Source organism: Carcharhinus amblyrhynchos, chromosome 23, assembly GCF_965287045.1.
Source record: "Carcharhinus amblyrhynchos chromosome 23, sCarAmb.v2.hapA, whole genome shotgun sequence".
NCBI classification, from domain to species: Eukaryota; Metazoa; Chordata; class Chondrichthyes; order Carcharhiniformes; family Carcharhinidae; genus Carcharhinus; species Carcharhinus amblyrhynchos.
In genome coordinates this window covers 14,403,525-14,657,525 of record NC_137346.1, presented here as the reverse complement: position 1 = coordinate 14,657,525, position 254,001 = coordinate 14,403,525, and the positions used below count along the sequence as shown (strand labels likewise).

At 45.6% G+C, this 254,001-nt stretch overlaps 3 protein-coding genes across 8 annotated transcripts; all 3 read left to right on the top strand.

The window, feature by feature from the left end:
- Positions 1 to 30,599: 30,599 nt before the first annotated feature.
- srsf1b (serine and arginine rich splicing factor 1b) lies at positions 30,600 to 36,977 on the top strand. 2 transcript variants are annotated; one of them, XR_013889301.1, is made up of 5 exons: positions 30,600 to 31,211; positions 32,618 to 32,805; positions 33,488 to 33,660; positions 34,057 to 34,817; positions 35,673 to 36,977. XR_013889301.1 is itself a non-coding variant. In XM_080210908.1 (4 exons), the coding sequence occupies exons 1-4, from the start codon at positions 31,015 to 31,017 to the stop codon at positions 34,249 to 34,251; spliced, it is 753 nt and encodes a 250-aa protein (XP_080067034.1). In that variant the 5' UTR covers positions 30,600 to 31,014; the 3' UTR covers positions 34,252 to 36,977. The 2 variants fall into 2 exon arrangements, 1 of the variants encoding a protein (XP_080067034.1); XM_080210908.1 differs by having other exon boundaries at positions 34,057 to 36,977.
- Positions 36,978 to 51,235: 14,258 nt separating this feature from the next.
- On the top strand, positions 51,236 to 97,056 carry LOC145357366 (vascular endothelial zinc finger 1-like). 3 transcript variants are annotated; one of them, XM_080210669.1, is made up of 7 exons: positions 51,236 to 51,327; positions 66,771 to 67,432; positions 70,145 to 70,208; positions 77,853 to 78,024; positions 81,634 to 81,828; positions 90,750 to 90,986; positions 93,236 to 93,321. In XM_080210669.1, exons 1-6 carry the CDS (start codon positions 51,295 to 51,297, stop codon positions 90,965 to 90,967), a joined length of 1,344 nt encoding a protein of 447 aa, XP_080066795.1. In that variant the 5' UTR covers positions 51,236 to 51,294; the 3' UTR covers positions 90,968 to 90,986; positions 93,236 to 93,321. The 3 variants fall into 3 exon arrangements, with proteins under 3 accessions (XP_080066795.1, XP_080066793.1, XP_080066794.1); XM_080210667.1 differs by lacking the exon at positions 81,634 to 81,828; XM_080210668.1 differs by lacking the exons at positions 81,634 to 81,828; positions 90,750 to 90,986 and having other exon boundaries at positions 93,236 to 97,056.
- A 22,193-nt stretch (positions 97,057 to 119,249) lies between these two features.
- cuedc1b (CUE domain containing 1b) lies at positions 119,250 to 253,011 on the top strand. Of its 3 annotated transcripts, none has more exons than XM_080210494.1 (11): positions 119,250 to 119,502; positions 215,189 to 215,817; positions 232,973 to 233,100; positions 238,494 to 238,620; positions 243,319 to 243,490; positions 244,767 to 244,859; positions 247,344 to 247,433; positions 249,499 to 249,592; positions 250,929 to 250,987; positions 252,660 to 252,729; positions 252,867 to 253,011. In XM_080210494.1, coding segments are annotated over exons 2-11 (1,143 nt in total). In that variant the 5' UTR covers positions 119,250 to 119,502; positions 215,189 to 215,508; the 3' UTR covers positions 252,868 to 253,011. The 3 variants fall into 3 exon arrangements, with proteins under 3 accessions (XP_080066620.1, XP_080066622.1, XP_080066621.1); XM_080210496.1 differs by lacking the exon at positions 119,250 to 119,502 and adding an exon at positions 183,840 to 183,857; XM_080210495.1 differs by lacking the exon at positions 119,250 to 119,502 and adding an exon at positions 212,564 to 212,581.
- The last annotated feature ends 990 nt before the right edge of the window (positions 253,012 to 254,001 follow it).

Here is a 254,001-nt window from a genome sequence, read left to right as displayed (position 1 = left end):
CCAGCAACAACACACACCCAGAGAGAATGAAACTGACACCCCAGCAACAACACGCAATCCAGCGAGACAGAGCACATCCCAGCAACACACACACACCCACAGGGAGAGATACAGACATCCCAGCAACACACACATCCAGAGAGAGAGAAACTGACTTTCCAGAAACAACACACACACACACACAAACTAACATCCCAGCAACAACACACACCCAGAGAGAGAGAAACTGACACTTCAGCAATAACACCAGGAAGGTGCTTAGAGGGCATCGTGATTTTATTGTTTCTATTGCACAGCTGTGATCTTGATCTCTTCCTGGCTCCAGCTTCAATCATCGCGTCCGCCTGACATTCGATTAAATGAAAGACAGGGCATCTCGGCCCGGGGGTGGGGGGAAACCACCCTATAACTTGGTGATAAGCATGTGTCAGCTGATGGGGGCAGACGTGCGACAGCGTGGCTCTTGTAGTTTGGAGATCTCTGCAGAGAGGGACCGGTGTGATCGGTTTGTTAATGCCGGTGATGCGATGAGTATGTAAAACTTAGCGGCTGAAGCGCAGTCTCTCCTTGAAAGTGACGTAATGAAATTCATCTGGGCAGCATTGCAACTTTCATTATCCTTCCAAAAAGCAATTAATATCGAAGTGGAGGGGGGGAGGGTAGATTCATGATTCCACAACTGTCTCCCTCCCTCTCGCCCCCCCCCCCCCCCCGCCACACACACACACACACGTCCCTTTCACCAATTTTGCCTTAAATGCATTGGAGGACACATTGGACACTAAACATCATCTGTCGCCTCCCTCAAATGGCCCTTATTTATGTGAGAGAGTTATGTTTTAATTCAGTAAAAGCAAAATACTGCAGATACCAGAAATGGTGCCCTTTACTTCCAAGGAAAGGGAGTATAAAAATAAGGAAGTCTTGCTAAAACTATACCAAGCACTAGTTAGGCCACGCTTGCAATACTGTGAACAGTTTTGGTCCACTTATCAGAGGAAAGATATACTGGCACTGGAGGCAGCACAAAGAAGGTTCACTCTGGGTCTGGGGGTATTTTCTGTTGAGGAGGGGTTGAGTAGATTGGGACTGTACTCTTTGGAATTAGAAGAATAAGAGGTGACCTTATTGAGATGTGTGAGATTCTCAGGAGAGTTGATAGGGTAGACATTGAGAGATTGCTTCCCCTTGTGGCAGAATCTAGGACCAGAGGGCAGAATCTCAGCCCATTTAAGACAGAGATGAGGAGGAATTTCTTCTCTCTGAGGGTAGTGAATCTGTGGAATTCTTTACTGTAGAGGCTGGATTGTTAAAAATGTTCAAGGCAGAGATGGACAAATTTTTAAACAAGGAAGGGAATCAAGGATTTTGGGTATAAGGTGGAAAAATGGAATTGAGGATTCTCATATCAGATCAATTATGATCTCATTGAATGGCAGAGTAGGCTCGATGGGCAGAATGGCCTACTTCTGCTCCTACATCTTATGGTCTTATGGTTAAATCTAAAATAAAACAGCAAGTGCTGGAAAAACTCCACATCTGTGGAGGGAGAAACAGAGTTAACATTTTGAGTCCAATATGACTCTTCTTTGGAACTCAATACTTACATTTCAATAATGCCTTTTATAATTTCAGGAGTGTTAGAGCAGCTCACAGACAATGTGGTATTTTTGGAGCGTGCTTACTGCTATAATGATGGCTGAAGGGTGAATATTGATGAGGATTCTGAGGACACACTCTTCTGTGTAACATTTGGCTACTAATTCAAACTTTTTCAAGCATTCCAGTTTAATGTGACAAACATGGACAGGAGTCGACCCTTAATTCTCTTCACAATCTTCTTTCATTTAACACTTTATGTACCAACTCAAACTTAAAACAGTTGCAACACTCTTTTACTGAACTTTAAGTGTTTTACCGCACATTATTACCCACTTAGCTGAATATTAACTCTTTACCTGGACATTAGCTCTAATTCATTAACGGAAAACAAATGCTACCCGGTTAGAATGAAATGGCCAAGTCCATTTCCAATGTAGAATCAGTTCCTATAGTCTCTGAAGATGTTCTCATGGCACTTCTTCTTCTTTCAATAGTTGATCTCTCGAGATATCACTTCAGACAAAGACTGCACATGTGTCTTTTATCCTCAAAAATGTTTCAACTTATCAGAAAATTCCCTGGCACCCAGCCAATGGTGAAACTGAAAACCAATCACATTGCTGGAATAGTCAATGAAACTACTTGTAAACAATTCCATTACGCCAGGTTCAGAGAGCATGTAGCTCACATAAAACCCATAAAACTTGGTACCATTATGTTTAACACAAAATAAACAACTTCCCATATTTGGTCAACACAGGAAGCTTCTGATCCCAGATCCCAGACCAGGTCGTGGTTCACAGCAAGTTTACAACTTGCATTTGTTTTTCATTGTTGACTGAAAATCCCAGCATGCTTAATTCTCAGTTACATGATTGCTTTTTAAACCTAATGTTGCCATTATTGTAGTTAAGATCATTGTAGTTGTTCTTTCTCCATCTACATCTCAGTGAATCTCGGCAGGCTCTTTATATACATAGTTTTACTGGACAGAAACAAACTATTGGGTACAGTAGTTCCCAACAGGTCTTTATGCTTCACGTGCACCTCTACTAACCTATCCCCACCACATAGCACTGGCCCCTGGTTACTGAAATCCACGATGAGGGCACGGACACTTTCCATACCTTGGGAGCTGACTGTCAACAAGGACAGACATCAACGATGAGGTTCAACATCTCTTTCAGTGTGTCAACAAACCATTCGGTCACCTGAGGAAGACAATGTTTGAAGACCAGGACCTTTTGTATATACAATCTTGACATTTATTGCAAAAGGCCTGGATTTTAAAAGTAAATATTGCGTAAGTTAGTGAGACTACACCTGGAGTATTGTGTCCAATTTTGGTCTCCTTACTTGAAGAAGGATGTGATGGAACTGGAGGAAGTTCAAAAAAAGTTCACCAGATTGATTCCAAGGATGAAAGGGCACAAGGAACAGTTGAATAGCATGGGGCTTGTACTCACTGAGATTCAGAAAAATGAGGGGGGGTGGGGTGGAATCTGATCGAGGTATATAAAATGCTAAAGGGGATTGATAAGGTGGATGTTGAACAGATGTCCCCTCTTGTGGGGCTGTCTAGAACAAAAGAGACCATAGGTATAAAGTGAGATTCAAAACTTGAGATGAGGAGAAACTACTTCTCTCAGAGGGTTGCGAATCTGTGGAACTTATTGCTCCAGACTACAGTGGGAACAGAATCAATCAACAGATTCAAGAAAGAGATAGATGTGTTTCTGAGGAAAAGTGGGATTAAAGGGCAATGGGGAGCAGGCAGGAAAGTGGAGCTGAGACCAGGTTAAGATCAGCCAGGATTATGTTAAATGGCAGAGTGGGCTTGAAGGGCTGTATTGCCTACCCCCGCTCCTAATTCCTATGTTCCTACGTTCCTATCAGCCATCTCAGGTGGATGTAAATGATACTGTAGCACTGTTCATAGAAAAGCAGTGGAGTTCTCTCTGGTATCCTGGTAAATCTTTATGCATCAACCCATGTCACTAAGGTGGAAAATCTTGTCATTATGTTGCTGTGTGTGGGAGCTTGCTGTGTACAAATTGGCCACTGTGTTTCCTACAATACAACAGTTACAAACAATTACAAAACATCTCAATAGGCTGTAAAGCACATATGGATAACCCCAGGTTATGAAAACAATTATATAAATGCACATCTTTATTTTGTGTTATTTTCATGATAAGGACTTGAAAGGGATAGTACTGTAATTAATACCTCTGTAATCGCGTGACTGTAATGTGATAATATGACACACAAGAACACAAATACAAGAAATAGAAGTAGGATTAGATCACCAAGCCCTTCAAGCCTGCCCTGCCATTCAATATGATCACGGCTGATCTCTGCTGGCCTCCGCCCTTTTCTGTGCCATTTCCCCATAGCCCTCTCTCCCTCGATCTACCAAATATTTATCTACCTCCACTTAAAATATTTCTAATGATCCAGCCTCCAGCACCCTTTGAGGCAGAGAATTCCAGAGGTTCACCACCCTCTGCGAGAATAAATTTCTACATTTTAAATAACCGGCTCTTTATCTTATAGCTATGACCCTTGTTCCAGACCCTCCCACTCGTGAAAACGCCTCACCATCTACCCTATCAAACCTGCCTCAGGATCTTATAAGTTTCAATAAGTTTATCCCTCACTCTTCTAAACTCCAAGGAATACAGACCCAGGTTTTTTAGTCTCTCTTGATAAGACAATCCTTTCATCCCAGGACTTACTTGGTGAATCTTCTTTGGACTGCCTCCAATGTTATTATATCCTTTTTCAGGTAAGGGGACCAAAACTGTATGCAGTATTCCAAGTGAGGCCTTACCAACACCCTACGACAAAACCTCCCTATTTTTAACCCAAAGAGAAAATACATCTCCGCCCATTATGCTCACCTTTCCCCTGTCAGATTTCTGCAATTTGCACTTGTTTGGAATCGATGTTTTCAAATGCAATTGGATTTTCAAGAGAATTTAAATTCAATGAATTAAATAAACTTCTCATTAACAAAAAACTAGTTTCAGTAGTGGTGTGCGTGAAGTTAGAGGATTTTCACTTTAAAAACCTATCTGTTCACTTTTATCCTTTAGGGAAAGAAATCTGTCATCTCCATCCATTCTGGCTTGTGTTTGAGTCCGGACCCACAGTCATAGAGTGGGATTTTTGTCCGCGCTTGCCTTAAGATTGGAAAATCCCACCCAAGGTCAACAGACCTCTGCATGGTCTGTGTCCCACCTGCCTTGATTCCCATGGTGGGCGGGATGGGAAATCTCGCCAATAGAGTTTTACAACACAGAAAGAGGCTGTTCAGCCCATTGTGTGTGTGCTGGTCATCAAACACTAATCTATTCTAATCCTATTTTTTAGCATTTGGTCTGTAGTCACAGTAGCCGTGGTTGACCCTTAATTGCCCTCTGCAATGAGCGGGCAAGTTATTCAGTTGTATTCAAGAAGGGAGCTCCCCACTACCTTCTGAAGATTAATTAGAAATGGGCAATAAATAGTTTTAAAAGGATTGCAAAGCTTAATGATCCTTCCACTAAGTTTGGATGTCATTCATTGTACTAATTAAAATCTTATTTATTCCAATTTATTGAATGGCGGAATAAGACAAGCGTGTCTGTGAACACTGTTGTGTGATGATCAAGATTGGTTATCGTATAGCCCTAAAAAAAGGTAAAATTCAGCAGAAGCAATTTTTAAATATTAAATAAAACAACACCCTCTTTTAAAATTACGCAAATTTGATTTGTTTTAGGTTATTAAAATTATTTTACTTTTAGCTTTCCTCCCCTTAGCTTCTGATTGTGTTGAGTCCTGGTTTCATTGGAAGCCTCAATCAATACTTTGACAAAGTTGCTGCTTTCACTTATGAACTTTGACACTAAGTCTCAGCAGGCTGCTCAAGGATGGGGTCATTACGGCCAGGCTCCCATCTATTTTCGGTTTATGATCCGCACATACATACTTCCAACAGGAAGCAATCAGGAAATTAACTGCAATCAAGAGTCCTTTTGGCTGATTTACACCTCTCCCTAACCCAAGCAAGCTGAGGCCAAGTTGTCTCTCCTGGCACCCATGTTAAGATCAGCCGACATAGCTTTTCTTCATTCATTCAGAGGACATGGGCGTCGCTGGCTGAGCAGCTGTAATAAGTCCTCAGAGGCAGAAGTCCCTTCGCCAAAATCCCTTTATTTACAAGTCTGGCAACAGCATACAGAGTGCTTACAGTTGGCAGTCTACATTAGGAGTCCCAGAAGAACTGGCACACCTGGTTAAGTTTAAAGCAAGAGACTCCCTGATGACCCATCAATTTGGCCCCTAATCAAGGAGTTCATATGCTAACAGGCCAACCTCAATTACTTGATTAAAGCCGTTACACCAGCATTTATTGCCCATCCCTAGTTGCCCATACTGGCTGACTTGCTAGACCACTTCAGGGGATAGATGAGAATCAACCACATTGTTGGGGCTCTGGAATCACATATAGGCCAGACCGAGTAAGGATGGCAGAGTTCCTTCCCTAAAGAACATTACTGAACCAGATGGGTTTTCCCGACACCAACAATGGTTTCACGATTATCAATAGATTCTTAATTCCAGACATTTTTTACTGAATTCAGGTTTCACCACCTGCTATAGCAGGATTTGAACCTGGGTTCCCAGAATATTAGCTGAGTTTCTGGATTAATAATCTAGCACTAATACCATTAGGCCTTCGCCTCCCCTTTAACTGGAACCTTTCTAGTCTGTAAGGGTCTTGCCGGTCTATAAGGGGAATTTTTGACTTTACATTTTTAAAGAAGGCTTTGGGAAACTATCCTTCTGCAGACACACAATCTTAACTGGAAATACAAATGTAGCAAAAGGAGCCTGGGAAAGAAATGTTGTAAGAATGATAACTGGGAAGGCTTCTGTGAAACAGCACATACAATTGCCACTTGTAACACATTGGAAGAAGGACAGATTAAGAATATTTGTCACATGTGATGCCCTCCCGCCTATCAGTGAAAGTGCCTTGCTGAATCCCCGGGTGAATGATGGCAATCAAATCAGGCATAGACCGAAAGAGAAAAAAAAAAGCTGCATTTATCTCGCACTCTCCACGACCTCAGAATGAACCCCAAAATGCTTTACAGTCAACTCAGCACTTACGGCTTGGAGTCAAGTAGGAAACCCAGCAGCCATTTTGGAAGTTCATCTGGAAGTTCCCACTAACAACAACAAGAAATTAAGTAAGCCGATATTGGGGTGAATTTTACCGTCCTGCCTGCCACAGGAATCAGCGCAGGCGAGGGGTGGAGCGTGGAAAGGCCCATTGACCTTGGGTGGGGTTTTCCGGTTCCAGAGCAAGTGTGGATGGAAAATCCGGCCGAAGTTTTTTAGGAGTTTAGCTGGGGGATAAACCTTGGCAAGGAACTGGCAGAACTCCCCAAAAGGTGTTCTGGATCTCCCCCACTAACCATGTCCTACTTTCAATGATACGAGGATGCTGGCGTTGGACTGGGGTGGGCACAGTAAACTTCTTTTTTTATTTATTTTGGTGTAAATCAGTCAGGAGGACTCTTGATTGCAGTTAACCTATTGAGTGCTTCCTGTTAGAAGTATAAAAAAACCTGTTGGATGGTGTAGTGAGACTCTTTACACTGCTATCATTGTGTAGTAATTATCGTGCAGCTCTTAGTACAGACAATAAAAGATATTATGTTGCTTACGTCAGAAAGTACTTGAGGTTGTCACCATCTGAATTTCACCGAATTCTGCCCAGGATGACGGGAATGAATTTTCAGGAATGAATAATCTCAAAGCAGTGGGTGCACCAGTTGAGAAATTACTATACTAAATGGACATTGGGCTGGATTTGATGGTTTCCCCCCCCCCACCCACCGCTGTTCCGTGCCCGTTGGGCACCGCAGGGGCTGAGGTGCGTTATAGACCCCGACAATCACATTTTGATTTGACATGTCTTAAGTTTCCTTTGTACTTTTTGTTTCTGTTCGGGCCGTTCCCCCTCCTTTTGGGGAGCCGCCCCCTTTTTCTTTGTCCTAATGTAATTTGAGTTTGTTTACTTGGTTTGACCCGAAAGAACCCCCCCCCCCCCCACCCCGGCTGCCCCCACCCCCAGCCAGGCAGGGTTGGGCATTTACATGTGAGGGTTGGCAAGTGCACTATCTTCCTGCTCCCACTCACCTACAAGTGATTTATTATAACACGATGAGTGTGGGAAGGCACCAGAATTGTTAGCCAATCCACCAATTTTAAATAAATAATTATCCATCAGTTGAGCTTGTTAACTCAATCCAATCAACCAGAATAATCCACTGCCCTCACCATAAAATGGCTGGTGTGGACAGGTAGCTGGGAGTAGTTTGCCCATTTCTTTTGAAGGAATCTACTTAAAAGGCAGGAAGGAATGTGGGGGAGGGGTACATCTTTTGTGGGGTGCATGGGGGGCAACCCCCATGATTTTATTTTATGGGACATGGGTGTCACTGGCTGTGTCAGCATTTATTGCCCATCCCTAGTTGCCCTTGAACTGAGTGGCTTGCTAGGCCATTTCAGAGGGCAGCTGAGAGTCAACTACATTGCTGTGTGTCTGGAGTCATATGCAGGCCAGTCCAGGTCAGGATGGCAGATTTCCTTCCCTAAAGGACATTAATGAACCAGAAGGGTTATTGCGACAACCAACAATGGTTTCATGGTCATAGTAGATTCTTAATTCCAGATGACTCCCTTTGTTCCTCCCTGCCGGTTTCAAATCCTATCCCCTTTCCTGGATTTCCTGATCCTTCCCTGTCCAAGACCCCCCCACCTACCTCTCTCCAGGGTCCATGTTTTATCATTGGGCCTTCTTGCAGGCACAACAGTGCCCATTACTGAGTTGTGGCACTGCTGAGACCGCTGGAGCTATGTGCCAGTCTGAGTTCTCGAAGGCAGTCCTTCCTCCCACCGAGGGGTAGAAGTCTCATCTCCACTGGTTTAGCCCACCGGCAGCACGTTACATCAGTAGTGCAGCTTTCCTTCAGGTGCATCTTCTGCCAGCTGACCCTGCAAGGGATGGGTGGCAAGCAATGTGCCCACCCCCATCCCGCCACCGCCCCCATGGAACTAGCTCATTGTTCTTGTGCAAAGACTTTGGAGCAACCTGTCAAATAGTGTACATGTTGTCAAAGCATCATCACGTGCTCTGCCTGTTACTGACTGATTGATTAATTCATTATTGTCACATGTGTTTACATACAGTGAAAAGTGTTGTTTCTTGCGCGCTATACAGACAAAACATACTGTTCATAGATAAGTAAACGAGACAGTGCAGAATGTTGTGTAACAGTCATAGCTAGGGTAGAGAAAGATCAACTCAGAGCGAGGTAGGTCCATTCAAAAATCTGACAGCAGTAGGGAAGAAGCTGTTCTTGGGGCAGCTGGTACATGACCTGATTTTTGTATCTTTTTCCCAACGGAAGAAGGTGGAAGAGAGAATGTCCAGGGTGCATAGGGTCCTTAATTATGCTGGCTGCTTTGCTGAGGCAATGGGAAGTGTAGACAGAGTCAATGGATCGTTTGTGTGATGGATTGGGCCACATTCACGAATTTTTGTAGTTCCTTGCGGTCTTGGGCAGAGCAAGAGTCATACCAAACTGTGATACAACCAGAAAAAATGCTTGTTGTGGTGCATCTGTAAAAGTTGGTGAGATGCCAAATTTCCTTAGACTTTTGAGAAAGTAGAGGCATTGGTGGGCTTTCTTAACTATAGTGTCAGCATAGGGGGACCAGGATAGGTTGTTGGTGATCTGGACACCTAAAGACTCAAAGCTCTCGACCCTTTCTACTTTGTCCCCATTGATGTAGACAGGGGCATGTTCTACTTAATGCTTCCAGAAGTTCAATGATAATCTCCCTTGCTTTGTTGACATTGAGGGAGAAATTATTGTTGCCTCACCAGTTCACCAGATTCTCTACCTCATTCCTGTACTCTGTCTTGTCATTGTTTGAGATCCGACCCACTACAATGGTGTTGTCAGCAAACTTGAAAATCGAATTGGAGGCGAATTTGGCAGCACAGTTATAAGTGTATAAGGAGTATAGTAGAGGACTAAGAACACAGGCTTGAGGGACACCGGTGTTGAGGATGATCATGGAGGAGGTGTTATTGCCTAGCCTTATTGATTGTGGTTTGTGAGTTAGGAAGTTCAGGATCCAGTCGCAGAAGGAGGTGCCGAGGCCCAGGCCATGGAGTTTGGAGATGAGTTTTGTGGAAATAATAGTGTTGAAAGCTGAGCTGTAGTCAATAAATAGGAGTCTGTCATAGGTGTCCTTGTTATCTAGGTGTTCCAGGGTTGAGTGCAGGGCCAGGGAAATGCTGTGGACCTGTTGTGGCGATAGGCAAACTGGAGTGAATCCAGGCAGTTGGAGGCTGGAATTGATTCGTGCCATGACTAACCTTTCAAAGTACTTCATAATGATGGATGTCAGAGCAACTGGTCAATCGTTATTAAGGAACGCTGCTTGGTTTTTCTTAGGTACCAGGATGATGGTCATCTTCTCGAAGCTGATAGGGACCCCAGATTGTTGTAAAGGGAGTTGCAGATGTCTGTGAATATCACCCCCAGCTGATCCGTGCAGGATCTGAGTGCATGTCCGGGTACCCCATTCAGGCCAGTCACTTTCCATGGGTCAAACTTCAAGAAAGCTGCTCTGACATCTGCAACGGTGATCCCCAGGTACAGGTATCTCCAGGGCTTCCAGAGTGGAGGGCATCCTCTCACTGACCTCTTGCTCAAAATGGGCGTAGAATGCATGGAGCTCATCAGGGAGGGGTGCATTGGAGCCAGCAGCTTTACTTGCCTTTGTCTTGTAGCCTGTTATATCTTGCAAACTTTGCTATTGTTCGGCAGGAATCAGTGCAGCTAGTCTGGGACTCCAGCTTTCTCTGGCACTGTCTTTTGGCATATTGAATAGATCTCCTTAGATCGTTCCTGGCTTTCTTGTATAGGTCAGTGTCACCTGACTTGAACGCCTCAGACCTGGACTTCAGCAAGCAGTGGATATCCCTGTTCATCCATGATTTCCGGTTGGGGAATAGACGGATTTGTTTCTTTGGCACACAGTCTTCTACACGTTTACTAATGAAGTCAGTTACCGTAGTGACGTACTCGTTCAGGTTGTTTGCAGAGCTTTTAAATACTGGCTTTTATATATAATACATATTTTATATTTTATATATATATATATTCTATAGCCAGGATATTATAATACTGACATACTGGTCATACCTAGGGTGTAGAGAAAGATCAACTTAATATGAGTTAGGTCCATTCAAAAGTCTGATGGCAGCAGGGAAGAAGCTGTTCTTGAGTGAGTTGGTACGTGACCTCAGACTTTTGTATCTTTTTCCCGATAGAAGTTGGAAGAGAGTATGTCTGGGGTGTGTGGGGTACTTAATTATGTGGCAAGCTTTTCTAAGGCAGTGGGAAGTATAGATAGAGTACTGTGTACAGTTTTGGTCTCCTCATTTAAGATAAATCATGGAATCCCTACAATGCTGGAGGAGGCCATTCGGCCCACCAAGTCCACACTGACAATAATTTCACACAGGCCCTATCTCCGTAATACCCTGCTGGTGCCCCTGACACTAAATGACAGTTTAGCATGGCCAATCCACCTAACCTGCGCATCTTTGGACTGTGGGAGGAAACTGGAGCACCTGGAGGAAACCCACGCAGACACGGGGAGAATATGCAAACTCCACACAGACAGTCACCCAAGGCCGGGACTGAACCCAGCTCACTGGCACTGTGGAGTAGCAGTGCTAACCACTGTGCCACCCTACTAAATAATCAACACATACACTGTTATTCTGTAATCCACTTTGACAAAGTGTATACATTCTGACAGAATTCAGTAAAAACTAAATAAAGTTATTTCTGAAAAGAAAGGTTACAGTAGGATTTCAGCATGTAGTTACAGTACGTAAGTCTTTGATGTCACAGCTCATGGTGTCATCTAAAGATACTTTTTAATTCTGTAACAGTCGTTTTGCAATGTTACAATTCATAACACTCAGAAGCATTTACTTCCACTTTGGGTAAGTCCTGTCTAATGCAGGAGCCACATTACATGAGCAGCACGGTGGCACAGTGGTTAGCACTGCTGCCTTACAGTGCCAGGGACCTGGGTTCAGTTCCCCGCTTGGGTCACTATCTGTGCGGAGTCTGCACGTTCTCACTGTGTCTGCATGGGTTTCCTCCGGGTGCTCTGGTTTCCTCCCATAGTCCGAAAGATATGTTGGTTAGATGCACTGGCCGTGTTAAATTCTCCCTCAGTGTACCCAAATAGGTGCTGGAGTGTGGCAACTAGGGGATTTTTACAGTAACTTAATTGCCATGTTAATGTAAGCTTACATGTGACACTGATAAGTAAACTTAAAACTTTGAAAAACATGCAGGACTGGAAAAGGCCATGATGCTTTATCTAGTTGGTCCCAGTGGCACAGGTTGCCTGCGGATACATATATTAAGGGCCAATACAGTAAATAATTCTTTGTATCCATAAAAGGTTACTGGCTAGAAAGGTCAGGGATCTACCCTGTAAAGAGGTTCATCCTTAACACTCCTTGCTGTTTGTTACTTTATATAACACTGTAGTGCAGACAATTATTTGTAGCTCTGTGGTGTGTGACATTGCTGATGAGATACTGTTTGTCTTCTCTTTGAGATAGCATTGCTGTGATATCATGTGATAAGCAGATGCTTAGAGTATTTGCGCTGATTGCTACTGACAGAATGTTATTCTGACATTTGCTGTCTTGCATAGAGGTTTATATTAAAAAGCCAAAGGCAGTGGTGTAGTGGTAGTGTCACTGGAATAGTAATACGGAGACTCAGGGTAACGCTCTGGGGACCCAGGTTTGAATCCCACCATGGCAGAAGGTGAAATTTGAATTCAATAAAAATCTGAAATCAAAGGTCTAATGATTACCATGAAACCATTGTTGATTGTCATGAAAACCCATCTGGTTCACTAATGTCCTTTAGGGAAGGAAATCTGCTGTCCTTACCTGGTCTGGCCTACATGTGACTCCAGACCCCCGACAATGGGTGTGACTCTCAACTGCCTTCAGGGATGGGCAATAAATTCTGGCCCAGCCAGTGATGCCCACATCCCATAACTGAATAAAAAAACATATATTTGCCCCATTAAAAAGGCAAATATTAAAAAGATATGCATATGGTACCCAATAACTACCTGTACATAATGTAGCACTTTTAAATAGAAGTTGTTTTCTTAAATAGAATTTTTTAATAGTAATTTTCTGGAAAGTGCTGTAACTGGATAATTATCTGTACTTTCAAAATATTGGAGCACATGGTCTAAATTTTTAAGCATTTGCTGACCATTTAGATTGTAAATGATGCAACAATATCATTTAGATTCTGTAATGAATATTTAACATGATTCTGATAGGTTTACCATCAGTTTTTTTGAAAAAGTATTTTTATTCCTCCATACACACGGAATGCAGTGGCATAATTGTCAAAGAATGGTTGAATTCAGCTTTAAAAATGCCATTACAAAGCAGGCACATATAACCATTGAGGCATTGGGATTTTTCTCCAGCAAAGTGGGAGCAATCCTCTTGGTAGGAATAGGACCATACATGGATCAGTTTCACCATTCAACCAGACCATGGCTTAACCCAATTCCATGTCTTAGTCCAGTAAGTCATAACAAAAATCCCCTGACAAGAATTAATATTGTGATGCACATTATCTTAGTACATTTTTTAAGAGAGATTTAATTGAGTTTTTTTTCATTCATGGGACATGGGTGTCACTAGTTAGCCAGCATTTATTGCCTATCCCTAATTACTCTTGGGAAGGCAGTTGAGAGTCAACCCCATTGCTGTGCATCTGTAGGCCAGACCACATGAGAATGGCAGATTTCCTTTCCTAAAGGACATTAGTCAACCAGATGGGCTTTTTTCAACAATTGACAATGGTTTCATGGTCATCAGTGGATTCTTACTTAGTTGCAGATTTTTTATTGAATTCAAATTCCAACCGCTGATGTGGTGGGATTCGAGCCTGTGTCCCCAGAACATTTGCTGATTTTCTGAATTAATAGTCTAGTGATAATATCACTGGGCCATCGCCTCCCCCTAAATAGACCGAATAACATGTGGCAAAAATGGGCCTCTGCCACATCGGCATTTTATTTAGTGTGATTTCATCGGGTTGCATTCCCATCAACATCACTCCGGAACATGATAAGACACTAGACGGGTGGCCCTAGAAATTGGGAGCCTGCTCACTTTATTCAAGTTAATTGAATCACTCAAACCATCACTTAAACCAGTGTCCCATTCATTGACTCTGTCTGCACTTCTCGCTGCCTTAGAAAAGCAGCCAGCATAATCAAGGACCCCACGCACCCCGAACATTCTGTCTTCCATCTTCTTCCGTCATGAAAAAGATATAAAAGTCTGAGGTCATGTGCCAACAGACTCAAGAACATCTTCTTCCCTGCTGCCATCAGACTTTTGAATGGACCTACCTTGCATTAAATTGATCTTTCCCTACACCCTAGCTATGCCTGTAACACTACATTCTGCACTCTCTCCTTTCCTTCCCTATGAATGGTATGTTTTGTTTGTATAGTGCGCAAGAAACAATACTTTTCATTGTATGGTAATACATGTGACAATAATAAATCAAATCAAAAAATTGGACTGTTCAGCTTAATAAAGATGGAACTGACTGGAATAATACATGTTGGGAGCAGTGAAATGTTTTGAGAACTTGAAGTACGTCAAGGGGAGGGGTTCTCGTTTTTGCACTGAACAATTGTAAGGGTGGGGTTAAAAATAAGCACCTGGGTCCTTTGTTGGACCTCAGCAGTTCAGGCTGCTTTGAGCACTGTTATCATACACTATTGGAAGGTGTGGCTCAAACTTATAGCTTTGCTGTTTAAAGGCTTGAATGAGCCTAGAGAAAACTGTAGTTGGTGCCATATCTGCACCACAACTGTTTTGGTAGTGGGAACATGGGGATAGTGCTCATTATCAGAGACACATCTTCCAGTGAGGAGAAGAAGGAGATTGACAGGGAGAAGGAGAAGGCCTATAGTCAGGGGTAGGATGCACTGGTGGTGCACAAGGGTGGCAGACCTGCGCTGGAGCAAGTAGCTAAAGGTAGAATGCTGCGGGAACAGAGGTGCAGCACAAGGACTTATGCTGCCAATCTACGATATAAACAGAGAATGAGTTATCTTCAAGTGTCTGAGACACAGTGCCAGAGGATACTCAAGCTCTCCAGAGCTAAGTGGCCTCTCTCTGTTGACGGGGAGATAGATTCCAGCTACATGGGTCCAATGTCAGTGGCCATCAAGAACACTGTGGGGCTGAATTTCTTTGCAACTGGATCCTTTCAGGCCATCTCAAGAGATCTCAGTTGTATTCCACAGCTGTTGCTCACCACAGCATTATACATTATTAACGCAATGTTCCAAAGGACATTGCATTTTCCATAAACCACCACAGTCAAGAGCACAGTGGTTAGCACTACTGTCTCGCAGCCTCAGGGACCGGGGTTTGATTTGCGGCTTGGGTCATTTTCTGTGTGGAGTCTGCATGTTCTCCCAGTGTCTGGTGCTCTGGTTTCCTCCCACAGTCCGAAAAACATGCCGATTAGGTACATTGGCCATGCTAAACGCTCCCTCAGTGTGCCCAAACTGGTGCTGGAGTGTGGCGACTAGGGGATTTTCACAATAACTTCATTGCAGTGTTAATGTAAGCCTACTTGTGACATTAATAAATAAACATTAAACAAAGTCAGAGACTTTGCTGCAATCATAGGTTTCCCCAGGGTCGGGGGCAATAGACTGCACAATAAAGACCAATAAAGGTTCCAGCAATAGGAAGGGCTATCACTCTTTTAATGTCCAGTTATGTGATCATTATTAGAGAGTTCAGCATGCGTGCGCTGGGTGGCCATCATGGCTGGTACATTCTCTGGAACTCCCAGGTGCCAGGCTTGTTTAATGAACCTGATGCTCTGGATGGTTGGCTTCTGGAACACAAGGTGTGGTGATTGTCTCTTCAGAGGGTACTGGGGATACCCTTTGGAGAAATGAATCATGATTCCAATGAGGGCCTTTAGAACAAACGCAGAGAGAGGAGCTGTGACACAGTCATGGGGACAACACGAGCCATCAAGAAGTAGACAATTGGACTGCTTAAGGTGAGATTCCCATGCCTGGGTAGATCAGAAGAGACATTCCTTTACGTGCCATCCAGAGTTTCACATTGCGTGTTATGCGCTACACAAACTCGCAATTCAGAGAGGGGATGCCCCAGAGGAAGAGGGCACAAGATAATGAGCATTCCTCCAACGATAGGGTCGATGAGGTGAGGGAACAGTCTGACAGAGAAGTGCAGGGGTCTGGACAAGAGGGCACGATGTGGGTATGCCGGCGTTGGACTGGCGTAAACACAGTAAAAAGTCTGACAACACCAGGTTTTAGTCCAACCTATTTATTTGATAATATACTCACAAGCTTTCGGCACGGACAGCCTTGACACAAAGGATACCTCAGCAATGCAGAGGTTCTAATGGGTCAAGTATTCTTAGTCTCAAAGGTCATAGAATCCCTGCAATGTATGCCCTGCCTGTGTCTCAACATCATTCCATCTCCTTCTGTCGGGAAAACGACACCACCAACCGACTCGAGAACAGCTTCTTCCTTGCTGCCATCAAACTTTTGAATGGACTTACCTCGCGTTAAGTTGATCTTTCTCTACTTCCTAGCTATGACTGTAACACTATGTTCTGCACTCTCTCCTTTCCTTCTCTATGAATGGTATGCTTTGTGGCCAAATTGTCCACCTAAAATGGTGATTTGCAGGACATTCTGGGACAATTGGGCAAGAACTAAAACAGCAGCTGCAGCCTAAGAGAAAGAGATAAACAGGCTGCAGCTCGGACGACGGAATACACAGGATACGGACCTCCTCTGGGACAAAGGGGGCTTTCTGGTCAAACTGGGTTGTTTACTAGTCAAAGAGGCACCGTAACCCCTTATTCCCTACGTGCCCCCAGCCATTGGGGACACACCCAGAGATTGGTGTGGCAGCACCCAATTGGACTTTATCGATCAGGGTGATCAAGTCCTGATTGATTGATTGGCAATGGCCAAACGGGGGGGCAAAACCCAATGGGGTATAAAGGGTGCTGCACAACCAAGAATCTCTCTTTCTCTCTTTGACCCCAGGAACGATCTACAACAATGGTGACCATCACCAGCAATGACTAGCATGAGGAGAGCCACCACACGAGAGAAGGAAGGAAGACCAGAGCCAAAGTGTCAGACCAGACCAAAGGACCAAACTACGTAGATGACTACAGAGACCAGCACACAGATATCTGCCTGGGTACTTGCCAGTCATGCAAAAGTTAAGTCAAGTTCTGGTATTGGACTTGAACTTTGGCATTTCTGTAAGATAACGTATTGTTGGCTTAGTGGGTGATTACTGATTGTGTGTTTAAATAAATATTGTTGTACTAACAAGATGTCTAATCGCAATTCTTTGTTCACCATAAAAGGGTTAAAACAGACTGTGTGGCAGGCATAACAGCAGTTGGAGTAAACTCAAAATTAAAGGATACAAGATGGTTACCTGGCATAAAATGGACTCTGGGAAAAGACATTAAATGTGCTGACTTGGGCACAGACATTGCATGAGTTAAATTCTGTTGGTATCTAAATTACTGCAGGAAATAAATCAGACCTTGAGACACCTTATCTTGAGTAAAGCAAAACCAAAACAATGAGTTTTTGTAATGAGATTAGTCGTTGATGGAAGGCATAAATGTATCTACTCTATGTATAATGATGTGATAACTGCCAATGTCCATACTTGTCTACTTACGTATAATGACGTGCTAACAGCCAATGTCCGTACTTGTCTGCTCTACTTTTCCAAAGTGCTAATGGCTAATGTCCATACTTGTCCAGTATTTAAAAATGTATAAAAGATGCTCAACTGCTATTTCAAAATGGAGAAGGTGACTGCGTGCACTGCGGAGAGCCCAGCGCTTCTCCCAAAGCTTTGTCCGATAAACTACGTGTTGAATCATTAGATCTGACTCTGAGTGGTGATTTTCCCACAGCAACAAAAGCACGCAAGAAGCAATACTTTTCACTGTATCCCAATACGTGACAATAATAAATCAAATCAAATCTCTGCAATCAACATTTGTTTTATTCCTTTATTGACATGTATGTCTAAGCTTGCAATTTGTTCTGTTGTAAAACGATGCAGCATTGGATGATTATTAAGGTCTTAAACAATTAGAATGTATTAGTAAATCTCCTGCGACAGTGCTCACAACGCAGCAATCAGGTGAGAATTGGAGTTCTATGTGAAGTGTTAATGGAAAAGTTGACTTAAAGGTGTTACTCAAACATTGTGACAGTAGTAAGTGAACTTGGAGATGGATCTGGAGGAGGTGGTAATGTTCCCAGAATGTTATTGGTTTTGCATTTCTCAGTATTCGAGCTGTCAGGAGAGGGAAATGCTGTTGCTGTTGCCTCAGGGGTTGGCTACAGTGCACTCTGAGTCACACGTACTGCTGGTAGAGGAAGGAATAAACATTGACGCTAATGGCAGGGGCACCAGACAGCTGTACAAATCCAGAAGTGGCCAGGTAGTTTTAACCTCTATGACCCCCGATCACCTGGCAGGATTTTAAATCGTTGCAACACTCCATTCTGCAACAGAGATTTTCCTTTCTCCCTGTCAGAAGCCGCAGGTGAGAACATACCCCCTTTGAAGTCCTCTGACAGAGAGGAGATGTTGGCGGGGGGCGGTGATTGGCCATGGTAAATCAACCCTTACTGTCAGCAGAAAGATATAGGGTTACGGGGATAAGCCCTGGGTGGGATTGTTGTCAGTGCAGGCTTGGTGGGTTGAATGGCCTCTTTCTGCACTGTAGGGATTCTATGGGCGGGATTTTCTGGCTACGTTCGCCCCAAGAAGTTCCTGCCTGAGATCAATGGATGTTTGTATGGTCCATCAAATTTTCTGTCCCATCCGCTATGGTTTCTGTGGCGAATGGAACAGGAAAATTCCACCCTATGATTCTGTTACCAGTGAAGTAAACTGCACTGAGCCCAATGAAAAATAAAGAGATAGCAATTTGTACACTGTGGTCTGTTTACAGGAGAGAAACTGAATATAAATGTAGATTTAGGATGTGTGTGGACACAACAAAAAGTGGACATAGAATGTCTGGCAAAAACACACCAGTGGGAAGCCAAGTTCTGCAGACAGGAAGTGCAAGTGAATGTAACATTTTGTATTGAGATATATGAGTTGATTAATTAGATTCCAGAATGGGATGGGACTGAGTGACATGGTACAGGAACCTCCAGCTTCAATCCCCAGTTTGCACAGAGATTGTCACAGTGATGATGGTAGGGGTGCAACAATTGGCTTTGAGATTCAGGAGTAAAAAAAAAATTGGGGGAAAAAATGTCAAGCCATATTTCTGGTCCTGATTACGATCATCAACCCAGCTGGAAAGTGTGTTTATTTGACATTGGATAAAGGGAGAATTGGACTTGGCTGCAGTGTTCCCAATTATTGAATAGCCTGCCACTGCCTTTGGCACAGAACTGAAGAGTTTCCGCTCAGACAAGCACCGCTGCCCAGCAACCAATCAATGGGCTGCACCAAACAACAACCAGAGTGGCGTCTGTGGATCATTCATTCAAATTATCCGTACACTCTCCCTGTGTGTTGTTCACATGCACAGGGAGTATTCTCTCAGCTGGTTGGGCTAGGAGTTGGTGTGGAACTGCAGGAGCCGTTAAAGGGCTGCTGCGATTAAAGGGACTCTGCTTTTCTGTTTAAATCTGTGGTTAAGTGTACAGAGCTGCAGGAACTCTCAGAACGGTCCCACTCATTAAGCAGTGCTGGAGGTAATTGTTATGGTGGGATTGAATGGTTCTGATCCGGGGAGGGGGGGCGTCCACCAGCTGGAAAACCGATAATATTCCCACTGCAGCCATTTCCTGGAAGCCCATGGGGGTTTAATGCTAATCATTATTAATCGGATCACATGAGGGGAATTTTACTCCTAAAATCCTGCTCAATGGCGGGTTACATTGCAGCTATATAAGGTGCTGGTGAGGCCACACCTGGAGTATTGTGTACAGTTTTGGTTTCCTTACTTGAGAAAGGATATACTGGCACTGCAGGGGGTATAGAGGGGATTCACTAGGTTGATTCTGGAGAGGGTTGGCTTATGAGGAGAGACTGAGTACTCATTGTTATTCAAAAAATGAGGGGGGATCTTATAGAAACATATAAGATTATGAAGGGAATAGATAAAATAGAAGCAGGGAGGTTGATTCCATTGGCAGGTGAACCTAGAACTAGGGGGAATGGCCTCAAAATAAGGGGGGAACACACTTAGGACTGAGTTGAGGAGGAACTTCTTTGCTCAAAGGGTTGTGAATCTGTGGAATTCCCTGCCCAGTGAAGCAGTTGAGCCTATCTCATTGAATGTTTTTAAGGCAAGGATAGATACATTTTTGAACAGTAAAGGAATTAAGGATTATGGTGGCGGGCCGGTAAGTGGAGCTGAGTCCACAAAAAGATCAATCATGATCTTATGGAATGGCGGAGCAGGCTCAAGGGGCCAAATGACCTATTCCTGCTCCTAAGTCTCATGAATCCTGCCTCGCAGAGCTCCCAACACATTGACTGAACTTGGAACCCCAGGAGAAAGGTGACTGCAGTGTGTTCCCCAGTCCAGGCTGGGATGCCCCATTGAGGACAACGTGTGGAGGGAGGGGTGATTGTCGATTTAAAAGACAGAGGTTTCTTACTCTCGGTTTCTCCATTTCTAGCGACAGCGACTCCATCAGGCTCGACAAGGGTCATCCTGACTCGAAACGATGGCTCTATTTTCTCTCCACAGATGCTGTCAGGCCTGCTGAGATTTTGCAGCACTTTTTTGTTTCAGATTCCAGCATCCTCAGTATTTGGCTTTTATGATAAGGGAGGATTTAATTTATCAACCCCCATATAGGCCTCTCCACCAGAGTTTTTGCTGGCAGCAGAGCACCCCACCCTCTCACCTGATGTTGATCATACAGCGGTTGGATGAGGTCTTTAAGTTGACCTCAGTTGGATTCCAGGCAGGAAGGCTGTCCCCAAGCCTGCCTGCTCTGGACAAAAGCGGAGGGAAGTGGTGGAATTTTCACCTGGCAACACATTCCATCCTGATCAAACATGCTCATCCCACTTCCATTAAGTTCTGCCCTTTGTACATTACCATTGGAAGGCCGTGAGAAAATAAATCCTCTTGAACTGTCTAAAATAGGGAAGGCAAAAAGGTGAAAGTAAGGTGCACTATTTTCAGGCCACACAATCAACCCCCATCAGCATTATAGTTTGCAAAGCACTTTCTCCACATATCAGCTCTTAAACTCTCTAAATACTCTCTCTGGCACGGACATGCCAGTGTTGGACTGGGGTATGCACAGTAACAAGTCTCACAACACCAGGTTAAAGTCCAACAGGGTTTATTTGGTATCACGAGCTTCCGGAGTACATAAGAACATAAGAACATAAGAACTTAAGAAATAGGAGCAGGAGTAGGCCATCTAGCCCTTCGAGCCTGCCCCGCCATTCAATAAGATCATGGCTGATCTGTCGTGGCTCAGTTCCACTTTCCCGCCCTCTCCCCATAACCCTTAATCCCCTCTCTTATCAAGAACCCATCAACCCGCTTCTTAAAAATATTTAGCGAGGCAGCCTCCACCACTTCAACGGGCAGAGAATTCCAGAGATTCACCACCCTTTGAGTGAAGAAGTTCCTCCTCAACTCCGTTCTAAACCGCCTCCCCTTTATCTTGAGGCTGTGCCCCCTAGTCCTACTGTCTTTTTTGAGCGGGAAGAGTCTCTCCACCTTTATCCTATCCATCCCATTCATCATCTTATACGTCTCAATGAGATCTCCCCTCATTCTTCTAAACTCTAACGAGTACAAGCCTAGTTTATTCAGCCTCTCCTCATAGCTCAATCCCCTCAACTCCGGTATCAGCCTAGTAAACCTCCTCTGCACTCCCTCCAGGGCCAAAATATCCTTGCGCAGGTGCGGCGCCCAAAACTGCACACAGTACTCCAGCTGCGGCCTCACCAATGCCCTATACAGCTGCAGCAAGACCTCCCTACTTTTATATTCAATCCCCCTCGCTATGAAGGCTGCTCCTTCACCAGGTGAGTCACTCAGCTTGTGATACCAAAGCTCGTGATACCAAATAAACCTGTTGGATTTTAACCTGGAGTTGTGAGACTTCTTACTGGACTCTCTCTGGAGCTGCCCTGCTACCTCAGTGGCTACTAATGGGATAGCCTTCAATTTACTGGCACTTTAAAACCTGTAACGACTCGTGTGCTCTTCTGTGCATCGTCCACATGGGTCGAACATATAAGCAGATCATTCGATGATCATTAAAAGAATAAATGCAGACTAGCAGCAGTTCTGGACAAAACAGGCCAGTTGTAAAGATCTCCTACACCCACTCACTGCCTCTCATGCAGATTAAGCCTGCCTGGCTGTTGGCAGCGCACACTGAAGGGAGGAAGAAAACAAATGCACATTAACAGCAGAGTTATCATAGAATCAAAACAAATGTTACCAATTCCTAACTCTTAAACAAGTATCTTAAAAATTAATAATTATCAAGTAGGTCTGGCAATTTCTGTCAGGTTAAGTTTGTGGTTGTGTTTTAAGCAAGTGGAGTACTTGTGTATTTTTTGGATTATGTGAAACAAGGCGTGCAAGTTGCTGTTGAGGTTTCTTTCTCAGTTGGTGAGTGGATGTTGCTGTATTGAGCTATATACAAGCTGTAGGGCAGCACAGTGACACAGTAGGGTGGCATGGTTGCACAGTGGTTAGCTCTGCTGCCTCACAGCACCAGGGACCTGGGTTTGATCCCTGGCTTGGGTTACTGTCTGTGTGTAGTTTGCACATTCTCCCTGTGCCTGCGTGTGTTTCCTCCAGGTGCTCCAGTTTCCTCCCACAGTCCAAAGATGTGCCGGTTAGGTGAACTGGCCATGCTAAATTCTCCCTCAGTGTACCCAAACAGGCACTGGAGTGTAGCGACTAGGGGATTTTCACAGTAACTTCATTGCAGCATTAATGTAAGCCTACTTGTGACTCATAAATAAACTTTAACTTTATCCCAGTGAAGGTCAGTGTGGAACTTGTGAGATAGATTAAGAGAGTTACCAATGTGATAGCGAAAAGGGAAGGTGATGGCCAAGTGGTATTATCGCTAGACTGTTAATCCAGTAGCTCAGCTAATGTTCTGGGGACCTGGATTTGAATATCTGGAATTAATCTACTAAAGATGATGTAATTATTGCCGATTATTGGAAAACCCATCTGGTTCACCAGTGTCTTTTAGGGAAGGAAATCTGCCATCATCACCCGGTCTGGCTTACATGTAACTCCAGAGCCACAGCACAATGTGGTTGACTTTTAACTGCCCTCGGGCAACTAAGGATGGTCAATAAGTGCAGGCCAGCCAGTGGCACCCATGTCCCATGAATGAATAAATATTTTTAAAATTAATAAATAAATAAAAAGGCTAGGTAGGAAAGAGAAAATGACCATGCCGTGGTAATGTCAGTGGGCTAGTAAACACAGTAAAATGTCTCACAACACCAGGTTAAAGTCCAATAGTGGGCTAGTAATCCAGAGGTCTTGACAATGATCTGGGAACATGGGTTCAAATCCCATCATGGAACTGGTGAAACTTAAGCTCAATTCAACTAATCTGGAATTGAAAGCTTGTCTTGGTAATGGTGATCACAAAACTGTTGTTGATTGTTGTCAAAATCCGTCTGGTTCAATCCCAGAGGGTGGTGATGGTCTGGAATGCGCTGCCTGGGAGAGTGGTAGAGACAGGTTGCCTCACATCCTTTAAAAAGTACTTGATGAGCACTTGGCATGTCATGACATTCAAGGCTATGGGCCAAGTACTGGCAAATGGTATTAGGTGAGAGGTCAGATGTTTCTCATGTTTGGTGCAGACAAATGGGCCAAATGGCCTCTTCTGTACTGTATGATTCTATCTCCTTTAGAGAAGGAAATCTGCCCAAATGTGCCTCCTAACCGACAGCAATGTGATTGATTTTTAACCGCCCTCTGGCAAAAGCCACTCTGTTATAAGGGTAGTGAGGATTGAGCTGGCCTTGCCAATGTCGCCAACATCCCATGGAAGATTTTCTTTTGAACAAAAAAGAGCACCAGGAAAGCTAAAAATATTCACTTTTTAACTGCTAAGATTTTACTTCACGTAAAAGTTTTGTTCAGTGTGCAAGACCCCTTAAATGTAAAAAAAATCACACAAACCCCGTAACACCCCAAGAAAGTGAAAATACTATCGTTACTACAGTAAGGCCGGGGTTGTGTGTTTTGTTTCCCTACTTGTTCTGTTCACTCGTTATCATTCAACAAGAAATTAATGCAGACAGATGGTTCTGGGGACACATAGAGGTAGCAGCTCACAAGAAATATATGACAGCTGTGAACTGTCATTAAAATATTGGGACCATCCCAACATTTGTAGCGAATGGTAATTATAAATGATTTTCCTTTTCTGTAACTCGCTGCCACCGATTATCTGGTGTTATTTTACCAGCCATACACCACTGTTAACTTTCCAGTCGAACTTTATACTTATGCAATGTTACTGCTGATTTTTTTTTAAGGGCTATTTTGAAAAACGTCCAAACAAAGTACAGCGTAGGATGAAAAGGTATGGGCGGATATTCCAACCGTACTCGCTCCAAAACCAGAAAATCCCGCCTGAGATCAATCGACCTTTGCATGGTTCCCTCCCACTGCTACGGTTCCCATAGTGGGCACGATGGGAAAATTCCCCCCTATGTGTCTGCAGCTGTGATTTCCTTGATACAGCTCCTGGTTCTAATAATGTCATGGTTAGCAAAGGAGGCCAGGCATATAGAATAGAATCACAGAATCATTGAATCCCTACAGGGCAGAAGGAGGCCATTCAGCTCATCAAGCCTGCACAGATAACAATCCCACCTCGGCCCTATCCCTGTCACCCGACATATTTATCCTGCTAATCCCCCTTACGCGAAGGGGCAATTTATCATGGTTAATCCACCTAACCTGCACACCTTTGCACTGTGGGAGGAAACCAGAGCACCCAGAGGAAACCCATGGAGACATGGGGAGAATGTGCAAATTCCACACAGACAGTGACCCAAGCCTGGCGTTTTGAGACAGCAGTGAACATAAGAAATAGGAGCAGGAGTAGGCCATCTAGCCCTTCGAGCCTGCCCCGCCATTCAATAAGATCATGGCTGATCTGTTGTGGCTCAGTTCCACTTTCCCGCCCTCTCCCCATAACCCTTAATCCCCTTGCCTATCAAAAACCTATCAACCTGCGTCTTAAATATATTTAGTGAGGCAGCCTCCACCTCTTCAACGGGCAGAGAATTCCAGAGATTCACCACCCTTTGAGTGAAGAAGTTCCTCCTCAACTCCGTTCTAAACCGCCCCCCCTTTATCTTGAGGCTGTGCCCTCTAGTCCTACTGTCCTTTCTGAGCGGGAAGAGCCTCTCCACCTCTATCCTATCCATCCCATTCATCATCTTATATGTCTCAATGAGATCTCCCCTCATTCTTCTAAACTCTAACGAGTACAAGCCTAGTTTATTCAGCCTCTCCTCATAGTTCAACCCCCTCAACTCCGGTATCAGCCTAGTAAACCTCCTCTGCACTCCCTCCAAGGCCAAAATATCCTTGCGTAAGTGCAGCGACCAAAACTGCACACAGTACTCCAGCTGCGGCCTCACCAGTGCCCTGTACAGTTGCAGCAAGACCTCCCTACATCTATATTCAATCCCCCTCGCTATAAAGGCCAGTGCTAACCACTGTGCCACCCTGTCTCTGGAAGAGATGAATAAAACAATATGATCAATAGTTCTATGAAATCTTTCCATTTTAACAGAGATCTCTCATTTTATTGCAGTACAGGGAAGTATCTCAGTCAACATTTCACAGATGACCAGTCTGTGAATGGATGCCCTTTGTCATGCCAATGCTGAGGACCACCAGTAACTACTAATCCAAACAAATCCTCCTCGAGATACTGTGCCCTCAGAGAACATTGGCAACCATGAACTTCAAATTGATCATGTGTGGCAAAATACTACAGTGGTTTGCCATTGCCTTCTGCAGTATGGTTGACCAGAAAACACTCTCACTCTTACCATCAGCCATACTAGAAGGATTTCAAGGTTGATAATCAAACTGAGTGGCCACATTAAGAACATGAGAAATAGGAGCAGGAGTAGGCCATCTAGCCCTTCGAGCCTGCCCCGCCATTCAATAAGATCATGGTTGATCTGTCGTGGCTCAGTTCCACATTCCCGCCCTCTCACCATAACCCTTAATCCTCTCTCTTATCAAAAACCCATCAACCCACATCTTAAAAATATTTAGTGAGGTAGCCTCCACCACCTCAACGGGCAGAGAATTCCAGAGATTCACCACCCTTTGAGTGAAGAAGTTCTTCCTCAACTCCGTTCTAAACCGCCCCCCCCCTTTATCTTGAGGCTGTGCCCTCTAGTCCTACTGTCCTTTCTGAGCGGGAAGAGTCTCTCCACCTCTATCCTATCCATCCCATTCATCATCTTATATGTCTCAATGAGATCTCCCCTCATTCTTCTAAACTCTAATGGGTACAAGCCTAGTTTATTCAGCCTCTCCTCATAGCTCAACCCCCTCAACTCTGGCATCAGCCTAGTAAACCTCCTCTGCACTCCCTCCAAGGCCAAAATATTCTTGCATAAGTACGGCGCCCAAAACTGCACAACACACCTTCTTGGGCCATCAGTGGGACTTGAACCCAGAGCCTCTGGCCCAGAGATAGAGACACTACCACTGCACCACAGTCCATCCAGTCCACATGAGCACCATGTTCTATATCCCATCAGCCTGAAGCATTCCCACCTTTTAAGCTTCCAACAGTTAAAAACAGCATGACGCTCCTTGCCCTAAGAACAGGACATAGAATTTAGTGTAAACAACTCCAAGAGGCTTATCCTCTCATACTGAAAGGTATTGACTTATTACTAATGGAACTGTGGGACTTTGGTTGGGTTCATTCTTTGGATGTGACCCACTATTACTCATGGAGGACAGTTTACAGAAGTTCAATCCTGATGGCACTTTAAGACCAACTGGGTTCCTAACTTTCCCCCCTGTTCATCTGCTTGGTGTGCAGGAAAATCCCATGAGAGGGTTGGGTGGCCCCCGACCTCTCTTCTGCAGTCTTGTCCGTGCCCACTGGCATTGGAGGGAGCCTGAGGCCTTTCACAACAGTTGGGCACCGCAAGGAATAGTGTGCCTGACACAGATAAAAGCAATATGGTTCAGATAGCTTCCTTCTGATTGTATTCAAATTAAAAGTTTATGTTGGGTGGCATGGTGGCACAGTGGTTAGCACTGCTGCCTCGCAGTGCCAGGGGCCCGGGTTCAATCCTGGCCTTGCGTCACTGTCTGTGCGAAGTCTGCATGTTCTCCCTGTATGTCTACGTGGGTTTCCTCTGGGTGCTCTGGTTTTTTCCATAGTCCAAAGATGTGCAGGTTAGGTGGATTCGCCATGCTGAATTGCCCCTTACTGTCAAGGAACTAGCAGGATAAATATGTGGGGTTACAGGAATAGGATCTGGGTAGGATTGTTGTCGATGGGCCAAAATGCCTCCTTCTGCACTGTATGGCTTCTATAATTATTATATTCTTCTGAAGGGACTCTTGTGCATTTGTTTCTCTGTTGATGACACTGTGGGTAGTAAGTAGGAGTCTTATACCATTTAACTAAAAAGTCATGTTGGGGTATAGCTCATACGGGTGAGTACTACAGTCCTTCATTACCTTGCACAGATAAAAGATTTTTACGTGACTGCGACCACTGATTGTCTGCTAGTGAGCTTACTATAAAGACTTCACCCATAGGTCCAAAGTTGTCCTATGGTGATGGTGCCATCAGGAGTGGCACTGCTAGCTATGTTTTCCACTCTCTATAGGACACTGAGGCCAATCTATCATTGTCCACTCCTTCCTTGTCCTGCAAAGAACAGCTAAGTCAGAATGGGCTGAGGGTCAAGTAACCAGCTCCATACAACACTGGGTGGTACATTGGCCAGAAGCTTTCAGAAAGCTCTGTATTGGAATCTCTCAGTTTAAGACTTTTGACAACTGTTGGAGCAGGGCATTAAGAAACAGGCAGTTTTTAATTTGCTGGCTACTTGCAAGACTGCTGTAAAACCCCAAAAACATCCATTAACATTTGATTCTTTGTCATTTCCTTTATATAGTTAAAATGTTCTTCAAGTGCAAATACATTAGTAGCAGCAAGCCCTGCACCTCTCTCCCTGATGACCTGCAGAGTGGCAACAGACCCCATACCTTCCTCCACAATCACTTGCAAAGTGGCAATAGCACTGGCACCTCCCCCCCTCAATTGTGCTGCCGCTTCAGGCCCCACCCCATAAGCCCAGCCCCTTATAGGCCCCCCATAGGTCCCCACCCTCAGCACTGTCCAGTGGCATTGCCAATGTGCCAGGCTCACACTGCCCAAGGGGAGGGCAGGGCAGAGTGGGGGGGGGAGGGCAGGGCAGGGCAGAGCAGAGTGGGGGGGGAGGGCAGGGCAGGGCACAGTGGGGGGACAGGGCAGGGCAGAGTGGGGGGAGAGGGCAGGGCAGAGCAGAGTGGGGGGGGGAGGGCAGAGCAGAGTGGGGGGGGGAGGGCAGAGCAGAGTGGGGGGGCAGGGCAGAGTGGGGGGGCAGGGCAGAGCAGAGTGGGGGGGCAGGGCAGAGCAGAGTGGGGGGGCAGGGCAGAGCAGAGTGGGGGGGGGAGGGCAGAGCAGAGTGGGGGGGGAGGGCAGAGCAGAGTGGGGGGGGAGGGCAGAGCAGAGTGGGGGGGGGAGGGCAGAGCAGAGTGGGGGGGGGAGGGCAGAGCAGAGTGGGGGGGGGGAGGGCAGAGCAGAGTGGGGGGGGAGGGCAGAGCAGAGTGGGGGGGAGGGCAGAGCAGAGTGGCGGGGGGGAGGGCAGAGCAGAGTGGGGGGGGGAGGGCAGAGCAGAGTGGGGGGGGGAGGGCAGAGCAGAGTGGGGGGGGGAGGGCAGAGCAGAGTGGGGGGGGGAGGGCAGAGCAGAGTGGGGGGGGGAGGGCAGAGCAGAGTGGGGGGGGGAGGGCAGAGCAGAGTGGGGGGGGAGGGCAGAGCAGAGTGGGGGGGGGAGGGCAGAGCAGAGTGGGGGGGGGGGAGGGCAGAGCAGAGTGGGGGGGGAGGGCAGAGCAGAGTGGGGGGGAGGGCAGAGCAGAGTGGCGGGGGGGAGGGCAGAGCAGAGTGGGGGGGGGAGGGCAGAGCAGAGTGGGGGGGGAGGGCAGAGCAGAGTGGGGGGGGAGGGCAGAGCAGAGTGGGGGGGGAGGGCAGAGCAGAGTGGGGGGGGAGGGCAGAGCAGAGTGGGGGGGGAGGGCAGAGCAGAGTGGGGGGGGAGGGCAGAGCAGAGTGGGGGGGGAGGGCAGAGCAGAGTGGGGGGGAGGGCAGAGCAGAGCAGAGTGGGAGGGGAGGGCAGAGCAGAGTTGGGGGTGAGGGCAGAGCAGAGTGGGGGGGAGGGCAGGGCAGAGCAGAGTGGGGGGGGAGGGCAGGGCAGAGCAGAGTGGGGGGGAGGGCAGAGCAGAGTGGGGGGGGAGGGCAGAGCAGAGTGGGGGGGGAGGGCAGAGCAGAGTGGGGGGGGAGGGCAGAGCAGAGTGGGGGGGAGGGCAGAGCAGAGCAGAGTGGGAGGGGAGGGCAGAGCAGAGTTGGGGGTGAGGGCAGAGCAGAGTGGGGGGGAGGGCAGGGCAGAGCAGAGTGGGGGGGGAGGGCAGGGCAGAGCAGAGTGGGGGGGGAGGGCAGAGCAGAGTGGGGGGGGAGGGCAGGGCAGAGCAGAGTGGGGGGAAGGGCAGGGCAGAGCAGAGTGGGGGGAAGGGCAGGGCAGAGCAGAATGGGGGGGAGGGGAGGGCAGGGCAGAGCAGAATGGGGGGGGGGAAGGGCAGGGCAGAGCAGAATGGGGGGGGGAGGGGAGGGCAGGGCAGAGCAGAATGGGGGGAGGGCAGGGCAGAGCAGAATGGGGGGAGGGCAGAGCAGAATGGGGGGAGGGCAGGGCAGAATGGGGGGAGGGCAGGGCAGAATGGGGGGAGGGCAGGGCAGAATGGGGGGAGGGCAGGGCAGAATGGGGGGAGGGCAGGGCAGAATGGGGGGGGGAGGGCAGGGCACAATGGGGGGGGGGAGGGCAGGGCAGAGCAGAATGGGGGGAGGGCAGGGCAGGGCAGAGTGGGGGGGGGAGGGCAGGGCAGAGGAGGGGGGAGGGCAGGGTAGAATGGGGGGGAGGGCAGGGTAGAATGGGGGGGAGGGCAGGGTAGAGTGGGGGGGGGAGCAGGGCAGAGTGGGGGGGGGAGCAGGGCAGAGTGGGGGGGGGAGGGCAGGGCAGAGTGGGGGGGGGAGGGCAGGGCAGAGTGGGGGGGAGGGCAGGGCAGAGTGGGGGGGGAGGGCAGGGCAGGGGGGGGGGGAGGGCAGGGTAGAGTAGGGGGGGACGGCAGAGCAGAGTGGGGGGGGAGGGCAGGGCAGAGTGGGGTGCAGAGCGGAGGGCAAAGCGGGGGTGGGAGGGCATGACAGTGGCGGGAAGGAAGGGGAGGGCAGGGCAGTGAAGGGGAAGGGGAGGGCTGGAGAGACTATGGGAAGTGGACACGGGGTGAGTGCGTTGAAATAAGCATAGAAAGAGGCCAAGACCGCGCAAAGCCCCGCTGACGTCAGCAGTCACATCCCTGCCCGGCTAAGCGCCGTCTCACTCCGCCAGCCCCGCGCACTGAGCTGACGTAAAGACATCCGACTCTTGGGGGGTGCTGGAGAGAAGCGCGCGGCTGGAAGCAAAGGGGCGGGGAGGATCTCTTTCCTCGGCTCGTGTTCCTCCGCGGCGCCCGGCACTATTTTGTGCCGTTGGCCTCCCCGGAATGAGGTGAGGGAAAGCGGCCGCCATTTTGATCTGCTGTCGGCGAGAGGCAGACGGTGGATATTTCAGCTTACTCCAGAGACTCTCCTGAAATCACTAACCCACTCCATCGCGATTTGTGCCCGTGTGTTTTTTTAAAATCTTTTAAAAGTCTTATTTTATTTAAAGTCAAATCTCTGTCCTCGAAGTCGCGCCAGTCGTCCTCACCCCGCCCCGGCCTGCGTAGCCCCTGTCTCTAGCTCTCTCTATTTCTTTTCTTCCTCACCCGAGTCGCACCAACCGTCGGGCTGGAGGGGAACGGGATGCAGAACCACAGCGGCGTGATCCGTGGCCCGGCGGGGAACAACGACTGTCGGATCTACGTGGGCAACCTGCCGCCCGACATCCGCACCAAGGACATCGAGGACGTCTTCTACAAGTACGGCAGCATCAGGGACATCGACCTGAAGAACCGCCGCGGAGGCCCGCCGTTCGCCTTCGTCGAGTTCGAAGACCCGAGGTACAGCCGGGAGGGACGGGCTTGCAGACAGACATGGCTCTTTCTCTCTCCCTCCCCCACACTCTCTCTCCTCGAGCTTCACAGACTTTGCACCGCGTGGGGCTGAGTGGGTACAATTTTTTTTGGAAGGAGGATTACATGCTGCAATTTAGTTTTTTTTTTGGCGGGGGGATTGCATTTGATGCAACTTTTGATGGGATTGCATTTGGTGTAACTAAATTTGGGGGATTGTATTTGTGCAATTCAACATTTGGAGGGCTGTATTTGATGCATCTTCACTTTTTGAGGGATTTGGACCTGGCGCAATTTAATTTTAAGGAATTGTATTTGGTACAAAACTTTTCGGGGGATCACAGTTGATGCTATTGTTTGGGGGATTGTGTTTGGTGTAACTTCATATTTGGTGGATTACCTTTGGTGTGACTTTTTTTGGGGGGGTTGCCTTTGGTATAACTTTATATTTTGGGGATGATTGGTTTTGGGCTAACTTTTTTGGGGGATTATCTTTGGTATAACTTTTTTATTTTGGGGGGATTTCCTATGGTATGACATTTTGGGGGATTGTTTTTGGTGGTATTAACCTTTGGGGAATTACATTTGGCGCAACTTAATTGGAGGATTGTAGTTGTGCAATGTTTTAGTTTGGCGGGATTGCAACTGATACAATTTTTTTAATTCGAGGCGATTGCAATTGGTGCATTTTTTAACTGTTACAGCACTGTTTTGGGAGATTACAGTTGGCGCAGCGCTTTGGGTTTTTTGGGGAGGAGGTAGGGAGTCTGCTGCCTGCTGTTTCGAGTTGCGCGCTTTACTGGATTAGGCAAGAAATCGATCTTGCTCTAATGGAAAGTCAATGGCAGACTTTCAGGGTGGGTTTGTGGAATACTTAAATAACCGGAACTTCGATGCACTGCGGTTTAATTCCGAGTATGCAGTTGTTTTGAGTCTTGCTTTTACAAGCTACTATGCGTGTAATTTAAGGCATCTCCCATCTGTTCGCCATTTTGCTGCAGAAGCTAAGGGCGCCACGCAAGCCCTTTGTTTGGCGGGTTTTTGCTGCAGACTCGTAAGCAGGAGAGCAGCACGTACAGGGTTTTTTGGCGGGGGAGGGGGAGACTCGAATTGGAAGGGAATTCAGGATAGCGGGTTCAATTTGTTGGTGTTGTATTTCAGTCGCTGTAATTCTTGAATTGCCAGAACACGTTGTGCAGCAAACACATGGCAGTCCGAAGTGTGACTGAGTCAGATTCAGGACGTGTACAAAGGTCGCCTTAATAGCGGAACTCGTTTTGAGGTTGTACATTTTCAGTTGCTAGATTATTCACGCCCCCAACTGAAAAATCACCGCTACCCCTGTTGCCTTAAACAGCATGCGGATTTTTTTAACCGTTTTTGTGCTTTTTCAGAGATGCCGAGGATGCTGTATACGGTCGAGATGGTTACGATTACGATGGTTACCGTCTGCGTGTTGAGTTTCCAAGGAGTGGGCGAGGGACTGGAAGAGGGGGTGGTGGTGGAGGGGGCGGCGGGCAGACCCCCAGAGGGAGATACGGCCCCCCCTCTAGGCGTTCGGAATACAGAGTGGTAGTTTCAGGTGAGGCGGTTAGTGCGGTGATTACTCGTCATTTCGATTTTTGTATAGCGACCTAAATTCGTGGTCATAAGAGGTTTTACAGCATGGAAACAGGCCCAACGTGTCCATGCCGCCCAGTTTTTACCACTAATGTAGCCCCAGTCGCCCGCATTTGGCCCATTTCCCTCTATGCCCATTTTACCCATGTAACTAAGTGCTTTTTAGACAATTGTCCCCGCCTCTACTACTGCCTCTTGACAAGTAGTTCCGAATACAGACAACCCTATGAGTTGGGGGCCAAAAAAACACTTTCTGGACCCTTCTGTATTTCTCTCCTCTCACCTTAAATCTGTGCCCTCTAGTTTTAGACTCCCCTACCTTTGGGAAAAGTTGCTGACTTCTAACTTATCTATGTCCCTCATTATTTTATAGATCTCTATAAGATCGCTCCAAGGGAAAAAAGTTCCCAGTCTCTCCAACCTATTTATAGCTCAAACCATCAAATCCTGGTAGCATCCTAGTAAAAATCTTTTCTGCACTCTTTCTAGTTTGATATTCTTTATGTAGTAGAGTGACACAGTATTCCAAGTATGGCCATACTAATGTCTCGTACAACTTCAAGATGTCCCAGCTCCTGTAGTCAGTGTTCTGACCAATGAAACCAAGCATGCCAAAATCGTTATTAATGTATATTCTCTTTCAGGGCTTCCTCCAAGTGGTAGTTGGCAGGATTTGAAAGATCACATGCGGGAAGCAGGTGATGTATGTTACGCTGATGTTTTCCGTGATGGGACTGGTGTCGTGGAGTTTGTTCGCAAAGAAGATATGAGCTATGCAGTGCGAAAACTGGATAACACAAAATTCCGATCTCACGAGGTATGTGACCCAATTTTGAAAACCTAACTATTCATTTGGAGCTTCAGGTAAGAAAGTGGTGGAGAGATTGACCAAAGGAATGGCTCGAGCAAATTGGTTTCTGTTTATGGCTAATACCATATGATGTTATCTGCAGGGTGGGTGCTGGTCCATATAAATTTTTAACTAAGGGTGAACATACTGTGCTGAATTTTGCAATTAAACGACATATTATGCATTGAATATGATCCAAAATTTTTCAGTATGTTGTAATATTTTGATTGAAAGTTGCCATTAAATGTGCTAAGCAGGTAATCTTTCATCAGAAAAGAAACTTAACGTAGTATTAGCCTTATTCAGTGGCTTTCCTGAATACCGTTTGAAAGTAGTGAACATTTCTCTTCACGTATTCAATAGGGAGAAACAGCATATATCCGTGTGAAAGTTGATGGTCCAAGAAGTCCAAGCTATGGAAGATCTCGTTCACGTAGCCGCAGTCGAACCAGAAGCCGTAGCCGAAGTCGCAGCAGAAGCCGTAGTTACTCTCCCAGACGAAGCAGAGGATCTCCCCGCTACTCGCCCCGTCATAGCAGATCACGCTCGCGTAGCTAGATCGTAAATCCATTGATGGAATTCCTTGTAGTACACCACCACTCTTTTCCCTGAATAGAACGGATTCTTTATTTTTAAATCCACGTTAACTTGTTTTATTCAAGTTTAGTACACAATTTAAATTGAAATCCATTTAAAGAGGTTTGCTTCTCTTCGTTGTTAACATTCCCTCTTATGTCATTACTGAAGTCTGATAATTGTATAGACAGAGTAGGTTTGGAGTCTGGGAAGCTTTCAAAATGGTGTCACCATGACTTGGATTAACAGTAAACTGTTGCAGTAATTTGTTTAATGTTTATAGTTGATTTCATTTCAATTGAATAAGTCCTAATGTAAGAATTGTAGGAGGCTATGTAGATAGGACTGTTGTGAACATTTTTGTGAAAACCTTGTGTTGTACCTTATCTTACCTTTTCATGTATTTTCCTATAGACATATCTCAACTGAGGATGGATTAAGCATTCTTTGGATTAAAGGATTGTGGAGCTCATTTCAGTCATATTAGGAATGTCAAATCGTGTCTAATTGGAGGAGGAGGAGGAATCTGATCATTTATGGAGGCAATGGTATGACTCCAAGTGCTATTGTCACAATTAAACTTGGCAGTATTGAAGTTGTGCTTCTCTTGTACAAATGGTTGTATAATCCATGAGCTATGGTGTTACTGTGCCGGGTTACGAAGTTCTGTGCGGCATCAATACTGCTGAGCTTGCATGTTCTGTGTGACTAGTCTGGCATTGGTTTTCACCATTTTGAACAGAAGTCCTATTGATTAAAACTTTTAAAACTTAAAGAATTAAAAAGTAAAACGGCTGTCTTTCAGCAGTTTGGTTACCTGGATCAAAAATTCATCAATCTAGTTTGTAATGCAGTTAAGTGGTGAATTACATGTACAGTACAACTCAATTACTAGCTTTCACATGGTAACTAGAAATGAAGGTGTCAATGAAAGTAAAAACTGCACCAGTAAATTTTGTGCTAACTGAAGTGCGTATGTAGTAATGCTATCAGGGCTTAAATTGATATCCACTAGTCCAACATCTTGTTCCTCCTTACGTGTACATCCAAAGTAAACTAAGCAGTATCCATGGACATACTTTAATGTAGTTAAGTATGCTGAATGTATGGCTTCTATCATGTGTTCCCATTAGTGGACTACTATGATGTTGGGTTAGTGAATACTTAACTACAATAGTAAGTTGTCATTTTTTTAATGGTATTGTGGAATAAAGTTTCTTGTTAAAATATGTAACAACGTTCACTTTGACTGTGGGGGTGTGGATGCAGTTTATGCTGTTCATCTGTCAGAACATCTGTAAATATTGGCCAGATGATAGCTATAACTGTCCCACCCCATATAAACTTTGTTGTTTGTTGTATCTAACGTTTGCCTCCTTTTTTGGTTTTGCTGGTTATTAAAGGTTTGGATTGGAGAGGGCTCATTGGATCCCAATCCTTGGAGCTGGATCTATGGATTCAATTCATTGTGAGGATAGGATAGGGAGGATCATAACATGGATTCATGGAGCGGGATCATATTACCAGGAGCTGTAGGAGTGGATTCCTGCCCCAATCAAACCGTGTATTTGTGGATTTTTTTTTGTTTTATGTTCTTTTTTTTTGTTTTTTTTCCCCCCATATCCACAATTGGTTATTCCAAAAATCATCCCTTTGATTTTTGTCAGTTGGAGTCCAATGGATCCCCGTGGGATTGGCCTTTTTTTGCCTTTTTTTCGTAAACGGAGTGAAACCAGGACCAGGAGAGGTACGCTGGAGCAATCTCCTTGGATGGATTCGGCATTCAGGATTTGGTAACAATTTAAGGAGGGTGATATTTTACCTTTTTGTAACTATGATTAAGGGGTATTTTGTTAAAAATTAAGTCTAAATTGGCTGTGCATACTAAAATTAAGGGAATAAATAAAATTGATTAATTTTTGGCCCAAAAGAATTACTTTCTATTCATAGCTTAAATGTTTAACCTCCATTTTGACAATAAATTCTTTTCTAATTGTATGTTTGAGTTTGTGATTTTGTGAACAGGTGTTTAGCTTCCAGTTTTGTGTAATTTTCAGGAATCTTAAATAATCCTAAAACTGTTCACATTGAAATGCTGAATGATACGCATTTTATATATTCCCACTCATTTGCAAGTTGCTTATGCAAATTCCTATATTTTTTTGGTTAGGTAATGAACAAGGATAGCGTATTGGTCTTGCTTTGTCATGCAGTAGTTACCTGTCTGTCATTTTAGTTAGTGGCAAAATTTAAATCCAACATCTAACAGAAAAATCAAGATAATTCCACAACTAAATTGTTGCCTTTTTTGTAAAAGAAAAAGAAATGCGCTTCAAGTATGCTAGCACATGACACAATTTCCCACTTTCACAAATTGATCTGTTGCTACATGGATGCTGATTTCCAAAACTAAGACTGGGGGATAGTTACAGGTTTTATTTGGGTTGGCTTTCATTGCTTGCTCCAGGAAATGGTTTCTTTCATTAGAAAGGAACAGCAGAGCACAATGTTGCTCCTAAAGCACGCACTTGTAGTGTAGAGACATCTTGTGGTTAGCATCATTTGATATATTTTATATGTTCAAAGTGCATACACTTCTATTTTTTCCAACACTCCCTGAGACATTAGATAACACGTACCTGATGAGTGTAATGGCTAAACACAGTGAGATGAAGAATGTTGTGAATTTTAATAAAGGATCGACAAACCCTTTGCTGTTTTTTCACATTTCATTTCAATGGAGTATTTTCTCTATCTTGGTTGATCTACACATTTCCCATGTCACGTATTGCAAAATGGCACATTCTTTCCTTACTAGAGATGACTATCTCCACAACTTCTATGCACCTGGGTCTTTCAGATATATTTGTACATTATCCCTGCCATCTGTGCCTTAGTTTGCATAGCAGATTTTAGTAGCCTGGGTATTCTGGTAAGTGACCTAATTAAATGAATTAGCCAAAAAATGCATTCCTATACTGTAAACTATCAGTGACAATGCACTAGCAATTACTAGCACTAAGCATAAACTGTTGTCTAGTCGGTTGATATCCAAAAATATTTGCCAGTTTAATGTCAAGTAGTAGAGCTGGACAATGCTACACCACTTGCTGAAGCTGCAGAAAGTTGCCTAACTATCTGATTTAGCTTCTAGATGCTTGGGAATCAGATTTGAGTGCCATTACGCAGTCTAATACACCGCCCCACTAATGACCTAAGAGTGGTTGATAGCTTACTTTGTTGTTTAACTTTTTTCTGGTGATGACATCCTCTAGTGCTGAACTACATTGCATCAGCAGATCTGAGTATTCAGAGCTTTTAAATGTGGAAAGGGTAGATTCGTTATGAATGACTTGTCACCCAAGTTATCGTGAGGTTTCCATCGGGGAAAGTTTAACAATTAGCGATCATGAACTTTGGTTGCGTTTGGCAGTGTTGTGAAATAACTTGGTAATTTATGGTTCATGCAGGCATTTGCATATTTATAGAATTAATCTGTTGGCTTAACTGTCCGAATCTCATTGTACCATTGCAGGACAAGGGCTCTGGCTGTGTTTTAACAGATAGTATCTTAGTGGTTTTTGTGAAGATTATATGGTTTTATTTTGGATGATTCTTCCAGGTGCAACATGACAATGACCAATTCCTATAATGAGAAGCATATAATGCTTTAAAGTTAAATGACAAAACGTCTCTGACATTGTTAGTGTTGTCAGTATTTTGGTTTTGACATTTCTGGATTGTTTTAACTGCAATCCATCCTGAGTCCTGTATTAGCCATTGGGCGCTGGTTATTCGATCTAGAAGGAAAATCATAGTGCCTGAATTTATGGAAGATCACTATTAGAATACTAATATGGTATTGGAAGATATTCTGTTGAATTTCTCGAATGTGACCATCTATAGATCAGCAAAGTGAGCAACCTAATTATCTCACTGCAACATATTCTAACATAATGTGACCACTCATCCATTATGAACTGATTACATCATAACCCTTGAAGGTTATCTTGCATGTTCCATTTAGCCTATCCATATGTGGAAATTTCAACTATTAATTTTTCCCACTACTCAAATTCTTGGTACCAAAGAGCTAAAGCCCTGCTTTATTAGTGCATTGTGAGCACCTGAGAAATTTTCACAATTGGTCTGGGAGGGAAATTGACATGTGATCTCTGGTCCATATAGTGCCTGCCCCGTTTCTTTCAAAGAATCTTGCCCTCTATTCCAGTTTGCCCTTCCTAGTCAGTGTCAGTATTATTGAACCTAATTGGTGGAAAATAGTGGGATGTTTGCACGTTTTGTGATTACGTGCTACATAAATACCCCTAATCCTGTGTACAGTCTTAACTGCACGTAGATATGTTAACTGCTGGTGGTTCTGCAATGTTGGTATGACCTCTGCATTCCAGAGACTTTGCGAAAATGTCTTCATGTGCCAGACTTTTTTTTGCACTTGATCTTGTTTCAATGTTCCCTGATTCCTGACCTGTGGGACTGCATTTTTTAACCAAACGCGCCCTGCAATCTCCACGATTTCTACCATTGATGGGCCCATAGTGTTAGAGTTTCTAGGGCAAGAACAATTGCTATTAAAGCAATTCTGTTTTGGCTTGGAGTCGCTGTGAGTTTTAGCGCCGATGTAATATTTACTACATTGAAACGTTTCTTCATAATCTGAAACATAAGTGACAAAGCAGTGGGTCAGCAGTTCTTCCAGCTCTAGCACTTGGCCAATGGACTAAATCCTTTTTCTTGGCTTACGGTATCCTAAATAAAATGTGAGCAGTCTCCTTGGCGTCACTTTAGTTTTATGCATTTCATTTTCCCAATAAAATTCTTTTGGTGGGGTGGGGGCGGTGGTGGAATGGTGCATTATAACTGATTTTTTTTGCCTTTGAATTATTCCAGTATAGGTACTTTAGTCTACAATATACTGTGGTTTTATTCTGTTTTGGGACTTTTTTTGCAGGTATCATGGATGATGATTGATGGCCATTATGCTCCATGTAGTTGATGCGTGATGACGTCAACACTGAAGGATTAACAATTATGAAGTGATTACTGCAAGTTTTATCAGCAGTTGATTGCCAGGAAATGGAGCACTTGCATCCAGAATGGATACCTAGTAGTGAGTTAGCCTTATATAATCTCTCGGTTCAGATGACATGAACATTTTTGACTAGTGCCTGAACCTCGAGATTAGTTGCAGAATATAACTAAAAATTTCAGCTTTTTGCAATCAACTTTACCAGGCTAATTGGTATTTTTACAATCCATTTGAGCGTGGTATGCTTCTAGGAGGGTACTCCGATCCATCAGACTGATGGTCAAAACTAGACATCCCATTATAAACGTTCTCTATTATTCAAAGTTCAGACATAGAACGAATAAAAATTAGCTGGAAATGGCTTTTGTTTGTTAGCATGCTGCCTATAGTTGGGTGCAAAAGTAGGGATCTTAATCCTGCTGACTTTAGCTGATAGCAGAAAAAAAGTGTAAACCTGACTATAATAATGAAATTAAGATTTGTGATCATTCTGATTTATTTCTCGAGACGAAAGATACGGTTTAGTGGCAGCTAGCATTACAAACGAGTAAAGCAATACTTTTTTTTAAAAAAGGTGAGGAGCCCCAAAGAAGAACAGTTCAGTAGGCATTGAATTTTGTAGAACCACTATTTTACACTTGCGCCGCGAGGCGATGGTTTGGTTTTTAAGTACCAGAAACCGTCAAATTTGCCAAATGATTTTTCGTATGAACTTCACTCAAGTGAAATAGGATGTCTTGCACCGTGCGTGGGGGTGGGGACTGAGATGTTAACTAAGGCTTCATGCAGTGATACATTTCCCATTACTACATTAATGACAAATTATACAAAACAAAAGGTAAGTGTTTTATAAGAAAATCTCAAGTAACTATATATATATGTAACTGCAGTATAATTAATTTATGAACTCAGTATTTCAATACTATTATCACCTAATGGTCATTCTTTTGTAACTAAACTTTGCTCTTTCCTTCTAGTGCCTATTCCTTCCATTCTAATACAAAAGATACTTGTGTACCAATATCTGCACGCAGTTCTGCTGTTGACCGATATCAGGGCTGCTGGATCGCCACCCTTTTAAAACAGCAATATTAGAGCATTCCGTTTATAAGGGGATTAATGATTTGTGGTTTGTAAGTTTAATTTTTAACTAAATGTGCAGTTGGCTGAGCATTATCAAGTAATAGGGAATTAATTCAAACTGCAGCCTCTGAGCCTGGTATGGGCCTTCGCACTCGTGTTTATCTCCTGATTTGTTCTTTTTGGATTTGGGGACCTTTGTTTTTAAATGGATAAATTGTCATCTGAACACAGCAAGCATAGGACTGACAGGTAAATGAGAAATGCATTCGTTAGACCCGGTCCCTGGGGTTTTGTGGAATGCAGTTTGGCGAGTTATCCCTGCGCACTGATGTAATGGCAATTGTCTAAACAGTTGAGGAAGGTTGTGAATCAAGGGTTTGGAGGAGTAAGTGCAATCAATTCCCAAGGAAATAAGCTTATCTTAAAGATGGAAAATTGTTACTGTTTTGCATTGCTTTTTAGTGATCATTTTAATAGTGGATAGCATCACCGTGAAGTGCTGAGTATAGTTGCAGCCGATGTGGAGAGGGTTTCATGTTTAGTATGAGGGAACGGGTGGAGGCCAACGAGTAACTTCATTGCTTAACCTTTGGAGGTGCAGGTAGCTGGGTTGGATAGGGATCAATGTGGGACTCCAGGGTAGTGTTATAAGAGTTGATCCGTCTGGAACGGGATCACTTGGAATGTGTCATTTAACTGGAGGTGAAAATCCAGGAAAGCTGAAAACTAATCGAGTGGGAGATTTAATCTTCGCCACTTTAAAAATCAATAACCAAGCGAGAAATTAGCCTGCAGTGCCTGCTGTACACAACGTTGCACTTAACCGTTGATGGTGCAGACTTGGGATGTAGTCAGGGAAGTTTGATATCGTGATAATTGGTAAGTTTTATAAATGTGTAATCTCTTTGTGGTTGGTTCAAAAGAACATCTGATGCTAAGACAGTTAATTTGCCGTGTCTGAATTGGAATATCGATCAGCGATTTAGTTTCTACCCACAACCCTGTTTCATACAAGCTTTTTCCTATCCTTATCTAACCCCATCAGTATTTTATGCCCCTCAACTTTGTGTTCATCCAACTTCACATTGCATCAATGGCATTTTGCGTCAATTATTTCTCCCCTCCAGCAAATGTATCCGAAAACTTGAGATCGTTATTTTTCCCCATAGGATCCAGAGAAGGATATAAGGATTTACATTGCTATACAAAAATGCATAGCTGCTCATTTGAACCCCACGGTGTGAATGAACAAATGTGATTTGTTTCTGGATTGTAAATGTGAATCTTGAGTTTAGAGCCTTTATGAAATTAAAAGTCGGCGAACCTGTATTTACTTGAAAAAAATGGGAGTTCAAACATGAAAGCGGTCGCGGGTGTATAAATTAGCATCTTGCATAAAACAAGGTTGGAGAAAAGCGTTTGAAATATGTTGTAACGCATCTTCAAAGTTTGAAAAACAGCTAAACAGACATTGTTCGCTGCAGAGAAACACAGCACAAGTCACAATGCTAAGTTGCAACCTGGAAAATTGTGCATCCACACGGATTGCAAAACCTTTGCAGCGTGGACACAACTGGGGGGGGGGGGGGCGGGGTGTGGGGGACTAGATACTAAGACTTGAAATAAAAAGTTTCCAGTTTTTGAATGCGAAAAGCAACTTTATAGATGTATGAAAATTGCGCCAGAGAAAATACCTGGAGTCTGTTATTCACAGAAGACAACGTGTTGATTAAAGCACGAATTATGTGATATTTGCTTTAAATATTTATGAGGGCAGGAGATTAAGAAGAAATCTTGTGCTCTTTTGCTTTGGATAAGACATTGATTATTGAAGAGACGGGGCCTTCATTAATGGCCAAGTTAGGACATTTTCTGTTTGCGACCAGGGCAAGAATTTCACCTTCCAGATGAAAGTGCTTCTACTTTCAATTTAGTGTATTGAATTTGCTGCTTGTAATCTCTACATTTTACTGGGAAGTCCAAACATAAGAATAGATGGCTGTTTTGTCCAACACAATTGTTTCCTGGTGTGGCAGTGATCTTTCAGTCACTTGCCATTTTAATTCCCCACTCATTCTCTCTTCGGTTTGTGCTATAATCAATGAGGATCAAGGAAGACATCGCTTTCGAACGGGCATTTAACAATGTTTTGGATTCAGCATTGATTTCAACATCATCAGATCATCGTTCCCATTTTGTTAGATGGGTGATGGTAATAGTCTTGCTGTTGTTCGCAACTCATTTATCATTGCTATTTCCACCCATCAAATATCTGATCTTTTCACCCACCCTGTCTCTTTGCCTAGCGTAATTTGTTTAAAAATTGAATCGCACCTACAGTGCTGACAAGCGATCATTGACTTGGAATGTTAACTCTCTCCACAGATCATTCCTGACCTGAGTATTTCTAGTATATGCAATTTATGCCTTCAACTTCCTGCTACCTGCAAACTTGGATGCGTAAATCTGTTTTCATCAGCTTTAATGCTTATATCGTTAAAAATCTGAAGCCCCGGGACGTAATTTTGGAACACCACCTGTAGCATCATGCCAATCACAGCAAGCTTCCTTTATTCTGTCACCTACCACTCAATTATCAATCTATCGCACAGTTTGCAATTTCGCAGATGCTAATGAAGAATTTGGCCAACTGGCTTCAGACATGGAGCTTTAATGAAAACTTGACAGTGTTTATAATGTAAATGTACATAGGTAATTATAACACATCCAGCTGATACACTGGCGCATCTCACATTTACGTAAGTATTTAAGAGGATTGTGAGGTAGTGGGATCCTTGTCCATCTGAACTCGCAGTCTGGTCTACATGAGACAGAAACCTGTCGATTCAAGTCCCACTGCAAGACTGGAGCGCAAAATCGGGGCTGGCACTTAAGTGACGTGTTGAGGTGAGTGCTGCATTGTTTGAAGTGTTGTCTTTTGGATGAAACAAAAGATCCAATCTTTGGGTGGGGGGGGGGCAATTCTGTTGGCTAATAATTCCTTAACACAAAGCATTTTGTCGATATCAGATTGCTGTTTGAGGGCTTGCTGTATGCACGTTGGACGCTGCGTTTCTTTGCTAAAGTAGAACGCCCCCTGGAAATGAGGTGCTTTCCAGGAGATGAAAAGCTATAGATTTTAAAATGTTAGATTCAATTATTTATAAAAGCAAAAACTTCCAACCCTTCGGAGGAGACGTCCCTTGGTTATATTGTAATTCATTAGCTCATCTAATTTGCATTTTTTTTGTTGGGAAGCGCTTCAATCTTAAGGAGGGGTCTTTTGGGGCAAGTTACAGCAGATGCAACCCTGTCCAGAATGCAGCTGTGAGTTTTGTGACCTGCAGGAGAACCTAATTGTTCATATTACTGAAAGTTCGATTGAAATAAGTTAAAGTGGCATTGTAATAGTAACACGCTATGTCCATTTTACGTGAAATAAAGTAGTTTAATGACTAAGTGTTGTATTGCCAAATGTTTGGTCTGCTTTCTATCACAGGAGTCGTCTAAGGTCACATTCTTTGTGCTTTTATTCAGGTAGCTACACAACAATAACTCCCATATAGATAAGACTAAACTTGCATTTAGCACCTCGGGACATTACACAGCAAATTAAGTATTTAGAAGTGTAGTCAGTGTCGACTTTCAGGTGGGGTGTAACACTACTGAAGCAATGAAATTCCTCGACATAACCTAGGCTGCAATTTCAGCCCAATATTGAGGGAGTCTGCACTGACAACCTCAGAGATCACATTACAGATAAATGAAAGCAAAACCCGGGCATGGTAAGGAAACAGACTACCGAGCGGCAAAAGATAATCTATAAATATACATGGGCCTAATTAATTCATGTGTTTACCTGGCACATGAGCCTCCTCCCAAACTTCGTTATCTAATCAGCATAACTTTATTTCTTCTTTGTGTTCCCTTAATTGCTTCTATGCTTTTTGCTTCAACTATACCATATGTCTAGAAAGTTGCCAACTGCTCTGTAGGTAAAATGAGTTTTTTTCTTAATTCCCTAGTTTATTCCTTGAATTTATTAGTGAATATCTTATATTTATGACCCCCAGTTCTGGATTCAACTCACAAGTGGAAACATTTCCTTTTCTCTAATTCAAAACACTTTTTTTAACTGGGTATGCCTCCGCCATAACTTTTCCAGAGCAGAGTCCCAGTTTACTTAGTCCTCTGATTATAATAGTTTTGGTAAGCTTGTAAATCTTTTCTATTGGTATATGGGACATGGGTGTCACTGGCTGGCCAGCATTTATTGCTCATTCCTAGTTGTCCTTGAATAGATTGCTAGGCCATTTCCAGAAGGCAAAATCAACTGCATTTCTGTGACTCTAGATTCACATGTAGGCAGACCAGGTAAGGACGACAGATTTCCTTCCCTGCAGAACATCTGTAAACCAAGTGGATTCTTCCAACAACTGACAATGGTTTCATGGTCATCAGTAGATTCTTAATTCCAGATATTTTTGATTGAATTCAAATTCCACCATCTGCCATGATGGGATTTGAACGAAGGTCCCCAGAACATTAGCTGAGTTTCTGGGTTAATAGACTAGTGATACCACTAGTTCATCGCCTCCCCTTGCCCTTTCTCCAACATTTCTGTATCCTTCTTAACATGAGATCAGGACTACACAAGAATGGTTTAAACTTGTGTAGAACTTTGTTTAACATAGCTTTTGACACCTGTTCCGGAGAAAATCCTGCTCTTGTTGAAAACTCATAGCTTGATCTTAGCCAAAGGGCTAAGAAGCCATTCGCACCCTCCAGCACAATGAAACAAATGGCAATTGCATGATTGCTAGAGCAGCAGTAAGTCTGTAATAAATGGTAGGAATGTTTTCTTCACCCTTACAAGCTTACCAAGAATTTTTTATTCATGGGAAACCATTGCCCAGATATATATGAATTAAGCTTTAATATCCATCCTGTATGCTTTCAGGAACCAGTTTAGTCACAATTAGCAATTACTATTCCTGATATGTACAAGCTAAAAGCTCAATACTGACAAGCTCTTTTGTCATGCCATCCTATCTGCTGTTATGCATTCTCTTCCACCAGCAGGTAGATGGTAAGATGCAGACTTGAGTTTATGTTGTGTAGATAGAGCACATTGCAAAGATAGAGAAAAGGTGGCCATTTTAAAAGGTAAGTTCTACCTTCAGATATTTGATGGAGCAATTTATAGTTTGTTTTCTGTCATTGCAGTATTTAGATTTGATTTATTAGTGTCACGTGCATTAGTATACAGTGAACGTATTGTTACTTGTGTGCTATACAGACACAGCATGCCATACATAGAGAAGGAAAGAAGGTGTGGAATGTAATGTTATAGTCATGCTATCTTTGTCAAAAGATATTTCCTTCTTGAAAAGCAATTTGTTTTCTTCTATTTGTCACTCCATTGTGATGCAAAGGACAAGAAAAGCCTATGAGACTCTGCATCACCTACAGCTGTGTAACTCATCAATAGAACATAAGAAACCAGACATGGTGGTATAGTGGTTAGCACTGCTGCCTCACAGCACCAGGGACCTGAGTTTGATTCCTGCAGAGTCTGCACGTTTTTCATGTCTGTGTGGGTTTCCTCCAGGTGCTCTAGTTTCCTCTCTCAGTCTGAAAAACATGTTAGTTAAGTTCATTGACCATGCTAATTTCTTCCTTAGTGTACCAGAACAGGTGCCGGAGTGTGGCAACTAGGGGATTTTCACAATAACGTCATACGGCCCACTTGTGACACCAAATTTTAAACAGTAAACTTTTCCTTTCTATGCCTCTATAAAGGGGAATTGTAGTAAAACTAAGATGTGATGCATCTCTCTGTGCATTTGTATTTAAGTTCAGTGTTTTCAAACATGTCACATCTGGAAGAGTCACTTGAGTGTGAGGTGTTTGGCGGGGGGGGGGGACAGGGGAGAAAACTAGTGAATATTGAAATTACAACTATCGATGAGATGTCCAATTACAATAGATGTGAATAAATCCAAAACATAGTTGATGAATCAGTGGTGCATTTAGAAAATCACAGTATGATCAGAAAGTCACCATACTTTTACAAAAGGGAAATCATATGGAACAACAGACTTGTTAGTTTTTTGAGGGCGTAATTACTGGGGCAGATAAAGGGGAATCAGTAGATGTAATATACTTGGATTTCCAAAAGGCAGTTGATACAAAAGATTAATGCAGAAGATAAAGCCTCATGGAGTTGTGGGTAATAGCACAGAGAGGATTGGCAGGAAGCATAGAGTAGGGATAAATGGGCATTTTCAAGTTTGCAGACTAGCTGGTGAAGTGTGAGAGGATTACTGCTGGAGTTTCAGCTATTGACAATCCTTACTGACTTAGATACATTATTATCCGTCACCCCATCTAAATTTGCTGATGATGCAAATCTAGGTAAAAATGTAGTAACACAATGTATGTTGACGTATTCATAGAATAGAGTCCCTACAGTACAGAAGGAAGCCACTCAGCCTATTGAGCAAGTACTGACAACAATCCCACCCAGGCTCTATCTTCCTAACCCTGCTAGTCCCGCTGACACTAAGGGACAATTGGCTAACATCAAGTGTAGTGTTGACATGCTGTGCTTGGTTGAAGTCATTAAGTTACATTTCAGTTTCGTTGGAAGCAATTTTTAAAAGCGGCATCTTGGCCATTTGGCTAAGATGTAAATGAGATCAAGCCTTGGAGGAGGAGCTACACCTACTCCAATCAGCTTGGATCATGATCAAACCCAAGACAGGAGGTGAGAGCCCTGTCTTGTCAGCTTGGATTGGGAATGTCTCAACTTGTTGAGACTCTGAATTGGACTTGATTGGATTGAATGGGAATAAAAACATAAATTTAAAAAGTGGGCAATTTAGCATGGCCAATCCACCTAACCTGCACATCTTTGGACTGTGGGATGAAACCAGAGCACCCAGAGGAAACCCATGCAGACACTGGGGGAACATGCAAACTCCATTCAGACCAGAGGCCAGAATTGAACCTGGGTTGCTACAGTGAGTTTAATTATCAGGCTGATGGGGAAGTCCATGTTATGCATGTCTGCTGTGCCCACAGGTGTGACCTTTGTTCATTGTCTGCTGAAGCTCCACACTGGGTTGTCATTGCCTTCCAATCTCAGGGGCAGGGCTAGGAGGCAGGCCCTGAGTCTACCTCAGCAGGAATTGAACCTGAACTGTTGATGTTTAGATGAACTGCACAATAGCCATCTAGCCAATTTAGCTAACCAGCCCTATTCTGTCCTTCTAGAATGAGCTTCAACATTCACTTACCTATGTCTAATGAACTGTCATTGACACTTCTCCCAGGAGGGTGGATTTGTTGATGAGGCAACAGAACTGAGTTGATTCTGATGACTGAGTCTTTAATACTTTATAGTGGTAATTGTGAGGAAGATGGCCTTTGATTACAGAAGGATATAGAAGGGCTGGTCAGATGGCTGATCAGTGGCACAGCTAAAATATTGTGTACAGTTCTGGAATCCATGTTGTAGGAGGGATGTGACAGCACTGGAAAGGGTGCAGGGGAGATTTACCAGGATGCTGCCTGGGCTGGAGAGTTATAGTTATGAAGAGACATTGGATAGAACAGCGTTATTTTCCTTGGAGTAGAGGAAACTGAGGGGGCGGGGGGGGGGACATGATTGAGATGTACAAAATTGAGGGGTATAGATAGACAGACTTTTACCCTTGGTGGAGGGCTCAATGATGATGGAGGCGGGGGGGGAATTTAAGTTAAGGGGTAGGGGTTTAGAGGAGATGTGAAGAAAAGTCTTCTCACCTGGAGGGTGGTGGGAATCCAGAACTCACTGCCAGAAAGAATAGTGGAGGCAGAAATCCTTGTAACATTTAAGAAGTTTTTAAATGTGTGTCTGCGATGCTAAGGCAGTTACCTTTAATGGACCAAGTGCTGGAAAATGGGATTAAAATAGGTTGTTTGTCTTTGGCACAAACATGACGGGCAAAGGGCCTTTCTCTGTGCTGTGACTCTATAACTCTGGCTGCAATTTTACTGGCTCATCCCATCTGTATGAGCAAGCCAGTAAAATCATGCAAAAGTAAGATATCAGGATCACGTTGGACTTATTGGATCTGACGACCTTATTGGCATTGGATTTCTGGCGAGGACAGTCTCTCGTCCATTTCCAGTGAGAGGTTGAATAATTTATTCAAACATATGGAAATGCTAATTTACATTGCATCCCAGGCTTGCTAATGCAATCATCTGGGCTCACTTGCCTTTATGGCCTGGCTGGGAGAGGTTCTCCCTGACAAGGAAGAAACCTGCTCCCCAAGAATGGGGAACAGTCATGTTCTCCATACCAGGAGAACCCAAGAATGAGGAGAAAGCTCATTGTGTAAAAACTTATGGGATGTTGTTTTGGGGAAAGTAAATTCTTAGAGTTCAGAAAAGTAGATAGCTTTGAAATGGATTTAAATTAAGTAAACTGTGTTTGGAGCCATTACTGTAGTTGCTTGTAATTTTTGTTCTGTCTTACATTTCATGTGTTATACAATTTAATAAACATTTTTATTTAAATAATTACAACAAGACTGGACTCTGGTTTTCATTTCTTTCATCACATACTAGTTTGCAAAATAAACAGTTAAGAACTATGTTCCAAGTTTCCCTTCTGGGATTTAGGATACCACCGCAGTTAAGGTTCTTATACTATGGACGGGATTTTATGGCCTCCCTCAACCCGAGATCAGAAAATCCTTCCGATAGCCATAGACCTTCTCATTATCCAATCCTCATGTGCTCCAATTGTTGTGGCAGGTGGAGTGGTAAAGTTCCAGCATATCAGTTGGAATTCTATTCATTTGGCTGCAATAATTTTGTAACCCAGTGCCTTGATGGTTAGAGTGGTCCTATCTGGTACTTATTTGGTGCTTTTCATAACTATTAGGCATTTCAAAGTTGCCAATGAAGTACTTTTGGTATGTAGTCACTGTTGTAATGATCAAAACCAAGCAGCCAATATGCAAACAGCAAACTCCCACAAACAATAATGTGGTCATACACTCCTACTGCGCAGAAGGAGGCTATTTGGCCCATTGAGTCTGCTGACTAACGGAAGATCCGACCCAAGATGTTCTCATGACCCCACATACTTGTCTTGCTAATACCACTAACCTACACGACTTTGGCTGTGCTAAATTGTCCCTTAGTGTCCAATGCACCTAACCTGCACATCTTTGGATAAGGACCAGATAATCTGTTTTTTGTGATGTTTAGTGAGGGATGAATATTGGCCAGGACCTTGGATAACTCCCCTGCTGCTCTTCAATATTGTTGCCTGTCAGGTGTGGTTCAGTTTATAGTACAATTGTTTGAGTCACCAGGTTCTGGAGTCGACCAATTCCAGAACTCGAGCTCAAGGATCGAGTCTGATATTCAGTTGCAACATAGCGTATTGAACTGTCAGAGGTGATGTCTTTCAGATGAGATGTTAAACCAAGCTCCCATCTGTCCATAAGAGATCCCATTGGCACTCTTTCAAAGAAGATGGTGGAACAAGTTTGAGGGGTTAACTAGCTTCCTCCTGCTCCTGAGTTCTATCTTTGTTCTTGCTAAGATCAGGAGAGTTCGCCCTGATGATAGAGAAACTTACCTATTCTGAGAAACCATCACAATGTTTCGACAGTTCCAAGATAATATGTTTAAATGTGTCCTAGATGTTGATGAGTCCACTGACCCATTCACTGTATCCCAGTACATGTGACAATAATAAATCAAATCAATGTGACCCCAGAGCAACGTGGTTGACTCTCAACTGCCCTCAAGTGCAACTAGGGATGGACGATAAATGTTGGCCCAGCCAGCGACACCTACATGCTTGCATGGTAGCAGAGTGGTTTGCACTGCTGACTCGCAGTATTAGGAATCCTGATTTGATTCCCGGCTTGGGTGATGGTGTGGCAATTTCCCGTGTCTGTGTAGATTTCCTCCACGTGCTCTGCTTTCCTCCCACAATCCAAAAGAAGTGTTGGTTAGGTGCATTGGGCATGCTAAAATTCTGTGTGTATCCGATCAGGTGCCAGTGTGTGGCTACTAGGGGATTTTAAAAGTTAAAGTTCATTTACTAGTCATAAAATAGGATTACATTCATATAGTAATAAAGTTACTATGAAAATCCCCTAGTCACCATGCTCTGGCACCAGTTCGGGTACACTGAAGGAGAATTTAGTGTAGCCAATGCACCTAACCTGCACATCTTTGGACTGTGGGAGGAGATCGGAGCACCTACAGGGAAACCTGCGTAGATACAGGGAGAATGTGCAAACTCCACACAGACAGTGACCCAAGCTGGGAATCAAACCCAGGTCCTTGGTGCTGTGAGGCAGCAACTGTGCCACCGATTGCGGTGTGAACATAAGCCGCCTTGTGACAATAATAAATAAACTTTAACATCACAATGAGTGTAATGTTTAATGTGAAGCCTTCTTGTGACACTAATAAATAAACTTTAAACACTACATTCATTGTGGTGTTAATGTAAAGCCTCCTTGCGACACTAACAAATAAGAAAAAAAATGCCCTGAACAAAATATATGTACATTTTGAAAAGAAAAACGTTATTGCTTGGAGGCTCCAGGGTAATGCTGGGCCAGCCCTAGCAATGTGGGAGAGGGAACGGGGCCCCCGAGTGCACTGTTGCCTACAGATGTAGCAAGTTGTAGGGCTGACCCATTGTCCCACTTTTCCCCCCCCAGCCGCACTCAGCACATGGGGGCGCCCAGAGCAAGGGGAGGTCAAAGGTGACAGGAAGTGGCGGCGGCGGCCATGTTGGCCCCAGCGCTGTGTTTGCTGCAGCTTTGTTGTGGCCTCCGCTCGGCGCCCGCTTCTCGTCCGGAGGCCAGATGGAAGCGACCTGGGGCGCCTTCATATTTCAGGTGAGGCTGCAGGACGAGGGTGAGGGGAAAATTCCCCCCTCCCTTAGAAGCGGCAACAAGGCGAACCCCTCTCAGAAGTCGGCATTTTGAAGTCAAGGCTGAGGGAAGTTTCTGTGCCTCAGGTTTAGCTGCAGCATTGTCATAGTCAAGACTTCCAGCTGCTCTCCAAGCCGGCACTGCATCACCCACTTCACATCAAACCACTTCTTTTTATTTACACCGAAGAGTTTAAGAGCTGGAGGATGCATTTTGTACACTGTAGCCAACAGTTAGGAATCCCAGTCAAAGTTTATTTATTAGTCGCAAGTAAGGCTAACATTAACATTGCAATGAAGTAACAGTGAGATTTTCCCCTCGTCGCTACACTCCGGTGCCTGTTCGGGTCAATGCACCCTAACCAGCACGTCTTTCAGAATGTGCGGAGCGCCCGTTTGGGTAGACTGAGGGGGAATTTAGCATGGCCAATGCACCGAACCAGCGCGTCTTTCAGACTGTGGGAGGAAACCCATGCAGACACGGGGAGAACGTGCAAGTTCTCAACACAGATGTGGACCCAAGCCAGGAATCAAACCCAGGTCCCTGGCGCTGTGAGGCAGCAGTGCTAACCACTACATCACCGTGCCGCCCCAGGGAATTCCCTCCCCAATCTAAATAGGTGATAAGTTTGCAGCAACAGTTGTCAGTTCAGTAAGTGCAGACTCGAAAGGCCACTGCTGCACTGTGTGATTCTAAGTGGAACCCAGGCATTTAAGTGAGTGCTTAGAAATGCCATTCAGCATGCAACTGCTGGAAAATGGGATTAGAATGGATGGGTGCTTTTTGGATACAGCGAAAAGTATTGTTTCCTGTACGCTATACTGACAAAGTGTACTGTTCAAAGAGTACATTGGGGAGAAGGAAAGGAGAGGGAGCTGCTACGGTTGTAGCTAAGGTGTAGAGAAAGATCACCTTAATATAAGGTAGGCCCATTCAGAAGTCTGAAGGCAGCAAGAAAGAAGCTGTTGAGTCGCTTGGTCTTCTGGTGCTGTATGACCAATTTTGGTGCTGTAAGACTCCATATGACTATCTCTTTCCCATTGTCCACGTCAACTATTTACTTCCTCACTTTTTTTTTGAACTGTTACTTGCATGCAATTTATTGCCCCAAAAGATTTCTTGTCATGCAGTTAAACTTTAACACATTTAACTAAAACAGTTCGTTTTTGGATTTAGTACTGGGCACACGCTGTGATATTTTGGTGCTGTTCTACCAAATGGGGATATAATTTTTTTAATTACAGTTTTCATTTTAAGTTTTCTTTGTTTTGATGAAAGGTGCCCACCATACACAGAGTTACCATCAAGCAGCGAGGTTTACTATACTTGAATGTGGGGCTTTTAATATATTTTACAGAAGGAAACATAATGGTCCAGCAAAGCTTTTTTTGGACGCAAGCTGAGATTTATGCAGTGTGAGAATTAACTGTCCTAATTTAAAATGTTGCTTCCAAAGTTAACATTTGAATGGCACTGCTGAAGGTGTGAATTATATTTTAAAAGCCAGAGGAATCCTGAACTAGTTATGTCATAGAGCAGTACAGCATGGAATAAGGCCCTTCGGCCCACCTGGTCTGTGCTGACCATGCTGCCCTTCCAGCTAGTTCCAATTGCATGTGTTTGGCCCATATCCTTCACATGTGTCACATATGAACACAGGAAATACAACAGGAGCAGATATTAGGGCATTTAGCGCTAAGCTGTCTCCTGCCATTTGCTACAGTCACGGTTGATCTACCTCAATTCCACTTTTCTGCATCATCTCAATTTCCCTGAGTGTCCAAAAATCCAGCGATCTCTGTCTTGAATGTGTTCAGCAGCTGCCTGTCCACAATGCCCTGGAGTGGAGAATTCCAGTGATCCAAAACCCATTTCAATGAAGGAATTCCTCCTGGCAACTCTTTATTTTGAAGTTGTGGGCCCTAGTTCTGGGATTCTCAGACAGGGAAAGCATCCTGCCAGCATCAACCGTGTCAAGACATTAAGAATTTTAACACTTAATTTTAAATGTTTCCACGCAATCACCTTTCACTGTTTCAAAATATAAAGAAGTTAGTCCCTCAATCTCTCCTAATATGATGATCCCTTCACCCCGAGAATCATTGTAGTGAACCTTTATTGTATCCCCTCCAAGGTTAACATAACCTTCCTTCAAACCTACCTAAGGCAAAACTGTTCCCATTGGCGGAACAATCGAGAACCGAGCACACCTGCTTCAGGTATGGTCAAAAGTAGTAACGGTGTCACGAGGGATATCTTTTTACGCACTTAGGATTGGGAAGTGCACTGCCTGAGAATGTTGTGGAGGCACGTTCAATTGTGGCTTTCCAAATAGGATTGGATAAGAGAAAAAAGTATTCAGGACTACAGGGAAAAGCCGGAGAGGTGGGACTAGATGAGTTGCTCTCAAGCGAGAGAGAGAGAGAGAGAAAGCTGGCACAGGTAGGGCAGGCTGACTGGCTTCCTTCTGCCCTTCTATGGTTCTATAATAAAAATGAACTTTTATTTATCACAAATAAGTCTGTGAACGTGTATGTTTAGTCGAATGTTGCACTGGCAAAATTTTTGTGTAAAATCCTGCATCTTTATACATAGTGTCTTGTGACTGTAATCTGGCATCAAATCGCAGAGACTGTGAGATTTACTATTTCTGAGTAGATTTGAACATTGCCTTTCTTGTATTTGATCCAAAAATCCTGGTTCCAACCTTACTCTTTGCTAAGCCAGCCAATTTCAATTGGAGTGGGTGTAGGAACAATTGAATTTCAGTGCTTCTGTGTTAGAGAGCAAAAAACTGTCAGGATTTCAGTTAGAAGATATCCAGCAATTCTTGCCAGGAATGCATTTATGTGTATGCAGTTTGAACGTAGAATTAGTCTTTTGGCGGGTTTCCTTATGATCAGATAGCTTGCTCTCCCTTTTGTGGCCACAAGTAAACGATAATTTGCTGAGGACTTGTGTGGAAGGATTTAAAGTTTATTTATTATTGTCACAAGTATGCTCACATGAACACAAAATTTGACACCAAGTCATATTCGGACAGACTGGTCAAAGAAGTAGGTTTTAAGGAATATTGAAAAAGAGGCAGAGTAGTTGGAAGGGTTAAAATCATCACTGCTTGTCAGGAGATTAAAGAGAAACAAGATGGATTGTATAGACCAGAGTTGTGTTCCTTAGAATTTAGAAGATTATGAAGTGATTTGATCAAAGTTTCCAGGGTGTAATGGGATACAGAGTAGATAGAAAGCTGTCCGTATCCACGCACGGCAAGATCTGTACATCATTCAGTTGGGCTGATAAGTGACAACATTCACACTTCATGTTCCAACTGGCACAGACAGGTGGGCTGAATAGCCTCTTCCTTTAGCTGCTTACAGCCTTTTCTGTGCTGTAACTTTCCTATGGTTCACACAAGTGCTAGACATTGCCATTAGCATTGCTGAATTCCCATTATCGACATCCAGAGAGTTACTATTGACCAGAAACTGAACTGGACCAATCACATAAATACTGTGGTTACGTGAGCTAGCCAGAGGATAGGAATCCTGTGTTCAGTGACTTACCACCTGACTCCCCAAAGCCTGTCTACCAATTATAAGGCTCAAGTCAGGAGTATAATGGAATATTCTCCACTTGCCTGGATGAGTGCAACTCCCATGACACTCAAGAAGCTTGACACCGTCCAAGACAAAACCCACTTGGTTGGCACCCCTTCCACAAATGCTCACTCCCTCCGTCACCAACACTCAGTAGCAGCAGTGTGTGCACTTCAGCAACTCATCAAAGCTCTTCAACAGCACCTTCCATACCTGCGAACGCTATCACCTGGAACAAAGGCAGTAGATGTATGGGGACACCACTAACCGGTGGTAGCGACACACCATCCAGCTTGGAAATGTATCACCATTCCTTACTGTCGTTGAGCCAAAATCCTGGAACTCCCTCCGTAACAACACTGGATGCACTTGCATCACATAGACTGCAGCAGATCAAGAAGACAGCTTACCACCACCACCACCTCACGGGCAATTAGGAATGAGCAATAAATGCTGCCCTAGCCAGCAACACCCACATCCATGAAAAAATATTAAAAAGGAATTGTTAGTTCCACTGTTGTGCAGCCAAGGGGTTGGGATAATTAAAGCCAAGCCTTTCAGGAGTGAAAGATAGGGCAGTACAAGTTTGGAATACTTGCCCACAAATTGCAGTTGATACAATTCCAGTTAATTTTAAATGAGAGATTTCTGTTAACTAAAGTTAACAGGGCTTGGTGAGAGTTTGGTTGGGGGTGGGGGGAGATGAAGGGCTGTGGTGACCGACAAGGGGTGAGGGTGAAGGACTGGGGTGAGCGATTGTGGGGGAGGGCAAAGGGCGAGGACATGCAAGCAGTGGGAGATTGGAAGGGCTGGGGTGTGTTAGTGGTGAGGCCGGCCGCATGAGGAACAAGAGGCAGATGAGGCAGGACTGGGCTTTTGCTGGAAAAAAAGTGGTTTGCTATTTTTTTTTAAAAGGCAGAAAGTGAAGTAACATAACCAACGCTGAGGTGCTGGATTCCAGAATGGGAGCTGAATGTCCTGCCACTAACTCAGGAACGCTGTTAAAAGGATGAATGGAGCCTACAGCTAGAAAGCCATAGCGGGTACGTGAGGCCACGGAGGGATGTTAAACTTGCTGAACAGAGTTTGTTGGGTGAATGAGCCCCAGTGTGAGACAAGGTGCAGGCAGCATAGTTTCATACAAACTGGATTAAAGGCTGATGTAGAAGAAGCTGTTTGCTGTATGAGGTTAGAATCTATGCAGTGCAGAAGGGAGCCATTTGGCCCATCAAATCTATACTGATCACGATCTCACCCAGGCCCTACCCCTATAATCCCACATTTAACCTGCTAATCTCCTGACAGTAGGGCAATTTTGTATGGTCAATCAACTTAACTCGCACATTTTTGGACTGTGGGAGGAAACTGGAGCACCCGGAGGAAACAGAGACACAGCAGACACAGAGAATGTGCAAACTCTGCACAGACAGCGACCCAAGCCTGAAATTGAACCTGAGACCCTGGTGCTGTGAGGCATCAGTGCTAACCACTGTGCCACTCTGCCTCCCCAGATAACATAGGAGTCTTCCTTATTTAAAACATTTTGCTTACTGTGTTAAAATGACATATTATTTGGCTTTTGGCTGCAGCAAATGACTAAGTCGCATGCTTTTGGCATTGCTATTTTTCATTTTAAGAATATACTGTGTCCTACTTATTTATTGTCCAGTCATGTGTCATCTTCTGAAAGTGGTACTGAACGCTATGATGTGATTTCAGGCGAAACTGCCCATCTTTGCAGCCTCACCCAAGTGGCCATTCTTCACCTGAGTCTGATAGGCAATGTCGACAGAAAGGTTCAGGCTTGGTGACACAATCTGTGCCTACTATCAGGCACTTTCTCAGCAAGTTTCATTGGAAGTAACTGGCAGCATGAATCTTCTCACTCAGTGTCTACCATGTCTCTAGAGTTTGAGTCTGACTGTGTAAAAGAAAGGTCACCTGCCAGTTTAAAATAATACAAAGATGCTGAAGTGCCCTGGGTCAGTGGATTGCATAGCCTGATTGAGTAATTTCCTTCAGGAGAACGTTAGCAAATTCCTTACTGAATTCAAAGATGGAAATGGATAGGAATTAAAATGAGAAATTTTGTAAAAAAGCTGATGGTAAAACTCATATGTTTTTAATTTGAGCAGAATGTTGATACATAAGAAATAGGAGCACGAGTAGGCCATCTAGCCCTTCGAGCCTGCCCCGCCATTTAATAAGGTCATGGCTGATCTGAAGTGGATCAGTTCCACTTTCCCCCCTGCTCCCCATAACCCTTAATTCCCTTGTCTATCAGAAATCTATCTACCCATGACTTAAACATATTCAACGAGGTAGCCTCCACCACTTCAATGGGCAGAGATTCACCACCCTTTGAGTGAAGAAGCTCCTCCTCAATTCCATTCTAAACTGCCTCCCCCCCCTTTATTTTGAGGCTGTGCCCTCTAGTTTTGTTTTCCTTTCTAAGCGGGAAGAATCTCTCTACCTCGACCCTATCTAGCCCCTTCATTATCTTGTAAGTCTCTATAAGATCCTCCCTCAGGCTTCTAAACTCTAACGAGTACAGGCCCAGTCTATTCAATCTCTCTTCATAAGCTAACCCCCTCATCTCCGATATCAGCCTGGTGAACCTTCTCTGTACTCCCTCCAAGGCCAATATATCCTTTTGCGAATAAGGGGAGCAAAACTGCACACAGTACTCCAGTTGCGGCCTCACCAGTGCCCTGTACAGTTGCAGCAAGACCTCCCTGCTTTTATATTCTATCCCCCTCACTATAAAGGCCAACATCCCATTCGCCTTCTTGATCACCTGCTGCACCTGCAGACTGAGTTTTTGCAATTCGTGCACAAGGACCCCCAGGTCCCTTTGCACTGTAGCATGCTGCAGCTTTTCACCCTTTAAATAATAATCCCTCCTACTATGTTTTCTACCAAAGTGGATAACCTCACATTTGCTAATGTTATACTCCATCTGCCAGGTCCTCGCCCACTCATTCAGCCTATCCAGATCTCTCTGCAGACTTTCCGTGCCCTCCACGCAATTCGCTTTTCCACTCATCTTCGTGTTCGTGTCCACTCATCTTCGTGCTGATCTTTGATCAGCATTGAATCTGTCAAAGGCATAGTTATATAAATTAGAAAGTAGAAATTTAAAGTTTTCTCATGCTCCATAGAATTTTCCCTGTCCTGAAAATGATGACTATTTTTGTTGACTTTTCATTCTCCAGTATTGAGTCCAAATTGTATTTTCTTAATTTTTACCTGCAGTGAATGTCATTTAGCCTGCAGTTTGGGGGAAGGCATTGCAGTGTGGACTGACCTCACCCTTCGCCTGTACATACTTGCACAGGTCCTGTTGCTGGGTAACGGTTAGGAGTAGGAATCCTGGCTGACATTATTTTTCCATCTTTCACCGGAGAATGAGCAAGATCAGAGTTTTCCATAACAAATACCAAAGGCAAGATATGGGGATATACTATGCAAGTAAAGGGTTAGCAGAAGACAGTTTTTCATCGAATGAGAGGATGAAAAGCTAGGATTTAATTGGTGAATATGCATGCAAATGAAGGATTAGAAAAATTTCTGATTTGCTGTAATTGACTATAATTGCCAAGTTGTTTGTTTGTGACATCAGAAACACTTACAGGAAGGCTGTGAGCTTGTTTCTACTCGTGCACAAGTCATTAAAGCCTCTTATGCATGGTGTCTAGCACTGTCTGTACCCAAGTTGACTAAGTGTGCCTTAGGTTGCTGGCACCCAGGATCTCTAACCTCCCAAAGTACAGAGGCAGCATGCCCTATCAGTATAGACCAAGCAACAGAGTTCTTTTTAGTTGTTGTCAGACATATACAGACCACTTTACAGCATTTAACTTTTAAAAATAAATTCATAATCTTTTGTGCTCAAGTGTGGGATGTAAATATAGGAAGAATGGAATTTTTTTAAAAAACGTAAGTTGTTATCAGTCATCCATATAGTTAGCATTCCTAGACCAGGTATAGCACAGCTAGGTACTGAGTTAACCTCTTTGCTTCAATGTGTTTCACTGCCTTAATGTGGTATTTTGTTCCATTTGACGATTGGGTGAGGTGTCGATTGTACTCAGTTGGTAGCATGTTTGCCTGTGAATCACAAGATTCTGGGTTCAAGTCCCGCTCCAGGGCTTAAGTACAAAAATCAAGGCAGGCACAGAGCAGAGGGACTGCTGGACTGTCGGAGGTGCTGCTTTTTGAGCCAGATGTTAAACAGAGGCAGGCTCCTCTTTTCCTCTACAGTGGATATGAAAGATCTCCTGATACTGTATTTTAATAAAGGAGCAGAAGCAGTCAACATCACAGAACCGATTATTATCACATTGCTGTTTGGGATTTCACAGTGTGCAGTTTGGCTGCTGTGTTTCCTGCATTATAACAGTGACTGCACTTCAGTAAGTATTTTGTTGGCTGTAAAGTGCTTCTGAGCATCTGGTGATTGTGAAAGTCACTGTATCAATGCAAATCTCACATATGATATGAGATGAGATGAGAATATTGGGGAGGTGGAGGCGTACTGATATTGTCACTGGACCGGTAATCAAACAACTCCGGATAATGCTGTGGAGACTTGGGATCAAATCCCACCGTAATGGTTGGTGGAATTTGAATTCAGTAAAAATTTGGAATTAAAGGTCTAATAATGAAATCATTGTTGATTGTCGTAAAAGCCCATCTGGTTCACTAATATCCTTTAAGGAAGAAAATCTGCCGCCCTTACCTGGTCTTCCTACATGTGACCCCAGACTCCAGACAGCAATGTTAACTGAACAGTGTTAACTCTTAACTGAAATAGGGGAAGTAATGGCCTAGTGGTATTATTGCTAGACTGTACTCAACCACAATCTGCGATAGCATGGCCCAGCATGTCACCCATTTTGTCATTACCATCAACCCAGGAGATCAACCCTGGTTCAATGAAGAGTGCAGAAGGGCATCTCAGGAGCAGTGCCAGGCACACCTAACAACGTTACAACACAGGGCTACTTGACTGAGCCCCAAGAGATGAACAGAGCTAAGCAATTCCACAACCAACGGATCAAATCTAAGGCCTGCAGTCCAGTTGAGAATTATGGTGGACAGTTAAACAATTCAGTGGAGGAGGAGGCTCCACAAATATTCTTATCCTCAATGATAGAGGAGTCCAGTACGTCAGTGCAAAAAATAAGGCTGAAGCATTCACAACAATTTTCAGCTATAGTGCCAAGTAGATGTTCCATCTCTGCCTCTGCCTCTGGAGGTCCTCATCATTGGAGATTCCAGTCTCCTGCCAATTCAATTAGCTCCAAGAAATGGCTGTAGGCACAGGATACTAAAAACACTGTAGGCCCTGAAGATATTGTAGCAGAAGTACTGAAGACTGGTGCCCCAGAACTTGCCATGCCCCTGGCCAAATTCTTCCAATACATTTACAACACTGGCATACACCCAACAATGTGGAAAATTGCCCAGTATGGCCTTACCACAAAATACAGGACAAATCCAACCTGATCAATTACTGCCCAATCAATCTACTCAGAATCAGTCAAGTGATGAAAGGGGTCATCAACAGTGCTGTCAGGTAGCTTTGCTTAGCAATAACCTGCTCACTGACACTCTGTTTGGATTCCACCAAGGCCACTCAGCTTCTGACCCCATTCTAGCCTTGGTTCAAACATGGACAAAAGTGCTGAACTCCAGAGCTGAAGTGACAGTGACCACCCTCAACATCAAGGCAGCATTTGACCGAGTGTGTTATCAAAGAGCCCAGCAAACTGGAGTCAGTGGGAATCAGGGAAAACTCTCCACAGGTTGGAGTCATACCTGACACAAAGGAAGATGTTTATGGTGGTTGGAGGTCGATCATCTCAAGTCCAGGACATCACTATAGGACTTCATCAGGTGGGTGTCCTTAGCCCAACCATCTTCAGCTGCTTCATCAATGACCTTCCTTCAATTCTAAGATCAGAATTGAAGATGTTTGGTTATTGCACATTGTTCAGCACCATTGCAATGACTCCTATACTGAAGCAGTCCATGTTCAAATGCAGCAAGACCTGGACGATGCTCAGGCTTGGACTGACAAGTGGCATAACATTTGTACCATGAAAGTGCCAGACAATGGGACCATCTCCAACAAGAAAGGATTGAACCTTGATGTTCCATGGCATTACCATTGCTGAATCCCCCATTATCAGCATTTAGGGGTCACCACTGACTAAAACTGAACTGGACTAGCCATATAAATACTGTGGTTACAAAAGCAGGTCAGAGGCTAAGAATCCTGCAGTGCCAAAGCCTGTCCACCATCTGTAAGGCACAAGTCAGGAATGTGATGGAATACTCTACACTTGCCTGGATGGGTGCAGCTCCAGCAGCACACAAGAAGTTTGGCATCATCCAGGCAAAGCAGCCCACTTGATTTGTTATGGCTTCCACAAACATTTCCTCCCTTCAGCACAGACAAACAGTGGCAACAATGTGTACCATATACAAGGTGCACTTCAGCAACTTACCAAGGCTCTTTACACAGCATCTTCAATATCTGTGACCTCTCCCACCTAGAAAGACATGCACAGCAGATGTATGGGGACACTACCACCTCAAAGTTCTCCTCCAAACTACATAACTTGTAAATGTATTGCCGTTCCTTCACAGTCATTGGGTCAAAATCCTGGAACTACCTCCATAACAGCACTGTGGGCTTAACTACACCACAGGGACCGCAGCAGTTCAAGAAGGCAGCTCACCACCACCTTCTTGATGGCAGTTAGGGATGAGCATTAAGTGCTGGTTGCCCAACAAACCCACATCCCTGAAATGAATAAAAAATAACCTTTGTGTGTGGCTGTTGGGTGAGAAAGGTTTAGGTCTGACTCAGTGATACCCCTGTGGTTGATGCCTTGCTATTCAAGTGACGAATGATCCACTGAGGCAAGCAGCAGTGGAAGCGTACAGCTGCATGAGTCAGCATCTTCAGTACAGGAAAGGAAATGAAATAAATAGCACAACTTATATATTGCAGTTCAGTCTCTGGAGAGATGTTCTGCTTAAAGTCATGACAGCTTGTGCTTCAATCTCATAACTTAATCTCATCTGAACACTTTACCTTGCAATTGGAAGATGCTTTTTTAACCTTTTATGTACTTTCCACATTTTTGAGAACCAATTCTGATGAATTTAACTTGTGCTGTGAGTTTCTAATGTGTCAAAGAATGAATGCGTGGTGATTTTTCTTTGAATATTAAGACCTGTTGTTTTTCCATTTGAAATAGCTGTGGAATTTTAAGAATTTGTTCACAGCATGTGGGCATTGCTTGATGGGCTAGCATTTATTACGCTTGAGACAGCAGTGATGAGCTACCTTCTCGAACTACTGCAGTCCATGTAGTGTATGTACACCCACAGTGCTGTTAGAGAGGGAATTCCAGGATTTTGACTCAGTGACTGAAAGAATGGCAGTATGTTTCCAAATCAGGAAGATGAATGACTTGGAGGAGAACTTGCAGGTAATGGTGTTCCCATGTATCTGCTGCCCCTCTCCTTCTAGATGGTAGAGATTGGGGTTTAGGAGGTGCTGTTGGAGGAGCCTGTTCTGAGCTGGTTGCTTAGTCAATGAAAGCAACTCTAAGAATATTAATTTTGAATCAATTCTACCGTCCATATTAGAGCTCCTTAGATACAGCTGTATTAAAGTGAGTTTTTCTCCAAATGAAACCATGTTCCTCAATTGATATAGTTGCTTTTTTTTATTTGTTAAACCTGTAATTTTATTAGTGTTGGGTTTGTATTATTTTAAAATTTCCAAATCCCCATCATAATCTCACTTCCATGTTCACTGTCTGTCCTGATGTTCCTTCCAATTAACCATCTGCTGGCAAGTAATTTTATTTACTGCAATTTTTGGGGGGGAAGATTGAACATATTTGGATAGTTAACTCTGTGCTATCAGGCAGGTAAATGAACAGTATTTTAATTACTTCAGTGCAGTCAACTCAATGCACACGTTTCATGTAGTCAGTAATGCTAGTAAACAGACCTGGCCTCCAGTGAGTGTCCCAGTCTAAGACCAAAATTCCAGCCCTCTGTTGTTTGTCTTGTAAATGTGCTGATTTAATTTAGTGTTGGTAAGTTTCTGTGTGAGACAAGGACACTGACAGATGAACCTGGCACAGTACCGTTTTCTCTTTCATGTAAGCGCATTGTTGAAGAACTCTCTACCAGCCTAAGGGATGTACGTGTGTGAAGTAACGGGTTATCATTTTCAGCGCTCGCCGAAGCAGAGACTGGAACTAGTCCACTGCATAATTGCAGAAGAGTGCTGCAAATGGATGGCTTCTCACAACCCCAGACTCTGTGCTGTGATGTGGCACCTTAACATTGCGGAGAATGTCTTAGTACTGGTGAGAGAACTGGCTTAGCCTCTTAACGCAGGACTTCAATCTGCACAAACACCTTTTGTTTTTCATTATCAAGATGCTTTAAGGTTGCAGCGTTTTCATGGTCAAGATGACACTAACATATATTCAGCATATTGATGTAGTCCTTAAACATGTACTTTTTTCTCCGTTCCCCCTTCTTTCTATCTCTCCTCGACAAGGTAATTGCTATTGGGGTATGTTTCCACGAGTGCTAGAAACTAATCTCACCTCGTTCAACTAGCTTTTCTGCACCTATCAACTGAGATGGTGAATGTGTGAGCCAAGTTATTCATGGATGAAGTGCCACTAATTCCAGACTGTTAGATCATTCGGCCTTTCAAGCCTGCTGTGCCACTCAGTAAGATAATCTTCATCTAAGTGGGGGACAGTTCTAGATTTCCCCATAAAGGAAAGAGCCTCTCGGTATCTGCTTTGTCAAGCCCCCTCACAATCGTGGTATGTTCTTACAGGTTTACCTTGCATGATGTGAATAATAATGAGTCAATACCCTGTTCTTTTTTTCCATTCCTTCATCCCAAAGATGCTGAAGAACATTATAACTCTATAATTAAACTGAACAACTGCTTCCGGTTAAATGTTATTTAGTTAAATCAAAAGTTTTATACATTTTCAATTAAAATAGAACTTGTGTAGTCGGCAGCAGAAAACATTGCATGTCAGGACTTGCAAGTAAGAGCAATAAGGGATGGGCAGTATTTGACAGCAGTTCCTTGAATGGTTATTTAAAAGAAAACTCCTGCAGTGGCACTGCCCTTTTAATTGTTAGTAAAGAAAATGTTAATTTGATTGCCTATACCCTGAAGTGATTTTGATTGCAGCTACTGTACAACAGCCACTCTTTAATTCTGACTGTTTTTGTCAGAAAGATCAAAGATTGCCAGTTACTTCATCTGCTGAAAGGTTTAATACTGGATCCTGCTGCAGGAAATAGTCATTGCAAGTAAGGTAGTCAGTAAGTTGACACAGTTTTTAATGCTGCCCGTCTCTGTTCTTCCCATCGCACCTTTATCATATGTTGCCTTTCTGCCTAGGATAATAAATTATGCTGGCCGGCCAATGGTCTGACATGGTTGTATTTATAGAATTAGATTAATCAGCGAACACTTTTCTTGGCTATGTTATAATTACTGTTTACATTACTACAGTGCCAACTACAAACATACACGTCTCATGCAGTATACAACATTAGTAAACCGCAACTTACTGGTCTTCGTTGCAAAACGATCCACCAGTTGGTAGGCCCACAGTGCCGAGAGTGACCCTGAAAGTCGTCCACATCAACTTTGGACCCTGTACAGTTGCATGATATTGAGTCATTCGAGGTTAAGGAAGCCCCCTGGTGGCCTGCTGCTGATTTATCCCCCACCACTCCACTGATGAATCTGTTCGTCTGCAAGTTGAAAAATCATTTGCTGGAAGTTTTTAGGGAAGCAAGGACAGAGAATGTATTCTGCAGGGGGAGATTTCAGTGTCTACCACTAAGAACAACATTGTAATGTGACCATTAGTTTGAAGAAACCAATACTAGGAAGATACCAGTTGATTTATTCCTGCCCATTGTAGACCCATGTATCCACAACTGTATTGGTAAAAGTGAACCCTGCATAGTCATTGGGGACAAGTTTTCAGCTCCACTGAGAGGGCATTTCCTATTGTGTATTGTTGTTTCTGTTCCTGTACCATGTGGTGCGCAAGACAGACTTTCACTTGATTCCCTCAGCGAGTTGTATCTGGAACAGCTCACTAACCTGTCTTCAGAGGCTTGTAGCTTGAGGGACACCACTTCACATCAAATGTGGCTGAGCTGGAATCTCTCCCACAGTTTCTGCCTGCCGTTGGCATGTGCTGGAAAGACTTTACTGATTGGCCATGCCAAGAACACCCCTTCCTTGGCCCTCAAGTTCTGGAGTGGGACTCGAATCTGCAGCTTCTGGTTCAGGCAGCGATGCTATCCACCATGCCACAAGACCTCCACTCTGTATTGTCACACTTTATGCTGGGGCAGTGTTGCAGTCTCTTAGCATCTCGTTCAAATGTTCATACTCTGTGATTTATTATCAGAATGCACTATCTAAAATCAGAGGCGAAAAATATCAGAAACTTCACTTTGAATGGAGTGTTAATTTAGGGACTCTGACACTTTGAGAGCGCTGGTAACGTTTGCATTGCAGAAACTGGGAAAATGCTCCTAAAATGGAGCAGGCTGCTTTTGCCAGTCTATTGACAAGAATATTTTTTAAGCTGCTTGCTGACCCTTTGAGGTGAAGGTGACCGTGATCTTCATTTGAAGGGTTTTGTTGAGTTCTGTTGGGGACATGCGTGACTGCTAAGATCGATCTGCATCTGGAAGGTTTTGCATTTTTTAAAAGTTACTCAAGTTACAAAATACAGTTGTTTTGTATTGCAAGTCCCAAATCATGCATTTCTCACAGATAGGATATTAAACTGTGGCCTTGTCTGTCTATTTGGGTAGATAGAGAAAGATTTGTGAAGATGGAAAGTAATATCTCGACCAACATTCGTTCTTCAACCAACACCAGACCACAGTCCAACCTGTTGGATTTTAGTGGTGTTGTGAGACTCTTACTATGAACATCAGATTAATGTGTTCAGCTTATTTGATATTTATGAAAACTTGGTTTGGGCAAATTGGCTACGGCATTTTCCTACAAAAGTGACTACACTTAATGTACTTCATTGGTTAAGCTATGTGTCCTGATGGTACAAGACACTGAAGAAATGCCAGTTTGTTCATTTCCTAACATGGTAGTATATGACCAAAGTGTTAATATTTCACTAAGTTACAGGTCTAAGATACACAAATTCTGCAGCTGGCTATTTTTCATTTTGTTTAACCTAATTCCACCAGGTGGAATATATCGGTGGGGAATGAAAGTGGGAAAGCTCCCAATTCTATGCAACTGTGGACACCAACATAATATGCTTTGAACACAGCTTGTCAAGTTCACAAAGTGAAGGGCGATGGATAGATTCACATGCACAGTAAGAATCATAGAATGCCTACAATGCACAAGGAGGCCATTTGGCCCATCGAGTCTGCATCAATAACAATCCCACCCAGAGCCGATTCCCGTACCCCACATATTTGCCCTGCTAATCCCCCTGACATTAGGGTCAATTTAGCAGGGCCAGTCGACCTATCCTTCACATTTTTGGACTGTGGGAGGAAACTGGAGCACCTGGAAGAAACCCACACAGACATAGGGAGAATGTGCAAACTCCACACAGACAGTGACCAGAGGTGACCCGGGTCCCTGGTGCTGAGAGGCAGCAGTGCTAACCATTGTACAGGTAAGAGTCTGGAGGGGTCTATAGTGAAGTGTGGCTAATTTTCACTTCTATTTTGTAGGCAGCTGATATTTCTCAACAGCAGCACGTGCCGAATAATCTTCTGCCACTATTGCATTCAGCAACTGAACCACGTGAGCAAGCACCTGTGACGCCACTGCCCCAGATTCCAAAAACCCCAGATCCCAAAGAAACGTCCAAACCTATCATAGAGAAAAAGGAGAAGACCAGAACACCAGTGATTTGCACTTACTGCAGTAAAGCATTCAGAGACAGTTACCACCTCCGGCGACACGAATCATGCCATACAGGGATTAAGTTGATTTCACGGCCAAGGAAAGTACCGACCATGGTTTCGTTAATGTCATCGACACCTGGCATTGGTGGCACGTCAACATTGGTGTCAACTGTTGCAGGGATGCTGACTTCGACTGGCGCTTCCACCTCTACCGTCACCAGCAGCACCCCGGCAGTCACAACCAGCAAGACCACCAACAGACGTGTGAAGAAGAATCACGGTTGCGAACTGTGCGGAAAAGCATTCCGCGACGTTTACCACCTCAACCGACACAAACTTTCTCACTCAGACGAGAAGCCGTTCGAGTGCCCAGTTTGCCAGCAACGTTTCAAAAGGAAAGACCGCATGAGTTATCACGTACGCTCGCACGAAGGGGGCATCAACAAACCATACATCTGCAGCCTTTGTGGGAAAGGATTCTCCAGGTAAGTTGAAACAGGATGCAGGAGATGAAGGTTATGGGTAACTAGTGAATAGGGGAAAGGCGTTGGGGTGTGGGAAAGTCTGAGCATTAAATTCAAATAGCCATAACTTCCTGGTTCCCCAGTTACTTGCTGGGGAATCTCTCTTGGAAGTTCCACATAAGGTTTACCCAGCAATTGCCAAAACAACAAATGTCCCCTGTGCCTGGAATTATCTGACAAAGCCATAGTTACTCTGCAAGAGTTAGAAGGAGAAAGAAAAGCACATGTAACTATTTTGAAGACTCTGATTGAGCTCTGTGCTCAATCATCTACACGACCTCCATCCCCAACTCGACCGGGCTCAACCAACCCCTAACCTTCATGTCCTCCAGATCTGCCCCAAACCAACATTGAGCCCAGCTAGGCACCGCCCCAGTCCAACGTTGAACCCAGCCAGGCACTCCCCCATCCCACCTGATTTTTTGAATTCTCCCACCCCCTCCATTCCAACATCCCATTCACTTATCTTTGAAACTTGTCTTTTCCCTTTCCATGGTCCTGAACTCACCTGCTTTACAACAGCTGGTGCTGTAAAAAGGGGGCATGCCGTCCGTTGCTGCGTGCCTTCTGCACCTCACTTCTGGAGTCTCTGAGGTGCTTCACTCTTTCACCTTCACGTGGCCTGAGTCTGGGGTTGAGTGAGACAGGAGGCTTTGGATTGCAAGTGAAGGTGAGTCACTACGGAGTGGCAGTCCGTTGACGATTGCCACTCTGAGGAAGTTATGGGCATAGTTTTGTTTTAAGGAAGTTGTTCTGTATGTTTTTTTTGGACAACATTCTCACGCTTGTGTGTGTGATGTTAGCCAAACAAACCTGGGGAAATTGCCCACTTGGATGCTTACCTTCTGAAAATTGTATGCAGTAGCTTTTCATTGTTTGTGTCTAATAAAATAAAATTGGCAATGCAAGCAAGATGTGGAAAGTATTTTGACTACAAGCTTTAGAAATTTGATGTTATAATTGACCACTGACAACATAATAGAATATGTCGCTTTATCTAAACCTCTTGCTGATTTCCAAATCTTTTAGAATAAACAAATATTTAGAATAAAATCCTGATTGCTTGTTCACTGTGCCGAGTGTATCCAGCTAACCCAAAAGTAAATATCTTATATTAAAAAGCAACATTTGCTTCCCTTATGGCACTTAAAGGCAACGTTGTTTGCTGATCTACTGTGAGCACAGTCAAATTGCTGTCCTGCTACCATCATTTAATCCCACTACTTTATTCAAAGCTACATTTGACTCTTGATTGTGATTTAAAAGGATGGCTTTTTGCCTGGGACATGTTCTGTCTATGTTTCTTTTTGTATGCAGACTGTGTCTCAGTTGAATTTGAGAATAATAGCTGACTACTGGGGCGGCACGATGGCACAGTGGTTAGCACTGCTGCCTCACAGCATCAGGGACCTGGGTTCAATTCCACTATCTGTGTGGAGTTTGCACTTTATCCCTGTGTCTGCGTGGATTTCCTGCAGGTGCTCCGGTTTCCTCCCACAGTCCAAAGATGTGTGGGTTAGGTTGATTGGCCATGCTAAATTGACCCTAATGTCTAGGGGATGAACAGGGTAAATGAGGGTTATGGGAATAGGGCCTGGATGGAATTGCGTTGGTATAGACTCGATGGGCCAAATGGCCTCCACCTGTACTGTAGGGATTTAATGATTTTGTGAAACTGGCACTGCTCTTTTCTCTGGGAAAAGGTTTGTGGCTCTGGCTGCAAAATAAATCCATTGTTCAGTTTATATATCTTCTCATTTCCCTTTTGTGTGCAGTGCATTCAGTGTTGCTGTGCAGCCAAGCACCCATGCAGCTTGGAGGGAGCTGGTTAAGTTGTCACTCGAGTGTTTGAGCCCTGGCCACACAACCTTCAGTCCAAGCAGTCCAGTTCTGATTGCATCTGTTCCTTACATTTATTTTTACTATTTGAATTTTATGAGCTTGCCACTTGCAAAAGAGCTGTTTTAAACAGGTAAGTTGTAATAAACTTCATTTGGTATTAGTAGGCTGAGGGATATGTAAATAAAAAAAGTAACTAAATGTAAACTAGAAATGGGTGGTACAGTGGTGCCTCACAGTGCCAGGGACCCCAGATTTAATTGCAGCGTCGGGTGACTGTATGGAGTTTGCACGTTCTCCACGTGTCTCTGTTCCTCCAGCTGCTCTGATTTCCTCCCACAGTCTGATTAGATGGGTTAGCCATACTAAATTGATCCTTAGTGTCAATGGGATTAGCAGGGTAAATATGTGAGGTTATGGGGTAAGGGCCTGGGTGGGATTGTTGTTGAATGGCCTCCTTCTGCACTGTAGGGATTCTGTGATGGATACCAAGGCTCAATTGAGTGTGGCCCGTAAGTACACACCATTGGACAACTTTGGCTTAATTTAAAAATACTTCAACTTCTATCTGCTGGCCATTATTTGAATTTTTGGGCATTGATCTGAACCTGCTTCCTGACTGACTCCTCCAGGGTCCACTGAGCCCCGCACAGCTGTCCAGGTGGAAGTCAGCTCACAGCACAGGAGTTGATTTGAGGCTTTGTGAAGTTGTGTCTAATATTGTCCTGCATGGTTCATAAGCTCATGGAGCCAGTAACGGGATTCTTCTGTTAATTATAAAATGAAAGCATTAATTCTTTTTAATCTAACCTGTGGTGTTTCCTTTCTCTCCAGGCCTGACCATCTGAGCTGCCATGTCAAGCATGTTCATTCCACAGAGAGACCCTTCAAATGTCAAGTAACTTTCTATTTTTCTGTCTTAAAGTCAGTTCAGGAATCTTATCCACACAGATAAATGTTCAAAAATTGTTAGTTTCAGAAGAACGTCTGGAGCTCTAAAACTGTTCTCCTTTCAGTGAAACTACCGTTTATGATTCTTTTTCCTGCAAGCAGTTGTTATCCTCATTTGGAAGAAGGCAGAGTGGTCATAAGAACATAAGAACATAAGAAATAGGAGCAGGAGTAGGCCATCTAGCCCTTCGAGCCTGCCCCGCCATTCAATAAGATCATGGCTGATCTGTCGCTGCTTAGTTCCACTTTCCCGCCCTCTCCCCATAACCCTTAATCCCCTCTCTTATCAAAAACCCATCAACCCGCGTCTTAAAAATATTTAGCGAGGCAGCCTCCACCACTTCAACGGGCAGAGAATTCCAGAGATTCACCACCCTTTGAGTGAAGAAGTTCCTCCTCAACTCTGTTCTAAACCGCCCCCCTTTTATCTTGAGGCTGTGCCCCCTAGTCCTACTGTCTTTTTTGAGCGGGAAGAGTCTTTCCACCTCTATCCTATCCATCCCATTCATCATCTTATACGTCTCAATGAGATCTCCCCTCATTCTTCTAAACTCTAACGAGTACAAGCCCAGTTTAGTCAGCCTCTCCTCATTGCTCAACCCCCTCAACTCTGGTATCAGCCTAGTAAACCTCCTCTGCACTCCCTCCAAGGCCAAAATATCTTTGCGCAGGTGCGGCGCCCAAAACTGCACACAGTACTCCAGCTGCGGCCTCACCAATGCCCTATACAGCTGCAGCAAGACCTCCCTACTTTTATATTCAATCCCCCTCGCTCTGAAGGCCAGCATCCCATTCGCCTTCCTGACCACCTGCTGCACCTGCAAGCTGGGTTTTTGCGACTCGTGCACAAGGACCCCGAGGTCCCTCTGCACCGTCGCCTGCTGCAGTTTTTCGCCCCGTAAGTAATAGTTCTTCCTACCATTCTTCCTACCAAAGTGGACCACCTCACACTTGCCAACATTAAATTCCATTTGCCATTTCCTGGCCCATTCGCCCAGCCTATCTAGATCCTTCTGTAGACTCTCCACACCCTCCGCACAATTTGCCGTTCCCCCAATCTTGGTGTCATCAGCAAATTTTGACACCCTACACCCGGTTCCCTCTTCCAGATCATCTATATAAATGGTAAAAAGCTGAGGCCCCAGCACCGACCCCTGGGGCACTCCACTAGTCACCATCCGCCAATCCAAATAGCACCCGTTGACCCCCACTCTCTGCCTCCTATTTGACAACCAATCCTCTATCCACGCTAACACCCTACCCCCAACTCCATGTCCCTCGACTTTCTGCAATAACCTCTTGTGAGGTACTTTGTCAAACGCCTTCTGAAAATCTAGAAAGACCATATCCACCGGCTCTCCTCTATCCACCGCCCTGGACACATCCTCATAGAACTCCAGTAAATTTGTCAGACACAACTTCCTTTTAATGAAACCGTGCTGCGTCTGCTCTATCAAGCAATTCCCTTCAAGATGCCTCGCAATTTCCTCCTTAATGACAGATTCTAACATTTTACCTACCACAGACGTTAAACTAACCGGCCTATAATTCCCGGCCTTTTGCCTGGCACCCTTCTTAAACAACGGCGTAATATTAGCCGTTTTCCAATCATCCGGCACTTCCCCGGAATCCAGCGACGTCTGGAAAATAACCACCAAGGCATCCACTATCACCTCTGCCATTTCTTTCAGAACCCTCGGATGCATTCCATCCGGTCCTGGGGATTTGTCCACAATCAGCCCCTCCAGTCTGTCGAGCACCGCCTCTCTAGTAACAGTAATGTCATTAAGACCCTCCAGTCCTACCACCTTTCCATTGCTAACACCCGGCAAATTATTCACGTCCTCCTCCATGAAGACAGAAACAAAAAAGTTATTCAATACCTTAGCCATATCCCCATCCCCTAGCACTAGGTCCCCTTTCTCATCCTCTAAAGGACCAACATTCACCCTAGCCAGCCTCTTCCTTTTTATATATTTATAAAAACTCTTGCTATCCTTTTTTATATTAAGCGCTAGCCCAGCTTCATAGTTTCTCCTACCCTTCTTTATCAACTTCTTTGTCAATCTTTGTTGACATTTAAACCTCTCCCAATCCTCTTCTCGCCCACTACTCTTAGCTACTCTAAATTCCTCCACTTTTAGTTTAACACTTTCCTTCACCTCCTTCGTTATCCACGGCTTATTACCTCTCCTCCTACTATCCTTTTTGACCATCGGAATAAATTTCTGCTGAGCACCAAGAAAGATCTCCTTAAAGATCCTCCACTGCTCCTCAACAGACCCTCCCTCCAACACGCTCCCCCAGTCCACATTCACCAATTCTTCTCTCATCCTACCGTACTCCCCTCTATTCAAACAAAGGACGCGCGTCCGGGAACCCACTTTCTCCTCCTCCATCTGCACCAGAAACTCCACCATACAATGATCACTCTCCCCAAGAGGATCCTTCACCACAAGGTCCCTAATTCTACCCGCTTCATTACATAGCACCAGATCCAAGATAGCTCGCTCCCTCGTCGGCTCCAACACACACTGTTCGAGGAAACTATCCCGGCAGCATCCCAAGAACTCTTCCTCGAGCCCCCCGCGTCCAACATGGGTCGACCAATCAATATGCAGATTGAAATCCCCCATAACTACGGCTGTCCCATTCCTGCACGCCGCACTTATTTGCGCATCAACAGCCCGCCCCACCTCCAGATCATTATTCGGGGGCCTATAGACGACACCCACCAGTGTCTTCCTCCCTTTGCTGTTCCTAATCTCCACCCACAACGATTCCACCCCCTGCTCCTTGGCTCCAATATCATCCCTTGCTACCACCGTGATGCTATCCTTAATCAGCAGAGCTACGCCCCCCCCTTTTCCCTCCTGCCTATCCTTCCTAAACACTTGATAGCCCTGTACATTCAGCTCCCAGTCCCTGTCACCCTGCAGCCACATCTCTGTAATGGCCACCAGATCGTATCCATTTGTGTCGATCTGCGCCACCAGCTCATCCACTTTATTCCGAATGCTTCGTGCATTCAGATAAAGCGCTTTCATCCCAGCCTTCACCTGGACCCTATTTGCCGTAACGCCACCAACCATACTCACGCCCCCTACTCCCTCTATTATTGGGACATCCTCGGCCTCTTCCCTTACCTGTACCCTCTCCTTAACTTTAGACCTCGTAACATCACCTACCCTCGCACCCTCCCCCCCCCAATTAGTTTAAAGCCCTGTCTACAGTCCTCTTTACTCGATTCGCCAGCAATCTGGTCCCAGCACGGTTCAGACCAACCCCATCCTGCCCGAACAGGTCCCACCTACCCCAATACTGGTGCCAATGCCCCATAAATTCAAACCCATTCCTCCCACACCAATCCCTGAGCCACCCATTCACTTCCTTAATCCTGTCAACCCTACGCCCGTCTGCACTCGGTTCAGGCAGTAGCCCAGAGATGTCCATTGCTGAGTGCTCCAGGAACAGGTCCTCTTGCGATCTGCCAATGGATTTGTGGTGCACAGGAAAGGTTTTCTGCTTCGCCCAGTTATCCCACCCACTCCTCCGGAGACTGTCAGTTCAGATGCAAGTTTTAGATGAGAATTACAAGTCCGATAGTCAGTAGGAACTATAGTTGCCTGATTTGCTTTTTTTGCCTCTAATGAATGCACTTTCTGTATGAGAGGAAAAAGACTAAATAAGGCTGCAAGCATTTGAATTGGGTTTGAGAGTTTATTAATCCACATTGCTCTGATGTTGCTAGCGTGATGAGGGGGGAGATTCCATTAACTGAGACTAAACAAATGAGTGACTTACTTAAATAAGAGTCATAGAATCATAGAGGGTTATAGCATGGAAACAGCCCTTCAGCCCAATTTGTTCATGCTGCCCTTATTTTAAAACCCCTAAGCTAATCCCAATTGCCCACATTTGGCCCATCTTATCCACATAACTATCTAAATGTTTTTTTAAAAGACAACATTGTACCATTCTCTACTACTACCTCTGGCAATTTGTTCCAGACACTCTCAACACTCTGTGTGAAAAAATTGCCCCTCTGGACACTTTTGTATCTTTCGTCACTCACCTTAAACCTATGTCCTCTAGTTTTAGATTCCCCCACTTTTGGGAAAAGATATTGACTATCTAGCTGATCTATGCCCCTCATTATTTTGTAGACCTCTTTTATAGAATTGCTGCAAAGATGCTAGATACAGTTGGTGAAACTATCTTCTGAGTCTTTCAAGGGGGACAAATGGTATTATTTTTAATTGGTCGGAATATTATAGGGGAAGCGATAGCCTAGTGGTATTATTGCTAAACTATTAATTCAGACACTCAGCTAATGTTCTAGGGACCTGGGTTCAAATCCCACCATGGCAGATGGTGGAACTTGAATTCAATAAAAAATATCTGCTGATGACCATGAAACCATTGATTGTCGGAAAACCCATCTGGTTCACTCATGTCCTTTAGGGAAGGAAATCTACCATCCTTACCTGGTCTGGCCTACGTATGACTCCAGACTTACGACAATGTGGGTGACTCTGAACTGCCCTCTGAGTAAGGACAGCTAGGGATGGGTAATAAATTCTGGCCAGGCAGCGATGCCCATGTCCCACAAATGAATAAAAAAAGCATGACAATTTGAGAATTAGTTTTCCCTTTTCATGACACGAGGGTGAATTTGAGAGAGGTGGAAAAAATGGACAATTGTGTGCGTGTTTGACCGGGTGATATGGCATAAAGGAGAACAGTAAGCATATATGTTTGTGCAAGAGAAGCCAAAGAATAGTGTTCAGAACAACACTGCTCAGTAAGGTCAGAATAACTTTTTTAAAAAACAAGTCCATTATTAGAATATACTTGCAGTCCTGTTTTATTTTTCTTTCCCATTGTGACCTTTTTTGTTTCGGGTTTCCCTGCTGCTTGGAGCTATTCAGCTGGCATCATTTCCAGGAATGTCAGTATATGAGCTGAAAAGGCACCGTTTCTGTTTTGGATGGCTTTGTCCTTGCTAGCATTGATGTTTCTTTGCTCACCATTGGGGATGGAAACAGTAGGGCATTTAACCTTAAAATTAGAGCCAGGGTATTCAGGAGTGATGTTGGAAAGTGCTTCTTCACGCAGGAGTCCTAGAAATCTATTGAGGCTGGGATAATTGAAAGTGTCTAAATGAGATTGAGAGTTTTGTTAGGTAAGAGTAAAATCCAGAATCAGACCATACATAAAGTTTGTGCCCTTCCTAAAGTATAGTGTCCAGAATTGGAAACAATGCTGTAGCTGGGGCCAAGTTGGTGTGTTATATAAGCTTTGAAATGTTTCCCAGCTTTTGTACTCAGTATGCCTCTGTTCATAAAGTAAGAAGTCTCGCAACACCAAGTTAAAGTCCAACAGGTTTATTTAGTAGCACAAGCCTCAAGCTTTCGGAGCGCTGCTCCTTCATCAGGTGAGTGAGAGTTGTATTCGTAAACAGGGCATATAAAGTCACAAACTCAGTTTACAAAATAATGGTTGGAATGCGCGTCTTTACGGGTAATCAAGCCTTAAAGGTACAAGCAATGTGAGTGGAGAGAGGGTTAAGCACAGGTTAAAGAGATGTGTGTTGTCTCCAGCCAGAACAGTTAGTGAGATTTTGCAAGCCCAGGCAAGTTGTGGGGGGGTTACAGATACTGTGACATGAACTCAAGATCCTGGTTGAGGCCATCCTCATGTGCAGAACTTGGCTATCAGTCTCTGTTCAGAAAGCCCGGTATCCCATATGTTTTGTTAATTTCTTCATGACCCTGTCATAGAATCATAGAAACCCTACAGTGCAGGAAGAGACCATTTGGCCCATTGAATCTGCACTGACTACAATCCCAGCCAAGCCCTATCCCCATATCCCTACATATTTACCCACTAACCCCTCTAACCTACACATCTCAGGACACTAAGGGGCAATTTTAGCATGGCCGATCAACCTAACCCGCACATCTTTGGACTGTGGGAGTCTTCAAAGAGTTTTGCATAAGCACCCCAGGTCACTCACTCTTACTGCCATTTTAAAATTCTTTAGTTTGTTTTGTCTCTTTGGGACTTCCTACCAAAAATGTATTACTACACACTTTTCTGTGTTGTATTTCATCGGTTGTGCGTTTGCAGAGGGCAGTATTTGGCTGTGTTAGATCTGCTTTGTACACTGAACGTTATAGAAATGAGGAGGGTAAATGAGATCTGAAACAGATCAGCATTGACATCATTGAATGGCAGAACAGGCTGAAGGGACTGACAAACCTCCTCCTGTTCCTGGGTACTTATTGAGGTGGCACTATCTGTCCTACATCTGATTTCAGCAAAATAGTGTGCTGACTTCAAACAGTAGCTTGTTAAGAGAAAACAAATGTCATCCAATACCTCCTAGCAAACCAGTCATTATTTTTCAAGCTCACCAATATGGGTGGGGTTTATATTAAAAACCTTCCGCCAGCTTTCTCAGCCTAGTTTTGATGCAAATTTTTAAAACGTGTATGAGACTTTGTATTCTCTTCATTTCATATTGTTGTGATCATTCCCCAGCCAGGTACTCAAGCAGCCTCCCTGCTCCCTGGGCGCTAACCAGTTATCAGAATTATGAGTTTCCCATGGTGACTTGCTTTATTTTCCTTTTTAATATTACTATTTGCTCAAGCTGCTCAGTTTCTTGCCAACAATGTAACTGAGATCAGGAACATCTTGAGGGGAAATTGCAGGGATGGAACTGTGTCCCTGCCACTTTGTTACATTAGTGCTCTGACTGCCCATCTATGTCTTGTCTGTAGAATACATTCATGGGGCGGCATGGTGGCACAGTGGTTAGCACTGCTGCTTCACAGCGCCAGGGAGAAGGATTCGATTCCCAGATTGGGTCACTGTCTGTGTGGAGTGTGTACATTCTCCCTGTGTCTGCATGGGTTTCCTCTGGGTGCTCCAGTTTCCTCCCACAATCCAAATACATGCTGGTTAGGTACATTGGCCATGCTAAATTCTCCCTCAGTATACCCAAACAGGCACCGGAGTGTGGCAACCAGGGGATTTTCACAGTAACTTCATTGCAGTGTTAATGAAAGCCTACTTGTAATTAATAAATAAACTTTAATTTTACATTCTGCATATCTGTTGCACAGTATATGAATCAATTACTTTTGTAGGCATACATACTGTTGTATAAAAGTGCAGAGACCCGAATAATTGGTGCAAGTTATTGAAACATAGAAAATAGAAGCAGGAGTAGGCTACTTGGCCCTTCGAGCCTGCACCACCATTCAGTTTGATCATGGCTGATCATCAAATTCAATATCCTGATCTCGACTCCCCCCATATCCCATGATATGGAAGGATCACTTGTTTTATGTTCTATTGACCAAGTTGTAAGGATGATCGATGGAGCGTGTTGACATTTCTCAAGTGGGTTTTTGCTTCCGAGGTATAAAAGCAATTGCCTTGGAAAATAATTTGAATGATTGAATTATTGAGTGGTGGCCGACTGTTAAGTATTCCGACCTTTCTAAATAGGTTGATAGTTTGATCTGAAAGGAAAGCTTGTAAGAAAAAAAGTGTTAATGCTTGACTTGTGTTTTTATAGACTTGTGATGCAGCTTTTGCCACCAAAGATCGCCTGCGTTCACACATGATACGCCATGAGGGAAAGGTGTCCTGCCACATCTGTGGTAAACTGCTGAGTGCAGCTTACATCTCCAACCACATCAAAATGCATAATCACAACCAAAATCACAACTGCAATGTTTGTAACAAAGGTATGGTCGTTTTTGCAGATTTCCAGAATAGCCTTAGTTGCTAATCATAGGCTGATTGGTAATATACAAGGCTGGGGAAAATATTATTTGAAAATCTGTTACAAAAGCATTTCATGGCTGATGTTGAAATTCACTCCCCCTGTCTGTGGAGCTGAGCAAAGGGTTGCTGTACCCCCTGGTGAATATATCATAGTGGAGGTTTCTTCATTCAGTTAATCGGTTTATTAAACTCCAGCAGTTTAAACTGGGATAGCTTTAACTCCTAAAACTATCGCCTCTATTTGCAGCTTTAATGGAGGTGTTCTTTTCTTAAAGCAAATTGAGTCCCAATCAACTCTAATTGATATAGACAGGTTGCAGTCAATTACCATGCTGATTGAATTTTTTAAATACTGCCATGTAAACACAATTCAGGAAGAAGTGAAATGTCAAGATTGGGAAAGAAACCTGTTAAACTTGCTTTTTCTGACATTGTTACTTATTGACATCAATAGTTTAATTATTCACCAATTTCCCAACATCCTTCAATCAGGTGTTCATGGAATCCTTCAGTGCAGAAGGGGGCCATTCAGCCCATCAAGTCTGCACTGACACAATCCCACTCAGGCCTTATCCCCATAACAGCATGCATTTACCCTAGCCAGTCCCCCTGACACTAAAGGTCAATTTAGCACGGCCAATCCGTCTAACCCACACATCTTTGAACTGAGAGAGGAAAGCGGAGCGCCCAGAGGAAACCCATGGGGAGAATGCGCAAGCTCCACACAGACAGTAACCCAAGCCGGGAATCGAACCTGGGTCCCTGGAGCTGTGAGGCAGTAGAACGGAGTTGAGGAGGAACTTCTTCACTCAAAGGGTGGTGAATCTCTGGAATTCTCTGCCCGTTGAAGTGGTGGAGGCTGCCTCGCTAAATATTTTTAAGAAGCGGGTTGATGGGTTTTTGATAAGAGAGGGGATTAAGGGTTATGGGGAGAGGGCGGGAAAGTGGAACTGAGCCACGACAGATCAGCCATGATCTTATTGAATGGCGGGGCAGGCTCGAAGGGCCAGATGGCCTACTCCTGCTCCTATTTCTTATGTTCTTATGTTCTTATGTAACCACTGTGGCACCTTGTTGGTGAAATGGGAAAGCATTTGGAAGAGGCTTGGTTAACAGTGCTGCTGTGGTAGCATTTTTCTTTAAGTATAATAAAAACATGTTACTAGAAAATAAATTTCCTCCTCTTCCTTCCCTGCCAACCACCTGCAACAATAAATCTAGCCTGCAGTTGTGAATAGTGGACTGCATAGGTGTTGATATTAAAGTTTCAGGTTGGAAGCCCATTGTTGATTTTCAATTAACCCTGCATGATTTGTTCTCATAGAGTCATACAGCACAGAGAAAGCCCTTTGGCCTATCAGCTCTGCACCGACAATAACCACCACTAAAGTTGACCAATCCTCTTTTCCAGCATTTGTCCCATATCCTTGAATGTTATGATGTTTCAAGTGTTCCTCCAAATACTTTTTAAAGGTTGTAAGATGTCCCGCCTCCACTACCTTCTCAAGCTGTGCATTCCAGATTCCCACCACCCTCTGAGTGAAAGAGTTGTTTTCTCTGAATCTCCTGCCCCTCCCCCTAAAATTATGATTGACCGTCAGCCAACAGGAACAGCTCTTCCTGTTCACCCTGACTTATGCCCCTCATAATCTTATACGCCTCAATCATGTCCCCCCTCAGCTTTCTCTGCTCTAGAGAAAATGATCCAAGACTATCCAGCCTCTCCTTAAAGCTCAAATGCTCCATTGTTCTGTGTCAAACTATCTGACATCCATCTTTGAGAAGAAAAAACTCTGATAATACTTGAGATTACCTCTGCTTGCATTGTTCTCCGTAGCCAACTGGATTATAAATAAAACATTTTTGGTTGTTGCGGAGAATTGAAATCCAGATCAAAGTATCCTGTCCTCTATTATGAAGCATCAGTGATGATTAAAAACTAAAGTCTCTTCCCCTCCCTCTGCCCCAACGTACCTTGTTGCTTAAGTTTTCTTTGTCATCTCAAGTTCTTTGAGTGTAAAAATCTTGTCACAGAATTGTTCCGGCTATGCTGCATCCTTATGGCACGGTAGCACCTGATCATAGCTATCACAGTTCAGTAGGTAAGCATAGTGCCTGACTGAGTCACACAAATCCAGAAACTCCTGACTTATGTTGCTGCTCACTACTTAATTAATCTCAGGTGCCACAATTGTGCATTAAATTAGGGAAATGGGAGAAAATGATGCATCAGTCAGTATTTCTGCTGTGGGTTGTTATTCAGTGCCCTGCACTGTAAAGTCTGCAAGTAGGAAAACAGCCAAGTACCCATCTTACTTTGATAAGATGTCCCTATTCACTTATCTGAACTAAGGCATAAAGAGTGGGAATTTGTCTGAGAGACCGTAAGGGCACTTTGGTGGAGTCATATCCCCCATCGTGCTGACTCTCTGATCAGCGATGCTCAAAAAGCTCAGTCACTCTGTCTGTAAATTGTAGTCACTTCTCTACAACCAATGATAAACTGACAGGTCTATGTTTTTCTGGTTTCTTTTTCCCCTTCAGTCCTAAATAATGGAGAGACTTTCCAATCCAAGATGACATTTTCTGACTAGAAAAATTTGGAATATTATTACAAACCCGTTTTCAAATTTCCAAATGGAAATTATCAGGCCCTAGAGATTTGTCAAAGGAGTTTCGCTATTTCCTGTTATCATTTTAAAAAATCAATCAAGTCCACAAGTATTTCCCATTTATTTATTTTTAGGTTCCTTTGAACATGATTTAGAATAGAATCCCTACAGTGCAGAAGGAGGCCATTTGGCCCATTGGACCTGCATCGTACCATTGCATCGTGTTCAAAGTTACCAGACTTTTCCCCTTTTTTGTAATGTCACCTAGAGTATTAACAGGAATGTTATCTATTAGCTACTTGTAGGTTGCAGCTTTTGTTTTCAGGTTTCTGTGTTCATTCCCAATGATGACATTGACCCTTACTGGGATATAATCCCTCATAACAAATAGTCATCTTCCTTTGTGAGCTTGGAAGTTAGAGTGTCCTGGCAGGCTGTTCAGTTGTGCTGGACATCACGCTCGAGGCCCATGCTGTATTCGCCTGTATCCTGACACTGACTGCCCCCGGAGAAATTACAAGATAGCGATCAGGAGGGGGATCCATTTTTCCTCCAACCCTCCCCCTTTACTCACCCAAGATCCTGTAGCAGCACACACCATTGTAACTCTGGAGTACTTTTCCAATAAGATTATTCTCAGTTGCCATTCTGAATTAAAGTGATTGCGCCATTAAATTGTATGATGCATATTGAAGGAAATGTTTGAAAACAGTCTCCCAGGATTTTATTGATGCAACGATATGTAAAAGAGTTTTAAAGGAACATTGCGTGTCATTTTGCATATACTATAACAAGGTTCACTGTTGTCGTCCTAAACTGTTTTGTCACGATCAAAAATGTTAACAGTATGATTCTATCTGAACAAAGTTGATCAGATTTCTGATGTCCCAAAGGTTGTGGATGTAAAGGTGTTTGTGCTTGTTTTTGTTATCAGCTGAAATCCCTATTTCTGTGTAGGTTTCACCACAGCTGCCTACCTTCGGGTCCATGCTCGAAATCACCATGGTGTCCATTACAAGTCTCAGAGATTTGTGTGTGATCAGTGCGGCCTGCAGTGTCAGTCCCACAACCACCTGATTGGCCACAAGAAAAGTCACATGGGAGAGACCCCAACTTCCAGTGCCCCCTCTGTGGCCGCAGTGGCTTTAAAAGGCAAGCATCTCCTTAACTTGTACCCGGAAAATGTTCCACTCCTACCAGGTCATTTTGTAGCTAAAGCCTGCCCTTCTATTTGGGGTTAGCGTGTTGTGGGGATGTTGGGGGATGGGGGGGTGGGGTGCAGGGTAAAGTTGCAGTGTAGTTTGTGCATTTAAATATGTAATTCTGGACACAAATCTTAATAAAGCAGGAATAAAAGCAAATTACTGCGCATGCTGAAATCTGAAACCAAAAGAGAAAATGCTGGAAAATCTCAGCAGGTCTGGCAGCATCTGTAAGGAGGAAAAAGAGCTGACGTTTTGAGTCCAGATGACCCTTTGTCAAAGCTAAAAGGCATACTAAGTGGGAGATATTTATACTGCAGGGTGAGGGAATGAAAGATGAGTCATAACCACAGAAACCAAAAGAAAGGCTGCTAATGGCAGTCCACCAAGAGGAAGTAGGATTTTCATTTTTATGTATTGCAGTTTTTTTGTGGTGATTACAAAGAAAGGTTTTGGAATGATCTCACCTGATTGTTTCTGCATTTTACACAATTTAAGCTTGATGCTCCTTTTCTCATTTCTGATCAAAAAGATTAGAGTGCAAAATTTCTTTTATTTTAAATTATCCTGCATCTCTTTGATGTAAAACTTGCAATTTCAAAAATGACCCTTCAGTTTATATTGAGCATTAATTTCAAAAGTGATAGGGTTTGGGATTTAAATGCTCCACACGTCAGATTTCCTATTAACCCTTGCAGTCTTGAACTTAGTGATATACAACCTTGCTGGCTTCTTGGGGTTATAATAACTGGTGATTGCATGGAAACAGCAGAGTTTCACGATGATGCATAGTCAATGGCAACATCCTTTTGATGCCAAGTTAATCTCTCTTTGTGTCCACACTGGATTTACAGAAACAGCATTGGTTTAAGCTAATTACCAGTGCCAGTCACTACCAACAACACGGGGTGGGACCTTAGTATACACTTACTAACATTTATCAGTGGTTGACTCAATGAGATCAGCTTCCTTTCATTCTTGAAAACCAATCCTGAGTAGCTCCTTAATTCACAGGAGTGGGTGATATGGTAAATTAATTTCAGTGCCCATATGATGCTAGGTATGTAGGCCCTACGTCCTAAGAAGTGGTAGATCGTATCAAACAGCATGGCCCTTTGGCTGTTCACAACAGGCATAGTACTGACCGTACCCAAATATCCCATGCTTCCCAAATTCTAAACATGGTGTCCAACATTAGATGTGATTCCGCGATTGGACAACACTCGCTGAACAATCCGGAGTGTGATAAGGATTACACTGACAACCAATATAAGATTATCAGTTAGGTTTGTAGTGATGTTCACTTATGCATGCTAGAAGCTACATATATTAATACACAGGGTCCTGTCCTTTGCAGATGTTGCCCCTTTTCAGATAGGTAGCAGCCATTACCTGGTTCATAGTCAACTTGCCTGGTTTGAATTTAAACAAAGCTTGCCATTAACTGCCAGTTAACTGATGCATCATCCATGACAACACCTCTACCAATCAGAGTACACTTGCCAACTAATCAGTGCTCTATTCTTGTGCAGTATAAATTGTTGTTCCTTCTAGAATGAAGTATTCTTGCAAATTGTCCTGGTGAGTACAAGACAAAAAGCTTTGAGTGCATGTGCCTTTTCCAGCAATATTCAAGTTACTTCATGAGTGTTGCCAAATACTACTATACATTTCATTATACAATACACACTGGCATTTCAGTACTGAAGGAGTGCTGAATTGTCAGTCTTTGGATGACGTCAATTCCAGGCTAAGTTTACCACTTCAAGTGTAACATAAAAGATCTTCTGGTAATATCTAGTTGAAGGACAAAGATCTCTAGGTGTCCTGGCCAGCATTCCTCTTTCAGCTATCACTTAAACCAGATTATTGTCATCTTCCATTTATTTACATTTGTGTGGCCTTGCTGAGTGCTAATTAGTTGCCACATTTTCCTCCACAAATATACTTCTAAAGTAATCTTTTAGCTGTAATCTTGTAAAGTAATCTTTTAGTTGATGAAGGGTAGGATAAACTATGAGGCTGGGCTAGCGCTAAATATAAAAAATGATAGTAAGAGTTTTTATAAATATATAAAAAGGAAGAGGCTGACTAGGGTGAACGTTGGACCCTTAGAGGATGAACTTAGTGGTAGGGGATGGGGAAATGGCTGAGGCCTTGAATAACTTTTTTGTTTCGGTCTTCATGGAGGAGGACGTGAATAGTTTGCCGGGTGTTAGCGATGGAAAGATGGTAGGAGTGGAGGGCCTGAATGACATTACTGTTACTAGAGAGGCAGTGCTCGACAGACTAGAGGGACTGATTGTGGACAAGTCCCCAGGACCGGATGGAATGCATCCAAGGGTTCTGTAAGAAATGGCAGAGATGATAGTGGATGCCTTGATGATTATTTTCCAAACCTCACTGGATTCTGGGGAAGTGCCGGAAGATTGGAAAACAGCTAACATTACGCCGTTGTTTAAGAAGGGTAGCAGGCAAAAGGCAGGGAATTATAGGCCGGTTAGTTTAATGTCTGTTGTAGGTAAAATGCTCGAATTCATAATCAAGGAGAAAATAGCGAGGCATCTTGAGGAGAATTGTTTGATAGAGCAGACGCAGCACGGTTTCGTTAAGGGGAAGTCGTGTCTGACGAATTTATTGGAGTTCTATGAGGATGTGTCTAGGGCGGTGGATAGAGGAGAGCTGGTAGATGTGGTGTTTCTTGATTTTCAGAAGGTGTTTGATAAGGTGCCACACAAGAGGTTATTGCAGAAGGTTAGGGGGCATGGAGTTGGGGGTAGGGTGTTAGCGTGGATAGGGGATTGGCTGTCAAATAGGAGGCAGAGAGTGGGGGTCAATGGGTGCTATTCGGATTGGCGGTTGGTGACTAGTGGAGTGCCCCAGGGATCGGTGCTGGGGCCTCAGCTATTTACCATTTATATAGATCATCTGGAGGAGGGAACCGAGTGTATGGTGTCGAAATTTGCTGATGACACCGAGATTGATGGAACGGCAAATTGTGCGGAGGGTGTGGAAAGTCTGCAGAAGGATCTAGATAGGCTGAGCAAATGGGCCAGGAACTGGCAAATGGAATTTAATGTTGGCAAGTGTGAAGTTGTCCACTTTGGTAGGAATAATGTTAGGAAGGACTATTACTTACATGGCAAAAAACTGCAGCATGCAACGGTGCAGAGGGACCTCGGGGTCCTTGTGCATGAATCGCAAAAACCCAGCCTGCAGGTGGTCAGGAAGGCGAATGGGATGCTGGCCTTCATAGCGAGGGGGATTGAATATAAAAGTAGGGAGGTCTTGCTGCAACTGTACAGGGCACTGGTGAGACTGCAGCTGGAGTGCTGTGTGCAGTTTTGGTCGCCGCACTTACGCAAGGATATTTTGGCCTTGGAGGGAGTGCAGAGGAGGTTTACTAGGCTGATACCGGAGTTGAGGGGGTTGAACTATGAGGAGAGGCTGAATAAACTAGGCTTGTACTCGTTAGAGTTTAGAAGAATGAGGGGAGATCTCATTGAGATGTATAAGATGATGAATGGGATGGATAGGATAGAGGTGGAGAGGCTCTTCCCGCTCAGAAAGGACAGTAGGACTAGAGGGCACAGCCTCAAGATAAAGGGGGGGGGGGTGCAGTTTAGAACGAAGTTGAGGAGGAACTTCTTCACTCAAAGGGTGGTGAATCTCTGGAATTCTCTGCCCGTTGAAGTGGTGGAGGCTGCCTCGCTAAATATATTTAAGATGCGGGTAGATAGGTTTTTGATAGGCAAGGGGATTAAGGGTTATGGGGAGAGGGTGGGAAAGTGGAACTGAGACATGACAGATCAGCCATGATCTTATTGAATGGCGGGGCAGGCTCGAAGGGCTAGATGGCCTACTCATGGTCCTATTTCTTATGTTCTTATGTGAAGCTATTTTGGGATATTTTGAACTTTTTCTTGTTTGGCTGAGTACTAATTTACTTAACTATTATTTAAGGTTAAATTCCTGGAGTGAAAAGATGCTGATTCACATTTGAGCTACTGAAGGTGTGCATGTGTGTCATGACCTTCAGTTAACCCTGGCTCAGTTCATAGCACTCACTAAGATAGAAAGTCATGAAATCCAGTCCCATCTCGCGTCTTCAACCAGGTTGATCCTTGGGGGGAGCTGTTGCACCCTGCTACCAGCAACCTTTTTTTGTCTCATTCATTCAGCTGGATGTTTTACATCCCATGGCCATATTCAAAGAAATGTAGAAGTCTTCTAGTGTCTTAGTCAAAGTTTCACCCTCAAACTGATCAATCATCTCATGACCTTTGGTGGAATCTTGCAGTGTGTAAAATGTTTAACTTTATAAGAATATAATGACTCCGTTTTGATACTGCATTTGGTGCATTTCTGAGAGATATGATGAGGTGCTACAGAAATTCTTTCACGTCAGAAATGTTAGACATCCTTGGGCTTGGTAGTGGGAATTAATTATTTTGACCAGTTGGGAGAATTTTGTTAAACTGAGATTTTAAGTTGACGTGGTTGAATTGTAAATCCGTCCAATACAGACGGAGGCCATTCGGTCCATTGAGCCTGCACCAACAACAATCCCACCCAGACCCGATTCCTGTAACCCCATATATTTACCCTGCTAATCCCCTTACACTAAGAGGCAATTTAGCATGGCTAATCCAATAACCTGCACATCATTGGAGTGTGGGAGTACTTGGGGCACCCAGAGGGAACTCATCCAGTCAGCCTGCAAACACACGCAATCACAGAATTGAACCCTGGTCCCTGGTGCTGTGAGGCAGCAGTGCTAACCACTGTGCCGCCCAAATCATATCATTAGCTTAATTGCCAATTAACTATATTGTGATGTTTAAAATTCAAAACTACAGGTCCCCACAATTACTAAGACACAGATCTGAAGAAGTTTTGATATAAATGCTTAGTTATAGCAGGAAAGGTGGCTGTTACATTACTGCAGCATCTGCTGTAAGAGTATATCTCTGAACAATGGGTAAGAACATGGTTTGCCTTGGGCGATACATTCCTACTGGAAAATAGCCTGCTGTAGCACTCATAAGTTGATACACAAAGTATAGGCACTTGAGCAAAGTATTGTGCTGAGAAATGACCATTAAACAACTGGTGCTTTTAAAGAAAGATCAGAAGGAAAGGACCAAGTGATTTAAATTTGCTGTTGGGGATATGTTGCCTTGTGGTCATTACTTTTGCGTGCCAACGTCAAAAATTGCAGTCAGGATGTAGTTATTGGTTCGCTAATGCCCGTTAGGGAAGGAAGCCTACCATTTTCACCTAGTCTGGCCTATTGGTAACTGCAGACCCCACAGCAATGTGGTTGTGCCTTAATTGTCCTCTGAAACAAAGAGCAAGCCACTCCTTTGTGTTAAGACTACTGCGACTGATAGCACGCTACTGCATTAGGAGCAGTTAGAGTTGGGCAATAAATACTGGCCTTGCCAGTGATTCTCGCATCCCATGAGTGAATGAATGAATTAATTTAGGAACTCAAACATTTCCTGATCCAGTGCTTTTGATACATTTTAAAGAAGGAAATTAATGTTGGCTTCTTCAAACTCATTGTTCTAAAAATGGTACCATCTTTGCCCTTTGTACTAAAACCTCAGGTATCAGAGTTTAATAATTAAACTGGCGGATGTAATCACCATGGCACTTTAAGTGTCCAATTGGAGTATATCAATGCAGTAATATAGTTCTGCAGTTTTTGTCTGGTATCTTGCACAAATAGCAGTTTTTAACCTAAGAGTGTTTTGTTGAGGTATTCTTCTGTAGCAACATTGCCACTCCCTTCTCACACAAACCTTTCACCATGAGTGGCCAGATAGTGATTTCATTCAAAATACTGGCTACCTGCACACCCCTCCCTAACACCTTGATAGAAGGAGCCAGCATGGCATTTCATTATCCAAAGCTTTTTCCAGCTGGACCTTGTTTAACATTGTTCTGTAGAACGCTGCTGTTATATGGCACTGTGGGAGGCTGTCAGCCCATAATGAGGGTAGTAGAGTGGTTAGCACTGCTGCCTCAGAGTGCCAGGGACCCAGGTTCAATTCCTGACTCAGTGACTCTGTGTGTGGGGTTTGCTCATTCTCCCTTGTGTCTGCGAGGGTTCCCCCCCACCCAACCCCAAAAGATGTGCGGGTTAGGGTGAGTGGCCATGCTGGCCTTAGTACCAGGGAGATTAGCAGGGTAAATACATGGGGTTACAAGGATAGGGCCTGGGCTGGATTGTCAGTGCAGGCTTGATGGGTTGAATGTCCTCCTGTAGTGTAGGGATTCTATTCTTGGCTCTCTGAAAAATCCATCCATTTGGCCTGATTCTCCTGGCCTTCCCCACACGCCTTTTTACATTTTTAATTTTCAATATTTATTCACTGTAGTTTTAAAAGTTATTGTGGGTTCTCACTTGTCTATACTCAAATATTTCCCAGTTTCATCTTTAGTTCTTTATTGGAGATCTTGCATTTGTAAGTCCTAGTTATCAACACATTATAATTGGAAATAGCTTTTCCCTATTCATCAAAACAGTTAAAATATATTTGATGCAAAGATCCCAGTTTTTCTCTTTCATTGTCATGAGTACAGCTTTGCATCCCTCCTATCATCTTAACAAATCCTTCCAACATGGTGACATTTTTCTTGAATTAAAATGCCCCAAAAATTAACCCACTATTCCTAACATCACCAACCAAACTCTTTTTAATTATATAACTATATCATAGAATCCCTGTAGTGCAGAAGAAGGCCATTCAGCCCATCAAGACTGCACTGACCACAGTCCACCCAGGCCGTATCGCCCTAACACCATGTATTTACCCTGCTAATCTCGCTGAAACTAAGGGGCAATTGAGCATGGCCAATCCACCCAACCCGCACATCTTTGGATTGTGGGAGGAAACCCGAACACCCGGAGGAAACCCAAGCAGACATGGGGAGAACGTGCAGACTTCACATAGACAGCCACCACCTGAGTCAGAATTGAACCTGGGTTCCAGGCGCTGTGAGACAGCAGTGCTAACCACTGTGCTGCCCCAGAGATCAGATTGTTTGCACACATGCATGTTGCATTTCTTAAGCATTGCAATACTGTCTACTGTTCACTTGCACTATTGTGTTAAGATTCTGAATACCTGACGGTGCTGTGCAGTACATTTCAATGTGGTCATGGAAACACCATTGTGTAATCGGATGTTGATCTGCATTGATCATTTCCCTTGTGTGTTACCAATCTGCTATCTTAATTAAGCAATTGAGTAGATAGGCTTTCCACACATGGGGAATTGGGGGGCGGGGGAGGTAGTTGTCTTGCACCTATGGCCTCTAAGGACAGAAGAAGATGATCGCTTACTCACAATGGCTACGTGGTGTCGACTGATTGTACATTTTTATTTACATTTTGTTTACATTGTCTGGATATTGTGTTAAGCTTGCATACTGTTCTTTGAGCTCTGGGGACTTGAGTTTGAATCCTAACCTTGACTGATATAATGGAAGGCTTTCTCTCTCTCTTTCATGCTCATAAAGATCCAACATGAAATTAATTTAGACAGTCTCCTCCTAGTTTCTTACCAAACTAGTTTCTTTAGTTCTTAGCTTTTTTGTGTGTAGGGGAGGGAGTTAACTTGTAGAGAGAGTTTGAGAGTTTGCAGCTCCTCCTGATGGTGCTTGATTTCAGTGGCATACAATTGTGGGAGAAACTTTTCATTCCCTCTGCATTTCTTTTTTCTTTTGAGGGATCCCTGTGCCCGTTTCATTAATTGCTAAATTTTCAATCGATATTTTTATTTGAAGTTTCGGTGAAAATTTCTGAAACACAAATTCTTACCAAAGTAAGAAACTGCTTAGAATTTGACACAAACCAGCAATCTTGTATTTTTCTGATGTTGGGACAGAGTAGGAGGAACTTTATTCTGCATGCATCCATCCTTGATCAGACTTATTGCAAGGAGCAAGAAATAAAGGTCAGCCAATTTGTTCAATGAATCGTTTAAAATTGCAGCTCTCTAAAGCAAAGGCCGGACTAGTTTCAGGTTGTCTGCCTGTAGAAGAATATTAAGGAGGAAGAAAACATTTTTTGGAGGGATGGGGTGAAGTTTTTGAATGTGTTGATAACTGTGGGCCGTGGTGCTGGCAGTCCTACAAAATACCAGGCCTGCAAGGAGGAGCAACCAACAATTTGAAAGTTGCTGAGATTTAGTCTTTAAACTTCAATATTGCTATTCACAATTTTACAGAAACCTGGCTAATTTTTGCACTTGGTTAAAATGGTAATCTTTGAACCGTCTGTCCCCTGACATCAGTATTTAACTCGGGAGTAGAAACAGAAACAGTGGATTGATTTTAATAACTGTGGGGAGGGAGTAGTGGGATTGCTTGTGGCTTTGAAAATTATGCCCCCATTTGCTTAATCTGTGCAGTGTAGGTGGTCCTCTTTTACTGATTTAGATTGTAAATACTGGGGGTACATTGGCAAGTCTTTTTCTCCCCCCAGTGCAAGGCTTCAAAAGTGTCCTGGGAGTGGCAGCGTTGTCCTGGTAGCTTTGAACAATGTTGTGTACTAATGTCTGTCTCTGTGTTTTATGTTTCCATTTTTTTTTAATTAGTATCTGGTAACTTCTGTGTTGCAAGAAATCTTTTATTGTGAGTTGAAGATGCTGTGTTTCGGGATTGTGAAATGTACTATTTCATACACATTTCCTCAAGTGCTGTCCAGTAAATTTTTAACCGCTAGTTCTAAATTTCCATTTTCAATTGACTGACTAGAATTACAGGTGTTGGAAATTAGACTGGCACTGCTTATTATTTTGTTAGTATTATGACAAACTTTAATAGTTTCAACTGCCTGAGTTTGCTCTTTTAATTTAGATTTTCCTCCCATGGATGCCACTTTTTCCCTCGCATCCCCCTTCAGGGGAGGACTTCACTACGGCTACTGTCAGTGCCACTCCACAATTGGCCAGCAGGAAACGCAATTGAAATGGGGCGAGTTGGATCCTGCCTGCTTTCCTGCCACCTCACCCCACCTGACATGGAATGCCTTGGTACTGCGTGGCGCTTCATCTAGCAGCCCAGTTGAGAACTGACAAAACTTACCAAACTGAGGCAAGTGAGTTGGAGTGACAGACTGCCCTGGGACTCAAAAACTTACGAGCTTTGTTTGTGAGCTATTGGGTTCCCTGTGGTCTTTTTTTTGTGTAGGGGAGGGAGTTAACTTGTAGAGAGAGTTTGAGGGTTTGCAGCTGCTCCTAATAGTGCTTGATTTCAGTAGCATACAATTGTGGGAGAAACTGCTGGTTGCTTAACTATGATAGCATTCCCTCTGCACTTCTTTTTTCTTTTGAGGGATCCCTGTGCCCGTTTCATTAATTGCTAAATTTTCAATCGATATTTTTATTTGAAGTTTCGGTGAAAATTTCTGAAACACAATTTTGATTTCAATCAGTTACAAATTGGTCTAAATTTCTGATTACCTTATTCTTGATCAGCTGTTACACTTATGAATTCTGCGTCTATCCCCCATGACGTTGCACAGAGTTTGTGGCGGGGGGGTGGGGTCAAAACCAAGTCTTCTGGTGAATCAAGGGTAGCTGACATGGGTAATTGGATGATGGTACGCAGCTGTAATTCAGTCATCATTTTAAAGTCATCCATTCTATCCTTATTTTTGCATTTCTATTTAAATTGCTGTGCTGCATGCCCACATTGCAAGAGTGTAATTCTTAGCATAATGAATTTACATCAGTGATATTTATATTTTAATATAATAATATAAATATAATATACCTGTTGATGATTCCTTACTGGGGCATCATTTTCTATGACACAATCACACCCGCGGCTGTGTTATTTAGCCTTTAGGCGGACTTCTCTAAGCTCCAAGCAGCGGACGATCCCCATACGTGTACCTGCAGCAGCACTAATACTCTTTGGGGGAAAACCTGCTCTCTTGTGACTTGCCACGAGTAATACAAATGGAGATCCCCTGGTGATTGAAAATAAACTCAGCTGTGTACCTGTCAGAGGGACTCCACTGAAGTTAACTGCTGTCACCATTCTCCCAAACTATTGGACATTTCCTTTCTATACTAGCTTTTTTTTTAAAGAGACTCAGTTTCATTTTGGAATGGGGACAGATGAAATCACTGCCAGAGGGAGAAAGCAGAACACAAAAGAGATTTCTCCTGCCCGTTTAATATCCAAATTTGGTTGTTCCCTTAATTCGTTTGGTCCCATTCACATGGTACTGCTTCAAACATTCAGTGCTCCTTTGATCTCCCCCTCTATTGCCCCTTCAATTATTTTCCAAACAGGATAAGGGAGTAAGTTCACAGGCTTTTTATCTGAGAGTTTTAATCCACTAGTTTTGCTGTGTGAGAGCAGGTTACTTCACTACTCTTTACTTTTACCCCTAATGAGAAAGTTTGACTTCTGTTTGACACCTCTCTTCCATGTACTCTTTTATCCTGCCCCTCCTGGAAAAATGCATAACCTGGCTCGAGGCCGTTCCACAAAGGCTTGCCAACCCACTTCCTTTGTTATCGAAGTGAACGTTACTTTATTTCCTTCCAATGATAGTCGTTTATGTTTTCTTCCCTTCCTGATAAATAGTGACGTTCCTGGTTTCCCCTTTTTATGAAAATATATAACATAGGATGTCCCCTTACTCACCTTACCATAATGTCTTTATTTCAAAGACCAAAAACAATTTCAATCTATACCATAACCATTTGATTATTTATAAATGGTAAAACTACATTGAATAAGATTAATATTTCATAGAGCCCTCTTCTTAACTGGCACCTTGTGCTAATGATTACCTATGTAGTATGTGATATTGATTTCAAGTTGTTATGTGCACTGTATCTGAATGGAACTTTTTTGTGCATAGCTCTGCAGTGACCAATTCCTGGAGACATTTCGAATTGAAATTGTGTTAAAAGTGGATGTGAGCAAAATCTTATTTTTTAAAGAGATTGAAACTTTTTGCCATTGGAAATGTGTACATAAATGTCTACATTTACTTGATGTGCTGCCAGGCTTTGAATAGCTGCATTGCTTAATTTAATGTGTCCCCACAACATACTCGCTTTGATGCTAGTCAGTTAACATAACGTTAATAACCAAAAACTGGCCTCATAAAGTTACCAGAAACCAAGCTCTAGAAACAGGAACTTTTATCAAAATCTGTTTATCTTCACTTATTTGGGATGGAGAAAGGAAACTCCATCTTTAAATCAAGTAGACTTTTGTTTTGCAGTGTCAAAAGCTTTGGCTTTTTCTTAAAGAACATTCGCTTGCTAATGATTTTTTTTTCCCATTTTCTTCTCTTCCCCCGCCAACCCGCAATCCAGACGCCGGTGAGGTTTGCCACACTCCAGCTCCTGCCACAAGCCCGGTGAATGTAACAGTTAGGCCTGTAGAGAGTGTGCCTTTTCTGTCCCAGGTCTTACCGACGTCTCCACCCTGGTGAAAGATATGAGAAGCAAGTGCCAAGGTAGCAATGGATGCATCAGGACCTTATTCCCCGGTGGTACCTGAAATGAATTAAACCCAGGGTCTCCCGTTCATTCTTTTAAGAAGATGAAGAGATGTTGAGTGATCTTTCTCCAGGGAAAAATCAGTTTGTGGTTTTTCCGACTGTGTACGATTGTGGTCTAATGTCCAGACTCTGGATTTAATGACTAGTTAAAAGGTAGGTTATACATCCGTCTGTATCATTCCTGCACCTCCATCTGGGAATAGATTGGTGATCTGTGTTGACAAATGGACACACATACTAAGATCTAAATATGTACATATACAAAGCAATTCGACTGAATAGATCCTATTCTGTCGGAACAAGAACATGAAATGAATTTTAATTGGTGGAAGGCTGAAGAATTGCTTTTCACTTATTTTGTTGTATGCTGTCACCACTGCTCAATGTTGCATCAATTTGTACAATTTTAACTTGATTACACTGAAAGGACAGACTGCAAGAAAGATAGACAGTTCTTGGGGTAGAAAACCTGGAATGTGCAAGTATTTGAAATGTTATACAGTACCTGCACTTTTCTTAGAATCTGCATACCTGGAAATCCTCATTTACTATATAAACACCTCTAAAGTTGCAACCTCGTTTTAAAGAACGCTCTGATTCACATCGGCGTTGCATTGCGCTGGTGTATATTTTGTTCCCCTATATTAATAAGGGCTTGAAATGAGCATCATATACAAGCAAGTGTTGGTTCTTACTGTACTGTTTCTTCTGTGACAGTCATTTGATTTTGCTCTTAAATTGGAGTGTTATTGAAATTTTATCCCATCTTATGTTTTTTTTGCTTTAATCTTCCAATGTGGAATTTGACTTGTTTTCTGTCTGCAAGTGTTGGGGCTGTGTTTCTCTGGCGTACAGGTTTGGAGAATTCTACTTGTCCCGTGTCCATGAACTATTTATTTTGGATCCAGTCAGCAGACCATGTTCCCACAGACAAATGGTAATTCATAATGTCTCGCACTCTATTCTGCTTTGTAGTATTGACACCCTGGTGGAGGACTTGAAATGTGCCCCTCAAATCTAGATCATGAACTAGTTTTGATTTGGAAAGGAAATTTTCTTTCTCCTGAAATACAATTAATGATATATAAGCAAATGAAAGTGATTACCTTTCCAGTTTCTCCAAAATAATAGTTCGTAAAATCCCCCCACCAACATTTTATCAAAGTAAAGTTTATTTATTAGTCACAAGTAAGGCTTACATTAACACTGCAATGAAGTTACTGTGAATTTCCCCTAGTCGCCACAATCCAGCACCTGTTCGGGTCAGTATATCCTAACCAGCACGTCTTTTGCAGTGTGGGAGACAATAGGAGGAAACCCATGCAGACATGGGGAGAACGTGCAAACTCCGCACAGACAGTGACCCAAGCCGGGAATTGAACCTGGATCCCTGCACAGTGCCACAATGCCGCCCCATCTTATTGAAACTTACAGAATCATGATTCTGTATTTAAAAAGAAATTGAAATTCATTTGAAACCTTTCAAAGTCAGACAGATTCATCTTTCTATTTATATTACCAAAAGGACATTTCCCTCTACACTTCATGCTTTCACTGTGTTGGGTTATTACTGTGCTTCATGGTGCTACTTGCAGTCCCCAGCCAAAACTTCCAGAAGCAAGTAAAGTGATAAATGTGTTGAAGGCATTTTGAGGGCTCAGTGGGTGGACTGCGACTGATGTTATTGGGCTTGAGGATGATGACAAAAGATCCCACATGGTGGGATAGCCAGCAAGAGCTCTTTGTCTCAGGTCATGCATTAAGCATGGACAATTCGGTGAGGTACTGAATGGAATTTGTTGCCTCAGCAGTATGGTGGCAGGTGTCTCCCCCTAGTGATCTGGAAACAAAAAATTTAGGAAGAGGAAAACACATTGAATTTGTGTTGTGCACTTTATTCTGCGGGTTGCTCAATTTTTTTTGTCAAAAGCGATTGTCTGAAATACTAATTGGCCTTCCAAGATCCTGCCGTATGCACAGTATGCCAACTAGTGTAACCAAAAGCATCTGCCCAGCATTTTACAAGTAGGTGTTCAACAATTAATCAGTGCTGTCTAAGGCCAGATGTAACCTGTTGTTTCTTCTGACTTTTAAAATGTCCAGCATTTGTCGTAATATTCTAGTGATCTTGGTTTTGCAGTTTGGTCTTCTATTTTGTTTTAAGTGTCCTGTAATATTTTTAGTGTGTTGCAGTATTAACATGCTGTAATTTAATTGCACACCAATGTGTGTCCTGGTATCTAATATTCTAACATCTAAATTGTACTATGTTTTAAAAAAAAATACAGCTATATTACTGTATTTTAATGACCACATTTCCCTTAGTCATTTAACATTGTATTCTGAATCTTTTTCTTATTCGTGGGACATTGACATCGCTGGCTGGCCAGCGTTTATTGCCCATCCCTAGTTGCCCTTGGAGGGCAGTTGAGATCAACCACATTGCTGTGGCTCTGGAATCACATGTAGGCCAGACCAGGTGAGGACGGCAGATAAGGACGTTAATGAACCAGATGGGTTTTTCCAACAATCAGCGATGGTTTCATGGTCATCAGCTACTTAATTCCAGATTTTTTTTATTGAATTCAGATTCCACCATCTGCCGTGGTGGGATTCGAACCCAGGTCCCCAGTACGTTAGCTCAGTCTCTGGATCAATAGTCTAGTAATAATTCCACTAGGCCATCACCTCCCTTGTAATCTAAATATGGTTTCATTCCTTTCCTCCAACTTTGGCCCTACGTTTGACTTTTTCCCAATTCCTCATACAGATTATAGTTGCAGGAGGTCAAATTCATTTTTGGACAGGTGTCCTTTGGATGGATGAAGTACAATTGAAATACATTGTTCCCTTTTAAAATATCGCTTTTAGAAAAAATACAAATTTGATCAACCAGTGTGAAGGAAGTGGAAATGCCTTGATTTTGAATGAAGGTTCTTAAAATAAAGAATTAAGGTGTGGGTAAAACCAATAACAAAAGAAAAGACAAATGTTGGAAATTCAAAAGTAAAAGAAACAGACAAGGTTTTGAGTGTCTTTTTAGAATTTAAAACTGAAAAGTTTTGCCACATCTTTCGAGTTCTTGGTGCAATTAACGAGAATGAAATGGAGGTATAATTTCAGTTCCCCAATACCATTGCTTTTCACACATGCATGTTTGAAAACTGTTTACAACTGCGCTCTGTACTGTAGTGCTGCTTACTACCTCAGCGACCTTTTCATCTTCCTCACTGGGAAATAAAGTGCCATGACTCATTGTACACTTTAGAAAGCTTTTGAAGAATTATGCACCCTTGTAAATTTAAAATGTTTTCAGACTTACTGTTTTCTATAGAATCATAGAATTCCTACTGTGTTGTTAAAATTATGCATTGTGTATACTTGTAATGCATTAATTTAACTTTGATTTGCTTTTCTTTATAACCTTACTTTGCAATTAATCATAGACTTTTAAAAAAAACTTTTCTGTTAAAGTGTGCAGGATACTGTCTTGCTTGCCTCATTGAAGATATCAACTTTGGATCCTCTAACTTTTTAAAAATAAAGCCATGATGTGGAGTGCTGGCAATGGGCTGAGGTTGTCACAGTAAGAAGTCTTTCAACACCAGCTAAAGTCCAACAGATTTATTTGGAATCACGAGCTTCTGGAGCATTGCATCTTCATCAGGACTCACCCGATGAAGGAGCAGTACTTCGAAAGCTTGTGATATCAAATAAACATGTTGGACTTTAACCTGGTGTTGTGTGACTTCTTTTTTTAAAAAAAGTTTTTATAGAAAACTAAAATCCTCTTCTGCATCATCCAGATGTGAGAAATATTTTTTAAATTTACTGTGACAGTTAAATAATTGAACCCAGCAGGTTGTTGCACTGATGGTGTAGTTCATTCCAGTTGGCATTATTGACAAAACCTTCAGGCTACTATGTGGACATTAACATCTCCGATGCATGTTCATTTGCCAAGCCAAGATGGGTTGGTTAGGAATTACTGATAACATCGCCCTACACTTTGGTGCCTAGGGACTGTCAACTATTTACAATTTAGATTGGGATGATTTTTCTTGTGTAGATAAGCACAGTGATTATACTTAAACAGAGTGATTATATTATTAGACCAGTAATCCAAAGGCCTCAACTAATAGATAAAAGCAAATTACTGCGTATGTTGGAATCTGAAAACAAAAGAAAATATGCTGGAAAATCTCAGCAGGTCTGGCAGCATCTGTAAGGAGAGAAAAGAGCTGACGTTTCGAGTCCAGATGACCCTTTGTCAAAGTTTTGACTCGAAATGTCAGCTCCTTTCTCTTCTTACAGGTGTTGCCAGACCTGCTGAGGTCCTCCGGCATTTTCTCTCTTGCCCTCAGCTAATAAATTCAAACCCCACCATGTCAGTTGCAGATTTTAATTTAATTATAAAGTGATTAGATAACTGAATTAATTAAATAAATAAAAGTAAATATTAATAAGGGTGACCACCAAGCTACTGGATTGTTGTTTAAAATAACCCACCCTGTTCACTAAAGACCCTTCAAAGAAGAAAATCTGCCTTCCTGACTTGGTGGTAAGGCCTAATGTAACTGCAGATCTGCAGCAATGACTTTGAACTACTTCAGAAATGGCCCAGCAAGCCATTCGGCTGTCAAAGAGGTGACTTACCGCGCCACCTTCTCGAAGCCAGTTAAGGAGGATAATAAATGCTAGCCTTGCTGGGGATGCGCATACCCAATGAATTAGCTCATCTTTAATCAATAATCCGTGGGCAGCCGTTAAAGACACCGTGCTGTCCCAAAGCCCAAAGATTCACAGGATTTGCGTGAGGCACCGCAACTACTATTAATTGCTTCCTCCCCAAAAAAAGGGGAAGGTTTTCTTTCATAATTATAACAACATTTTATTTTCTTTGTGGAATGTGCAACTCGGGGACTGTTGTGCTTCTACACCACTACCACTGCCAACACTGCCCACATATTGGCTGCCAGAAGCTGGCCCAGAGTAGTTGGTCGCCAATTTGTTCTTCACCCTCAGTGTGGAAAGTTCTTGGTGTCCACTCTGTACCTCATCAGCTGATGTACTAAAGACAAGTTTTGAAACTTGAGTGTGCAGCTTGGCTTGAGCTAGTCACAAAAATCTAACCATTTCTTTCCCCCTTCCTAGGAACTCTCTGGTGATTGTTGTTCCTCTCACAGGAGTGAGTGGATGGCACAGTGGTTAGCACCGTTGCCCCTCAGCGCCAGGGTCCTGGGTTCAATTCTGACCTCGGGTCACAGTTTTCACATTCTCCCTGTGTCTGCGTGGGTTTCCTCCGGGTCCTCTGGTTTCCGACCAAGCCCATATCCCCCTGCCGATTTTCAGTATTCTAAACCGCAATGGTGTCTGCTGTAGGCACAAATACTGGGAATTTTGACATGTTCAGTTAGTAAACACTCAATTAACATTTCTTGGTTGTGTTTTTGTAAACAAACATAGGTGGGATGTGGGAACAACAATATTAGGAATTCTCAACCACCTCTTAAGTTTAGTGTTAATGTAATTTGCTGATACGGGAGAAGTGGGAATTTGTATTCATGACCGCATAACTGATGTTAAAATTCCATTCTCACATGTTTAAAGTTTTGTCTTGCAACCCTTTTTAAACCGAAAGTGATTGGAAGTTGGAAAGCTCGCCCTGCTGTGATTCTCAGGTATAGTGTGTGTATGTCCATTTTGTTTCCAGGATTTTGTTTTTTTTTCCCCTCCTGCCATGCTCCATTGGAGAGAGTGGGCAGCCAACCTGCTCTGAGCCTGCCAGAGATATGCATCCCTCTGCATCAGCCTGACTGACAAACCTGGATTGGCCTCTGCCTGGTAGAATAATTGTCAAAGCTGCGAGTTATATTTTAGCTATGATACATGGTTAAATTTATATTGGAACCATAGAATTTTACACTGCAGAGGGAGGCTCGTCGAGTCTATACCGACTCTCCGACAGAGCACCTTACCCAGGCTCTATCCCCGTAACCCCACCTTTTTAACCCCACTAAATCCCCTGCACACATTAGGACACCAAGGGGCAATTTAGCATGGCCAATCATCCTAACTTGCACATCTTTTGGACTATGGGAGGAGACCAGAGGACCCGGAAGAAACCCACGCAGACACAGGGAGAATGTGAAAACTGTGACCCGAGGTCGGAATTGAACTCAGGACCCTGGCGCTGTGAGGCAGTGGTGCTAACTACTGCGCCACCGTGCTGCCCGCTCACTCCTGTGAGAGGAAAAACAAGCATGAGAGAGCTCATAGAAAGGGGAAAAGAAATGGTTGTTTTTTTTTGTTAGTAGCTCAAACCAAGTGTGTGATAGCACTTTACTGAAATTCAAGACAGCATTTTTCCTTCTGCCAAAAAAAAAGCATTTTACGTGCTATTTCCAAGCGGTGTTAAGAGTGGAGAGACATTGCTGAGATCCATGCGAGGAGGAGTTTGGCTTTTTTATCTCATAATATAACTTGCATATTCAGTCTGAGCTTCCTGTAGTTATGAAAATCAGTGTGTAATTATAACTACTTGACATTGATTAAGCCTAATTATACTGATAAACTTATCTTTCTCTTGTAATGCTTGTCTTGGGAATACCTACAACAGCAACCAAAGTGCTGGAATAAATGCTTTATCTGGTCACCTTTCATAACAGAAACACTGGGAGCCAGTCCGTTTAGAAGTTGTTTTTAAACAAAAAGAGGAAAGAAAATTACAGCACAGGAACAGGTCCTTTGGCCCTCCAGGCCTGCACTGACCATGCTGCCCAACTTAATGAAAACCCCCCACCCATCCGGGGACCATATCCCTCTATTCCCATCTGATTCATGTATTTGTCAAGATGCCCCTTAAAAGTCACTACTTTATCTGCCTCCCTACCTCCCCCAGTAACGAGTTCCGGGCACCCACCACCCTCTGGGTAAAATATCTCCCTCCTACATCTCCTTTAAACCTTGCCCCTTGCACCTTAAACCTGTGCCCCCCTAGTAATTGACTCTCCACCCTGGGAAAAAGCTTATGACTATCCTCTCTATCTATGCCCCACATAATCTTGTAGACTTCTATCAGGCCGCCCCCTCAACCTCCATCGTTCCAGTGAGAACAAACCAAGTTAAGTTTAAAGGTTATTTATTAATATCACAAGTAGACTTGCATTAACACTGCAATGAAGTTACCGTGAAAATCCCCTAGTCGCCACACTCCGGCGCTTCTTTAGAATCCTACCATGCAGAAGGAGGCCATTTGGCCCATCGAGTCTGAGCCGACCACAATCCCACCCAGCCCCTATCCCCATAACCCCACATATTTACCCTAGCTAGTCTCCCTGACTCTAGGCAGCAATTTAGCATGGCCAGTCCACCTATCCCACACGTCTTTGGGTGCACTGAGGGAGAATTTAGCATGGCCAATGCACTTAGGACTAACACGAGAATTTTCTGTGTTGTAACTCTCTGAAATTGTCTGCATGAGTTCTGGGGTATAGGTGCTCAGTTGTTGGGCATATTCAAGATACAAATTGGTAGACTTTTGAAGGGAGTCGAGATATGGGAAAATTGTGCGGAAATGTGGTTAAGGGAGATGATCGGTCAAGTTTGCTGAATGGCAAAGCAGGCTTGGAAGGCAGAATGCTCAATCCCTCCTCCCGATTCTTACATAAAATGGGCAGGTGATTTTAAAATGAGTCTGGAAGTTGATGTTGTTTCAGGCTGGTGTTGCAAGGAGACGGGTTGCTAAACTACTCTGTTTGTTGTTGAGTCCATTCAGTCATCCTTGTTGCTGCTAATTTGAATGACCTTGAATTGCTTCTTGAGGAAAACTTGCCAACTGCCTGGTGTTTTCTCCCTGAGTGTGGCATATTGTAGTTGCTTTAGTGAATTCGTTAACTATGAAGTCAACGTTTTCTGTGTTTTATTACGTGAAACATGATCACTGAGGAGTAAAGATCTGCTTTTGAATTGTTTTCCCAATTATTTTGAGCCCAAAAATATGACCACCTGTGACAAAAATCAGTGTATTTGGTGATTTTTACCTTGATGGTTTATAGGTTTCCCATAAATTAACAATTAACTAACCAAAACTTTGCATAACTAATGACTTTACTGAATTACCTTCTCTCTACTCCTTTGGAATCTGTTTCTGACCAATTTCACAAGCAATGTCAAGATCCACCTCAACCAGAAATTCTAACCAACTAGAATAGGCTTTTGCCATTATGTGCATGACACTGTATTCAAATCCTCTCAAAATATTTAGGAAAAGTACAGCAGCTACTGTTGACAACTGAATTTTAGTTTTTCTAATGTTTGATGAATTTTTGCCAACTATCCTCAGACACAGACCTTCCACAAGGTAATAGTGAGTACGTATGGTACGCCTCCATTTCAGTGCATAGTCTCAGAAAATCCTTCTCCCTTGTCCCAGTACCTGAATCCTTAGACCTTACTTCAAGGATTGTGTATTCCACAACATAGTGTTTTTCACTTCTAAGTATCAGAGAATATACCATTTAACTTGTGAAGATTTGCTGCATCTCAAAACAGAATGCTAATTTACTGAAACAATTCTCGACCTAATTATAACAAAGATGGTTTAATATTTGTACCGTATATAGAATTTGTACGAATCATAGAATCCTTCCAATACAGAAGGAAGCTGAGTCTGTACTGACCACAATCCCACCCAGGCCCTATTCCCATAACCCCACACATTCACCCTGCTAATCCCCTGACACTAGGGTCAGTTTAGCATGGCCAATCAACCAAACACACGCATCTTTGGACTGTGGGAGGAAACCAGAAAACCTGGAGGAAATCTACTCAGACATGGGGAGAAAGTGCAAACCCCACACAGGCGGTGACTCGAGGCCGGAATTGAACCCGGGTCCCTGGTGCTGTGAGGCAGTAGTGCTTGCCACCGTGCCGCCCTAATTTTGTCTCCTAATTTTTTTTTGATTATACTACCATCATGTCACTAAGGGATCAGGATATGGCAGCTCTTAAGACTGTGTAGCTCTCTAAACATCTGTAAGAAATTCTGTTCTTAAAACAAGCGCGTAACCTGCACACAGGGTACAAAATAATAAATGCCTGGAACCGATTTACTTTTGCAGTCAGTTGCTCTGTGACCTCCATGATTAGGTTGCAGTCTTTATAAATCGTGCCCTATATTCTATTTATTTCTGACCTTTTCCCAAACTATGGTGGGGTGGTAGGATAGAAGTTGAGTGTCAATTCATGAAATGGTACATTTTCAGCAAACTTTTCATCAGACCTTCCTGTGGGTAGCAATAGTGAGAAACCAGTTATGAATTGGTTGCTGCACTGTTGGAACACATGCAACATCATTTGTGGCTTCACCAGCCCTTTTATTCACTACTTTTTCAGTTTTAAAACTTGTTTTTTTACACTGAATTCTCCATCAGGTATTTGAGTATTTAGACTTGTCCCTATCAAAGCCACATTGTGTGCAATGAAGATGCCTGCTGCCATACTTCTGTCTGCTTATGTTAAATTCTCACAACTGCCCTCTGTGTCCACTGCTCTGCCTAATATTTGCGTGTAGTACAAAATTGTGTCACGATGGAAGATGATTTCCTGTTGTGTTCTGATAACTTTTTGCTTTTTATATATCTTGTGCTGTATATTCAGTGTAACTTTTAACAGAAAATGTTACCTGACCATAGATTTGTAGATAACCTGTTCAGTATGTATTATTGAAACTTTGAATAAATTTTTTTTGTTATGAGGTGTGTTTTTTTTTGCTATTTAAGTAGCTTAACTGGAACATCGCGTTCATTTCTGGTAGGTTCTTGGGCGGATATCTTTGGGTAGTGTTTGTGGAATTGGAATCTTTCATGGTGTATACTGCTTTCCTCCAATTAGCTCCATATCTCCAATCTGCTCAAAATCAGGATTACATGATGCAGTTAATTTTTTTTAAAAACTTTATTATTGTCACAAGTAAGGCTTCCGTTAACACTGCAATGAAGTTATTATGAAAATCCCCTAGTTGCCACACTCCTCTGCCCATTTGGGTACACTGCGGGGAGAATTTAGCATGGCCAGTGCACCTAATCAGCATGTCTTTCATACTGTGGGAGGAAACTGGAGCATTTGGAGGAAAGCCACACAAACACAGGGAGAGTGTGCAAAACTCCACACTGACAGTGTCCCAAGGAATTGAACCCGGTTCCCCGGCACTGTGAGGCAGCAGTGTTAATCGTTGCACCAACGTGCTGCCCCTATGTAATTCAAAGAGGGGGAATAAAATCTCTTTGGCATGCATGTCATGCCCTAGGTTTTAACACCAAGTTATGGTGTGATGAAGCCAAAGGAAAGGGATTTTTTTTGCTGTAATTGATGACTAGTAATATCAAAGTAAAATTTTAGATGTTTTTATTAGAAGTACCAGATTAAATTTTTAGGTGTATTTACCTTTTTTCCCTCTGCTAGGTATTTCTGTGCTGTTTCAATACATGTGTGTGCAATGTGTATCGTTAGCCTGTTACATACCATTAGACAATTCTTCACAGTAACCAGCCACTAGATGGTGCAAGAGACTAGTCTGAAATGACATTTGCTTCCATTTCTCTCTCTTGTGTTCCTGTGCTGCCATTGAGGCTGGGGGCTACCCACTGCAGACAAGGCGCACTGCACTGTACAGCATTAGAAGAAACCAGGGAGGATAGGCAAACTGGAGGACCAGATAAAAAAATTAGAGTAGGAATACAAGGTCACTTCTTTTTATGCATTCATGGTACATGAGTGTTGCTGGCTGGAGAGCCATCCCTAGTTGCCTTTGGAGGGCAGTTGAGAGTCAACCACGTTAGTGTGGCTGTGGAGTCACAGATAGACCAGACCAGGCAAGGACAGTAGATTTCCTTCCATTAAGGAACCAGCTGGGTTTTTCCAACAATTGTTTCACAGAATCCTATAGTGCAGAAGAAGGCCATTCAGCCCATCGAGTTTGCACTGACACCAATTCCATCTGGACCCCCATGCAATTTACCCTAGCTAGTGACACTGAGGGGCAATTTAGCATGGCAAATACCTCCGGATTACAATCAGTGTGTGCAGAATGGAGAAGCACTGCTATACATTCTGTTGGTTTGTGATCCATGAAGCTACCTTATTGTTTAGGAGACTGGTGTTGACCAATTCCAACTAAAACGAAGAAAAGGTTTTCATTTCCGGAGCGAGGGATGATTTGGCAAGGGCAACCTTGATGTATCGTTGGACCACCTAAAGTGTGACAAGATTTTCATGGGGATCGGTAAAGGCAGGAGCAGAACTCCAGAGACCATACATTCGAGACTGAAATAAATCCTGTGAATTGAGAGGCTTGGTGGAACCTAGAAGGGGGATAGATTTTTGTTAGATGGCAGTAGGTGACAATTTGCTGTTTTAAATGCCAGTGTTGTAGGTTTTGTACCACAGCTTTACCTTCACCCTGGTATTTTCTGGGATTATTACAGAACTATTGATGAGGAAAAGTAGACCTGGGAAATACAATTCACTTAATCTTTGGTACTGCCTGAAATTTGGTGCCAATTTAAATCAAAAATTAAACAGAATTTGTAACCTGTCATTTGTAACATCAGCTGACTGTCTTTTTCAGGTAACTGGACTTTGGAAAGCCTGATCCAAGAGATTTTATTGACCTGTTAGACTGGAAGTATATTCCAAAAACCACCTGTCTTTTCTGTTTTATTATAGAACACAATTACCCAATTTCATAGAATCCCTGCAGTGTAGAAGGGGGCCATTCACCCCAGCGAGTCTGCACTGACCACAATCCCACCCAGACCCTATCTGCATAACCCCACGTATTTATGCTACTAAGGAGCAATTTAGCATAGGCAATAAACCTAACCCACACATTTTCAGACTGTGGGAGGAAACCAGAGCACCCGGAGGAAACGCACGCAACACAGACAGTGACCCAAGGCCGGAATTGAACCCAAGTCCCTGACACTGGGAGGCGGCAGTGCTTGCTACTGTGCCACCTACTTCAGTTAGCAACAAGATTTCTTGTCATACATCTTTCGATCCTGGATATAGTTCTTTTTTCTTAAGCATGCATGGGACTTTGAGAGTGTCACTGACTGGACCAGCATTTATTGTTCATCCTCAATTGCCCTCAAACTGAATGGCTCATTAGGCTAATTTGGAGGGCATTCAAATGGGCCACATTGCTGCAGTGATGGCCAGGTAAGATGTCCACTTTTCTCCTGGACTCTGACCTACTATTCTGCTCCACCCGCAATCCCTACTATAGGATCCATCAGATTTCTACCCTCACCAGCTCTGAAGAAGTCCTACGGACCTGATAGGTTAACCGTTTCTCTCCCCACAGACGCTGCTAGACCTGCTGAATTTATCCAACATTTTCTGTTTATATTTTACTTTTGTTTTAAGGATGGCAAGTGAGCCAGATTTATTTTGTTTTTTTACAACTATCGGCAATGGTTTCATGATCATTAATCGCTCGACTTTTAATTCCAGATTGTTTTTAATTGAATTAAAATTTCACCATCTGCTGCAATGGGATTCGAACCCAGTTCTCCAGAGTTTGGCCTTTGGTCCCTGGATTACTAATCCAGTAATAATACCACAATGCAATGGCTTTATAACTTAAAACCTACTCCAAGCCAATGCATTGGCTTGGGTAGGTTTTTATTTATAAAGCCAATGCACAGAGTGGAGAGGGCAAACCCGCCTCCTTGATTAGTCCAAAATAACTATTCAAATTGAATCCAATTCACGTTCACCACAAGATCCAAGCTGACAGGAGAATTTGATTTGATTTGAAAAGACATTGTACCTGATCTTGGCCTTGGTCTGACACATAGGGGGGAGACGATGGCCTAGTGGTATTATTGCCAAACTGTTAATCCAGAAACTCAGCTAATGTTTTTGGGCACCCGGGTTCGAATCCCGCCATGGCAAATTGTGGAATTTGAATTCAATTTTAAAAAAATCTGAAATTAAGAATCTACTGATGACCATGAACCTGTTGTCGGAAAAACCCATCACTAATGTCCTTCACAGGATCACAGATTACCATGGTGCAGAAGATGCCCTTCTGCAGGGTCTGCAGTGACATGTGAAATGCAATGACTTGCCCACCTAATCCCACTTGCCCTTTTTTTGTTCAAATTTCGATATATGCTGTGGTGGGATTCGAACCTGGGTCACCTGAGCATTACCCTGGGTCTTTGGATTACTCGTTCCCGTGACAATGCCACTGCCTCCCCTTTAATCATTTAGGGAAGGAAATCTGCCATCCTTACCTGGTCTGGCCTATATGAGGCTCCAGATGCCACAGCAATGTGGTTGACTCTCAAGTGGCCTCTGAAAAGGCCTAGCAGGCCACTCGGTTCAAGGGATGGGTAATAAATGCTGGCCCAGCCAGTAATGCCCATGTCCCATGAATGAATTTTAAAAAAAAATCTTAGCCAACATTTTAAAGGGGCAGAGAGAGAGATTTAGGGAGGAGATTTCAGAACTTGAATTCTTGGCAGCTGAAGGCACGGCTGCCAATAGTGAAGTTATTAAAATTGGGGATGTGCAAGAGTAAGGTCGGAATTGGAGAACTACCAATATCCTGGGAGGATTGTAGAGTGAGAGGAGGTCAAAGAGATAGGAAGAGGTTAGCTCTGCACTATAATAATATCCATCCTCTTAACATTGGCTGTGTGCTTACTCAATCAGGGATTTGTAATGATCCCAGGTCTCTGCCATATCTTAGCTGCCACCTGGCAGTCTGGTGCGGTAGAGGGGCTACCTTGCTGTGGAGTCCGGAGTTGGAAAGCTGTCTGGATTTACATTCCAGATTGTAAGGCAGCAGCAGCCTCCTGCTAGATTAGTTTGTGTGTACGTCAGCAGGTGAAGAGAGGACTGCACTCTGATATGATGTCTTTTACAGTACAAGTGATCTCTTATCATCAAGGTTCACATGTGATTAATAGGCCTGGTAGCAGAGTGTAATTGCCATCGATGTGGCTTTGACCCTTCAAGAGAGAAATGACCAACGTAATATATTCTTCAGAGAGTCCCCAAGTGGGTTTTGCTTTAAAGAAAATTTGGTTCTCTCTCTTTTAAGTAACCCAATTTCACTTTTGTCAAATAAGATCCACAGTAAGTTGTGACCTTGGCTGCAAATGTCCTATTAATATTTCATTGGATATTTATAGCTTTGTGAGCTGAACGAAGACTCAAAATATATGTCGAGGGTTGTCACTAGCTGTTTTGTTCTCAGCGCCAGCGCTATTCAGCCCTGTTTCAATGAGCACAAAATCCTGGGTGTGGTGTGATGGAAATGAAAATTTGTCCAGTTGCTGGGAACAATCTCAATTTATTGCCAACCCCAAACTCCCCTGATTAGTGACAGGGATCGCAAACATCACAGTCCTCCTCCCTCTGACAACAAAACATAAATTAAATACTTTTTTAGTCTAGATAAGGAATTAATATATGAATAATTGCCTGCTGATACAGAACTGGACTAGTGCTGAAAAAAGAGACAGGCTGCCGAAACTTTTCACCTTGCACTCATCAGGTCAGGTTTACAAAGAACAAAGAAAATCACAGCACAGGCCCTTTGGCCCTCCATGCTGCCCGACTGAACTAAAACCCTCTACTCTTCAGGGGACTTTATCCCTCTATTCCCATCCTATTCATATATTTGTCAAGACACTCCTTAAATGTCATTATTGCACCTGCTTCCACTACCTCCCCTGGCAGCGAGTTCCAGGCACAGTCTACCCTCTGTATAAAAAAACTTGCCTTGTACATCTCTGTTAAACCTTGCCCCTCGTACCTTAAACCTGTGCCCTCTAGTAATTGACTCTTCCACCCCGGGAAAAAGCTTCTGAGTATCCACTCTGACCATGCCCCTGATAATCTTGTAGACTTATTGTAGAATATCAAATCTAAATGGGGAATAACAATTTATACTGCATAGAGAGGGTGTTGGTTGGTAAGAGAACTCTGGTAGAGGTGTTGGCATGGGGAATGTACCAGGGAACAGTTAACTGCCAAGCTTTTGTTTAAATTCCAACCAGGCAGGTTGACTTTGGTCAAGGCAGTGCCCTGGGGGAATGAACCAGGTAACGGCCTTCCCCCAGACTTCTACTTAGCTTCAACAGCATCTCTTTTTACAGCAATATTCAATTTGTGTATTATTTACCTATGTTGATAAATATTCACTTTTAAATTTCGCCCAACCATTATTTATATGAGAATTAATTAAGTGAAATTCCTTCACTTCAATAATCTTGCATATTTAATACAACATATACACCACTTTGTCACTCCTTTATTTATGTCTGCATTTACAATGCTACAAGTGAATGCAGTTTATAATAATCTGCGTATATGTAGCACAGTCGATCTCAGCTGGAATAATGTACGTCAAGGGTCTACATTTGCACTTAGTGTTCCTACAATAGGAAGGGGGCAAATATAGAATCTGCTGGATTGACTAATCCTGATCATTATCTAACAGGTGGATCGTAGATGTTGGATGAAAGCTGGGTTGGGATGTGACCCACAGTCGAACAACTATCTAGACTTCATAGGACCATAGAACCCCTACAGTGCGGAAGGAGGTCATTTGCTCCATTGAGTCTGCACTGACTCTTCAACCAAGCATCCTACCCAATCCCTCACTCCCTGCCCTGTCCTTGTAACCCACATATTTACCTCACTAATCCCCCTAACCTGCACATCTTTGGATACCAAGGGGCAATTTAGCATAGCTGGTCAGTCTAACCCGCACATCCTTGGACTGTGGGAAGAAACCGGAGCCACCCGGAGGAAACCCACGCAGACACAGGGAGAACGTGCAAACTCCACACAGATAGTCACCCGAGGCCGGAATTAAACCATGGCCCCTGGCGCTGTGAGATAGTAGTGTTAACCACTATGCTGCCCTTACATTAAGGATAGTCATTGTATTGAGTTCAGGAGACCTGCCACCACCTGTGGGACCATAGCCCATCTTGGATCACCACTCCCAGCATCAAAAGGATAAAAGTGGAGGTGAAATGAGTTAGAATTGGCTGGAAGTTATTTAAAGACAATAACTTAGGCAAGTATTTCTGAAGCTGAAAAGTGTAGCTGATCCCATATTCAGCTGAAGCTGATCAACTTTTCAACTTGGGGCGGCTCGGTGGCACAGTGGTTAGCACTACCGCCTAACAGCGCCAGGGACCTGGGTTCGGTTCCTGGCTTGGGGTCACCGTCTGTGTGGAGTCTGCATGTTCTCCCTGTTTCTGCATGAGTTTCCTCTGTTTCCTCTCACAGTCCAAATGATGTGCAGGTTAGGTTGATTGGCCATGCTAAATTACTCCTTATTGTCAGGGGATTAGGAGGGTAAATATGTGGGGTTACGGGAATAGGGCCTGGATGGGATTGGTGCAGACTTGATGGGTCAAATGGCCTCCTGTAGGGATTCTATGAACTCACTGAGGTTAGGGCATTGGAATGGATTGGTTTTTCGAAAAGCTGAGACAGTGGATTGAATTGCTGCCCTCATTCAGGTTTGAGTGAGTACATTGATTATTTGTGTTCACAAGGGAAATGACTTTTAGAAATGTGAAAACAAGTGTTTAAGGCAGAATTTAAGGAGATGCCAGATTTACTGCTACACCATCTGTTGCATCTCATTTCCGAGCAAAGTTGTTTTGGATCTGGGTAGAGTATTTGTGACTTCTTTACAGTGACCTCCTTGAGAGGAGCATTCATTTTATCTTTGTGTCGAAACAGGGGCTACGCAAATGCATTTGTTTTCCTGCTTTTTGGCCCCCTACCCCTACCATCTTATTCCTGGGAGGACAAGATTAATCCAGAAACCCAGCTAATGTTCTGACGACCCGGGTTCGAATCCCACCACGGCAGATGGTGGAATTTGAATTCAATTAAAAAAGCTGGAATTAAAAATCTACTGATGACCATGAAACTGTTGTCGATTGTCGAAAAAACACATCTGATTCACTAATGTCCGTGAGGGAAGGAAATCTGCCATCCTTACATGGTCTGGCCTATACTGGACTCCAGAGCCATAGCAATGTGGTTGATTCTCAACTGCCCTCCAAGGGCAACTAGGGATGGGCAATAAATACTGGCCAACTGGCGATGCCCATGTCCCACAAATTAATAAACAAAAGGTTTGCGTCTCGGTCAGCTTTGCAGGCAGTCACTTTGAGGGAGAACTGCTCAGAACCTAGACACGTCAGAATAATGTTTAAGAGCGTGTTGTCATACGGAGAGCTGACCTTTCAAGTTCTGTAACTAGCTTAGTGTTATCTGAGTCAGAAGTCGGCAGCTTCAAGCCCATTCCAGAGACTTAAGTGTGCAAACTAGCATGGCTCTTCTTTGCAGTACTGAGAGAGTGCTGTAATATTGAAGGTGCTGTCTGTTGGGTGAGAGGTTAATCTTACATCCAGACTGCCCTTGATGGGGACGTAAAAGGTTCAAAAGCGTGGGGAGGGGAGGGGTGGGAAGGTCAGGGAAATTCTCCCTGGTGCCCAAGTCAACATGTAACCAAAGCCTAAATCAAGTTGCTATTTATACCTTTGCTGTTGGGACCTTGCAGTATACAAATTGACCGCTGAGGCAGTGTGCCTCAGCGATCAGTGCTTAATCCATTGTTTTTTGTTATTTATATTAATGATCTGGATGAGAATTTAGGCATGGTTAGTAAATTTGCAGATGGCACCAAGATGGACAGTGAAAAGTGTTATCTAGGATTGCAAAGGGATCTTGATCAATTGGGCCAGTGGGCTGATGAATGGCAGATGGAGTTTAATTTAGATAAATGTGAGGTGATGCATTTTGTTAGATTGAACCAGGGCAGGACTTAACTCTGTTAATGATAGAGCACAGGGGAGAGTTATGGAACAAAGAGATCTAGGGGTACAGGTTCATAGCTCCTTGAAAGTGGAGTCACAATTGGACACAATGGTGAAGAAGGCATTCTGCATGCTTAGTTTCATTGGTCAGAACATTGAATACAGGAGTTGGAACATCTTGTTGAAGTTGTACAAGACATTAGTAAGGCCACACTTAGAATACTGTCTACAGTTCTGGTCACCCTATTATAGAAAGGATATTATTAAACTCGAAAGAGTGCAGAAAAGATTTATTAGGATGCCACCAGGATTTGATGGTTTGAGTTATAAGGTGAGGCTGGAAAGACTGGGACGTTTTTCTCTGGAGTGTAGGAGACTTAGGGGTGATTTTACAGAGGTCTATAAAATAATGAGGGGCATAGATCAGCTAGATAGTCAATATATTTTTGCAAAGATAGGGGAGTCTGAAACTAGAGGGCATAGGTTTAAGGTGAGAGGGGAGAGATAAAAAAGGATTCAGAGGGACAATTCTTTCACTCAGAAGATGGTGAGTGTCTGGAACAAGTTGCCAGAGGTAGTGGAAGAGGTGGATACAATTTTTTCTTTTAAAAAACATTTAGAAAGTTACATGGATAAGATGGGTATAGAAGGATATGGACCAAATGTGGGCAATTGGGTAAAAACTGGGTGGTACGGACAAGTTGGGATGAAGGGCCTGTTTCCATGCTGTAAACCTCTATGACTCTATGCACCTGAACCTGTTGGAACAGGCAGGTAGAGACTCAGTGTAACGTTTTACCCAAAGGGTAACAAATCTGATAATGCAGTACTTAGAAACATCAGCTTGGATTTTAACAATGTGCTAGACTGACCTATTTACATGAACAATTAACAGTTTAAAGCGGGGACTGAAATATTAATTTACAGTTAGTTAGTGGTGTGTAAGAACCAAAACTGCACATTAATGGACTCTTATGATTAAGGCGGAGTATTTCTCACTCAAATGTGGGTTTAGACCCATTATCCTTTTTCCTTAACATAAATTAATAATTGTGATATTTAACAACAATGCACACACATCAATAGTGAAAAAGCGGCAAATTATTTATAATTTCCATAAATTTGTATTGATCAATTTGTATTGATGTGATGGCACGTGACAGCTGGGCATGGGTGGGACTGGTCAGTGTCACTAAGCCTTTTGTCCCACCATTTGAGAACTATTAATCATATGGGACCCTCCTTCACCTTTGACCTTGGATGGTGAATGCTCAAAGGCTTCTCAGTTGAGCGGTGGAGAGACCTCATGGCCAAGCCTGATCCTAGCCTTGCTCGATGTACGTTGACGATCACTATCCAGCAGGCTTCACTGGATAACATGAATCGAGAGGAGGAACACCAGTTGATATTCTATTCCCCCTCTCTAGGGCGGCACAGTGGCACAGTGGTTAACAGCGCTGCCTCGCAGCACCAGAGACTTGAGTTCAATTCCGGCCTTGGGTCACTGTCTATGAGGAGTTTGCACGTTCCGCCCATGTCTGCATGGGTTTCCTCCAGATGCTCCAGTTTCCTTTCACCCTCCAAAGATGTGCAGGTTAGCTGGATTGGCCATGCTAAATTGCCCCTTAGTGTCCAAAAATGTATTAGATGGGATTAGCCATGGTAAATATGCAGAGTTACAGGGATAAGAGAGGACCTGGGTAAGCTACTCTGTCAGAGAGTCGGTGCAGACACAATGGGCCAAATGGCCTCCTTCTGCACTGTAGGGATTCTATAAATTTGTGAACAGTAAAGGAATTAATGTGAGCGGGCAGGTAAGTGGAGTCCACAAAAAAGTCAACCATAATCTAATTGAATAGCAGAGCAGGCTGGAGGGCCAGATGGCCAACTCCAGCTCCTAATTCTTATGTTCTTAAAAATGAATGAATATAAAGTAATGTTGCCAACTGTTTTTAGGTACATCCCTGGACATTTCATCATGTGACTCACACCCAAGCTCCAGCCATTCATCAACCTAAACATCCATTCTTGTGCATTCGTACACCAACGGGAAAGCAAAGAGAGACTTTGGTTAGGGTGCATTTGCCACGCTAAACTCTCCCTCAGTGTATCTGAACAGGCGCCAGATGTGGCAACTAGCTCAGCCAGACAGCCTTTTTTATTCCTATTTTCAATATCTGGTACAGAGAACCGCTCAAAAGAAAAAAAAAATACGATTTTAATGTCCCTGTTATTTGTCTCCAGAATTGCACGTGGCAAGATTCTGGAGATTGACTGTCACTTCCTGGAGAATCCTGGATGGTTGATGACATCTAGGGAAGGTTCCTAGAGAAACAATGGCTCAGTTCCCAAGGTCTATCAACTGGTATCATTAACGAAGGCATTACCTGGAACAAAGCTCAGTTCAGCATCCACAACACGTTTCACACCAATGCATTTTAGCCTGTCCAGTCATAAAGGTGCAGTTTAAAGTTTACCTCCTCAAGCATCCTGCCCATTCCTAGTTATTTGTTTAATAAGGATCGAATCACAGCAGGTGTAATAAGTCTACAGAGGCAGAAGTACCTTCAACAAAATGGTACACAGAGTGCAAGCAGTCAGCAGTCTACCTCTGAGGTGTCAGAAAAACTGACACACCCTGGTAGGCACAAGGCAAAGACTCCCTGATTGGCCTTTCAATTAGATACTTAATCAGGGAGTCCATACTCCAATAGACCAACTCAATGATCTGATTGAAGTCATTACAGCAGGCAAGGAACATATTTAGGGACCTTGTGATCCAATGTTCAGGGAGTCGAGATTTACAATCCCCACAGTGCAGAAAGGCCATTTGCCTCAACAAATCTGCACCAACTTGCTGACAGAATATCTCACCCAGGCCCTCTTCCCCTGCCCAATCCCTGTAACCCTAAGATAGCTAATCCATCTACCCTATAGTAAGGGCAACATAGCATGGCCAATCCACCTAACCTACACATCTCTGGTCTACGGGAGGAAACCAGAGCACCAGGACTAAATCCACGCATATACGGGGAGAACGTGCGAACTCCACACAGTCACCCAAAGCCGGAATTGAACTGTGTCCCGGGCGCTGTGATTTCAGTGATGGCAAAGAATTAAAATGAATTAACATGAACAGTTAATAGCCAGTGAGGTGTGCTCAATGGCTATAAACCAAATATGAACATTGTTGGCAACATAACCTTTCATTAGCAGAATGGAGCATTGTTCCAACAGTGGAAAAACTGGTTCTGAAAAATTGACATGTTAAACAAAAACGATTTAATGAAAACATTTAATATTTTTACAGCAAAAGTAGACAGACTAATGTTATGTCAACCACTATTGTTGAAAGTTGTTTAGTAACGTTATCCATAATAGAAGGAGGAAATTGTATAAATTGAGGCTAAACAGGGCAATAGTAATAATACATGCAGTTCATAGAATCCCTACAGAGATGTGTAGATTAGGTGGATTGGCCATGGTCAATTGTCTGTTAGTGTCAGGGGGATTAGCAGGGTAAATACATGAGGTTATGGGGATTAAGCCTGCACTGACAACAATCCCACCCAGACCCTAACCCTGTGACCCCATGTATTTATCCTGCTTGTCACTCTGACACTAAGGGACAATTGACCGTGGTCAACCCACCTAACCCACACATCACTGGGACTGTGGGAGGAAACCGGAGTACCCAGAGGAAACCCACGGGGAGAACATGCAAACTCCACACAGACAGTCATCCAAGGCCGGAATTGAACCAGGGTCCCTGGCGCTCTGAGGTAGCAGTGCTAACCACTATGCTGCTGTGCCAACTTTGCAATTAGTTTAGAGGAAGCACTTTTTTAGACTAGCTGCAAGATTGAAAATTTGAAAGGATCCATAAGGGGATATCAACCATGGTCAGGAGCTTCAAGTTTTTAGGTATCCAAAGATCACCAACAACCTGTCCTGGCCTTTCTACACTGATGCAATAGTTGAGAAAGCCCACCAATGCCTCTACTTTCTCAGAAGACTAAGGGAATTTGGTATGTCTGCTATGACTCTCACCAACTTTCATAGATGCACCACAGAAAGCATCCTTTCTGGATATGCACCACAACTTGGTACAGCTCCTGTGCTGTCCAAGACTGCAAGAAACTACAAAGGATCATGAACAAAGCCCAGTCCATCACTGAAACCAGCCTCCCATCCATTGACTCTGTCTACATTTCCCACTGCCTTGGAATCACTGAAGGATCCTACGCACCCCGACATACTCCCTTTCACCTTCTTTCGTCAAAAAGAATATACAAAAGTCTGAGATCATGTACCAGCCTCCAACTCAAGAACATCTTCTTTCCTGCTGCCATCAGACTTTTGAATGGACCTACCTTTCATTAAGTTGATCTTTCTCTACACCTTAGCTATGACTGTAACACTACATTCTGCACCCTCTCCTTCTCCCCTGTGTACACTATGAACAGTATGTTTTTCTGTACAGCGCGCAAGAAGCAATACTTTTCACTGTATACCAATAAATGTGACAGTAATAAACCAAATCAAAAAAGAAGGATGTGACCACTTGCTTTACAAGTGGAACATGAGGAATAGCTGGGCTTGTGACTGTGAGCTGTCCGAGTCCATCACCCACATACTGAACTCCTGCCCCAAGAGATCCATTCCTGGTGGCATCACAACCATTCACATTGCATCAGCTAAAGACATTGAATGGATTGTTAACTTCAATATTGAACTATAACCATTTCCCCAGCCGTACAAATATACCGGGAGTGTCTGTGTTGACTCTCTGCAGGAGTAACTCACCTAGTACCACTTTCCCACCCTTTCTCCATCATTCGGCACAACTTTTCTCTTTAGAAGATGCCTCAATTCTCATTCAAAAGCTTCAGTTGAACCTTCTTCCCCACTCTCTCAGGCAGTGAATTTCAGATCCAACCCACTGGCCCAGGTAAAACATTTTCCCCATGTCACTAACGCATCTTGCCGTCTCTGGGCTTGTGACTGTGAGCTGTCCGAGTCCATCACCCACATACTGAACTCCTGCCCCAAGAGATCCATTCCTGGTGGCATCACATTGCATCAGCTAAAGACATTGAATGGATTGTTAACTTCAATATTGAACTATAACCATTTCCCCAGCCGTACAAATATACCAGGAGTGTCTGTGTTGACTCTCTGCAGGAGTAACTCACCTAGTACCACTTTCCCACCCTTTCTCCATCATTCGGCACAACTTTTAATACTCTGTGCCGTCTATCTCTTGACTTTTCCACCAGTGGGAACAATTTCTCTCTGTCTACTCTGTCCAGACACTTGATGATTTTGAACACCTTTATCAAATCTCCTCTCAACTTTCTCTTCCCTAAGACAAACTGTCCAGCTTCTCCAATCTATCCTGATAAATGAAATTCCTCATTCCTGGAAGCATTCTCACGAATCTTTTCTGCGCTCTTTCCAATGCCCTGGTATCTTTCACCAACATGGGAGGATTTGAGGAGAAGGAAAGGGATGCAATTCCATAGACCATTGGTGAGGCCATACCTGGAGTATTGTGCGCAGTTCTGGTGTCCTTATCTGAGGAAAGATGTCTTTGCTACAGAGAGAGTGCGGCGAAGGTTTACCAGGCTGATTCTTGAGATAGTAGGTCAGTAATATGAAACCAAAAGAGAAAATGCTGGAAAATCTCAGCAGGTCTGGCAGCATCTGTAAGGAGAGAAAAGAACTGATGTTTCCAGTCCAGATGACCCCTTGTCAAAGCTCATTTGTACTTTGACATACTTTGTCAAAGTCATATGAGGAGAGACTATGTCCGTTAAGATATTCACTGGAGTTTAAAAAAGTGAGAGGCGATTTCATAGAAACTTATAAAATTCTAGCAGGGGAGATTTGGAAAGAATGTTCCCAATGTTGGGGAGTCCTGAACTAGGGGTCACAGTTTGAGGATGAGGGGTAAATCTTTTAGGACTGAGGTGAAGAGAAATTTCTTCACCCAGAGGGTGATGAATGTGTGGAATTCATGACCACAGAATGTGAGGTTTTAAGAAGAAATTAGGTATAGCTCTTGGGGCTAAAGGGACGTAGGGATATGAGGGGATCAGGATATTGAATTTGATGATCAGCCATGATCCAAATGAATGGTGGAACAGGCTCGAAGGGCCAAAAGGTCTTCTCCTACTTCTAGTTTCTGTGAATCTATGAGGGACCCAGAACTGGGCACGAAACACCAGATAAGGTTAAACCAGTGCATTATACAAAGATTCACCACAACTTCCTGCCTTTTGTAATTCTATGCCTCTTTATAAAACCTGTATAGCGAATTCACTGTTCTTCAACCTGCCCTGCCATCTTCATTGATTTGTGCACATGTACACGCACCCAGGTCCCTCTGCCCCTGAATCCTGGAGAATTGTCCCCTTTATTTTATAGAAACCAGAGTTTTTAAAATCAGAGTTTAATAAAGCAGAGTTTAATTAATCAGAGTTTTTGCAGTGTTTTTAAAACCAGAGTTTTTACACTGTTTAATAAACCAGAGTTTAATTAAACCATAAGACAATAAGACATAGGAGCAGAATTAGGCCACTCGGCCCATCGAGTCTGCTCCACCATTCAATTATGGCTGATATTTTTCTCATCCCCATTCTCCTGCCTTTTCCCCATAACCCCTGATCCCCTTACCAATCAAGAACCTATCTATCTCTGTCTTAAAAACACTCAATGACCTGGCCTCCACAGCCTTCTGCGGCAAAGAGTTCCACAGATTCACCACTCTCTGGCTAAAGAATTTCCTCCTCATCTCTGTTTTAAAGAATCGTCCCTTTAGCCTGAGGTTGTTCCCTCTGGTTCTAGTTTTTCCTACTAGTGGAAACATCCCCTCCATGTCCACTCTATCCAGGCCTGGCAGTATCCTGTAAGTTTCAATAAGATCCCCCCTCATCCTTCTAAACTCCAACGAATACAGACCCAGAGTCCTCAACCATTCCTCATACGACAAGCTCTTCATTCCAGGGATCATCCTTGTGAACCTCCTCTGGACCCTTTCCAAGGCCAGGACATCTTTCCTTAGACCTGGGGCCCAAAACTGCTCACAATGCTCCAAATGAGGTCTGACCAGAGCCTTATACAGCCACAGAAGTACATCCCTGATCTTATATTCTAGCCCTCTCGACTTGAATGCTAACACTACATTTGCCTTCTTAACTGCCAACTGAATCTGCAGATTAACCTTAATTCATAGAATCAGTGAAGTATTTTATATTTTAGATGTCTTCAAGTGAATTGATTCTCAGTGACATAGAGTAGGGGATATTCATAGAATCCCTAGAGTACAGAAGGAGGCCATTCGGCCCATCAAGTCTATACTGGCCACAATCCCATCCAGGCCCTATCCCAATTATCCCACGCCTTTACCCTACTAGTCCCCCTGCATTTACTGTGGCTAATACATTTTTGGACACGAAGGGACAATTTAGTCCACCTGACCTGCACATGTTTGGACGGTGGCAGGAAACTGGAGCACTCGGAGGAAACCCACGCAGACACGGGGAGAATGTGCAAACTCCAGGCAGTGATCCAAACCGGGAATCGAACCCAGGTCCCTGGCGCTGTGAGGCAGCAGTGCTGACCACTGTGCCACCCCATTAACCAGAGTTTTTTTTTGAATGAGTTTCCACACTTCAATAAAGAGTTCAATAAACCAGATTTTTTGCACTGTTTAATAAACCAGTTGTTTCCATGCTTAATAAAGCAATGATGCGCAGTGCTTAATAAACCAGTTCTCCCCCCCCCAACCTCCCCACCCCCCACAATGTTTAATAAATCAGTTGATGCAATTCTTAATGAAACAGATTCCTTTGCTAATCCCGCCTGGTTCGAACCATTCGTGTACGAGCTGCATTTCTCCCGGATCTCCGCTAGGAAGCTGCATTGCTCTCTCTCTCTCTCTCTCTGTGTGCCAAAACCTGCTCTGAATCCATTCCATCTCCATTTCCATCTGTTGACCTCGACGCTGGAAGATTGAAGGGAAGGAAAGAAGATTGCCCTCAAAACTTGCCCTGCTGAGAGTGGCTTGCACACGACTTGTTCAGGAGGAGACTGAGAGGTAGCTGCTGGTGGGGTGTGAGTGGAGGGGGAGTGAGTGAGGGTCTCTCTCTCTCTCTCTCTCTTTCCCCCCCCCCCACCCTCCAACCTCTGTCTGTCTGGAGTACACAGGGTGAGTAGAGAACGGGCTTCCTGATCACTGGAGGGGGATTATCAGCGCTTTTGTCAAAGCAGCAGCTTCAGAATGGGACAGAGGGTTTGGGAAGGAAAGGGGGGGAATTTCAGACTGGCTGCAATGTATGTATTTTTTAATAATGTATCAATGTGTGTGTATCTTATTGGAACAACAATCGGCCTCCTCCTGGCGTAGGCGGATATTGTGGAGGCAACAATCCTGGGGGCAACATTCAGGGCCCTTCTATATTTCTTTATTTATTTTTGGGAGAAGGTTATTTATTGATTGTTTCTCAATCTCCCGGCACTGAATCTAACACCCCCCCCCTCCTCCAGCCAGGACACTTCTATCTGATCAGGGATTGCTTTTTAATATTTAAAGAGCATTCCTTCAGCAGGAAGCAGCCAGCATGTGTTACAGTGTGTCGGATTGTATCACTGTGCAGAGGAATTTCCAATGCTTCTTCTCCAAATTAAAGTTTTATTTGGCTTCCCCCGTCACTCTTTCCCGGTCGAGGCTTAACTTGACTCCCGGCAGATCGAAAAAAATACATTTGTGAATAGCTCATCCTGGTTGTCTGGTTCCTGTTACTCACTCTCCATTCACCCCTCCCCCAATTCCTGATCCCCCTCTCCATTCCTGATCACCCCATACTAATTCCTGATTACACCCTTCCCCGTTCCTGATCTCTCCTCCCTCATTCCAGATTCTCCCATCCCCATGTTTCCCCCGTTCCTGTGAGTCTCTTCCCCCCCCCATTTCTCTGAGTCTCTACCCCCCCCCCCATTTCTCTGAGTCTCCCCTCCCAATTCCTGCAGGTCTCCCCTCCAATTCCTGTGGTTTCCCCCCCCTCCCCATTCCTGCCGGTCTCCCCCCTCCCCATTCCTGCCGGTCTCCCCCCTCCCCATTCCTGCCGGTCTCCCCCCCTCCCCATTCCTGCTGGTCTCCCCCCCTCCCCATTCCTGCGGGTCCCTCCACTCCCCATTCCTGTGGGTCTCAGCCTCCCCCCCCACCCCATTCCTGCGGGTGTCACCTCCCCACCCCATTCCTGCTGGTCTCTCCCCCTCCCCATTCCTGCGGGTCCCCCCCACTCCCTATTCCTGCAGGGGTTCCCTCCATTCGTGCTGTGTTTCCCCATTCCAGTGGGGAGTTCCCTCCCTATTCCTGCGGGGGTTCCCTCCATTCCTGCTGGGTTTCCCCATCCCAGTGGGGGGTTCCCTCCCTGATTCCTGAGGGGGTTTCCCCATTCCTGCTGGGTTTCCCCATTCCAGTGGGGGGGTTCCCTCCCTGATTCCTGAGGGGGTTTCCCCATTCCTGCTGGGTTTCCCCATTCCTGCATTTCCCCCAATTCCAGCGTGTTCTCCCACATTCATGTGTTCCCCTCCTGGTTTTTAAGCTAGTGGTTGAAACAGGAGAAGGAATGGAAATACCTGTGATTGGCTGCAAGCTCAGTAATTCTGCACAGTGCACCCCTGTAATGATTTATTGCTGGAGCCTAGTCTGCTCCCTCAGGAAGTGCCGGTCACCTCAGCAGGCAAAGTTATGCAAATACTGGGGAAGGTGGGGGGGATCTGGTGGGGGGTTGGGAATAGGGTTGAGGTTGTGTGAGGCCCATTGCCAAAGTAATAAGGTTACAGAGTCTAAGTAGGTGTGACCTGCGTGCACAGAAGGGTGCACTGGGGAAGGAGGTGTGGGGATGTTGCTGGAGAGTGGTTTTTAGGAGGTCTATGTTAAACCTTGAAAGAAGGGCGGAAGGAAATGGAAGCTGTGAGAGCCGCCAGATTTAGAACTTAAATGCCATTATTACTTGAATGTCATTATTACTTTAATAAAGGCAAAATACTGCGGGTACTGGAATCTGAAACAAAAACAGAAAATGCTGGAAAATCTCAGCAGGTCTGACGGCATCTGTGGAGAGAGAATAGAGCCAACGTTTCGAGTCTGGATGACCCTTTGCCAGAGCCCTTCGTCAGCCCTGGGTCATCTAGACTCGAAACGTTGGCTCTATTCTCTCCCCACAGATGCCGTCAGACCTGCTGAGATTTTCCAGCATTTCCTGTTTTTGTTTCATTACTCCTTTATTGGTAAAACAAGACCCGGCTCATCTTAAAACCTCAGTGTCCCACTCCACCTCCCCCTCCCCCCCAGTCAAACATTCCTGATCCATTCTGTTTTATTTCTCATGTGCTAAGCCCCCCCACACCACTTCTTTCCGCTATTCCCATCTTAATTTTTTTCAGGTGTTATTGTCTTGGGCAGGAACTAATTTGCATTTAAGTCACGTCCCCCTTGTGCCCCTGGCGACTAACTGTCCTCAAAGAGAAATCTGATTGTGCCAATGGTGGTCCCTGAGACATCTTAAAGCGAAAGTTTGTATTGAAGGTGGATTTATTGAGAATTGCTTTGCTGTCACAGACATGGCAACTTGTTTTCTCAGTTCCCGCAAGTAAATGTGTGTCCAGCTGGTTTTGTTTTGTTGGTTTTGGGAGTGTTACAAGTTGGCTTTTGGGAGAATGAGGAAACCTAAGCAGTGTGCAGTGCCCTGGGTTATGTGCTCTTTAACCTACTTCTGGCTCCCAGTTCAGTAACACCTCAGGTTTAAAATTCACATCCTGATGTTTAAACCCCTTGCTCCTCCCCCGCTCTGTGATGTTGCTCACCCCCTCAGACCCCGGCAAGATTATCTGAATTCCTCCAATATTTTGTGCATCCGCAGTTTCCTTTTCATCATCGGTGGCTGTGCCTTCAAGACAAAACATTAAGTTTCCTCCCTGTAGCTCTCTGCCTCTCTTCTTGCTCTTTTTAAAGTTGTTCCTTTAGAGTCACATAGAGGTTTGCAGCTTAGAAACAGGCCCTTTGACCCAACTTGTCCATGCTGCCCTTTTTTTAAGCCATTCCCAATTGCCAACATTTGGCCCATACCCCTCTATACCCATCGTACCCATGCAGCTAACTGTTTTCTAAAGGACAAAATTGTACCCGCCTCTATTACTACCTCTGGCAGTTTGTTCCAGACACTCACCACTTTATGATTGAAAAACTTATCCCTCTGGACACTTTTGTAAATCTCCCTTAAACCTATGCTCTCTAGTTTGAGACTTCCTACCTTTGGGAAAGGATTTTGACTACCTAGCTGATCTGTGCCCCTCATTATTTTGTAGACCTCTATAAAATCATCCCCTAAGCCTCCTACATTCCAGGGAAAGAAGTCCCAGTCTACCCAGCCTCTCCTTATAACTCAAACCACTGAGCCCCGGTAGCATCCCAGTAAATCTTTAAACCAACCCCTGGTCACCTGAACTCGTATCTCCTCTTTTATCCTGGTGTCAAATGTCTGAGAATGCTTCTGTGAAGCGATAGGCAGCAAGTTCAGCTTGTTGTTGGAGAGTCAGCGTTGGAAGACTGGACCCCCGGTTTCTGAATTAATCTTTGTTCAGATTCGGAGGAGGGCTGCTTCCAGCAGTGAGTATGGATGCTTCGTGACACGCACAGGAAACATGGGCGGCACAGTGGTTAGCACTGTTGCTTCGCAGCTGTAGGGTCCTGGGTTCGATTCCCGGCTCAGGTCTCTGTCTGTGTGGAGTTTGCACATTCTCCTCATGTCTGCGTGTGTTTCCTCCGGGTGCTCCGGTTTCCTCCCACAGTCCAAAGATGTGCAGGTTAGGTTGATTGGCCATGCTAAGAAATTGCCCCTTAGTGCCCAGGAATGCGTAGGTTAGAGGGATTAGTGGGTATAATATGTAGGGGTATGGGGGGTAGGGCTTGGGTGGGATTGTGTTTGGTGCAGACTCAATGGGCCGAAGGGCCTCTTTCTGCACTGTAGGGTTCTATGATTCTTGGAAATGGGTACATGTGCACCAGCTCGGTGCATTTAGAACGCCAGTGGATCTGATTGTAAACCTGGTGGGTAGACCATCACTCATGTTAATGCTGCTGGGTTCCCAGTTAACAGTCGGGCATCCGAGTTATGAAGAAAGACTAGAAACTTGTAGACTATTCTGACGGAAGGGAGTTGTAACTTAGAGGTGTGAAAATACCTATATTAGATGAAGAGAAGTTAAATCTGGAAAAGTAAATTACAAGTGGGGAGGGGGTCACAAGTTCAGAAGGCCAATTTATGGTTGATATCCTTCATTTAAAGAGCAAGCTAAACTTCAAATGAATAGTCCAATGTCGAGAGATAAAAACCCAGGCATCTTATCAGGAACTGTTGAATGCTGGAGAGGCTGGGGGCACTTTAAGGTCAGTCTGGATGGAAGAAGTAAGATAGATTGAATAGCCCTTCTCATCTTTAATTACCTCAAGTGAAGCAAAATGTATCCTGGCGTATTGCCTGCTGACTGCTTGCCAGAGGATGGTTGAATGATGGAGCAGCAGCTACAATGCAGAGGGAGAAACAGAGCAGTTTAAAAAAAAATCCTTTTTTTTGTATCAACTACAATGGAACAGTTAGTGTTTTTTTTGCACTTGTGATTTGTAAGGTTATAGCATTGGAGCATCGAGAGCCACTTATAAGGTTTAAATTTTGATTTAATATTATTGCATGTGTTAATATATAGTGAAAAGTATTGGTATACAGACAAAGCATACCGTTCATAGAAAAGGAAAGGAGAGGGTATAGAAACATAGAAGATAGGAGCAAGAGGAGGCCATTTGGCCCTTCGAGCCTGCTCCACCATTCATCACGATCATGGCTAATCGTCCAACTCAATAGCCTAATCCTGCTTTCTTCCCATAACCTTTGATCCCATTCGCCCCAAGTGCCATATCCAGTCGCCTCTTGGAAACATTCAATGTTTTGGCATCAACAATAGAAAGTAGTGTGCAGAAGCACCTGCGCAAGGATATTTTGGCCTTGGAGGGAGTGCAGAGAAGGTTTACTAGGCTGATTCCGGAGTTTAGGGGGTTGAGCTATGAGGAGAGGCTGAATAAACTAGGCTTGTACTCGTTAGAGTTTAGAAGAATGAGGGGAGATCTCATTGAGACATATAAGATGATGAATGGGATGGATAGGATAGAGGTGGAGAGACTCTTCCCGCTCAAAAAAGACAGTAGGACTAGGGGGCACAGCCTCAAGATAAAGGGGAGGCGGTTTAGAACGGAGTTGAGGAGGAACTTCTTCACTCAAAGGGTGGTGAATCTCTGGAATTCTCTGCCCGTTGAAGTGGTGGAGGCTGCCTCGCTAAATATTTTTAAGACGCGGGTTGATGGGTTTTTGATAGGAGAGGGGATTAAGGGTTATGGGGAGAGGGCGGGAAAGTGGAACTGAGCCACGACAGATCAGCCATGATCTTATTGAATGGCGGGGCAGGCTCGAAGGGCCAGATGGCCTACTCCTGCTCCTATTTCTTATGTTCTTATATAGTGTTACAGTCATAGCTAGAGTGTAGAGAAAGATCAAATTCATATAAGGTATGTCCATTCAAGAGCCTGATGGCAGCAGGGAAGAAGCAGGGTGGCACGGTGGCACAATTGTTAACACTGCTGCCTCACAGTGTCAGGGGCCTGGGTGCAATTCTGACCTTGGATCACTGTCTGTGTGGAGTTTGCACATTCTCCCCATGTCTGCATGGGTTTCTTCTGGGTGCTCCGGTTTCCTCCCACAGTCCCAAGATGCGCAGGCTAGGTGGATTGGCCATGCTAAATTACCCCTTGGTGTCGGGGGCTAGCTTGAATAAATGCATGGGGTTATTGGGATAGGGCCTGGGTGGGATTGTGGTCGGTACATAATTGATGGGCTGAATGGTCTCCTTCTTCGCTGTAGGGATTCTAGGATTCTATGGAATCTATGAATTCTATGAAGCTGTTCTTGAGGTGGTTGATATGTGATCTCGGACTCTTGTATCGTTTTCCCGCTAGAAGATGGTGGAAGAGAGTATGTCTGGGGTCCTTGATTATGCTATCTGCTTTTACGAGGCAGCGGGAAGTTTAGACAAAGTCAGTGGATTTCATCCCTGAAATGCGGGCATCGCTGATAAAGCCATACTTTTACTGCCTACTCTTGGTTATTCTCAGGTAGTGACCCTCCTTTACCCTCCCCATCTCCATCACCTTGATTTACAGCAGCCCCACAATGGTGTTGGGTCAGGAATTCCAGGATTTTGACCCAGCAATGTTGAAAGAACAGTACTTAACCAATACGTGTCCAAGTACGTGAACTTCAAGGAATGTGGATGGCACGGTGGCACAGTGATTAGCACTGCTGCCACTCAGTGCCAGGGATCCGGGTTCAATTCTGACCTTGGGTCACAGTCTGCATGTTCTCCCCGTGTCTGTGTGGGTTTCCTCCGGATGCTCTGCTTTCTTACTACAGTTCAAAGGTGTATAGGTTAGGTGGATTGGCCATGCTAAATTGCCCCTTGGTGTCCAAAGGTGTGTAGTTAGGTGCTTTGGCTATGCTAAATTGCCCCTTAGTGTCCAAAGATATGCATGTTAGGCGGATTGGCCATGCTAAATTTCCCCTTGGTGTCCAAAGATATGCAGGCTATGTGGATTAGCCACGCTAAATTTCCTCTTAGTGTCCAAAGACGTGCAGATTGGGTGCATTGGCCATGCTAAATTGCCTCATAGTGTCCAAAGATGTGTAGGGTAAGTGGATTGGCCATGCTAAATTGCCCCTTGATATCCAGAGATGTGCAGTTAGGTGCTTTGACCATGCTAAATTGTCCCTTGGTGTCCAAAGATGTGTAGGTTGGGTGCATTGGCCATGCTAAATTGCCCCTTGGTGTCCAAAGATATGCAGGTTATGTGGATTGGCTGCACTAAATTTCCTCTTAGTGAGGCGGAATAAACTAGGCTTGTACTCGTTAGAGTTTAGAAGAATGAGGGGAGAACTCATTGAGACATATATGATGATGAATGGGATGGATAGGATAGAGGTGGAGAGACTCTTCCCGCTCAGAAAGGACAGTAGGACTAGGGGGCACAGCCTCAAGATAAAGTGGGGGGCGGTTTAGAATGGAGTTGAGGAGGAACTTCTTCCCTCAAAGGGTGGTGAATCTCTGGAATTCTCTGCCCGTTGAAGTGGTGGAGGCTGCCTCGGTAAATATTTTTAAGACGCGGGTTGATGGGTTTTTGATAAGCGAGGGGATTAAGGGTTGTGGGGAGAGGGCGGGAATGTGGAACTAAGCAGCGACAGATCAGCCATGATCTTATTGAATGGTGGGGCAGGCTCGAAGGGCTAGATGGCCAACTCCTGCTCCTATTTCTTATGTTCTTATGTCCAAAGGCACATTGATTAGGTGGATTAGCCATGGTATACATGCAAGGTTACAGTGATAGGGCCTGGATAAGATGCTGTTTTGGAGAGTCAGTGCAGACTCGATGGGCCAAATGGCTTCCTTCTGCACAGTGGGGATTGTGTGGATTCTATTCTCTGGGACTCCTGCACGGGGCTGTGGTAATTGGTTTCTTGCAACCATAAGCATCTTCTGATGTTTGCAGTGCCTTTGGTGAGTTTCACCTTTGACCCTCCATTGACCTTACCTTTGCTAGGGCTCTTTGCTTCTTTGGATTTCAAGGCCAGTCAACCTCGCCCTCCCTTTAACACTCAGTTCTTGCAGTTGTGTCAAATACCAGGATCCAAAAAAGGTTCTGGGGAAATCTGAGTGTTCGTGAGCAGGTTATTAGTTGATGATATTTAATGGCCCATTTGATGATTCCTTCCCTCGTTTTCCTGATAATTGTGAGGAGGCTGATAGAGTGGTAACTTACCCTGGTGAGGTTTGATTTATCCTGAATACTTGTAGCTATAACATATAGAGCAATTTTTCTCTTGGCCAGATGCCAGTGTTATAGCTGTGGGTATAAAACAGCCAGTTCTTCTTCGCAAGATGAAGCAGATCAGAGCTACTGATGGTAAGGTTATCAGCCAGCGCTGAACATAAGAACCCATGAAAGGTTCGCTCCGAGCCCAGTATTGGTCGGTGTTGATGAACACACACATACGCTTATAGTCTCAGCAACAAAAAACAGAAAATTCTGGAAAATCCCAGCAGGTCTGACAGCCTCTGTGGAGAGAGAATAGAGCCAATGTTTCAAGTCAGGATGACCCTTCGTCCAGGTCTGAGACAAAGGCAGCCTGATGTGGGAGGGCACGAGGGAGGGAGGAAGGAAGGGAGGGTTTTGAGTATTGCTGAAAAATGCTTTTGAAGCTTTTCATTTTGCACTTATCAGGACAGATGCAAGAATGCCAAATTTCAAAGGGAGCAAATATTTATATTGCAAGAGAAAATGGTGCTGATTTGTTGACCAAGTTGACTGATTGGTTAGGCTGTTGCCATGGAGAATGTGCCACAGGTTTTTGACCCCAGGATTTTGTTTAATTTTTAAAAAGCCACAATGTCCCACTTCCTCATGCAGTTTCATTTGTTGTTCCCTTTGAAATTTGGTACTCTTGCATCTATTCTGATGTGTGCAAAATGAAAAGCTTCAACAGCATATTTCTTTTTTTAATCAGAAATACTCAAGTTTGCTGGAGTCTGGAAGAGGAATTGCAAGTTTCCCAGTTTGCAATTGACACTTTAAATAACGCAATAATAAAACTATAAACCTAAAGACGTGCATTAAAAGTTACTAAATTTTGAAGGAAAATGGATATTTCATTTATCATTAAGGCAAGATAAGACAGAACCTTGTGGGGGTATATAAAGTAAAGTTTGGAGTACTACCTCAGGATAAACTGTGACAAGAGCAGGCGACACAAATTTGAATTAAAAAGAGTCATACAGTGCAGAAAAGGCCCTTTGGCGCATTGAGTCTGCACTGACAATATCTACCACTAAAGTTACACTAATCCCATTTCCCAGCATTTGTCCCATATCCTTGAATGTTACGATGTTTCATGTGCTCTTCCAAATAGTCTTTAAAGGTTTCCAGCCTCCACTACTTTCCCAGGCAGTGCATTCCAGGTTTCCACCACCCTTTGGGTGAAAAAATGTTTTCTCAAATCCCCTTGAATCTTCTGCCTCTCACCATAAAACTATACCCCCTCGTGATTGACCCCTCAGCCAAGGGGAGCATCTGTTTGGAGCAGCACGGTTGCACAGCAGTAGTGAGCAGTGCTGCCTCTCAGAGCCAGGAATGTGGGTTTGATTCGCGGCTTGGGTCACTGCCTGTGTGGAGTCTGCACGTTCTCCCCGTGCCTGCGAGGGTTTCCTCCAGGTGCTCTGGTTTCTTCCCGAGGTCCAAAGATGTGCAGATTAGGCGGATTGGCCGTGCTATAATTGCCCCTTAGTGTCAGGGGGACTAGCTAGGGTAAAATGGGTCATGGGGATAGGGCTTGGGTGGGATTGTGGACACCTGATGGGCCAAATGGCCTCCTTCTGCACTGTAGGGATTCTATGATTTTCTGTTCACCCAGAATTTAACTTAGGGGGGAGATCAGGAAATCCTTCAACATGGCTTTGGCGCAGAGTGAGTAAGCAGACAGGGAGCAAGTGGGGGGGAGGTGCAGGGTCTTACTGCGTGAAAGAACTGGAGTGCGGTCTCACTCATCTCCATCTCTGAAGAGGAATTTCACTCCTGCGTGTATTTCCCTTCCAAAATTGTTACCTCAATGGGTAAATTCTTCACCTTGAGCCAGGGAACTTGTGGGAACCCCACTCTAAGAATTGAATGCAGAAACTGGGCTGACTTTCCAATTTAAAGAGTTGTTCCTTTGTTGGAAACGCTGTCTTTCAGTGTTAAATCAACCACCCTCCCTCCCCCCCCTCCCACACTGGGCCATTTGTCTCTTCTTCTTAAGTTTGCTACACCTTGTTGCAATGGCGGCACGGTAGCACAGTGGTTAGCACTGCTGCCTCACAGCGCCAGGGACTCAGCGATTCCTGGCTTGGGTCACTGTCTGCGTGGAGTCTGCACATTCCCCCCGTGTCTGTGTGGGTTTCCTCCCACCCGTCTGAAAGACATGCTGGTTGGGTTCATTGGCCGTGCTAAATTCTCCTTTAGTGTACCCGAACAGGCGCCGGAGTGTGATAACTAGGAGATTTTCACAGTAACTTTGTTGCAGTATTAATGTAAGCTACTTATGACACTAATAAATAAATTTAAACTTATCTCCCCCAGCTACAGTCTAATATCCAAGTGGGTGTTCCATCTTTCCATGCGCCTGTTTGACATGAACCGGGGAACTCTCCTGCCTCCTCGGCTAAAGTGTCTGCCTAAGCAACAGCACAAAAAAAATCTACCCAGACATTATCCCAAATATGTGTGGGATCTTGCTGTGCGCAAATAGCCTGATTCACTTTCTTTTTTATGTTAATCATTTGTGGGACATGGGTATCGCTGGCTGGCCAGCATTTCCTGCCCATCCCGAGTTGCCCTTCGAGGGTAGTTGAGAGTCAGTCACATTGCTGTGGCTCTGGAGTCACACATAGGCCAGACCAGATAAGGACGGCAGATTTCCTTCCTTAGAGGACATTAGTGAACCAGATGGGTTTTCCCTGACAATCGGCAATGGTTTCATGGCATTTTTAATTCCAGATACTTTTTATTGATTTTAAAGTCCACCATCTGCTGTGGTAGGATTCGAACCCAGGTCCCCAGAACATTAGCTGAGTTCCTGTATTAATACTCTAGTGCTAATACCACTCGGCCATGGTCTCCCTGCTAATCACGGAGACTGCAAGAGTAATATAATTAATGCGAGACCTTTTGTGCTTCCGCAAGCATATGGTGAACTGTTAAATATATGTAATCTGTGCTTTCATTTAAAAAGATCGGTGAACAAGAAAAAAGTTAAACTCGTTATCTCCATCTTTAAGCTATTGCCTTGTATTTACGTGGGCTCAGGATAAGGGAGTATGTATACAGGACAAAGTCACATCGCCAATCTCACTTGGTCCAGCAGTTCGGAAGAAAGAAAACAAAATTGCATTTATATAGCTCCTTATTACATTCTCAATGTGTCCCACAGTGAAATGCAGGTAGTGAACTGAGTGCACGGTGGCACAGTGCTCAGCACTGCTGCCCCTCAGCGCCAAGGACCCGGGTTTGATTCCTGGCTTGGGTCACTGTCTGCGTGGAGTCTGCATGTTCTCCCCATGTCTGCGTGGGTTTCTTCTGGGTGTTCCGGTTTCCTCCCACAATCTAAAAGATGTGCTGGCTAGATGCATTGGCTGTGCTAAATGCTCCCTCAGTGTACCCAAACAGGCACCGGACTGTGGCAACTAGGAGAATTTTCACAGTAACTTCATTGCAGTGTTAATGTAAGCCTACTTGTGACACTAATTAAATAAACTTTAAGTAACCCACAGCCACCGTACGCAGGTGAACGCAACAGGCAGCTTGCACGCTGCCAAGTCCCACCCACACGGCAAGTGGATGATCAGATGGTCTGTTTGCCTGGGACCCCCGCAGAACCATTCCTACTCCCCTCCTGCTGGGGCTATGGAATCCGTTTACATCCACCTTAGTGAGCAGATGGGGCTTTGATCTAAACTGCCACGGCAAAAGGTCACCATGCTCTGCCGCATCCTATTAAGTTGAGAAATGTGCCCGGTTAGTCTCTAAATAGTTCCCAAGGCTGCGACACTGAGCTAGATAGCAGTTGGTGCCTCAAAATAACAAGTGTGCGGTAGTCCCCGTCCACGTTAGGTTAAGCTTAAGATTTTCTTAGTTCCTAACAATGGCCCTCAGTTCCATTTTATTCTGATCTTAGCACCACGAGCTTCTCCATATCCATTGATTGCCTACAGGTTTTTTTTGTATAGTATGTTGGAAGTGTACAGTACTTGGAGAGCCTCCAGCATTCAGGTTTCTCTGTATTGAGACAATGAGGTTTCTTATGTCAGTGTTTTAATAAACAGAAGGGAAGTAATTTTCTGTGAATGTACTGGAGCCATGATACGAGAGATTCAGGTTTGAGTGGCCCTGTCCTCCTGAGTAGGGGATCATGAGAAGTCTCGCAACACCAGGTTAAAGTCCATCAAGTTTATTTGATAGTAAACCCACAAGCTTTCAGGGTTTGCCCCTTTGTCACTCACCTGACAAAGGGCAAACCCTGAAAGTTTGTGGGTTTATTATCAAATAAACCTATTGAACGTTAACCTGGCGTTGTGAGACTTCTTACTGTGTTCACCCCAGTCCCACGCCGGCATCTCCACATCATAGGCCACACTGGCTCATGGTTCCCTATGTTTCTTCCGCTCCTCTGCACCCCCAGCTGTTTCCAGATGTGCTGACGTTTCGGGGCAGCCTCCCTCCATGTTTGGCATCATCTCAGACGTGCAAACCCAGTCCCTTCACATCAGCTCACTGACGGCTCGTTTCAAAGTTAATTCGTAAATTGGTGCAAACTGATTCTCCAAAGCCACAAGTTAAGAAGGTCAGACAGACACGAACCGTTATCTCTGTTTCTCAGCTGCTGCTAGACTGGCTTGAGTGTTTCCTGCATTTTATGTTTTTATTTGCTATTAAGAAGGTCGCAAAAATCTGTGAACACCCGCTCCTGCTCTCAAAAGTACCAAGTGAAATAAGGTTGCAGTTGACAATAGTCCATTTTACATTTTAGGGTGGCACAGTGCCAGGGTTCTGGGTTCGATTCCCGGCTTGGGTCACTGACTGCACATTCTCCCCATGTCTGCGTGGGTTTGCTCCAGTTTCCTCCCACAGTCTGAAAGACGTGTTGGTTAGGTGCATTAGCCGTGCTAAATTCTCCCTCAGTGTACCCGAACAGGCGCCGGAGTATGGCTACTTAGGGATTTTCACAGTAATTTTCTTGCAGTGTGAATGTAAACGACCTGTGACACTAATAAATAAACATATGCTTAACATTCTGGCAGGATTATAATTTTGGGGAATAAGTGGAATATAACCTGCTCCTGGTTTTGAACCCTCCTCTTATATTTGTTCTTCTCATTCCATTTGTTACCACACCCACCTTTTGAGTTACAGTTTCCTAGGGGTTCTGTCTCACTCACAATTGGACCAAAAGGTGATTCCTGATGTAAGAGGGTAGATTGGCAAAATGACTGACAGTTGGGGTGATGGGTGGGTAAACATAGAAACTAGAAGCAGGAATAGGCCATTCGGCCCTCTGAGCCTGCTCTGCCATTCCCTTTGATCATGGCTGATCATCAAATTCAACATCCTGACCCTCCCTTCCTCCCCCCATATCCCTCAATCCCTTTAGCCCCTAGAGCTATATCTAATTTCTTCTGGAAATCAGACAATGTTTTAGCCTCAACTACATTCTGTGGTAGTGAATTCCACACATTCACCACCCTCTGGGTGAAGAAATTTCTCCTCATCTCAGTTCTAAAAGGTTCACGCCTTATCCTTAAACTATAACCCCTAGTTCTGAACTCCCCCACCACTAGGAACATTCTTTCTGAATCTATCCTGTCTAACCCTGTTAGAATTTTAAAAATTTCGATGAGATCCCCTCTCACTCTTCTAAACTCTAGTGAATATAATCCTAAATAATAATTAAAAAGAGTGTAATCATTTCAACAAGATAGTCAATATCTTTTCCCAAAGGTTGGGGAGTCTAAAACTAGAGGGGATAGGTTTAAGGTGAGAGGGGAGAGATACAAAAGTGTCCAGAGGGGCAATTTTTTCACACAGAGGGTGGTGAGTGTCTGGAACAAGCTGCCAGAGGTAGTATTTCAGGTGGGTACAATTTTGTCTTTTAAAAAGCATTTGGATAGTTACATGGGTACGATGGGTATATGGGCAATTGGGATTAGCTTAGCGGTTTTTAAAAAAAAGGTGGCATGGACAAGTTGGGCCGAAGGGCCTGTTTCCATGCTGTAAACCTCTATGACTCTAACCGACTTAGTCTCTCTTCATACGACAGACCTGCCATCCCAGCCTCCATGAGATCCCAGCAGAGCCAAACAGGAAGACCTGGTCTTGTCCTCACCCAATACCAAGCAATCACATTCTCCATTCAGTAGCAGGGATTTAGCTGAGCATTTTTATTTGGAATGTATCTTTGTTCCTTCCTCTCCAGCCTCAGGGCACTGAATCTAATTATAGCACTCCAAAGAATTGATCTAACTTAGCATAGACAGGGGGGCAACCTGAACTGAAGCACTTATCTGCTTCAAACCCTCAGGCAAGTCAGCAAGAAGTGTCTTTGAGCAAATGTCACGGTTCCTCATTCCTTTATGTTATTGAGCCTTGGTAAGCATCTGAAACAATAACAGAAGTGCTGATTTTACTGGCACACCCACCCTGGAATTGGGGCGGGCAAGGCTTGCAGAGCGGCATTCTCTGTTGGCCCCAGGCGCACTCTTATGAGCCTTGGGTGGATGGGCGTGCCGGTGAGAGAGTGCTGGATAAACTCGGCAGGTCTGGCAGCATTTGCAGAGAGGGGAAGTTACTGTTTCGAATCTGCATGAGCTTTCACGTGGCACAGTGGTTAGCACCGCTGCCTCACAGCGCCAGGTTCAATTCCCAGCGTGGGTCAATGTCTGTATGGAGTCTGCACATTCTCCCCATGTCTGCGTGGGTTTCCTCTGGGTACTCCGGTTTCCTCCCACAATCTGAAAGACGTGCTGGTTAGGTGCATTGGCTGTGGTAAATTCTCCCTCAGTGTACCTGAACAGGCGCCAGAGTGTGGCGACGAGGGGATTTTCACAGTAACTTCATTGCGATGTGTGGGTTAGGTGGATTGGCCAATGTCAGGGGGACTGAAAGGGTAAATATGTGGGGTTACAGGGATAGGGAATATATAGGATTGTGACAGGCCAAACAGCCTCCTTCTGTGCTGTAGAGATTCTACGATTCTACAGAATTCTTGATAAAAGTCAGTTCAGTTTACTTAAATTTTCTCTTCCGGATGTAATAAATGAGAGAAAAATGGTGCTCTTTTTAAAACAAGGAGGAAAGGAGAGAGTGCAGAATGTACTGTTACAGTCATAGCTAGGGTGTAGAGAAAGATAAACTTAATGTGAGGTAGGTCCATTCAAAAGTCTGATGGCAGCAGGGAAGAAGCTGTTCTTGAGTTGGTTACATAAGAACGTAAGAAATAGGAGCAGGAGTAGGCCATCTAGCCCTTCGAGCCTGCCCCGCCATTCAATAAGATCATGGCTGATCTGAAGTGGACCAGTTCCACTTTCCCGCTCTCTCCCCATAACCCTTAATTCCCTTATCGATCAGAAATCTAAGTACCTGTGACTTAAATATATTCAACGAGGTAGCTTCCACCACTTCAACGGGCAGAGAATTCCAGAGATTCACCACCCTCTGAGAGAAGAAGTTCCTCCTCAACTCTGTTCTATACTGCGCCCCCCCCCCCCTTATTTTGAGGCTGTGCCCTGTAGTTCTGTTTTCCTTTTTAAGTGGAAAGAATCTCTCTACCTCTACCCTATCCATCCCTTTCAATATCTTATATGTCTCTATAAGATCACCCCTCAGCCTCCGAAACTCCAACGAGTACAGGCCTAATCTACTCAATCTCCCCTCATAAGCTAACCCCCTCGTCTCCGGTATCAACCTGGTGAACCTTCTCTGTACTTCCTCCAAGGCCAATATATCCTAAATGGTTGGTACGTGACCTCGGACTTCTGTATTTTTGGATCGGATTATTCTCAGGTGTGAGTTACCTCTGCAGTTGAATAGCTGGGCGGCCTTCACCGTTCAGGCTGATTGCCACACAAGCGATGAGGCAGCGGAGGGTGGTCCGTGCCGGTGGAACCTCACGCCAACAAGAAGCTCGCGGGGAAAAGATGATTAAATAAGAACCCCACCGTGGCTGTCCGACGGTGCAACACCTGATAGGGCAGTGGCTGGGAGAGATTCTTCCAAAGGGAATTGATGTATATCGGATATGCATTTCGACAGGAGAAATTTCCTGGGGAAAGGCCTGGCGAAAAGGATTCACTGGATGACGTTTTCAAAGAGTCAGTGGAGGCAGCAGAAGGCCGAATGGCCTCTATTTCTGCTTCGTGAACAGACATGAGGAACCGTGGTTTAATATTGTAAAGTTATTCTGTCAGTCCCCTCCAGAGAGGTGACACTTGGCTAACCTTCAAGTGCCATCTACATTTTTAGATTTAAGGCGTTCCTTGGAAATACCCATTTGAAATCTCCAGCACAGTCGTGTGGTAATCTGATAGCCAGTTTTTCATAATGATGTTATGCCGCTGGGGGTTTTACCTTTGTAGTCAGCTGTGTTTGCATTCCTCTCCATGGTAGGCTACAGTAAACCGTTCGGACCTACCCACTGCTCGTGGGGCTTTGCAAAACGGTGTTAGCGGAAGTCAAATTGCAATCATAGAATCCCTACAGTGCAGAAGGAGGCCATTTGGCCCATCAAGTCTGCACTGACCACAATTCCACCCGAACCCTAGTCCCATAACCCCACATATTTACACCTCTAATCTCCCTTGACGCAAGGGTCAATTTAGCATGGCCAATCAACCTAAGTCGCACGTCTTTAGACTGTGGGAGGAAACCTGAAGCACCCGGAGGAAACCCACGCAGACACGAGGAGAAGGTGCAAACTTCACACAGACAGTGATCCGAGCTGGGAATTGAACTCAGGTCCCTGTCTGCCTGGCAGCTGACATTTTTTCCTACTTTTCCTTTCTGTCTCTCTTTTTCTGTCAGTCAGTGTAATCTTTCTCTCTCTTTCTTTTCTTTCTGTGTCTGATTGGACCTTCATTCGCGCCCCCCCCCCCCCCCCCCCCCCCTCCATCTCCCTCATTCCTCAACCTCTTCCTCAATCCTTGAATCTCATTGGTTAAGGAGATGGACAGTTGACCCTGTTGCCCTCGTTGTGTCGTTGTTAGCTCACATTTTGCGCCTCTTGTGGTGTCGAAAGCCTTTGATGCTGTAGGGTACAGAATAATATCCCAGCTGCCGGTGAAAGTGGTGAGTGCGAGATTTGACTCCTTAGAATAAGTATATGTGTAATACAATCTAAAGCTTTGGTGCTGGCCACACTGGGGCTCTGATAAATCTTCCTGCTCATGAAGCTTTTATATCTTTCCGAAGAATTTATTGCTTTTGTGCGTTTTCCAGGCAGCCGTGTATAGAGACATTGATTATAATCTCATCGCTTAACACCACATAGCCTTGATTTTGTTCAGGCAAGAACTAGTAGCTCTATGGCGCACATCGACATGTGAGATACCAAGTGGTTACAAATGGGTGGCACAGTGGTTAGCACTGCTGCCCTGTGGTGCCAGGGACCCGGGTTCATTTCCAGCCTTGGGTCACTGTCTGCGTGTGGAGTTTGCGCGTTCTCCCCGTGTCTGTGTGGGTTTCCTCCAGCTGCTCAGGTTTCCTCCCACACTCCAAAGATGTGCGGTTTAGGTGGATTGGCCATGCTAAATTGTCCCTTAGTGTCAGGGGACCAACACGATAAACACGTGGGGTTACGGGGATAGTCGCTGCAGACTCAATGGGCCAAATGGCCTCCTTCTGCACAGTAGGGATTCTATGAAACTAACATGGTTACTCAAAATCAGGATCAGTGATGATTCTCGTGAGGTGGAATTGTCCACAAACACTTTTGAGTGGAATTCTCCCATTCTGCCCACAGCGGGTTTGGTCGGGGGCAGGAGTGGAGAAACTAGCAGGAGTTATATGTTGGTGCAACTATTGAAGTTTACTTCCATGAATAATGTATCGGTGTGAGTGCGGGTCACTCCATGGTGCTCAGTGGTAATGATTTTTTTGTATCTGTTCTTGGGATGTGGGTGTCCCTGGCTGGGCCATCATTTATTACCCACCCCTGAGGACATTTAAGAGTTAACCACACTGCCGTGGCTCTGGAATCGCATGTAAGCCAGACCAGGTAAGGAAGGCAGATTTCCTTCCCGAAAGGACATTAGTGAACCAGAAGGGCAATCTGAAGGTTTAAGATAATGGGGGGAAGACTGGGCTTTCCAGATGAATCCTTACGGTGCAGAAGAGGCCATTCAGCCCTTCGAGCCTGCATTGCTTCTCTAACAGAGCAATTTACCAAGGCCCTCTCCGCTGCCCTAGCCCCGTAAAACCACGTATTTATCATGGCTAATTCATCAAAATCACACCTCTTTGGACACGAAGGGACAATTTAGCATGGCCAATGCACCCAACCAGCACATCTTTCAGACTGCGGGAGGAAACCGGAGCACCCGGAGGAAACCCATGCAGGCACGGGGAGAACGTGCAGACTCCACACAGACAGTGACCCAAGGCTGGAATCGAACCCAGATCCTTGGTGCTGTGAGCCAGCAGTGCTAACCACTGTGCCACCGTAAAAAGCTGACTTTGCACGTGCTAACGGGACCAGTTTGGCAGCGGCTTCCCCTTGCGATCTGACTCGGGGCACTTCCGAAGAATTGAGAAACTGTGACGATGGTTCTGGCATTCTAATCCATTTTAATTGCAGTTTGGAGTTCAGTGCTGGTGAGATGTGGCACTAAAAAAAAAATCAGTGTGAGATCTTCATCCAATGTTTCCAACAAAGTGCGAAGCTCATCCTTAGAATACAACCTTGAATGTAACAATAAACCCGGATGACATTCAGATGAAAATTGATTTGTGTTTAAAATAATTTTTACGTGTCTTTCTAATGATAGCTAAATGGAATTCACAGCGGGAGATTTTATTCTTCTGGTGGAGGTTTGCAATGTAACTGAAATTCTGAACTAATCATTTGTGTATATATGGAATCATATTAAAGATTATTAGATGGGGGGGGAAGGCTGTCTGGCTCAGAGATTTATCTTTGCGGTAGTTTTTACCCAGCCCATTTCCCCACTTCCTTCTCAAGACTTTCATTGCCTGAGTCAGTCCTGTGTAAGTAGAGAGAGAGAGAGAAAGGACAGTCTGGTTACATTCCACTATCTGACCAAAGAACAAAGAAAATTACAGCATAAGAACAGGCCCTTCAGCCCTCCAAGTCTGTACCAACCATGCTGCCCGACTGAACTTTCGGGGATCATATCCCTCTATTCCCGTCTCATTCATGTATTTATCAAGATGCCCCTTAAAAGTCACAACCGTATCCACTTCCACTATCTCCCCCAGCAACGAGTTCCAGGCACCCACTATTCTCTGTGTAAAAAATGTGCCTCGTACATCTCCTCCAAACTTTGCCCCTCGCACCTTAAACCTGTGCCCCCTAGTAATTGAGTCTTCCACCCTGGGAAAAAGCCTCTGACTATCCACTCTATCCATGCCCCTCATAATCTTGTAGAGTTCTATCAGGTTGCCCCTCAACCCCCGTCATTCCAATGAGAATAAACCAAGTTTCTCCAATCTCTCCTCATAGCTAATGTCCTCCATACCAGGCAACATCCTGGTCAATCTTTCCTGTACCCTGTCCAAAGCCTCCACATCCTTCTGGTAGTGTGGTGACCAGAATTGAACACTATATTCCAAGAGCGGCCTAACTAAGGTTCTATAAAGCTGCAACGTGACTTGCCAATTTTTAAACTCAATACCCTGGCTGATGAAGGCAAGTATGCTGTATACCTTCTTGACCACCTTCTCCACCTGTGTTGTCACTTTCAGTGCACCTGTACACCCAGGTCCCTTTGCCTACCAAATTCGAAGATTCACATGGAATCTTACCGCCTCGTCCACCCCAGAATCGGGGCAGGCGAGGCCGGCAGAATGGTATTCCCTGTCAGCTTAGGGCAGAATCTTACAAGCCTCGGGGAGGCGTGTCGGTAAAATTCCGGCTTTCATTTCCAGTACATTTAAGGGAAGGTGGGATTAAATTGTGTTGAGCGATCTGTTTCCCACTGTGTGCCCCTCTTTCTCCCTGGGGCAGGGGTTCTTCCAGCCGATTGGTGGGATGGAATTTTATGGTCCTTTTTAGCAGGCCGTTTGAAAATCTGTTGAGTTTGGAGGGAACTGTAAAATTCCGATTCCTGCTTTTTGAATCAATCTTCCCATCATTAGTGACAATCTCGGTTTGCGGTTTGGTAGTGTGGTATTTGAGATGTTGATCTTGTGTCTCTCTCTCTCGGAACGTGGGGTTTGGGCTCTGGCGACTGTAACCCACAGTTTCCAACTAAATCTTTGGCTATGACGGCATGGTGGTTAGCACTGCTGCCTCACAGTGTCAGGGAGCCGCATTCAATTCCGGTTTCGGATGACTGTGTGGAGTTTGCACGTTCTCCCCATGTCTGGGTGGGTTTCCCCCGAGTGCTCGTATTTCTTCCCACACTCCAAAGATATGCAGGTTAGGTGGATTGGCCATGCTGAATTGCCCCTTAGTGTCAGGGATTGTTGTCGGTGCAGGCTCGATGGGCCGAATGGCTTCATGCTGCACTGTAGGGATTCTATGATATTGGTAAATGATACAGTTGGATAAACTGTATCCAACCCTCTGACCAGCAAATTGGCACTCAACTCATTCAAAATGACAAATCGTCTATTCTGATGTGCTAGTTAAAACATCCCATCAGTTCTGATAAACGCAACAGGTCTGGCAGCATCTGTGGAGAGAAACAGAGTTAACATTTAAAGGATCCTTTTACAAAACCATCGGTATAAACCCATTTACAATCTTGCGAGGTGTGAACTTTGGCACAGAGGTAACCGTCTCCTGAGAAAAGTGTTGACACGGGGGGAGAAAACCCCGTTCTCCTCCTTCAAAATAGCAGTGTGGGATTTTTCCCTTCCACCCAGGAGAGGTAGCTGGGACCTCATTTTAATTTCCCGTCTAAACGGTGGCATCTCCGGCAGGGCAGCACTCCTTCAGCACTGCGCTGGCGGTGCCATCCTGGCTGTTTCTCGTGCACAAGTCTCCTGAACTGGAACCCGAACCCACGATCGTCTGACAAGAGTAGTGAGAGTGCTCTGTCCTTACACACACATACACACACACACACACATACACACACACGACACACACAGGAAGAGAGGTCCTGGCTGCTCACTGAATCTCTAGTAAACACAGCTGTGACTGAATATGTGTTCCTTCCGATCCAGCAAACGTAGTCTTGGACACAAAATAGAATCACACTTCTGTGAAGAGGATGCCTTTGAGACAGCCTCACTAGAATTCACTGCCAATTCCTATTCCTATCCATTGACACTGTCTACACTTCCCGCTGCCTTGGAAAAGCAGCCAGCACAATCACGGGCCCCATGCAACCCGGACATTCCCTCTTCCACCTTCTTCCGTCGGGAAAAAGACACAAAAGTCTGAGTTCATGTACCAACTGACCCAAGAGCAGCTTCTTCCCTGTTGCTGTCAGCCTTTTGAATGGACCTACCTCGCATTGAGTTGATCTTTCTCTACACCCTATCTATGACTGTAACACTACATTCTACACTCTCTCCTTCTCTATGAACGGTCTGCTTTGTCTGTACAGCGCACAAGAAACAACGCTTTTCAATGTATGTTAATACGTGCGACAATAATAAATCAAATCAAATACAAACCAAGAGCAGGAATAGGCCATTCAGCCCATCGAGCCTGCTTTGGCATTCAGTAAACTCATGGCTGATCTGATTGCCCAACCCCGCGTTTCCACCTATTCCCCAATAACCTATTGACTTCCTCAATGTTCAAGAATCTATCTAACTCTGCCCTACAAATATTTCTCTCTTGCTTTTTGTGCTGCAGTGGCTTCTCTCTCTTTTCCTGTTGCAATTGCAACCCTTTCCCTGAAAGTAAACCCTTGGACTTTGCTGTGGAAGGAAAACTGTCCCTCCGGCATCACCTGACCTGTCAGTCATTGGCCACCAGCAATTCAAAAGGCTCATAAAAACCCCCAGGACACTGCATTAGGCCAGAGTTAAAATAAACATTGCTTCAATTATCCTGCTTCAGCCACAATCAAACATACTGGTTACAGTCAGCATGGCATTAAAACTAAGAGGCCAGACCTGCTTGAAAAAACCCTGCGGAGACCATGATTAAAAATGCATTTCTTGAAGATACAATATCTTCACAATGGGATGTGGGCATCGCTGGCTAGTTCAGTGTTTTTATTGCCCATCTCCTTGAGAAAGTGGTGGTGAACTGCCTTCTTGAACCGCTGCAGTCCATATGCTTGGTGTTAATGTACAGTGCTGTTAGGGAGGGAGTTCCAGGGTTTTGACCCAACAACAATGAAGGAATGTCAATATTGTTCCAAATCAATGTGTGGCTTGGAGGGGAACTTGGAGGGGGTGGTGTTCCCATGTATCTGCTGCCTTTGTCCTTCGAGTTGATGGCAGCAGTGGGTTTGGAAGCCTGGGTTATGTATTGGAGCTGTGCAGGTTCAGTCGGCAGTTAGGAAGGCAAATGCAATGTTAGCATTCATGTCGAGAGGGCTAGAATACAAGAGCAGGGATGTATTTCTGAGGCTGTTTAAGGTTCTGGTCAGACCCCATTTGGACCATTGTGAGCAGTTTTGGGCCCCATATCTAAGGAAGGATGTGCTGGCCTTAGAAAGGGTCCAGAGGAGGTTCACAAGGATGATCCCTGGAATGAAGAGCTTGTTGTATGAGGAATGATTGAGGACTGTGGGTCTGTACTTGTTGGAGCTTAGGAGGATGAGGGGGGATCTTATTGAAACTTACAGGATACTGCGAGACCTGGGAAAAGTGAATGTGGAGAGGATGTTTCCAGTAGTAGGAAAAACTAGAACCATAGGACATGAGGAGGAATTTCTTCAGCCAGAGAGTAGTGAACCTGTGGAACTTTTTACCTCAGAAGGTTGTGGAGACCAGGTCATTGAGTATCTTTAAGACAGAGATAGATAGGTTCTTGATTAATAAGGGGATCAGGGGTTATGGGGAAAAGGCAGGAGAATGGGGATGAGAAAAATATCAGCCATGACTGAGTGGCAGAACAGGCTCGATGGGCTGAGTGGCCTGTTTCTGCTCCTGTGTCTTATGGTTTTATGGAGTGAGGTTTGAACTGATGACCACTGACACTGAGGTGAGAGAGCTACTAGTGTGGTGTAAAACAGCCACATTTTAAACCCTGTTCTCTGGCCCATTTTCCCGTCTTAATGGTATCTCTTTTGTCTTTGATCTTCAAGAGAATGAACCTTGACCCCTGCTCTGCTGTTCAACAAGCATCAACACCACTTGCTCCAGTCTGATATTTAAATCATGAATGCGTGCAATTAACAGGAGTTAGACCTCAAACTGTGTGACACCGCTACTGGATCCCAGTCATTGCAAACTGACTTTAACCCTTATTCTCTGCTTTCCTCCTGATAATCCAACTTTTAATTAGATTAGCAAGAGAAACTGAAAGGAAGTTCACTGGATTGATTCCAGAGATGAGGGCTTTGTTGTGTGAAGAGAGATTGAACAGTTTAGGTCTATACTCTCTGAAACTTAGAGGAACGAGAGAAGATCAAATTGAGGTTTACAAGATGATAAAAGGTATGGATAAATTATGGATGGGTTGACATGGAGCGGATGCTTCCTCTTGTGGGACATTCTAGAGCGAGAGGTCATAGTCTTAGGATAAGGGATAGTGAATTTAAAACAGAGATGGGGAGAAACGACTTCTCCCAAAGGGTTGTGAACCTGTGGAATTCGCAACCCCAAAGTGCAGTGGATGCTGGGACAGTGAGTAAATTTAAGGAGGAGTGAGACAGATTTTTAATTGGTAATGGGTTGAAGGGTTATGAGGAGAAGGCAGGAAAATGGGGATGAGGAGCATATCAACCATGGGGGGGGATTAGCAAGGTAAATATGTGGGGTTACAGGGATGGGCCTGGTGGGGGGGGGGGGGGGGGGCGGGATTAGGATTGTGGTAAGTACGGAATTGATAGGCTGAATGGCCTCTTTCTGCACTGGAGGGATTCTGTGATCTTATGATTACATTGCTTGGGTTCCTCCGGGTGCTCTGGTTTCCTCCCCCGGTCCAAAAATGTGCCGGTTAGGTGTTGAGGCCATGCTAAATTGACCTTTAGTATCCGGGGGGTTAGCAGACTAAATATGTGGGGTTGCGGGGAGAGGGCCAGGGTGGGATTGTTGTCAGTGCGAGCTTGGTGGGCCAAATGGCCTCCTCCTGTACTACAGGGATTCTATGACTAAATTGCACCAAAAAGCTATTCTGAACTCTCTTTAATAAACGTTTCGAAGGCCTGTACCTCCTTTAATTAATGTAAAAATGTCTATTTCTTATCTTGATCTTGGGAACTTAAAATGTCGGGGTTGGGGAGGGGCGATGTGATCGAAATGTCTGACAGTCGGGCGGTGAAGTCACACGAACAACGAAAACATGGATCACAGCTCACGCAAGCCTCAATTTGAAGCAGAAGGGAAAACACAGAAGTAGCCAGCTGACTGTGGCTCATGGGTTCGGCACAAGTAATTAGAAGCAGCCTTCACGCAAAGTTTAGTTCCAACAAAAACTAAATGGGGTGAAGGAAGCAAGTTTCCTTTGCGTGTCGAGGATGTGTGTGTGTGTGTTTCGTGTGAGGTTGCTCTTTCGGTGGGGAATCGGGGAAATCCAGAGGCTTTTACATTTACAGACAAGAAGCAGTTTCAATTAGGCACAGGTTAGGACACGTCGGGATCTGTACACTTCCCACTTCCTGAGGTAAATCGGGTTGTTGAACTTGTTGGGGGGGGCCAAAGGTTCCTCAGATGCTGAGGAAGAATTTTTCATTGGGGGCAAAGGGTGGCAATTTCTCCCCTCATCTGTGCTGCCACGTGCCACACCTGTGTTGACTCTTTGCCCAAGGGTCAAAGGGCACCGGGAACCATCTTGGCACCAGTTCTCAAACAGCGATTCCCGTCATCATCGGTGAGGCCTGTCCTAGAATCATAGAATCCCTACAGTGCAGAAGGAGGCCATTCGGCCTATCAAGCCTGCCCCGACGACAATCCCTCCCAGGCCCAATCCCTATAACCCCACATAATTAGCCTGCTAACCCCCTGACACTGAGGGGCAATTTAGCATGGCCAATCCACCTAACCCACAGAAGTCTCACAATTCCAGGTTAAAGTCCAACAGGTTTATTTGGAATCAAAAGCTTTCGGAGCACTAATCACTCACCTGATAAAGGAGCAGCGCTGCTAAAGCTTGTGATTCCAAATAAGCCTGTCGGACTTTAACCTGGTGTTGTGAGACTTCTTACTGTGCCCACCCCCAGTCCAACGCCGGCATCTCCATCTCATCTTTGGAGTGTGGGAGGAAACCGGAGCACCCGGAGGAAACCCAGAGACACGGGGTGAACAGACAGTCACCCAAGGCCAGAATTGAACCCAGGTCCCTGACGCTGTGAAGCAGCAGTGCTAACCACTGTGCCACCATGCCGTTCCCCCAGTGCGTGTTCCTTACTAGGAACTCTGGCTGATTTAGTCTGTCCTCATTCTCCAGCCACCCACCCCTCCCCCTCTCCCCGAGCCGGTGGACAGCTGAGGCTAATTTTAGCACTGCGATCACTGCTGCCCGAGCATGTGACCAGCACAGAACAGGAAGTCGAGCCTGAGGTCTTCCTGTCTAAATGGTTCAGGTCCTTGTCATGTGGAACGGACCCACTGAGCTGTGCCATGCAAGAGGATGGGGGGGGAGGGCAAACACTTCAATGGTTTCAAAGGCATTGCTATTGGCGGGAGCCGCAGATTGTCCAGTTCAGGCAAGGTTGGATCCAGATTTGCGGCAGGCCAGGCTGAACTGAAGCCCCCAGCTGGGAGCAATAACCCCTTTGCGGGAGGTTCCCGGTTATTGTGATGAGTGAGACAAGAATGGTGGTGGGTGGGGCATCTTGTGGAGATTACCACAAGACCATGCACGTATGGCGGGCATGGCAATCATGCCCATGATCTTTGAGGTAGGGGATATCTGGGAGCCTTTCCCTTTAAGACACATCACCTTCAGAAGTCCGGTCTTTATCCAGGCACATTCCCAGCTTTCTGTCAGCATGACAACAATTCTTCCTTGTTAATCTTAGCGAAAGGATTGTTTTTACTGCCTTGTACACTTTTATTTATTGTTTGCTGTGGTTAGAATCATAAAACCCTTACAGCGGAGAGGGAGGCCATCGAGCCTACACCGACAACAATCCCACCCAGGCCCTATTCCTGTAACCCCATGTAGTTACCGTGCTAGTCCCCTAACACTAGGGTCAATTTATCATGGCCAATCAACCTAACCCACACATCATTGGAGTGTGAGAGGAAACCGGAGCACCTGGAGGAAACCCAGGTAGACATGGGGAGAATGTGCCAACTCCGCAATGGCAGTGACCCGAGGCTGGAATTGAACCCAGGTCCCTGGCACTGTGAGGCAGCAGTGCTAACTACTGTGCCACCGTGCAACCTCCCACCAACAGCAGTTTTGAATAGTAATTATCTGTGTTTCTGTGATGCTAATTGATGGAGAAATATTGATTGGGACACCAGGGCGCTAACAGCCCTGATTGTCTTCGAAATGATCCCCTTACATCCACCCGAGCAGGCCATGGGGGGGCCTCAGTTTAACAATTTATGGAAAAAATGGCACCTTTGACCGTGCAGCACTCCCTCTGTGCTGCGTTGGAGTGTCAGCCTTGATTTACGCGCTCGGGTCCCTGGCGTGGGACTGGAATCCGGAATCTTGTGATTTAGGGTCAGGGTGCTAACAATGGCGCCACAGTTAAAACTTCCGTTTTGATGTGCAAATTTACGAGGGGGTGTAGATTTGAACCTCACTGCCAGCAGCCTCTGCATTCTCAGTTTATCCGATCGTCCGTGGTCTTTGGTGTTTGAAAAACCAGTGCACCAGAAATTGCGTTTTGCAAAATAGACCATCCCAGACAAGCTTTTGATTTCGTTTATTGTTGTCACATTCAGTTCAATTCAACTTTATTGTCATTGTATAGTATGCAAATACAGCAAAGAGTGAGCTTGCACTGTATTAACATACAGTGAAAAATATTTGTTGCTTGCGTGCTGTGTAGGGTACAGAATGCAGAGAAAGATCAACTTAGTGCAAAGTAAGTCCATTCAAAAGTCTGACAGCAGCTGTTCTTGAGTCGGTGCGTGACCTCAGACTTTTGTATCTTTTTCCCGACGGAAGGAGGTGGAAGAAAGAATGTCCGGGGTGCGTGGGGTCCTTAATTATACTGGCTGCTTTTCCAAAGCAGCGGGAAGTGTAGACAGAGTCAGTGCATGGGAGGCTGGTTTGCACGATGAACTGGGCTACATTCACAACCTTTTATAATTGTGGGGGGAGGTGTGGTGACCCTCAGGTTAAATTTGATTTGATTTACTATTGTCACATGTATTAGCGTACAGCGAAAAGTATTGTTTCGTGCGCACTATGCCGACAAAGCATACCGTTCATAGAGAAGGAAAGGAGAGAGCGCAGAATGTAGTGTTACTGTCATAGCTACAGTGTAGAGAAGGATCAACTTAATGCGAGGTAGATCCATTCAAAAGTCTGACAGCAGCAGGGAAGCAGCTGTTCTTGAGTTGGTTGGTACGTGACCTCAAACTTTTGTATTCTTCACCCGACAGAAGAAGGTGGAAGAGAGAATGTCCGGGGTGCGTGGGGTCCTTAATTATGCCGGCTGCTTTGCCAAGGCAGCGGGAAGTGTAAACAGAGTCAATGGATGGGAGGCTGGTTTGTGTGATGGATTGGGCTACATTCATGACCTGCTGTAGCTCCTTGCGGTCTTGGGCAGAGCAGGAGCCATACTAAGCTGTGATACAACCAGAAAGAATGCTTTCTGTGGTGCGTCTGTAAAATCACCACCAGTTAAAGGGGAGGGTAGCCTATGGTCATCTGGGACTTTGACTTATGGGGTGGGATTTTACAGCCTTTCCCGTCCCAAAACTGTGTACCGTTTTCCCGACAGTGGAAGGTGGGAGGAGAGAACGTTTCGCTCGAAGTGTTGGCTCTACTCCTCTCTCCACAGTTGCTCCAGTTTTTTTTTTCTGTTTTTGTTGCTGAATTTTAACACTGTCGTGCGTTTCTGCTAATTGCGCCCGCAGGAAGGTCTTTGGGAACACAGCGTAAATGAAGCTGGAAACCTTTGAGAGCAGGGCACCAATCGGTCTCCTTTGAAATGTTTTTAATTCTTTTTTAAATTGATGAAAAATTAAATACTCAACCCCAATCTCATCAGAAATTAGCTATTTAATTTGTGGCTATGACTCATCTTTCATTCCCTCAGCCTGCAGTATAAATATCTCCCACTTTCTCTGCCTTTTAGCTTTGACAAAGGGTCATCTGGACTCGAAATGTCAGCTTTTTTTCTCTCCTTACTGATGCTGCCAGACCTGCCGAGATTTTCCAGCATTTTCTCTCTTGGAAATTAGTTGTGTTTTTTTAAATGTGATTTTAAAATAAGTGACTGACGGGTGGTGGATTGACACTGTGATTTTAAGATGTATAGTTTTGTGATTAACCTCATTTTCGGCTGAACGAATCAATCTCCTTATCGATTTGCCAGTTACATCTAGCGAGGGGTGCTCTTAAAAAAAATTCAAAAAATTTACATTTATAAATGATACATTTACGTTTGAGAATGGGCAGCAAGGTGGCACAGTGGTTAGCACTGCTGCCTCACAGCGCCAGGGACCTGGATTCCACCCCAGCCTCAGGTCACTGTCTGTGTGGAGTTTGTACATTCTCCCCATATCTGTGTGGGTTTCCTCTGGGTGGTCTGGTTTCCTCCCTCACTTCAGAGATATGTGGATTGAGTTAAAGTTTGTTTATTAGTGTCAAAAGTAGGCTTACATTAATATTGCAATGAAGTTGCTGTGAAACTCCCCTAGCTGCCACACTCGGGTGCCAGTTTGGGTACACTGAGGGAGAATTTAGCACAGCCAATGCACGTCTTTCGGACTGTGGGAGGAAACCGGAGCACCCGGAGCAAACCCACACAGACACAGGGAGAATGTGTAGACTCCGCACTGACAGTGACCCAAGCCAGGAATCGAATCCGGATCCCTGGCATTGAGGCAGCAGTGCTAACCACTGTGCCACCGTGCTGTGGATTGGCCGTGTTAAATTGCCTCTTGGGTGTCCCAAGATGTCTAAGTTTAGGGCGATTAGTAGGGTAAATGGGGGGTGTGCACCTGGTTAAAATGCTCTACCAGAGAGTTGATGCAGACTTGATGGGCCGAATGGCCTCTGCCTGCATCACAGGAATTCTATGATTCATTTAAATAATTGAGTAATGCCCATTTAAAATTGTATTTTTTTTAACTCCAAAAGCAGTCATTCCAAAATGAGTGAGTTGCAGTCAGCTGAGCTATAGCCCACCTTGGGGCTTTTCAGTGCTTATGTCAGAAGGGAATGTCTTTCATCTTTAGCATTGATCTTGTGAGTTTAGAGAGGGCTGTATTCACCACAGGATTAAAGAAAAGAGATTAGTTGAGAAGGAAGGAAGTTCGGGAAAGGGTGACTGACTGATTCCTTTCACTTCCCACAATCCTGGCTTCATCTCTGGGGCAGGGGAAAGAACCCTTTCTTTGGATTCAGCTTCCTTTTTTTTAGGTAAATCTACCAGTGAGTCCAAAGACTTGCAGCTTTGGTAGGTTGGCTGGGCTAAATTGCCCCTTAGAGTCAGGAAGATTAGCAGGGTAAATACATGGGGTTACGTGGATAGGGCCTGGGTGAGATTGTTGTCAGTACAGGCTCGATGGGCCAAATGGCCTCTTTCTGCACTATGACTCCAAGGTTTTTTTTTGTAAGGAATCTAATTTATCTTAAACCTCCTGCCTGCCTGTAGGATTTCCTCTTGAATAATTAGGAGGGCGAAAATAGTACTTGTGTTTCTGATGTTGTGGGCTGATCTGTAATTTGCAGGTGCAGATTGTAATTAAACTCTGTGATTTGTTAGGCCAACATGTAACTACATTGCAGGCATTAAGTGCAGGGTTGGAGGTAGAGCAGATTTCTGGGAAGTATCAAACAGCCTGACTGGTCTGTGAAATCTGAGCAGAATGGGTTGGGGTGAATTACACACTTGCACAATGTGTTTGCGTGGAAATACTATCACATTGAAACGCCAACAAGCTGCTGGGGCTGAAATTGAGTACTTACCTTGGGGTTAAATGTCCAAATGGTGTGGGCAGCACACTGGTTAGCACTACTGCATCACCGCACCAGGGTCCCAGGTTGCATTCTGGCCTCGGGTGGCTGTCTGTGTGGAGTCTGCATGTTATCTGTGTGGGTTTCCTCCGGGTGCTCCCGTTTCCTCCCGCACTCCAAAGATGTGGTTGATTGGCCATGTGGAATTTCCCTTTGCTGTCAGAGAGATTAGCTGGGGTAAATGGGGTTACAGGTATCGGGCTGGGTGGGATTGTTGTCAGTGCAGGCTCGATGGGCGGAATGGCCTTTTTCTGCCCTTGTAGGGGTCTTACGATTCTGTGTGCAGCTCCTGAAGCCCCACTGGTGAGTGTGTGGGTATGTGCATGGCAGATACAGTATAATGTGGATAAATTTGAAGTTATCCACTTCGGTAGCAATAATAGGCAGGCGGATTATTATCTGAATGAGAGAGGCGGATGCTCAGCGAGATGTTGGTGTCCTCGTGCATCAGTCGCTAAAAGTAAGCGCACAGGTACAGCAGGCAGTAAAAAAGGCAAACAGTATGTTGGCCTTCATAGCAAGAGGATTCGAGTAAGAATAGGGATGTTTTACTGCAATTGTATAGGACTTTCATGAGACCTCACCTGGAGTATTGTGTGTAGTTTTGGTGTCCTTATCTGAGGAAGGATTTCCTTGTTACAGAGGGAAGGTTTACCAGGCTGATTCCTGGGATGGCAGGTCTGTCATATGAGGAGAGACTAAATCAATTAGGATTATATTCTCTGGAGTTTAGAAGAGTGAGAGGGAATCTCATAGAAACTTATAAAATTCTAACAGGATTGCACAGGGTAGATTCAGAAGGAATGTTCCTGATGGTGGGGGGAGCCTAGAACTAGCGGGTCATAGTTTGAGGATAAGGGGTAAATTTTTTGGCACTGAACTGAGGAGAAATTTCTTTACCCAGAGAGTGGCGAATGTGTGGAATTCACTACAGAATGTAGTTGAGGTTAAAATGTTGTGTGATTTCAAGAAATTGAATATAGCTCTTGTGGCTAAAACGATCGAGGGATAGGGGCGGCATGGTAGCACAGTGGTTAGCACTGCTGTCTCACAGCGCCAGGGACCTGGGTTCAATTCCTGGCTTGGGTCTGTGTGGAGTTTGCACATTCTCCCCATGTCTGCGTGGGTTTCCTCCGGATGTTTCGGTTTCCCCCCATATTCTGAAAGAAGTGCTGATTAGATGCATTGACCCGAACAGGTGGCGACCAGGGGAATTTCACAGCGATTTCATTGCAGTGTTAATGTAAGCCTTACTTGTGACTAATAAATAAACTTTAAAATATGGGAGAAGGGGGAGGGATCAGGATATTGAATTCAATGATCAGCCATGATCAAAAGGAATGGCAGAGCAGGCTCGAAGGGCCGAATGGCCTACTTCTGCTTCTATTTTCTATGTTTCCATGGTCATGTGTATGTCTGTAGAAGTGTGTATTATGTGTTTGATGCAAATCAGAAGGACTTGCCTATTAAGGTTAGGGTGGGCCGTGGCTGAGTTGACAGTGCTCTAGCCTCTGAAGAAGAGAATTGTGCATTCAGGAATTGAGCACAGATTATAGGCTGACAATGCAGCGCAGTGCTGAGGGAGTGCTGCACAGTCTCTCCGATCAGAAGTGAAACTGTGCATCACCATGGGCAAACGGAACGGTCTTGTAGTGGAGGAGTTCTCACTGTTCCCCTGGACAATATTTAACCCAGAGCCAATGAGACCAGACTAACTGGTCATTACATTCAGTGCTGTTTATGGGAGCTTGCTATGCAGAAGTTTGGCTGCCCGGTTTCCTACATCACAACGCTTCAGAATTACTTCATTGGTGAAAAAGCTCTTTTGGGAAGGCCTGGAGCCAAAGTGCTAAATAGATGGAAGTCTTTTTACCAACACCTCATGCAGACAGAGAAACATAGAAGTTAGGAAGAGGAGGAGGCCATTTGGCCCTTCAAGCCTGCTCCACCGTTCATTACAATCATGGCTGATCGTCCAACTCAGTAGCCTAATCCTGTTTCCACCCCATTGATCCCATAGCTTCAAGTGCTATATCTGGCTGCCTCATTTAGAGCACATGGGGAGGCAGTGGGGTAGTGGTATTGTCACTGGACTAGAGACCCAGTGACCTGAATTCAAATCCCACCACGGTAGATCGATAAAAAAGAATCTAGAATTGGAAGGTATACTGATAACCATGAAACCATTGTCGATTGTCGGACAAAACTTACCTGGTTCACTAATGTCCTTAGGGAAGGAAATCTGCTGTCCTCATCTGGTCTAGCCTATATGTGACTCCAGGTTCACAGCGATGTGGTTGACTCTGAAATGGTCCAGTAAGCCACTCAGTTCAAGGGCAATAAATGCTGGCCCAGCCAGTAATGCCACATCTCCTGAAATAATAAAAAAAAATTGTGCTTGGTTCCCATGGCAAAATAATTTCCATCTCCTCAGGGGGACTAGGAAGCTGTTTTCTGTAATACCATTAGATTCCCTTTGCCACTGTGTCAGAGTTCATGGTGAATGTGGTTTGGAATGCAGGAGGCTAGAGCAACGGGATAGATATTGTTGTAAATACGCTTTGAAGGGATAGCAGCAGATCATCACTAGGAGGGAAATGAGTCACGTGATCCAGTCTCAGTTTTACTTTGATCTGTGAGCAGAGCACAGAGCACTGCTGCTGATGTCTCCAAGCTCTCTATCCATGTACATTGATTCTCATGTGCCTAATTTAAACAAAGGACCCCACAACATGTTAACACAATCCCTTATGAATGATTGGTGCCTTTATTAAAAACACAACCTTTCAAAATTTTGTGAGATGAGTTTATTTATTAGTGTCACAAGTAGGCTTACCTTAACACTGCAATGAAGTTACTGTGAAAATCCCCTAATCGCCACACTCCGGCGCCTGTTCGGGTACACAGAGGGAGAATTTAGCATGGCCAATGCACCTAACCAGCACTTCTTTCAGACTGTGGGAGGAAACTGGAGCACCTGGAGGAAACCCACCCAGACACGGGGAGAATGTGCAGACTCCACACAAGCCGGGAAGCAAACCCGGGTCTTTGGCGCTGTGAGGCAGTGGTGCTAATCATTGTGCTGCCTGTCTGGCCTTTTCTCAACATTATCTCGTATTCCCAGTTTTAAGCATCTCTCCCTCTTGACCCCAGTGGGACGTGCTTTCTCTGAACAATCAATGAATGAAGGAATTAGTTTGTGTATGCATATTCTCATCTTTTCCTCTGGCTTGCCTCCTTTGACTGAGATGGTAACTGCTGAAGTGACCATATTGTCTCATTTGGAAGCAGTTATTGAGCTGGAATGTATAAGACAGTGGCGTGACTTATTGGAGGGGCCATTAATCCAACTGCTTCATTGATTTTTAACTCAACGCAGCTCAATAGCTCAAGGTTACAATTGCATCATTTCTAATTAGTTCAGATCAAGGCACATGCACTTGTTAGAAATGCATTCTATGACCCAGAAGATTCAAGCAAATTTCCCAAGCTGCTTCTCACAGTCAGAGAGACTGCTTACGGGAACAGAATTCAGTTACAGCTCCTTTTACTTTGTCACAGAGGGAGAGAGAGAGATTCCCATGTTGTGAAGGGAATTCTCTGAAGAAAATTGATGGCTTGATTTGATTTGATTTATTATTGTCCCGTGCATTCAGTGAAAAGTATTAGAATCCCTCCAGAAGGAGGCTATTTGGCCCATCGAGTCTGCATCTATCACAATCCCACCCAGACCCTATCCCCATAATCCATACATTTACCCTAGCTAGTCCCCCTGCTCCTAAGGATCAATTTAGCATGGCCAATCAACCTAATCCACAAATCTTTGGACTGTGGGAGGAGAGCGGAGCACCCACAGGAAACCCACACAGACACGGGGAGAATGTGGGGAGACTCCGCACAGACAGTGATCCAAATCGAACCCGGGTCCCTGACGCCGTGAGGCAGCAGTGGTCATGTTTCTTATACGCTATACAGACAAAACTCTATGTTCATAGTGTAGATACGGGAGAAGGAAAGGGGAGGGTGCAGAATGTAGTGTTACAGTCATAGCTAGGGTGTAGTGAAAGATCAACTTAATATCTGCCATGAGTCAGTAGACCGCAGCAGGGACCTGGATGAGCTCAGGTCTGCGGAGGATGGAATGTGAAAGAGAAGCCAGGAGTATGTTGGAATAGCCGGAGATAACCTAGGCTTGGACGAGGGTCTCAGCAACAGATGACCTTGGAGGGGCTGGAGTCGGATGATGGTATAGACATGGGGAAAGGTGATCTGAGTGATGATACAAATATGGGGTCAGACACTCATCTTCTCTGTGCCTCCACAATGTGACCCCAAGGTTACGAGCGGTCTCTCCACATGTTTCCTGGGCCGTTGAGGTGAAATCCTTTATTTCTAAGGATCAGGTGGTTTCCTGTTTTGAACATGGCCTTGTGAGCACTCAGACACAAGGTGCCCCTGACCATTACAGGGTAGGCAACTGATGATGGATAATCCATTTTGTGTGAGGTAGATACAACACCCCAGGGAGTTAGGAATGTTGTCTATTGATTGTTGAATTGGCTGTTGTCCTTGAGGAGCTGACAAGATAGTTCCTGAGGCTTCAGAAATCTCATTACCGAGGCAGATTGGCTCGATTTACTTCGGGAATGGATGCAGCATGCACAGGTAGTGTGTTATTAGGCATTACAAACAACTAAACTAATGTTTTCCCTCACTGCACAGTTCTTAAACCATAATTTCTATGTCCGCCTCAACCATACCAGCACTCAGACTTTGGGGGACACAATAACTGGGGGTGTCCATCTCCAGTCTCGGCAGTCTGGAATGTCAATGGTTAATGATCCACCCTCATAGAATCCCTAGGTATGGAAGCAGGCCATTCGGCCCAACAGGCCCGCACCGACAACAATCCCACCGAGGCCCTATTGCCATAATCCCAGGAATTTACCCAGCTAATCCCATTGACACTAAGGGACAATTTAGCACGGCCAATCCACCTAACCTGCACATCTTTGGAGGAAACTGGAGCACCCGGAGGAAACCCACGCAGACATGGGGAAAAGGTGCACACTCCACACAAGGCAGTGACCCGAGGCTGGAATTGAACCCGGGTCCCTGGTGCTGTGAGGCAGCAGTGCTCACCACTGTGTCACCGAGCTGCTCCTGGCGCATCCTCTACTACAAGCTCAATCCTCCTCATTGCACTAATTGCCTCTGCCACTTCTTTCACCGTCTTTAGTCCCAGTTGTGGCTCAGCTGGTAGCATTCTTGTCTTTAAATCATAAGGTTTCATATTCGATCCCTGCCCCTGGAATATGAAAATCTAGGCTGACGTGCCAGTTCAGTGTACTGTCAGAAGTGCTGTCTTTCAGAAGAGATGTTGAATCAGGGCCCCTATTTGCCTGCTCGGGTGGAAGTAAAAGAAAATAGGAGGCAGAGAGTGGGGGTCAATGGGTGCTATTCGGATTGGCGGATGGTGACTAGTGGAGTGCCCCAAGGGTCGGTGCTGGGGCCTCAGCTTTTTACCATTTATATAGATGATCTGGAGGAGGGAACCGAGTGTAGGGTGTCGTAATTTGCTGATGACACCAAGATTGGGGGAACGGCAAATTGTGTGGAGGGTGTGGAGAGTCTACAGAAGGATCTAGATAGGCTGGGCGAATGGGCCAGGAAATGGCAAATGGAATTTAATGTTGGCAAGTGTGAGGTGGTCCACTTTGGTAGGAAGAATGGTAGGAAGGACTATTACTTACGGGGCGAAAAACTGCAGCAGGCGACGGTGCAGAGGGACCTCGGGGTCCTTGTGCATGAGTCGCAAAAACCCAGCTTGCAGGTGTAGCAGGTGGTCAGGAAGGCGAATGGGATGCTGGCCTTCATAGTGAGGGGGATTGAATATAAAAGTAGGGAGGTCTTGCTGCAGCTGTATAGGGCATTGGTGAGGCCGCAGCTGGAGTACTGTGTGCAGTTTTGGGCGCCGCACCTGCGCAAAGATATTTTGGCCTTGGAGGGAGTGCAGAGGAGGTTTACTGGGCTGATGCCGGAGTTGAGGGGGTTGAGCTATGAGGAGAGGCTGAATAAACTGGGCTTGTACTCGTTAGAGTTTAGAAGAATGAGGGGAGATCTCATTGAGACGTATAAGATGATGAATGGGATGGATAGGATAGAGGTGGAGAGACTCTTCCCACTCAAAAAAGACAGTAGGACTAGGGGGCACAGCCTCAAGATAAAGGGGAGGCGGTTTAGAACGGAGTTGAGGAGGAACTTCTTCACTCAAAGGGTGGTGAATCTCTGGAATTCTCTGCCCGTTGAAGTGGTGGAGGCTGCCTCACTAAATATTTTTAAGACGCGGGTTGATGGGTTTTTGATAGGAGAGGGGATTAAGGGTTATGGGGAGAGGGCGGGAAAGTGGAACTGAGCAGCGACAGATCAGCCATGATCTTATTGAATGGCGGGGCAGGCTCGAAGGGCTGGATGGCCTACTCCTGCTCCTATTTCTTATGTTCTTTATCCCACGGCCTTATTTTAAAGTACTACAGTGGCTGTATAATGATGCCATCTCAGAGACATCACGACTGAACAAAAAGAGGATTGCAGAAGGAGACCATTCGGCCCATTGAGTCTGCACCCACCATAACCCAATCAGGCCCAATCCCCTTAACCCCATGTATGTACTCTCCTAATCCCCCAACACAATGAGCAATTTAACATGGCTAATCAACCTAACCTGTATATCTTTGGACAGTGGGAGGAAACGGGAGCACCCGGAGGAAACCCATGCAGACACAGGCAGAATGTGCAGACCCCACACAGGAATTGAACCCGGGTCCCTGGCGCTGTGAGGCAGCAGTGCTGACCCCTGTGCTGCTGTGTTGTGATGTGGAGATGCCGGCGTTGGAATGGTGCTGTCCCCATTTATTTAGTGATCTTCAAGAGCTCTTGCGGCTAATTCTAAAATATCTCTGCCCAGAACTCCTCCCTGGGGGCAATTCCCCACTCTGAGTCCCAACTGGTCACTCAGCCCAGGTGACCTTTACTCTGCTGCATTGCCCTTTAAAGGGACACACCGCTGGCAGCTGGGGGAGAGTCACCCTGCTCAATATTCATCCCTCAATCATCATCTCAGAGCCAGTTTAACTGGTCCTGATCATATTGCTGCGAGTGGGAGCTTGCTGTGTACAAATTGGATACTCTGGTTCCTAACTTACACCAGTGACCGCACTTCGAAAAAGTACTTAGAACAAAGAATAGTACAGCACAGCAACAGGCCCCTTGGCCCTCCAAGCTTGCGCCAATCACGTTTACCTACCTAATCAACCATTTATATTCCTCTATTTGTTTATGTGCCTATCTTGTGTTCATACAAGAACGAGGGAGCACAGCCTCAAAATACGGGGGAGTCAATTTAGAACAGAGTTGAGGAGGAACTTCTGCTCCCAGAGGGTAGTGAATCTTTGGAATTCTCTGCCCATTGAAGCAGTGGAGGCTACCTCGTTAAATGTGTTTAGATAGATTTTTAACCAGTAAAGGAATTAAGCGTTATGGGGAGCGGGCGGGTAAGTGGAACTGAACCCACCATCAGATCAGCCACGATCTTATTGAATGGTGAAGCAGGCTCGAGGGGCTAGATGGCCTACTCCTGCTCCTGTTTCTTATAAGTCTTAAATGTGGCTAACGTAACTGCTTCAACCACCTCACTTGGCAGCGCATTCCAGATCCCCACCACCCTCTGTGTAAAAAAACTTCCCCAGCACATCTCCACTGAACCTTTCCCCCCCCCCTCCCCTTATCTTGAACTTGTGCCCCCTTGTGATTGTCCTTTCTGCCCTGGGGAAGAAGTTTCCAGCTTCACCCTATCTCTACCCCTTATAATTTTATAAACTCCTGTCAGGTCAACAATATCTCTTCATTGACATTGGCCCTGGAGAGGGCACAGAGAAGGTTTCCCAGGATGCTGCCTGCTGGGGAGGGTATTAACCTTGATTTGGCTTGTCTTGCTTGTGGCACTCTTGCTACTGAATTGGAAGGTTGTGGGTTCGAGCCCCGTCATGGAGTTAAGTGTACACTCGAGCTGAGGGTTGCAGTGCTGTATGGAGGGAATACTGAATTGTAGGAGGTTTGCTGGATGCCAGCGCCGTGGGCCTGAGTTTCTGCGGATGTTCTCCTGATTTCCTGGCATGGTTTGGTGCGCGTGTGTGTGTGTGCATCCGTGTATGTGTGTGTATTTTTAGGAGGCAGGGGAGGGGTATTTCATGGCTACCATTTGTTTGACCGATGGATGTATAAGCTCCCACAGGGCTGTTTGACTTGTCCTTGTTTTATGAGGAGAGACTAAGTTGGTTAGGATTATATTGATTCAAGTTTAGAAGAGAAACAGCGGATCTCATAGACTTGTAACATTTTAACAAGGTTGCGCAGTGGAGATTAAGAAAGAATGTTCCTGATGGTGGAGGAGTCCAGAACTAGGGGTCACGGCCTAATAAAACTGTGACATAATCACCAACAATGGGTTCGTCATCAAACTAAACAGAAAAAAAATGGGATCCACTGATGGAGTTCAGAAGAGTGAGAGGGGATCTCATTGAAATTTATAAAGTTGTAACAGGGTTAGCAGGGTACATTCAGAAAGAATGTTCCACATGGTGGGGGTTTGAGGATAAGGGGTGAATGTTATAGAACTGAGGGTGAGGAGAAATTTCTTCACCCAGAGGGTGGTGAATGCGTGGAATTCACTCCCACAGAAAGCAGTTGAGGCTAAAACATTGTGTGATTTCAAGAAGAAATTAGATACAGCTCTTGGGGCTAAAGGGATCACGGAATATGGAGGGAAGGGGGGGGGTGGAATCAGGATATTGAATTTGATGATCATAATGAATGGTGGAGCAGGCTCGCAGGCCCGAATGGCCTATTCCTGCGTCCAGTTTCTGTGTCCTGGCTAATTTATCCCTCTCTACTAGCACCAGCTGAAAACAATATCCAGATGAACCAGCTGTTGGTATCTTTCCTGTTTGTGCCAGACTGCTGTGTTCCTGCCTTAAAACAACAGGAACTCACCACAAAACATCGCCAGCCGCCTCAGGCACTGTGGGACTGTCAGGGGGTTCTCACTCAACCCAAGCCTTTCCTTCGGGACAGGAGCTCTGTTACTTGTAGCAGATGTTGATGCTGGATGTTATGATGATATTCCCATATTTGGACCTCCGGGTTGTCGTTAAGTGACAGAATAATCCAATGGGACTACAGTTTGGATAAACAAACGTAAAAACATGTGTAATCACAACAAGGAAGTCGGTCCAGTGGGAACATTAGAAACTGTAGAGAAACCCCAGCCAGTTGTACGTTCCTGGTCCTGCACTGATAATTCTGCGATGTCTTCTCCTCCCAGAATGATAGGCTGCCTACAGTGCAGAAGAGGCCATTCAGCCCATCGCATCTGTGTCAACTCTCTGACAGAGTAATTTACCAATGCCCCATTCCCCGCCCCGTCCCATAACCCCACACATTTCCCATGGCTAATCCATCTAACCTGCACATCTTGGGACACTAAGGGGCAATTTGGCCTGGCAAATCCACCTAACTGGCACATTTTCAGACTGTGGGAGGAAACCAGAGCACCCAGATACACCCACGCAGACATGGGGAGAACGTGCAAACTCCACGCAGACAGTGACCCAAGGCCGGAATCGAACCCTATTTACGAATAAGGCAGTCACAGCTGAATAAAACTATTGGACCTGAAACTGATATTTAATGTACTTTCCAAAATTAGAATCGTAAAACATCGATGCTGAGGAAAAAAATTGGAAAAGAAATCATAGTTCAACAATAATTAGACCTTTTCTTGCCTTCAGCTCTTAAGCTGTTTCATTTGCCCTCGGGTTCCTATCACACACTTGGCGCGGCTGGTTTTAACGGTGGTTCAGATTCAGGGTCGGGATGGGCAGTGATGCTTGGAGTTTTTGGGCCTGCTTTATTTGGATGCAGGTGTTGAACTTTGACCTTTCCCTGAGGTGCATGGGCTGATGTGCTGAGTGGTTGCCAGGCAGCTGTTTGTGAGGTTGACAGCGGAGGCCATTTCCTTCAGACCTGCTAACGTTGAAGCCAATCCCTTCACTGCTCCGTGCTGGCTCTCGAAGTTGTAGAGGAGCAGCCTTACTGTATGGTAACCATAGCGACGGTATTAGTATCGCTGATTTTAAACCCTTCTGAGAGCAGAACACTTGATAACAAACTGGATTGATGAATCTTTCAAGACTTGACTTTTATGTGTCTGGGTGGATCGGGGCATCCCAGTCACCCTCTCCTGACTCGCTGCCATTTACGGAGCTGTGTTGTTTACCATAGGACCATAGGCAGTGCAGAACGAGGCCACTCAGCCCATTGTCCCTGCACTGACCCCCCCTGGACAGAGAATCCCACCCAGGCCCCTTCCCCATAACCCCACATTGACCCTACCAATGCCCCTAACCCACACATCAATGGACACTAAGGAGCAATTTAGCATGGCCAATCTCCCAAACGTAAGAACCAGGAGCAGGAATAGGTCATCTGGCCTCTCGAGCCTGCTCTGCCATTCAATAGGATCATGACCGATCTTTTTGTGGACTCAGCTCCACTTAATTTGCTGATGACACCAAGATTGGGGGAACGGCAAATTGTGCGGAGGGTGTGGAGAGTCTGCAGAAGGATCTAGATAGGCTGGGCGAATGGGCCAGAAAATGGCATATGGAATTTAATGTTGGCAAGTGTGAGGTGGTCCACTTTGGTAGGAATAATGGTAGGAAGGACTATTACTTACGTGGCGAAAAACTGCAGCAGGCGACGGTGCAGAGGGACCTCGGGGTCCTTGTGCATGAGTCGCAAAAACCCAGCTTGCAGGTGCAGCATGTGGTCAGGAAGGCGAATGGGATGCTGGCCTTCATAGCGAGGGGGATTGAATATAAAAGTAGGGAGGTCTTGCTGCAGCTGTATAGGGCATTGGTGAGGCCGCAGCTGGAGTACTGTGTGCAGTTTTGGGCGCCGCACCTGCGCAAAGATATTTTGGCCTTGGAGGGAGTGCAGAGGAGGTTTACTAGGCTGATACCGGAGTTGAGGGGGTTGAGCTATGAGGAGAGGCTGAATAAACTGGGCTTGTACTCGTTAGAGTTTAGAAGAATGAGGGGAGATCTCTTTGAGACGTATAAGATGATGAATGGGATGGATAGGATAGAGGTGGAGAGACTCTTCCCGCTCAAAAAAGACAGTAGGACTAGGGGGCACAGCCTCAAGATAAAGGGGGGGGGCGCGGTTTAGAACGGAGTTGAGGAGGAACTTCTTCACTCAAAGGGTGGTGAATCTCTGGAATTCTCTGCCCGTTGAAGTGGTGGAGGCTGCCTCGCTAAATATTTTTAAGACGCGGGTTGATGGGTTTTTGATAAGAGAGGGGATTAAGGGTTATGGGGAGAGGGCGGGAATGTGGAACTGAGCCACGACAGATCAGCCATGATCTTATTGAATGGCGGGGCAGGCTCGAAGGGCTAGATGGCCTACTCCTGCTCCTATTTCTTATGTTCTTATGTTCTTATGTACCCACCCGCTCACCGTAACCCTTAATTCCTTTACTGTTAAAAAATCTATCTGTCTTTGCCTTAAAAACATTCAATGAATTAGCCTCAACTGCTTCACTGGGCAGGGAATTCCACAGATTCACAACCCTTTGGATAAAGAAGTTCTCCCTCAACTCAGTCCTAAATCTGCTCCCCCCTTATTTTGAGACCATGCCCCCTAGTTCTAGTTTCACCTGCCAGTGGAAACAACTTCCCTGCTTCTATCTTATCTATATATAATCAATATATCTTTGGACACTAAGGGACAATTCAGCATGGCCAATCCCACTAACCCTTACATCTTTGGACACAAAGGGGCAATTCAGCGTGGCCAATTCCCCTAAGATTTACATCTTTGGACATTTAAGGGGCAATTCAGCATGGCCAATGCCCCTAACCCCATACATCTTTGGATACTGAGAGGAAATATAGCATGGCCAATCCACACATCCCACATTGTGCACCCAGAGGAAACCTACACAGACACAGGGAGAATGTGCAAGCTCCATACAGACAGTGACCCAAGGCTGGAATTGAACCTGGAACCCTGGCGCTGTGAGGCAGCAGTGCTAACCACTGTGCCATCTGGTGTTAGCTGGTTTGATTTGAGCCTTCAGTATTGGCTCCAGTACATCATGGCTTGGATTTCAGCACGGCTCTTGGTGTTTTTGCCCAGATATCCAGTATATTAAATATGAGAAGTGGATTTGGATGATGCAGTGGCTCTGAGCACTGTCATTTCACACCTGGGGCAATTTAGCATGGCTGGATATATGAAATAACCAAACTGGTGGGGTCAAAGGCTTCCCAGTGCAATGAGTCTAAGGCAGAGATGTCTTTGGGATTTCATGATAAGTGTTGACTTCAAAAATTAATTTCCTGTGCTCAGTTGAACTATGAAAAAACAGCCAGCAGCCAATTAAAGATATCTATTACAGACATTACTACACTTGGCTGTATAACACTGGGGTGAAGGATTGATGGTTACATCTCTCTCCTTTGAACCATCCTGATAAATCCCCTCTGTGTCCTCTCAAGGATGCTCGCATCCTTTCCGAAGTGTGGTAGCCGTAGCAACGAGGGTAGATCCCAAGGCTTGATTCCCTAGTCAGTGTTGAACAGACAGTTCAGGAAGAGTGCCACAAATGACCCCTCATTGCTGTGATATTTTTGCAATATGAATCACCAGGGCACCTGAACCTGATCTCCGCTCACTGGGAAGGACATTTGTTTGGAGGGTTGGCAAGGAGAGTAGATTGTTTGGAGAGTAGACGTGGCACTGAGGCCTGCATCATCCAACAGTAACACTCGCCAGTAAGAATGGATACTGGTGTGAGGATTTGGAGCTTTGCCCCTGCCTATGGAATTACCCCCTCTGATCAGTACCTGCGTGGGGGAGGGTGCAGAATATGGGAAGAAAATTGGAAGGAGAAATAGACCTTGACTAAGAAGGCAAATCGATTTCTAATTTTAACTCCCATCGTTAATTATGTTTCATTGATTTGTTGCTATAAATTGACAGGCTTCTTAATTTGCAGCGGAATGTTTTTAAAGGATAGGATTCACTTGGTGTGAGATTAAACCGCTTTGAGTGATAGAAAGCCAATATCATTGGAAGAACGAAATGTACGCAGGCTGATTGGATTGTGAGGGATTGGGAATGGTCCCTGTGTGTGCTCATGTTCCAGAATGCACCACCGTGGCACAGTAGTTAGCACTGCTGTATCGCAGCGCCAGGGACCAGGGTTCGATTCGTTAGCCTGGGCCGCTGTCTGTGCGGGATCTGTAAGTTCCCCCTGTGTCTGCGTGGGTTTCCTCCAGGTGCTCCGGTTTCCTCCCACAGTCTGAAAAGTTTGCAGGTTAGGTGGATTGGCTATGCTAAATTGCCCCGTGTCAGGGGGACTACCAGGGTTAATACATGGGGTTATGGGGATAGGGCTTGGGTGGGATTGTGGCCAGTGCAGACTCGATGGGCCGAATGGCATTGTAGGCATTGTAGATCCTTCTGCATTGTAGGGATTCTATGAAAAGGTTCCTGAAATGGAAGAGACAAGTCCTTCATATTTGGTGAAATCCTCTTTTAGTGAGCCAGCTTCCTGTTTACAAATGATTAGAGTGGGTGCAGTATTTAGTTTGCCCGGTTGCACCTCACATAAAAGCCTGATCTCTCTCATTCCCCCCATGTCTGCGTGGGTTTCCTCTGGGTGCTCCAATTTCCTCCCACAGCCCAAAGAATGTGCAGGTTAGGTGGATTGGCCATGCTAAATTGCCCCTTACTTACGCAAGGATATTTTGGCTTTGGAGGGAGTGCAGAGGAGGTTTACTAGGCTGATACCGGAGTTGAGGGGGTTGAACTATGAGGACAGGCTGAATAAACTAGGCTTGTACTCGTTAGAGTTTAGAAGAATGAGGGGAGATCTCATTGAGACGTATAAGATGATGAATGGGATGGATAGGATAGAGGTGGAGAGACTCTTCCTGCTCAGAAAGGACAGTAGGACTAGGGGGCACAGCCTCAAGATAAAGGGGGGGGCGGTTTAGAACAGAGTTGAGGAAGAACTTCTTCACTCAAAGGGTGGTGAATCTCTGGAATTCTCTGCCCGTTGAAGCGGTGGAGGCTGCCTCGCTAAATATTTTTAAGACGCGGGTTGATGGGTTTTTGGTAAGAGAGGGGATTAAGGGTTATGGGGAGAGGGCGGGAATGTGGAACTGAGCCACGACAGATCAGCCATGATCTTATTGAATGGCGGGGCAGGCTCGAAGGGCTAGATGGCCTACTCCTGCTCCTATTTCTTATGTTCTTATGTTAATGTCAGGAGATTAAGTGTGTGGGGTTACCAGGATGGGCCTAGGTAAGATGTTTTGTCAGAGAGTCGTTGCAGATGCGATGGGCCAAATGGCCTCCTTCTGCACTGTGATTCTTACACATGCATCCATATTTGTCTATTTCTCATGTGTATAGGTGTCTGTCGCTCTCACTCTCTGACCTATATATACTGGGTTCTAGCTCTCTATTACCCCTGTATATACAACCATCTCTGCCTGTGTATCTGTCTGTCTCTCTCTCATCTGCACACATACAAATTTGGACCATTGTGGCTCTTGCGCAAGAGAGGGCATCAAATGCGTATCCTATGTTTTCACCTGTGCACCCTCGGGTATCTGGAGCCTATTTGACTGTCACACCCGGGGCTGTTCCTGTCCTCCCCCATTTCCATGTCTGTGCATCCCCCTCAGACGGGTGATTGAGAGCGGAAACCTTTCCGAGTTGTTCTCCTTCCTAAACCCAAGGTGCCGAGGCTCCTCCCGCTCTCCTAACCAAGCTTGGCGGAGGGACAGCTATGACTGTGGGGTTTGCCTCAGTTACTCACCAGATTAGCTCGACTGAATGTTCAGGGGAAACCACAAAAAATCTTTCTGTTCCAGGCTGAGTAACATCGCTCAGACGGAAAACTCCAGATGATGATGGTTATTTAATGTTGAGCATCCATGTGTTTAATCCAGTCTGGTGAATTCCTGAGCTCTGGGGCCGCATTTGCTATTGGCTGTCTGTGTTTGCCTTGCACCCGTGGACAGAGCTGTCCACATTGTGGTTAACTGAAGAGAGTCTTTACTTCCTGACCCCGCGGCTGTTCAGCACTCTTTTTTGCATCAAGATGCTTCACACAGCCTTGTTCCTCCCTATCTCCCCATTCCCCTTCCCAGCCCCACCACGAGAATAATTCCAGGGCCTGGATTTTTCAGGCTTGCTCGAGCGAGACCAGAAATTCCTGCCAGAGATCAATGGCGATTTCCATTGCTGGACCCTCGCCCGCTCCGATTCTGTGGCGGGCAGAGTGGTAGCGTTCGGTCAATATGGCCATTGAAAGGTCTGATGGCAACAGGGAAGGCGCTATTCTTGAGTCGGTTGGCATGGGTCCTCAGACTTTTGTATCTTTTTCCCGATGGAAGAAGGCGGAAGAGGGAATCTCCGGGGTGCGTGGGGTTCTTAATTATGCTGGCTGATTTTCTAAGACAGCGGGAAGTGTAGACAGAGTCAGTGGACGGGAAGCTGATTTGTATGATGGACTGGGCTTTGTTCACAACCTTTGTGGTTTCTTGCGGTTTTGGGCAGAGCAGGAGCCATACCAAACTGTGATACAGCCAGAAAGAATGCTTTCTATGGTGCATCTGTAAAAGTTGGTGAGAGTCATAGTGGACATGCCAGACTGTGTCACTGTGCTGGTGGAGTATAGTCTCTTCGTAACCTGAAAGGCTTTATTTATCTGTAGGCTGTGATGTATAACTATAAGAACTCCAAGAGTCAGTTGTAAAGGAATGTGTTTTGTTGCATAAAATAAAGTAAAAACCACAAACCTGTGGTGAACACAAACAAGTCCGAACTGGGACAATGCAATAATGGACCCACTCAGGGGCCTGCTTTATATAGGCCTCAATATACGAGCCCCATCAAGTGAGATAATTACCAATCCTCAGGGAGCTCGTATTCAACACGTCCTACAGGAGGTCAATCCATGATTACCCATGCAAGTCCTGGGTGTTATCACACTCACCCGCGCTAGATATCCGCACTTCTCTAATCCTGATCTCTGAGCTTGCCTGATTTTAAGTGCTTCACCCTGGTTGGCTATACCTTCAGTTGCCAAGTCCAGAATTCCCTCCCAGGATGTCTCCACCTCTCTTCTCCCCTTCCTTGTTCAAACCACACATTAAAACCTACCTCAGTCATCAAACTTCTGGTCATCTGACCTAATATTTCCATATGTGGGTGGGGGGGGGACATATTATGTTTTGTAACACGCCTGTGAAGCACCTTGGGACATTTTATTACGTCAAATTCACATATGTATGTAGGATGTTGGTAAGGTAATGGTTACACATCTTGTAATCTGGACTGATAGCGTGAGTTCCGAACTTGGCATGGCAGTTGAGGGTTGGAACCAAGTTTTTATTAAAAGAAAGTCTGGAAGTAATATCAATGAGAAAGCCAAACATGTTTGCTTTTGGCCAGGAAGTCTATTTTGTATTCATTAATGAGATGTGGGTATCGCTGGCTGGGCCAGTATTCATTGCCCATCCCCAATTGCCCTTGAATTCAGAGGGCATTTAAGAGTCAACCACGTTGATTTGGATCTGGAGTCACATTTAGTTTAGTCTACTTATCAGTGTCACAAGTAGGCTAACATTAGAACTGCAATGCAGTTACTGACACCACACTCCGGTGCCTGTTTGTGTACACCAAAGAAAAACTTAGCATGGCCAATGCATCTCACCCGCACATCTTTTGGACTGTGGGAGGAAACAGGACCACCCAGAGGAAACCCACGCAGACATGCATACTCTGCACAGAGACCCAAACCAGGAATTGAACCCGGGCCCCAGGTGCCGTGAAGCAGCAGTGCTAACCACTGTGCCACCTTGACTCTACATAAGAATATAAGGAGGAGTAGGCCATTCAACCCTTTGAACCTGTTCTGCCATTCATGCATATTGTGGCTGATCTTCACTCAAAAAGCTCAACACCACCCAGGAAAAAGCAGTCCATCCCCCCCCTTATTCGCTCCCTCCACCACCAATGCAGCAGCTACAAGGTGCACTGCAGGAAAATTTCAAGTCTCCCTCGACAGCATCTTCCAAACCCACAACCGCTAGCACCTAGGAGGACAAGGGCAGCAGATACTTGGAAACACCACCACCTGGAGGCAGACACACTGGGATCGTTTAAGACTTATCTAGACAGCCACATGAACAGTCTGGGAATAGAGGGATACAAACGAGTGGGCTAGTTGGGCTCATGAGCGGCGCAGGCTTGGAGGGCCGAATGGCCTAACTCCTGCTTCTAGTTTCTATGTTGTAATGTTTCTATGCTCCCCACCTACGAGGGGGAAACGAGCCAGGATCTGGAAAGTTCTATGGTGGGTCGGCAAGGAGCGGGGGGGGAGGGGGGGGTGCTAGTCCTGAATGAGTGGGCTCGCTGCTGTGTGTGGCGCAGGGCCCGTGTACCCTGGTGATGGTGGCAGGCAGATGGGAGAGTGGGCCCTGATATTCCTCCCCTCTTCTCTCCCTCACCCTGAGCTGTTTGTTCTGTGGGGCGAGCCCACTGCCCACATTCTTCGCATTCTTCTGGTCATCTGGAAAGCCAGTTAAAACAAAGAAGCTCTCGAGCGGCGTTCTGCTGCGAGAGAGGGAGAGTTTTTATGTTGCCGCCTGTTGGGAGCGCCTCTCGTCACTGTTGGAAGCGTTTGTCACGGCCGCCCGTGTTTGCAGTCGGGCCCCCTCGTCGCTCGCTTTTCCCAGTTTATTTTGACAGCGGATTCCTCCAGCCTCCTTCCCAGCCCGGTCTGTTTTTATCCGTGTTCTTATCAGTCTCTCTCTCCCTCCCTCCCTCCCTCTCGGGTCACGGTTTCCATGGTAACTTCCTCAAAGCCAGCTAATCAGATAAGGAACCTCCTGCTCTCTATTATGCCCCTGCACCCAGTTGGAGGGACTGGCTGACCTCTAACCTCCGGGAGCCCCATTGGAATCTGTCCCAGAGGGTGGGGGATGGGCGGCAGGACGAAACTCCCTCTTTCTCTGATGTTCGGGAAAAGTCCTTGGTCGACCTCATCCCCAGGAGCTGGTGGGCACCAGACCCGTTGCATCAATTTAGTGTTAGCAGGGTAATGTGGCAGATTTAAAGAGGGAAGTCGGGCGATGGCTAAATCAGGGTAATTTCCTGGGGGGGGGGAGCCCAAGTTGTGTCCCACTCGTCACGAGTACTCACCTTCCGAGGTAACAGGACAAAGTGGACAGGCCGCCATACAGTGGGGTCAGGGTGAGGGAGCGAAGGGGGGAGGAATACCAGGGCCCGCTCTCCCCTCTGACTCACCGCCTGCCACCATGGAAGCTCCATCACCAGGGTACACTGGCCCTGTGCCACACACAGCAGCGAGCCCACTCATTCAGGACCAGCCACCCCCCCTCTCCTTGCTGACCCACCATAGAACGTTCCAGATCCTCGCTCGTTCCCCCTTGTGGCTGGGGAGCATAGAAACATAAGAACGTAGAAGCAAGAGTTAGGCCATTTGGCCCTTCCAGTCTGCCCCATACGTGAGGCAACACGGTGACACAGTGGTTAGCACTGCTGCCTCACAGTGTTAGGGACCCGGGTTTGATTCCCGGCCTTGGGTCACTGTCTGCGTGGAATCTGCATGTTCTCCCTGTGTCTGCGTGGGTTTCCTCCCACAGTCCAAAAAGTGTGGCCATGCTAAATTCTCCCTCAGTGTACCCAAACAGGCGCCAGAGTGTGGCGACTAGGGGACTTTCACAGTAACTTTGTTGCAGTGTGAATGTAAGCCTACTTGTGACTAACAAATAAGCTACTTTATACTCACCTCTGCAAAAACCAGCGCCATTTTCCATGTTAGCTCTGGAAGCAAAGAACCATCAAGTATCCTCTCCCTAACAGCACTGTGGATATACCTACAGCACATGGACTGCAGCAGCTCAAGAAGGCAGCTCACCACCACCCTCTCAAAGGCAATTCAGGATGGGCAATAAATGCTGGCCTAGGCAGTGATGTTCACATCCCGTGAAAAAATAAAAGAACGTTATTCGTTTATGGGATATGGGCATTGCTGGCAAGGTCAGCATCTGTTGCCCATCTCTAATTGCCCTTGAAAGCAGGTAATAATCAACCACATTGCTGTGGATCTAGAGTGATGTTTGATTTGATTGTTATTGTCATATATTGGGATAAAGTGAAAAATATTGTTTCTTGGGTGCTATACAGACAGAGCATACTGCTCATAGAGAAGGAAAGGAGAGAGTGCATGATGTAGTTTACAGTTATAGCTATGGTGTAGAGAAAGATCAACTTAATGTGAGGTAGGTCCATTCAAAAGTCTGGTGGTAGCAGGAAAGAAGCTGTTCTTTAGTCGATTGGTACATGGTCTCAGATTTTTGTATCTTTTTCCCGACGGAAGAAGGTGGAAGAAAGAATGTGTGGGGTCCTTAATTATACTGGCTGTTTTTCCAAGGCAGCAGTGAGTGTAGACGGAGTCAATGGATGGGAGGCTGGTTTGTGTGATGGATTGGGCTTCGTTCATGGCTCTTTATAGTTTCTTGTGGTCTTAGGCAGAGCAGGAGCCAGACCAAGCTGTGATACCACCAGAAAGAATCCTTTCTATGGTGCATTTGTAAAAGTTGGTGAGAGTCATGGCGGACATGACAAATTTCCTTTGCCTCCTGAGAAACTAGAAGTGTTGGTTGGCTTTCATAACTATAGCGTCAGAGTGGAGGGACCAGGACAGATTGGTGATATTGGTTCACAATGCCAGTTTCTGCTCCATCTGGCATCCTTTTGGAATTCCTATCACACATTTCCAGCTGTGGTTCAAGGAGAAGGTCCATCAATGCTTTCTTGGGGCAGCGAGCATTGGGAGGTAAATGCCAGTCTCCTCCATGTCCCCCCACGTTCCCAGAATTAACTTTTGTGCTGGACTGCTCTGGGATCCACCTCAGGGTCCGCCACATATGCCCACCCCGTGCGTCCGCCACTGTGCACTGTCCTGTGTCCTAGAGTGGGATTTGTGTTAGTTGCTTCAGCTACCCACTATGTAAAGTGATGGAGCCATCTGTGGAGATCCTGAAATAATTTAAAAGAAGATAATGTGTTCCAGTGAATAATTAAAGAAAAGCTCATAAAATGTTTTATAATTAGTAATTCAGGAGATGCATGCAGATGGTATATTATGATGCCTCAGACCTATCATTATTGTGAGTTCAGCTCTAACTTTGGAGAGTAAGCTTTTACTGAGGTGTTTACTCTGCCATCACTGGATAAAGAACTGGTACTAGAATCATAGAATGCCTACAGTACAGAAGGAGGCCATTTGGCCCATCAAGCCTGCACTGACAACAATCCCACCCAGGCCCTATTCCTACATATTTAACCTGCTAATCTCCCTGACACTAAGGGGCAATTTAGCACGGCCAGTCAATCTAACCCGCATATCTTTGGGCTGTGGGAGGAAACCGGAGCACCCGGAGGAAACCCATGCAAAGATGGGGAGAACTTGCAAATTCCACACAGACAGTGACCGAGGCCAGAATTGAACCTGGAGTCCCTGGTGGTATGAGGCAGCGGTGCTAACCGTGCTGCCCCGTATTAAATATACAATCTTTGCTCCTAAAGATTTCCAAATGCCCAAAAATCATCACGATGGAAAGAGAGATGAGTGGGTTAGATCATGGGTAGAAGCCCAGGGATCAAAAGAATTGCTACTAATTGTCTTCCGGCCTCTTAAAAGATGTGTTGCACAGAGGCACCTGACAACTCCAACACTTCTCACTGATACTGAAAACCTATGTTGGCCAATTAATCCACTTTGTTGCAAGGGGTCTTTTGTTCTTTCTACCTTGTGAGACTACAGATAAAATCAAATCCAAATACACCCCATCTGTGAAATAATTGTATTGAATAATGCATGATGTGGGTATGCCGGCGTTGGACTGGCGTAAACACAGTAAAAAGTCTGACAACACCAGGTTTTAGTCCAACCTATTTATTTGATAATATTCTCACTAGCTTTCGAGGGGACAGCCTCTTCGTCAGGTGAATGGAGAGTGGAGAGTTCTGAATAATGCAGCCAGACAGAGGGAAGTTGCCTTCGACTACAGAATTAAGAAGAGCGTGTGCAGTTTATCTGCATTGTAGCTTTGAACCTTTCCTCATGTCCATAAGGTGTAATGTGCAAAACATACTAATGAGGGCTGAGAGAGTTACTGTCATCAATATTATCATCTGCACAGTGTTCGAAACAAATAATAGGATATTTTCCTGTCAAATTAACAATATTGCATGATGCTGTTAAAGTAATGTTTGCCTTTGCTGGTTTGTTTAATAATCACAGGGATATCACATATTGAGTTCAAGCAAACAAACATTGCATTATATCCTTGCTGTTCTTAATATTAATGACCTGTGCTGCTTGTAAACCAATGCTATTTGTAACCAGAAGTCCACAATGGGTGTTAGCGTTTTACATAGAACATAGAACACTGCAGCACAAACAGGCCCTTTGGCCCACAAGTTGCGCCAATCACATGCATACCTACCAGGCCATAGAACTATCTGTAACTCCCAATCCCATTAGATCCCATTTAAAATTTATTTATTTATTAGTGTCACAAGTAAGCTTATTTTAACACTGCAATGAAGTTACTGTGAAAATCCCCTAGTCGCCACACTCCAGCGCCTGTTCGGGTACATTGAGGGAGAATTTAGCATGGCCAATGCACCTAACCAGCGTGTCTTTTGGACTATGGGAGGAAACTGGAGCACCCCAGAGGAAACCCAGACAGACACGGGGAGAACGTGCAAACGCCACACTGATAGTGACCCAAGCCGGGAGTCGAACCCCGGTCCCTGGCGCTGTGAGGCAGCAACACTAACCACTGTGCCACTCCAACTAAGATCTTCCTGTAATTGTTTTGTGCATTGATTGGTGAATTCTAAAAGGGAGAAAGAATCATGAGTGTTTAGGGCCAAGAGTCAGGAGGAGGGTTAAAATGGGGAGTCGGGAAGAAGGTGTTGGGAAACAGGAGAAGCACCAAGGCCCAGGATTTCTCTCCCTGGCCCTGGATTCATTAGAACTCCTGAAGCAGCATCAGCAGAACCCTCTCTCTGCAGTGTTATCCATTTATTCTTCCAGCTTTCCACCAGTTTTTAATTTAGCAGTTGATCTGTTTTTGGCACTGTTGCTCAAGTGAAGGATTTGATTTGATTTGATTTATTATTGTCACGTGCATTGGGTTACGGTGAAAAGTATTGTTTCTTGCGCGTTATGCAAAGCATACCATTCATAGAGTACATAGGGGAGAAGGAAATGAAAGGGTGCAGAATATAGCATTACAATCACAGCTAGGGTGTAGAGAAGTACAAGATAGGTCCATTCAAAAGTCTGATGGCAGCAGGGAAGAAGCTGTTTTTGAACCGGTTGGTACGTGACCCCTTTGTATCTTTTCCCCCACAGAAGAAGGTGGAAAAAAAATATGTCCGGGGTGCCTGGGGTCCTTGATCATGCTGGTTTTTCTGAGGCAGCGGGAATGTAGATAGAGTCAATGGACGGGAGCCTGGTTTGCATGATGGACTGGGCTATGTTCAGGGCCCTTTGTAGTTTCTTGCAGTCTTGGTCAGAGCAGGAGCCGTGATACATCTGGAAAGGATGTGTACAGTGGTCCATTTGTAAAAGTTGGTGAGATTCATAGCGGACATGCCGAACTTCCTTAGCCTCCTGGGAAAGTCGAGGCGTTGGTGGGCTTTCTTAACTAGAGTGATAGCGTGGAGGGACCAGGACAGGTTGTTGGTGATCTGGAAACCTAGAAGCTTGAAGCTCTCGGCCATTTCCACTTCATCATTTGTGGGGGGGGCGGGGAGGTTGGAATGGGCAGAAATGAGCTCAGTGTGCCATCCCAGTGAACCAATAGCAATCCAGCCTTCCTTCAGCTATGCATTTAATGAGTAAGCCCGACGATCTTAGCTGGAAGCTTTGTGGAAAATCTAATACCTACACGCCCTGCCTTCCTTGCCGTGTTCAGCTCACACAGTGGGAGCTGTGAAAATCTGAGGCAGTCTCAGTAATTCACTCCAATCTCTCAGTTGACCCGCCTGACAGCTGTGAGCTATTAACCAGAGCCTCTGGAGCGGGTGAGCTGACAGGCTCTGCGCGTTTTGATAATGAATCGCACAAGGTGAAGAATTCGACACGGCCAAATGTTTTAATTTTGCCCCAAGCCCTGTGCTCAGGAATCACTTTCCCCTCCCCTGGCTGAGCGAGTGGACTATTTACAGACGTGACATTTGAAATATGGTCACAAGTAAATTACACTGTGACCAGTTTGAGAAAGAGCTGGCAGTGTGGCCTAAATACTGTCCTCCCTGTGGCTCAGCCCTCGCTCTGCACGAGACTGGGATGTGTTTCATAGAATTCACAGAAATCCCTACAGTACAGAAAGAGGCCATTCGGCCCTCCGAGTCTGTCCTGATCACAATCCCACTGTATCCCAGTAACCTCACGTATTTACCCTGCTAATTCTTCTGAAGCTAGGGTCAATTTAGCACGGCCAATCAACCTAACCCGCACACCTTTGGACTGTGGGTGAAAACCGGAGCACCCGGAGGAAACCCACACAGACACGGGAAGAATGTGCAAACTCCACACAGTCAGTGAGCCAAGCTGGAAATCGAACCCTGGCACTGTGAGGCAGCAGTGTTAACCACTGTGCCAAGTTGAAATGACAGAATTCTGAATTGCCACCTCTAACACACCCTCCCAACCTAACCTGCGATAGAACAAAGAATAGGACAGCATAACAACAGGCTATTAGGCCTTTCAAGCCTCCGCCAATCACATTTACCTATCTGGACCAACTGCTTATATCCCTCTATTCCCCATCTGTTTAGGTGTCTATCTAGATAAGTCTTAAATGTGGCTAATTTAACTGCCTCAGCCACCTCACTTGGCAGTGCATTCCTGGCCCCCACTACCCTCTGTGTAAAAAAACTTGCCCCCCCACATCTCCACTGACCCTTTCCCTCCTTACCTTGAACTTGTCTCCCCTTGTAATTGTCATTTCTCCCCTGGGAAAAATCTCCCAACTGTTCACCCTATTTATACCCCTCATAATTTCTATCAGGTCACCCCTCAGCCCCCACCTTTCCAGGGAGAACAATCCCAGTGTGCCCCTCCCTCACCTAATCCCCCACTATCAACATCCAAGGGGTTACCATTGACCAGAAACTGAACTGGACCCAGCCATATAAATCCAGTGGCTACACGAGCAGATCAGAGCTAGGGATCTGCAATGAGTAGCGCACCTCCTGACTCCCCAAAGGCTGCCCACCAGCTACAGGGCACAAGTCAGGAGTGCGATGGAATACTCCCCACTTGCGTGGATGGGTGCAGCTCCAACAACACTCAAGAAACTCAACACCATCCAGGACAAAGCAGCCCACTGGATTGGCACCACCTTACTCCTTCCACCACCTGTAGCAGCAGTGTGTACCACTTACAAGGTGCACTGCAAGATGCACTCGCCAAGACTCCTTCAACAACACCTTCCAAACACTTGCTCACCAACTACCATCTAGAAGGATAAGGGTAGCAAATACATGGGAACACCACCACCTGCAAGTTCCCTTCCAAGTCACTCACTGACTTGGATAAATATTGGCATTCCTTCACTGATGTTGAGTCAAAATACTGGAATTCCCTCCCTAACAGCACACTGGGTGTGCCTACACTATACGGACTGCAGCATTTCAAGAAGGCAGCTCACCACCACCTTCTCAAGGACAATAAATGCTGACCTAACCAGCCAAGCCATGAATACACCAAAAATAGACACCATAGTAAGACAAGATGCCCCCTGATTCAAACCCCAATCTGTGCTCAACTATCTTAACTGGGATGCGAGCATCCATTGGATTGAGTGTCCCTGGGGATAAGAGGTCAGCATGTGGGGGTGAAGAGGACATTAGTCAGGAACAACCGCTCATCTCCCCTACATTTACTCATCCAGCAGCCCCCCTGGACAATGTGCACGTATGTAGGCTTCAGGAACAGAATGGAGAGAATTAGTGATGCACTTTGTGGGTGAATAGCCCACCTAGGCTCACACATTAAGTGTATCCGGCTGTTTGAAGTATGAACAGGCTGCCAGTGGGAGTTTACCATCTTTTGGGGTTGATGGGGGAGACTGTTAGGGAGAAGACAACCTCTTGAAATGAAACTTCGAACTGATAGATTTGACGAGTGCAGCGAGATTTGATGAATGCAGTTGGAGCAATTGTCGGATTGTGTTGGTGTGGTTGTGTGTAACATCTGAGCATGTACAGAGGAATAGAGAAAGCAACGTTACCAGATTGTTACTAACTTTAATCAGATGCATTCTTGGAGACCTCATTGACTACCCAGTCTAGTCAACCAACCTTCCTCTCACTATTGTCCAATATTTTTATATAACTAATAAACAGAAACTGTAGTAGCAACCTCCTTTTAGGGGCAAGATTTGGGGAGAGGGGGGTGAATTCTGCCTAGACCTCAACTTTTCCTTTTGATTTTGGGATTAGGGTGAGCATAAGGTGGTTCACTCCAGGTATGATTCAAGTGACCCACTAGGGAGCTTTTACCAAAACAAACTTTATTTTTAATAACAGAGTTAAAAAAGAACAAAAAAAAGCGTACGTTTTGCCAATTGGAAATACTTAACCATGCCGAAGTATAATTCTTAGCAACTAGCAATCTCTATAATTTCAAGTTAAGTAACATCCCCCATAGACATAAATCTTCTTCAGAACCAGTTAGCACCAAAAACAGATATGCACATTTGGATGCTCGACTTCCAGCCTTTTAACACCTCTGGACAGACAGATACACAACCACCTCCAGAGAAAGATCCATTCCCAAACAGTTGAATCTCAAAGGAAGAGACTTATTGCCTGGCAGATTTCAGTTTCACAACTTCAGAAAGAGAGACAGAGAAAGTGACCTCTCTCTAAAGATCCCAAGCTTGATTTCTGTGTAAGCCTGGCTCCACCCAGTCACTTGAGTCTTCTGTCAATCACCTTAATCAATCCTACACAGCAAAACCCCAGAGGAAAACAATAAAGTAACTTAACAGCATTAGTTCAGATTAAAACATTCTAGCAATTGGGAGCAATTATGCTGCTGCAGTAACAACAGAAGCTGTTGGCCCCGGAGCCAGCGGCACTGGTGTGAGAACAGACTGTTAATAAGAAACATTCTGCACAGAAACATGACTCATTTTCTTAAAGGCACAGTACTGTCACACAGTGTCCCTCCTAATAATCAAAGAATGGCATTTGGTGACATGGATCCCCATCATCCTTCAAGGGAAACCGTGGATAGGTGGCAGGTGACCTTTGTCACTGAGTCATTATTGGCTCATTCTAATTTTGGACTCAGAGCTGCAAATGTAACTGTTCCACACAAACTGTGGTAGGATCAGTAAGGGCTACTCAGCCTGTCCCTCACAATTCTAATAACTTGTTCATCACAATAAATACACTCCCTACTTTTCAGTCTCCCATCCATTGATTCTGTCTACACTTCCTACTGCCTCGGAAAAGCAGCCAGCGTAATCAAGTGCCCCACTATGACTGTAACACTACATTCTGCACTCTTTCCTTTCCTTCTCTATGAAAGGTATGCTTTGTCTGTATAGCGCGCAAGAAACAATACTTTTCACTGCATACGAATACATGTGGCAATAATAAATCAAATCAAATCAAACACCTAAGACCATGACATCCTCTGGGAGAGGTGATAAACCAAATAAAAGAACACACTGACAACCTGGGGGGGGAGGAGACCTGTAAGTTTCCTCTCTGATCCGCTTGGTGTTCAGCGGGAGCCCAGGACGTGACTCTGGCTCTCGTAATTGTACATGGTTACCTACATTTAGTCTGAGGTGACCTACAGCCCAGCCAGAAACAAGTCCAGCTCTTGTTTGATGGAATTCAGTGAATTTGTGTCCACAATCTGGGACAGCAGCCAGTTCCAGCATCTCGTGATTCTCTAGGGGAGGCGGAAACCCCACCTCCTGCTGTTTAACCTAGATTTGGCCTTGTATTATTACCGCGACAATGTTAAAATAGCGGTTAATTTGCATCTCACTCTGGTGACTTTTAATGGACTTGTGTTCGATTTTCCAATTGAGGTTCTGACATACTAAGTACTGAAACTTACACTTGGATGTTGTAACTAGAATAGGCCATAATTAGCAGCGTGATTGCCAGATTGTTTTGCTCAGGAGGCAGCCTTGATCGGTTGACAAGTTTCTCAATGATGAATTGGCCAGTTAGCCTCGTTTGGAGTTGGGGGGGAAGGCCGGAACTGGGGGTCATCGCTTGAGGATAAGGGGTAAACCTTTTCAAACTGAGGTGAGGAGAAATTTCTTCACCCAGAGATGAGCGAATGTGTGGAATTCACTATCACAGAAAGCGGTTGAGGCCCAAACATTGTACAGTTTCAAGAAGAAATTAGATATAGCTCTTGGGGCTGAAAGAATCAAGGGATATGGGGATTCCTTGGGGAAATGCCACTCATGTTCTTGTAAACCTCTGTCAGGTCGCCCCTCAATCTCTGTCGTTCCAGTGAGAACAAACCGAGTTTATCCAACCTCTCCTCATAGATAATACCCTCCAGACCAGGCAACAACCTGGTAAACCTCTTCTGTACCTTCTCCAAAGCATCCACATCCTTCTGGTAGGATGGTGACCAGAATTGTACACGATATTCTAAATGAGGCCTAACTAAGGTTCTGTACAGCTGCAGCATGACCTGCCAATGCCCCAACCAAAGAAAAGTACAGCACAGAAACAGGCCCTTCAGCCTTCTAAATCTGTGCTGACAATGATGCCCTAACTAAACTAAGAAAAACCTGCCCTTACTCAGTCCAAAAGAACAAAGAAAAGTAAAAAGAACAAAGAAAACTAAATCAAAAATTTCAGTTGTCTGTAAATAGATTATTCCACAGTGACAATATCGAATGCTGTGTATTTTTATCTGTCACTGACTTTGCTGCATCCAGTGACACCACGGTGTACATCACAGACAGGAAGAAGTGGTCAAGGGGGATTCTTGTTTGACGTCAAAGTTCAAGTGGTGCTTGTAAACCTTGGTTCCTGCCTCGTGCTTTGTGATGTAACTGGAACTTGTTGGTTAAATCATTGGCTTCCAACCATCTCGATGGTTACTCTGCTGATCCCGGGCATCTCCGAAATAGTCCCTGCGTTCAATCATACATCAGCTGATCTCACTAAATTCGAGTTACCTTGCATTGAGGTTCCCTTGAATGGGCCACCCCGATTTGCTACAAGGACAGCTTCAGTTTTCAGTCCCTTGCGGGCAACTTGTACTGGACACTGAACCAGAAACTGAACTGGGCCAGCCATATAAATACTGTGGCTACAAGAGCAGATCAGAGGCTGGGAATCCTGCAGCGAGTAACTCACCCCCTGATTCCCTAAAGCCTACCCACCATCTACAAGGTACAAGTCAGGAGTGTGATGGAATACTCCCTACTTGCCTGGATGGGTACAGCTCCAATAATATTCAAGAAGCTTGACACCATCCAGGACTAAGCAGCCCCGCTTGGTCGATGGTCCACTGCAACATTCAATCCCTCCACCATTCAATCCCTGCACCATGTAAATGGTGTGTGTTATTTACAAGATGCACTGTAGGAACTCACCAAGACAGCACCTTCCAAAGCCATGCAAACTACTGTCTAGAAGGACAGAGACAGCAGACACACGGGAACACCACCACCTGAAAACTCCCTTCCAAATAACTCACCATCCTGACTTGGAAACATATCGCTGTTCCTCCACTGTCGCTGGGTCCAAATCCTGGAACTCCCTCCCTAACAGCACCGTGGGTGTACCTACACATTAGGGACTGCAGCAGCAGCTCAAGAAGGCAGCTCATCACCGCCTTCTCAAGGGACAATTAGTTTTAAAAGTGCAATCGTGCAACTTCTGTGGTTGTCTTGCTAGAATTCTTTAACCAACCAACACTCAGTGACAAAAGAAAGACAACTAATAACCTCACTGCTGAACAATTTATAAACAGTTCAACCTTATAGAGGAATTTCATTCAGAATCGAGCCAGTTTCCGAATGCAGCTTTGAGGTTTTTCTTGTGTAAAAAGATGCACTTGTTTAAAACTTGAAGAAGTACATTTTGTGGCAGTTCAGGTTTGACACGACAAAGTTCAGTACAGTTCAATTCTTTCAATACAGCACAGGCTACTTTTACAGTTCCGGTTACATTTCTAATATACATTTCATGTCAGACTTACAGCCTAATGACTTCCAATCCCTCCATCTACTACGGCAAGAGGACCCTAGGATGTCGACTGGCATTATGTAAATGTCCCAAACTTTCTTATCCGGATTGACATATCCTTCAAGTCTCTGAATGCTCCGTGACACATTGATCCTGATCAGATTCAGAGTATAACTCCACAAACAAACCCCAAATCTTGGACAACAAAATTGACAATTTGCTTTTGCTGTATGTTTTTCACTGTACAAACAATCGTGATATTCCCAAAGGTCAGTTAGTGAAGGATAATACTGGAACCAATCTTAACCTGGTCTTACATTTATTTACGGTGAAATGTTACAAGCACATAATCACGATGACTCAACCATGTCAGTTTCTTTTATTCATTCATGAGATGTGGGAGTTGTTGATTACCCTTGAACAGGGGGCAGTTGAAAGTCAACTACATTGATGTGGGTCCGGAGTCACATGTAAGCCAGACTGGGTAAGGATGGCATATAGAATCCCTGATGTGGATTTGCTGGCGTTAGACTGAGGTGGGCACAGTAAGAAGTCTCACAACACCAGGTTAAAATCGAATAGGTTTAGTTTGGGCGCAGTAAGAAGTCTTACAACATCATTAAAGCCCAACAGATTTATTTGGTTTCACCAGCTTTCAGAGCGCTGCTCTTTCATCAGGTGATGCAGGAGCAGCTGATAAAGGAACAGCGCTCCGAAAGCTCGTGATACCAAATAAACTAGTTGGACTTTAACCTGCTGTTGTGAGACTTCTTACTGTGCCCACAGAATCCCTATGGTACAGGTTGAGGCCATTTGGCCCATCAAGTCTGCACTGACTCTTTGACAGAGAATCCCATCCAGGTTCTATTTCCTGTAGCCCCACATATTTACCCACTAACCCCGCCCCCCCAGCTGCCTTACGCTTAGGGGCAATTGCGCGTAACCAATCCACAAAGAAAAGTACAGGAACAGGCCTTCCAGCTGTCTAAGTCTGTGCCGATCATGGTGCCCTAACTAAACTAAAAACTCTTCTGCCTTTATTCAAATGTTGTCCCTCTATTAAAGATAATGTCATTAATGTCTTCCATCCTGACCCAGTCTGGCCTTCATGTGACTCCAGATCCACAGCTATGGGGTTGACGCTTAAATGCCCCTTTTGAATGGCCCTGCAAGCCACTCAGTTCAAGGGCAATTGGAGATGGGCAACAAATGTAGGCCTAGGAATTAATGACGCGAGTAGATATAAATGGGTTTGATCTATAGAGAAATGATTGCAAAATGACCTAAGGTGAGAAATAATTATTTCCAGGGTACTTGGATTTGTGAAAAGAGAGGCCAATGGAAAAGGGGGCTGGGTTTTGAGAGCGACCCACCTAAGTCTGAAGCTAGCGTATTAAACTTAACTTAAACCAATTGTATAGATATGGAGGGAGGGGGCGAATGGATTTGAGTTGGCTAATAATAGATTAGGGGATTAGATCAAAAGGTTGGATCGTGGATGAGCAACTAATTAAAGAAATATTTCACAATTCTTCCTGCATGTACATTCCGAAGAGAAGAAATAAAAGCTGCAGAGGAAATGTGGTTGATTCATGGTTAACTAAAGAGATTAAGAATAGTATGAGATTAAAAGGTGAGCTTTGTAATATTGCCAAGAAAAGTAGTAAATCCAAAGATTGGCAGAGTTTTAGAAATCAGCAAACATAACCAAAGATTGAGAATGATGGAGGGAATGAAATATTAAAGAGTAAATCTCGAGAAACTCAACTGGACTTGCCACACAAACACAATGGCTAGAAGGGCAGATCAGAGGCTAGCAATACTGCAGCAAGTAACTTATCTCCTGACTCCCCAAAGCCTGTCCACCATCTACAAGGCATAAGGCAGGAGTGTGATAGAATACTCCCCACTTGCCTGGATGGGTACAGCTCCAACAACACTCAAGAAGCTTGACATCATCTCGGACAAAGCAGCGCCACATCTACAAACATTCAATCCCTCCACCACTGACGCTCAGTAGCAGCAGTGTGTACTATCTACAAGACGCACTGCAACAATTCACCAAAGATCCTTAAACAGCACCCTCCAGACCCACGACCATTTCTATCTAGAAGGACAAGGCTAGCAGATACATGGGAACACCACCACCTGCAGGTCCCCCTCCCAGCCACTCACCATCCTGACTTGGAAATATATCGCTGGCCCTTTGCAGTCGCAGGAATTCCCTTCCTAACGGCATTGTGGGTCAAACCACAACACGTGGACTGCAGCGATTCAAGAAGGCAGCTCAACACCACCTTCTCAAGGGCAACTAGAGATGGGCAATAAATACTGGCCCAGCCAGCAACACCCATGCCCCACAAATGAATAAAAAAAAGAAATATAATATACTTTTTTTGATTTATTCATGGGACATGGGTGTTGCTGGCTGGCCAGTATTAATCACCCACCCCTAGCTGCCCTTGCAGGGTAAATGAGAGTCAACCACATTGGAGTCACATGTAGGCCAGACCAGATAAGGGCAGCAGATTTCCCTCCCTGAAGGACATTAGTGAACCAGTTGGGTTTTTACAACAATCGACAATAGTTTCATGGTCATCAGTAGATTCTTAATTCCAGATTTTTAAAAATCAAATTCAAATTCCACCGCCTACTGTAGGATTCGAAGCTGGGTCCCCAGAACATTAGCTGAGTTTCTGGATTAATAGTCCAGTGATAATACCACTAGGCCATTGCCTCACCTTACTTATACAATGTGTAAAATGAAAGCAAAATAAAGTTAATTTATTAGTCACAAGTGCTTACATTTGCATGGTGATGAAGTTACTGTGACAGACCCCTAGTCACCACACTCCACCACCTGTTTGGGTACACTGAGGGAGAACTTTGCATGGCCATTACGCCCAACCAGCACATCATTGGACTATGGGAGGAAACTGGAGCACCCGGAGGAAACCCGCACAGACATGGGGAGAACATGCAGACTCTGCGCAGACAGTGACCCCAAGCCAGGAATTGAACCCAGGTTTCTGGCACTGAGAGGCAGCAGTGCTAACCACCGTGCCACCCTAAGTGGTGTCTCTTTGAGGCCCAGTCAGGAGAACTGTTATGTGGAAGTTGGTTAAACAAGTACTTTGTGTCTGCCTCCACAATGGAAGACAAAAATTGTACCAGAAACAGTGGGGAATTAAAGGTCTGATGAGAGTGAGGATTAGTAAAGAAAAGCGAATGAGACTAAAAGCTAACAAATCCCTTGGACCTGGTGGCCTGTATCATCATCATTATCATCGTGAGTGCATTGGCTGGAGGTTGGTCCTTGGCTTGTTATCTGCTGATGTCTCGCCCTGGGCTATTTTCCCTGCAGATTTTGTCAGGAATGTTTTGCCGTTGAGTTTGCACACTCGACAAGGAGCCAGGTCCACCACAACTCGAAGAGGAATTGAACCTGCGCTGTTGGCAATTATTGTGAGCCACCCACGAGCCATCTAGTCAACTGAGCTCACAGGTTTCCCCATACGGCCTACGTTGTAAGGTTGTTAAAAGAGGGTTTATTTAATTTCATTTTTAAGGGATGTGGGTGTTTCTGGCTGGGCCACTATTTATTGTCCATCCCTAACTTCCCTCCGTACCTGCGGGCAATTGAGAGTCAACCACATTGCTGTGGATCTGGGGTCACATGTAGGCCAGACCATGTAAGGTTGGCAGGTTTCCTTCCCTAAGGGAATGTGGCTGCGAAGATGTTGCATGCATTTGTTTGAGACCTTCTAAAATTTCCTCGATTCTGGAACAACCCCAGTGTACCGGTAGCCTTTTATTGTGGCCCAGTAGCCCTTGCTGGAAAGGAAACGCCCAGAAGGGACATTGCCTGTCTGGTGGCTATTTCCCCCACCCCTTTTTCCCTGTTGCCATGGATACTTACCGAGCCGTGATCATTCCTGCACCTCCACGCTATTGGTGCATTCACTAACCGGGGTTGGGGGTGGGGGTGGGGGTGGTGGGGAGTCATTCCGACACTTCAGACAAGCACGAGCCCTCCTCCCACTCTCATCTATCCACAAGCTGCTCCGTGTTGGGTCGGGGAACCGTGCCACAGCTGTCGTGATGGACGAATGCTGACAGTTGGCACAACAGGTATTTGGGTGGGTGGGGGGGGGCGCGCTTGGGACAATGGATAAAGTTGTTACACTCGCACAGATGGATTTACAGAGAAATAGACGCACAGTTGGCATATTGTGCGAGTGGATCATTGGAAGTGAAGGCAGCTGGTACTGTTGGCATGCTTTCAAAATGAATTGAGCAGAACCCACAGTTGGCACATTGACGTTAATTCACTTTCGCCAGCAATGTCATAAATTAGTTACTAATGGCACCTCCCCCTCCCCGCCAAGGGAAAAGCCTGTAGATAGCCATTTCCCACACTAATCAGCCGTATCAGAGAAGATGAGAATAGTGACGGCTGAGAAGGTTTTCAGTATCTAGACCACACACACACACACACACACACACACACATCAGCAAGGCTGGTGCTGTCTATCTGTTCAGGTTCATAGACCCAGTTGCAGCACGGACAGAGACCATTCTGCCCACCATGACTCTCTGAGAGTTAGCGCTGCTGCCTCACAGCGCCAGGGACCCAAGTTCGATTCCCAGTTTGGGTGACTGTCTGTGCAGAGTTTGCACCTTCTGCCTGTATCCGTGTGGGTTTCCTCCAGGTGCTCCGGTTTCCTCCCACAGTCCAAAAGATGTGCAGGTTTGGTGGATTGGCCGTGCTAAATTCTCCCTCAGTGTGACTGAACAGAATGTGGTGACTAGGGGATTTTCACAGTAAACTTCACTGCAGTGTGAATGTAAGCCTATTTGTGAGACTAATAAAATAAAAAGAAACTGAACCTGTCATCCTTCCCTGCCCTTTCCCCAGGCCTGCAGTTCTTTTCTCCTTAGGCACTTATCCAATTTCTTACCTGATGAAGAAGCAACATTCGTGAGTCCAAATAAACTTGTTGGACTTTAATGTGATGTTGTGAGACTTCTTACTGTGCTCACCCCAGTCCAACACCGGCATCGCCACATCAAGCCTTTGTGAAAGCCAGGATTGAGTCATTCTTTCAAGCAATGCGTTCCAGATCCCACATAGGAAAAGTTTCTCCACGTGTCACTGTTTGGATTTGGGGAACAGCCAGATGGATTAGGTGGATTGGCCATGTTAAATTGCTCCCTAGTGTCAGGGGGACTAGATAGGGTAAATTAATGGGGTTATAGGGATAGGGCCCGAGTGGGATTGTGGTTGGTGCGGACTCAATGAGCCAAATGGCTGCACCGTAGGGATTCTATGAACATCCAGCAGACCGGTTGGGTGGATTGGCCATGCTGAATTGCCCCTTAGTGTCAGGGAGACTAGCTAGGGTAAATTAATGAGATTATAGGGATAGGGCCTGGGTGGGATTGTGGTCGGTGCAGAATGGTTCCGTCTGCACTGTAGGGATTCTATGAACATTCCTTCTTTGAAAAGCTCCATGAAAAGCAGCCTGACTGGTGATTAGAGCCCTCGCCATCTTTGGGACTTTGCTTTGCATAACTTGGCTGTGGCATTCGTTATGTCATGATTGCTCAGGACAAACGCTGCTGTAAGGGGCACTCACTGGGACTGGTGGTGATGTGAAAGGCACTAAATAAATGCGAGTTGTCACTGCTCAGCTCACTGAATGCTGGAATGGCCTGAAAGGGCTGAATGGCCTCTTCCTGTCCCTTCAGATTAATTCCAGGTTCGATTGAGTTTTTGTTTTCTCCCCCCCGCTGCAAAATCCCTGGGTTGATGCGGAGTGGCACCTCCTGGAAGAGAGAATGTCACTTCACTTTGGAATCAGTTCAGGCCCTCACACCGGATTGACTCTCCCAAGCACGGCCCATGGGCCAAGTGGGTTCAATGTTGCACTGTGCCAACTTTGGGAGTGTGAAAACACTGTACTTAACTCAACTAACAGCAGCACCGCTGTTCCTTAAATCCTGCCCATGAGAGGAGTTCCGTCATTGACTTCTGAGGAAAAACATGATGTGTGTGTGTGTGTGTGTGTGTGTGCGCGCGTGCGTGTGTGTGCGTGTGTATGTGTGAATGATCGGTTTAGCACAGTTGGCTGGACGGCTGTTTAGTGATGCAGAGTGACACCAGCAGCATGGGTTCAATTCCAGTACCGGCTGAGGTTACTCATGAAGCCTTTGCTGCCTTGTCCCTTGTTAGAGATGTGGTGACCCTCAGGTTAAATCACTGGCAGTCATCCCTCTCCTTCAAAGGGACTATCAGAGACTGTGACAGTTTTATCTCTGTATTTGTGTGTACGTGTGTATATATACATGTGTGTGTGTCTGGGCTTGTATGTGTGTGCGCATAGTTGCTTGTGTGAGTATATAGTGCTTTGTGTGTGTACTTGTGTGCGAACATATGTGCTTATGTGTGTATATATGTTGAGTGTGTATGCATGTGTGTGGAGATATGTATCTGTATGTATGTATGTGTCTGTATATGTAAATAATATGTGTATCAAAGTGAAGAATGCCATCTCACTGATGAGTCAATGTGTAAATATACTCTGCAGTGTGGGACTGAGAGAAACAGACCAGGAAGCTGACCAGATCAAACGCTGGCTATCTTTGATCTCTCAACTGAAGAGTTGAGGCTCTATAATTGGCTTCAGGCTCCCGTAGCCAGTAAAGAGAAAAGTAAACGGTATTATTGAGAGCTGCAAGCCTAATATAATGACATCTCCCCACAACCACCCTCCTCACTCACCCCCTCCACTACCCTTCTCCCTCCTCACTCCCCAGGGTGGTCCACACGAATGTGTGAAAGGAGTGAAGACAGGCTGATCAGTGGTGCCCCCTGCAGGCGAACGGCTCATCAGCACTCAGCTGAAAATGGCTGACTCCGTGAGCCAGCACCTTCGGGAGAGGGGGACGGGGGATAGAAGCGGAGGCAGGATTGCCGCGATGGTGAGGAGGTGTCTCCTGTTTCTATTTCGGGAGCTGAATAAATACCTGATATTCAATTCCTTGCCTGCGCTGAGCTCAGCTGGAACAGGAGATGGAACTGTGCAGTTGAGCACATCTTGTTGAGGCTCGGGTGGATTTTGGGCTTTGACCCAGCCCCCTGCGCAGTCCCATTGAGAATGGCGGAGAGCTAAACTCTTCACTGGGAACCCATTAGCTTGATGTCTCGGCTCCTGTCATCACCTTTTCCCCACGGAACACCGTTGCAGCTCCGCGAGGGGGACAGAGTTACTCAGTAATTAATATTCACCGCATCTTTAAAAGGATTTGCGTAGAATGGAATGGAAAAGCTTTTATGTGACAAGTTTTAGTTTGTATCAAGCGTGCTAATACAACAGCTTAAGTTGTAAATTTAAATTTATTTTATTGGTCTCACAGGTAGACTTTTTTTTAAATTCATTCGTGGGACATGTGTGTCGCTGGCTGGGCAGCATTTATTGCCCATCCCTAGTCACCCTTGGAGGGCAGCAGAGAGTCAACCACGTTGCTGTGGCTCTAGAGTCACATGTAGGCCAGACCAGGTAAGGATGGCAGATTTCCTTCCCTAAAGGACATTAGTGAACCAGATGGGTTTTTCCAACAATCAGCAATGGTTTCATGGTCGTCAGTAGATTCTTAATCCCAGATTTTTTAAAATTGAATTCAAATTCCAACATCTGCCGTGGCGGGATTCGAACGCAGGTCCCCAAAGTTTCTGGATTAATAGTCTAACCATAATACCACTAGGCCATTACCTCCCCGGTTACATTAATGCTGCAATGAAGTTACTGTGAAAATCCCCTAGTTGCCACACTCCAGCGCCTGTTCAGGTATGCGGAATTTAGCACATCATTTGGACTGTGTGAGGAAACCGGAGCAGCCGGGAGAAACCCATACAGGCACAGGGAGAATACGCAAACTCCAGACAGTGACCCACGCCGGGAATCAAACTCGGGTCGCTGGAGCTGGGAGGCAGCGGTGCTAACCACTGTGCCACCATTCTGCCTGAATCAAATTTCCTTCGTATTGAGTAAGCAATCAGGAACAAGATGCATCCCCAAAACATTCGCCAGTTATTCTTTTTTTAAAATCTTATTTATTCGTTCTTGAAGTTCTGGCGTGACAGGCCAGGCCAGCATTTATTGCCCGTCTCTAACTGGTGTAGGTACACCTAGTGTGCTGCTAGGGTGGGAGTTCCAGGACCCTGTGATAGTGAAGGTGTAGAGATGTAATTCCAAGTCAGGACAGTGAGTGGCTTGGAGGGGAACTTTGAGGTGGAGATGTCCCCAGTTTCCCATGCATCTGTTGCCCTTGTCCTTCTAGGTGGTAGAGGTCATGTGTTTGGAAGGTGCCATCAGAAGAGCCTTGGTGAGTTGGTTGCTGCTGTGCATCTTGTAGATGGTACACACTGTTACCGTTGTGCATCAGTGATGGAGTTGGTGCATGTTTAAAGTGGTGGATGGGGTGTTGATCAAGCAGGCTGTTTCATCCCGGGTGGTGTCAAGCCTCTTGAGCGTTGTTGGAATTAAATTCAGCCAGACAAATATTTCAACACAATCATAACTCCTGCCTTGTGACAGTCAGAGTTGAGTTACTCACCGCAGAATTCTCAGTCTCTGGTAACCACAGTATTTGCATGTCTGGTCCAGTTATTTCTCTCTGACTTGTGTTGCACTTCTGGGATTGATTCTCTTTGCTCCTACTTTTAACTCTGTCCTGCACCTCCCTCGCCCACGGGTGACACGGTGGCACAGTGGTTAGCACTGCTGCCTCACAGCATCAGGGACCCGAGTTCAATTCCGGCCTCAGGTGACTGTGTGTAGTCTGCACATCCTCCCCGTGTCTGCATGGGTTTCCTCCCATGGTCTGAAAGACATGTTGGCTAGGTACATTGACCATAATAAATTCTCCCTCAGTGTACCTGAACAGGCGACTAGGGGATTTTCACAGTAACTTCATTGCCGTGTTGATGTAAGGCTACTTGTGACGAATAAGTAAACTTGAAACTAACCCAGCATTGATGAGGCAATTGCGTTGATTCATTGCTGATCCTGCTGAGATAGTGAGTAGTCTCACAACACCAGGGTAAAGTCCAACAGTCACCTGATGAAGGAGCGGCGCTCTGAAAGCTCATACTACCAAATCAACCTGTTGGACTTTAACCTGATGTTGTGAGACTTCTTACTGTGCCCACCCCAGTCCAATGGCAGCAACCCCACATCATGACTACCTGCTGAGATAGGTTAACTTGGCACAGTCAACGGCTGTGACCTTTCTGCCCCTTGAGAATCTTTGTCTGCACCCTCTGAGCCATTGGGGATTTACAGGAGACACTCAACTGTGACTGAACAACTCCGACAGGAGGTGAAAAGCACCTGATAGAAATATGAAGAACGTTACATTTTTTTGAAAGTTTTAAGTTTATTTATTAGTGTCACAAGTAGGCTTACAATAACACTGCAGCAGAGTTATTGTGAGAATCCCCGAGTTGCCACACTCTGGGAGAATTTAGCATGACCAGTGCACCTAACCAGCGCGTCTTTCGGACTGTGAGAGGAAACCGGAGCGCCCAGAGGAAACCCACACAGACACGGGGAGAATGTGTAAACTCTGCACAGACAGTGACCCAAGGCTGGGAATCGAACCTGAGTCCCTGGCGCTGTGAGGCAGCAGTGTTAACCATTGGGCCACCACAACGTGCATTAACATTGTCTGTAACAGCCCCCAGCAGACCTGCACAATTTAAAAAACAAAGATAGGAACCCATTATTAAAGGCAAACTCAAACGCTTGGTGTAAATGGACCAGTTAATAAACAAGGAGCAAGATCTTGCATTTATTTAGCACCTTGAGTGTGACAATTGACAGAAGTGGGTGGCACGGTGGCACAGTGGTTAGCACTGCTGCCTCACAGTGCCAGGGACCTGGGTTGAATTCCTGGCCTCAGGTCACTCATTGTCTGTGTGGAGTTTGCATGTTCTCCCCGTGTCTGCGTGGGTTTCCTCCGGGTGCTCCGGTTTCCTCCCACAGTCCAAAGATGTGCGGGTTAGGTGAATTAGCCATGCTAAATTGACCCTTAGTGTCACGGGATAAATATGTGGGGTTAAGGGAATAGGGCCTGGATTGGATCGTGGCTGGTGCAGACTCGATAGGCCGAATGGCCTCCTGTAGGGATTCTACGAGTGTAATCAAACTGAAACACTGATCAAAGAGGTGGAAGCATTCGGAGGGATTGGGGAAAGTTGCTCAGTTGCAGAGAGGTGAGCAAGTGAAGGCCCTGGTTTCATGGTTGGGCAGGACCTGCCCTTGGTGGGGCCTGAGAACCTGCAGTTTATGAAGCAGCGAGATTTGGAGTGTAGAACAGAGATCCCAGAGAGTTGTGGGGCTGGAAAAGATAGAGTGGAAAATGGGATTCATTCCACTTGTCAGCACGAGTGTCAGCTTTGGCCAAAAGCATTATCATTCCTCAGCCATTTGCGCTCCTCAAGGAGCGAGCTGTATTTAAAACCTGTTTGGATGTCTAGGCTCTTGCCAGGGGCGGAAAGTGACTTCATTCTGAAGCACGCAAAAGATGGACGGCAAGCCTCGAAAGGGAGAGACGGTCAGACGCGAAGTGGAGTGAGGCCGGGAGGAGAGAGGAGTGGCGGGGTTGGGGGGGGGGAGTATCTTGCTGCTGCTTTCCAATCGATTCCATCTGCCGCTTGGGCCCTCGTTTCGTTCTGAGGCTAACAGGCCGGCTGGTTCACTGAGGCTTCCTGTCTGCTGAGTGGGGCCCCGACGCAGATACTGGCAAACCCCGCTCACAGGGTTCACTTTAATCACACGGTCAGTGTTGGTTTCAGCTGGATGGCCTGGCTCCGACCCATCGGTGACTGCTTCCGACTGTAAATCCGCCGGCCTCTGTTAAACATCATTATGCTTGTTCTGGCCAGCTTGGCACACTTGGAAAGCTGGCGGGGGGACACAAAGGATCAGTGTCTGAGTGAGAAACTGATTTCTTCAGTGAAACCTGAAGGGATGGTGGTTTGGGGAGGCGGCCATGCCTTTTCCCAGGCGGCCTTTCTTGAGTTGTAGGCTGACCCTTAACGCCCGGCTCAACCCTATCGTCAGCTGATGACCCCTTTATCCCTGCGGACCCCCCCCCCCCCCCGGCTTGTGCAGACGGTGCGGAGTTGGTGCTGCAGCCTCGGCCTCTGGAGCTCCCAGCTCCCCTCGTCCCGAAAGGTGAGGACAACCGACCTTGCCCCTGGAATGCAGCGCGGTGACGCACCGGGCGAAGGCCGAGCTGGCACGGGCTGGCTGAGAGGCAGTTGTTAAAGAGCGGCTTGACTGTCCTTTAAAGGTGCAACTGTGTGGCTTCAGGGAGAGAAGGCCCGATTCAACGGTCAGGGTTAACGGCCATGGGAGACTCCACGATGAAATCTTCAAGATGATTACCTTCGCTTGAAATTGTTGCCATCTCAACAAGGAGAAGTACCTCAGGTACATTCCAGAATCTCAGTCCAAAACCCATTCTGCATTCCATTGATTTGGTCTGGACGCAGGAAGGTTTACAATTGTACTCCATCCTGTTCTCATTGAACACCCTCGCACCAATTTCCAGTCAGGCTGTGGCTGGCTGGTGCAGTTACCACCACAACCACAAGCTTCTCCGCCTGCAAGGTTTCAATCACCAACAAAGCTACTCCATCCTTCTCTGTTACCACCCTCTTACATACCTTTCCTAAACTCACCACTTCCAACCATTGCCCCTGGAATTACTCCAGCATCTTTCTTCTTAATTGACCCTCAAGGCTTCAAATTCTCTCTCTTTCGTTCATTGGACCTGCCGCAGCACCTCTACTAGGTGGCTACAGTGGTTAGCACTGCCGCCTCACAGCGTCAGGGACCCGGGTTCGATTCCAAACTTGGGTCACTGTCACAATCTCAAAGTCTTCAGAGAGATTTTGTGAAGAGAACAGCTTACAGACCTCTGGGCTTTAAACAAACCCCAACCAGAATTTTCTCTACGTCAAACCCAGCTCCTCCCATTAACCACATTATCACATGACCCTATCAATCAACCTAATCAAAAACCCCAGGGGAAATCTCCAAGGATAAACAAAAATCCATTAGCCTCCATCCTAAGTAAACACTACATGATTGAGATGAGTAATTATCCTGCTCCCGCAGCATCTGAGCTGTATTCCTCCCAGACATACCACCCACCCGTAGGAAAAAGCTGAATTTTAAAACATTCCCCTTCAACATAAAATCCATGAATAACACACTGTCATCACACTTTAAGCCGGCAGCAGGTGTTGTTCCCAATTCTGACAAATTTCCAGTGTTATGTTACTCACACGGCTGTTTATTTGTAATGATGAATTTTATTTCTTTGCAAAATCCATTCAGAGAATCACAGAATACGACAGTGCAGAAAAGGTCTTCGGCCCATCGAGTCTGCACCGATGCATGAAATGCCCTGACCTAGCTACTTAATTCCGTTTGCCAGCACTTGGCCCAAAGCCTTGGATGTTATGGTATGCCAAGTACTCATCCAGGTTTTTCTTAAAGGATGTGAGGCATCCCACCTCCACTACCCTCCCAGGTAGCGCATTCCAGACTGTCATCAATCTCTGGGTAAAAATGTTTTTCCTCAAATCTCCCCTAAACCTCCCACACCTCACTTTTAACTTGTGTCCCCTCATAACCGACCCTTCAACTAAGGGAAACAGCTGTCCCCTATCCACCCTGTCCGTGTCCCTCATAATCTTGAACACCTCAATCAGGTCGCCCCTCAGTCTTCTCTGCTCCAGAGAAAACAATCCAAGTCTATCCAAACACTGGCCATAGCTTAAATGTTCAATCCGACCAGAACTGCACGCAGTACTCCAGCTGTAGCCTCACCAAAGTTCTATAAAAATCCATTGCGACCTCTCTGCATTTGTGTGGACTGCATTTCAGTTCTGCTGAGTAAGAAAGCAGTGGCAGTCAGGTTGATGTTGGTGTTAATTCTGTTTGTTGAATGGTTGGGTTGAGAGAATTGCCTTGTCGGGGGATGTAGGACTGCTAGGATTACCAGGTTATTTTTGAACGTGGATTGTTCTGTAACCTCTAATCGTGTATGTCATAATCCACATCACTTATCTCTCGCTTGCTTAGCCTTTCTTATTCATTCATTCATTTGCTGATATGCCTCCCTATTAATAATTTAATACTCTTTTTTGCTGTCATACTATTAGGTACCATGTTTTTTTTATTTGATTATCAAATCCCTACAGTGCAGAAGAAGCCATTCAGCTCTTCAAGTCTGCACTGACTCTCCAGCAGAGCATCCCACCCAGGCCCTCTCCCCTGCCCTATCCTTGTAATCCCACACATTTGCCATGGCTAATCCCATTTAACCTACATATCTTTGGAGTGGGGGGGAAAACTGCAGGAAACCCACGCAGACACGGGGAGAATGTACAAACTCCATATAGACTGTCACCCGAGGCCGGGTTTGAACCCAGGACCCTGGCGCTGTGAGGCAGCAGTGCTAACCATTGTGCTACTATGTCGCTCCCTCCCCCAAACTCCTTCCTTTCCTTTATGGTCCACCAGCCCCTGAATTGTTGCTTCTCAGTTAATAGCTCACTATTATTAACTCGAGGGACCCTCAACAGAGAATACAGTAGGAGGGAAAGTATGTTTCTGTCTTGGGCAGATCCCTTCCGGAATCACTTTTGGGAGGGGGAACCGCTGGAATGATATGGAACAAATTTTTTTTATTCATTTGTGGGACATGGTCATCACTGGCTGGCCAACATTTATTGCCCATCCCTAGTTGCTCTTGTGTACAGGGCAGTCAACCACATTGCTGTGGTCCTGGTGTCATATATAGGCCAGACCAGGTAAGGAAGGCAGATTTCCTTCCCTAAAGGACATTCATTGGTGACCCAGATGGATTTTTCTGACGATCGACCATGGTCATCAGTAGCTTTTTAATTCCAGATTTTTAAAATTGAATTCAAATTCTACCATGTGCCATGGCAGGATTCGAACCAGGGTCCCCAGAATGTTAGCCAATTTTCTAGATCAGTAGTCTAGCGATAATACCACTGGGCCATCATCTCCCCAAGTCATGTCAACTTGGCTGGTATTGGAGGCAGGATGATCTGATCCAGTGATGATGTGCTAACCATATGCTAACGGCTAATGTCCGTACTTGTCCATTATTTGAAAATGTATAAAAGATGCTCAACTGCCACTTTGAAGTTGAGAAAGTGACCATGTGCACTGCGGAGAGCCCAGCGCTTCTCCCAAAGCTTTGTCTGATAAACTGCAAGTTGAATCTTAAATCTAACTCCGAGTGGTGATTTTCCCACAACAGATTGTTACCTTTTCTACAAGTGGTTGGGATCTGGAATGCTCTGCCTGAACTTGTGGTGGAGACAGGTTCAGACAAGGGCATTCAAGAGGGTGTTAGCTGATTATTTCAATAGAAGCAAATGGGAAAAGTCAGGGGAACTAAGTCATGATGCTCGTTTGGAGAGCCGGTGCAGGCATGATAGGCCAAATGGCCTTCTTTTGCGTAGTAACACAAGTTATTGTTGTAGGGCCAATGCTGTCATGACCTTTGGGATGCCATTCTAGGCTTCGCCATGTACAAAACAGTTCCGATTACTAACGTATAACCCATGACATCCTAAATGCCCAAATATGTCCTTGAAGAACATGCGATTCCTTACGTAGTTCCAGGCTCCAGTCTCTCTTACTACTTATCATGTGATAGGATTCAGAAACAGAAGTAGATACATCTATGCCTCCCCATCACTGACTGATCTCTTTACCTAAATTCATTGTTTTGGTTCTGCTTTTATCTCAAGGTTTGATCTATTTCCTGCAGTAATTTAGAGACTAACAGGTTTTAACCCTTTGTTGTGCAATGTCTGTGCCCAAGTCAGTACATCTTAATGTCTTTTCCCAGAGTCCATTTTGTGCCAGCTAACCATCCTGTATCCTTTAATTTTGAGTTTACTCCAACGCAATCCTATATAAATGTTATCCAGGAATCTTGGTGGGTCTGATGGTATTTTGGCAACGGTTCAGTTAACGCGGAGGAGGGGGTGGGTTCTGTGGTTCCTTTCCAGTTTCCCAAAGAAGCTAAGAGTGTTCGTACACACCAAGAGTCCTGGTACGAGACCAAGGGCAAGAAAAGAAGAGTGGAAAACAGGTCAAAAAACTGGGAATAGTATTCCCTGACAAATGACCCGGAAATGTGTGAGAGAGAGAGAGAGAGAGAGGGAGAAAATTGGACTCCCTTCAACGGGCCCGAGCTCAGAGCCCTGACATAAAATATTGCTCGGGCACAGCTGCCTTCAGAGCTTTGCAACCTGGCTGATCCGCTGAGGAACTGGTGAGGGGGAGGTGGAGGGGGAGGGGTGGGGGGTGGGGGAGGGCGAGATGTGGCGGTGGTGGTTGTATTCCCACCCTGCCCATATGGCCTCCAGTAACCTTCCCGATTTCAATCATTGTTGGTAGCCTCGGCCCTAAGCTCTGGCATTCCTCACCCCCCCTCCCCACTTCCCCCTCTCCCCCCTCTTCTCCATTTTAAACACCCCTTAACTCGAATACAAAAGCAGGGATGTATTGCTTTATAAGGCAATGACGAGACCCCACATGGAATATCGTGAGCAATTTTGGGCCCCGTATCCAAGGAAGGATGTGCTGGCCTTGGAGAGGGTCCGGAGGAGGTTCCTGGGAATGAAAGGCTTGATGTATGAGGAGCATCTGCGGGTTCTGGGTCTGTACCCGATGGAGTTTAAAAGGATGCGGAGGGATCTCATTGAAACTCAGAGGACACTGAAAGGCCTGGATAGCCTGGACATGGAGAGGATGTTTCCATTAGTCGGAGAGACTAGAATCCGAGGGCTAAGCCTCAGAGTAAAGGGACGACCTTTTAGAACTGAGGTAAGGAGGAATTTCTCCAGCCAGAGGGTGCTGAATCTATGGAATTCATTGTCACAGAAGGCTATGGAGGCCAGGCCATTGCGTGTATTTAAGTCAGAAATGGATAGGTTTTTAATTGGTAAGGGGATCAAAGGTTACGGGGAAAAGGCAGGAGAATGGGGTTGAGAAACTTATCAACCATGATCAAATAGCAGAGCAGACTCGATGGGCTGAATGGTCTAATTCTGCATCTATATCTTATGGTTTTATTATGGTCTTAAAATATACCGACTTGACCGAGCTTTTGGTCAGTCTTTCTAAGGTGTTCCTGATGGGGGTTGGCTCTTGTGAAGTGCCTCAGGATGCTTGGCAATAATAACGAGGACTTTATAAATGTCAGATTGTTTGCCTCTGGAGTTTTTTATATTCCACTCCCGATGTTGTCGGAACAGCAGTGGTGCCCCAACCCTCTGAAATTTGCCCTGAAGTTGTGCTGTCAGCCTCTGGCTCGCTTCGTTTGAAAATGTCCATTCAATGTGGCTGACAGATCAACTGCAGCCTGCACGCAATGTCACTGTGTCATGAATTGGTCATTCACTGACATTAATGCATGCAAAACATACCTGGGACAGCATGACACGCCGGGATAACACTCTGTGCCATGGTGCCCAGATACTGCCTCTGGGGCAGGGGTTAAACCAGTCGGAATAAAGCCCGTCCATATATAGTACCTCAGGATGTCCCAGTACAGCCAATCAAACAAGGGTTGTCGCTGTTGTAAAGGAGGAATTTCATATGTTAATGTTAGCAGGTGTTAGTGTCCATTTGCTGAGACCGTAAGATTTCCCATTCCAGTTTGATTTTGATGAGTGGTTTGTCTCCAACCTTCCAGCACCCCCCACCCCAGCCACTTCCGTGCTCTGTCCAGTGGGCGGCACAGTGGTTAGCACTGCTGCCTCTCAGCGGGTTCGATTCCTGGCTTGGGTCACTGTCTGTGTGGAGTGTGCACATTCTCCCCGTGTCTGTGTGGGTTTCCTCTGGATGATCCAGTTTCCTGCCACAGTCTGAAAGGCCTGCTGGTTAGGTGCTCAGTTCTCCCTCAGTGTACCCGAACAGGCGTCAGAGTATAGCGACTGGGGGATTTTCACACTAACTTCGTTGCAGTGTTAATGTAAGCCTAGTTGTTACATTGATACATAAACAATGGGTGCTGCGCGATTTGTCCAGATTCAAGGATGAAATTGGGGACATTGGGCAGTGAAGGTGCTGCTCTGTGATCCACGCCAGCTTTGTCTCGAAGCCCAAGTGATCTAACTCAAACTTGGGCAAGACTTGAAACTGGACCAGAGGGTTCATTGAGAACCCATCTGCAAACAGGAGAGTCTATCTGACAGAGAGAGATAGAGAATGAAGGCAGAAAGTGTAACTGATCCCAGTCAGTCTGGGTAGATATTCCTCTGCATTCTCAACGTTAAAGAGATTTTACTGAACAGCCGCTAAGGATCCATGGCTGTGGTACATGAGGTTCTCTGGGTCTATTTTTGAGCAGCAAAGCATTGTTAAGCTGAGAGAGAAGCTGTAGAGGATGAGGTTCAATATCAGTCCAAATCTGTGCCTTCCAACTCAACACAATCCCTTCTGAAAGGTTTAAAGAGGTGTAGGGGTTGGAGGGGGTGGGGGTTAAATTCCATCCACCATCTTAAATATCCCCCACTCCCTCCGTCACTGACTCTCACTATCAGCGATATGTACCAGATATAAACTGTAGTCCAGCAACTCGCCAAGACTTCTTTGACATCACCTTCCAAACCCACATTTGGAATCACATATCCTTTTCCACCTAGAAGGTCAAGGGCAGCAGATACATGGCAACCCTACCAGCTGCCAGTTCTCCTCCAAGCCACTCGCCATCCTGACTTGGAAATATATTGGCATCCTTTCTCTGGATCAAAACCCCAGAACCCCCTTCCTGACAGCCTGTATAGGGGACACAGCCATCTTCTGTTAGGAAAGCCTCTACTTTCGCAGGAGGCGAAGGAAATTCAGCACGTCCGCTACACCTCTCACCAATTTTTACAGGTGCACCATAGAAAGCCTCCTTTCCAGATGTATCACAGCTTGGTATGGCTCCTGCTCTGACCAAGACCGCAAGGAAATACAAAGTGTTGTGAATGAGATTCTATGAATCTATGATTGCCCTCGAGCTTTGGAGCTTGTTCCATCTGCTCTTCCTTGTGAGCTGACATCAAACACGGCAGGATGCTCCTGCAGACTGTGGAGTTGCTCAACCTCCATTCCCCACCCCCTACCATCACTAATCTATCTGCTTGAATTTTTGTGCTTCTAATACTGTGTGTTTAACCAATTACGACTTCATCGACCTTTGCTTCCAACTTGGTCTTGGACCTGGACTCTCCATCTTATATTCTCTTTTAAATGTTTTTAAAGATGTAATCAGCCTCGCCACCATTTTGTAATTAGAATTCCCACATTACAAATTGCTTTTTCTGCCTGATGCATCAACCTATTTGAATGTTATTAATCAGTACCATCATTATAATTGCAGCCATGCAGTCTCTTTGGCTGTCAGTCTGACCTATCTCATCCTAATTCATCATTGTTTCGAGAAGGTTCAATGAATCTTCAGCAGTCTCAATGATGGTGAGGAGCCTTCAGTGTGGACAGGTGAACTGTGGGCCATCTATAAAGTACTGTTCTGCATTTCCCCCTGTCACGTTTGAACCTTTTTCTTTAAAAGCTACTTTCCCCGCATCCCCTCTCCCCAAATTGTCAAACATTGCAGTAGAGAGAAGCGTCACGGCCTGTTTGCCATGGATCACTACATTGACCTCCATTCTTGCAACCTAAAGTAAAGTTTATTTGCTAGTGTCACAAGTAAGGCTTATGTTAACAGTGCAATGAAGTTACTGCGAAGATCCCCCAGTCGCCACACTCCGTTACCTGTTTGGGTACACTAAGGGAGAACTTAGCACCTAACCAACACGTCATAGAATCCCTACAGTGCAGAAAGAGGCCATTCAGCCCAGTGACAACAATCCTACCCCAGGCCATATGCCCACAACCCCACACATTTACCCTACCAACCCCTCTAACCCACACATCCCAAGGGGCAATTTAGCATGGCCAATCAACCTAACCCACACGTCTTTCAGATTGTGGGAGGAAACCAGAGCGCCCAGAGGAAACCCATACAGACACAGGGAGAACATACAGACTCTGCACAGACAGCGACCCAAGCTGGGAATTGAACTCGGGTCCTTGGCACTGTGAGGCAGCAGCGCTAACCACTGTACCACCACTGGTCCCAGTCCTAGTGGGGCTAAATATCCAACCCTTGTGCACAAAAGTGACACTTCAGTGTGGTGCTGAGGGACTACCACACCATCGAGAGAGATGTCAAACTGAGGTCCACGTTTTCCTGAACCGGTGTTCGTGGTATTCTTTGCAGAGAAAGAAGAATGTTTCTGCTCAAACTCAACCCTCTGTAAACATCATCAGAAATAAGATAACTGTTGATTCACATCATTTCTGTTAGTGTGTATAAATTTACTGGCTAGATTCAGAAAGAATTGTTGCCAATGATTGGCCGATCCACATGGATGGTTCAATGCTTGGGAAACCTGGACTTCATCCGAGCATCTTCTAATTTAACCCCATGTCCACAACGCCTGGCTGGACAGGAGGGGAGGGGGGGCTTTGGGGGGTGGAGTCAGGTTTGACACAGAGTGGACGGGGGGGGGTGGGGGGGCTGCACATTTGATTTTAATTTCTCCTCGCAGATTCTTGCTCAGTCACTCCCCCATTCCCCCACCCCTCGCTGCAACATGAGAACCTGTCAAAAGAAATCTGCTCAGTATTTACCATACTCACATCTTGGCAGGAGAAGCTGGCATTGCAAACATCGCAGTTTAGTGTCTGTGGTGCAGGCACAGGAGGAGGCCATTCAGGCCTCGTACCCTCTGTTAGATCACTGCTGACCTGGACCACAGATTCATTGACTTCCTCCCTTGGCTCCATATTCCCTGTCTGACCAAAACCCATCTACCTCCGTACTGACATTTTCAATCAATCCCAGTCCTCAAAGGCGTTTATGGGGAAAAGGCAGGAGAATGGGGATGAGAAAAATATCAGCCGTTATTGAATGACACGATGGGCTGAGTGGCCTAATTCTGCTCCTACGTCTTATGGTCTTAAGGGGAGGGTGTCCCACATTTTGAGAAATGAGGCGACACAGTGGCACAGCGGTTAGCACCGCTGCCTCACAGCTCTAGGGACCCGGGTTCGATTCCTGGCTTGGGTCACTGTCTGTGTGAAGTTTGTACATTCTCCCCATGTCTGCGCGGGTTTCCTCTTGGCGCTGCAGTTCCCTCCCACAGTCCAAAGATGTGTAGGTTAGATGAATTAGCTATCGGAAATGTGTGGGGTTACAGGGATATGGCAGGCGAGAGGGCCTAGGGAAGTCTGTAAGGCTATGACTGTAACACTACATTCTGCACACTCTCCTATCCTTCTCCATGAACGGTATGTATCGCGTGCAAGAAACAATACTTTTCACGGTACACAAAGACGTGCGGCAATAATAAATCAAATCAAATCAAAAAGATACTCTGTCAGAGAGTTGGTGCAAACCCGATGGGCTGAATGGCCTCTTCTGCACTGTAGGCATTCTATGATTCCAGGAAATAGCTGCAGTGCAGGAAGAGGTCATTCGGCACATTATGCCTGTGCTAGCTCTCTGTCGAGCGAGCCAGTCCCCTGCTCTCTCCCCCTGTAGCCCTGGATAAATTAATTTCCCTCAAACATCCATCCATTTTCCTTCTGTAATTAACAATTATCTCTGTTTCCACCACCCTTGTCATGCGGCGAGTTCCAGGCCATTACCGAAGAAGGGTTTGCGTAACAGATACGTCACCTTTATAAAGGTTTCTTTTCAGACTGCATTTCAATTGGAAACCCATATTGTAACTTGCATTTCACTGGCACCGCTCTCTTCCACCTCCGACTCGAGGCGTATCTCTTTGGGAGAGAATGGTATCAATGTGTCCAGTACATTGCGATGTGCCCTCTCATGCCAGAGTGATGGACAGTTGGATGATGTGGAACACTCCACTGCAGAAGCCAGGGTTTTTCCAGATGTTTGGGGGAGCCTGTGAGCACTGTTCCACCCTGAACACAGTGCAGGAAGAACCCTCGGTGAAGGTGAGGGGGGCGGCACGGTGACACAGTGGTTAGCACAACCTCACAGCACCAGGGACCCGGGTTCGACTGCAGTCTCTCTCTATAGCAATTGAAATATTGCTTCCATATCTGAGGAGGTTCTTGCAGCTCCTCCTGGTATGCTCAGACAGGATTCCAGCACTGGGCCCCTGCCCACTGAATATTTCCTCTCTTCTCAAGCCTCCAATGTCTCTATTTCTGACACAGACTCCTCCACCTTCTTTTTTTACTATGGGCACCTTGCCTTCAGTGTGGGTGACACAGTGATTAGCACGGCTGCTTCTCAGCACCAGGGACCCAAGTTCAACTCCTGCCTTGGGTGACTGTGTGGAGTCTTCACATTCTCTCTGTGTCTGCGTGGGGTTCCTCTGGGTGCTCCAATTTCCTCCCATGCCCCAAAGATGTGCAGGCTAGGTAGATTGGCCATGCTAAGTTACTCCTTGTTATTCAGGGATGTACAGGTTAGGTGGATTAGCCATGCTAAATTGCCCCTTAGTGTCCAGTGATGTGCAGGTTAGGTGGATTGGCCGTGCTAAATTGCCCCTTAGTGTCCAGTGATGTGCAGGTTAGGTGGATTGGCCGTGCTAAATTGCCCCTTAGTGTCCAGGGATGTAGAGGTTAGGTGCATTGGCCGTGCTAAATTGCCCCTTAGCATCAGGGGGACTAGCAGGGTAAAATTAGTGGGGTTACGGGGATAGGGCCTGGATGGGATTGCTGTCAGCGCAGCCTCGATGGGCTGAATGGCCTCCTCCTGCACGGTAGGAATTCTGTGATGATTCTAAGGTGGTCGCTTCCTTTCTATCACAAATTGGCACTCCGATCGGGAAAGCTGCAGGAAAATGTTTTGTGTTCCACCCATGGCCCTTCATTTACTGCTTTTCACTTGAGTTTTTGCCAGCTTTCAAAGATGGGGTGGATAATTCCCAATGGAATCATAGCTTAGGGCACACAATGAGGCCGTTCTGCCCACTGAGCCCATGCTGAAAAACGAGCCTTGCAACCTCGTCCCATTTTCCAGCATTTGGTCCGTAGCTCTGCAGGTCACGGCATTTGAGGGGCAAATCCAAACTGCTTTTAAATGGGGTGAGTGAGAGTTTCTGCTTCCATTACCCTTTCAGACATTGAGTTCCAGACCCCCACAACCCTCTAAGTGAAAAAAATCTTTCCTCACATCCCCTCCAATCCTTCCATCAATCACTTTAGATCCGTGTCCCTTTGTGACTGACCTTTCTGCTAAGGTAGCGAGGCCCTTCCCATCCACTCGGTCCAGCACCCTCACTATATTATATGCCCATAGCAAGGTTGTAAAATGGAATGCTCTCCTTCACCGGCAGAGATGTAGAATGTAAAATTAAAGGTATAACATTGGAATGGTATAAAACACTGGTGAGGCCACAGCTGGAGTATTGTGTGCAGTTCTGGTCGCCACATTACAGGAAGGACGTAATTGCTCTGGAGAGTGTGCAGAGGAGGTTTACAAGAATGTTGCCAGGGCTGGACAAGTGTAGCTACAAGGAGAGATTGGAGAGGTTGGGGTTAGTTACCTCGGAACAAAGAAGGCTGAGGGGTGACTTGATAAAGGTGTACAAAATTAGGAAGGCAAGAGATAGAGTGGACAGGATAAAATTGCTTCCCTTGGTGGAGAATTCCAGAACTGGGGACAGGGATTCATGGTAAGTGGCAGCAGGTGTAGAGGGGACACGAGGAAGAACTTTTTTACATCAAAGGTAGTGGATGTCTGCAATTCACTGCCCCAGTTGGAGGCAGAGACCCTAAACTCTTTTTAAAAACTACCTGGATCTGCACCTTAAGTGCTGTAAGCTACAGGGCTACAGGCCAGGTGCAGGAAGGTGGGATTAGAAAGGGCATGTGAGCGTCTAAAGGTAGGCATGGACAAGATGGGCAGAATGGCCTCCTTCCGCACTAAGGGGATTCTATGGTTCTATCGCCACTTTTGAATTTTGTACCTTACAAGTTAGCGCCCTTGGAATTAGAGAGATTTGCAGCCCATCACTGGAGATATTCTCTCCTCTGACTCGCTTCAGGCCTCCTGAACCAATGTCCTCGGCAATCACAGGTTAAAGGACCCGAGAGAGCCGAACAAAAATTAGTGCGAAGAAGATGGTGCAGCCGTGCCAGAAAGCTCGATTCGCGAAAACACATCCGAGGGGGAAAAAAAATCTCCTCCAAGGCCGAGCGGGAGAGACACACGGTTCTTGAGGCAGGAGGGAACATCGTGTTGCAGAGAACTAAGAGCCCAACTGTGGTCCCCGGTGCCCACAGCAGAACGGGCCTCCAGCGGGAGGTGGGTAAGTGCCCAGGGATTCCTTCCTCGTGGCTGCAATTTTCCAGTCCTGGCAACATCCTCGTAAATCTCTTCCGTTACCCTCTCTACTGCAGTTACACCCGTTAGGGTGTCCCCCCCCCCCCCCCCCGTCGGACCAAATCCCTGGGCACCTACCCACCTCCCGCTGGAGGCCCGTTCTGCTGTGGGCACCGGGGACCACAGTTGGGCTCTTAGTTCTCTGCAGTATGATGCTTCCTCCTGCCTGAGGAACTGTGTGTCTCTCCCTCTCTGCCTTGGAAGAGTTTTTTTTTTCCCCCTCGGATGTGTTTTCGCGGATCGAGCTTTCTGGCACGGCTGCACCATCTTCCTCACACTAATTTTTATTCAGTTCTCTCGGGTCCCTTAACCTGTGATTGCCGAGAAAAAGAACATTGGTCCGGGAGGCCTGAAGTGAGTCGAAGTAGAGAATATCTCCAGCGCGGTGGAGACAAGCTACCATCCTTATGCGCAGGTAAAAACGTGTCGAGCCACTTGACTAATAAACTTTGTGAGCAATGAGCTGCCTTCGTGGCAGTGCTGCTCTGAGCCATTATTTCTGTTTCAGCTGTTGTATTGCAGAGAAGGCTTACTGCTGTGCGACTAACTGTCCATTAAATCCACAATGTACAGACAGAGCTATTTGTTAAAACTCGTACTCATTAGTGTCAAATCCCGTCTCTCGAGTCGTCCCCTGTTTTCTGGTTGCTGTCCTGGTGCGACCTCTGTCCTGCTCCTGTTTAATTTGCCTTCTGCTTTTTAATGGAACGGGCCTAGTTTCTCCCATGACGCCCGTTTAAAAGTCATCTTTATTGATTGCGAAAGGACTTTCAAGACAGATCTGAGGTAAGGGCGTCGAGAGATATGGAGCTTAGCCGGGTGATGGAGTTGAGTACAGATCAGCCCCGATCTGATTGAATGGTCAAGCAGGTCTGAAGGGCCGAATGGCCTACTCCCATCTCCCACCTTTCTCCTCCTCCTCATTTGCTGGACTGCAAATCTCCCTAATTCCAATGGTGCGAACTTGTAAGTTACAAAATACAGAAGTGGGGATAGAACCATAGAATCCCTACAGTGCAATAGGAGGCCATTCAGCCCATCGACTCTGGATGGGCTCTCCCAAGATGAGCTTGATCCCTAGGCCCTATCCCCATAACCCTACAGATTCCCCTAATTTACACATCTTGGGGCACTAAGGGACAATCTCTTAGAATCTAAACCTCTTCGAATCTCAATTGGCCCATCAAGTCTGCATCAACAACAACTCACCCAGGCTCTATCCCTATAACCTCACGTATTTACCCTGCTAATCCCTCTAACCTACACATCCCGGGACACTAAGGGGAAATTTAGCATGGCCAATGCACCTAATCTGCACTTCTTTGGAGTGTGGGAGGAAACCCACACAGACATGGGGAGAATGTGCAACCTCCATACCGACGGTGACCCAAACCGGGAATCGAACTTGGGTCCCTGGAGCTGTGAGGCAGCAGTGCTAACCACTGTGCCTCCGTGCCGCATTGTACATCTTCAATATTTATCACACACCATTGGTGACCATGCCTTCTGATTGTGAGCCTTAAGCTCTTTCCACCTCTCTGTCGCTCTTTTCTCCTTCTAAGACGTTCTGTGAAACCTACCTCTTCTGACCGATGTTTTGGTCACCTGTCCTATTCGTCTCGGTGTCAAATTTTGTTTGATAACAACAGTCCTGTGAAGAGTCGCTGTGCGAAAGGTGGACCATAAACACAGATTGCTACAGGGCCCACAGCTCCAACTCAGGGGCAAAGATTCCAGCTATGGGGTGGGATTGGTGTTCCGGGTTGGAACTGGGAATTAGCCGCAGAGAGGGAAAGCTCATCCAGGGTCCCCTTCTAGACAGCTGCCTGGCCTGTGTCCCACTGGAAACCCACATGTGGCAGCTGAAGTCTCCACTCCTCCTGCTTCGTTAGAAATCCCACTGATTTGATTTGATTTATTATTGTCACATGTATTAACATACCGTGAAAAATAATGTTTCTTGCACACTATACCGACAAAGCATACCGTTCATAGAGAAGAAAATGAGAGGGTGCAGAATGTGGTGTTATAGTCAGGATGCAGAGAAAGATCAACTTAATATGAGGTATTACTGAATTTGGCATTGTTAGAGAGTTTAAAAGAGTTAGAGTAAAGCTTTAGAAGCCTAGAATGAGAATAAAAGATAGAATTAGAGTGTCTCTGTGGAGTCTGCACGTTCTCCCTGTGTCTGTGTGGGTTTCCTCCGGGTGCTCCAGTTTCCTCCCGTACTCCAAAGATTTGTGGGTTAGGGTGCATTGGCCATGCTAAATTATCCCTTTTGGGATGCATGGGTTAGAGGGATTAGCGGGGTGAATATGTGGGGGTTATGGGGATAGGGCCTGGGTGGGATTATTGTCAGTGCAGGATCGATGACCTCTTTCTGCACTGTAGGGATTCTATGATTGTAGAGGGTATGCTGAGCACAGCTTGCAAGAGGTCACCATGCGCCTTCCTGAATGGGAATCTCACTAACGGAAGATTGGCCATCTGAGGAAGCTATATCCCAGCTAAACCCATGACCCACTGGGGAGGATGTGTCAGGGAAGGGAAGTTGTTCAATAAACACCAGAGGTGAAATAGTTAATGAGGCAACATTGCGGTTGCAATAGGTGCTCATCTACTAGTGGTTGCCATAGAGACTTCTGTAACACACCCAATGCCCTTCGAACTCAGATTCCATCTTGTATTCTGGGTTTTCAAAGCTTCTTGCACAGAGTGTGGGCATCGCTGGCTAGGCCAACACTTATCGTCCATTCCTAATTACCCTGGGCAGTGAACCAATAACGTTTAACATTGATAATGGCATCCTGCCCGTGTAATGAGGAGAAAGCAGTTAAAGTTACCTGTCGTGGGTGGGACTGCAGTTTTGACTTAAGGGATTAGTCAGTCCCCTGCTTGTAAACACTAACAACAGCGACTTGCATTGATGTGGCGCCTTTTCATGTGGGAAAACCTCCCAGGGTGCTTCACAGAATTTGACACTAAGCCACATCGGGTGATATGAGGGCGGATGACCAGATGCTTTGCAAAGCCGATTTGACGGAATGACATGAGGGAAGCAGACTGCTTTAGGATGGAATTGTAGAATCCCTAGAATCACAGAATTCCTACAGTGTAGGAAGAGGCCATTCAGCCCATCAGGCCTGCCCCAACAACAATCCCATCCAAGCCCTATCCCCTCAACCCCATGCATTTAGCCTGCTAATCTTCTTAACATGAAAGTGCAATTTAATATGGCCAATCCACTTAATCCACATACCTTTGGACTGTGGAAGGAAACTGGAGCACCTGGAGGAAATTGAGGCAGCACGGTGGCACAGTGGTTAGCATTGCAGCTTCACAGCTCCAGGGTCCTGGGTTCGATTCTCGGCTCGGGTCACTGTCTGTGTGGAGTTTGCACGTTCTCCTCGTGTCTGCGTGGGTTTCCTCCGGGTGCTCTGGTTTCCTCCCACAGTCCAAAGATGTGCGGGTTAGGTTGATTGGCCATGCTAAGAAATTGCCCCTTAGTGCCCAGGGATGCATAGGTTAGAGGGATTAGTGGGTATAATATGTAGAGATAGGGGGGTAGGGCCTGGCTGGGATTGTGTTCGGTGCAGACTCGATGGGCCGAAGGGCCTCTTTCTGCCCTGTAGGGTTCTATGATTCGAGGCAGACATGAGGCAAACATCACACAGACAGTGACCCGAGGCCGGAATCGAACCCGGGTCCCTGAAGCTGTGAGGCAGCCGTGCTAACCACTGTGCCACCCTAAGAGCTGAGGGTGTTGGTAGTTGAAGGCACCACCACCAACGATCAGGGTTGTGCAAGAGGTCAGAATTGAAGGAGCGCAGATCTACAGGAGGGTTGTAGGGTTAGTGGATTTGATTTGATCTAATTTGATTTATTATTGTAACATGTCTTAACATATAGTGGAAAGTATTGTTTCTTGCGGGCTATAAGACAAAGCATACCGTACATAGAGAAGGAAAGGAGAGAGTGCAGAATGTAGTGTTACAGTCATAGTCAAGGTGCAGAGAACAATCAACTTAATGCAAGGTAGGTCCATTCAAAAGACTGATGGCAGCGGGGAAGAAGATGTTCTTGAGTCGGTTAGTATGTGACCTCAGACTTTTGTGCCTTTTTCCCGACGGAAGAAGGTGGCAGAGGTGGGAGAAGGGTAATTCAAAACAAGGACAAGAATTTTAAAATTGTGGCATTATTTTAAGCAATTATTGGCATTCCGGTGAATGGAGAGAGGCGAATGGATGTGTTCACAGGTTGAGATGAAAATACGGAGGCTGGTACGGAGAACGGTCCAGATGGGCCGAATGGCCTGTTTCTGTGTTTAACTATTGTGCTCATTCCCGGTAACTTGTACTTTGAGGATATCTGTGGGAAATTGTGATTTTAAACACCTTCTCTGCTGGTGAAATAGATTCATTTGTTGATTTAGCTGTGCTTTTCTTAGCTGCCTCATGAAGTGATCTTTCAGATGAGGGACAGGTGAGAAATGAGATTTTGTACATCTGTGACTTATCACTTAATGGCTGGCAGCAGTGTGCAGCTTCCTGGAATTAATCTAAAGAATGCTGTGAGTTTCCCGGGATCATTCATTTCCACAGAATCAACGGATTTCTTAGCCTGCGGAGGAAGTTCCAGGAATTCCTCCCACCGACAGCCTCTGGCGTGTTCAGGTTGAGTTGGGAAGGAACTCCGGGTGCCTATTGTGGAAAGTGTTGAATGCAGTCGACAGAACATGGTCTCTGAGTGAGGTGAAATTCTCTGATCTGGGTGTTAATGTGGGTGTTAAAATGCCCCACAGCTCTGTCCATTGAGCAGAGAATTCATCTTCATATCTGGGCCAATTAACTGTTAACCAGCAATATCAGAACCAGATGAAATGGTCCTTTTCATAGCTCTTTGGGAGATAAGACTGTTCACAGGTATTTGCCATTGGCTACAGTGCCAATCCCTTAAAGGTAATCGTTTCACCCTGAAACACTTGTGATGTACCTGAGAAATGTGAGTTGGTGCAATATAAATGCAAGTTTTATTTTACCTCTTGCTGTTTCTCTTCCTCAGTCCCATCTCTTTCTATGACCCATTCCCTCACTGACTCTCTCTCTCTCTCTCTTTTCCACCTCTTTCTCTCTCCCTCTCTCTTTCTTTCTCTCTTTCTATCTCTCTCTGTCTCCCTCCATCTCTGTCTCCCTCCATCTCTGTCTCCCTCCATCTCTGTCTCCCTCCATCTCTGTCTCCCTCCATCTCTGTCTCCCTCCATCTCTGTCTCCCTCCATCTCTGTCTCCCTCCATCTCTGTCTCCCTCCATCTCTGTCTCCCTCCATCTCTGTCTCCCTCCATCTCTGTCTCCCTCCATCTCTGTCTCCCTCCATCTCTGTCTCCCTCCATCTCTGTCTCCCTCCATCTCTGTCTCCCTCCATCTCTGTCTCTGTCCCTCTATCTCTCTTTCACTCCCTCTGTTTCTTTTTCTCTCTCCATCCCTTTCTCCCTCTATCTTTCTCTCTTTTTATTTATCTCTCTCTCTCTCCCCCTCCATCTCTTTCTTTCTTCCTAAATCTTTCTCTCTCCCTCTATCTTTCTCTGTCTATCTCTCTCCCTCCCTCCATCTCGCTCTTTCTCCTCTATCTCTTTCTCTTTCTATCCCCTTCCATCTCCATCTCTTCCTTTATCCCTTTATCTTTCTTGTTCCCTCTATCTCTCTCCCTCCATCTCTCTGTCTCTCCCTCTCTCCTCTATGAAATCTCTTTTCAACCTGCCCTTTCTCTCAGGGCAGCAACCCAAAGTTCTCCCATCTAACCACAGAACTGAAGTGTTTCGTGGCTGAGAACCATTCTGGTAAATTTTTCCGTACCCTCTCTAAGAGGGGTAACAGATCAACCAGTTTAATTTCGATGGTGGGGAAACTTTTAGAAATTATTTAAGGACTGAATTCATAGTCACGTGGACAAATACAGGATAATTAAGAGGAGCTGGCCCAGATTTTGAAGGGAAAACTGTTGGAATAACTTATTTGATTTAATTTGATTTGATTTATTATTGTCACATACAGTGAAGAGTATTGTTTCTTATGTGCTATAGACAAAGCATACTGTTCATAGAGAAGGAAAGGAGAGAGTGCAGAATGCAGTGTTACAGTCATAGCCAGGGTTTAGAGAAAGATCAACTTAATGCAAGGTAGGTCCATTCAAAAGTCTGACGGCAGCAAGGAAGAAGCTGTTCTTGTGTTGGTTGGTACGTAACCTCAGACTTTTGTATCTTTTTCCCGATGGAAGTGGGAGAAAGAATGTCCGGAGTGTCTGGGATCCTTAATTATGCTGGCTGCTTTGCCGAGGCAGTGGGAAGTGTAGACAGAATCAATGGATGGGAGGCTGGTTTGCCTGATGGATTGGGCTATATTCACAACTTTTTGTAATTGCTTGCTGAAGTATTTTGGAGAGGTACCGGACAGGGTTGTTGAGGGTGATCTTGTTGATGTAAATGGACTTTCAGAAGGTATTGGATACAGTGGGTGGGATTTTCCTCCTGCTCCAAAGCGTGTTTCACTGCGACAGGAGGCAGGACATCACCCGCTGCTGGTGGGACCTTATGGACCCACCATTATCAACGAGGTTTCCCACTGAACATAGCCATCGCCGTCTCACAACAGATCAAGAAAAGTTGTATAAAAGAGGGAGAGAGAAAGAGATGGGGGGAGAGAGCGAGGGATAGAGGGAGTGAGAGAGATAGAGGGAGAGAGAGGGATAGCGGGAGAGAGAAAGATAGAGAGAGAGAGATGGAGGGAGGGATAGAGGGAGAGAGAGAGATGGAGGGAGGAGACAGAAAGATAGAAGGAGAGAGAAAGAGATGGAGGGAGAGAGAGAGATAATAGGAGAGGGAGGGATAGAGATAGACGGAGAGTTAGAGGGAGAGAGAAAGAGAGAGAGAGAGACAGAGAGGTGGACGGAGGAAGAGAGAAAGAGAGAGAGAGAAACAGATGGAGGGAGGAAGAGAGAAAGATAGAGGGAGAGAGAAAGAGATGGAGGGAGAGACAGAGAGAAAGAAATAGAAAGAGAGAAAGACAGAGGGAGAGAGATAGAGGTGGAGGGATAGAGAGAAAGCTAGAAAGATAGAGGGAGAGAGAAAGAGTTGGAGAGAGAGAAAGTAATGGAAAAAAGAAAGAGCTAGAAGGAGCGAGTGAGAGAGAGAGGAATAAAAGCGGCGGTACAACATGGTTAAAACATTGGCTGAACAACAGGAAACCGAGAGCAATAGATGTTTTTTCAGGCCTGCAAAGGAAGGTTTGTTTTGGAGATCCCTAGGAGATGGAATTGAAACTCTTGCCTTTCCTAATGTACATTAATGACCTGGATCTTGGAGCAATTTCAAAATACGCGGATGATACAAAACTCGGAAACGTTGTAAACTGTGAGGACGACAAAGACAGGGTGGTACATTGGGCGGATGGGTGGCAGATGAAGTTCAACGTGGAGGAAATGTGAGGTGTTACATTCTGGTAGGAAGAACATAGATAACATAAAACAAAGGGGACTACTCTAAAGGGGATGCAGGAACACTAGAGGGGCCTGGGTGTATATGGGCAGCACAGTGGTTAGCACTGCTGCTTCACGGCACCAGGAATTTGGATTCAATTCTTGGGTCACTGTCTGTGTTGAGTTTGCACATTCTCCCCGTGTCTATGTGGGTTTCCTCCGGGTGCTCCGGTTTCCTCCCACAGTCCAAAGATGTGCAGGTTAGGTGGATTGGCCAGGCTAAATTGCCCCTCTGTGTCAGGGGGACTAGCTAGGGTAAATATGCGGGGTTATAGTAATAGAGCCTGTGTGGGATTGTTGTCAGAGTGGTCTTGATGGGCCAAATGGCCTTTTCCTGCACTGTCGGGATTCTATGATTCTACAATATGTACAAATGTCATTGAAGGTGAAAGGTCAGGTTGAGAGAGCTGTTAATAAATCATACCAGACGTGCAAGCTCCCCTCCAGGCCACTCACCATCCTGATTTGGAAATATATCACTATTCCTTCGCAGGTTCTGGGTCAGAATCCTGAAATTCCCTCCATAATGGCATTGTAGAACATGGTCTGCAGCGATTCAAGAAGGCAGCTCACCACCACCTTCTCAAGGGTGACTAGAGATGGGCAATAAATGGTGGCCAGCCAGTGACACCCATGGCCCACAAATGAATAAACAAAAACACAGCATCTTGGGCTTAATTAATAGAGGCATCACCTACAGCAAGGAGGCGCCATTGAACCTTATAGAGACATATAAGATAATGAAGGGGCTGGATAGGACAGAGGTAGAGAGATTCTTTCCACTTAGGAAGGAAACCAGAACTAGAGGGCACAGCCTCAGAATAAGGGGGGTCAGTTTAGAACAGAGTTGAGGAAGAACTTCTCTCCGAGGGCAGTAAATCTCTGGAATTCTCTGCCCATTGAAGTGGTGGAGGCTACCTCGTTGAATATGTTTAAGTCATGGGTAGATAGATTTCTGATCGCTAAGGGAATTAAGGTTTATAGGGAGCAAGCGGGTAAGCAGAATCGATCCACTTCAGATCAGCCGTAATCTTATTGAATGGCGGGGCAGGCTCGAGGGGCTAGATGGCCTACTCCTGCTCCTATTTCTTATGTTCTTACGAACATCCATAAGGCACTAATTAGATATCAGCTGGAATATTGTGTTCTGTTTTGGGTGCCACACTATAGGAAGGATGTGGAGGCATTGGAGAGAGTGCAGGAGAGGTTTACAAGAAGGGTTACAAGGATGGGTAACTTCAGCTATGAATCAAGATTAGGAAGTTGGGATTCTTTTCCTTGGAGAAATGAAGGCTGGAAGGAGATTTGATCGAAGCGTTCAAAATCAGGAGGGGCCTGGACAGAGTAGATGGGGGAGAAATTATTCCCACTTGTGAAAAGATTGAGAATGAGACAGCGCAGATTAAAAATAATTGGCAGAAGAAGCAGACATGAGAAAATCTTTCTCAGGCAGTGAGTGGTTTGGATCTGGAACGCACTGCCTGAGAGTGTGGTGGAGGCCATTTCAACCGAGGGAATTAGATGATTATTTGAAAGGGAATTATATAAATGCAGCCCTCCAGGGATAAGGTAGGAGAACGGCACTGGGTGAAGTGCTCGTTCAGAGGGCTGGTATGGACACGATGGGCTGAATGGCCTTGCTCTGTGCTGCAAGCGATTCCGAGAGATTCTAAGGACTGCAAATCCATACAAAGATCTGGGGCACAATTTTCCAGTGCCTGGCGTGCTGCTCAGATAGTGCAGTGGGCCAGGAAGTATTGGCGGGAGGGCCGAAATGAGATCTGGTCTGTCACGTGGCTGTGGGAGAATTTAGCCAAAGTGCCTAACCAGCATGTATTTCGGAATGTGGGAGGAAACTCAAGCAGTTCTCTTGAGTTGGAGAACGTGCAAACTCCACACAGTCACCCAAACCAGGAATCGAACCCAGGTTCCCCTGGTGCTGTGGGGCAGCAGCGCTAACCACTGTGCCACCATGCAGGTTGGCAGGGTTACAGACCCTGGTACAAAGCCAGCAAAGAGCAAACTGTTTTGTCCTGTCGTGTCCTCGGTTCAGCAGCTGAATGCATTCCAGTGTTGTTTTCAGCTCCAGTTAAAAAGTAATTCTCAACCGAGAGACAAAAGCAATATGCAAAACAGCCAGAGAAGATTCACATGATCTCTTCAGCCACAAAGGGTGAAAAGGATGCGTCGACAACATTGCGGTTTACTTCCTGGGCTGGATGGTTGGTGATTAGTTTGGCGCGCGAGACAGGCAAAGCTTTGTCTCCGTCACCCTGCGACTGGGCTTCCCTTCTGCCTGCCAGCTTCCATACACAGCCTGAGCGATCTGGCCTGCTCCACAGGCCCAGGGGCTGCCTGCTGCAGCCTCGGACAATCACTGCCCAATCTGCTCCCTCCCCCCTCAGATCGGACCGAGCATCTGACGTTTCTGGCAATCGAGGACATCACTGAGCCGCTCACGGGAGTGACCCGGGCAGATCACATCAGCGTCTTCAGATGTGTGTGACGTGTTGTAGCTTGTTTGTGAATGGTGAATAACTCACCCCTGACTCCTGAAAACCTTTTTCCCCCAATTACAAGGCACAAGTCAGAGGTCTGATGGAATTACTCCATGCCTGGCTGGGTGAGTGCAGCTCCAACAACACTCGAGAAGCTCGACGCCATCCAGAAGAAAGCAGCCCCATTCTAAACATTCACTCCCTCCGCCACTGATGTACAGCGGTAGCAAGTGTGCACCATCTACAAGATGCATCACAGTCACTTGCCAGAATTCCTGTAAAAGCGTCTATTTTCTATATAGAAATCCTACAGCGCAGAAAGAGGCCATTTGGCTCATGTAGTCTGCACTGACTCTCCGATAGAGCACCGTACCCAGGCCCTATCCCTGTAACCCCAAACATTTACCCCGCTAATCCACCCAACCTGCACATCTCTGGAAACTGGAGCACCCAGAGGATTCTCACGCGGACACGGGGAGAACGTGCAAACTCCATACAGTCATCTGAGGCTGGATTCGAACCCGAGTCTCTGGCATTGTGAGGCAGCAGTGTAATCACTGTGCCTTCCAAACCTGCACCCGCTATCACCTAGAAAGACAAGGACAGCAGATACCCGGGAACGCCACTGCCTGCAAGTTCCCCTCCGAGCCACTCACCATCTTGACTTGGAAATATATCGTCGTTCCTTCATAGAAACCCTATAGTGCAGGAAGAGGCCATTCAGCCCTGTGCCGGCAACAATCCCACCCAGGCCCTATCCCCGTAGCCCCACATATTTACCCTGCTAATCCCCCTGACAGTAAGGGGCAATTTAGCACGGTACCTAACCCGCACATCTTTGGACTGGGGGAGGAAACCGGAGCACCTGGAGGAAACCCATGCAGACACGGGGAGAATGTGCAGATTCTGCACAGACGGTGACCCAAACCGGGAATTGAACCCAGGTCCCTGGCGTTGTGAGGCAGCAGTGCTAACCACTGTGCCACTGCGCCGCCCGAAGAAATACCGCTCACCGTAGCCAATAGAACGCAGTAACAGCACCCAGTTAGGGTTAGAAGGCGACCTTTCTTCAGAAAGGTATGTCTCTGATTGGCTAATATAACACAGTGGTTGTCATGGCGAAATGTTAAGTCCTCCCAGTTGCAGGGAAATCTTCTGAAACAGGGAATAATTGATGAGAGTGTAATAAAACAGTGCTGGTGAGCATTCATACTCTGGGACAAGTCAGCACCTGCAGGAGTAGAGGAAATGGAGATGGAGGCTTAGTTTGGATGTGTACCAACCGACTCAAGAACAGCTTCTTCCCTGCTGCCGTCAGACTTTTGAATGGACCTACCTCGTATCAAGTTGATCTTTCTCTACACCCTAGCTATGATGCTAACACTACATTCTGCACTCTCTCCTTTCCTTCTCTATAAACAAGTACGCTTTGTTTGTACAGTGCAAAAGAAACAATGCTTTTCACTGTATACCAATACACGTGACGATAATAAACCAAATCAAATCAAAAGCATTGTGCCATCATCGGCGAACATCCCCCCCCTCTTCTGACCTAAGACCAAATGGAACTTAGGCCCGAACTTTTCTCTCACCTGTGACCAGGTAAGTGGCAAAGGTCAGGGGTCATCCATGGGATTATTGTTCTCCCATGTGGTACCGTTATACAGCTGGTGGGTCTGTCACCTTCTGTAACATCCAGTCCAATAGTAATTTACCGAGCAACGATATTCCTGCATTCTTAATTTGAGCTGGAACCTTGGATCTAACCCTTTATTGTGCGGTAAATCTGCTGTTCCCCATCGGACTAGCAGAGAGAGACGGTGAGTTCAAATCCCACTGGCTGCGAAATTAAATTCCGTAAATCAGGTCAGCTGTGGGCCAGCACAGGAAATAATTGTCCAAGAAAGCTGCGGGATTGTTTAGGCATGTCCTTCAGGGACGGGAGGCTGCTGTGTCTTCTCACTGTTTGTACTTGAATGGGCTTCTGAAGCAGCCTCGCACGGCACTCAGTCGAACGAACGACAACCTCGGGTCACCGTCGGTGTGAAGTTTGCACATTCTCCCCATGTCAGCCTGGGTTTCCTCCAGAGGCTCCAATTTCCTTCCCCAGTCCAAAGATGTGTGGTGGATTGGCCATGCTAAATTGTCCCTTAATGTCAGGGGCACTGGCAGATTAAATACATGGGAGATAGGGTCTGGGTGGGATTGTTGTCGATACAGGCTCAATGGGCCAAAGGGCTTCCTTCTGCACTGTAGGGATTCTTTGATTCTATTGTCATAGAAAGTTATAACATTCTGACTGGATTAGACAGGATAGATTGAGAAAGAATGTTCCCAATGGTGGGGGAGTCCAGAACTAAAACTTTTAGGACTGAGATTAGGAGAAATTTCTTCACTCAGAGAGTGGTGAGTATGTAGAATTCACTACCACAGAAAGTAGTTGAGGCCAAAACGTTGTGTGATTTTAAGAAGAAATTAAATTGGGGCTAAAGGGATCAAGGAATATGGGAAGGAAGGTGGGGAATCAGGATATTGAATTTGATGATCAGCCATGGTCAAAATGAATGGTGGAGCAGGCTCGAAGAGCCAAATGGCCTACTCCTGCCTTTAGTTTCTACATTTCTATTCTATTCACTGTTAAATGGCGGTACTGCCTGTATCCTGAAAGTAATTTTTTAAAGTGAATTGCCAGTAAGGTGGAACTAACATCAGCTATTGTTTCTCTCTTGCAGATGTGTGAATGAGTCTCGGAGATGCGCGCTGAGATTGTGGTGCTTGTGAGGAGTGGGATGGTATAGGATCTTTGCCAGTGTGTTCAGCAAGCGGTGATTCCTGTGGCATGCGTTGTTTCCATCCCAGAAGCCCATGGTTGTGAGGACTTGTTGATTTTATTATAAAGCATTGTGAATGTTCGCACTGGGACTGTCTACACTTGTGTCTGAAACCTCGGGATATGGTTCCGCAGCGGCTTTGCGCGTGAGCTCTGACCCCACCAGAAGCTCCCACCATTTCCCACCCCAAGCCGAGCAGGTTCCGAAAGACGTTCCGGAAAATGACCAGCCTTTTCCGGCGGAACAGCAGCAATGGCAACTCCAAGAATGGCTCGGCCAATCCGCCTTCACAGCTGCTCAACAACAGCAGGCCACCCCGGCAAGTCCGGAGACTTGAGTTCAACCAGGCCATGGAGGACTTCAAGGTCATGTTTCCAAACATGGACTATGACGTGATCGAGTGCGTCCTGAGAGCAAACAACGGGGCTGTGGACGCCACCATTGACCAACTGCTGCAGATGAACTTGGACTGTGGATTTGACAATGGGTATGACGACAGCTCGGACTCTGATGACAGTATCCCCCCAGAGGTAAGCACAGGACGTCCTAGCATCATGGCGGTAAGGTGGGTTGACGTTAAAACAAAATCACAGAATCCCTGCAGTGCAGAAGAGGCTATTCAGCCCATCGAGTCTATTCCAACTCCCTGATAGAGTATCTTACCCAGGCCCTTTCCACACCCTATCCCAGTAACCTCACACATTTTCCGTGGCCATTGAGATACTAAGGGGCAATTTAGCATGGTCTATCCATCTAATCTGCACATGCTCCAGTTTTCTCCCATAGTCCAAAGATGTGCGGGTTAGGTTGGTTGGCCATGCTAAATTGTCCCATAGTGCCAGGGGGACTAACATGGTAAATATTTTGGGGAGTAGATACAAAGGAGATGTCAGGGGTAAGATTTTCACCCAGAGGGTGGTGGGTGTGTGGAATCGGCTGCGGCGGTGGTGGGGGAGGTGGATTTGATAGGGTCTTTTAAGAGACTTCTGGATAAGGACATGGAACTTAGAGGGTTATAGGTAAGCCTCGTAGGTAGGGACATGTTTGGCGCAGTTTGTGGGCCAAAGGGCCTGTTTGTGCTGTAGTTTTTCTATGTTTCTAAATATGTGGCGTTAAGGGGAAAAGGGCCTGGCTAGGATATGGTCAGTGCAGACTTGATGGACTGAATGGCCTTCGTCTACTCTGTAGGGATTCTGTGATCTTTAGAGTGTGGGAGAAAACCGGAGCACCCGGAGGAAATTCATGCAGACACGGGGAGAACGTGCAAACTGCACACAGACAGTGACCCGAGGCTGGGATCGAACCCGGGTCCTTGGCGCTGTGAGGCAGCAGTGCTCACCACTGTGCTGCCCTGAACATAATTTACCTCAATGAATGTCAGCAATTGCAGGCACATATTTACATTCACACTAAATGAAGCCAGGGACATCTGTCCAGGTTGCCCTGGGAATGTTCTGTTCTAAATGACTCAGCTTTCCATGGGTAAGTGGGTTGTCCGGTGGGTTGGAGCCGGGCTAACAGGGCTGGGGTCAGTCCCAGGGTGGGCCCAGTCCTGACCCATCCCGGGCAGTCCGTCTACACAAGCAAGGTGAGAGGTTTTATCATTGACCTCAGGTCCCTCTGTGCTGGGGGGATCAGAGCCTAACCTCCACCCAATGGGATTAGCCAGAAAACATCGCTCTGCGGACGTTGGCTGAGGAGGGTCTGACCTCAGGCACGATGCCTCACCCTGACCAATTACATGGCGCCGTGTTTGAACTGCAGCCTGAGGAGTTTCTGCAGTCCCCCAGCAGGGAAAGGGAAGGGAGAAAGTGTGTGTGTGGGTCTGTTCCAAACCCTGTCTGAATCAGCTTCCTATCGCAGTATTGTACAGGAACCAGCAAAAATAAATCATCCAAACAGCCTTCCTCTCACGCTGCAGCTGTTCCCTTTCCAAAAATAATTCTTCCTCTTTTCTTGATTTTGAACAGTATTCAGTGTACCCAGTACACCGTACAGTGGTTTCTGCTAAAGGGCCACTCACTGCCTTTGCTCTGCTGGATGCACTGGCTCTCCCTCCTCCTCCCCCTGGAGCGTGCACTGGCTCTTCCTCGCCCCCTCCAGAGCACACACTGGCTCCTCCCACTGCAGTGTACACTGGCTCCCCCCCCTCCCCCTGGAGCGTGCACTGGCTCTTCCTCGCCCCCTCCAGAGCACACACTGGCTCCTCCCACTGCAGTGTACACTGGCTCCCCCTCCTCCCCCTGGAGCGTGCACTGGCTCCTCCTCACCCCCTCCAGAGCACACACTGGCTCCTCCCACTGCAGTGTACACTGGCTCCCCCTCCTCCCCCTGGAGCGTGCACTGGCTCTCCCTCGCCCCCTCCAGAGCACACACTGGCTCCTCCCACTGCAGTGTACACTGGCTCCTCCTCCTCCCCCTGGAGCGTGCAATGGCTCCTCCTCACCCCCTCCAGAGCACACACTGGCTCCTCCCACTGCAGTGTACACTGGCTCCTTTCCCTCACTCTGGAGTGTGCATTGGCCCCTCCTCACCCCCTCCAGAGCACACACTGGCTCCTCCCCCTGGAATACACACCGACTCCTCCTCCTCTCCTCCAGAGCATACACTGGCTCCTCCCCCTGGAGTGTGCTCCAGTTTCCTCCCACAGTCCGAAAGGCATGCTGGTTGGGTGCATTGGCCACGCTAAATTCTCCCTCAGTGTACCCAAACAGGCGACTAGGGGATTTTCACAATAACTTCATTGCAGTGTTAATGTAAGCCAATTTGTGACACTAACAAATAGACTTAAACCTGATATCGATCTTGGGGCTAAAGGGATCAAGGGATATGGGGGGCAAGGAGGGGATCAGGATATTGAATTTGATGATCAGCCATGATCATAATGAATGGTGGAGCAGGCTGGAAGGGCCATATGGCCTACTCCTACTTCTGTCGTCTATGTTTGGCTGATCACAGTACAGCACCACAGTAGACAGTAGCTGTACCTGGGAGCAGAGTTGCTCAGTGAGGACCATGCTGTGTCTGGTGGAGTCTTGGTGAATCTCCCTCTGCTGTGGTGCCCGGTTCCTCCACAGTGCCTGTTAGGTCAGAGCTGTGACCATCCAGCCCTTTTACATAAAGGAAGCATCGTATTACCCGAAAATATTTGTTCTGCTTGGCATGATTACCTTGCGGCTGAAAGACTTGATTGGGTTACAGTAAGATTGTACCCTTGGACACGAACTTGTTTTCTTAACACAGCCCGTCTTAATAAATCACTTTGCACAAAATATTTCCTTTTGATGTCCGCAGTAAAATATTCCAGCTGAACTATAAATCCCTCAATAACAGCGACCACCATCCCTGTGTTCCTCGATTTATTTTTACATACTTTTCATATCCACCAAGGAATAACAGCAAATGAATCATAGACTCCAGCAGTGCAGAAGGAGGCCATTTGGCCCATGATGTCTGCACTGAGCACAGTCCCACCCAGGCCCTATCCCCTTAACCCCATGCATTTACCCTGCAAATCCTCCTGACGCTAAGGGGCAATTTGACGAGGCCAATCCACCTAACCTAAACATCTTTCAGACTGTGGGAGGAAACCGGAGCACCTGGAAGAGACCCACGCAGACACAGGGAGAACGTGCAGACAGTGACCCAAGCCGGGAATCGAACCCGAGTACCCTGGCACTGTGAGGCTGCAGTGCCACCGTGCAGCCCATGGTTCTTACATCTGAGGCAGAAGGTTGTGAGCTCAAGCCAGAGTCTTGCTGCGTGGGTGTGGAGCATGGGTCCAAATCCCATGCTGGCAGCTGATAAAATTTGAATTGATAAATCTGGGATTAAAAACTAGTCACAGTCAAAGTGAGCACAAAACCATTGTCCATTGCTGTGAAAACCCATCTGGTTCACCAATGTCCTTTAGGGAAGGAAATCTGCCATCCTTACCTGGTCTGGCCTACATGTGACTCCGGAGACACAGCAGTGTGGGTTGACCATTGAAACTCTTTCTGAAAGGGCCGAGCAAGGTACTCGGTCAAGGCAAAACCTGAAAGGTATGAAAGCGGATGGACAGCAGAGATTAGAGATGGCGGCCCCTCACCACCCTCTCGAGGGCAGTTAGGAGTGAGAAACAAAACCAGAAAATGCTGGTAAATCTCAGCAGGTCTGACAGCATCTGTGGGGAGAGGATGGAGCCAACATTTGAAATCTGGATGACCCTGTGTCAGAGCAGTTCTGATAAAGAATCATCCAGACTCAAAACATTGGCTCTATTCTCTCCCCACAGATGCTGTCAGACCTGCTGAGATTTACCAGTATTTTCTGATTTTGTTTCAGATTCCAGCATCTGCAATATTTTGCTTTTGTCTATAGGAATGGGCAATAAATGTCAGTCCAGCAAGCGACATACTGCATGAAAAAAAACTAGACCAACGGTCCTCAACTTTTATTTGGTGTTATATGGGGGGGCGGGGGGGGGGGGGTGTGTGTGTGTGTGTGTGTTTGTTTGTTTGTGAGAGCATGGATGTGTGTTTGTGTGTGCGTGTGTGTATGCGTGTGCACAAGCATATTTGTGCATGTATACATGTGTGCACATGTGTGTGTTTGTGCATTTGTATGTGTGTGTGTGTGTGCACGTACATGTATTTATGTGTGCGTGCCTGCATGTGTGTGCTTGTACGTGTGTGTGTTTTGAAATAACCTGAGAATTACACGGAAGCCGTCAGAGATGCTGGAGGAGCCTTTGGGTTCTGGGAAACGCTGCTTAAAAAACTCTGCCTGGGACTAACATTCCAGTGTAAAACAGAAGGAGTGCTGCACTGTCAGATGTCTCAAGTTCTGAATGAGGGGTTAAACAAGGAACCTGTTTAGCTGGAGCCCAGGGGACCTCTGGAAGTGTGGAAAGTGCCGATGTCATTCTGACCATTGTTCATTCAGCATTCATTAACCAAAAGAGAAAATGCTGGAAAATCTCAGCAGGTCTGGCAGCATCTGTAAGGAGAGACAAAAAAGCTAACGCTTTGAGTCCAGATGACCCTTTGTCAATTAACACCAATTTCATTTGATCATTTATTTTCCTTGCTGTATATGGGATCTTGCTGTGCAGAAATGGGCTCCTGGGCCTTAACCGGAGGCTGATAAGTTACTCTTTGAGGATGTGAATGGCGCTATAGAAATGCCGTTTATTTCTTTAATAAATATCCCTTTGTTAAATGTCTCCCTGTTGGCTATGCCTATCTGACCAGCTGTGAAACACATCATTATCGAACAGGGCAGTTGCTGCAGGTTAGGGAAATCCCTGCAACATCCCAAATTCTGCTTCCAGTGATCCGGCACCATCCTGCATTATCTCTGGAACTTGCCCCTACTTTCCCTTGCTTATTCCTCTCTGCCCTCCCTCATGCGCCCCTCTCCGTAGCATCTGCGGTTAGCACTGCTGCTTCACAGCGCCAGACATCTGGGTTCGATTCCCAGTTTGGGTCCCTGTCTGCATGGAGTTTGCACCTTCTCCCCGTGTCTGCGTGGGTTTCCTCCGGGTGCTCCGGTTTCCTCCCAAAGATGCGCAGGTTAGGTGGATTGGCCATGCTAAATTGTCCCTTCGCGTCAGGAGGTTAGTAAGGTTAATAGGTCGGGTTATGGGGATAGGGGCTGGGTGGGATTGTGGTCAGCGCAGACTCGATGGGCCGAATGGCCTCCTTCTGCACTATAGGGATTCTATCAACATCACAACCTTCAGCACAGCCACAAGCAGAGATACATTGAAATGGCCTCTCTCTGTTCCAAGTCTCGCTCCTGCTGTTAGTTCTGACTTTGCTCTTGTTTCTGGATTCTCGGCTGCGCTGGAACCTATTTGGCATTGATGATATTAAATTGGCGTCTTCCGAATGAGTGTGTCATTAAATAGTGGAACACACCTCCACGCAATGTTAGAAAATCTGCAAAAATAAAAACCATCTGCGGCATTTCAGGAGATATTGGTTTTTATCACTGAAAGCTGCAGAAGGGGGAGATTGCACTGCACCATGTGGGATGCAATATGTGGGTAATTCGAGACGTGATACATACTAACGGGGGGAAGGGGTGGGGAGCGTGGCAAAGATGCCTCAGACAAAAGTTCCAACTTAGAGCTCTGCTATCCCTGTCTGAACTCGGACTGTGCCCTCTTTCTCCACCCACCCCACCCCCCCCCCGACCGCCCCCTCAACCAGCCCCCGGTGCTCGCTCACTCTTCCAAATTCTCCATCCCTGTTTTCAAATCCCTCTGTTGCCTCATTCCATCCTTCACCCCCACACCCCCACACCCCCCCACCTTCCTATCGCTGTATAACTTTCTGAAATGCCTTGGTTGCTCTGATTCTGGCTTCTCGATGTCCCCGGTTAATATTGCTTGAGCAGGGGGCCTGTGCCTGTAGTAGCCAAGACTCCAAGCTCTGGAATTCCCTCCCTAAATCATACTGCCTCCCCCTCTTCAAGACCCACTTCTCAGACCAGCTTATCACCCATATGGTTTAATGTCCCCTCGTTGTCACTCAGTGTCAAATTTTGTTTGATGACATTCCTGCAAAACGCCTTGGGATGTTTTCTTTCCCATCTATAAATATGCCACATAAATGCAGTTTAGTTTAAAGTTTCGTTATTAATGTCACAAGTAGGCTTACATTAACACCACAGTGAAGTTACTGTGAAAATCTCCTAGTTGTCACACTCCAGTGCCTGTTCGGGTACAACGAGGGAGAATATAGCACGGCCAGTGTAGCTAACCAGCACATCTTTCGGACTGTGGGAGGAAATCGGAGCACCTGGAGGAAACACACACAGACACGGGGAGAATGTGCCAACTCCACACGGACAGCGGTAGCATAGTGGTACAGTGGCTAGCACTGCTGCCTCACAGCGCTAGGGACCCAGGTTCAATTCCCAGCTTTGGTGCAATACTGAGCCGCGTGCACCAGAAATTTGCTTTCCAATTTGTAATAAATCTACAGAGGCAGAAATCCCTTCACCAAAATCTCTTTATTTACAAACTCTAACAGCGGTACACAGTGCCTCTACCTCTGGGGGTGCCAGAGGAACTGACTCTCCCAATTATTCCAGCTGTAGCCTCACCAGTGTTTTATACAATTCCAACATTATATCCTTACTTTTATATCCCATAAGGTATCAAATGTGGCAGCCAATTTGCCCACAGCAAGCTCCCACAAGTGACAGTGTAAAAATGAACAGATGGTTTGTTTATTTACTCTGTTGAATGAGGGATAAATATTGGCCAGGACATTGGTGAAAGCTCCCCTGACCTTTTAAACAATGCAATTGATATCTTTCACATCTACCAGAGCAAGTCCATCAATTTGACACTTTCTCTGAAAGACAGCACCTTCAACAGTGCAGCACATCCCCGGCACTGCACTGGAACCTCGAACCTTCCCAACCCGGGAACGCTACCAACTGAGCCACAAGGAGACACTCAAAGTGAGTGCCCGTGGAACTGTTGTCTGGCACAGTGGTTAGCATTGCTGCCTCACAGCGACAGCGACCTGGGTTCGATTCCTGCCTCGGGTCACTGTCTGTGGGGAGTTTGCACATTCTCCCCATGCCTGCATGGGTTTCCTCCGGGTGCTCCGGTTTCCTCCCACACTCCAAAGACCTGCAGGGCAAGTGGATTAGCCACGTTAAATTTCCCCTAAATGCCAGGGGGATTAGCAGGGTAAATATGTGAGGTTATGGGAATGGGGCCGGGGTGGGATTGTTAGTGCAGGCTCGATGGGCTGAGTGGCCTCCTTCTTCAGTGTAGCGATTCTATAATTCTCCCTCCCGCAGCAAATACTTCAAACAGACAACAAGATTCTGTGCTTCAGAGGCTGCCAAGAATGATTTCCTCGCATTGTAGAAATTCCGATTCGATCAACAGTGCAGGGCACCTGTCTTGCATTAGCAGAAATGACGACAGAATTGTGGAGGCCTCTTGTCCCTCGCGACGTTTATAGTAAGGATTTTGGAAGAGCTTCAATTGCACAATCTCCCCTTCAAGAATTTCACGAGACAGCCGTACTTCTGAAGCTGTCTCCAGGCATCTTTGGAAGAGTGAATTCCTGCCAGTGTCTTAGCCTGCAGCCAAAGTACACTCTATAATTGTGCTGCTTCCCCTGGGAGAACCACAGGGCCTCAATCCGTCCCAGCCCCCCTGCCAGGCTCAGAAACAAGGCGTTCTCTCTCTCTCTCTCTCTCTATCTCTCCTTCACGCCTTCTCTTCCCATTTAATCTGGTTTTGATCACCCCCTACACACTCTCATCCTACTGCCACCTCAGGAAGTCACGGACGCTACTCAGTAAACTAAAGGAAATTGGAAAACCCAGGCTGGAACTGGGGCCCGTGACTGACACTTCAACGTAGTGTTAACGCCCCCTGCGTTTTGCTTCAAGTCAACCTAGTGGGGGTGTGGGGGAGGAAATGAATAGGAATTTGTCCTTCGTAGGGTTGCCAAACCCTCCCAAGATTGCCCCACAGAGGTCAAAATCCTTCCTAACAGCACTGTGGGTGTACCCACACCACAGTTACTGTAGAGGTTGAAGAAAGAGACTCAACACCATCTTCTCAAGGGCAATTAGGGATGGGCAATAAATGCTGGCCTAGCCTAATGGCACCCGCACCACATAAATAAATAAAATTAAAAATTTTTTGTTTGTAATTTTCCTTGAACATTTCTCTTTACCAGACATAAAAATATTGAAAATGGTGTCAAAAGGCTGTTTGGCGGACAGTCAAAACATCATCCAATTGAGGAATGAGTCTTTTTGCCTCCCATTTAATGGAGGAAGGCACAAAATGGGTTTCTTGGCAAACTAATAACAGGTACATGGGTGTCTGGTTATGTGAAAGATGGCATAGTGTTGAGCACTGCCGCCTCACAGTGCCAGGGACTTGGGTTCAATTCCGGCCTCGGGTCACTGCCTGTGTAGAGTTTCCCCGTGTCTGCGTGGGGTTCCCCTGGATGCTCTGGTTTCCTCCCACACTCCGAAGATGTGTGAGTTAGGTTGATTGGCCATGCTCTTGGTGTCCAAGGATGGGGGATTAGCGGGGTTACGGGGATAGGGCCTGGGCAGGATGCTGTGTCGGAGAGTTGGTGCAGATTCGATGGGCCGAATGGTCTCCTTCTGCACAGTAGCGATTCGATGAAATACATTTAATCGCAGTTGGCAACCCTTATCCCTTAAAGTGCACACAGGTTGCAATAGAGAGGTTTTGTTTTTAAGTAAAACATTCCTTTATGAAAAAAAGTGATTTGATTTATTATCGTCACGTGTCAATATGCAGTGAAAAATATTGTTTCTTGCGTGTTATACAGACAAAACATACCGTTCAGAGAGAAGGAAAGGAGAGGGTGCAGAGTGTAGTGTTATAGTCATAGCTAGGGTGCAGAGATAGATCCATTCAAAGTCTGATGGCAACGGGGAAGAAGCTGTCTTGAGTCAGCCGGTACGTGACCTCAGCCTTTTGACTCTTTTTCCCGACGGAAGAAGGTGGAAGAGAGAATGTATGGGGTCCTTAATTATGCTGGCTGCTCTTCCGAGGCAGCGGGAAGTGTAGACAGAGTCAATGGATGGGAGGCTGGTTTGCCTGATGGACTGGGCTACATTCATGACCTTTTGTAGTTTTTTGCAGTCTTGGGCAGAGCAGGAGCCCATACCAAGCTGTGATACAATCAGGAAGAATGCTTTCTATGGTGTATCTGTAAGAGTTAAAGAATGGAGAACGTGTCTAACCAAACAGCTGATGTGTGTGTGAGTCAGTTGATGGAAGATATACAAAGCTGATGATGAGATCATGTGGGAGTCTCATTCAGAAAGGAGCGAGAGAAAAGAGACTGGGACAAGCAAAAATGTAACAAATCAACAATAATTTGAGAACAGCCTGCTATAGGAAGGAGCTTGTGGTTACATAAAGACTTGGATTTCTATAGAGCTTTTCATAACCTCTTGACGTCACACAACATTTCACAGCCAGTGTGTAACTTTAGAAGTACGATCAGTGTTGTAACGTAAGGAGCAAGGGCGTCAGTTTGTGGGCAGCACTTCAGCAGGTCCAGCTGAATGCCCAAAATCCTTCACACGCACGACACATGATTTCTGGAGTGCAGTTACAGCTGATCAGTCGCTATTTTGCATTGAGTAAGATCGATAACTGACTGGTCGAATTTTAAGAGGGGTGAATATTGGCCAGGATGCCCTGGGCAATCCCTGAGCATTTTTAATGTAACATTGAGCAAGCCCGCAGGGCCTCAGTTTATGATCCTATCCGAAAGATTATGGGGGGGGGACGGATTTCTCTGGCCTCCCAGCCGCATGTTTCCTAGCAGTTAGAGGTGAACAAAGAACAGTACAGCATAGGGACAGGCCCTTCGGCCCTCCAAGCCTGTGCCGTTCACTTTGTCCTATCTAGACCAACCACTTCTATCCCTCTATTCCCCACCTGTTCATATGTCTATCCAGATAAGTCTTAAATGTCATTAACGTGTCTGCTTCAACCACCTCACTGGGCAGTGCATTCCACCACTCTGTGTAAAAACATTTCCCCCCCCCCCCCACATCTCCACTGAACCTCTCCCCTCTTGGGCCCCCTTGTAGTCCTCATTCCTGCCCTGGGAGAAAGATTCCTCCAGTTTGCTGTTCATTAGCAGTAGGATTCCCTGGTCCCGCTGCTGTCAGTGGGATTTCCCGTAGACCTCACCCCCCACACTTGCCGTGAAACCCGTAGGACGGGGTGCGCTGCCAATGGGAGCTGAGAATCCCACCGGTATGTGGGCGGTATGGTGGCGCAGTGGTGAGCACTGCTGCCTCACAGCCCCAGGGAGCCGGGTTCGATTCCCAGTTTGGGTCGCTTTGTGCGGAGTTTGCACATTCTCCCCGTGTCTGCGTGGGTTTCCACTGGGTGCTCCGGTTTCCTCCCACATTCTGAAAGATGTGCTAGTTAGGGCGCATTGACCCGAACAGGCGCCCGACTGCGGAGACTGGTGGAATTTCACAGTAACTTCATTGCAGTGTTAATGTAAACCTTACTTGTGACTAATAAATTAAACTTTATACTTTATAAACGGCCCCCTATGTCTCCTATAATGACAGCACTTCAGCCACAGTGGAGCGCCATACCTCCAAATTGGCCTGCTCAATTGGAACTGAATGTGGATAAACCCCAAGAAGCCAAGCCCAGCCTGAATGATTGGCGTATGTGGAGACTGATTGGCCCTTGTACATCATAGAATCTGCAGTGTACAAGGAGGCCATTCGGCCCATTGAGTCTGCACCAACAACAATCCCACCCAGGCCCTATCCCCATAACCCCATGCATTTATCCTAGCTAGTCCCCCTGACCCTAAGGGGCAATTTACCATGGCCAATCAACCTAAACCGCACATCTTTGGACTGTGAGAGGAATCATGATGTGGGTATGCCGGCGTTGGACTGGCGTAAACACAGTAAAAAGCCTGACAACACCAGGTTTTAGTCCAATAGGTTGGACTAAAACCTGGTGTTGTCAGACTTTTTACTGTGAGAGGAAACCAGAGCACCCGGAGGAAATGCATGCAGACGCGGGGAGAGTGTGCAAACTCCACACAGACAATGACCCAAGCCGGGAATCGAACCCGGGTTCCTGGCGCTGGGAGGCAGCAGTGCTAACCACTGTGCCACCGTGCTGCCCCGAGTGCTGTGTTTGGATCACTGACTTGATGGTAGTTTGACAAATTGCAGTGGTCACGGTATGTGTAACCTGATTAGCTATTGATCTGAAATCCAAAGACTGCGGTGTTTTAAACTTAATGAGCTGTTTTAACAAAGGCAAAAGCTTTGGTAGCTCACCTCAGCATATTAAATAATTCACATAAAAATGTATATCCACATATTTGCCTCACTGCAGATCAGAGTCATACATTATTCGATCGAAACGTACAAGATCCTGCGGGGTATTGACAGGGTGGATGTGAGGAAGATGTTTCCTCTTGTGGGGGTATCTAGTACTGGGGGGTGTCGCTGTTTAAGAATAGGGGGAACACCCATCTCAAGTAGAGATGAAGCAAAATGTTTCCTCTCAGAAGTTCGTGAGTCTTTGAAACTTTCTGCCTGAGAACATAGAACATTACAGCGCAGTACAGGCCCTTCGGCCCTCGATGTTGCGCCGACCAGTGGAACCAATCTAATGACCCTCTAACCTAAACTATTCCAATGTTATCCATATGCCTATCCACTGACCATTTGAATGCCCTTAAAGTTGGCGAGTCCACAACTGCTGCAGGCAGGGCATTCCACGCCCTTACTACCCTCTGAGTAAAGAACCTACCTCTGACATCCATCCTATATTTATCACCCCTCAATTTAAAGCTATGTCCCCTCGTGTTAGCCGTCACCATCCGAGGAAAAAGGCTCTCACTGTCCACCCTATCTAATCCTCTGATCATCTTGTATGCCTCAATCAGGTCACCTCTTAACCGTCTTCTCTCTAACGAAAACAGCCTCAAGTCCCTCAGCCTTTCCTTATAAGACCTTCCCACCATACCAGGCAACATCCTGGTAAACCTCCTCTGCACCCTTTCCAATGCTTCCACAGCTTTCTTATAATGCGGCGACCAGAACTGTACGCAATACTCCAAGTGCGGCCGCACCAGAGTTTTGTACAGTTGTAACATGATCTCACGGCTCTGAAATTCAATCCCTCTACCAATAAAAGCTAACACACCGTACACCTTCTTAACAATGTTATCAACCTGGGTGCCAACTTTCAGGGAGCTATGCACATGTAAGCCAAATCTTTGAATAGTTCTGGGGCAGAGGTGGATAGGTTCTCAGTGAGCAGTGGGGTGACAAGTTAGCAGTGGGGGGGGAGGTGAGATACAGATTTGAGGTTATTATCCGAGCGGCCGTGGTCTTATTGAACGGCGGAGCAAGCGCGAGGTGCTGAATGGCCTACTCCTTGTTCCTATGTTCACATTTTAGTTTAATTCCTTTGTGGGGCGTGGGTGTTGCTGGCTGGCCAGCATTTTATTGCCCATCCCTAGTTGCCCTTGTTCAGAGGGCAGTTGGGAGTAAACCACATTGCTGTGGCTCTGTTGTCGCATGTAGGCCAGACCAGGTTAGGACAGCAGATTTCCTTCCCTAAAGGACATTAGTGAACCAGATGTATTTTTCCGACAGTCATTTCATGGTAGATTCTTAATTCCAGGGGTTATTTTTTATTGAATTCAAAATCCACCATCTGTCATGGTGGGATTCGAACCCTGGTCCCTAGAACATTAGCTGAGTTTCTGGATTAATAGTCTAGCGATTGTACCACTAGGCCATCGCCTCCCCTAGTATAAAGTGCATTGACATCTTTTGACATCATACGGTCTGATAAAAATGCGAGAGTTAGCAGGACCTTACCCCAGGGTGTGGTCTGGGCTGACTCCCTGATTTAACCAATGGTTTGTAATTGAGAAGAAAAGGCTTCGATAACTCAGGATCCTCTCTGGCCCTACGCTTTCTGTTTGCTTCGGTCATGAGGGTGACCCCAAGTGTCAGAGGATTGAGATAGCAAGAAAGTCTGAATAAACTGGAACTCATCAGCCTTAAAAGAAGCCAGCACCTCAGAAATATTTCACAAGAATGCATGGCATTGAGATACCACAAGATAAATAGCAACAGGAGGACACTGGGAAACAAAATATGTTTATGTTAGCACTGCTGCCTCACAGCGCCAGTGAACCAGTTCGATTCCCGGCTTGGGTCACTGTCTGTGTGGAGTCTACACATTCTCCCCGTGTCTGCGTGGGTTTCCTCTGGGTGCTTTCCTCCTTCCACAGTCCATGGTTAGGTGGATTGGCCATGCTAAATTGTCCCTTAACGTCCACGGGACTAGCTAGGGTAAATGCATGGGGTAACGGGGATAGGGTCTGGGTGGGGTTGTGGTCCGTGCAGGCTCGATGGGCCAAATGGCCTCCTTTTGCACTGTAGGGATTCTATAGATTTGGAATCGATACCAGGAAACTCTTTGCGCAAATTCTTAACTTGGGGAAGGGATGAAAAAGAAAATGTGGGAATGACAGAACAGGCCCATCAGAAACTGTGAAGAGACAAGAGGGATTAATAATTCGGGTTAATCCGTTCTGACAAATTCCATGGCCTAGATTTCTTTAACACAGTTGTTGACTGATTAATATGCGATCCCTATTTTGCTGTTCCTGTTTCACTTGGGTCAACATTCATAGTTCAGTTCTGCAAGAAATCCCAGCTGGAGTGAACTGCCAGAGGGGGGGAACTAAAACTTTGGAATCATTTGAGGCAAGGACGTCCAAATGGCGAACTTCGATACGCAGGCTGATCTGAGGCCTGGTAACTGGCCCAGGCTAAATTGGCCCAGTTATTTCCTGATTTTTTTTTTTGCTTGAATTTAACGAGCCTGTGGCTTTGGAAGGAAAATGCTTCATGTGTTCATGTCTTGTTGGTAATAAATTGAAAATCCAAACACCAAAGTCTTTGTGGGTAAGTGTGAGGTTATCCAATTTGGCAGAAGGTTGAATAGGTTAGGACTTTATTCCCTGGAGCGTAGAAGAATGAGGGGAGATTTGATAGAGGTGTATAAGATTTTGATGGGTATAGATAGAGTGAATGCAAGCAGGCTTTTTCCACTGAGGCTAGGGGAGAAAAAAACTAGAGGACATGGGTTAAGGGTGAAGGGGGAAAAGTTTAAAGGGAATATTAGTGGGGGGGTGTTCTTCACACAGAGAGTGGTGGGTGTGTGGAGTGAGCTGCCAGATGAAGTGGTAAATGCGGGCTCACTTTTAATATTTAAGAAAAACTTGGACAGGTACATGGATGAGAGGGGTGTGGAGGGATATGGTCCAGGTGCAGTGGGACTAGGCAGAAAAATGGTTCGGCACAGGCGAGAAGGGCCAAAAGGCCTGTTTCTGTGCTGTAGTGTTGTATGGTTCTAAATAGGAAGGAAAATTATTGCCTCAATGGAAAGTAGATTCAAAATGTGTCCGGGTAGAGGGATCGGGGTGTTGTATGTTCATGAATCGCGGAAAGTCATCATGTAGGTGCAGCATGCAATAAAAAAGGATGTTTGCATTTATTGCAAAGGGACTGGAGTATAAAGGGTGGGAAGTGTTGTTGCAACTGTTAGACCACATCTGAAGTTTTCCACCCCATTTTGGTCTCCTTATTTGAGGAAGGATGTTGTGGCATTGGAGACAGTTCAGAGGAGGTTCACCAGATTGATCCCAGGCATTGAAAGGGTTGATGTGTGAGGGGAGATCGAACAATTTGGGCTTATACTGGCTGGAGTTTAGGAGGATGAGAGGGATCTGCTCAAGGTATCTAACATTTTAAGTCATTGATAAAGTAAATGTAGCCCAACAGTCTCCTCTTATGGGGCAACCTAGAATGAGAGATCACAGGTACAGGTTGAGAGGCAGTAGATTTAAAACTGAGGTGAGGAGGAACTACTTCTCGCAGAGGGTGGTGAATTTGTGTAACTCGTTGCCCCGAAGCGCGGTAGAGTCTGAATCATTGAATGGTTTCAGGAAGGAGATGGATATATTTCTAATAAAACAAATGAATTTGGGGAAGAGGTGGGGAGGTGGATTTGAGACCAGGGAGAGATCAGCCATGATCTGAATGAATAGCGGAGCGGGCTCGAAGGCCTGAATTTGCCTATTTCTGCTCCTAATTCCCACGTTCCTGAAGATTTCCAGAAGACACTCATTGGAAAAATAGAAATGTGCACCATTGAACCTAACCTTGGCACATAAATTAGTAATTTTTTTAGGATATGGGAGAGAGCCAATAGGGATAAACATTCTCTCATTAGTGGGACAGTTTCCCAAGTATCTGTACAGGGGCCTCAGCTTTCACCATGTCTATCGATGGCTTTGGTGAAGAATAATTCATATTGATGATTGGTACAGACTTGGTGGGCCGAATGGCCTCCTTCTGCACTGTAGAATTCTATGATTCTAATGGAGTCAAATGGCCTTTTTCTGCACTGTAAGGATTCTGTGATTCTATGATAAATAGACTTGTGATCCCTGGGCCTTTGTGTCGCTTATCAACGTGGCCCCGAAAATTAGGAGTTTGGAAATCCCTGACTTGAAAGAAATGGGAATGCTGTAGTAGGTCAGGGAGACTATAAGATTAATGAGATGAGGTTTATTGACCATTCATATTTATCCAGTGTTACAGTGTTCTCACTGTGACAATGATGCATGGCCTTGTCAAAATTAAAATGGCCAAGAGCCTTTTATCCCTTGAGGACGCCCCTTTAACCGAGGTCATGTCATACTAATGGTCCTTTGAAACAACACAGCATTTAAGTTATGAAGATAGATTGGAGAGAAGGCGGTGAAGAGGAGGTTTGATCGAGATGTTCAAAATCATGAGGGAGCTGGACAGAGTGGAGAGGGAAAAACTGTTCCCACTTGCACAAGGATCGAGAACAAGAGGGCACAGATCTGAAGTGATTTACAAAAGAAGCAAATATGATATAAGATAAAGCTTTTCACACTGAGTCTCTCAGATCTGGAATGCGTTGCTCGGATGTGTGGTGGAGGCTGGTTCAATTGAGACACTCAAGAAAGATTTTGATGGTTATTTGAATTGAAATACTGTGCAGGAGTACAGGGAAAAAACAGAAGAATGGCAGTAAATCATCATTTATTTTATTTGTCACACATAGGCTTACATTAACACTGCAATGAAGTTACTGTGAAATTCCCTAAGTCACCACACTCTGGCGCCTGTTCGGGTACACTGAGGGAGAATTTAGCATGTCCAGTTCACTTGGCCTGCACATCTTTATACTGGAGGAGGAAGTCCGAGCACCCGGAGGAAACCCACGCAGACATGGGTAGAATGTACAAACTCCACACAGACAGTGACTCAAGCTGGGAATTGAACCCTGGTCTCTGACGCTGTGAGGCAGCAGTGCTAACCACTGTGCTACCATGCTGTCCATAATGCTCATTTGAAGAGCCAGTGCAGACACAATGATGTTGATTTGATTTTTTATTGTCACATGTATTAGTATACAGTGAAAAGTATTGTTTCTTGCGCACTATACAAACAAAACATACCGTTCATAGAGAAGGAAAGGAGAGAGTGCAGAATGTTATGTAACAGTCATAGCTAGGGTGAAGAGAAAGATCAACTTAATGCGAGGTCGGTCTATTCAGAAGTCTGGTGGCAGCAGGGAAGAAGCTGTTCTTGAGTTGGTTGGTACATGAACTCAGATTTTTGTACCTTTTTCCTGACAGAAGAAGGTGGAAGAGAGAACGTCTGGAGTGTGTGGGGTCCTTAATTATGCCGGCTGCTTTGCCGAGCAATGGGAAATGCAGACAGAGTCAATGGATGGGAGGCTGGTTTGCGTGATGGATTGGGCTACGTTCATAACCCTTTGTAGTTCCTTGTGGTTTTGGGCAGGGCTGGAGCCACACCAAGCTGTGCTATAACCGGAAAGGATGCTTTTAGTGGTGCATCTGTAGAAGTTGGTGAGAGGCCTAGCGGACATGCCGAATTTCCTTAGTATTTCTGAGAAAGTTGGTGGGCCTCCCCAAATGGCCTCCTCCTGCTCTGTAACATTTCTGTGATAGTTTTGAAGTGGAGGAAAAGTAATCCAGTCTGGTCAGAATTGCGTAGATTTAACTTTAATACTTTTTATTCTCCCTGGTTCAGATTCTGGAGAGGACGTTGGAGCCAGACAGTTCGGATGAAGAGCCCCCACCTGTGTACTCCCCCCCTGCCTACGACATGCACGTATTCGACCAGAGTTATCCACAGCTCCCTCCCTTGCCACCTCGACGGTAAGCGCCACGACTGCGGTCAATCTCTTGCTTTTGCTGGTGACCTGGGCCCGTGCGGGTGAGGGTCTCCCACTCAGAGCAGTCAGAATGGTCCAGTGCCCGCTTGCCCTGCCTTTCAGTCAATGCCAGCTCAAGTCACACCAAGGCCACCTCCTGGATTTGGAGAGACATTGCACCTTTGGCCAACAGTAGCTCAGTTGGCGCACATTATTCCGGATTTGGCAACCCGTCCTTGAACGAGGATCAGTTCCCTCTGGAGATAACTTGGGGAATGGGGAGGTCACTTTCTGTTCAGCCTGGCGCGTAACCAGCATCAGGGAGTAGCAGGCAGCTAATACCTGGTATCACACCCTGGCACCATCTTAAATTCCTCCTGTCATTTTTCTAGCAGGGAAAGGGACTTGAAGGTGAAGAATATTCCCACATTGTGGTACAGCTGGGAAGTGTTGTTGGTAGAAATCTGTCTGAAATGAATGGTTCAGGAAAAGCCACTACATTGGTCTTAACATCAAGGTGCCCCCTGACCCTGTCGTCCATCGCTTTGCTCAGCTTTCTACAGCTCAGGGTTTTCAATGTGCTGTTGGACACCGATGGGGGCTTTCAGAGGTCAGCACAAGAAATAGAAGCAGGATTAGGCCACCAGGCCCTTCAAGCCTCCTCCCCATTCAATACAATCATGGCTGATCTATGCTGACCTCCGCTTTTTTTCTGTGCCATTTCTCTATAGCCCTCTGTCCCTCGATCTACCAAATATATATCCACCTCCACTTTAAATATTTTTAATGATCCAGCCCCCGCTACCCTTTGGGGCAGAGAATTCCAGAGAACCTTCTGCAAGAAGAAATTTCTACGCATCTCAGTTTTAAGTGATTGGCCCTTTATCTTGTAGCTCTGTTCCCTTGTTCCGGACTCTCCCACTCGTGAAAACATAGACCCATAGAATCCCTACAGTGCAGAAGGAGGCTCCTCGGCCTGTCGAGCCTGCACTGACCACATCCAGGCCCCAAGTCTGCAGCCCCACACATTTATCCTCTTAGTCCTCCTGACCTTAGGGTCAATTTAGCATGGCCAATCAACCTAACCCGCACATCTTTGGACTGTGGGAGGAACCTGGACCTAACCTGTCAGATTCCATGGATTTTTCAGCATCTAAGATAGATGTCAGTAAACACTTTGAATTAACCAATCTCATTTAAACTCTTGTCTTCCTCATGATTTTTCACTTAATTCCCTCAAAGCTGCTTTATCTTGGATTGTTTGAACAACTGAACACCTTCCAGGGTTTCAATCCCATCTCCTGAGATTCCATTCTCCTGGACTGCTGAGTCTGTACTCCAGCCTTTACTTACTGCTGCAATTTCAGTTCTTTAAAAACTGGCTAGCTTCCCGGAACTTGCACTGTGCCGTTCACCAAGCTCCAATCTCTCCAGCTACTCCAACAATGAGCGGCTCCAAGGGCTGTTTCTGAGCCCTAACCAGTTTCAGTGTGAAGCCTTATGGTCGCCTTATACCACCTACCCATCTCCCCAGGACTTCTCCTGAGCCCCACGGAACCAGCTATCAGCAGCACTTTTGCTGCCTGCAGCCTGTTTATGGGCAGCACTTTATTCAGTATAGTCTGTTCCCTTGCTGCAGAACACTCACTCTGAGACACTGCTTGTGGAGTGCACCATATGTGGACCCTGAGAGAACAGGAACTGTAATGGCCTCTGTGTCCATGTTCCAACCCCACTTGGTCCATGTGAAGTTGGGAAATTTGAGAGGATCAAATGAAAGGATTTGCATGACCCGACTGGGGTATTTGTTTGCTTTTTCTGCATTTTCAATCTCAGATTTCTACAGATCTCATGTCATCCAAGGGCTGTTTAATTTAATTGTCTCTCAGGATGTGAGTGACACAGGCAACACCACATTTATTACCCATTTCCAGTGACCCTGAGAAGGTGGTGATGGTCTGTTCCCCAGGATGTGCCTGTTGGTACAACTGAGGGAAATTTTTTTATTGTCATGTCAGTCAGTCCACGTAGAAAGGGCAAGTTTTTAAATTTGATCATGGGACGTGGGCCTCTGTGGTTGGGCCAGCATTTATGCCTAACCCTAATAACCCTTGAACTGAGTGGCTTGCTAGGCCATTTCAGAAGGCAGTTAAGAGTCAACCACATTGCTGTGGGTCTGGAGTCACATGTAGGCCAGACCAGGTAAGGACGGCAGATTTCCTTCCCTAAAGGGCATGAGTGAACCAGATGGGTTTTTATGCCAATCGACAATGATTTCACGGTTATCAGTAGACTTTTAATTCCAGATTTTAACTGAATTCAGATTTCACCATCTGCCATGGTGGGATCCGAACCCTGGTCCCTTGAACATGATGCTGAATCTCTGGGTAGCTAGTCTATAATATCACTAGACCACTGTCACTCCTCAGTTTCCATCTCTTGAACTAGTTAGGTTTTCTTGACAACCGGCCATTTTGCTGATGTTTTTACTGCACTAGCCCATAAGTTATAGACTTAATGAGGTAAAGTCACAGCTTGGTAGGGATTGATTTGACGTCTCAACTTGTACCACAGTAACCACAATGGCACAGGATCCACATAGCCAAGCAGAACACTACAGTCCCTCAAAACCATGGCAGAAGATTTAAGTGTATTTATTAATGTCACAAGTAGGCTTACATTAACACTGCAATGAAGTTACTGTTAAAGTCCGCAAGTTGTCACACTCCGGTGTCTGTTCGGATACACTGAGGAAGAATTTAGCATGGCCAATGCACCCAACCAGCACATCTTTCAGACTGTGGGAGGAAACCGGAGCACCTGGGGGAAACCCACACAGACACAGGGAGAACGTGCAGACTCCACACAGACAGTGACCCAAGTTGGGAATCGAACTCAGGTCCCTGGTGCTGTGAGGCAGCAGAGCTAACCACTGTGCCAATTTGTCTCTTTCCTCTATGAATTCAGTCCCTGCCATGTGTTTGCAAAAAGGGCATTGGGTGATATTCCAATTGGGAGATATTCTTTGCAGGAGAGTCCAGACATTGGATAGCAACAAGTGATTGAAGATGGAGTGGAGAAGCATCATAACTGGTGTTGGTCCACCTCACATTCACTTTGTAAAGTGATTGGGGGGGAGGCATTTCATTGAATGATCTGCTTCTCACTTGCTGTAAGAATTTACTTTAGATCCTGATACATACTTAATTCTTGCAGTTTCATTATTGCCGCAAACCTTCAAGAGGTTTGTTTGTTTTATAAGTTGCTGTTTGAATCTAGCTGTTCCATCTCCAGCTGTTTGGTTTGACACCAAGCTTGAGGGTATATGAACAGAAACAATATTTAAATGCCCCTTGTCAAATTGGATCAGGCTTCATGGTGATCTGGGCCTCAAGCGACTGAACTATTCGAGCAGTGATTAAACCTGATGTGGCTGCATTACTGTCACTATTCTGTTGCACTATCTATTTGGTGTCACTTTGGTTGTCTTCCCCTCAAAGAAGCAGCATAGTTTAAAGTTTATTTATCAGCATCACAAGTAGGCTTATTAGTTTATTTATTAGCGTCACAAATAAGCTTATTAATTTATTTATTAGTGTCACAAGTAGGCTTACATTACTGTTGCAATGAGATTACTGTGAAAATCCCCTAGTTGCCACACTCCGGCACCTGTTGAGATACATTGAGGGAGAATTTAGCATGGCCAATGCACCTAACCAGCACATTTTTCGGACTGTGGGAGGAAACCGGAGCACCTGGAGGAAACCCATGCAGACACAGGGAGAATGTGCAGACTCTGCACAGACAGTAACCCAAGCCAGGTGTTGTGAGGCAGATGGAATCTTGGTGTAGCATCTCATCTCAAAGAAGATCGATCTTAACTACATGTCCCTGTTTTCACGTATCAGTTTGAGTCCCTGTCTCCTTATTTGAGAACACTTAGAAACATCACCGTCATTCTTAGTTTCCATTTTATTCCCATTAAGATCCGAAAATCTTAATCCCTAAACTGCCTTTGTATCCATTAAATTCCCCTCCAAGTCACTCATCATCCTGAATCGGGAATGTATCATCGTTCCTTCAACTGGAATCCTCCCTCCCTCTCTAACAGCACTGTGGGTGTACCTACACCACATGGACTGCAGCGGTTCAAGAAGGTGGCTCGTCACCATCATTTCAAGGGGCAATTAGGGATGGTCAATAAATGCTGGTCTAGAGTGAAGCCCACATCTCATAAATGAATAAATAAAATGCAGCCATTCTTGGTACTATTAGTCTTTCATAGCATCACAGAATCTACAGTGCAAAGGGAGGCCATTCGGCCCATCAAGCCTGCACCGCCAACAATTCCACCCAGCTCATATGCCCGCAACTTTATATTTATACTCCTGACGCTTTTGCATGGCCAATCCATCTAACCCTCACATCTTTGGGCTGTGGGAGGAAACTGGAGCACCCAGAGGAAACCCATGCAGACATGGGGAGAATGTGCAAACTCCACACCGTGTCCCGAGATGGGAATTGAACCCAGGTCCCTGGTGCTGTGAGGCAGTAGTGCTAACCACTGTGCCACCTCATTGTTAATGCTGTTGGAGTGGAGGAAGGGTCTGTCTCTGACACCTGTCCCGGGTGTCTAATTCCATTTATCAAATAGTTTATGTTGATTTCTTTGCCCAACTGCTCTTAGCCCTATCGGTAAGTGCGTCCACCATAACATCCAGTAGAATTTGTGATCTTGATATTTGCACCAAGTTCCCAACACAGAAAGAGGACACACTTCCCAACTGGTCATTCACCATCCTGGAGTGGAACCATCTGCAGAGACCATTCAAATCCTTGCTACAACCTTTTCACAATCTTCACTTCCCGCTGATAGGATTTTTCATCAAGCATATGATCATCGAATCCCTCCAGTGCAGAAGGAGGCCATTCAGCCCATCAAGCCTGCACTAGCAACAATCCTACCCAGGCCCTACCCTCATCACCCCCACATATTTACCCTGCTCATCTCCCTGACACGAAGGGGCAATTTAGCATGGCCAATCCACCTTACCTGCATATCTTTGGAGTCAGCGATGGGGGACAGGCTCATGTAATCAATGATAATGAAAACTTGCTGCTACGTGGACCTTGGTCCTGCTGCAGCTGCAGGCTGTGACCACCAGCAGCTCCACTGATGCACCGGGAGATAACAAGAGATGGGAGGATACCTGGGGGCAGCAGAGACACCAGCAAGGATCAGATGGGCCAAATGGCCTACTTCTGCGCTGTAGGTTCTTTGTAATTCTGAGTAAGGAATGTCTTGGGTGGGGGAGGGTTGGGGCTGGGGGGGAATACACATGAAACGTGGCCTGGCATATTGTTGTTCCATTCCTGATTAACCCATTGTGGTCACAGGCTTGATGTACAGAATGTCGTTGGGAAGCAGTCTAAGATGTGGTATCGGAACTGGAATCCCCCGTTACTTGGCAACCTGCCCGATGACTTCCTGCGAATTTTACCACAGCAGCTGGACGTGGTGCAGGTGAGCTGGACTTTGATTTTATTTCTTCTTGCTGTGAGGACACAAAGGCCCTTATGCACGTTTGAAAGGATCAGGAGAAATCGAGGTACTTGTGGTTAATCCAAGTCTGGGTTTTAGGCTGTTTTCAGAGTTGGGCTATCTCTGTTCCCCCCTCCCTATCTCTGTTCCCCCCTCTCTATCTCTGTTCCCCCCTCCCTATCTCTGTTCCCCCCTCCCTATCTCTGTTCCCCCCTCCCTATCTCTGTTCCCCCCTCCCTATCTCTGTTCCCCCCTCCCTATCTCTGTTCCCCCCTCCCTATCTCTGTTCCCCCCTCCCTATCTCTGTTCCCCCCTCCCTATCTCTGTTCCCCCCTCCCTATCTCTGTTCCCCCCTCCCTATCTCTGTTCCCCCCTCCCTATCTCTGTTCCCCCCTCCCTATCTCTGTTCCCCCCTCCCTATCTCTGTTCCCCCCTCCCTATCTCTGTTCCCCCCTCCCTATCTCTGTTCCCCCCTCCCTATCTCTGTTCCCCCCTCCCTATCTCTGTTCCCCCCTCCCTATCTCTGTTCCCCCCTCCCTATCTCTGTTCCCCCCTCCCTATCTCTGTTCCCCCCTCCCTATCTCTGTTCCCCCCTCCCTATCTCTGTTCCCCCCTCCCTATCTCTGTTCCCCCCTCCCTATCTCTGTTCCCCCTCCCTATCTCTGTTCCCCCCTCCCTATCTCTGTTCCCCCCTCCCTATCTCTGTTCCCCCCTCCCTATCTCTGTTCCCCCCTCCCTATCTCTGTTCCCCCCTCCCTATCTCTGTTCCCCCCTCCCTATCTCTGTTCCCCCCTCCCTATCTCTGTTCCCCCCTCCCTATCTCTGTTCCCCCCTCCCTATCTCTGTTCCCCCCTCCCTATCTCTGTTCCCCCCTCCCTATCTCTGTTCCCCCCTCCCTATCTCTGTTCCCCCCTCCCTATCTCTGTTCCCCCCTCCCTATCTCTGTTCCCCCCTCCCTATCTCTGTTCCCCCCTCCCTATCTCTGTTCCCCCCTCCCTATCTCTGTTCCCCCCTCCCTATCTCTGTTCCCCCCTCCCTATCTCTGTTCCCCCCTCCCTATCTCTGTTCCCCCCTCCCTATCTCTGTTCCCCCCTCCCTATCTCTGTTCCCCCCTCCCTATCTCTGTTCCCCCCTCTCTATCTCTGTTCCCCCCTCCCTATCTCTGTTCCCTCTCTCCCTATCTCTGTTCCCTCTCTCCCTATCTCAGTTCCCCTCTCTCTACCCCCTTTCCCTATTTCTGTTCCCCCCATTTCTCTTCCCCTCTCTAAATCTGTTCCCCTCTTTATCTCCATTCCCCCTCCCCATCTCTATCCCCCCTCTCTATCTCTGTTTCCCCCTCCCTATCTCTGTTTCCCCCGTTTTTCCATTCCCCTCTCTACCTCTACCCGCCTCTCTGTCTCTGCCCCCTCTCTATCTCTGCCCCCTCTCTGTCTCTGCCCCCCTCTCTATCACTGACTCCCTCTCTATCTCTGTCCCTCTCTCTAATTCTGTCCCCCCTCCCTATCTCTGTTTCCCTTCTCTTTCCCTGTTCTCCCTCCCTATCTCTGTCCCTCTCCGTATCTCTGGAATCTCCTTCAGCCTTACAAACAGTGCTGAAATTCTGTTCTCCTGCACAATGCCTGATTTAAGTGCTCCCACCGTTGGTGATTGTGCCTTTAGCGGCCTGGTCCCTGAGCTCTGGATTTCCTTCCCTAAACCTCTCGACTTTTCTCTCCCTAAAGCCTATCTATCTGGCCAAGCTTTTCAACACCCGTTAAAACATGTCACACGTCTTGGTGTCAAATTTTGTTTGATAGTGCTGCTGCAAGGCGTCTTTTGAGTTGTTTTTGGTCACTGTGTCAAAAACACAAGATAAATGCCCCTGGCTGTTTTTTCTATGTTGAGAAGCTTATTTATTAGTGTTACAAGTGGGCTTATGTTAACACTGCAATGAAGTTACCGTGAAAATCCCCTAGTCACCACACTCCTGTTCGGGTACACTGAGGGAGGATTTAGCAAGGCCAATGCACCTTAACCAGCACGTCTTTCGGGCTGTGGAAGGAAACTGGAGGAAACCCACACAGATGCAGAGAGAATGTGCAGACTCCGTGCAGTGACCCGAGCCGGGAATTGAACCCGGGTCCCTGGTGTTGTGAGGCAGCAGTGCTAACCACTGTGCCACCCATTAATGCCCCCTTTAATGGGATTCAATGCAGGAGGAAAGTATAGGCAGCAGATTTCCAATAGAGCTAACGTTTATGGAGATTTGAAGACCAGCCAAGATAGCATTGGGCTAAGTTGTGACTCCACTGAGATAGACAAAGAGAGCGAAGAAGGAATTGCTAAGAGCAAGATTGAAGGTGAAATACTGGCCACCCATGAGCCAATATTCTCTAACATCCTGTTGAGAGACACCAGATGATCTTCAGCAGGTGAACGGCATCCTAGCCTTGGGCGCTGGCCACTTTTCCTTCTGATTTTGGGTCCCTGTCACAAATTAATCGGTAAAAACACTCTGACGGGTACATTACACCTGTGCCTGAATTCTCAAAACAAGTTTCTGTTGCCTCAACGTCTCTGCCAGGGTCACAGGATCGGAGTGTATTACTTCTGGATTTAAGAGAGCTCCTCCAAATATTGTTTGGAAGACAAGAAAGAAAATTGAGCTTGGAGGTTTAGCAAGAGAGAAATAAGGGATTGGCCTGAGTAACAGGTTGGAGTTCTTGTTACATTTTGTGCATCGGAAGGACCACGCTGTGCCAGGAAACATGCTGAGGCACTCAGGGGAGAGGGAAATTTTTAATTGAACGCTAAAGTGACCAAATGGACACCTCCTCACTATGAAGAATATTCCAGGTTGTGTATCTTCTGCCATTAGATTGCCCCAAATGTCCACCATCTTGGGCAGGGCCCTGAGAAGGGTGGCCGGTGCATTTGCCTGTTTCGGATGGAAGGCCACTCACTGTGTGTGATATACGCTGGATCCCAATCAATGTCTTGTGGTCCAGAGGAGCAACAGCTTCACTGCTGGTACTCCCCACCCCCTTCACCCCCATCCCCATGTGTCCGTATTGAATGGCCTGATCCAAGTGTGCAGAAAGAGCAACTGAGGTAAATCAAATTGTGTAGCCTGGATTTCTTCCTTCTGTAGCCTCACTGTAACACCAGGCTGATTTCCTGCCCTCCCCAGATGTCACGCTGCCAAGGTGGCTGGGTGCGATCGAAGCCTAGGCCTTAAAATGACCCCGGTATTTAGAGGGAAGCAAGCAGACAGCAGGCCTAAGGCCTTAGGCCCTCTGACTGCTCTCCTTGGCACACGTAAACATAAAATCAGACCCCTCTAGTGGCAGAACAAGATGACTGCGGCAACTGTCTATCCATTTCTAGTTTCGTGAGTCTGGGGTTTGACTATCAGGGACGGGAAGTTGGACTTCTTTGCATCTGGAAACTGAGGGGGGTTGGTTTGGAGGCAAGAGGGGGTGGCAGCGATGGTGGAGGGGTTTGGGGATAAAGGACCACTTTCGAGGGACTTTATCCCAAGCTCCGAGGACATCAGAAATGGGTCTGGTCCAGTATTGGATGGACTGAATTCTTCAGGTGTCCCTGGCATCTTTCCAAAACAGGCTTAAGGCCCCTTGCTAATGTAACACTGCTGAAGAGCTCATAACGCCTCAGGGCTCTTCATGCAGCCTGATCAGTCATCCTTAACCTGGTGAGATGTGGGGGCAACTCGACTTGGAATTCCCGTGGACAGTAATGGTACCCTCACAATTCTGTGGACGCAAAGACCTGCCCCATGTTTGGGGTTATTCAGTGCTTTGTTGAAAGGACAGGAGCCGAAAATGTAAAATCCAACATCAGAACAGGGCTGCGTGCTCTGGAGCACAGAACATCTTTTCCAAACTCTGCAAAACAGCTCCGCCAGGCACTCCGGCTTCCTCCCACAGACCAGATATGTGTGGCTTAGGTGGATTGGCCATGCTCAATTGCCCCTTAGTGTCGGGTGGACTGACAGGTTAAATATGTGGGGTTACAGGGATAGAACCTGAGTAGGATTGTTGTTGCTGCAGGCTCGATGGGCCAAAAGGCCTCGTTCTGCAGTGTAGGGATTCTGTGATTCTACCATCAGCCACTAGAGTACGCTAGCCTGCAATTCTAGGCTAGGTAATAAGTCCTCAAAGGGAGAAGTCCCTTCTCCAAATCCCTTTATTACAAGTCTGACAACAGCATACAGAGCGCTTTCAGTTAGTAGTCGACACTGGGAGTCCCAGAGGAACTGGCACATCTGGTTAAGACAGTAAGAAGTCTCACAACACTAGGTTAAAGTCCAACAGGTTTATTTGGTAACAAACACCACTAGTTTTTGGAGCGCTGCCCCTTCGTAAGACGAGTGGGGAGTTCTGATCACAGGCCCTTATAAGCAATGTGTTTACCCCAGTCCAACGCCAACATTTCCACATTGTGACACCTGGTTAAGTACAGAGCTGGTGGCTCCCTCATTGACCCATCAATTTGGCCCTTTATCAAGGAGTTCATATTCTAACAGGCCCACCTCAATTGCCTTATTAAGGTCATTACTCCCTCCCTCCCTCCTCTTCGTGTGCCTTTGGGAAGAGTGGAGTTCGGTGCCGGGGCTGAGGTTGCAGGTGGGGAATGGCAGCCATTATGGTCATGGTTGATGTGCTCCCTCCCACCCTGCAGAGTTCACAGAAAGGCCATCGTGGCGGCGGCCAGGAATCCCAGGGGTCCCTCGAGCAGGAGCGGAAACTGAAGCAGTACCTGGAGGACGAGCGGATTGCACTCTTCCTGCAGAACGAAGAGTTCATGAAGGAGCTTCAGCGGAACCGCGAGTTCCTGCAGGCGCTGGAAAAGGGTGAGGCGACACACAGAAGCGGGCAGGGGGAAGCCTTGTGAAAGCTGTGACAGGAACATTTCCATTTTCCTCCCAGTACTTCTTTTCCTTTCTCCTCTGAAGCTGGGCCAGTGAGTCGGAGATCCCTCTGTAATCCGAGTGGATGCTTCCCATGCAAGAATATATGGCAATGGCCTAGTGATATTATTGTATTAATCCAGAAACTCGGCTAATGTTCGAGGAAGAAAATATGTTGGAAAACCTCAACAGATCTGACAGCATCTGTGGAGAGAGAATAGATCTAAAATGTTCTGGGGATCCGGGTTCGAATCCTGCCACGATGGATTGTAAAATTTGAATTCAGTGGAAAAATGTCTGGAATTAAGAATCTACTGATGACCCTGAAACCGTTGTCGATTGTTGTCAGAACCCATCTGGTTCACCAATGTCCTTTAGGGAAGGAAATCTACTGTCCTTACCTGGTCTGGTCTACATGTGACTCAGAAATGGCCTAGCAAGCCATTCACTTCATGGGCAGCTGGGGACGGGCAATAAATGCTGGCCAGCCAATAACATCCCTGTCCCACGAATGAACAATAGTAAAATAATCCAAGTAGGATTTGGACCAATGTTCTTCAAATCCAGCGTGGGGATGTGGCGTACCAGAGTTCCGACTGATTGTACCACAGAGTTACAACGAGCTGAGCCCATCCCTAGTTGCTGGTCTCAGGAAGACGAAGGATTTGGTTGATACTCATAATCCACAAAAAAGGCCAATCCACAGGGAGCTACCAATGACTTACGTCCATGAAGCCCAGTTCCCCTGGGAGGAAGAGGAGTGAGGGAAAAGAGAATTCTGGTCAGAAGTTTCAGCCCCTGCTTCTAAACAGAGGTCGCTTTTCATTGGTTTACTTATTCATTCATGAGATGTGGGTGTCACTGGCTGGGCCAGCGTTTGTTACCCATCCCTAATTGCCCTTGAACTGAGTGGCTTGCCAGGCCATGTTAGAGTGACACATTGCTGTGGCCCTGGAATCACATGTAGGCCAGACCCGGTAAGGATGGCAGAGCTTCCCCTTGTGAATTGCTGGGTTTTTCCACCAATCATTTCATCGTCATCAATAGAATTTTAATTCCAGATTACCTTTAAGATCTTGAATTGAAATGTCACCACGTGGCGTGGCAGGATTTGAACCCGGGTGGGGTGACCCTGGGTCTCTGGATTACTGGTCCAGCGTTCATACCACTACACCACTGTCTCCTATTGTAACTTGTTGCTTTTTTTTCCTTCTTCCAGATCGACTAAAGTATGAGTTAAAAAAATCAAAGTCTGACAGTGCGACTGAATCTTTACCCTCAGAGGACATTAGTTTGCCGTCAGCGGTTCCAGGTAAGTATAGCCGTGAAAATCCCGCTCGGAGTGACTCATGAGGTGTAGTGTTTGCTACTATTAGACTTTAGTGATTTACACAGACTGCCTAATGAGACCTATTCAGCCCCTAATGATTTATCACTTCCCTCTCCATCTGATAAATTTGACAATGTTACACTACACAGTGATGAGCCTCTTGTTCCAGTGTCGCTGGATGTTCACTGCCGTGCGATGTGGGTTACGTAATGAATTCAGACATAGCTGAGTTCATAGGATCCCGACAGTGCAGAAGGAGGTCATTCGGCCCATCGAAACTGCACCATCAACAATCCCACCCAGGTTCTATCCCCGGAACTGCACATATTTACCCAGCTAATCCATCTAGCCTACGCATTCCTTGACATTAAGGGGAATTTCGCATGGTCAATCAACCTAACCCGCACGTCTTTGGAGTGCGGGAGGAAAGCGGAGCGTCCGAAGGAAACCCATGCAGACACGGGGAGAATGTGCTAATTCCGCACAGACAGTGACCCAAGTCGGGAATCGAACCTGGGTCCTTGGCGCTGTAAGGCAGCATCACTAATCACTGTGCCGTTTGTTGGCGGTGAGTGAGTGCTACCTGGTAGCTGAGTGGTACTGAGCCATACCTGGCAGCAAAGTCAATACGACCTCGTCCTGCCCGACTTTCAGCGAGGCAAGATGGGAAGATCAGGTGGGAGGAGAAAAATCAGGTTAGCACTGGGTTTTTCTCATTCTCCCGATCTCACTGGCGTTGTTCTGCCGGTGAAATTGTCTTCACGCTGAGAAAGGAGCTGATTTAAATCATCAACAACTCCCAGGCCCGATTGTCCAGGCTCACTTACCTGCACCACCTCAACGGCCAAGGTTCTCCCCAGTAGGAATCATGTATGGTCCTCACCAATGGGAGCCAGATGTGTTGGCCTCAGCAGGGGATATCAGAGGCCATTGAAGCCCCCAGGTGGTTGGGGGCAGGGGTGGGCAATGCCCATGGATCACCCTGGCACTGCTTGCTAGGCACCCTAACACTGCCCACCAGGTACCATCTCCCAGGACACCCCCCCCCCCTAATACTCGGAAATTGGGGTACATTGGCAGTGGTCTCCCAGAGCTCAGTAGCTGACTTCATCGGCGACTTAAGGCTCCACCCTGCCCCCTGCTGGCGAGAACCGCATCCTGTCACTCTTCCTGCACTAAGTGCCATCAGATTGCATATTCAAACTTGTTCTAAAAACAAGTCTGAAACTTTCCCGTTTTCTCACTTGTTTGGCACTTAGAATATCTTTTGTGAAATTCCATGTTGAGGATCGATTCCTGGTTTGCATTGTGCTTGGACATCAATTGAGAATGGGACTGAGTTTGATCTGGGTGCATCTGCTTGAAAACCAGTTTCTCTGTCACAAGAAGAGTGGGAACTTGGAATGAGGGAGCAAGTGGCACCCACTGAAACATAGAAGATAGGAGCAGGAGGAGGCCATTCAGCCCTTAGAGCCTGCTCTGCCATCCCACTCAATTGCCTAATCCTACTTTCTCCCCATAACCTTTGATCCCATTGGCCCCAAGTGCTATATCCAGCCACCTCTTGAATACATTCAATGTTTTGGCATCAACTATTTCCTGTGGTTGTGAATTCCATAGGCTCACATATTTGGACTGTAGAGGGAAACCCACGCAAACATGGGGAGAATGTGCAAGCTCCACATAGCAATAAGTCTCACAATACCAGGTTAAAGTCCAACAGGTAACCCACCTGACAAAGGAACAGCCAGTTCCGAAAGCTAGTGGAGTTTGCTATAAGTAAATCTGTTGGACTTTAACCTGGTGTTGTGAGACTTCTTGCTGTGTTTACCCCAGTCCAATGCCAGCATCTCCACCTCAAACTCCACATAGACAGTGACCCGAGTCGGGAATCGAACCCGGGTTCCTGATGTTGTGAGGCAGCAGTGCTAACCATTGTGCCACTGTGCTGCCCTACAGTATAGAAGGAGGCCATTGAGCCTGCACTGACAACAATCCCACCCAGGCCTTAACCCCTTAACCCCGAGTCCTCCTGAAACTAAGGGGCAATTTAGCATGGCTAATCCACCTACTCTGCACCTTTTCAGAAGGTGGGAGGAAACCGGAGCACCCGGAGAAAACCCACACAGATACGGGGAGAACGTGCAAAATCCACACAGACGGTGACCGGAGACTGGAACTGAACCCCGGACGGCAGCGACTCAGAAAGATGACTCATCACTCATTTCTCAAGGGCAGTTGGGGGATAATGAATGAAATATAAAAATCTCCAATTACTGTCTAGACCAGTCATTACAGAATAATGAAATTGACAGTGATGGAATGAACCACGTCAATGACCGCTCGGCAGTGCACTCTGTGCTGGGGCCATGAATGACTACATTCCGTTGATGTAGAAATGTAAAGCTGTGATGAGAGAACGTTTGGAAGCAGTTGTTAACCCTTTTCTCTCCGGTTTTGTCACAGTTGATTCTGGCGTCTCCGGTGTGGCTGAAGCAAGCAGCGTAGCTTTTGATGATGCCATGTTCAGGGACAAGCTGAAACACATGGGCAAATGTGAGTCCATCTCAAGTTATTACCTTTCGCAACTCAGAAAGAGGCCACTCAGCCCAACTGCTCCATGCTCAGGGTTTAAGCTCTGTACCACTTCATAGAGTCATGAAATCATAGAATCCCTACAGTGCAGAAGGAGACCATTTGGCCCATTGAGCCTGCACCAACGACAATCCCACCCTATCTCTGTAACCCCCACATATTTACCCTGTTGATCCCCCTGACACTAAGGAGCAACTTAAAATGGCCAATGAACCTAAGCCACACATCTTTGGAGTGTGGGAGGAAACTGGAGTACCCAGAGGAAACCCACGCAGACACTGCAAACGTGCAAACTCCACACAGTCACCCAAGAATGGAATTACTTCCACCATATTATATCTCACCTTGTCAACATATTCCTTTCCCTCTCATGTGCTTATTTGACTTCCCCAAAAGTTCAAGATGGTGCCGGAGCAAGGCGACTTCTTGTGAGTTGTCCCCCACATAGCCTCTTACTCTATCTTTTACAATTGTTCTCTGCTTTTAAAACTCTAAATCTTTTAAACGCTACAACAAAGCTTTATATTGAGTTGATCTTTCTCTACATCCTAGCTATGACTGTAACACTATACTCTGCACCCTCTTCTTTCATTGTCCTCTATGTAATCTATGAACAGTATGCTTTGTCTGTATAGCGCACAAGAAAAAGTATTTTTCACAGTATCCCAATACATGTGGCCATAATAAATCAAATCAAATCAAAAATGAATCAGGATCAGAGGTTTATTTATTGGGACTTGAAGGATGAAGCGTGAATGGATCAAAGATTTCAAGGTGTTCCGAGTGTATGGAGTTAGGTCATAGAACAGCCATGATCTCATTGAGTCGGGGGATAGATTTGAGGGGCTAAATGGCTTAATTGTGTTCCTTTGTCACGAGTAACACCCCATAGTGTTGATAAATAGAGACATGATCCAAGTTGTTTCTTTAGGTGAAGTGAGCTACAAGTTGGGGATAGCCGTAATTTAACACTCATTAAAATGTAATACATTCCTTCTGTATTTTGTACAATTATACAATAATTATTGGTTACATTGGAAAATCGATTGTAATTTATGAAGCAGAGATGTTGGGTAGTTGAGAGTGTCGGTGTTATTCTATTATAGAGATTGAGGAGCTGGGGGATGCCATACTGAGGTGCTACAACACCGCCGCAGGCAGGAGGATGTAATTACAGCGTGACCTGTTGAGGAATTATGATACTGTGTGAGTTAATGCTGGTGTATAAATGTCAAAGAAAGATGTTTAATTCGCAAGTTCACCAATTTGAGTGAAAGGGAAAGTAAAGGAAAAAGTAGGACCTCAAAGTCTGACAGCAGCAGGTAGGAAGCTGTACTTGAGTTGGTTGGTACGTCACCTCAGACTTTTGTATCGTTTTCCCTGACGGAAGAAGGTGGAAGAGAGAATGTCCAGGGTGTGTGTAGCCTTTAATTGTGCTGGCTGCTTTGCCAAGGCAGTGGGAAATGTAAGCAGAGTCAATGAATGGGAGGCTGGTTTGTGTGATGGACTGGGCTACATGTAGTTGTTGGGGGGAAGATGTGGTGACCCTCGGGTTAAATTGCCGCCAGTCAGCTCTCCCTCTCAGCCTCTCCAGGGAAGAGCAGCCTATGGTCATCTGGGACTTTGATTTATAGGGCCGGATCTTACAGCCTCGTTTGTCCCGAAACTGTGTATCTTCTTCCCGACAGAAGAAGGTGGAAGAAGGAATGTCCAGGATGCACGTGGTCCTTGATTTATGCTGGCTGCTCTGCCGAGGCAGTGGGAAGTGTAGACGGAGTCAATGGATGGGAAGCTGGTTTGTGTGATGGACTAGGCTGTGGTTGGGGGGTGTAGATGGTGTGGGTGGTGGTGTGGAGGTGGTAGGCTGGTTATGTAATCATTGACACAGTTCACCTGTCATGAGCACAAACTCATTGAGGCAGAAGAACTTGATAGGATGGCCGCGTGGAGTAAAGGGGCCGAATGGCCGACTCCTACACCTTACGTTAACTCAAGGGGGAGCTGACCCATTGCTTTTATCTTTCAGCAACGCGGAAGAAGCTTTTCGAGTTGGCCCGAGCGTTTTCAGAGAAGACAAAGATGAGGAAGTTGAAGCGAAAGCATTCCTTAAAACATCACACGTATCCTTAGTGGTCTTTTATCATGGAATAGCCAAGGCGAAGGGTCGGGATCCAGAGCACCACTGTGGTGGAGTAGATGAGAAAATCCGGAAGGGATTGGCTCAGCAGCAGTCGGTGTAGGGAAGTAATCATAGAATCCCTGCAGTGTGCAAGGAGGCCATTTGGCCCATCTAGTCTCCACCAACCACAATGCCACCCAGGCCCTATTCCCGTAACCCCACATATTTACCCTGCTAATCCCCCTGACACTATGGTCAATTTAGCATGGCCAATCAACCAAACCTGCACATCTTTGGACAGTGGGGGGAAACCGGAGCACCTGGAGGAAACCCATGCAGACACGGGGAGAATGTGCAAACTCCACACAATCAGTGATGCAAGGCCGGAATTGAACCTGGGTCCCTGGCACTGAGGCAGAATGCTAACCACTGTGCCAACCGAGTGCCGACTGTTGCATCAGCCCCTAGAACATGACTGCAATGCCATTGTTGCATTATGCCCATCACAGACTCATTACCTTAACTATTAACCCATTGAAGAATACAGCATGGGGGGTGTGGAAGGCCATTCAGCCCATTTTGCCTGTGCCAGATCTTTGGAAGGATTAGCCGCTTCATCCCACTCTCCCTGCTTTGTCTCCCCGATCCCTGGAAATCTTTTCCTTTCTCGTATCAATTCCGTTTCTGGACAAGCGGAATAAAAGACAGGGTAAATCAGGCGCTGGACATTAGTCCACGGATTGTTGGAAGTGGAGACTGTGGAAATCCAGGAGCTGCCGGAAATCTCCTGTGCTGGGAATGGCTGAGGTCGAGTTTTATCAACCTTGCTTCCAGTGAGGGAGTATGGAAGAGGAGGAGGATAGTGTGTTGGCAACTGAACAGGAACAAAATCAGAGCAGCAACCAATACCTCAATATAGGTTAAACAGGGAGAGAGGAACAAGGTTGCAGCAGATTGGAGATTACATACTCAGAACCAACCAGCCCTTTCTTGTTTCATAGAATCTCTACAGTGCAGAAGGATGTTATTCGGCCCATTGAGTCTGAACTGATTGCAATCCCACCCAAATCCTGTCCCCGTAACCCCACGCATTTGCCCTACTATTCCCCCTGACACTAAGGGGCAATTAAGCATGGCCAATCACCCTAACCTCCACATCTCTGCATTACTGCAGCAGGAAACAGTGTTGTGCAATGTACTTTATACGGTAATATTTTACAGCCAAATAGGCACAGACACGTTGTCAGGGGTAACTTAAATTGTCATTATTCAGCCATTTGTCTTAGCAAATTGCAATGTTTCAATGTGCTTTTTCCTTTACCTGTCTGGTAATGCAGTCTTGGAACAGCAGCCTCAACAGCAAACCTCCTTGATGATGTAGAAGGTCATTCTTGCGGTAAGAATATTTGCGTGTACATTTTTAAAAATGCAAACAGGGCACAAAATTGTCATTGTATGGAAGTAATTGTCTTTGGAATATATGATCTTTCCAACAAAGCATTCCATTCTCTAGATTAGTTCTCTTGGTACCTCTGCTGGTGGGGATGGGACACCAGGGGGTCAGGGGTTATAGGGAAAAGGCAGGAGAATAGGGATGAGAAAAATATCAGCCATGATTGAATGGCAGAGCAGACTCGATGGGCCAAGACTCGATTCTGCTCCTACGTTTTATGGTCTTACAGTCATACGTGGTGGGATAGAGTCAGAGAGGTTTACAGCATGGAAACAGGCCATTTGGCCCAACTTGTCCATGCCGCCCTTTGTTTTTAATGACTAAGCTAGTCCCAATTGCCTGCACTTGGCCCATATCCCCAAAAAGCCATCTTAATCATGTAACTGTCTAAACGCTTTTTAAAAGACAAAATTGTACCCACCTCTACTACTACTTCTGGCAGCTTGTTCCAGATACTCACCACTCCATGTGTGAAAAAATTGACCCTCTGGAACCTTTTGTATCTCTCTCCTCTCAACTTAAACTTATACCCTCTAGTTTTAGACTCTCCTACCTTAGGGAAAAGGTATTGACTATCTAGTTGATGTATGCACCTCATTATTTTGTAGACCTCTATAAGGCCACCCCGAAACCTTCTACGCAACAGAGAAAAAAGTCCCAGTCTATCCAGCCCCTACTTATAACTCAATCCATCAAGCCCGGGTAGCATCCTAGTAAATCTTTTCTGCACTCTTTCTAGTTTAACAATACCCTTTCTATAATAGGGTGACCAGAATTGCACACAGTGTTCCAAGTGTGGCCTTACCAATGTCTCATACAACTTCAACAAGACGTTCCAACTCCTGTATTCAATGTTCTGACCAATGAAACCTAGCATGGATTTGATTTGATCTGGCCTTTGGCATGAGGCTTATTCTTTGCTGCATTGCGGCCTACACTTTGAGGAGGCAGGAAGCCTAAACATTGCGTGAAGTTGTAATCATCCGGGATCGTGCTGCCATAAGCTCATAAGGTACAAGAGCAGAATTGGGCCATTCGGCCCATCGAGTCCACTTCCACCAATCGATCATGGCTGATATGCTCCTCATCATCGTTTTCCTGCCTTCTCCTATAACCCTTCAGCCCATTTACCAATTAAAAATCTGTCTAATTCCTCCTTAAATTTACTCACTGTCCCAGCATTCACCACTACTTTGGGGTAGCGAATTCCACAGATTCACAACCCATCCAGACCCGTTCCCATTTACCCTAGCTAGTCCCCCTGACACTAAGGGGCAATTTATCATGGCCAATCCACCTAACCTGCACTTCTTTGGAGTGTGGGAGGAAACAGAGGCACCCAGACGAAAGCCACATGGGGAGAACTCGGGTCCCTGGTGCTGTGGGGCAGCAGCGCTAGCCACCATGCCTGCCCTGTCCTTATCTACACGCGACTCCAGAGCTACAGCAATGTGGTTGACTCCAGAACACCCTCTGAATTGGCCAAGCAAGCCACTCAGTTCAAGGGCGATTCGGGACGGGCAATAAACACTGACCCACCCAGCGAGGCCCGCGCCCTGTGAATGAATAAAAATTTATTTAAAAGTTAGCCTATATCTCTCTCCCTCCCTTTTAGACGAAGATACCCAAATCCGAAAGCAGCCCTTACAGGAGGAGGATGAAGAGAATAAGGAGGGACAGTCATGGTAAGCTTTAAGAGAATGGTTCTTCTTCTTGGCATGTTTTCACCTGTTTGAATGTCAATCTCTTGAGGTGAATTCTATTGTAACGCACCTTAGCCGTTTGATTCACATTTCCTGTTCCTCTTTCTCTTCCCATGCAGATCCTGACACCTTTCTACTCAAGGAGCTTTGTCCAGTGATTACACTGAAGGACTATTAGACTTCATAGATGAAGTTGGCGGCAGTTAATGTACATCTCTTCATCTGCTTTTTAACCATTTCTGTAATGAATAAGGCACAATTAAATGGGGGTGGGGGGTAGGGTGGGGGCGGGCTGGGGGAGGGGTGTGGAGAATCAAGGTAACCCATCCACCACCGTTGTAAGTCAAGGGTTTGGGTGCTGTTCACCTTTTTATCTTTAATCCTGCGTGATTCTCAAGTTATAGATGTCTAGATCTTTCCATCTAGGCCTTGCCATAGTCTTAACCCTGACTCACAATGGCTAAGAGCAACTGGTTGACAACCGGGGTCTAGTTTTTAACTATAACCTTGTATTACAATATTTTTTTATAGAAGCGGCCTGCTCCAGACATTGAATTGTATTCCGCTTGGACTGCCGTTCGATTCAAATAGGCGGAGTATTTCTTTTAGTTTATTGTCAAACGATGTCCTTATTGGGTGTCACGTGCCTAATGTTATGCTGTATGAATTAACAGGCCCTGTCAACAGGCCCGGAACATATCCCATTGTTGTCAATGTTTTTGTTGTCATTACTCGGCCCATATTGTTTTTCCTTTTTCTATGTCTTTTTTTAAAGAAACGCTAGATTATAGCGTGCCACAGGATTAACCGCGATGAAGAAACGTCCAATGGTTGTGACGAATATCGATGGGCACTGGGCTTGAGGCCTAGGCTGGGTTGAGTCATAATCACGCCACAGCAGTGTCAATCGATGCTCAGCCTGACTGGTCATTTACAAGCGGGAAGTGTTGTCCGATGCAAATGTTAAAACATTTCGCCGCGACTTGCAGTGACAGTGGGCCGTATGGTATATCCACCGCAGCATTAATGTGCCCTCTTGCCAGTATTGTAGATGTGTGTAAGGTGAAGAACGCGCGCAGGAGTTTAAACATATCAGGAACATGGAGACTAATTTTCCCGTCCCGCCCGCCACGGGAATGGGAGTGGGCGAGGGGCAGAACATGGAAAACTCTGTTGATCTCAGGTGGGATTTTCCGGTTTGGGGGCGAACGTGGCCGGAAAATCCCACCCCCTTGGTATCACTTCCAATACTCT

Excerpts from the sequence above, each read along its gene's own strand:
- srsf1b (XM_080210908.1), top strand. The coding sequence starts at position 31,015 with ATGCAGAACCACAGCGGCGTGATCCGTGGCCCGGCGGGGAACAACGAC. Across the intron at positions 31,212-32,617 it reads GTCGAGTTCGAAGACCCGAG|AGATGCCGAGGATGCTGTAT; the intron begins GTACAGCCGGGA and ends GTGCTTTTTCAG. Across the intron at positions 32,806-33,487 it reads ATACAGAGTGGTAGTTTCAG|GGCTTCCTCCAAGTGGTAGT; the intron begins GTGAGGCGGTTA and ends ATTCTCTTTCAG.
- LOC145357366 (XM_080210669.1), top strand. The coding sequence starts at position 51,295 with ATGGAAGCGACCTGGGGCGCCTTCATATTTCAG. Across the intron at positions 67,433-70,144 it reads TGTGGGAAAGGATTCTCCAG|GCCTGACCATCTGAGCTGCC; the intron begins GTAAGTTGAAAC and ends CTTTCTCTCCAG. Across the intron at positions 78,025-81,633 it reads CTGCAATGTTTGTAACAAAG|GTTTCACCACAGCTGCCTAC; the intron begins GTATGGTCGTTT and ends ATTTCTGTGTAG.
- cuedc1b (XM_080210494.1), top strand. The coding sequence starts at position 215,509 with ATGACCAGCCTTTTCCGGCGGAACAGCAGCAATGGCAACTCCAAGAAT. Across the intron at positions 215,818-232,972 it reads ATGACAGTATCCCCCCAGAG|ATTCTGGAGAGGACGTTGGA; the intron begins GTAAGCACAGGA and ends TCCCTGGTTCAG. Across the intron at positions 244,860-247,343 it reads TTTGCCGTCAGCGGTTCCAG|TTGATTCTGGCGTCTCCGGT; the intron begins GTAAGTATAGCC and ends GTTTTGTCACAG.